Source organism: Narcine bancroftii, chromosome 1 (genome assembly GCF_036971445.1).
Source record: "Narcine bancroftii isolate sNarBan1 chromosome 1, sNarBan1.hap1, whole genome shotgun sequence".
NCBI classification, from domain to species: Eukaryota; Metazoa; Chordata; class Chondrichthyes; order Torpediniformes; family Narcinidae; genus Narcine; species Narcine bancroftii.
Window position 1 is genome coordinate 405,486,965 of NC_091469.1, and position 215,793 is coordinate 405,702,757.

The 215,793-nt window shown below is 40.7% G+C and overlaps 2 protein-coding genes and 1 long non-coding RNA gene across 14 annotated transcripts; 1 reads left to right on the forward strand and 2 right to left on the reverse strand.

Moving 5' to 3' along the window:
- Window positions 1–24,458: 24,458 nt before the first annotated feature.
- Window positions 24,459–103,078, reverse strand: LOC138751510 (uncharacterized). 2 transcript variants are annotated; one of them, XR_011350008.1, is made up of 4 exons: window positions 102,906–103,078; window positions 56,440–56,584; window positions 56,131–56,262; window positions 24,459–26,391 (listed from the first exon to the last, which is right to left on the reverse strand). It is a non-coding gene; the product is annotated as an uncharacterized lncRNA (long non-coding RNA). The 2 variants fall into 2 exon arrangements; XR_011350007.1 differs by having other exon boundaries at window positions 102,910–103,077.
- itgb8 (integrin, beta 8) lies at window positions 25,297–170,338 on the forward strand. 11 transcript variants are annotated; one of them, XM_069913836.1, is made up of 17 exons: window positions 25,776–26,054; window positions 26,264–26,349; window positions 29,665–29,830; window positions 39,164–39,410; window positions 39,504–39,669; window positions 44,261–44,419; window positions 50,691–50,786; window positions 51,706–51,795; window positions 63,129–63,263; window positions 73,144–73,564; window positions 110,396–110,580; window positions 113,030–113,127; window positions 113,901–114,016; window positions 114,098–114,217; window positions 115,289–115,437; window positions 151,076–151,186; window positions 170,286–170,338. In XM_069913836.1, the coding sequence occupies exons 1-16, from the start codon at window positions 25,931–25,933 to the stop codon at window positions 151,106–151,108; spliced, it is 2,391 nt and encodes a 796-aa protein (XP_069769937.1). In that variant the 5' UTR covers window positions 25,776–25,930; the 3' UTR covers window positions 151,109–151,186; window positions 170,286–170,338. The 11 variants fall into 11 exon arrangements, with proteins under 11 accessions (XP_069769940.1, XP_069769941.1, XP_069769937.1 ...); XM_069913837.1 differs by lacking the exons at window positions 151,076–151,186; window positions 170,286–170,338 and adding an exon at window positions 145,304–145,324; XM_069913839.1 differs by lacking the exons at window positions 25,776–26,054; window positions 151,076–151,186; window positions 170,286–170,338 and adding an exon at window positions 25,297–25,724 and having other exon boundaries at window positions 115,289–119,943.
- On the reverse strand, window positions 156,061–159,714 carry LOC138759795 (uncharacterized). Its single transcript, XM_069930382.1, has 2 exons — window positions 159,318–159,714; window positions 156,061–159,193 (listed from the first exon to the last, which is right to left on the reverse strand). The coding sequence occupies exon 2, from the start codon at window positions 157,297–157,299 to the stop codon at window positions 156,061–156,063; it is 1,239 nt and encodes a 412-aa protein (XP_069786483.1). The 5' UTR covers window positions 157,300–159,193; window positions 159,318–159,714.
- Window positions 170,339–215,793: the final 45,455 nt, after the last annotated feature.

The following is a 215,793-nucleotide window of genomic DNA, read 5'->3' on the forward strand; positions in this document are numbered from 1 at the left end:
AGTCAATGTTTTGGGCCTGAGACCTTAGTCAAGAGTGCCTCAAAGGAGGCAGATGCCTCAATATCTGCAGATGCCTTGTTTATCTCCATTTGACATCCCAGTGAAGCTTTTTCTTCACCATCTCCAAAGTATCCAGAGCCTTTCTATTCATCAGAGCCCAGAACTGCACATAATAATCCAAATGTGGACTAATCAAAGATTCATATAGCTGCAACAGGACTTCCTGATAATTATACTCAACACCTTGACAGATGAAGGCAGGTTCCATATCCTTCTTTACCACCTATCCTCTTGTGTTGCCACTTGTACCCCAAGATCCTATTGCACATCAATGGTCCCAAAAGTCCTGCCTCTTGCTTTATTCCTATATTTGACCTCCCAAAATGCAAACCTCACATTTGTCCAAATGGAATCTTATCTGCTATTTCTCTGCTCATATTTTCAACTGGTTTTATCTTGATGAATCCTTTGACAAAGTTCATCTCTGTTCACAAATCTGCATTTTTTTTTGATTTGTCTGCAAAATTAGTAATCAACTCACCTGATAAATCATTTGTATATTTCACAAACAGTTGAGGTTCCAGCACTGACCCATACTGAACTCCATTGATCACAGACCACCAGTCAAACTAATAACTTCCACCACCATCCCTGTCTTTTATGGCCAAGATCAATTTTGAATCCAATCAGATGAGTAAACCATGGATCTTTTACAGATTAATCTTCTGGATCAGGGTTATCATGGTAATTATTGAAAGCTTTACTAAAATCCATGAATGCAGCATCAACAATCATCTTTGACCTCTTTAAAAAAAAACTCAATCAAGTTTGTAAAACATGACCTCCACTGGACAACACCATGCTGACTGACCTGAAAAAGTCTTTTCCAGATTCAAATGGATGCTATCACTAAAAGGCTTCTCCAATAATTTTCCTACCACGGGTGCAAGGCTCACTAGCTATAATTACCATGTTTGTCTCTACCTAAAGAGAGGAAATATACTGGATATTCCCCAGTCTTTTGGGTCCTTGACTGTGCACAAAAAAGATACAAAGTTCTCTAACAAGGCACAAGTAATTTTATATTTTGCATCTCTCAATATTGCTGGAATAGATCTCATCAGGCATCTAATCAGAACATCTCATAATGTTCTTCATTTGACCCAATGCCTCCTCATTCTTGGTAATGTTCTGGACCACACATGTCAAACTCTGGCCCGCGGGCCAAATTTGGCCCGTGATATAATTATATTTGGCCCGCAAGATCATTTCAAAAATGTATTAGAGGTGGCCCACTGGCCGCCGTGCCAGTATAGCGCATGCACAGTAATACAACAAATCCCAGAATGCATTGGCGTCAGCCTGCTAATCGCCCCCACCTCCTTTGTTTACGTTGCAGGGTCTCACTGTGGACTCTGGTTTTGGGGCCTGGCCAGTGTCAGGGGAAGCCAAGGTCGCTTCCCAGCGCCCAGAACCGGAGGCCTCGGGCCTGACCTCGCCAGGACTGTTGCCCACTCCCCCTCCCTGCCGCAGGCCGATCCGCGACTCACGGTGACGGGGCCGCTGATCCGGCGAGATGCCGCCCTGCAGCGAGAGCCGATGCCCCCGCACTGTCGTTGTCCAACCCGATCGCCCGCAAACCCCGCCCTCCCACATACAGGCCTGAGTAAGTATTATGAACTTTAATCTCAGGATAAAACGATCTTTCAATAGTTTCATGTCACAGTGATATATATTCCTGGTTAAAAATGGTCCTGCACCTGGATACAAGCTCATTAGGCATAAAACTTGAAAAGTGTGTAAATCAAAGGATATCTGTACCAATGGAAAAAGGGCATGGCAAATAACCCTGCTAGAGTTCATGCCCACAATCAGTCACCCATTTGATTGTTTCAGGAATCATGTTATTCTCCTACATTCTCAATAGCCCTCAGATTTTACTATTCGACAGCTCACTAGCAACATTTGACAAATCCTCTATAGAGAAATATTATTTATTGAATATTTTATTTCTCATTCGTTAATGCTTCTGGAAAGAGTTTATCCAAAACTATTATTAAACATTTATTTTAATAAGAAAAAGTTTAACATTACATATGTTGAAAGAAGAGAAAACATGCAGATGTTGTTGAAAATTTTCAGTAAATACTTAGTTCGGCCCTCGACTTAGTCCAAGTTTTTAATTTTGGCCCTCCGTGAATTTGAGTTTGACACCCCTGTTCTGGACTATCAGATTACCCATCCCTAATTTCACCATCTTCCATGACATTCTCCTTTGTGAACACTGATGCAAAGTACCCATCCACTCCTTTTTGCTCCATAAATTCCCTCCTCTCTCCTTGGGTGATCCTATCCTCACCTAGTTAATGTAAGTTTTAAAATGGCTTGGAATTTTCTTTAACCCTATTTATCAAAGACATTGAAAGACCACTGTTAGCTTTTTTGATGAGCTTTTTTGTTCTTTTTTGTTTCCTTAAAGCCCCTTTCTGATTTTTGCCTTTCTAAGACCACAATCAATGAAAATTGGTAAGAACCTCTCTACAATCTCCATCAGTACCAGAGAACCACAGGGCTGTGTTTTTAGCACCCTGCAATACTCGCTTTACGCCTACAACCATGTGGCTCAATACGACAATAACACCATCTACAAATTTGCCAATTATACCATGGTAGTGGGTTGTGTAAAGGAAGGAGATGAGTCAGCTGTTACGAGCCCAGAGGAACACAAAACCCAGCAATAGATATTTACCAAGACAAATGGTTAAACAAAAGTTGCTTTTAATTATCTTTAAACATGAAAACTGGATTAAACATTAACTTATTACTATTAACTAACCTAACTTAACCCCTTCTAATTCTAAGCACACATGTATGTAATGTGTGTGTAAGTTCAGAAAAGTTCTTTGATTCACAATCCAATCTCACTCCTCATTCCTCCATGTTTATTGGTTGCAGGCAATTCTTACACTGTGCACAGAATTTAACATTTATGAAGTTCACCAGGCTTTGGTGCTTGAAATGTAAATGGTTACTGCTCAGGAAGGTTCTTGTTAGTTTTCAGAGAGAGATTTGTTGTTCACTGGACACCCACAACTGATCCTTGTAGCCAGCCACTTCAGTGTCTTGCTGAAGAAACTCATCCCATCAGTTTTCCAGATGATAACCTCTTTCTATCAGGTCAACAGTGTACATTTTTGTTTCTCTTATTTCAAGTGAAACATTAGGCAGCCCATCCTGTCCTCTTGCATGAACTACAAGGGCTTTGACCAGGCTGAACTAAGCACTCACAACCCATCTTCCAAATGGGTTTTCCACAGGTTTTCCAGCTTGTCCTGTTCCAGTCCCAGCTGCTGCTGCTCACTGTAGCACTGGAGAACCGAATTCTCATTTTCTCACACTCACAGAAAAGCTTGTTTTGCTCTCTGCTTGCAAAACCACATGATCCTCTGTAATGGAGGATTAAAACCATGTACCCAGATGCTTTTTGCTTATGTGGAACTGACGACACTGGGGCCACACGCAGGTCACCTTACTTTCAGAACTAGCAGATGTAATTAAACTCAGCCATGGGGACTTATCTGAAGATACACTTTGAAATGGAATTCCACTGTGAGGCCCAGGGAAAGCAGTTGTCAAATACAACACTCTGAAATTGACGAATTGGTCACAACCTGTCTTGCTCGAGAAGTTTTAATAAGTCTTTGTATCTACGAGATAAACCAAGAAATCATAACATCCTGGTTCCATAATAATTAATCTTCTAAATTGTAGAATATAATGTTCAATTTTGATTTTGACTGACAAATATTAGAAGGAGTAGGCACATGATTAATTGATTTTGGGCTATATAAGCCTGTGGTCCTGCTGCTGAAGTCTAGACTCTCCAAGGGGTAGGAACACCCCTTGTCAAGAAGGAAGAACAGCCAGAGTCCGAGCAACTTCCCGGTCGGGGGAGGTGGAGAAGCTGCTACCAGCGCCCTGACAACCTACTACAAGTGTGCAGTCATTGCCTCGCTTCGGCAGTTGGGACCAGTCCAAGCGTTGATAAGTATAGTTGGGAAGGGCTTGCATATTGTAGTGTGAAATCAGCTTTTGAATTAGTAATAAACATTTGTATAAACTGAACTGCTCTCGGTGTGTGTGTCTATTTTCTTTCGGTAGCTCAAACACTGTGACCAATCTAAAATGAACAAAATGAGAGGTATAAGTTTACCCAAGACATCCTCTTAGAACAGTGTTCCACTCCAGACAGCTTCTGGCTCCGATGAGTTCTTTCATCTGTTGCCTTTTTGTAAACAACAATCCATTAGTGAAGTCTCTTGGGCACTCTCCAAACCTTTTGCAAAGGCTCTTGGAGCAGAGCTTCGGTATTATAAATAAGATCTGTTTGAAAGTGATTGTATGTGACTTACACTTAAAAAAAAACCTGCCACAATTTATCTCCCAAAAACATATTTATATACAATACAAACACAAGATAATCTGTCACACAGCATACAAGAAAGAGATTGTAAACTTGGTTGAATGGTGAACCAACAACAACTACCTTGCACTCAATGTTACCAAAAGTAAGAAGCTGATTATTGAATTCACAAAAGGAATTCCAGAGTTATACAACCAGTGATTATTGGGGGATCAGAGATGGAAAAAGTGAGCACATTTAGGTTCTCGTGAGTTACTATCTCGGAGGATCTTTCCTGGATCCAACACACCAATAGCATCATGAAGAAAGCACATCAGTGACTCTTCTTCCTCAGGAGTTTGCAGAGGTTTGGTATGACATCAAAAATACTGGCAAATTTCTACAGATGTGCGGTGGAAAATGTGCTGACTGGCTGCATCACGGTCTGGTATGGGAACACCAATACCCCTGAGTGTAAAGCCCTCCAAAAAGTAGTGGACACAGCCCAGGGCATGGCTGGCAAATCTCTCTGCACTTTTGAGTGCATCTACAGGGAATGCTACCATTAGAGGGCAGCAGAAATCATAAAAGACACATACACCCAGCACACACTCTGTTATCATTGGTGAAATCAGGAAAGAGGTATAGGTGCCACAAGATCAGGAACACCTGCTACCCCCCTCCTCCATCAGACTCCTCAACAACAAACTCAATCAGAGACTCATTTAAGGTCTCTTGTACACTTTATTGATTTTCTTTGCTCTCCCTTTATTCCACAGTCAGTTTGCTTACGTTTATTATCTGTTTACAGTTCCGTTGATTGTGTACACTGCAGTTTAATTTTTTCACTGCCAATTTGTTGTAGTTCAGCTGTGCCTGCAGGAAAAGAATCTCAGTGTTGAATGTGATGTCATATATGAATTCTGACAATAAATTTGAAGTTTTAGATATGATTCATTTTATTTTTCAACTAAATTTGCAACATCTCTTATCATTCTGTTTCCAAACCTTGTTGTCCCTACCTTTCTTCCTCACATAAATATGCTGATCCTGAACTCTGAACAGTTTGTCTTCAAACAAGTCCCACATGTCAGATGTGGATTTATCAGTAACAACTGCTTCAAATCTACTCTTCCTAGCTCCTGCCTTATAATGTTGTAATTAGCTTTCTCCTAGTTTCCTACTCCCACCCGAGTTCCTTAACTACTTGAAAATTTGAGTTCTGCTCATTGTTTCCAAAATGCTCTCTCAGTGAAACTCTGATCACCTGACCAGGCTTCTTTCCAAATGGCATCATGTAGAAAGTATGTCAGTACCTCTACTTCCTCAGGAGTTTGTGGAGATTTGATATGACATTGGAAACCCTGGCAACTTTCTTCAGATATGTGGTGGAATGTCTGCCATCCGGGAAAATTTTAAGGAGGAGAAGCATCTCTTTAAAGGGATACTGTGCTGAAGCGGTCTTGTGTGGTAATAGACAATTTGTCTGATTTCTTTCTGTAAAGAGAATGGTCATTTTTGAAGGGGGATTAATATTCTACACTGTGACCAAAAAGGAAGGTCACTGAATGGCTGACCCACGAAGGGGTTCTGGAAGGAGAGAAATATTGTATTTGGATCATGAACATTGTGAGGACAATTTCGGCTGAACCACAAAAGCAGCTTTGAAAAATCGCTCATTTAATGACCCCCTAAGCAAAGAAAAGGTGAGGTTTGATTGCCACTTGTCTGAAAAGTACATTTCTTTGGAAACACTCAACAACGATTTCATGAGTTCACAACAGTCTCTCTCCTACTCTGTAATTTCTTCTTTGATCAATTTAAGAGTCTTCGTGTCAACACTGAATTTCTGAGACTGGACTTTGAACTGATGTTCCCGAATTGAGCCTAAATTGTAAAGGTTTGGTATATTTATGTGCACACACACACACCCCCACCCCACCCCACCCGTCACACCCCACGCACATATACTTGGACATAGTTGGGAGTTAAGTTTAGATAAGATGTTATTATTGGTAATTATAAAAATATTATTTTAAATATAACACCATCTTGGCTAATTAATATTGTTGCTGTCTGAGTACGTAACATAGAGCAAGAAGTTGCATAAGCACACACTGATCTACAAAGCATTCCCAGTTTCTATGCTTGTAGTGGTCTGGTGTGGAAGTTCAGTGCTCTCTGGCAATTATTTGCAGAATAGCCAACTAGATTTCAGTGCCTTCTGGTCCATCTAGTCCATTGCTTTACCTTGGAGCTTGACTTGGATACACATGCAGGAAAAAACTTTGGAAACAAAGGCTTGTAGATTTTAATGAGTCTGTGGTTGACCCTAATGAGCTGGAAAGGGAAATTAGATTTGATATTGATAAATCTAATGATTCAAGGAAATTGTCCCTTGTTTATGCTAAATACTGGGTGAATGGCATTCCTAGTTAGTCCCCAATGTGGGAAAGGTCAAGGAAGAGAGGCAGGGAAAAACCAAAAGTGGCTTCTGACAAGGCTTAACTTTCATCTATTCTGATGTCTCCTGCTTGTTTTGTCAAGCTAGTTGCCACCATTGAGGTATCAATCATAGTTTCCACAAAAAAAAATCCTTCTGCACCAGTAATATCAACAAATTAGAGTTTAGGGGTTGAATTTAACAGCCTGAATCAGATGGCCAAGCTGACTTGAAAGTCATCAAAAAGGAAATTGCTAAATCGGCATAGATTAGCAGAGCAAACAAAGAGAATCTGGAGTGACTTAGCGTCCTTGTAGATAAATGAACAATCAATATCTTGGGTTTGGATCCTTTTTCAAGACTGTAGCTTCTTGTGTATCAATTAACCTAAGCCTGATATGTAGGTTCATTTGATTTTTGTTCTCTTCTATGCATCATTTCTTCCTGGTACAGGAAGTTAAACCCTCATCAAATCTTGCAATTGCTCAGTTGCTTTCATTGGCCATCACATACCCTTCCTTTTAGCATATGTAATATCAAGTAATCACATCTGCAATTTGCTTTACCTTACATAGTCAGAACATGACATTTCTTGCTAACTATTTGACATTTTTCAATTCTCTGGTGTCTTTGATATATTTGTATAAACTTAAATTTTCTCTGGGAGGCAGAATACAATTGTAACAGTTAAAATAGCTCCATCTTTAATAACAAGTTGATCTCTGCTAAACTTTGCATTTTAGTAGCTACAATTTAACATCATATTTTAACATAAATAGTTTTAACGTTGTGTAATTGGCATTATCAGCATAATGTTGGCGAGTGAGTCCTTTAGATTAGAGATTTGGTTTTATGGTTTTAACTTGTTTCACAATTGTAAAATTGAGCATGCCATAAATTGGGTGACTGTTTAGAAAAATGTATTTTGCAATTAAATATAATTCTTGATCTATTTCAGAATGGTGTAATTTCTGAAAATGGGTTTAGTACAGAAATACTATTCATTGTAAGCGTCTATCGTTTGTGAGTAAGCCAATTATAAATAACTGAAAATCGTAATGCAGTGGCAAAATATATAATTTGGGACCATGTACTATTTATAGTGAAGGGTGGTAGCCAATGTATATTTTTTATTGTATTTGAAGACTTAAAGTGTGCCTATTAGTACATTTCAGTCCTGGGAAGTGTCCTGTTTGTTGCCATAAGATTGTAGATATTCAATTTGTGCCGCAGTGTGTTAAATTATGCAATCTTTTGCATTAGTTTGAGCAATTAAGGGTGAATTGTATATGAAGTACCAAAGAGTAGATGATTTTCTTCAAGTGCAACCACCATACTCTGCGTACACTACTGGTGACGCACATACATTAAACCAATAATTCGCAGAAATACTGGAATGGCAGGTCTACCCTGAATGAGGAACTCTGAAATTATCAGTAATAAAAAATTACAATGGGAGAAATTATTGCAACTGAAAGGCAATAAAACCCTACCACGTGGTACTTTATTTTGCATGTGGTACTACATTTTGCAAAGTTTTGATGGTGACAGCTATGGAGATAATAGATGCGCTGGTTGGAATCTCTATAAATTCCACAGATTCTTGAATGGTTCTCACAGATTTAAAAATAGCAAATATAACCCCACTATCTCTAAAAGGAAGAAGGGGAAAAAACACGTAAGATTAGTTAGCCTGGCACAAGAATAGGAAACATGTTGTAATCTACTATTTTTAAGGGAATAGTAGCAAAGCATATGGAAAATAATAACAGAATTGGACACAGTCAATGTGGATTTCAGAAGGGGAGTGCACAATATTATATAGTACCTTTGGCCCATGAACCACGAAATAAATGCAAACACCAATCCAATTTTTACTCTACTCACCTTCCCATCAACATTCCTGAAATAAACCTACACTAAGGGCAATTTATAGTGGTCAATTATCCCACAAATCCACACACCTTTGGGATGTGGATGGAAACGAGCGTCGAGAGAGTACATACAAACTTTACATAGTCAGCACTGGATGTCAAAATTAAACCCAGATAATTGAAGGCAGCTCTATAAGGACCTTCCAATGTGCTGCCATGGTTTGACAAATCTGTTAATGTTTACTGCGATTGCAACCAGCAAAGTTGTTAAAGAAGAACCAGCTGATGTGATGTGTTGGGACTTCAGATTTTATGGTGCATTAGAGGATATCAAATGATTAGAATACACACTATTGAAGATGTGTATACTGGTGTGAAGGCTCCAACAAAGCACAATCTCAATGATCTGGATAAGGGGATCAAAGGTAACATATTACAAACCTGGGTGGCAATATGAGATGGGGAGGCTTCAAAAGTGAGTTAAGTGAATGGGAAAATGACAAAAGGAATGTAATGTGGAAAGAATTGTGAAACCCATCTACTTTGGATAAAAAAGGAGGACGGCATCTAAATTATAAGAGGTTAAAAGAGGTTCGTGTTCAGAGGGACCTGGATTCAATTGCCTTTTCTCTGCGGTAAGGTAGACAGATTTGCCAGCGGCAGAAATTTCCTGAAGTGCTCCTTATATTCAGAGAGAGAAGCAAAAGAGAGGTTCCCCCCAGAGTCGCTGAGTGTCCGTGGATTACATAGCCTCCGCAAGCCCCTTGACCTCAGCAGTCTCTAGTAGCCCACAGCCTGTCTGGGTCCTTCAGCCATGAAACCCCTCACTACTCTGCTGCTGTGGTCACCAACCTGTGGGTCATCTCCTCTGCTTTGCCTTCTAAGGTGGGGGTTGGTTTCCCCTTTTTTCTAGGGTTCTGCTTCGATAAGTCCTCTGGTTCCACAGAGTCTGCTACCCCTTGTGGCTACTGTTGATCAAAGGTGCTGCCATCTTGGATGCAGGGATTTTAAATAAAACTACTGTTGGCTCCTTTAGCAGACCATTCAAAGTCTAACACATAGCTGATGGCAGTCTGATGCGGCAGTTGGATCCCACAGGAGCTCTGTGTTTCCACTCGCTGCTTTCCCTGGGTCCGCAGCAGCCCTGCCATTACAGCTGCTCGAGGATTGCCACCATTTTCAATGTCCTTATTATTAAATAACTGACTGTTTACAAAGTCGAGCAATAAAGAGGCTTGGTATCTTGCAGAAAATGTTGATAGAGTACAATATGGTCATAGAGCCATACAGCACAGGAACAGGTCAACAGCCCAACTCATCCACATGACCACATTGCTAATCTGAACAAGTACCATTTGCCTGTGTTTGGCCCATATCCTTTTGAATCACTCACATCTATGTACCTGTCCAAGTGTTTTTTTTTTAAGGTTGTGATTGGACCCATCTTTACCACTTCCACTGGCAATTTGTTCCATATAACCAACCTTCCACTGAAAAAGTTTCTGCTTTGGTTCCCTTTAAAACCTTTCCTCTCACCTTTAAACTATGATTCTTTTTGTTTTAGACTGCCCTACCCTGGTAACAAGACTATGACCATTCACCTCATCTATGCCCCTCTTGATTTGTATACATTTACAAGGTTTCCTATTGGCCTCCTATTCTCCAGATTTTTTTAAAAAGACTCCCAATCTCTCTTCATAACTCAAGATCTCCATTGCTGCTCACATCTTTAGGCTTCTTTTCTGTGTCTTTTCCATTTTAATGTCATCCTCCCCATAGCTTGGCAACCAGAAGTACACACAATACATCAAGTGTGGTCTCACCGATGTCTTATGCATTGTAAGATAACCCCAATTCTTGTATTCAATCCCATGACCTACGAAGGCAAGCATGCATTCACCACCCTGTCTACTTTGATTACCACTTACAGGAAACTACATAAGCTATTGCATTCTGTCAATTCCAGATGATATTAGATAACAGTAAAGATGTCTTGCTGGAATTGTGTAAGGGCTTGATAAAACTGCATTTGGAATATAATGTATAGGTCTGGTCTTCTTATCAATGCAAAAATACCCTTGCAATAGGGGGAATGCAGCAAAAATTCACCATATAAGGATAACCGAGGAGGTAGTGATGGCTGTGTTAAAAAAGATAAAGGTGGATAAATCTCCCGGACCGGACAAAATATTCCCTAGGACACTCAGGGAGGCTAGTGGACAGTTAGTGGGGCCATTAACAGAGATATTTAGGATGTCACTGGCCACGGGGGTGGCGCCAAAGGATTGGAGGGTGGCGCGTGTGGTTCCTCTGTTTAAGAAAGGGTCCAAATGCAAACCTGGGAATTATAGGCCTGTAAGTCTGACGTCTGTGGTGGGCAAGTTGATGGAAAGTGTTCTGAGGGATGCTATTAACAAATTTTTGGAGGTACAGGGATTAATAGGGAGTAATCAGCATGGTTTTGTCAGGGGTAGATCATGCTTGACAAACCTGATTGAGTTCTTCGAGGGGGTTACAAAAAAGGTTGATGAAGCGAAAGCTATGGATGTTGTCTATTTGGACTTTAGTAAAGCTTTTGACAAAGTTCCCCACAGGAGGTTAGGAAAAATGGTGGAGGCATTAGGTATAAATAAAGAGGTAGTGAAATGGATTCAGCAGTGGTTGGATGGGAGGTGTCAGAGAGCAGTGGTAGAAAATTGTTTGTCCAATTGGAGGCCGGTGACTAGTGGAGTTCCTCAGGGTTCGGTCCTGGGTCCACTATTATTTGTTATATATATTAACGATCTGGATGTAGGGGTGGAGGATTGGATAAGCAAGTTTGCGGATGACACAAAGATTGATGGTGTTGTGGACAGCGAGGTAGATTACCGTAGATTAAAAGGTGATTTAGGAAGGCTGGAGGTGTGGCCTGAGAAATGGCTGATGGAATTTAATACAGATAAATGTGAGGTGCTACATTTTGGAAAGGCAAATTTAAATAGGTCATATACATTGAATGGTAGACAATTGAGGAGTGCAGAGCAACAAAGGGATTTAGGAGTTATGGTAAATAGTACCCTCAAGGCTGATACTCAGGTAGATGGTGTGGTGAAGAAGGCATTTGGAATGTTGGCCTTCATAAATCGGAGTATTGAATTCAAGAGTAGGGAGGTTATGATGAAATTGTACAAGGCATTGGTGAGGCCAAATTTGGAGTACTGTGTACAGTTTTGGTCACCAAATTATAGGAAAGATATAAACAAAATAGAGAGAGTGCAGAGAAAGTTCACGAGAATTTTGACAGGATTTCAGAGTCTGAGTTACAGGGAAAGGTTGTGCAGACTGGGGCTTTTTTCTCTGGAGCGTAGAAGATTGAGAGGGGACTTGATAGAGGTGTTTAAGATTTTAAAAGGGACCGACAGAGTAAATGTGGATAGGCTTTTTCAATTAAGAAAGGGGGGAGATTCAAACTAGAGGACATGGTTTAAGATTGAAGGGGGAAAATTATAAGGGGAACATGAGGGGAAATTTCTTTACGCAGAGGGTGGTGGGGATGTGGAATGAGCTTCCGGCAGACGTGGTCGAGGCGGGATCATTGGTTACATTTAAGGAAAGACTGGATAGTTACATGGATAGGAGAGGACTGGAGGGGTATGGACTGGGTGCTGGTCTGTGGGACTAGGAGGGTGGGAATTTGCTATGGTATGGACTAGTAGGGCCGAACTGGCCTGTTCTGTGCTGTAAGTGGTTATATGGTTATAGATTGATTGTTGTAAATGACAGATTTGTCATTTGAGGAGAGATTGGTCAGATTAGGCACCAAACTGCTTGCACTTTGAAGAGTGAGAGATTATCTCATTGAAACATACACTTTTTTAAAATAGGATTTGACAGTGCAGATCCCCAAATAATGGACTCGTCCCTCCTGTGGAGCTTCAGAAACTAAGAGTCTAAAAATAAAGGAATTCAGGATAGAAATGAGGAGAAATTTCTCTTCACCCAGTATGTAGTGAACATTTGGAATTCTCAACCCAAAGGGGTGCAATGGCTCAGACACAGAGAATATTCACAACAAAGATAATTTGATCTCTTACCTATCAAAGAAATCCAGTGATGCAACAAATTACAACTTGGGAAAAAATTATATTAGGTTAAAGCTCACCATGAATGGCAGATCAGTTGCAAAGAGTTGAATCACCTTCTCCCCCTTTTTTTTCTTTTCTGATGTTCTGATGCTATTATATTCAGTTTATAAATTTGATTCAATCTGTCTTCAAAGCTTTCAAAGTAGGAATTTGATATTTTTCAATGAACAGTTGGAGTAATTTATCAAACACTTGCTCACAAGGAGACACTGTACCATCACATAACTTTTTGCTCATTGTTAGGTCTGTCATTGATTTCATATTTTGGCTTGGTCTTGATGAGCATCCTACTCTCAACCTATAGGTTTACAGCTTCATTCCAGACTTTGTGATTTTTGTGCAGTTATTTTTCATAATTGCTTTTGTTTATGCCCACCACAAAGTTTAATGTAAATATCTGCTGAATAAACTTTTTTCATCCAATACCACAGCTGTAATTAGTTTTTTTTTATATAAAGGCATAAAACTAGTGTAAATACTGGTGGTATTATTTACCCACCTCCTTTTTCATACTTTCTGAGCAATTGAAGCAAGGTTGGACCCAATCCTGAACAGGAAGTACCAGTGCTAATTATCTCCAGGTGTTGGAGCTTTCCACATTCCCACCACACTCAGCAAAGCTTTGTCATCATCAGAATTCATCAGCTGTTTTCTTTGTAGTTTGTCAGATCCAAAATTCCTCCTGGAACTCCTCTGGGAAAAACTCATGGCAAGAAATTCTTACAGGTCATAATATTTAATTTTTACATTTTATCATTTAAAAATATATCATGGTAACTGGCCCTTCTGCCTAATGGCTCATGCTGCTCATACACCCATATGACCAATTACTCCACTAATCCCACATCTTTGGAACGTGGGAGGAAACCAGAGCACCAGGAGGAAAACCATAGGGAGAATTGCAAGCTCTTTACAGATAGTAGCAGATTCGAACCTAGGTCACTAGCTATCTAATAGAATTACACTGTTGGGTGCTATCAGTAGCCCCAATAATGACTCAGATAAAGACTGAGGGGAATGACGGGCTTTATTGTACGAGAGACTGCTTGCCCGGGTCCAAGGCTAGGAAAAAGCAGGAAGGAGAGGGGAGTCGACCTTTATGGCCGGGTTCACATGGGCAGGAGTAAGGGAGGACCCAAGGTAGAAGGACACCTGAAGGGCAGACCAGCCAGTACATATAATCATATCACTATATTCAACCCCCCCCCACTTTTAAAAAAAGATGGAACCCATCAGAAAACAATCAACAAACTGGAGTGATAACTAACAAATTTTAACAATAATTCAGTGGCACAACAGCTGTAGTATAATCAGATAATACAAGGGGCGGGAGAAGCAGATGCCCCCGCCAGATAGAGGATGAGCCACACGGGCGGCCTCCTCTGTCTGCTGGACCACTGTGGAACTGGTGTGTCCATACGGCACTCCTCCGGAGAGGGGGAACGCCATCGTCACGCTCCTGAACTGACTCTGAAAGTCGAGGCCCAGGAGGATCGGCATGCAGAGGCGAGGCATAATCAACAATACAATATCATTATTACTCTCTTCCCCCCCCCCCCCCCACCATCAGCGATACTACATAATACCCCCGGATACTGGTCTGTTGGTCCTTTGCAGCCATTGAAACCGTCCCGGTTATGGGTCGGATTGGGAGAGAGGGGGTCTCTGGCCCACATCGAGGTGCACAAAACTTTCCGTGCTGCCGCTATCGGAAAGACAGTTCATTTCATGCCCATTCACCTCATTCTGCATCATGGAGTTCAAGATCAGATGGGGGCTGGCTTGATTCAGTGTGATAGATGCCCGGATAGGCATCCCTTCGTCGTCGCCGGTGGGGAAGCCTTCCCAAGATGGCGACCTCCTTGTTGACCTCGCAGTGTACGATGAGGAAGAAGGCGGAAGTGGAGTTGTGGTGGTTGGAAGTGACATCATCAGGGTGGTAGGTCAAGGTGCTGAGGTTGGGAGCGATGCCGACAAGATGGTGCTCCCCTTACCGGACGCAGTCAGCTCCTCTGGAATGCACGCCGTGCTGCTCCCGGATTATGGTCGGGACATGCAGACCTTCTAGTAATGGCCCCTCTTCCTGCAGCCCAAACACATAGACCCCCCCCCCCTCGCGGGGAAGAGGTGTCGCAAATGCTTGGTCTGCCCACAGAAGTTGTTGTTTTCTGGACTCCAGCAGGTAATGGGAGTATACCACATTCACTTTAGGCTTGTACAGCACCCACAGCTCAGCCATCACCTCGTTGTAGGTTGCACTGCCTTGGATGGTCAGGAAGGCCCTCTGGTTGACTCGTTCCTGAAGGATTTTTAATTTCTTCTCAAAAGAGTCAACCACCACAGCAGCAGCATTGAGGAAGTTGTTGAAGCAGTTCATCCACTGCTTGAAAAGAACTGAAGCACCTGGGACTTAGGGGTCAACTTCTAGCCGTCTGGGTGCAGCAATTTCTCCATTACCAGGGACCTCCAAAATCTAGTTCAATAAATTGTTGGGGGCTATCAGTAGCCCCAATAACAACACAGATAAAGACTGAGGGGAACGATGGGCTTTATTGTACTAGAGACTGCTAGCCAGGGTCCAAGGCTAGGAATGAGCGGGAAGGAGAGGGGACTTGACCTTTATGGCCCGGGGTCACATGGGCAGGACTAAGGAAGGAGCCATGGTAGAAGGACACCTGGAGGGCGAGTCCGGCAGTACATATAATCATATCACTACATACACTAACCGCTTAGCTAAATGTGCCACCCTTTCCTTTCTCTAATTTTTTTTCGCCATTGTTTGATGGCATTTATCTTTTCTGTCTCTTGACATGCCCTAGAATGTTAGCATTCCCCTCCCTAATCTCAGAATCCTCTATTCGCTCCTTGGTGGATACTAATACAATGTATTCATTTCATATCTTGCTCACTTCCTCTCGTACAGGCATAAATTCCCTACTTTATTCTTGAGTGATCCTACCTTCTCCCTAATTAGCCTCTTGTTTTTAATATTTATAAAGTGCATTGGGATTCTCCTTAATCCGACTTGTCAAGAATATTTCAGGTCCCTTTACCACTCTGACTCTCTGTTTAAATTCTTTCCAGCTTCCTTTATATTCCTCAAGTGCCATATCTAATTTCTTGACCATACATAGGCTTTCTTTTTCTTATTGATTACATTTAAAACATCTCTGAAATTACTTCTGCAACAGATTGTCTGTGTCTCTGACACATAAGAAAAAAAAACAGGGATCTCTCCTGCCCAGTAAACTTCCTCTCTTGGCTTTGTTTGAGATCCTTCATCGGACTCCTCAGCAACAAACTCAATTAGGGACTCATTTAATTGTTTTTTTTATCATCTCTGAATTGCACAGTTTGTTTACATTTCTTTATTTGTTTCCATGTGTACGTTGAGTACAATTTATTTTTTGCACTACCAATTAATGGTAATTCTGCCATGCCCACAGGAAAAAGAATCTCAGGGTTGAATGTGATGAATAAATCTGAAATTTGAACTTTTTTCATTGAAGATTCTTTTCCTCAGTCACCCAAAGGCTCTGTCTCTAACTTGAGGGCCTGCCTGAATGCCATCATCAGTCTTTCTTCATTGAGAGGGGTGGCTGCTGAGAAATGGAAATGTTTCAGGGTCTCATGAAGCCCTAAGGGCAGATAGATAGAAGTACTAAATTCTAGGTACCTAATGTAGGCCCATCCAATCATACACTTAACTGAAGGAGCTGGTAACAACTCAGAGGAAGGCCTTCAAAAGTTTATATGCACAAGCTTTGTCTGTGTTCTGTAAATCAATGGAAGAGAATGGTGGAGATCTTGGCTCTGAAGTGGAAGCAATGGCAATTTATGATTTGTTGCGTACATTAATCACCTCACTAGAAACTTGGAGGAAGGAAGGTTGAAGTCAGCCTGCACTGCATTTAGATATGTAGTGGATCCATCGATCAGCATCACAGCTTGCATGTCGTTACACAGCATATTTGAGTTGTTAACAAATTTCTCAGAGCATCCAAATTTGAAAAGCATTCTTCATAATTCTTCCAATTGAATATGTAAGTATCATAAAATGAATTTCTTGCTCTTCACTTAGAACAATCATTTGTTAACATTTGCCTTCAGATTGTGTGCTCTTGCTTATTGATGGTCTTTCCCATTCTTTGATCTCATTTATATTTGGTCTTTCGCCTGTTTGTGGGATGGGTTATTGCAAATGTTGATCTTTAAACTTACTTAGTGTCTGGGACATTTTGTGTGAGTGAAGGTTATCCCAAATAAGTATTTGTTGTTTCATGACCAAAGCACTCCTTTCTTTATGATCTTTAATGGAGAACCCATGAATCATTGGTGACCTGGCTGATTCTTTGTGACTTTTCTGATCCGTTTATATATTATTCTAGTGTTAGCATTGCATACATGTACTAGATGATTTAAACTGACATTTGTAATTGCTAGTGCAATTGCTAACTGTCTTCTGTAGACACAAGAAATGATTCATTGACCACTGCCAGGAACAATGGCTCCACAGGCATCAATGTTGTGACCCTGTTGCTACTTGCTGGAACATTCTAATGGAATATCAACCCTTGTGATACTGGTTTAATTGTAGAATTCAGATTTTGATACATTATCTATTACATTATTGTCTTTAGCAAGGCTACAAAATATTTGTATAAAAGCACGTCTTTCCAAAAGATGGGATTATGTAATAATTTGTAAATACTTTCTCTATGAGCTTGAAATTTAGCACAAAACAGTTACAATATCCATTGCTGATTTTACTCCCTAGCCTGGGATACTTCTCTCTTCAAAAATTTCCAATTTATATTGCATTTTAACCATTGGGTTTGCTTTCAGATAGTAAATTCTATATCATAACACAAATATATTTCTTAATTTTGTTTCTAATTCTTTTGAAAATTACCTTAAACATGTGTCTTCTAATAAATTTAGAGACCTCCAGCAAATCTTTTCTTACTTTTTCTAATATAATTCTAGCATTACCAGAGGAGAACTTGAGCTTCTCTATTTTCTCTATTTTTTTTAATTAAACTTTATTTATTTGAAGAATGATTAGCAGTAATATAGAATACATTCCATAAAGAAAATTTTATATAAATATATGTATATTTTTAAAAAATTTTAAAAAAGGAAAGAATTTTTTTAAAAATCCAAAAAGTTAAATCAAATCCCCCCCACCCCATCAGAGCCAAAAATATATAAACAGAAACTAAGAGTATATAATAAATCAAAATATATCTAAATGCATATATTCCAAATATGGTAACCATTTGTTAACAAAAAAAGAATAATTGTCATGTAGATTGTGTAATTTTTTTCCATAACAATACAAGCTTTCAATTCATTATGTGATCACATTATATTAATCACTATGTTATCTTTCCATGTATTTGCTACACATTTTTGAGCTACAGATAATCCTAAATATATAAATGAAATTTGAAATTTATCTAACCCTAATCCCTTTAAAGAAATAATGTAACCCATTAAAAAAAATAGATGGATCTAATGGTAACTCAAAATTATATAATTTTTCCAAAATTAACTTAATATCATCCCAGAATGGTTGTACATGCACACTAGACCAAACAGCATGTAAACAAAGTTCCAGTACATAGACCCCATCTAAAACAAGAATCCGAATTACTAAAATTCAATTAAATGGGGTTAAATACGATTGATGTTAAAAAAAAGTTGTAATTAACCATTCCATACCGCACATTCATCAATTTAGTAACACTATCATGACACGTATCTGCTCAGTCGTCTTCAGGAAAAACAAAAGCTAAATCATTTTCCCATTTAAGCTTAGACTTCTCCAATTCTGGCTTATCCATATTGTCTTGTAATACTTGATACGTAACAGAAATATAACCCCTTTTTGGTATAGAAGAAATCAAAGACTCGAATTCCGTCAATACAGGTAAAATCATCTCTCTTCCATACCTATTTTTCACCAAAGCTCAAAGTTGATAATAAACAAATAAAGAATTTTCAGCAATATCAAAAAGCTCTTTCAATTGATTAAAAGAAAGAAACTGTCCTTCTACAAAACAATCCTGTAATTTTTTTATACCCTTAGAATCCCAAATCTTTAAACAGCTATTAAACATTGAAAAAGAAATAAGCTGATTATTATATAATGGAGTTAAAATTGACAATTTAACTTTTGATCCTAAATTTTTTTTTAGTCCATAAATAGATGTTTTAATATCAGCATATCATATTCCCTCAACAAATTTACATTCCATCAAAATATAAATTGATACACCTCGACTTCAGAAATATAGGCCATCTCAACTTTAGCCCAACTCGGGGGATGGTCCAAATCCATCAATCTACTAATAAATTTCAACTGGGCTGCTTCATAATAATTTTGAACATGAGGTAAGTTTATTTAATGGTAGTTTACCTTTCCATAAAAATTCTCTTGTAACTTTTTTTAAATACTGAAATAAACTCTTTTAAAGAGAACATGGTATTGATTGAAATTAATATTGAATACGAGGAAAAATATTCAATTAACTCGACCAATTAAAGTTAACGGATCTTTCCACTTAATTAAATCTGTTTTAATCTTTTTTAATAAAGGAACATAATTTAACTTGTATAAAGATTGATACTCAGTAATTACAATTATTCCAATGTATTTAATTTTATCAGACCATTTCAGTTTTATAATATTTTTATATTCTGAATAATCTCCTTCTCAGACTGGCAAAATTTCACTCTTGTCCCAGTTAACTTTGTATCCAGATAATGTTCAATATTGTAATAAACATTCCCGCAAATGTGGCAATGATTGTTCTGGGTTTGTTAAATATATCAAAACATCATCGGCAAATAAATTAATCTTATACTCTTCATCCATAGCTCTCATCCCTCTTATCTGTTCATTCTGCCTTATTGTTTGAGCTAACCTTGTCGATTTGAATGCGTCAATTGAAACGATGATGAAACTTAACCATTTGTCACCAGCCTAGCAGTCAGGTTCTTTTATAAAGCTTTATCCCAACCAATTAAAAAGAGGGCCAAATTTAAACTTCTCCAATACTTTAAATTTAAAAATCCCATTCGACCCTATCAAAGGCTTTTTCCGCATCAAGCACAGCCACCATTGAATGGTTGGGCTGCTGTCGATATGCATTGACCAGACTAATCAATTGAAGAATATTATCTGAAGCATTTCTATATTTTAAAAAATCTGTTTGATCAACATGTATCAATTTAGGTAAATACTTGGCAAGTTAATTTGCTAACACTTTTGCTATAATTTTATAATCAACATTCAATCAAGAAATAGATCTATATGAAGATACTTTCAAGGGGTCTCTATCTTTTTTTGGGATTACAGTAATTAAAGTACTAGAGCAAGATTCTGGTAATTCATGCTGTTTAGACACTTGTTGTAATACCTCCTCAAACACTGAAGATAAATCTTCATAAAAAGTTTTATAAAATTCTACCGAAACCCCATCATCACCTGGTGACTTCCTATTGGGCATTTCCAACATAGCTGCCTTAATCTCTAATTCTGTAAATGGAGCTTCCAGATCCATAACATCCTCTTCTTCTAATGGTGATAATGTTAACTTAGATAAATAAGAATCAATAGAACCACTATCCTGTTTCCCCTCAGAAGTATATAATTTTTTTATAAAATGAATAAAACTGGTCATTAATTTCTTGAGGTTTATAGGTAACTGTTGAATTCTTTTTTACAGCATGAAACCTGTTCCTTCTTTAACTGCCACGCAAGTACCTTATGTTCCCTCTCACCCAACTCATAATAACGCTGCTTAGATCAATATATTAAACATTCAAATTGATAAGTCTGCAATGTATTATAACGCAATTTCAATTTAGTCAAAGCCACTTTTTAAAAAATCTTCTGTCACTTCCTTCTGAAATTTATTCTCCAATTCATCAATTTGCTTTTTTAATTCTAAACTTTCTGCCATACACTGCTTCTTAACTTTAGTGGTATAGCTAATAATCTGTCCTATCAAATAAGCTTTTAACGTATCCCATAACGCAAAATGACTTTTTACTGTATTAACATTTTGAGACAAAAAGAAATTAATCTGTTCTTTAACAAAGATAATGAACTCTGGTTTTTTCAACAACATTGTGTTAAATCTCCATATATAAGATGAATGTACCACTTCTGAACTTAAGTAATAAAAAATAATAAAGAATGATCTGATATAACCCTGCTTTTATATTCCACCTATAATACCCTTCCTTGTAAATATGCTGATACTAAAAAAAAATCTATCCTAGAAAATGAATCATGTCGAGACGAGTAAATGGAAAAATCCTTCTCTGTAGGGTTCACCCTTCTCCAAATATCCACCAAATTTAAATCCTTCATCAAGTCCCCAATTTATATCGCTATCTTTGATTTATTTATACTCCCCCAACTAAAATATTTTAATTAGCTTGATTTAATAACAAAAAAAGCATCTGAAATAAAACACTCATCCTCCACGTTAGGTGCATAAACATTAAGCAAAGTCCAAGATTCAGTAAAAATTTTACAATTCACCTTTAAAACCCTTCCAGCATTCCCTTCCATAGTTTGCAATTCAAAAGACAAATTCTTATGAATTAAAATTGCTACACCCCTTGCCTTCGAATTAAATGAAGAAAAACACATGCCCAACCCAATCTCTTTTCAATTTCAAATGTTCTTTTTCAGTCAAATGTGTTTCTTGTAAAAAGGCAATATCAATTTTCATTTTCTTGATATAAGCCAAAACTCGCTTTCGCTTAATTGGATTATTTAACCCCTGAACATTAAAAGTTGCAAATTTCAAATTAGAAATCCTTATAAACTAACAATATAATCACTTACTACAAAATATTGCACCCCTTCTAGTAAGTTAAAACCACTCTCCCTCCCCTAAATATTAAAAAAAAATAATTATCCACCCCCCAAAAAACTACCTAAAGGTAGTAATGCACTATAAAACTTGGTGTGGTAAACCCCACTAGTGGCAGATGACTCTCATTGGGTGCTATCCACCCCCCAAGCCAGAAATACACCATTCACATCAATACAATCCAGTACTGTAAATATATTCAACCCAATGACTCCATTCCCAGTTATTGTTCCGGATCTTCAATGTCAATAAGACTTTGTGTTAAAACTCTTTTGTTTCCATTTTTTCCATTCTTCCCATTCTTCCCATTCTGCCCATTTCCATTTCCATTTGCCCTCTTTTTAGCCCTCTTCCATGACCTCATTAAAAAATTGAGATTGAAAGTTACCATAAAAGACTTTTAACACAGCAGGGTATCGAAAAGCAAAGTTTGCACACCCGATGGCAGAATCCCGACCACATTGGGACGCCGCCGCTTGGGCCCCCCCACAGCTCACACGTGGTCCAGTATCTCACGGACCCTTGAAGCCCCGTGCATACCTGGCAAGGCCAGGGACTGCACAGATGCAGCTTCTGACGCCATTCTGTGCGTCCCTGACTCACCTGACAGCAGCCTGGGCTCAAGGGCTCTTCTCTCAGCCGGGTCATCCGCGTGTCTGACTTTGCGAATGCGCGGATAGACTCCGGCCGAGCTCTTCATCATGCTGCTGCCATTTTGTGGAGACAAGGTTGGCGCCGGTGTAATACTCAGCCTGGCAGGAGTTCTCTGTGCCTTGGAGGTTCCAAACGACAATTCCGTGACTTCAGTTGAACAGGTAGGCCTCAATTCTTCAGCACTTTTAAAAGGTAATTTCTTCTGTAATTGAGCTTTTGCTTTTTTTTAAACATTAGTCACCATTGTGACCCACTAATGTTCCCAAAAATAAAGATACAACTTTTAATCACTTAGATAAACTTTAAAGACGGGTGCTTAAAAAACTGGCTGAGGAAGGGTGGGATTGCACATCTGCCCTCTACGCCATCTTACCATGATTCCCCGCCCCCCCTCGACAAGCTACGATTCATTCATTTTGGGAGTCCAAGCTGGGAAGATTACAACTTTCAATTTCCTCTCCTGGAGACAGCATACAAGGCAACCATAACAAAGACATGCCAATGCCTCAACTTTTTTAGAAGTATGAGGAAATTTGACATCTTGTCAAATTCCATATCAAAATTCTTCAGGTACACTGGCTTGTTGCTTCACAATAGCTGGGTTTGTGAATTTGACTGCCCTGGAATGCAGAAGGCTCCAGAAGGTAACAAACATAGCCAGGTCCATCACAGGCTCTGACTTTCCATCCACTGAATGCATTTAATGTGAACTTCTCCCTCAAAAAGACATCATAATGGACCCCCATCACCCTGATCACAACCTGTTCTAGCTGCTACCTTTGGGTAAAAGGTGCAAAAGCCTGAGACCAGTGTTTCTAGTTTCAATAATAGTTTCTTTCTACAGCAAAAAGGCTCATGAATCTCTTTTTATTACACTAGTCCGCTTATTACACTCTGACAACACAAATAGGTCATCTCTTTGCATATGGATAACAATGAATATTAATTATCTTATTGTATTTATTATCTCTTTTTAATTCAAGTGAGTAATGTTGTTTTGGAGGTTTTTAAACAAAGTACCTGTTCATCTGAAGCAAGTAAGAATAATATATCTGACAATAAGATGATTGTCATTCCATTCTGGTCAATCTCCTTTGAATCATCTGGAAGTCACAGTGGAGTTCACAGCCTAATGGCTTAAAATCTGTTTGTTTCCAGAATTTAATCTGACTGTCAGAAATTAAGGGGATCCTTTCCTTTTTGGTGAAAACATATTGATCACAACAGTTCCAGTACAAATATAGCGAAAATCAAAATGGAGCAGATGCCAGAAATTTGCAATAAAAACAGGATATTCTGGAAACACCCAACAGATCTTCAGCATCCAGAAATTCTATTTCAGGTTGAAGACCTTGTTTCAGAATGAAGAGAAGAGAAAATAAATTAGTTTTAATTTACAGAACAAGTGGAGAAATAGGAAAAATTGAATATTTCTGATAGGATTAGGGCAGCAGAAGAGAAATGCCTGCTGATTAAGCTCTTTTTAAAGAGGAGAATTGAAATAGAGAACAAAAATATGTAATAATTGTGAAATTCAGGTTGTTGTCATTGGAAATGCACAGCAGACCTGATAGTATCAATACAGAGGGGGGAAAAAAAAAGAGAATTGAAATTGCAGATCACGAATTACAATAGAAATGATTTGTTTCTCCAATGAGAGTGATTTACATGAAATTGCCAAATTCATGAAGAAAGCACATCAGTGCCTTCACTTCCTCAGGAGTTTGTGGAGGTTTGGTCTGACATCAGAAACCGTAGCAAATTTCTACAGAGGTGTAGTGGAAAGTGTGCTGACTGGATGCATCACGATCTGGTATAGAAACACCAATACCCCTGAGCGTAAAGCCCTCCAAAAGGCCAGGAAAACCCTCCTCACTATTAAGTACATTTAAGGGGAACACTTCCTAGGAGAGCAGCAGCCATCATCAAAGACCCTCACCACCCAGACTGCTACCATCAGGAAAGTATAGGTATCACAAGATTAGCACCACTAGGTTCAGGAACAGGTGCTATCCTGCCACCTCCAGACTCCTCAAGGACAAACTCAGTCAGAGACTCATTTCAGGACTCTTGTTCACTTTATTGATTTTCTTTTTTGTTCTCTTTGTATTGCACAGTTTGTTTGCATTCTTTGTTGGCATGTTTTAAGTTGTGTACGGTTTATTGTCGCGCACGCTCCTAATTAATGGTCATTCTGTCGCGTCTGCAGGAAAAAAGGTTGTATGTAATGTCATTTTTGTACTCTGACAATAAATCTGAATTCGGTTTAGTGTCTTCTATTTCAATACCCGGCTCCCTAATCCACCCCTCCCCTCCTTCCCAGGCCCTGCGACTCTCTGGGTTTTTTTTCTCTCTCTCCAGTTATAGCCCGAGCTTCCGACTGTTCCCACGTTTTGGTTTTTATTGATGACGATCGATGTGTTAAGAGGTGGATAATTTATTATTGGTAAGATAACTTATCAGAGATGCCCTGATGTTTGCCTTAATGAAGATCGACTTGGACAGTGGTGGTGGGGCGGTATGGTCGAGGTCAATCTTCGAATGAAAGTCTGCAGACGCCGTGATTGAACCGGAGAAACTCTGCGCGTTATACAGTGTGGCAAACAATGTAACAAACAGTGTAGCAAACAATGTAACAAACAGTGTAGCAAACAATGTGGCAAACAGTGTAGCAAACAATGTAACAAACAGTGTAGCAAACAATGTGGCAAACAGTGTAGCAAACAATGTGGCAAACAGTGTAGCAAACAATGTAACAAACAGTGTAGCAAACAATGTGGCAAACAGTGTAGCAAACAATGTGGCAAACAGTGTAGCAAACAATGTGGCAAACAGTGTAGCAAACAATGTAGCAGTGTGGCTGTGTCACCAACGTTTCGGGCTTGAGCCCTTCATCGAGGTAGGAGCAAACTGCTCAAGGCCGAAAGCTCGGTTCTTGTGACCAGCTCGATTTCTCCAGCGTGGTTTTTTTTTTAAAACCTTCGACTTGCTGAGTGGGATGTCCTTGGCACCTTTTAAAAAAAAACAAACGATTCGCTGCAGAGCACAGTCTCCGCCTGCATTGCCGTGGCAACGGTGGTTTTGGCTGGAAAGAGTCTGAGAAGCTGTCTTTATCCATTTTATCAACAGTTGAATCCGCGGCTGCAGCTTTGTTTAAGATTCTCGGAAAGGTCTTTTGGAACAAAGAGCCCTTGATTCTCTTTGTCTTCCGTCTGGAAAACTGAAACATGATGTTATGCAGGCTGTTGGGGGAGTGCGTTGCGCTCCTTTGGACTTCCCTCGCCTTACCATAGGCTTTTCGCTGAATGAGTGGGTGCTTCGCTCGACTTCCAGGCGTGTGCACAATAGTGTGTGGGTTGGGGTGGGGTGGGGGGGGGGGGGGGTGGCGGGGGGAGGGGGAGAGAAAGAGAAAGGAGTGGGGGCTGCGCCCGTGAGCGAGTGCCGGCTGCTCTGGGGATGCTTCGCTCTGGGGCCGGTGAGCTTCTCTTCGCGGCTCCGGCGCTCGTCTCGCACGCTTTGTCCCAGCGCCTGTGCACACGATGGAGCTGCGCATGTTTGTCATCGCAGCCGGTTCTTTTCCAAAACCCAAGCACATCCCAGCGAAAGTAGTCTTCAGTGTCGTTCATATTTTGGCCATCGCGGTGACAGCAAGCAGGACAGGTGGTGAGTTGACAAATGACATTATTTCCTCTCCCTCCCTCACACACCTTGTTCCGAGTCCATTAGCGCTGATTGAAGGGAAATGTATTATATGAAAACGGGGTTTTGTTTCTCGAAGCAATTAAGGCTCATAAACTGATTGAATATTTGATCTCCAGAAAGAAATAATCAGCCACAGGGTTTTAATTGTTTGCACCCTTTCATCATTTCAGTTAAGAGCAAATGCACTGCCGAAAAAGCCAACCGGTGCTCTGAATGCCTCCTCCTTGGTCCTGAATGTGGATGGTGTTTTCAAAAGGTATGTGGATGGTCTTCTTGATGATTCTGCATTTCTAAGCTCCTGAGAAATATTAACCAAAATTAGCAATAAGACCACAAAAGGCCCATCAACTTTAAAAAAAAATAAAGCCTATGTCATTATTATTAAGAAGATGCAAAATGTTTCTTGTTGGCAAAGGAGAGAAAGAAACTGCAGATGCTAGAAAACTGGAGCAGAGCATCGAATGCTGGAGGGACTCAATGGGGAGGCAATAGACAGTCAACGTTTCAGGCGGTGGATTACCTCCAGAGACATTGACTCCTCATTGTGAGTCTAATCTATGGATGCTGCTTTACCTGTTGAGTTCCTCAAACATTTTGAAATCTCTTCTTGTTTAGTTTAGAAAGGTGGTTGGTGTCCATCACTCTGCTATTTCATATTGATTGGATATTTGGGTAATGGATCCCCATGAATGCAGACATCATCCAGGTTACCTTTCCCCACAAGGTGTGATCCCTCCACTGTTCTAATTTGTTATGCAGCTTGCGTGAGTCCAGTATTAAAACACAATAACTTAAGAAGCAAGTAGACCATCAGGCCCATGGAGCCTCCTCTGCTATTCAACATTCCTCTTACCCATCTTTTTCCCATGACTCTTAATCCTCTACTGTTCAAAAATCTATCTACATCTTGTAGTTAGTGAGGCAGCCCTCTGCTGCTTCCTTGGGCAGAGAATTCAACAGATTTATTACGATTTGGGAGAAGCAGTACTTTTTTATTTCTACCCTATATACTTTGCTAAAGCTTGATATTATGTTCCTGAGTCCTAATCAGAAAGTTTTCTGCTCCTTTCATAATTTCTTATGCTTCTATAAGATCACCATTCATTTTTCAAAACTCCACTGAGTATTGTCCCAGACATCTCAGTCTCTCTGCATAGGCATGGCAACCCTCTCAACCCCAGAATGGCATCAAACATGACAAAATTCAACCCAATTTCTCATTGAAAAGACAGAAACAGAAGGCATGAAAATAGTCCTGAATAGCACAAACTAAAAACCAATATGGTAGTGATTGTACATTAAATCCCACTTTCAGTTTGATTTATTAAAGCAAATTTGGTGGTGGAGAGCAAAATGTTTAGCATAAGTCACCAGGGGGAATGTAACTACATTGGTTTTGGTGAATGCCATAAACCTCCTCTATACCTAACTCTTCTAGTCTTCCTTGCAATTGCTTGGGCACAATCCATCTGTTTATAGTTTTGGTATATTATTTGACATTGAGCTAAGTTTATGAAACCTGTAAACTGGATTGTATCGTTGAATATCTACTTGACACTAACAGTGTGCAGCCACAATATGTGGTGCTCACTGTATATCATGGATCTGCTGAACTCCAGAGCTACATGCAAGGAGAAGGCTATGTACTGGAACACATTGATGACTTCCAGTGTTTGTTATGAGTATGAAATCTTTGGAGTTATCTTCCCATTGTGACCTCTTGATTGTTTATCTTCAAACCTGAAATAAATAAGGATTCAGTTGAGAAACATTAGATATTTCTATGTTGAACACCAGGAAGGAAAGGTACATTAAAAAAAAATAGAATGAATCATACTGCCTGCTTTATTATTTTCTAAAATGCACTGCCTACTGTAGTTCAGCAAAACAAAGGACAGCACTGTATTCCTTTTCTGACCAGTCACCCCCCTCCCTGCCACAGCTACCCTCTAAACTTCCCCCAATCCCAGACCAACCCGTATTGTTTGCCCTTGCCCACTTGTCCCAGATTGAGCCAGAGATCCTCTTCGTTGTGTTATGACATAGACCAGCAGCCATAAAAATTCACCAAGATAATGGTATCTTCAAAACAATAATTTTTATTAATAATACATTTCTTACTTAACTCTAAACTTAACCCTTCAATGCGCAAATGTGCGTGTGTGGAGAAGACCCCAAACCATTACAGTTCAGGCACTATTCTGAAAAGTCATTTTCAAAGTTCAGTCTTGTACATCTTTTGTGTTGAAACTTAGAATTTTTAAACTGTTTTTCAAAAATTGTTATGGAGTAAGTGAGGCCCTAAGTCATCAGACTTCTAAAACTCACAACTTCTTGTAGAGTTGCTTTCAGAGAAATGTTTCTTCCTCAATTCCCTTCTCTTGCATGGACATTATGGAACTTGTGATTTTTAGGATTATTTCATAAACCCAGGAAAGGGTTTTAGATGAAATATCCATTACAATGACCACAGTAGCACGACTCTCTCAACAAAGAAAGACAGTCGAAGCGGCCATCTTTTCCAAAGCCATTTTGATTATGTTTTCCTCTCTTGACAAGGAGAACACAATAGCATTCCTTTCTCACAGAATGTTACTGAATTCAGATGAAAGTGGTTCATTGTATTAAAGATGCTTTCTTGAATTATTGTAATCACATGACATCACTACTGGCTCTGTTTGAAATTTCATTTCTCAGAAACCACTCATGAAGCAAATGGTTTTCTGTATGTCTTTCTGAGTAAACATTCATTGTATTTCTACAGAACAATCAAATCTAGTTTTATTGGTCTGTTTACAGCTGGACATAGCAGACTCATTGTTTCTCCAAAATGGTGTTGTGTGTGTTTCCCTATTTCCAACCCACAAGATATTTCCCTAAAATTTAATATATTATTGCTTAAAGATTAATATTAGCATAATTCTGTAACACCTCAGACCCTCATTTAGCCAGAGGCTTCTCAACACTCGGTGATCCATTTGCACCAATAAATTTCAGCAGAACCTAAGTAGCTGAAAGGGAAGGTTGCCCACTGAGTCAAAAATTGGGGATTAATTTCCCAGCAACACAGTGAGGAGCTTTATTCTCTTTTGTTTTGAAATTCTTCTTGTTGTTCTCAAAAACCCTCCATGGTCTTACTCTAGCCTTGTGATCTTCTGTGACCTCTTTATTCGTCATGCACATATCAGTTTTCTCTGCAGGACCATTGATGGTTGTATCTTCCATTTGTTATGCCTGGACCAGAAATTCCCTCTCTATATTATCTCCACTTTCTTTAAGATGGTTTTTAAATTTTCATCTTTTATTACGTTACTTAATTTTTCCTTATTGAATCAGTGCTAATGCTGTTTAGATTATTGCTCTTGCCAAATACCTGATGATGTTTTACAACATTAAAAGTCTTGTTTATATGGACTTCTTGTTGACTTTATCTTGGGGCAGTTTGCATTTAATTTTGTAATCAGTCATGAAACAAAAAGCATCACTATTTATGTGTATTGGATGATTAGCAATGATTCAGTGTCGGCTTTCAATTTTATTTCATTTACACTGTAAATATTCCATCCATTAGGAATTTTCAGGTGAATCACCGCAGAAGAGATGTGACACGATCACAAACCTAATTCAAAAAGGCTGCGATTCAGATTTCATTGAATCCCATGATGTAAAAAAAATAGTGGAAGAAGAAAAAAATTCTCAGCTGGCCCCTGGAAAAGTCTCTTTACATCTACGACCAGGTGTGAAAGTAATTATTTTTGTCTTATAATGTCTGTCATGTTTCAGCAGTTTTTTTTTGCATTTAGGCTTATTGGTCATGATGAGAGTTTTAAATGTTGTTTGATATTATCTTTCTGTGGTAAAATAATGCTCATAATAATCATGGTCTACATCAACATCTGCTCATAATTTTACTTTTGCAAAATAATACTTTGCTGTTTGCAAAGCTTTATGAATATTAGCTAGATTCAGTAGTTCTGTTTGAATTGTAGATTACTTCCTTGGCATTGCACAAAATTTGGTATTTTCTTATATTTTTAAAGCATGTTTTTAGTGCAAAGATGCATTAATTATAAACAACTGGAAAAAGACTCCCCACAGTAAAATTCATAGAAACAAAAAAATAATCAATTTGCCAATATTTTTACATTGCTTTGAATATATTCCTGTTTAGTAGTCTTATTGCCATTTTAGAACCATGGAATAAACAGGCCATTCAGCATATCTAATAACCTGGTTGAACAAGGTGATGGCTTATTCCTTTCTATGAGAAAAACCAGTGGCATTTTATCCAGGATCTTTGACAGAGTGACCATGGTTCCTGTGATATGCTGCTGTGTGATAAATATAAATTATTTATATTCATAGCTCCACTTGACGCACGAATAGCCTCAGCAGAGCATTCTAGAAACAGATGCATAAAAAGATCTGTGTATAACACTCAAATAAAAAGGGTATGTTTTGAATTAGATACTTTTTTTTGTGTGGCAAAAAGCTTTGTAGAATTCTTCCTCCTGCTCTTTCCCCTTAATTAATACCTAAGTTGGTGGTGCAGTGAACAGTGAAGAAGGTCATTTCTGTGTGTAACAGGACCCAGATGAACTGGGGAAGTGAGCCAAGGCATATGGATTTTAAGATGGATAAGTGTGAAGTGTTGCCCTTCAGTAAGTTAAACCAGGGCACTGAGTACAGGAGTAGAAATATGCTACAACTGTCCAAGACTTTGAGACCACATTTGGAGTAATGCATGCAGTTCCGGTTAACTAGCTAAAGCAACAATGTTGTAAAGCTGGAACAGGTACAGGAAAGATTCATGAGAATGTTGCTGGGACTAGATGGCCTGAGTTGTAAGGGGAGGCTGGATACACTGGAACTTTTCTCTCTGGAGCAGAGGAGGTTGAGTATAGAGGTATAACAATTCATGAGGGTCATAGACCAGGAATGTAGTCATAGTCTTTTTCCCAGGGCAAGGGAAACACTCTAAGGGCATAGATATAAAGTGATTTGCAAGGGACTTGAGGTGCAATTTCTTCACCTATAGGTTTTGGAATGGGCCTCTGGAGGAAATGGTAGCGATAGATATAATTGTAAATGTGTAGAAGACATTGAGATGGGACATGGGTCGGAAAGGTGTAAAAAGATACGGGCTTAATGCAAGCATATGGAACTAAGTTACATGGATAATTTGGTTGTCGTGAATGTTAGACCTCAGCGCCTGCTTCCATGCTATAAAACTACATGATTTTTATGAGTCTAAAAATCATATTTATAAAACAAATCAATAATATTGGCAGAAAACATTGAAAAAATATGGATGATCAGCACCTGTGGAGCGAGAAACAGAATGAATATTTCAGGTCCTTCAACTTTTTAAGAACAAGGGAAAGCAAGAAATTATAAAACTTTAGTTTAAAAAAATTTTTTTTGAACCTAATTTGAAATGTGCAGACTCTGCTTGAGATTAAACAGGAGATTCAGTGGTTATTTTGCCATGTTTTTATTTTCATGCTTGATGGAGAGATTCAAGGCTCTGGCCTCCAAAGAATGGAGTGACCTTATTATAATTAATACTTGTTTTCATTAGATCTGCTTGTACACTTTCACTCCTTGTATATTATGCCATCATTGAAGTCTTCCCAGGTGCCTGTTCTCTGTTTTTAGCCAGCCTTTCCCACCATTCAGTGGACATCCTTGGATCATTTTCTTTATTATCCTGTTGTGTTAATATTCACACTAAAATGTATATTTCAGGAATCTGATGCAGGGAATTTGAATGACAAAGTGGAGATGTTAGGAGAGGGCATTAATATTTGGTTGTTAATATTTGGTTGCCAGTAGATTTGAAGGATTTAGTGGAGACAGAATTCAGTGTTTGAGGTGCCAGACGACAGATCATCCAGGTCTCTAAAGCTGATATTTTTTTCATGTTGGTCATTAAATTTAGTTTAAATATTATTTATTGTCCAGAAATATAGATTGAACTGTGACTATTTATTTGTATTAACTAATGAATTCATGCCTTTGAAGGACATAAACAGGATTATTCTGTTTTAATTACTATTCCAAAATTGTGAATCATAAAATCACTAATGGAAAATAACAAAATTACTGTTTCTAGTTTGATGAATTTTCATTTTTTACAAAGCCAAAAGGATAAAAATGTTCTTCTCTCAAGTATGAAAGCTATTGTATTGCAATGGAAACACTTGTTGTACAAAATTGGTATAAATAAATTTTAAAACTTTAATATTACTCAGTGGATGATAAATTAGACCATCAATTAGATTATAGATAATTTGCAAATTAGATTTTTATCTATTTTAACCATGTATACTCTGATTAAAAGTTGAATACTCAAGGAAAGTTGTTTTGTGCAATATTGCTTTAGGATTATTTGATACCTCAATTAACAACCTCTGTATTCCAAATCTGCAAAACTGAAAAGGCTGGAAATTTGAGTTGATAACTTGATGATTTGTTTTATGGACTTTGACCAAACTGAGAAGCATTCCCATCATTTTCTGTTCCGGTGCAAAATAGTAATCGAGTTTGCAACTAAATGAATGCTAATATTCACCTTAGAAATTCTATGCTGTAAATGTAACTGTACGTTAAACACTCTAAGATGTTTACAGTGATTTATGCTTTAAAAACACCAATTCCAAATCTTTTCACTCATTGTTGTGCCCTAGAAGTCAAGTCACAATCTCTTCAGTATTTTGGCAGCTGTGCTTTTTATGCTGAAGATTAACAACTTACATAAACCAATTAATTGAGATATGCAAAAGCAGAATGCTTCATATCCATTTTAACACCAGAGCCAGTGTTTGTTTTGCACCACAGCAGCTGCTCATTCTTACTCCACATAAGGATGAAAGTTAAATTCTGATTAACAACAGAAGCAAATTGGCATGACTTGCTGTATCTCAGTGTTGCATTGTGAAAGAGCAGAATAAAAAAAATTATGATTCTGATGCAAACAATGTGTCAATTGAAATTTGATATAAGGAATATACATTAATTTCAAGCTTAGCGGTTAGTACAACACTTTTACAGCACCAATGAGCAGGGTTCGAATCTTCTGCTGTCTGTAAAGAGTTTATATGTTCTCCCTGTGTCTATCTAGGTTTTCCCCAGGGGCTCCGGTTTCCTCCCATGGTTTGAAATGTACTGGGGATGTAGGTTAATTGAGTGGGCTGAAATGGCCTGTTACTGTGCTTTGTCTATTTTTATTTAAATTAATAATTCAATAAACAGGTTACTGTTTAAGGAGTACACATGCACGTGACATGGGTCCATAAAATAGCAACCAAGAAATTGAAATAATCCAGAAACCCTTATTGAAGATGTCAGAATTGGCCTCTGTAATTTACATGTAAAATAAAAGAACAGCACAGGTGGGTGTGCACCGAGAGGACAGAGTGGAACTGTAAAGCACAGTTGTCAATGTGGGCAAAACCATCTGTTCATCATTGGTAACTTACCATATGTACATAGCATTAATGCAAGACAGAAAGAGTCAATATGGATGATCATCCTGAAGCCATTAACTTGCTGAATAACCTGAGTCTCATTCCCTTCACTTTCAATGACATTGTACTGTATGATTTGCCAATCTCCCACTCCAAAGGAGAAAAGGAAAAAAAAAGAAGACAAAGAGAGAAGCAATCAGATAATCCAGATTGAGAGCACAGACGTGAATGGAAAAGCAGAAGATGCACAGAGATGGGGATTAAAATGGCAACAGAAGCTGCAAAAGGAAATTAATGGAAAAGTGGAGGACTCGAGATGGCAGAGGCCGACAGCATCGAATCCAAGCTGCTGAAGACCCAACTGCGCTGGATGGCTCACGTCTCCAGAATGGAGGACCATCGCCTTCCCAAGATCGTGTTATATGGCGAGCTCTCCACTGGCCATCGAGACAGAGGTGCACCAAAGAAGAGGTTCAAGGCCTGCCAAAAGAAATCTCTTGGTGCCTGCCACATTGATCACCGGCAGTGGGCTGATCTCGCCTCCAACCGTGTATCTTGGTGCCTCACAGTTTGGCGGGCAGCAACCTCCTTTGAAGAAGACCGTAGAGCCCACCTCACTGACAAAAGACAAAGGAGGAAACACCCAACTAACCAATTTTCCCTTGCAACCGCTGCAACCGTGCCTGCCTGTCCCGCATCGGACTTGTCAGTCACCAGCGAGCCTGCAGCAGACGTGGACATACCCCTCCATAAATCTTCGTCCGTGAAGCCAAGCCAAAGAAGATATTCTCAAATAAATGTTGTGGAATCCCATGCAAAGAACTGATTTTCTCATAAATATTTTCTATCACTTTTTTGAAAGAAGTGTTCCAATTAATATAAAAACAATTTGGCAATGAAAAAACAACTGATAGCAAATTGCATTAAATTCTCTTTGAAAGAATTTGGATCTCCTAATAGGGAATGAAACAGGACAGGTCACAGAAATTTCTGTAGGGGAACATTTTGGGTCCAGTGATCAAAATGCTATTACTTTGAAATTCTAAGTTGGAGGAAGGCCAATTTTGAGGAAAGCATCTAGAACATGTGGATTTGGAAGATGTTTTCAGACAAGGATGTGTGAGGTAAATGGAGAACCTTCAAAGGTGAAATTTTGAGAGTACAGAGTTTGCTTGTTCGTGTCAGGATTAATGACAAAGATAGCAGGCACAGGGAACATTGGTTTTAGCAGGATTTTGGGAATCTGGTTCAGAAGAAGAGAGAGATTTATAGCAGGTGTAGGCAACATGGAACAAATGAGGCACTTGACTTAAAAAAAAATGCAAGAAAACCTCAAGAAAGAAATCAGGATGGCTAAAAGAAGGCATGAGATTGCTTTGCAGAAAATACAAATGAAAATTCTGAGGGATCCTACACTAATATTAAGAGCGAAAGGATAGTAAGGGACAAAAGATCAGAGTGGTCGGCTTTGTATAGAACCAAAAGAAATGGGGGATATCTTAATTTTTTTTTACATCAGGAAACAGGCCCAGAGTCGTAGGAAGTTAGGAAAACAAGCAGTGAGGTCATGAAACCGATACTAATTAAAAAAGAGGAAGTGCTTGCTGCTTTAAAGTAAATAGGGGTGGAAAATTCCCCACGGCCTGACAAGATATTCCATCAAACTGAGGGAAGCTAGTGTAGAAATTGGAGGGGCTTTGGCAGAAATACTTAAAATTTCCTTAGCCATAGGTGTGGTGCTGGAGGATGGGAGGGTACTTGCGTTGTTCTATAGTTTAAAAAATAAAAATAAAGGCTCCAAAATTAACCCTGGAAATTATAGGCCAGTGAGCCTGACATCTGTAGTAAGTCAATTATACAATTATTTGGATAGCAAGGGACTGATTGAGATAGTCCACATGGCTTTGTGCATAGTAGGTTGTGTTTAAACAACCTTATAGAATTTTTGAGGCAATTACCAGGAAATTTGATGAAAGGCCATCGATATTGTCTACATGGACTTCAGTAAGGCTTTTGACAAGGTCCCACATGGGAAGTTAATCAGGAAGATTCGGATGCTAGGTATTCATGACGAAATAGTGAACTGGATATAACAATGGCTGGACTGGAGAAGCCAGAGTGTTGTAGTGGATGATTGTTTCTCAGACTGGAGACCTGTGACTAGTGGTGCGCCTCAGGGATCAGTGCAGGGACCATTGTTGTTTCTCATGTATATCACTGATCTAGATGATAACGTAAATTGGATTAGTACATTTACAGATGTCACTGAGATTGGAGCATTGTGGAAAGACAGTGAAGAAGGTTTTCAAAGCTTGCAGAGGGATCTGGACCACCTGGAAGAATGAGCTGAAAAATGGCAGATGGAATTTAATGCAGACAAGTGTGAGATGTTGCATTTTTGAAGAACAAACCAAGAAAGGATATACATAGTAAATGATAGGGCACTGGAGTTCAGTAGAATACAGGGGTCTGGGAGTGCAGATACATAATTCACTGAAAGTGGCATCACAGGAAGATTGGGTTATAAAGTGAACTTTTGGCATAGTGGCCTTCATAAATCAAAGTATTGAGTTTTGGAGTTGGAATGTTATGGTAGTTGTATAAGACATTGGTGAGGGCCAAATTTGGAGAATTGTGTGCAGTTTTGGTCACCTAACTACAGGAAAGATTTCAATAAGATAGAAAGGGTGCAGAGAAGATTTACGAGGATATTACCCAGACTTCAGGAACTGAGTTGTAGGGAAAAGGTACACAGGTTAGGACTTAGTTCTCCAGAGCTTAGAAGAATTAAGGGAGATTCATTAGAGATATTTAAAATTATGAGGGGGATAGACTGAGTAAATGTAGATAAGTTTTTTTTCCCCACTGAGGGTAGGTGAGATACAAACTGAGGACTTGGGTTAAGAGTGAAAGGGGAAATGTTTAGGGGGAACATGAGGGTGAACTTCTTCACACAGAGAGTGGTGGGAGTGTGGAATGAACTGTCAGCTAAGGTGAATGTGGGCTTAATTTTAACATTTAAGACGAATTTGGACAAGTAGATGGATGGGAGAGGTATGGAATGCTATGGACTGGGCACACGTCAGTGGAACTAGGCAAAAAAAAAATGATTTGGCACAGACTAGAAGGCCTGAAGGGGCCTTTTTTAAATGCTGTAATGTTCTATGGCTTTATGGTTCCAAATTTGTCACCATTTATTCATATTTCCTATTCACAGTAGCTATAGTGTTCCTTTTGTTTTATTTACATATACAGTAAAACCCCCGATATGCAGTGTCTATGGGGATGGATAGATGCCAAATAAGTCCAGTTGCTTGAATTCCAGATAACAGAGGTTTTAGTTTTGGTGTGCGTATAACTGTATGCAAGTGTGTGTGTGTGTGTGTGTGTGTGTGTGTGTGTGTGTGTGTGAAGTTAAAGTTTCCATTATTGTCACATAATACTACATTTAGAATGTAAAATGCATGAAATTCTTCAACTTCTGCCTACCATGAGGCAGACAGAGAGTCGTCACTTTGTCCAGCGCCCTTCACAGAAACCTACAGCACCTGGTGTTTCTCGGCAGTCTCCACTCCAAGTACTGACTAGTTCTGTGCCTGCTTAGCTTCAGAGATCAGACATTCCCAGGCATATTCAGGTTATTAGGTGCTGTGTATGTGTGTACACATTTGCATCCAGTGATAGTACAGACCCTTCAGCCCAAAATGTTGCACCAACTTATTTAAACCCATGAGAGATCCATCCACCCCTTCCTTCCCTCGCAGTCCGCAACCCTCCACTTTAAATTCTTTCCATTCTCTTTAATATTTTTTATTGAGTTTAACATAATAAGCATACATAATAAAGTTGAGATAAAATCAGGTATAATGCTAAAGATAGAAAGTTTCAATTTATGAAGTTATAGGGCACATTCTTAGAATTTTTTTTATAATTGGAAGAGTCAATATGTTACACATTCCGGTAATTCTTTGTATGTTCTTGGGAGTTACCCTTTCACATCATTATTGATTTCTTTTTCTTCTCAAAAAAGGTAACATTGATTAGAAGTGATGGGGAGGGGGGGAGGAGAGGTGGTGGAAGGATTAGATTTGTTTTTTTTATATTCTTATTATTTTAATACAAGTCTAATAATGGGTGTGACATGGTTTCATTTATTATTACTAAGTTGAGTTGCATACCAAATCTCCCTCGGGTACGCATTTGCTTATATGCAATTCATTCATTATGTTATTGTCATTTAAAGTCTTTTAAATACCCCTAAGAACCTTTTAAATATCCCTATTGTATCAGCCTGCACCCGCTACCCCTAGCAGTGCATTTCAGGCACCCTCTGCTTAGAGTAAGTTTAAAAAAAAACTACCTCTGATATCTCTCCCAAAATTTTCATCCTCTCACCTTAAGCAGTTGTTCTTTGGTATTGGCCAGTGCCACCTTGGGAAAAAGGTGTCAACTGGTGTGGCAATCTTGCGAGATTTATGGACAAGTTCCCTCCAGTCCCCCACACTGTGAAGAATCCTGCCAATAACCATGTCCTTTGCCTTCAAGTACAATCTTCAAAAGTTTATTTCTTCATGCTTTTCTAGATTGAACTCAATCTGCCACTTCTATGCCCATTTGGCATCCTTTCCATATCCTGTTTTAGCCAATGACAATCTTCTACACTATCTACAGCAGCTCCAATCTTTAGGTCACCTGCAAACTTACCGACCAACCTCTCCACTTCTTCATCCAAGTCATTGATGAAAATGACAAAGAGCAGGGGTATCTAAACAGATACCTGTGGAATGCCACTGGTCACTGACCTCCCTACCTCCATGCAAAATATGTCTTCGTCAACTACCACCCTCTCTCCTCTGTGGACAAGCTAATTTTGAATTGATGAGTCAAGGTTCCATGGATACCATGCTGCTTATCTTTCTGGATGAGACAACCATCAGGAATCTTGTCAAATACCTTACTAAAATCTACATGAACCACATCAGCTCATCCTCTCGACATCAATTTCTTTTGTCAACTCCTTGAGAATCTCATTGAAGCTCGTGTAGAACTAACACAAACCTATGGATGCTATGCCTAATGGGACTATGCTTCTCAAAATTCCCTGAAATTCTGTACCTAAGAATCCTCTTCATTAGTTTACTATGAATGTAAGACGCATTGGCATGTAGTTCATACATTTATCCCTGTTACCTTTTTTTAACAAGGGTACTACATTTTCCATCCTCCAAACCTTCACCCTATCTGTGGCCAGAGGGGATGCAAAGATCATCATCAATCTCTTTCCTCATTTCTTATAGTAACGTGAGGTCTGTACTGTATGGCCCCAGGGACTTGGCGAGCCAAATGTTTTTCAGAAACTTTGGCAAAATTCAAAATAGTTAGGAAAAGCTGCAAAGTCGATGGAAAAAATATACAATGATTCAAATTTGAAAGGAAATTCTGGATAAAGACCCATGTGTGATTGTGTTTCTGTTTTCATTTATTAACGATGCCTCCCCAGAAAATATTTCACATCTCCAAATTTTGGTGTGTTAATTCCAAAAAGATAATCTGTTGCCATTTAATAACCACTCTGTCGTTCCTATTTTTTTTGTGAAATAGGTGGTGAGACAAGTTTGATTGTGGATGTTCATCAACTGAAAAACTATCCTGTGGATCTCTATCATTTGGTTGATACATCAGCATCTATGGTGACTAATTTGGAAAGACTGCACTCCATGGGATATTCTGTATCACAGAAGATGGCTAAATATTCCAGAGATTTCCAATTTGGGTTTGGATCATTTGTTGATAAACCAGTGTCTCCATATATTAACATTCACCCAGACAAGCTTATTAATCCATGCAGGTAAACATTTAATTAAAATGAAATCAAACATCTACAATTCAGGGATATTTGTATGAACATAAATACTGGAACATTTGTTTTCTTTTAATGCAGTGTTTATGAAACATCCTGCCATCCTGCACATGGGTTTATGCATGTGCTGTCATTAACTAATAATATAACTGAATTCAAGGAAGCAGTGGAGAAACAAACCATTTCTGGAAATGAAGACACACCTGAGGGAGGTTTAGATGCTTTGCTTCAAGTTGCAGTTTGTGAGGTATGTCTTGTTTCACAGAGTTGATCCAAAAACTATACTATCTGTTTTTGCCAGAGAAACTCAATATAGCTAATATATGGAGCCTAAAGAAACAAGCTGCTGGTGGAACTGAACGGCTCAGGCAGCAGATGTTGAGAGAAATGTGCAGTCACAGTTTTGGATTAAGATCTTGCTTCAGGACTCTTGAGACATGATGCAAGATTATGACCATAAACAAGTGTCCAGAAGCAGGGCATTGACCCGAAATATTGACTGTCCACTTCCCTCTGCAGATCCTGCCTGACACCGAGTTTCTCCAGCTCTTTGTATTTTGCTTGAAATTCCACCTTTTGCAGTCCTTTCTGTCTAATCTGTAGAACCAATTCCTTTTAAAATGATCAGGCCAAAACCATTTAAAAAATCTTGTATTGTGCAAGTGTATCTATGCCTGAATATTGTTGACTGCCTACAACTTTTCCAGCTTGCACTGGGAGACGACTACTCCGCACATCTGAATCTCAGCATGAACTCACAGAAGTCGCTTTGACATTCTGTGAGGTCCTGCCTCGTCAAACACAGGGGTGTCTAATTTGTCAGCATGTTCAGGGTCATCAACATCACTCACAAAAATCTCATGGTGCATGTAAAAACAAAAGTAAATGGTTAGGGCAGCATGGTGACTGTAACACTATTACAGACCCAGCATTCTGAATTTGAATCTGCCATTGTCTAAGGAGTTTGTACTTTCTCCCTATGACAGTGTGGGTTTCTTCAGGATGCTCTGGTTTCCTCCCTCGATCCAAAGACATACAGATTAGAAGGTTAATTGGTCACAGAGATATAATTGAGGACAGCCTGTGTTACTGTTCTATCGTTACAAACTAACAAATTTTGTTATGAACTAACAAAGGAACAGCAATGGAAAATTCACCAGACCATGGTAAATTCAAAATAATAATTTTTATTAAACTATTAATAACATAACATTTCTTATAAAACTCTAAATTTAACCCCACTATGCGCAAATGTAAAATGTATGTATGTGTGGCCAAATTTCACTATTACAGTTTAGTCACAATTCTGAAAAGTCAATTTTAAATTTCAGCACCAATATCTCATGTTGAACTTTAAGAATTTTAAATTGCAGTTCATGAATCATTTTGAAACATCATGTCTTCAGACCTCTTTAAACTCACAACTACCTTTTTGAATCAGGATTTGTTGTCATGAACAAGTCATGCAATTTGTAGTTTTGCGGCAGTTGTAGAGTTGTTTTCAGAAGCAATATTTCTTCATGCGAATGATTTTGCAATCTCCCTGTGATCTTGCCTGATAGTTATGGAGTTTGTTTTTCAACAAAGATTTCTTTCATAATCAAGAGTGACCTTTTTTTCATCGGCTGCCGTCTTTTCTTAGAGGCAGTCAGAGTGACTATTTTAAAATACCACTTATGGCTTTCCTCCTTTTATTCAGGAGAGAACAGGCAGTTTTCCTTCAAATATTGCTGCTTTCTCAATCTTGTGTCTCACAGGATGGCCAAGTCTTCTTCAAATGACTCAAAAATGCCTGATTTTAATAATATATTCCATACAGATCTTTCATATCACATGGAATTACATCATAACATTTTTTCTTTGAAGTCTTCTGAACCTTTTAATATCTTCACACCAGAAAAACGTAATTTAATCTTTGACTTCCCAAACTTAAAATCAAATTAATTGTCTCTTTATTATGTTTCTCTCCTGCTTCTGCACTGTCTGGGATTGAACAGGAAAATGCTTCTCAAGTTTTTTAAAAAAAGCAAAGGGTCTTGTATTTAAACAGATGGCCTCCTTGAGTACTTAAATACTTCAGTTTTTAATGAAGCCAGCACTCCATTGTTCTTAATATCTCAAGAACCATGATAAAGACTTTCATCTCTCTCTCTCTCTCTCTCTCTCTCTCTCTCTCTCTCTCTCTCTCTCTGTATCTGTAGTCACAGCAGACTTCTGTTTCTGAGATGATGTCAGCTGCCACCTTCTCTCTTTGTGTTTAAAATGCAAATATCTTTTGTTTTTGTGTCCTTGTCCACCCAAAAGAAACTTTGATAAGATATATGTGTGTGTGAAATATAGTTATTAAACTAAAGATTAATCAAAGCACATTCATCACAGCTGAATCTCTAAATTAAAAAAAATATGGGCAGCCTCAGTTTGATCTTGGAGTTGTGATGTATATTGTGAGTGATTTTCATTTTAATAAATTATGATATTAATCTTATGGTGTCTAATTGTAATAATTAGAATACATAATTATTTCAGCTTTCTACTGAGGATTATGTTTGTTCACTATGAATTAACTAGTTTTATTTATACCCCTTGAGAATTTGCCTGTAATTTTTTTTTAAATTGAGCCTTTTAAGTGGCTACATTCTCCCTTAACCAATAGCCAAGAGTTTGCTGGCAAGTCATCACTGAATTAATCAGCAAGTGTGTGGAGGCCTGGCTGCCAAAGAGAACAATCCACGTGCCTCCCAGCCACAAACCATGGCTGAAATACGAAGTCCACTCATGACTTCAGGCCATGACTGATGTGATCCCGACAAGGGGTTCAAGCTTAAAACATTGTTTACCTTTTATTTCCTGTGGATGCCTCATGATCTGCTGAGTTTCTCCAGCACTTTTGCACCTTGCATTGGAGAGTTGAAATCAAATGGCCCAGCCCAATATAAGAAATCCATTTATTACCTCTGCAAGGCCTCAGAGATGCCAAAAGGTAGCATCAGCCCAGACTTTAGTCCCAGATGAACCTTTCGGGCACCAGGCAACTCTGCAGTGGAATGCATAGGCTATAATGCAAAAGAGGGCAGAATAGCAAGCCATAGCGCATCTGTCTCTGATAAGCTGAATGCATTCTGTGCTCATTTAGAACAGGACGCTAGTGAGCCAATGATGTACAGTTCCCCATTCCTGGGTACACCAGCACCAAAAATAACCACCACAGATTGATCCTCAACTTCCTCTCCACAGGCTGCAATTGGTGAGCGTCTCCTCCATAAGCATCATCAAAACTGGGGCCCTACTCAGTCCTTGTGGAACCATGACTGTGTGGCTAAACACCACACCAATTCCATCAATGTTATCATTCTAATAGGGCAGGATCTCAAACGACAAAGAGAATATAGAAGGACTGACAGCTTAGTGCCAAAACATAATCACTTCCTCATTGTCACCAAAACTAAGGTACTGGTCAGATATTATGAATGTGGTGGGGCTTACTCCACTGTCCACATCAACAGGGTGGAAATAGTAGACATCTTTCAGATCTTGATAGTAAACATCTCCAGTGACATGAACTGGTCAACACAACAGTCAAGAATGTACATCTGCAGTTCAACTTCCTCAGAAGCCTGTCAGTTGTGTCCCTTAACATTTACAGATGCACCATTGAAATGATCCCATCAGGATGCAGCGCTACGTGGTAAGACCGCAAGAAATTTCAGCTCAGGCCGTCACACAAACGCTTTTCTCCACTCCTCCCTTTCCACCCTGCCCATCCTCTCCATCCACTGCATCAATAGTTCCCAAAGCTTTGGAAAATCATTCAACATATTGAAAGACTTAACCTATCCAGGCTGCACACTCTTCTCTCTCCTCCTGCTAGGAAGAAGATTCATAAATTTGAAATCACACACCAGCAGATCAAAGGACAGTTTATTTCCTGCTGTTATCAGACTCTTAAGTAACCTCACAGAAGTAAAATGACATTGCAGTTGTTCTGTACTAACTGATTTCCTTCAGTAACTCTGCAGTTTGTCCTGTGATTTGTATGGAATGTCCAACTGGACTGCTCCCAAAGAAACATTCTCATGTCACCTGTGACAATAAACTTAGACTTGTAATAGTTGTTTAACTGAATACATTTGTAGCACGTTATTCATGGTCACTTCTGGATTTTGAAAGGCTAACGCAGAATGAGAATGAAATACATTGTTTATAATCAGTTTCTAGGTTTTAAAAGTGGGCTTCAAAATCCCATGAGAAAAAGGAACAAATACTATTGAATTTCACAACAGTTTACTATTTAGATGTTTAAAATTCCCCCGATATTTCATGGACTTCATGTAAATAAAAAGTCAGTCATTGTGGGTGGGTTGGGCATTTAGTTTCTCTATTCCCTTTAGAATAACTAAACCAATTGCTACAATAGCTCCATTGAGACAGGATGAGCTAATTCATATCTATTTTGAATTTCCTCATTATCAATTCCTCTGAAAGCATATTTGTGAAAGGAGTCTGTTGCAAGCCGAATCAAGCAATGGCAAACATTTGGAACAAATGCCCATTGTCACAAAGGAGAAAGCATGAAATTTCTGCTTGATGCGTTCTAGACTAATCTTTGCCATTGAAGTGATTGCAACAAAAAAAAATCCCCATTTTGTCCTTGCCCTTGGAATATTTCGTCTTGACTCAGCATAGATAAATGTTTAATTTCCAAGAAAAATAATTAACACCATGGTCTGTTGCTTTCCATTGTTATCACAAGTTGCCCAAGGAGATAAAATTCAGTTTATTCCTGAGACCTCAGGGACTGGTACAATTATCACTTTAACAAAAAACATTTTTGTCTTTAGAGCCAAATAGGATGGCGAAAGGATGCAAAGCGTTTACTGCTGCTAATAACTGATCAGTTATCTCACTTGGCACTTGACAGTAGATTGGGTGGAATTGTACTGCCTAATGATGGGAAATGCCACCTAGAGGACAATCTGTACACTCATTCAACTATCATGGTAAGCTCACTGTGTCTTAATTGCTTTTGATACCTGGGGAAAATATAATGTATATTTAATTAATATGTGTACAAGATTCTCATCTTCTCTCTCCTTAAGCTCTTTTTTGATACCAGTACATTATAAATGTTTTTTTGGAAACCAGGTTCTCAGCATTTCAGATTTTATGTGCTATACATTTACTTTTCTCGCTTGGAAAAATTATTGGTGTAGAAGCCTTGGGGAAATTGGTCATCTCCTTCATCCAAACATTGACTTTATAACTTAGTGAGTGGGATTTCAACTCCCTCTTTCTCCCTCCCTCCTCCTCTTTCAAAGAAAAGCCAGAAGCATCAGGTCAGGTGACGTGCATGGAGATAGGAACAGTTGTTGTTTCAGGTTAATGATCTTTCAATAGATAATGAACGGAAGATAACCTGTGTATTTTGCATTGCTGAGTTTGTGAGGACTGGAGAGAATAAAGTGAATGTCCATATTTTTGTGGAGTCTAATATGCTTCATTTAGATAGTGGTTGGTAACTGTGAGAGAACTGCTTTGGCACCCAACCCTCTTCCACTCCAACCCAATTATCTGTTAACTCTTGCATTGTAACATTGAGACATAATGCAAGCTTGTGCAATGACACCTCATTGTCTCTATGGATGCAGACACTCTTTCTGCCTGTTTCAGAAGTAGTGTAACGAGCATGCTAACTGAGCAGTCAGTGGGCTCGTCAGAACTCGAACTAGCGCACTGCCGCATTTAAAATTCCCACCCCTATGCATCAGAAACTGCGTCATCATGATGGAAGCGCTCTATGTGGCCCCCAAGCTTCTGCCAGAAAAGAAGGCTGCTCTGATGACGTGCACGTAACACATGGAGCCAGTTCCCCTGGCCATCAAATATCTGCATCGCCGCAGAGGCTCTTTTTACCTGTCATCCATTGTGATTTGAGTTCACTTTCTATTAGCGTGGTCTGGCTAGTGACTTTGCCCCATAGCCACACCATTAGCACTGCATGGGATAAAATGTTAACACTTTGCATGGTTGCTGTCTCACCTGTTGAGTGTTTTCAAAATTTTCAGTTTTTAATTCAGCTTTCCAACATCTGCTGTTTGTTTTTTGATTTGCTGAAAGAAGATCTGATTATCTCATCCTGCAGATCATACCTGCAGTCATGCAGAATTTTTCCTGCTGTTTCATCTTCTCTTATATTTCGATCTTCCTGACCTTGCTTTCCCCAGTAACCAGGAACTCATAGAATTGAGCTAAAATACTGAAGAAGCTCCAACTTTATTGTTGCAGAAATGTGTGGAAAGGCATATTGTGATAGGGACATTCTATATTCCACTACAGAATCATGTCGATTGAATGATCAGCAAACGAAGATTAAGGTAGCTATATTGAGGTCATGCAGCCTTGCAGGAAGGATCAAAAGAAAGATTATCTAAAAGGAGAGAGATGGCAAATGATTGAAAGTCAGAGCGTGGATCACATATTTGGCAGGTCCACGTGGTTAAAAGATCAAACAGCAGCGTGGCCAACATTGCAAAAGGGGTCAGAATTAAAGAATAAGGTGGTTTTGTTATAGCCACAAAGAGTGTCATTGAAGCCACACCTGAAACTCAGTGGATAATTTTGGTTTCTTTGCCTTAAAAAAGGACTTAGTAGCATTGCAGGGAGTCTAAAGGAGATTCAACAGATCAATTCCTGGGATGGGCTGAGATAGTTTCGGTCTGTATTGCTTGAAAGGTAAGAAAAATGAGGGATGGAGGACATTGTTCAATAATCTTATGGGAGCTTGACACAAAGGACATGGCCACAAAATAAGGAACAAAGGACATGGCCACAAAATAAGGAGGTGGTCATTCAAAACTGAGGTGAGAAGAAATTTATTCTTCATAGAATAGTGCATTTCTGGAATTCTTTGACCTCAATGGTGGTGGAGGTGAGAATATTAGATGTATTTAAGGTGGGGAAAGATCAAAATTTGAATGATTAGGGATTATGGGAACAGTTTTTAACCCAATAGTTATCAGGCTCTGTATTGCCCTAATAGTATGCATATAAGTTCAAGTTCATTTATTTATCATCCGATTGTACTCTTACTACCTGAAGAAACAACTTTCTCTAGTCTATGGCACAAACAGTGCAAATGCACAGACAAACAATACCAACATACAGACAAATGATTCATATACACAGAGTCTATATACATATATTGAATTAAATATTATTAATAAATAGTAGAGTCATGTGGAGTTGTTTTTACAGTTCAGCAGTTATTCTGCTTTCTCATTGCCCATGGAAAGAACCTGCTCCTCCGCCTGGTGGTTTTGGCTCTAATACTTCTATATCTCTTTCCTGATAGGAGTAGCTGGAAGGTGCAGTGTATGGGGTGGTCGAGGTCCTCACAGATTTTGAGAGTCCTCTTTAAACAGTGATCCTGATAAATCACATTGATGGGGTGGGGAGGGAGACCGCAGTGATCCTTTCTGTCACTCTTATGTCCCAGTGGATTGATCTCCAATCTGAAGCTCTACAGCATTAGTACCACAACAGTTGGCCTTGATAGAGCTCCCATAGAAAGTTAACAGAATGGTGGCCGATAGCTTTGCTCAACTCAGCCTTCTAAGGAAGAGCACTTAATGTTGTGCCTTCCTGACAATTGAAGAGATAATGTGTGTCCAGGATAGGTAACTTCCTAAGTGGACTGCGAGGAACTTGGCTCTCCACTAACGAGTTATTTATGTGTACTGAAAGATGGTTGACTCTCGTCCTCCTTAAGTCCAGATCATCCCTTTTGTCATGCCAGTGTTGAGACTCAGGTTGTTATGCTCTCACCATTTCATGAGATTTTCCATTTCTTCCCTGTATTACAACTCATCGTTGTTGCCGACGACTGTCGTGTCATCTGCAAACTTGATGACTCTTTAGGAGCTGGATCTGGTGATGCAGTCGAAGGTCAGTAGCGGATCATGAGCAGGCTGAGCATGCAGACCTGAGGTGTGCCACTGCTCAGCATGGTGGCGCTCGATGTTCTGCTTACAACCTTAACAGTCTGTGGTCTTTCCGTTAAAATCTAGTTACAGAGAGAGGTGTTGAGTCCCAGCAAAAACAGCTTCTCCACCAGCCTCCAGGTATGGTTGTGTTAAACTGAGCTGAAGTCGATGAACTGCAGCCTGGTGTGTGAGGGTCTTGTTCTCCAGATGGGTCAGGATGGAGTAGAGGGACAAGCCTATAGCTTCATCAGTGGAACAGTTCCATCTGTTGGTGAAATGAAATGGGTCCAGTGCCGCTGGGAGCGGGCTCTTTGATACGTTCCATCATCAGATGTTCAAAGCATTTCAAAATGATGGAGATCAGTGCCACTGGGTAGTAGTCATTAGGGCCTGTTCTTGTCACTCTCTTTGGTACTGGGATGACGGTGGTTGCCATGAAACTCATGGGGATGATGGACTACTGAAATTATGTGTTGAAGATCTCCGTAAGGATCTCTGTAACTTGAACTATACTGTCCTTCAGTATCTCACCAGGTATGTTGTCTGGTTCCGCTGGTTTGTGTGGATTCGCTCTGAATAGGTTTCTCCTAACCTTGGCTGCGTCTGTGCAAAGGGCCTGCTCTTCATGGGGAGGTGGAGCTTACTTTGGCATCAGCCTGTTCTTAACATCAAAGTGTATGTAGAGGATGTTCAGTCTGTCCAGAAGGGAAGTGTCATTGTCAGACTCACAAGGTTGGATTGTGGTCTTATAGTCTTGATACCTTATCACATGCATCTGGTGTCACACAGCTCTCTGTGCATCCTCTTCTTACCCACATTTTGCTTTCCAGATTGCAGTTTGGGAGTTCATCCCTGGCTGATCTCCTGGTTTGAAGGCTGATTTTCGATCTCTGTGAAGTCCATGGATCTGTGCGTCCAACCAGGGTTTGTAGTTAGCCCTGTTTGTATAGTATTTGATCTCTGTGACATCCTAATGTAGCCTGTCACTGCGCTCATGTACTCATCGATGTTTACGTAGCCATTGTAGACGGCCACCTCCTTGAAGCAGCTCTCATCCATGGTCTCAAAGCTGTCCTGTCGTGCTGTTGTTCCCAACCATCATCCCCCCCACCCTAGCCAAGTCCTGAAATCGCAGTAGACTGACTTTTCATTTTGCCAACAGTCTGAATGCCAGGGTTACCAGGATACCCATGTGGTCAGAGTATCTGAAAGGAGTCTTGTACACAGCAAAGATATCCTTTCCTGTACACTCCATTGTCCTTTCCTAGTAGAATTGCTACCTCATGTGATTTTTAATATAAAACAATATTATTGCAGCACAATATTGAATCAAATGACACTTAGTCAAAAATTTGGCCTAACAAAGATATTTGTTAGAATTAATCCAAATCGGGAATTAGGAAAGAAATAATGAATCAGCAAAAACTTCATGAGAGTGGTGGTTCTTGGGAGTACGTGTACACTGCCAAAAGTTTTGAGGGCATTGCTGATCTCTCGATATAGATAGATCTCATTGTCAGGCATTGGTTCTGTTCCATACTAGAATTACCTTATTTATTCCCAAATCACTCTCATCAAATCAAATTTCAGATTAATTGTCAAAGTACATAAACCATGAGATTCCTTCTTGCTGTGGGCACAGTAGAATTACCATTAATTGGTAGTGCAGAAAATAACCTACACGCAGCGTAAAAAATATAAACAAATATCTGTAAACAGGTAATGAATCCTTACATTTAAGGAAAGTGGATAGTTACATGGATAGGAGAGGACTGGAGGGGTATGGTCAGTGGGACTAGGAGGGTGGGGATTTGTTACAGCATGGACTAGTAGGGCCGAACTGGCCTGTTCTGTGCTGTAAGTGGTTATATGGTTATATGAATGTAAACAAACTATGCAATACAGAGAGAACAAAAAGAAAATCAATAAAGTGCACAAGTAAGAGTCCTTAAATGAGTATCTGATTGAGTTTGTTGTTGAGGAGTCTGATGGTGGAGAGTAGCAGCTGTTCCTGAACCTGATGGTGCGAGTCTTGTGACACCTCTACCTCTTTTCTGACGGCAACAGCAAGAACAGAGCGTGTGCTGGTGGTGTGGGTCTTTGATGATTACTGCTGCTCTCCAACAGCAGTGCTCCCTGTAGATGTACTCAACAGTGAGGAGGGTTTTGCCTGTGATGTCCTGGGCTGTGTCCACTACCTTTTGGAGGGCTTTATGCTTAGGGGTATTGATGTTTCCCTACCAGAACGTAATGCAGCTGGTCAGTGCACTTTCCACCACACCTGTGTAGAAATTTGCCAGGGTTTCTGATGTCATACCCAACCTCTGCAAACTCCTGAGAAAGTAGAGGTGCTGATGTGCTTTCTTCATGATGCTATTGTCGTGTTGGATTGAGGAAAGATCCTTTGAGATAGCGACTCCCAAGAACTTTTATGTACTCATCCTCTCCATCTCTGATTCCCCAATGATCACTGGATTGTCTACCTCTGGCTTTCCTTTCCTGAAGTCAACAATCAGCTCCTTAGATTTGGTGACATTGAGTGCAAGGTTGTTGTTGGTGCACCATTCATCCAAGTTTTCAATCTCTATCCTATATGCTGACTCATCCCCTTCCTTTATACAATTCACTATCGTGGTATTGATGACATCTTGATATCATCGGCATATTTGTAGATGGTGTACCAAGCCACACGGTAATAGGTGTAAAGTGAGTAGAGCAGGGGTCTAAGAACACAGCCCTGTGGTGTTCCGATACTGATGGAGATTGTGGAGGCGAAGTTCTTGCCAATCTTCACTGATTGTGGTCTGGAGGTGAGGAAATCCATGATCCAATTACACAGTGGGGTGTTCACTCCCAGGACTTGGAGTTTGCTGATCACTTTTGAGGGGATGATGGTGCTAAATGCAAACTATAGTCAATAAAGAGCATCCTGATGTATGCATCTTTGCTGTCCAGGTGTTCCAGGGCTTTGTGTAGAGCCAGTGAGATGGCATCCGCCGTAGACCTGTTACTACGATAGGCGAACTGGAATGTATCCATGTCTCCGTTCAGACAGGAGCTGATATGCTTCAACACCAGCTTTTCAAAACACTTCATCACTGTTGATGTAAGTGCTATTGGTCGATTTTCATTAAGGCAGGTTACTACACTCTTCCTGGGCACCTGTATGAGGACGATTTCTAAAATGATATGGTTATGGAATCGCTGCCAGATGCAAAATACCCTTTACTGAATTTTCCAAGATATTCTCATGTATTGTGTGTAGTACCCATGTTGTATTTTCCAACAGGAGCATCCATCTCTGGGTTTGCTTGTGGAAAAGTTGTTGGAAAATAGCATCCATGTCATTTTTGCAATTCAGGGATCAAGCATCAACTGGTACAAGGTGAGATTAATATTGTCATAATTGCACAGAAGATGAAGACTTCCTTTGAAAAGTGAATTCTTTTGAAGCTCATCAAGTTATTTTAAAGAATGAAATGCTCTTAAATCATTTGAATAATATTCCTGCTAAGAGCAATTGAAGGCACATAATATTAATTGTCATTCCAGAGTAACTAACAACATTTGAGATGATTTTCTGATGCTGTACTTTGTGAGGTGTTTGAGGAGATGAATCCTTACATTTAAGGAAGACTCTCGAAAGCCTATATAGGTGCACCATGGAGAGCATTTATGATGTTTGTCTGGTATAGAGGTGCCAACGCTCAGGACAAGAAAAAACTCCAGAGGGTTGTAACTCGGCCTGTTAAATTATGGGCACCAGAGTTTACTCCATCTGGGCATCTACAAGAAAAAGAAAGCAGCCTCTATCCTCAAGGATACCCAACACGCAGGCCTTGCCCTCTTCACTCTGCTACCATCAAGAAAATGGTACAGGAGCTTAAAGATCACTCAGCAGCACAAGGACAACTTCTTCCCTGCTGCCATCAGATTCCTGAATGATCAATGAACCAAAGTCACTGCCTTACTTCGATCTTTTGTGAACTATTTTTATTTATTTTTGCTAAGGTGGTTTATATAAATATTTTCACCGTGATATTGCCACAAAATAACAAATTTCATGGCTTCTTCATGACAATAAATACTGATTTTAATTGCTTTTCAGTCACCTATTGTGTTTTATATATACTTGCATGAACAATCTACTTTAGAAGTTGGATTTTAATAAATATATGAATCAATATTAGTTTGTGTCAACTTTTAATATAGCATTTGAGTAAAATGTAATTATTGATTTTTTTTTAATGATGTTACTTTTCTTGGAAGTCTTGTAGTAAAAAAAAGTTCTATTTCACTTAAAGGAACTTCTTCCACTGATGCCAGGTGCAGTTGCTAGGCAGCTAAATTCAGAATTGTCAAATCTCTCCGAACTGGTGGAAAGTGCCTATCAGGTATGGTGATACACTTGATAATGCATTATACATAAATGTTCTGTTAAATAAATTGTTTGATATTTTAAAGAATGAGTTGTATCATTAATGCCTTAGGATCACGTATATGGATCATTTTTATATTTTTAACTTAAATTGTAATCTATTAGGTAATCCAGAATGTTAAAAACTACTTCATGGTTCAGTGATGGAGATTAATAACTCCACAAAATTGTTTTTATTCAGTTTTGATGTAACATCACATCAATATATTGTCAAACCTGAGAATATTCTGATGTTTTGTTTTCACTTTCATACTGTTTTCGTAACGTTGACTTTCATTGTGGCATGGAAATCAATAATAGGAAAGAAGGTTGAATAAATTATGTCAGAGATTTGGTAAATTGGTCTTGTATAATTTCCAAGTAGAAGTAAATCCCAGACTTACTTTGATATTGCTGCAAGAAACAGGATAAAATATTCAATTGGCTTGACATGAAAAGAATAGGGACATACTTTGCGAGATGACCAACACCACTTTGTGAATTTTCAAAGCATTCTACTTCTTCTACACTTACGGGTAGCTTGTCTTTCTTGATAAAGTTTTTAATCACAGATCATGCAAGATATCTGTGTTCATTCCTTTAGAATGTGTTGTTTCAACTTGGTAAAGCAGGTTGCTTTACACAGGAACTAACAACTTCATGGTGGATTGTCTAACTCATTGAATAAGGTGACTGACAAGTTTTCAAGCGAAGAGAAAGCATGAATGCTTTTATCTTGATGCCCCTGACAAAGGGATCAGGCTTGAAATGTTGGTTACCTATCACTTCAGAATCAGGATTTATTATCATGAACAAGCCATGGAAATGCTGTGTTTCGTGGCAGCATCATAGAGCAAACATTCAAGTCATAATAATCTTACAACATTACTATATAAAAAATAAAATAATAATGCATGAAAAGTAAGGCAGTGTCTTTGGTTCATTCATTATTCAGGAATCTGTTAGCAGCGGGGAAGAAGCTGTCCTTATGCCACTTAGTGCTTGTTTTTAGGCTCCCTTACCTTTTCCCGATGATAGCAGAGCGAAGAGAGCGTGGCCTGGGTCATGGGAGTCTTTGAGGATAGAGGCTGTGTTTTTTTTTTAAGACACCACATCATGTACATGTCCTCAATAGAGTGAAGTTTGATGCCTGTGATGACATAAGCCAAGTTAACAACCATCTGGAGTTTATTCTTGTCCTGAGAGTTGGCACCTCCATACCATGCAGTGATGCAACCAATCAGAATGCTCTCCACGGTACACCTGTAGAGGTTTTAGAGAGTTTTCAGTGACATTCTGAATCTCCTTGGACACCTCACAAAGTATAGCCACTAATGAGCCACCTTTGTGATTGCATCAATGCGGAGGCTCCAGGACAGATCCTTAGAGATGTTGACACCCAGGAATTTCAAGTTCTTGACCCTCTCCACTACTGAGCCCTTGATGAGGATTGGGTTGTGTTCCCCTGACTTACTCCTGAAATCCACAATCATCTCCTTGGTTTTGCTGACGATTGCATTGTGACGATAGGCGAATTGTAGGGAGCCCAGATCTTTCCAACAGATGCTGAGTGATTACCTTTTACTTCCTACAGATGCTACAATCCCAATGACTGCACACTTTCCTGTTTAAATGCTTTTATCTGACATACATTTTGAATTTATAAAAATAATTAAGTGAATTTGGCTTGCATTGAGAGAAGTATGTTTATGGTTTCAAGTGATATACACAAGAAGAATGAAAATTTAATGACTGCAACACAAAAACATGGTGGAGAAACTCAGCAGGTCACACAGCATCTATAGTAAGTAATGGGTAACCAATCTTTCAGGTCTGAGCCCTTCCCTTCGAGGAATGAACAAAAAACAGGCAAAAACCTGAATAAAAAGGATTGGGGGAGGGAGGAAGGAAGGGGCATAGGGTAACAGTAAGAGCTCATAGATGGATATAGGTGGGAAAGTAGAAGAGAAAAAAAAAGCAGAAAATTGCTAGGGGTAGGGGGAGCACTGAATGGAGAAGGAATCAGGTGGATGGCTTGAGGAAGGGAGGGGTTTAATGGAAACTGGAGAAGTTGATGTTAAAAGCATCTGGTTGGAGAGTGCCCAGACGGAATGTTTGGTGGTGTTCCTCCAATTTGTGGGTAGCCTCGGTTTGACAGTATATGTGATCTTGGATAAACATGTTGGTTTGGGAAGGTTGTGTGAAATTATTACAGCAGACAGAGCAAAAGTGCTCTGATGCAGAGGAGGCCATGTTGGGAGGATTGGATACAGGAGATGACCCCTGTAGATTCACAAGTGAAATGTTGCTTCACTTGGAAGGACAGTTTGGGTTCAGAATGGTGATGAGGGAGGAGGTGTGGGTGCATGTGGTATTTCTTGTAGTCATGGGGTAGGTATTGAGGGGACGGTAAGTTGGAAGGGATGAGTGGATGAGGGAGTCCCAGAGGGAGCGATCCCTGTGGAGAAGGGAGAGGGGTTGATGTGGCTCATGGTGGGATCACATTGTTGATAGTGGAAATTGCAGAGGATAATATGTTAGATGCCAAGGCTGGTGGGGTGGTAGGTGAGGACAATGGGAATCCTGACCTTGTTGAAACTCAGGGTGGAGGGAGCCAGGGCAGATGTGTGGGATTTTAATGACTGTTAGCAGAGCAAACCAGATAGTCAGCCCGCGTGATTCCAGAACAGAATTATAGTTGCTGCTATGTACACCAAGGGACTAGAGGTGCATGTTTCCACGGAAATCCAGGTCCATTATCAGATGTACACTATTCCCATCCAGCAGCAGGCAAAGTTACCATTAGTCTGCTGCAATCACAAGCCTGGAGGTAGAAAGCCTCTGCCCAGAGGTGCTAGAAACAGTCTCTGACAATCAAAATATATCGTGGATCAGTGAAAGTGGGGTAGAAAATCAAAGCACCAATCAAGAAGGAAGTTTTCAAGAGGAAAGTAATCATGCAGCAATTTGCTTGAGGGGTCATGAGGACATAGTTCTGATCTTTGTAACTTCGAAGCACTGTTTAAAAAAAAAAAGCACTTTTCTGCCAGTGCAGGGACCTCTTGCCATTCAGTGAGCTACAGTTCTTAAGGCTAATGAGATTTAAATGGAAAACAAACACGTCTTTGGGTTATGTGCTGCTGTACCTCACTGGAGCCTGAAGATGTTGTCAGATAATTTGAAACTTAACCCATCTGGGCCTATTTAAAAAAAAAAAAAGCCTGAATGTGCAGCAGGATCGATTCAGATGAGGAAAACAGTGGTACTTTGTTGGTGATGGAATACCCCCAGATAAGCAAGCATGTAGCAAAGAAGGAAAGAGATGCTGTGAGGTATTGTGGGAGAACAGTAAAACATTCAGCCTTTCAAACTTACTTTGCTGTCCAGGTTTTAGGAACTGTAAGAATCTACCACTTTCTGTTGCGAAAATCCTAATTGTTCTAGTATGCCTAACATTTTGGGAGGTGTAAGAATTCTAGATTTACACCATAATTTACACAATGCACTGGAAAGGAAAGTGGAACCAAGAAACATTATTGGTAGTGGCACCATCCGAATTGGGATTGGATCCTGACAATTGCCCGGTCAGTGGTCTAGCAGCAGTGGCAGCACGGATTGGTGTCTGGCTCATGTTTGTGGCACCAATCAGTGTTTATGCCTTCTGCCGAGTTTACCTGGGGGACTACAAGGAGCGTGCTGTGTGGAAGGCAGCAGTAGATGTGAGGGCAAGAGGAGTGCCTTTGGGGCAGATGCCAGTGCAAGCAGTGCCTAATGATAGGGTGAGAGGTACCAGACCAGAGCCAGGACAGTTCCAGGGCAATTGCTCAAGAGACTGTTGTGCTGGATTCCCAACAGGAGGCCGCTACCATTTTTGAATTAAATTTTTAATTTGATTTGCCTGCTACGTTAAATACTTGCATTATCATGATTAATTTTGTTTTCTGAGAACTCTTTGTGGATCCAAGCTGACGCTGGAGCAGAGATATTTTGCGATCTGCTTGTATGGCAAACAAAGCTTTTCACTATATCTTTAGTACAATGACAAATGACAATAAACAATTTAATTAATTTATATTGAATGAATTGGATTTCCTACTGATGAAACTTGCTGTCCAATGTTCTGTGCCCACTAGCATACAGTGTTTTTGATGTGGATGGTGAAGTGAATTTGTGCCCTACACCACACAGCAAAGCTCCAGTCTCCTCTGAGAAACCTACTCAGAGAGGTACAAACATTTTTTTTTAAATAAATTGAATTATCCACACTTTAAACAATATTATTTTGAACTGTATAAATCAGTAAGGCACTTACTGTTTTCTATTCGAGGTATCATTGTTCTGGCTTTTCTGTCCATGCGTCTTTTTATATATGTATATATCCTCACCCTCGTAGGAAGCTTTGAATTGGATACTAAGTATATCCAGGGATTGTCTTCACTCAATCCTGTAACATTGTGGGAAGTCGGATTCACATCAGATTTCAGATTTATTGTCAGAGTATATACATAACATCACATATAGCCCTGATTTTTTTTTTCCCAGCAGCATTTTATCATTTGAATACTCATGTCAGAAGTCACTCTGAGATGTTAACACACTTGCGCTGTATCTGTTGGCTTACCTGTGCATGCCGACAGTAATGACCATCTGTGACTATCACTTTTGCTTGTATTCTACATTTTTCCTATCCAAGCATTTGTCCAAATGCCTTTTAAACATTGTAATTATAATTCTCTGCATGACCTTCTCCAACAGCTGACAAGCCCCTGTGTGGAAAAAAAATACACATCAAATTCTCTACATTTCTCCCCTTTACCTTAAACAGATGTTCTCTTGTTCTAGACTCTTGTGACCTGTGAGAAAAAGTTATGCATCTCATCATTTATTCACCCCTCAGCCCCAAACCCATCAGCTGATACATTTTAAAGAGAATAAAGACTACCTATCTAATCTACCCATGTAACAGCAGTCCTCCATTCCAAGCAACATCCTTGTGAATTTCATCTGCATTTTTTATTAGATTTTGTCCCTGTGCAGTAGGATTTTGTAAATTGTGTGGCCAGATGCTCAAATCTTTAGGTTTTTTTTACATTTTCTAATTACTTTTGGCAAACATTTTGCTTTGTCCTTCCACAGTGGCAAGTGGACAGTCTCGTATTTCTCTACGCTTAATTCTAAATGCAAATACATAAACAATTTAATACATGTGCATCTAAACATGAAAGCTGATTAATTGGCAGAGGTTCTAGGGAAACATCACTTGGCACAAATTAATTAATTAATTTGATTTACGCTGCACAGTAACAGGCCCTTCCAGCTCAACGAGCCCGAATCACCCAATTACACCCATGAGATAAAAAAGTAGATGCACTCCCCTTTAATCTTCAGTGTGTTGCCTTCCTCTCTCTTCAGCATTTCCTCAGGATTGAGGATGACTTAAATCACCTTCACTTCTGTGGATTTCAAATTTGCTACTGAGGTCAATATGTGACTTGCTGACCCTGCCAGAGGTGGGACAGGAGGAACTTGACAGAACAGACCTTTAGTGGCTTGTGAAGTGGCAGACTTCCTTTATTATTTATGCTGGGCTTCTCTGATTCCAGTGAACAGTTTCAAGGTTCTCATCAACATCTTGAATACTTTTTTGAGCAATAACGGACCAGAGATTCCCATACATTAATAGGAATATTACAAGTTTTCTTAAACGCTCTGATAACAGTCTAGAATCTCCTTTAAGTAGTGTATCGTTTTGGGAGTATGTTTTGCCCATACACATGCAAGCCCTGCTAAAGAGGTCAGGGTGGAATGAAAAATTAAAGAGATGGGTATCTGGATGTCCTGGATCACACCCATAGACTCAATGGAAAATAATCATCCATTTACTTAATGTAGATTTTTGGATAGGCTTGAATTAAGCAAAAGTATTTTTATGGGGTCAGGCAAACCAATCCTGCACTTCCTGCCCTGAACCACTTTCTGGGTGATTTGGAGAATGACAAAAAAATGTCTTTTTTAAGCTGCTTATAACCTGAAAATTTCATGAATTATTATCTTTTTATCTATGTTTGTAAGGTTTTCCAGTTGTCTGGAGCCAAGTCGTCCTCAAGAAACCTAAACTATGCATTAGCATGTTTAACATAGGGGTGGCATGATTAGCTTAGCGATTAGCACAACAGTGTTACAGCGCCAACGACCGGGGTTCAAATCTGGCACTCTGTGTAAGGAGTTTGTATGTTCTCCCTGTGTCTATGTGTTCAGGTGCTCCTGTTTCCTCCCACCCTTCTAAATATACCAAGGTTGTAAGTCAATTGAGTGTAATTGGGAGGCATGGTCTTGAAGACCGGAAGGCATGATCGGCGTCAGAACAAGTACTTGGATGCTGTATCATCATTTGTAGGTAGGATGTTTATGCAGCCAGCAACACCTGTTACTTATTCAGTTGTCGACAATCATTTATGAATGTACTAGATCAGTGGTTCTCAACCTTTTTTTGCCCTAGGGCCCCACATTAATTAAAAAAAAAATGTACACTCCACCATTATATATGCAAAAGAAGTTTTAATTAAATCATTTACTGCAAATGTATTTCAATGCAGTTAAGGTCAGGGATACACTGGAACACATATTTCATATTCAACTACTACTTCAATATGTCAACAATCTCAGCACACATTCAACAATCGTCGTCACTTCAATGGGAACCTTGCCCCTGACGCTGGCTGCTGATCTTTTTTGATTTGAGGGACTAATTTTGTTAGTGTCAACCTTAAATCTCCACATTTTGTAATTTTCAGTCAGTTTCTCTTTGCTTGTAGCAAATCACTAACGACACTGAAGCCACATTCCACTAAATAAGATGATGTTCCCTTACTAAAGTAGTCGAATTTGGGTATTTCAATTTCATTAGACATCACATCATGGTTCCTTTCAATTTCAGAGTTTTCACAGATTCATCATGTTGCATCTCAGAAACCTCCTCTTGGTACTGCACTAGAACTTCAGATAAGTCCACCAGCAATGGCTGAGTTAACCAAGAGGGAAGATCCATTGCCTTTAAATCACAAAATCTATCATTGAAGTCAGTAACCAACATTTTCAAATGGTCAACAATGACATTTGTAGCAGCACTAATTACCTCACACTTATTCAACCAATAGAATTGGCTGAAATTTCTTGCAGAAATATTCCTTTGGCATAATTCTAGAAGGGTCATGAATCCAAATATCGTTGTTTTTGCATCAACGAGCAGCATATTTGCTACTTGGAGTTGCTTGTTCAATGTACTTAGTTTCTCAAAAATGTTCATGAAGTAACTCACATAAGCTTTGCCATCTGTTCTTAGCAAGAGTTTCATTTCAGGTTTGTCCTTCAAAAACTTGCTGAGGAGATCAAACAGTTCCATAAACCTTCTGAAGCAGTTTCCCTTTGACAACCACCTTACTTTAGTGTGAAGCAATAATCTCACAAGTTTTTCATTTTTATCAACGTAAAACTGCTTACACAGACATTCACATTTGGCATTAGCTTTAATGGCATTGATACACTTGATCATAGAATGCAATCTCTTGTGTAGAATAGGAGAAACTTTCTTGGCAACTACATTTTCTTGGTGGATAACACAATGCACAACCAACATGTTTGGATTTTCATCCTTCATTAATTTTAAATATCCTGGGGTTTTTTTTAACCCGTCATAGCAGATGCACCATCTGCAGCACAAGATACAATGTTCCCTTTTGGTATTTCATTTTCATCCAGATAATTTTTGAGCTTGCTGTAGATATCAACTGCAGTAGTGGTTGTTTCTAATAATTCACAAAACAACATCTCTTCTTGAAACTCTTCCTGATCAATATATCTCGCGTATGCCAATAACAGAGTCTCACTGTCCTGTATGGTTGATTTATCCAGTTGTATTGAGAACTTTCATGATTTCAACTTCTCAATAAGCTGTTTTTCAACATTAACATCTATTCTGTTGCAGACAGAACTATTACTCAATGGCATTGCTCAAATATCTTTGTCATCCTTTTGCAGAACTGTTTGGAGAAACGATGATATTGCGGCTTTAATCAGTTCTTCACCAGTTGTAGGATTCTTCCCATGTTTCACTATCAGCAGATAAATTTCATAGCTAACTTCAAGGGTACAATTCAGGGCTATATTTTGCATAGTGAATAATGAAGTGATTTTGATTTATTTTAAAATTTCTGAAAGTGATTTAAAATATTCCAATTTTGAATTGACCTAGTTAGGATACTCTACCCTTAAATGAGCTTCAAGACGGCCTGCTTTCATTGATTCATTTGTCAAAGTCTATTGGCATAATAGGCAAAAAGGTGCAAGTTCATAGTGTTCAGCAGGTATAAACCCAAACTTCAAGAACTTCACTGAATATTGACGAACTTTTTGCTTGCTTGATCTACTCATTTTGACTGCACTAGCCTTGTGCTTTACTTTCTGGGGTCCTTTTTCTCCCAATTTTGGTGTCCCCCTTGGACTGCCACCGTGGGCGGACCCCCGCCCCATCAGTATGCTAGTGCACAAAGATGCATGCAGATAGAGGACTCACTCACTACTGAACTGAAAAAGTAAAGGTGTATGGACAGAGACATGATTGTTGAGATAATTTGGAATCCTTATCGCCAATGAGAAAATTTTGAATGGATGATAATAAGACCAGTCAAAAAAATTAATGTTAACCAAGGATAGCAACAGTTAAAATAAAATAAACAGTAGAGAAACAAAAGAGAAACATCAGAAGCAAAAAAACATTATAAAAATAAAAAGAACAAAGTGATTTTACTTGGAAGTTACCACAATTGTGATGCACTGACGGTGTTGCCAAGTCAGATCTTTCACACCAACATAACGAGGTTATTTTTTCAAACCAACTTTTTAATTATCCCCCAAAATATTCCTATGCCCCACTAAAATATTCTTAAGCCCCATGCACCACTGGTGAGGTATACGCCCCATCTTGAGAACCTATGGTTTACACTTTATTCTGTGACTGTGACCCTTGCTTTGGACTTGCCCAACTTTGGGAGCATTCTTCCAACATTTAACCTGTCTAAATCTGTCAGAGTTTGTGTCTCAATGAGATCCCCTCTCATTTTTTTCTAAATGCAAATTACCCTAATCTAACCAGTCTTTCTTCATATATTAGACCTATCATCCCTGTGCATCTTTGCTGCATGCCTCAATAGCAAGAATGTCCTTCCTCAGATTAGACCAAAACTTCACATCGTCATACAGCAAGGACCTGTACAACTGCAGTGAGAACTCCCTGCTTCTATATTCAAAACCTTTCAGAATAAACTTTCTGAATAAAGTCCAAACTGCTGTTTGCTTTCTTCACCTCCTGTTGTACCTGCATTCTGACTTACAATAACTAATGCACCATGACACCCAGGTCTTGTTACACCTTCCCTTTTTTTCTAATTTCTCTCCATTCAGATAACCTGCCTTCCAATTATTGCAACCTAAGTGGATAACTTTCACATTGATTGATGTTGTATTCCACCTGCCATACATTTGCCCACTCTCCTAATCTGTGCAAGTCACTCTGCAGCCACTTGGAATCTTCCTCACAGCTTGTATTGCCACCCAGCTTAGTGCACACTTGGAGAGATTCCCTACAGAAACTGTTGAGTTCCTTCAGCAAATTGTTTTTGCCTTAGATTATAGAACACACTTTTTTCCTGTTTACTCTATCCAAATTCTTTTTGGCTTTCAACACTGAAAACTTTACCACCGACTTTTCATTTCACTGTAACTGATCACCTTGTAGCCATCTTGTTGAAAAAAGAATGTTGTAAGAAGTTATGTAATTGTGACAAGTTTAGCGAGGATAATTAAAGAAATGTTGGTGCAATCAAGAATTTGTTGGTTCACATTTTTATATTTCTGTGCCATCATAAACAATTCAACTTGTATTAGGTTTTCTCACTTTTTCCTGAAAAAACTTCAGGCTAGCTGCACATGCAAGCCTGTGATGCTCTGTGATGCATTGCACATAGCAAAGCAGGAGAGTATGGAAAGATCGATTTTTAAAAACTCCAAGAACAACCATCTCAGTGATACTGGATGAGAATTAAAAAAAAAACTATGGAGAATGCAATCTGAAATGAAAAACAGAAAATTCGAGGCACTTAACAACGCAGTGATCAAGTTCAAATCTGACATTCTCTCTAAGGAGTTTGTATGTTCTCCCCATGATCTGTATGGGATTTCCCCAGATCCTCTGGTTTCCTCCCACCCTTCAAAACATATGAGGTTGTAAGATAATTGGTCAAAACAGGTCTCAATTGCTGGACTCATCGGCTTATACCGTGTTGTAAACAATTTAATTTAAATTTATTCAACAGCACAGATAACACTAGTGAATGTTTAGATCTGGAACATTTCATAAGAATAGAGTAAGAGAGAATCATAATAAACTGATTTATTGACACCGATCTTCAGACAGCAGCAAAGCACCTGATCCCCCTTACCTTCCTCCCTAAGATTCCTGCCACCTCAGGGTCTGCTGCTCACTCCCATATGTTATTCAATGTAATATCAAGTACTGGAGTCCACACTGGGTGTTGTAAAATACTCTGGTCCCTGACACCATTCTAGCTTTCACACTGAATACTCATCCTCTGAACTAGCTGTGTTTCTTGGTATGCTGCTCTGGCATTGTGGAAATACATTCATTTTATTGCTGTTTCTATGTACTTCAAAGTGGATGCTTTCAGTTTATTTTCTTTCTTTTGAGGTTTGGATTGGAAGTTTTAACTATTGATGGAGTGGTCATGAGGGGTTATAATTATTTATTTCTACTTTTTCTTTTGCCTGATTGTACTTTAAAACATTAAATTTGTCTGGGTTTCAATTAGTTAAATTTGCATCTGTGATGTATTAGGACTGCTGATTAGGCATTTGGTTATTTGCCTGATTTCCAACACGAACCTTTAGCCTTTGAAGCTCTGGGCCGGAATTATCCTTGAATTATGCGGAAAAAAATTTTTGAACTGATCTTTGGAAAATCTTTTACACAGAATTTCTTTCACTTCATCTCTCAAATATAAAGAGCAAGTAATGTTTAATATTTTGGCTGTATTTCCTGAAAATAATGAACAATTAATACAAATGTAGACCATCTTTATGCTGTTCCTACAAAGTAAAAAAAGGATTTAATTGTCTGATAAAGTTTTTGCTTGTTGAATCATTCAGTTCTTTTTTCTTGCTGAATTGAAGCCACAAAATTACAGTTGGTGTTTTATTGAGTGATTTTTCTGTTTGTGTGTCTTCTGCTTTACACAGGCACTACTTTCTGAAGTTGAACTGCAGGTGGACAACCACATCAATGGGGTTTATGTGAATATTACTGCAATTTGTCCTGGTGGAAGCACAATTCCAGGTCAAAACACGTGCAGAAATGTGAAAGCTGATGAAACGGTAAGCTTTGTATTTGAAGAAGAATGCTACATCATTTTACCTACTGTTAATTTAGATCAGGATGGCACGGTTGACATAGCAGTTAACACAATGCCTTTACAGCACCAGCAATTGGGAACTGCGTTTGAATCCCACACTCTGTCTATAAGGAGTTTGTACGTTCTCATTGTGATTGTGTTGGTTTTCTCCAGGGCTTTGGTTTCCTCCCACCATTCGAAAAGTACCAGGGGTGTAGTTAAATTGGGTGGCCGGACTAGTGGGCCGAAATGGCCTGTTACCGTGCTGTATGTCTAGTTTTTTTTAAAATTAAAATATAATAAGTTTTAGATTCTTGGATTCTTGACCTTTTGCAGGAAAAACATAATAATTGACTGAATATTTATATGGCAAGAGTTTGATTCTATCATATGCATTCTGTGGCTGCAAGATGTGCAAGCACAGTTCCAAGCACACTGCATGAGTGAATACACATTTATGGCACAGATAACATCAGGCAACACCTTGATGAGAACAAAAAGCATCTTGGCAGCTTGTGACATAAACATGTGTACAATGGTGCTTTTATTATTTAGTGCTCTCATTATGCAGTGCATGCTTCGACTTATCAGCCCCTTTAATCTCACACAGATCAACATGCTTATTTCAGCAGGGGGGGAAGAAATATCTCAAGGGTGTTATTCATTGGCCTATTGTTCAAATACACAAAAAGTCATTTACACTGGATTCTGTTTTAAGTTTATAGGAATCCACAGGGAGAGATGTGGTAGGTGGTGAAGAATATTTGTTTAGCATTAGGCTTTTTCAAACTGCTGTGTGAAATGGAGTTATCTGGGCAATTTGTCGGGTTAGCACCCCAGTTAGAAAGGTCAACTCGGTCAGAATCCAACCGGGTCTCTGACCTACCTCAGAGGTAGTTAGGGATCCAGTTAAACTTACCTAGGTCGTGTCCGCAGGCGATTTGAAAATGAAAATGGCCAACCTGTTTATTCTGGTGATGTTAGCGCTTGTGTGAGTGCATCACCGGGCAGCGAGCATCCGGCAGTACTTTCTGTTTGTACGTAACGCATCATTGCAGAGGCAGGATCCCCCTTAAATCGTCTGGTTGGTGATTTAATGGGTACATCCCCCCACTTGGAATTTAAAAGGTGCTTCCAGCACATTTGCCCCAGTAATTGGACCTGGGTCCCAGGATGGCTACCCAGGTGCTGCAGTTTAAAAGAGGTTAGTGAGACTTTTGCTATCAGGCATAAATGATTATGTCTTGTTGTTTTCATCAAGGCTGGGAGAATGAACAGAGGACATGCAGAGCAGTATGAGCTGGAGCAGGCAAAAACTGGAGAGAGGCGTGTTGAAGGGCTCTCACGATGGCTATCCTGCACTACCACAAAAGTTGCAATACCTGTTCTTTCACCTCTGCTCTTCCTATCATCCACTACCAATTCTTCTAAGTGAAGCCATATACTATTTCTAATCTAGTGTACTGTATTCAGCAATCACAATATGATCTCAACAAGATTCCTTTATTGTCTTATAATAGTACAGATCATGTAAATATTACACTGAAAATTGCCTTCTGCCTGCCATAAGGCAGACAAAGAGCCATTATTAGTGTCTCCCGGTCTCTCTTACAGTACAGGAGAAAGAGAAGGAAGAGCCCCTTAAGAGTAACTGAATGTCCGTAAATTTGCCTTCAGAACTCCCACAGCCTCTGCAGATGCACAGAGTCCTATTCACTCCATCAGCAACCCGAACTCCAGACCCAGACCCCCACAAGGTCAGGAAGCCTTTAGCACCTGAGGCCCTTCGGGAGCAATTCTTACCCTCAGTGCCCTCTCGAATCCCAGTTCTTACACCTGGTTCCCATGAGCCAGTCTCTAGCAACCCACAGCCCTATTCTGCATTGGTGATGCCAAATAAAGATTGGATGTATGCTTTGTGAACATTGAACATCAGGTTTCGTTTGTAAAAGTCACCCTGAGCATACCTTTCCTGCCATTTTGAATTCACCAACCCACTCCACTCTGACTTTTCTGTTTGTGGCATCGAGTCTTTAGGACTCGGTGTTGAGTTCATCAACTCTTTCGTCCTTTCTGTCTGTATTAGCAGTGATTATTTCCACCTTTCATCATTTTGTTTGTGTTTTTTTTTACTTTAGTGGAGGCTAGAACAATAGCAGCATTTAAGAGACTCTTTATTTCTCATTCATCCATGTATCTAAGAGGGTTATGAGGTAGGGAGGGTTTTTTAAAAATAGGTTTATATAGATCAGCACAACCTTGTGGGCCAAAAGGCTAGCACTGTGCTGTAATGTTCTATGTTCTTTGTTTTAGCTCATTGGTGCCAACCTATGTACAGACAAGGAAGTTTAAACAGCTCAGAATTGTTAGTCTAATGAGCCCCAATTACCCATCTGGCCTCACTCTATTAAAGATGCTCAGTTTGTTCTGTCTTTTACCTCAAACTAACTTGCTTATCTCTCTTTCCCAGTTCTGATGAATGATCCCAGACCTAAAATCTCAACTTTCTTTCCACATATTTTGTTTAACCTGTTAAGTGTTTCCAGCAGTTTCATAAGGAGCAGGTGTGGGCCATTTTGTCCATTGAGTTTGCTCTGCTATTCAGTAAGATCATGGCTGATCTGGCCATGGACTGAACTCCACCTACCTTCCTTTACTCTCTTAGTTCCCCTATGATGCAAACATCTATCAAACTGTGTCTCAAATAGAAAAGGTAATGGGGGAAAAAGTTCCATTATTGTCATGTAATTCTACATTTAGAATGTAACATACTTTTGTCTACAGAGAGTCACCACTTTGTCCAGCACCCCTCACAGAAACCTACAGTACCCGGTGTTCCTAGGTGGTCTCCCCTCCCAAGTACTTACCAGGCCTGAGCCTGCTTAGCTTCCGAGATTAGACAATCGTAGGTATATTCAGGCTTCTGTATTTGTATTTAATGAGGCAGCCTCATTGCGCAGAGAATTCCTCAGGTTCACTACTCTTTGGGAAAGGTAGTTCCTGCTCATCCCAAATATACACCCCCAAATTATGTTGCGGTGTCCCCTAGTTTAGTCTTACTCTCCAGTGGAAACTCTTTTAATGCCTCGATCTTATCTATTCCTTACATGATTCTATATGCTTCTGTAAGATCCCCTCTCATTCTTCTAAATTCCAGCAACTATTGCCCCAGATGATTCAGTCTCTTCCCATAAACCTCATCTCTGGAATCAACCTGCTGAATTCCCACTGCACGGGAGAAAGAAAGAAGGAAGAGCCCCTTAAGAGTAACTGAATGTCTGTAAATTTGCCTTCAGCACTCCCACAGCCTCTGCAGATGCACAGACTCCTATTCAATCCATCAGCAACCCGAACTCCAGACCCAAACCCCCACAAGGTCAGGAAGCCTTTAGCACCTGAGGCCCTTCGGGAACCATTCGTGCCCTCGGTGCCTCCAAAGCTAGTATATTATTTATCTTAAGGAGGCCAGAACTGCATGCAGTACTCGAGTTGTAGCCTCACTAGTTCCTTGCATAGTTGCAGCAGATTAATTTCAAATCCTCCAGCAAGAGGCAACATTCCATTTGCCTGTTGATAGCTTGTTGCATCTGAAAACTATCATTGTGATTCATGCACAAGCACTTTCAAGTCCCTCCACAGAAATATTTCACCATTCCAAAAAAAATTGATGTAGCAAAGGTAAACAGATCACCAACGTTTCGGGCTTGAGCCCTTCATCCCTTCACCTTTGTTACATAAAGGCACTGTTTGTCCTGCTGAGTTTCTCCAGCATTTGTGTGTTTAACCATGGTGTCAATAGTATCCTGTGTTTTACCCCTAACTTGATTTGCCTGATCTATGTGCAATTAATGTCCCCTGTGACAACTACTGTTCTTTTCTGACATATATCAGAAATGTTTTGGTTTATTGCCAGTGCCACTCTAACATTATTTTTGGTAGCCTATAGACAACTCCCAAGAGTGATTTTATTTTTCTCTCTCCTGTTTACTATTCCTAATCTCTTAATCTCTACTCAGATGGATTCAACATTCTGCTCCTTAGATCTCATTGTAGCTGTAGTCATATCTTTAATTAAGAGCTCAACCCTGCCTCCCTTACATTCATTCCTGCCTAACACCAATACCCCTGTGCTTAAATCCCTCCAAAAGGTAGTGGACGCAGCCCAGGACATTACAGGAAAAACCCTCCCCCCACTATTGAGTACATCTACATTGTAGGGCAGCAGCAATCATCAAAGACCCTCACCACCCAGCACATGCTCTGTTCTTGCTGCTGCCATCAGGAAAGAGGTATAGATGCCGCAAGACTCACACCACCAGTTTCAGGAACAGCTGCTACCCCTCCACCATCAGACTCCAACAACAAACTCAATCAGGGACTAATATAAGGACTCTTATTTATTCACTTTGTTGACTGTATTGCACAGTCAATTAGTTTGTATTCATTATCTGTTACAGTTCTTTTGATTACATGTGTGCAGTTAATTTTTGCACTACCAATTAATGATAATTCTGCCGCACCCACAGGAAAAAGGAATCTGAGTTGAATTGATGTCATGTATGTACTCTGACAATAAATAAATCTGAAATCTGATCCACCAATTGATGCACGATTAATTGCACAAAGACTGAAGTTACTGAAATTGAAGGCTTTTCTTTGCAAAAGATGGACAGCATCCCTGTGTTGGTCGCTCACACTGACCCGGACTTGAACTGGGGGCAGGCTTGTGGCATATCAGTCTTTATAGGGAAGAAAGGGGCTGAGTCATGAGTTGGCCAGTGAGAGCAGGGTCAACCAGGAAAGGTCATGTAATTTACATGTTATGAATATGCATAATAGTGGTGAATTTACCAGCTGCACTTGGCTATTTAATTCCCAATCATCCACGCTCTGTGGCCATGTTTCTTTAAAGGCCTCTAAACCATATCCCTCTTCTGATTTATGCCACAGGTTTTGAATTCTACAGGCATTCAGTTAAAGTGCCTTACATTCGTTGCCCTTTTAGAATCCAGTAATCTCTGTGTCTTTTGAATTTGACTTTTTTGTGCTTCACTCACATTTTTCTCTTTTCTAACTTTTACTTTAGTGTCTGCATTGCTTCCCTCTGTCTTTCTGCCTGGATTCCCATTCCCTGCCCTATTAGTTTAAACCTTCCCCAACAGCATCACCAAACAATCCCCCAAAGACATTGATGCAAGTCCAACCAAGGTGTAAACCATCTGGTTTGTGTTGGTCTTACCTCCCCCTCAACCTGTTCCAATGCCCCAAGCATCTGAAACCCTCCCTCATGCACCAGTGCACAAGCTACGTGTTCATCCTAAATATTCTGCTATTCCTACTCTGACGAGAAAGTGGTGCAGGTCGAAATCCTGAGGTTACTGCCATTGATAATCCTATTTTTTAAATCTATCTCCTAGCTCCCCATATTTGGCTTTCTGTTTATTTTATCTTAAATTTAGATCCTCTAATTACAGCACATGCTTCAGTAGGAAGCCACAAGGATGTCCATATCCAATATAATTGGCAACATACTGCTGCTGGAAGCACGTGTACATTTCTGCTTGCTACTTTGGACCCAGTGTAACCTTTCCAATCAAAATCATGAACCAGTTTCTTACACTCCGTTTTTGGATAAAATTTTAAAATAAGGTGTTAATTCCCATTCACAAGATCTCTGATATCTATTTAGAGAAGAGTTTTTCTACTGTTCTAACTAATGTCAGTAAAACTATTTGGAATAATCCGAAGAAATAAAGTTTATTTGTGAATTCCCCCTTGTGATGGGTCTAACTGCTAGTAACTTTTACCAAGCACTTTTCAAATTTCTGAAATATTTGGTGAAATGCCAACAGATTGAAATTAAGCTGTTTAAGATTACAAACATCTGTCTAACAAAATGAATGGCCAGAGTCAATTTCCTTTGTCATGGAACAGAGTCAAAAAGAAATGTGGTAAATGGTATAAGAATATTTTAGAGAAATGAGTAAAAGATAATGTTTCGATAAGAACAATGAAAAGAGGATTGTATGGGGCATAAACATCACTGATCAGTTGCACCGTGTGGCTTCATTCTGTGCTCTGTATTCCATATCATGTCGATATGTAATTCAGTCTCACTTCTCATCCCTAAAAGTGGGATTTGAAATAAGTGATGGTTTAAATTATGGAATATAAGGCTGTTGAACTAGAATCCTCTTTTGATCTTTTTTTCCATTGATTCAGCATGTTTATCCATATAAATTAAAACACGTGCACAGTTACCTGTTTTGATGTCATGGTAACGTTATAATGCTTATGTATTCTCTTTAGTTTTGTCTTTTCATGAAATTAGCAATTTGTGATCCTAGCAGACAGCTCCAATTATTTGACTAAAAAACAAGGAAGGCAAAAGCAAAAACATTGAAATTAATTCACACCCAACTGTTGTCTGGAATGCAGAGAATGAAGTTCAGTCTGATTCAGTGGAATGTGAAAATAAGAGAATTAATAGCATTCCAGAACAATTATGATTTTAACACAGAAATAAAGGAAATGTTCTGTTTATAAAAAAAAAAAAAATTGTATACTTACCTCCGGAGTGGCCGTTTAACACTTTTCCTAAGCACTTTTCATGGTCTTCCTAGGCATTTTCAAACATGGAAAACACCAGTCTGTAAAGGTTCTTCGCCCTTATGGCTAAAGATGTACCTTTCTGAATGTGCCATGACCGGCTCTGAGGTGCCAATTCCAACTTTTCTCGGGGAAGGATAATCGGTGCAGTGCTGCACTCTGTCACCTGACCTGAATGTACAGCTGCTACAAGAGACTGGTCAGGCACAGGCTGATGATGCCATCAGCCTGTGACCCATCTCCTCATTCACTCCCTCCCTCCATAATTCTTTCAAGGCAGGAGTGGAGGGTGGGGACCAGCTGTCTGTGGGGGATCAGCAGGGCAGTGGGAACCATCAGCTGGGGCAGTGGGAGCTGTTGGCATGGCCAGTGCAGGCTGAGACAGCCACATTGGGCCACTTTGGCCTTCGGAGCCAATCTCTGTGGTTCAACATGCGGCAGAACAATGGCAGTCTTCCCTACCCATAATCCCCCATGCAGCTGGAACTGTTCTGGGAACACAGAGTGGTTCCAGCTATATGGGGGAATTATGAGTAGGGAAGATGGTCATTGCCCTACCACGTTTTTATGAAGGGTGGTGTTGTGGCACCAGTCGCCCCATCTTCATCGGTCTGGAGGGTGCTATGAGGCGTTTCTGGAAATGCCAGAACAGGGGTCATCTTCTGTATGTATCTCTACTGATTGACAGGATACAACCAAATATCAATGGGATGAAGGGTTTGAGTTAGGGTTGGTTTAAAAACAACTCAGATTTTTCATTATTCTTTACAAGAACTGTAAAGAGGCTCCAAAGTGCAAATGAATATTGAATGCTTTAGATAGATTTTATTGAACATTCAACTGTGCAATCCAAATCGAGAGCCAAAGCATGTGGAATTAGTGATGCATAAAATTTGATTCTATGTAAGTTGGATTGTATCAGCGATAATTTTTCGGTTGATTAGCAAACGTTGGGAAAGAAAAGATTACTGTGTATGATTCGTCTTGGACCAACTGATATTTGTTAGATGTCAATCACTGAACACATGATATTAAAGGTCATGCAGTGCACATTTCCTCCACTAAGAATTTGATGTTTTGTGGGAAAGCTGCATTGTTTATTGTTAAATCTTTAAATAAACTAAGAGTGCATCACAAAGGCTTAAGAAGGAGACAGCAATTAAAAGACTGATATTGTCCTGCACAAACACCACCTCCAACCCACAATTTTAATGGTTTGCACACATTAAAAAGATCATGGAGCTCTCTTCACTCATCTCAAACTTTTTTTAAAAAAAAGCATGTGATATTCAGATGAATATTCATATTATAACTATCTTACAACATTACTATAAAAAAAATGCACAGAATGTAAGGCAATGTCTTTGGTTCATTGATTATTCAGCAATCTGGTGGCTGCAGGGAAGAAGCTGTCCTTGTGCCATTGAGTGTTCATCTTTAGGCTCCGGTACCTTTTTCCCCCAATTGTAGCAGAATGAAGAAAGCATGGATTGGGTGGTGGGGGTCTTTGAGGATAGAGGGTGCTTTTTTAAGACAATGCTTCATGTAGATGACCTTGATGGACACCACAGTGGTGTCTGTGATGTTCCAGGTCAAATTAACAACCTTCTAGAGTTTATTCTTGTCCTGAGAGTCGGTGTTTCCGTACCAGGCAGTGATGCAACCAGCCAGAATGCTCTCCACAGTATACCTGTAGAAGTTTACAAGGTCTCCGGTGACATACCAAATCTCCTCAGACACCCCACAAAGTTTAGCCACTGGCGAGATTGCATCGACATAAAGGCTCCAGGACAGATCATCGGAGATGTTGACACCTAGCAATTTGAAATTCTTAGACCATCTCCACTACTGAGCCCTCAATGAGGACTGGTTTGTGTTCCCCTGACTTCCTCCTGAAGCCCACAATCATCTCCTTGGTTTTGCTGAATTTGAGTGCAAGCAGGGGTGCAGTGCTAAATTTTAAGGTGCCAGAGCTCACCAAAAACGGTGATAAAGAGGTGCCCTGGAGTGGTCCCATGAGGTGCCAGAGAGGCCCACTTAGGTACAAGAGTGTCCCCCTTGGGTACCAGAGCAGCACCCCAGCAGCACTGTGTAAGCTGGTTGTCATTACACCATTCAATGAACTGATCTATCTCCCTCCTGTATACTTCCACATTGCCATTTGTGATTCTACCACCAACTGTTGTATTGAGGCACAGTTGTAGATAGCATTGGAATTGTGCCTGGCCACTGGATCAGATGCCATCTTGGAGTGGTCTGAGGCCACTTGTAGCATGGGAGGCAATCAGGGCCAACCATCTGATTGGATTCCTAGGCACATTGAAGAGCATTATGATTTGACTCCCCCTCCCCGGTTATGCTTTCCTTGACTCTGAGGCAGCTTGTTCTGGCACTGTAGGCCAGTGGCCATGGGAGAGTTCTTGAAGCATTGACTTGCTTCTCAATGGTCTTCAACACAAGGGCATTGGAGAGCTCTATAACACACAAAAGTGCTGGAGAATCTCAGCAGGTCATTCAGTGCCTACAGGAAGCAAAGTGATATAACTAACATTTTGGGCCTTCATCAAGATATGAACAAAAAGCAGACAGATGCCTGAATAAAATAGATGCAGGAGAAGAGGAGGGAAGAGAGGGCAAGGGAAGAGCTCTAAAAACTTAGGCCCAATAAAAACTATACAAGTCCTGTTTAAACATGGGAATCAGTGGACAAAATGTTACTGTGGTGATATGTAATTACATCACTAGGTCACCAGGGGTCATCCCAGTGACCTTGTATATAAAGCAATCCAGAGCTACAGAATTGTCTTCCAGGTTCGTCTTGCAGAGAGACATGACCTCTTAGTGTACATATTAGTTTATTAAAGCTGTCTTATACTCGCACTGCTGGTGTGATTATTGTCAGTACAATTTAATAAACTAATATGTACACTAAGAGGTCTTGTCTCTCTGCAAGATGAACCTGGAAGGCGAGACTGTAGCTCTGGACTGCTTTATATACAAGGTCACTGGGATGACCCCTGGTGACCTAGTGGTGTAATTACATATCACCACAGTTACCTTACAATTTTTTTTAGTTTCAACATGCTTAAGACACCAAAAGATGGTGAAAACCCCATTTTTGGCCAAAGAGGCCTCAAACGAAAAGGAACATTGTTTTTAATTATTAACTTGTGTTCCATTTACTTTTAATAAAATGTATGTTTGTTAGCCTTTTTCTCACATTGATAATTTTCACATTTTTTCTCTTGATTTAGGTTTCCTTTAATGTGACCATTGGAGTGACAGAGTGTTACGAAGGCAACAAGTCCATCATTTTAAAACCTGTTGGATACAATGAAACAACTATTATTTCTCTGAGCAGCACTTGTGCTTGTCAGTGCAAAGGGCCTGAAGGACATGTTGCTGGAAGATGCTTCAATAAAGAGCTTGATCTGGATTGCAGATTTTGCCAGTGTGAGGACAGTGTTTCCAATTCTTCCTGCAGGGCATTATCGCAAGAACAATGCCTCATTGAAAGTTGCCGGCAGCACAAAGACCAACCTGTTTGCAGTAACCGAGGGATCTGCAACTGTGGGAAATGTTTATGCTACCAAACGAAACTAGGTAGAGTGTATGGAAAATATTGTGAACTGGATGACTTTTCTTGTCCTTATCACCAAGGACAACTGTGTGCTGGTAAGATGATGAATTCATGACATTCATTAACTCTTGTAGAGCTAGCTGTTCATGAGAATGTTACTCTGTTTCTTTGAATATTAGTAAATTCAACAATAATGTAAACTTTAACTTAAAGGTGTGAATTTTCATTCTTTTGCATTCTTAATAGTCTTGCATACATTCAACTGTGCTATGTTCAATATGCTCTTGCAAATAATGGACTTGATGGTGAGGAACTACTCACCAACAATGCATTATGGTTCCACGTCAAGTTGAGTCACCTTTGTTTATCGTTTATACCATGCTCGCACGGTAATGACAAGATGGCGCTTCTCTAGGACCATGGAGCATATTTACAAGAATATGTTAGAATAGAAGTTAAACACAAGAAAATAATAAAATATTAAGACATACAGTAAAAGTCCATAGTACCCTATCAACATATGTTCTGGGAATTCAGGAGCCTGATGGCTTGGGGGAAAAACTGTTGCCCAATCTGGTTGTAAGAGCTTGAGTGTTATGGTACCTCCTACCAGATAGCAGAAGGGAGAACAGTTTACATGAGGGGTGTGTGAAGTCCTTCACAATGTTTATTAGCATACTGAAAAACTAAACCCTGTTGTGGTAACTTTATTATCTACATTTAGAAAACATGAAGGCATTAGTGAAAATCTGGCAAAAAAGTACTGCAGAATCTGTCAGAAAACAAACAAAAGAGTATTAATCGCAAATGGCAGTTATGGATCTAGACAAGTTTGAGTATATGTGCATCTCTCAGTTGTTGGACAGTGGCCTGGCTATTCCAGAACCCACTCTCCCATCAACAAATTAAACTGATTGCATTAAACTCAATGTAAGCAATGTCTCTTCTCTACCCTGCAACCATATCCAGAACATTGGTCTGTCCTATCACTCAATAAGAGCAACTTTCACAGAGGATTAAAAAATAAACAAAATCCTGGAGAAGCTCAGCAGGTCAAACAGTGTCCATTATATGGCAGGTTTCGGACTTGAGCCCTTCATCAAGATATGGAAGAATGTCGACAAGAATCCAACAAATGAGTGGCGGGGTGGTTGGGGGGGGGGGGGGGGGAGGAATGTGGTCGCAAAGGCAGGAGGTTCCTAGGTGATTTGAGGCATACCTTGATTGGCACATATATGTAGTCCTGCACCTGGAAAGCACCACTATTCATTGGTGCAATCATGAGCAAGTCCACAATCAATTGCTTTGTGCATGTATGGACCAGTAATTGACATCCTGTAAATCTCTTCTATAGAATAATGGAGGGATCCCACTAGGCATAGTAAATGAGAGGACATTGACAGTAATTGATATAATGAGGCCTCTGAATCCAATAGAATGCAGGTCCTACTGCAATGTATGTTCCCAGACGAGAAGGAAGGGAGTGGCAACAGCGATCAAGGAGAGGAGGAATGGTAGTGGAGGAGAACTGGAAAGGAGAAGGGGAGGGGAAAGGCGTTGGGGGGGGGGGTGGGGTAAGAGGAGAACAGGAAACTGGAAAAGTTGTTAATGCTATCTGGCTGGAAAGTGCCCAGATGGAAAATCAGGTGTTGCTCCTCCAGTTTGCAAGTGGTCTTGGTGGGATAGTACAGAAGGCCATGGACAGACATGTGAGCATGAGAGTGTGACACAGAACTGAAATGGTTGGCTACTGGGAGGTCTCAATCACTGGTATGGATGGAGAGACAGTGCTCTGTGATGTGCTCTCCCAATCTGCACTCAGTCTCTCCGATGTAGAGAAGGCCACAAAGGGAGCACCAGATGCAGTAAATCAGTCCTGCGGATACACATGAAGTGTTGCCTCATTTCAAAGGCCTGTTCAGGGCCCCAGACTACAGTGAGAGAGGAGGTGTGGGTGCAAGTGTAGCACTTCCTGTGGCCACAGGAAGGTGATGGGGGGTGGGGGGGGGTAATTGATATGGAGGAATAAGTGCACAAGGGAGTCACAGAGGGAGCGGTCCTTATGGAATGCAAGTAGGGGAGGAGAGGGGAAGATGGGTCTGGTAGTTGGGATCTTGTTGTAAGTGCCGGAAATTCCCTTCCCCTTTCCTGTTTCCCTCCCCATTTTCCTCTCTATTCACCCAGCCATCCATCCTCCCCCTGATCGCTGCTGTTCCCTCCCTCCCTTGTCCACCTATCACCTCCTGCCTTTGCGACCACACCTCCCCCCACTCTTTTGTTTGAACGCCTGCCGACATTTTCCCATACCTTGATGAATGGCTCAAGCTGGGAACGTCGGTTATGTATTTTTACCTTATAAAGGACACTGTTTGACTTGCTGAATTTCTCCAGCATTTTATATTTTTACTTCAACCACGGTGTCTACAGATTTTTGTGTTTTACTTTTCACAGGGGGTTGTGAGTTTAGGTGTGGTCTTGCACTATTTTCTGGACTTGCTAGAACTGGTCAATAAAAGCAAGATGGGAATAAAATCTCATGTTTTCAGCCAGGGAATTGCCAGGAAGATCAATCAGCAAACTGTTTTCTTGAGTGATTCTGTGAATGATTTTCTTCACTGAACCTGTGACATTAGCTTCCTTTGCAAATGTTGGTTACTGTATGTGAGCTGTACTGAGGAGTTCCAAACATCTATTTTTGTTGCTTACGTCACCTTAATTTCTAACTTGGGTACATACAAAAAAGAACACAGATTTCTGCAGCACAGGAAAGGGTGCATCAGTGGGAGCCATCGATTGCAGGAGGCTGTTCCTGCCAGATTATATCTACAGGTCGAGGATAAAATTGTTCCACCAATCAGAGTGCAGGGATCCAATGAAGTTCTTGACTTCAGTCATCCAGGAACATACATTTGCAGCAGGACCTGCATTCTATTGGATTCAGAGGCCTCATTATATCAATTACTGTCAATGTCCTCTCATTTACTATGCCTAATGGGATCCCTCCATTATTCTATAGAAGAAATTTACAGGATGTCAATTACTGGTCCATACATGCAGAAAGCATGTGGACTTGTGCATGATTGCACCAATGAACAGGTGTCTAGTTTAGTGGTGCTTGCCAGGTGCAGGACTACATACATGTGCCAATCAAGGTATACCTTAAATCACCTAGGAACCTTTTGTTTTTGCCCTTAGGATGTTTACTCTATCAATACTTATGTAGTGTGCAAGCACCAACTGATTTGTGTAATAATTCTCCCAAGATTCCCAGGTAGCTACCACAGTGTCCTCATGCAGATCTGCTGCAGGAACTCAGCAGGTTGATCAGCTTCAGTGGAAGAAAAAGAATTGCTGACATTTCATTTTGGAACCCTTCATTAACTCCTAACTCAGATGCAAACCTCGACAGTCTTGATGAAAGGTTCCGACTCAGAACATCAGCAGTTATTTTCCTTGTACTGATGCTGATCGACCCACTGTGTTATTCCAGCAGATTGTTTCTTTCTCCTGATTCTAGCACCTGCAGTCTCCAGTATTTATAATGTATAACCTTGATGAAGACTATACAGTTAATTGCTTGGGATCGAGGAATATCTCCTTCAAATGTGCCAAATGATGCCTGTGAGGGATCTAACAACCCGAGGAAGTCCAGTCAGAGGTGGTTAAATAATGAAGCAAACCAAATATATAAGACTATTAAGACTTTGGAGCAGAAATAAGCTATTCAGCCCATTGAGTCTTCCCCATCATTTAATTATCAGCTGACCCATATTCCCACTCAGCCCCACTGTCTGGCCTTCTTGCCATAACTCTTGATGCCATGTCTAATCAAGAAACTGTCAATCTCTGCCTTAAATGCATTCAATGAACTGGCCTCCACAACCACCTTTGGGAACATATTCTGCAGATTTACCACACTCTGGTAAAGAAATATTGCCACATCTCTGTTCTAAACAGATGTCCTTCAATCCTGAAGTTGTGCCCTCTTTTCCTAGCCTCTCCCACTATGGGAAACAGCCTTTCTACCTCTAATCTGTCCATGCCTTTCAACATTCAAAATGTTTCAATGAGATCCCAGCTCATTCTCCTAAATTCCAATGAAAATAGGCCAAGAACGGTCAATATGACATCCTCGTGATATCCCTTTCATTCTGGAATCCTCCTTGGGAACCTCCTCTGAACCCTATCCAATGTCAGCACATCCTTACTTAAATGCAGAGCCTTAAACTGCTCACAATACTCCAAGTGAGATCTCACCAGTGCCTTAAAAAGTCTCAGCATCACACCTCTGCTCTTATCAAGTCAAATCCTTTATTGTCATTCCAATGGTACAAGTACAATTACAAGTAAAGTACAAGTATAACTCAACTGGTCCTCAGTGCAAAACATGCAGACACACAACCAAACGTAACACACTTACAGACAAACAACATGTATATATGCAGGACAAGCATTTTATTTAGACAAATAAATAAATAAATCTTGTTTTGTGCACATGAGAGACTTGGATGGTTAGCGTGAGCAGTTCCTTTGGTCTTTCAGCATTTTCACTGCCCATGGGAAGAAGCTGTTCCTCAGCCTTGTATATCCCTTCCCTGACAGGAGCAGCTAAAAGATGCTGTGTGCAGAGTCGAAGAGGTCCTCACTAATTCTTTGTGCCCTCTTCAGACAACGATCGCGGTACATCAAGTTGATGTGGGGGAAGAGGAGACTTCAGTGATCCTCTCTGCCAATCCTGCAGATTGACCTCTGATCCATTTCTCTGCAGCAACCTGTAATGCAGCCAGCCAAGACACTCGATAGAACTGCTATAGAAGGTTGACTGACATAATGGTGCATGGTAGCCTTGTCCGCTTCAGTCTTCTCAGGAAGTGCAGTTGCTATTGTGGCTTCCTGACAAGTGAGGAGATGATGAGTGTCCACAATAGATCACTAGTTAAGTGAATTCCAAAGAACTTGGTGCTCTCTTCTCTTTACTACAGAGTTGTTGATCTGTAGAGGAGGGTGGTGGTACCTGGACCTTCTGAAGTCCACGATCATCTCCTTCATCTAGTCCACGTTGAGACTCAGGTTGTTAATCTCCCAACATTCATGAGATTTTCCATCTCTCCTCTGTTGTGCGATTCAGTGTTGGTGGTGATGAGGCCACCTACTGATGTCATCTGCAAACTTGATTACACTGTTGAATTTGGATCTGGTGATGCAATCTTGGATCAATGAACAGGAGCAGGCTGAGTACACAGCCCTGAGGTGCACCAGTGCTCGACATGATGATGATTGACATTCTGCTACTGACCCAGACAGATTGTTGTTTTTCTGCTATATTCTATTCCTCTTGAAATGAATGACGACATTGCATTTGCCTTCTTCACCATGGACTCAACATGTAAGTTTACCTTTAGGCTATCTTGCACGATGACTCCTACGTCTCTTTGCATCTGTGTATTTTCAATTTTTTCCCTATTTAGAAAATAGACTTCCCATTTATTTTTTTTCTACCAAAGTGCATGATGGTACACTTTCCAACAATGAATTTCAGTTCCCACTTTTCTGCCCATTCTCCTAATCTGTCTACTGTAAGTCCTTCTGCAACCTCCTTGTTACCTCAACACTACTTGTTCTTCCACCTACCTTTGTATCATCTGCAAACTTGGCCATAAAGCCATATTCCAAATTATTAATATACAATATAAAAAGAAGCATCCCCAAAACTGACTCCTGTGGAATACCACTTGCAATTGGCAGCCATTATTCCATTATTCCAACTCTTTGGTTCCTGTCTATCAACCAATTCTCTACTCATACTCGTATGATTCCTGTTGTGCCATGTTTCTTGTTAAGTAGCTTCATTTGTAGCACCTTATCAAAGGCCTTCTGAAATCCATATACTGATGGTCCCCAATATGCATCTGAGTTCTGTTCTAACCGACCAGTCGGATCTTTAAATTAACTCAAGTTGGTCGTATGTTACTCCGGGCTGTCACGTTCTTAAACTGGTGCTGCAGAACTTTGTCCATGGGCTAGCCCACCTGGCACTGGAAAGACCTGTTGTCCACCGGCACCTGACCTGCGCTCACCTCCAACACCTCGAACACAGGGCCTGCCACTGCATTTGTGTCCCTAATAATAGAACCTATTTGGTGACAGCTGAGTCTCTGTCCATCTGTGTCGGTGCGTCAAAATAAACAGCCTCTGGATCCAAGGGACCTGACACGTAATTTTTATATTTACATATATTTTTTTCTTTTGGTCATATGTATGGATGGTTGTAAGTCGCAAAGGTCATGAGTAGGGGACCACCTGCACACAATATCCAATGTATCTCCTCTAGCTACTCTGATTGTAACTTCTTCAAAGAATTGCAATAGGTTGGTAAGCATGATTTTTTTCTTAACAAAACCATGCTGGATTTGGTCTATCTTGTCTTGTGCCTCCAAGTATTCCATAACCTCATCCTTTATAATTGACTCCAATATCTTCCCAACTGCTGACATCAGGTTAACGGATCTATAATTTCCTTTCTGCTGCCTCTTGCCCTCGTTTCTTGAACAGTGGGGTACTATTTGCAAATTTCCAGTCCTCCAGCTCCAGGACCATGCCAGAATCTATTGGTTCTTGAAAGACCATTCTTTTGTTCGGATGCCTGTCAACATTTTTTCATACTTTGATGAAGGGTTCAAACCTGAAACATCAGTTATATATTCTTACCTTTGCTACATAAAGGACACTGACCTGCTGAGCTTCTCCAGCATTTTATGTTTTTACTTCAACCACGGTATATGCAGATTTTTATGATTCACTACTCTACTGAGACATCTGGGTAGTTGGAGCCACTTCCTCGTTTGTGAGCTAAACAGTCCATTTTCTCAATGTTTGATAGAGCCCCTTTATCTAATAATGGATCCAAACAACAATTAAAATCACTTCCTACCATAATTTTGTCATATGTCTGATTTAAATTAAGAAAAGAGTCCAACATAAATGCCTCATCATCTATATTAGGAGCATAAATATTCATTAACATCCAACACAGAAAAAAAATTACAATAAACAATCAAAGCCTACCAACTGACTCAATAACTGATTCCAATTTAAAAGATAACTTTTTATTAATCAAAATAGCCACTCCTCTTGCTTTCGAATTAAACAAAGATGTTATAACTTGCCCAACCCAATCTCTTTTTTAATTTCTGATGTTCCTTCTCAGACAAATGTGTCTCTTGCAAAAAAGCAACATCAACCTTCATTTTTCTCATAATCGGATTATTAAGCCCGTTAACATTAAAAGTAGCAAAATTTAAATGTTGTTATGGAGGAGATACTTAGTGCAGGCACTCCCCTCCTAACACCCACAATGATCCATGGAAAACGAGCTCAATTGCCATGGTGAAAGCAAGAGTTGGTGCAACCTGACATTTTACCTATTTCCAGGTGTTACCAAGCAGTGGTGTATTCCTATGTGCTAATGGAGAACTGGAGATCCTAAAAATATGCTTGGTTGAAATGTATGATGGTCTTTGAAACTTTGAAGAAGCTAAAAGCTATCCAGAGCATTTTATGAGGGACTGATGCAAAGGCTGATCTAAGAATACAATGTCTTTATTTTCCATCTTCACTGCTTGTATCTGGTGCCAGATGATGCAAGTTTGTTCAGCATCCTGAGAATCCCCATACTCCTACCTTCTGTACAGATGTATCAATTAACTTATTGCTCATGTAGAGAGTCATAGAGCCACCACACTGAAGAAAATCTTTCCTTCCACATTCAGAAGGTTGATCTGTTATAAATAGCTGATGGCTGAGGAGTTCTTTTCTTTAGGAATCAAGATCCGCCTGCTCTTCTTCCATGCCACTTTCATCAAGTTCCTGAGGAATTTCAGGATGCCAGGGGTGTTTTAATTGACCCATATGTAATTCAACTGGGCCACGGGGCTATTCCCACTCTCTGTACCGTGCTTTTCACCTTGTTCCATGAAATAAGCCTCTTGCCCATTTGATGCTTTGGTTGGTGAATTGGTAGCATGTCGGGGGAGGGGGGAGATGGGGGGGGATGTTAATTGATTCATTCCTTATGCTGTCTGCATGAGTCTTCCTCAAGGATTCTTCAAGTTCCTTCCTTGGCATTCTGAGTATCCTGCTTTCTGCAGTGAAAAGGCTTTTGGTGAACTTGTAAGGATCTTTGTAGAAGTCTGCTCTTGTCTTACCTTTTTTCTATGCTTCCTTCTCAGGCTCTTTGCATGGTAACAAAGCGCTGCTTTATTTCTTCCTGTAACACATTGATTCTCTGTTTTTCCTCCTCTGACACCTTCCTCCATTGTTTCCTCAGTTGCTGTCTTTTGTGAGTCTCTCGATTTCCTGTTGTCTTCTTGCTGATCTGGTGATTCTTTCTGTTTCCTCTGTCTTTTCCCTCACTCACAATGCCAGATGACAACTCTCAGACACCTCCTCTTACTTCCCCCTCCAACAGGACGTCACCAAACCACTGTATCATGCACCATTTCTGACCTACCCCTGTGACTGCATGAGATGCTCTACTTCTGCCCACACCTCCTCCCTCGGCACCATTTGGGGCCCCAAACAGTTCTTTCGAGTGAAGCAACATTTCACTTATGAATTTGCAGGGTTCATCTACTGCAACTGGTGCCCCCGCGATGGTCTCCTCTACGTCGGAGAGATCGATTTGCTGAGCACCTTGGCTCTGTCTGCCACAATGATGTGGATCTCCCATTTCAATTCTCAATCACATTCCCTGACTGTCCATGCTGACATGATTGTCCATGGTCCCATGTGCTGCCAGACTGAGACCACCTGCAAATTGGAGAAACAACACATCTTCTAACTGGGCACCCTCCAGCTGGATGGCATTATTATCGACTTCTCTGGCTTTCGTTAAAACACCCCCCCCACCCCCTTCTTTCCCTGTCGTCTCTCCATTTCCTGTTTCCTTTTGTATAGACATGATAAATTCTACCTTTACCGTTATCACATCCAATTAACACCTTTTGTTTGTATGGATTCCTCCCCCATTGCTTAAATTCTGAGACTTTTTGATATACAGTATCTTGCTTCTGCCTGCCTTTTCTGATTTTTCCTTGAAGAAGGGCTCAGGCCAGAAACGACTGTGTTATTATGCATGTATAATAAAGAATTACCTTTCCCAGTAGGCAATGTGGGTGGTTGGCATAGGAACGAAAAAGAAGACCATGACAGAAGTCGATTGCATTGCTGGTTCAACCAGCTTGAAAGATAAAGTCGGTTAAGTGTTAAAACCACACCAGGTTGTTCTTCTTCAGGGAACAAACATAACATGGTGTCAGAAGTGTGTGAGTAAGTAAGGAAAGACAATAATTTCTGTTATGGATAAATTAAGTCCTCTCACACCGATGCAGTTTACCAGCAATCTAACCGATACTTGGAAATGCTTCAAACAGCAATTCAACATTTATTTAGAAGCTGGTGGAGCGAGAGAGACCAGTGAAAAATGGAAACATTATATTTCTACATGTGATGGATGAAGGTGCCTTGGACGTCTATTACAATCTTCAAATTGATGAGTTCGCTTTCACATTGGACACTGATGACAAAATTTGAGAAGTATTTTATTCCAAGTAAAAACATCATGTTTGAGAGATTCAAGATTTTCTTCTGTGATCAGAAACAAGGTGTGAACTTTGAATAATACTTATCAGAGCTTCACAAACCTGTGAATTTGGAGATATGAAAAACTCAGTCATTAGAGACAGAATAGTTTGTAGAATCCCAGATAATGGGGTTAGAAAAAGACAGTTGCGTGAAAAAGATTTGACACTGGAAAAAGCTGTGTTTATGTGCAGGTCAGCAGAGGCCACACGAGCACAAGCTAAGGAGCTGCACAAGATAGACACAACAGTGCATGCATGCAGTAAAAACAGAAGTAGAGCACCAGGACTTCCCCAAAGCTGCAGCAGGTGCAGAGGTAGACATATTGCCAAAGATATGTCCTGCCTGTGGAAAGTTCTGCTATAAATGTAGGAAGAAGAATTATTTTGTCAAGTGCTGCAAAGCAGGGGTTACCAAGAGAAAGATGGACACAGTGGATGAAGAAATGGAGGAAATCTTCATGGAATGGATTGTTCCAGTGACTGAATGAGACAGTAATTCCATTTAAGCTCAACACTGGAGCACAGGTGAATCTTATCTATGAACGATTGCAAGACCCTTACTGTAAAGTGAAATTAAAAGTGACAATCTACAATAGAGAGAATGCTCCAGTAAAAGGGGGTTGGTGGTGATCACAATGGGCGACATCTAAAGTCAGAGCTACTGAATGGGGAAAGGAGAATACAGCCACTATTAAGTATGAGGCATGTGAAGAGCTCAACCTGGTGAAAAGAGTTTTCATAGTGGCTTCACAGACTGAAGATAAGCACACACCACTCATGGAAAGATGAGCGCCTTTAAGGAGCTTAGATGTTTACCTGGTGTATACAAGATTTTCAAGCTTTGTTGGGACCAAGGAAAACTGCCTCAGGACCTTCGTGATACCATCATCATCACCCTTTACAAAAACAAAGGCGAGAAATCAGACTGCTCAAACTACAGGGGAATCACGCTGCTCTCCATTGCAGGCAAAATCTTTGCTAGGATTCTCCTAAATAGAATAATACCTAGTGTCGCCGAGAATATTCTCCCAGAATCACAGTGCGGCTTTCGCGCAAACAGAGGCACTACTGACATGGTCTTTGCCCTCAGATAGCTTCAAGAAAAGTTCAGAGAACAAAACAAAGGACTCTACATCACCTTTGTTGACCTCACCAAAGCCTTCGACACCGTGAGCAGGAAAGGGCTTTGGCAAATACTAGAGCGCATCGGATGCCCCCCAAAGTTCCTCAACATGGTTATCCAACTGCACGAAAACCAACAAGGTCGAGTCAGATACAGCAATGAGCTCTCTGAACCCTTCTCCATTAACAATGGCGTGAAGCAAGGCTGTGTTCTCGCACCAACCCTCTTTTCAATCTTCTTCAGCATGATGCTGAACCAAGCCATGAAAGACCTCAACAATGAAGATGCTGTTTACATCCGGAACCGCACGGATGGCAGACTCTTCAATCTGAGGCGCCTGCAAGCTCACACCAAGACACAAGAGAAACTTGTCCGTGAACTACTCTTTGCAGACAATGCCGCTTTAGTTGCCCATTCAGAGCCAGCTTTTCAGCGCTTGATGTCCTGTTTTGCGGAAACTGCCAAAATGTTTGGCCTGGAAGTCAGCCTGAAGAAAACTGAGGTCCTCCATCACCCAGCTCCCCACCATGACCACCAGCCCCCCCCACATCTCCATCGGGCACACAAAACTCAAAACGGTCAACCAGTTTACCTATCTCGGCTGCACCATTTCATCAGATGCAAGGATCGACAACGAGATAGACAACAGACTCGCCAAGGCAAATAGCGCCTTTGGAAGACTACACAAAAGAGTCTGGAAAAACAACCAACTGAAAAACCTCACAAAGATAAGCGTATACAGAGCCGTTGTCATACCCACACACTTGTTCGGCTCCGAATCATGGGTTCTCTACCGGCATCACCTACGGCTCCTAGAACGCTTCCACCAGCGTTGTCTCCGCTCCAACCTCAACATTCATTGGAGCGACTTCATCTCTAACATCGAAGTATTCGAGATGGCAGAGGCCGACAGCATCGAGTCCACACTGCTGAAGATCCAGCTGCGCTGGGTGGGTCACATCTCAAGAATGGAGGACCATCACCTTCCCAAGATCGTGTTATATGGCGAGCTCTCCACTGGCCACCGTGACAGAGGTGCACCAAAGAAGAGGTACAAGGACTGCCTAAAGAAATCTCTTGGTGCCTGCCACATTGACCACCGCCAGTGGGCTGATATTGCCTCAAACCGTGCATCTTGGCGCCTCACAGTTCGGCGGGCAGCAACCTCCTTCGAAGAAGACCGCAGAGCCCACCTCACTGACAAAAGACAAAGGAGGAAAATCCCAACACCCAAACCCAACCAACCAATTTTCACCTGCAACCGTGTCTGCCTGTCCCGCATCGGACTTGTCAGCCACAATCGAGCCTGCAGCTGACGTGGACATTTACCCCCTCCATAAATCTTCGTCCGCGAAGCCAAGCCAAAGAAAAAACAAGATTCAAGTAAATGAGACAGCGGCTCCTGTTGTCCATACTTGCAGCAATGTTCCATTTCTACTTGGAGACAAACAAACAAGAGCTAGCATACATGGAATGATGAAAGTCATCAGATAATTGAAGAACCTACAGATTGGGTCAGCTCACTCGTCATCGTGCAAAAGAAAAATGGAGCATTGTGTATATGTCTGGACCCAAGAGATCTGAATAAAGCCATTAAGAGAGAACATTTTAAATTGCCGACAGGGGAGGAAATCATGTTCCGATTTGCAGGTGCTAAGTGGTTCAGCAAGCTCAACGTGTCATCAGGGTTTTGGCAAATGAAGCTCAATGAGACAAGTTCAAGACTATGCACTTTCAATTCTCCACAAGGAAGATACCACTTTCTTTGGCTACCATATGGGATCTAGTCTGCACCAGAAGTCTACCATAAAGCAATCCACCTGATCATTGAAAGTAAATCTGGAATTGAGACCATGATGGATGACATTGTTGCATGGGGGTCCACCAGGAATGAACATGATACACCTGTGATGTAACACAGAATGTCAATTTGAAATTAAGTTAAGAGAAATGTGAGTTTGGCTAAATGTGAGTAAAGACACTGACCTTCATAGGAGATGTCATATCTGAACAGGGAGTGAAGCCTGATCCAAGAAAGACATCAGCCATTGAGAATTTTGTGAAGCCCCAAAACAAAGAGACAGTGAGACATTTCTTGGGGATGGAGACTTACCTGGCTAAGTTAATCCCTTGTCTGTCAACACCACTTGGGTCACTCTTTGAGCAGAAAAATGAGTGGATCTGGTTGCATGAGGAAGAAGATTACTTCCAGGTACTCAAAAAAAAAAGTCCTAACAGAAGAACCTGTATTAAAATTTTATGATCCGGATAGGCACACCAGGATCTCAGCTGATGCATCCCGAGATGAGGACACATGGCAACCTGTGGCCTATGCATCAAGGGCTTTAACAAGTGCAGAAGCCATCTAAGCACAGATAGAGAAAGAGCTTCTTGCCAGCACTTATTCATGCAAAAGGTTCCATCAATACATTTATGGACAAGCTCGTGAAGTGGAGACAGACCATAAACCATTGGTCTCAATTATGTCCAATCCACTAAATGACTCTCCCATGAGAGTACAACGTATGTTTATAAGAAATATGATGTGAAAATGACTGACATGCCAGGAAAATACGTTTGCAGCTGATGCACTGTTTCGAGCAGTTGACAAGAAAGGAAAGAGCGACCAAGAGGTTAATGTTGACATGATTATCACCTCATTTCCTGTATAATGCAATAAAACAGAACAGATCAGGAAAGACAGATGAAACAATGAAAGAGCTGAAAGAAACAATGCAGAAAGGATGGCCAGTAGCTAAGAATGACTGTCCAATAGATATTCGGGATTATTGGGCATGCAGAGATGAACTGTCAGTTCCAAAATATATGTTCTTCAAAGGGAACAGGTTTGTGATTCCAGTGTCGCTGCTCAAGGAAATGTTCCAGAAAATACACGAAGGACATCTTGGTGAGGGAAAATGCAAATGTAGAGTTCAAGAGGTGATGTACTGGCCAAGAATGAACCAAGACATAAGCCAGACCACTGCTTCATGAAAAATATGCCTCACCTATAGGCCAAAGCAGCCAGCAAACCGCTAACACCACACCCTGTACCAGAGAGGTCGTACTTCAAAGTTGGAGTAGATTTGTTTGACTGTAATGGGAAGAGTCATATAGTTGTAACTAACAATTTTTCCAATTACCCAGAGACAGCAACACTGCAGTCAACATCCAGCAAAGGAAATATCGCTTTCATGAAAAATGTGTTTGAGGCATGGAGTTCCTTGTGATGTAGCATCAGTCAGTGGTCCATAGTTTTCGAGCAGTGAATCTGAGTCCTTTGACAATACTTGGGGGTTTTGTCATATAACTTCTAACCCACATGACACAAAGTCTAATGGCCTAGAAAAGAGTTCTGTCAAAGTGGTGAAGAGCCTCTTGAAGAAAGTGGATGATGGACAAGAGCATTTCCACAGAATTCTCATGATTCACAGAAGTGCACCACTACATAATGGTCTTTCTCCTGCCTAAATGGATGAAAGTCTGTTGATGCCTAAAGGAGCAACATAAGGTCAAACAGGCTAAAGTGGAAGAGAAAATGAAACAGACACAGTATCATATCAAGACTGTGAAAAGCCTCCCAGTCCTGAAGCTTGGAGTTAAGTGCAAATCCAAGATCACAATTCTGGCACATGGTCCATGGAAGAATATGTGCAAGAGGAAATAGATCCACATTCCTACCAGATCCAGGCGGAGGAAGGGACACCTCAGAGAAGGAACCGCATGGATCTACAACCTCAAGCTCCAACCCATGGTCATGGCCAATCACCTGTCAGTACACAAAAGGGGACAGCGCATGTAGAAAAAGAACATGTTGTTCAGAGTTCACAGAAAAACACAAATATTATGCAGCAATTGCAAGCAATACACCAGAAACACATACGCGACCAAAAAGGCCTGTTGAACCACTTCAGAGACTGTTTGATAGCTGCTGAGTGGAAAGAGACTGGCCACAAAATATAGATATCCTTGCTATGTAGATATAGTATTGTGTTTATGGTTTTTATTTAATGTTTTTACAAAGGGGAAAGATGTATTATTATGCATGTATAATAAAGAACTACATTTCCCAGTAGTCAATGTGTGTTATTGGCGCAGGAACATAAAAGTAGATCGCGACAGAAGTTCAGTGAATTGTTGATTCAAGCAGCTCAAAAAATAAAATTGGTTAAACATTAAAACCACACAAGGTTGTTGTTCCTCAAGGAACAAACATAACAATCTCGGCAATATATCTTTGTCACCTATGGATATTGAAAAGACCAGCTGAATTCCTCTAGCATCTTGGTGTTTTCACTCATTTCACAGCCACCATTCTGCTCAGTATTAATTTGTATCAGAATCCATAGTGAGTAAAAAAAAGTGCAAGGCAAGTTATTTTAGAAATAAATATGTACATTAAACTATAACAGAAAATTAATTAGTTAAAATTGTGCAAATTGTCCTTATGCATTTACTTGTGCATCTAATCTAAGTTTCACTCTGATGCATACCCTTTGGTTTCAAGTGAGAAAGAAATTGCTTAGACAGCTAATTAAAAAAAAAATTGGAGTGTCCTGCTGCACTCTCCAGTGTCACCAGTGCAAGGGACAGGTTAGTCTGTGGTACAGTAGGTTTATATAGGTTGGTGCAACATTGTGGGCCAAAGGGCCTGTACTGTGCTGTATCATTCTATGTTCTATGGTATCATTGGCTCTCCTCCACTTGTTAACTGCTACATGCTTTGCATTGGGTCTTGGTGTAAATGGCCAAAACTCGGGTTTCAGATTTGTTTCTCAAAGTGGCATTCTTAGCTTGCAAACGTTCAGTAAAGACTTGTATGCACTCCTTTGGCTGTCATATGTTTCATGCATATGTCAACTCTTTTGATGGATGAAGACATCATCAGAAAGATCTGTGATATCATGTCATTCGTGCTCAAGAAGGCTTTCTGCACCCTCTGTGGGACTATCCACTGCAGCAAGGATATTTACCAGTGTATTGCATGATGTTTGCTGCAGCCCTAATTGGTGCCCCCAAGTATGCAGCCTCTGTGTGGAGCTTTAGCTGTCTTTGCCCACTAGCAAGAATTGCTGACCACCTCTACCATCTGTTTTTCCTCACTTATGATGTGTGAGCCACCACTTGAAAATCTGGTCAATAAACAAACTATCATATGAGTCAGGGACCATAATACTGTGATTTAAGAATGATCTGTATCACGTCTTTCAGGTGCTTGTATGATGGTTGGGAGATTGAAGATTTGAATTAGAACTGTAAAGGTAATAACTTGTATGTGACTATCATGCACTGTTGACTCTATGTCCACATTGCCTGATGTGAATGAATTCTGTTGCCAGATTGCATCTTGAGAAATAGAGTTCTATCTCTCCCTGGTATTCTGTCTGACCTTGCCTTGCAAGGAGGGGGAGAAAAGATGCATATGTTGAACAATCAAGTGAATAGAATTTTTTTTGAAGTTAGTAAAGAAAAATATTCTGTTATATAAAGATGAAGCAAACCTCTGTCATGCTGGACAGATGAAGACTATAAAACTGCATAGTTTCAAGAGATGGGTATTAATGAACAGTGACTTGGTCTGTAGAGAGAACTGCTGGAGTAGGTTTAAGGCAAAGATGGGACTTAGTGTTTGGGGCGAAATATACAAATGAATATCAGTGAATTTGACACTTTGTCCAAATTTTCTGATCTGTTAATGATCTTAAACACCTTTTCTACACTGTGGCAATGACTTTGTCTTAAAATTGATTTGTGTTATTTATTTAATTAACCAAGTTTTTGAAGGTATAAGCCTCTTCCAAAATTCGAACTTTGATGAGCATTTAGTGCTCTGGACCTTGACTTGCTTCCAGCTGAAGGCAGGGCCTGTTGCCTGTTGCACATAGTTTCCCCAGAATATATTAGAAGGATTTAGTTTAGCCCAATGTAAAAATCCCTAAACAAAATGGATTTGGTCAACTTTTACAGTTTTTAAAGAAAAGCTGTGTACAAATTTCCAAAGTTTTATTCACATAAAATTTGCACTGAACAGCTTTCTGTGAGTGTACAAAAGTGAAGAAAGTTTTTAAAACAATACTTTACAAACAGTATTGAAAACACACAAAACTGCAAGGAAACGAGTATCAAAGAGGTTTCCTTTACTTCAATACATTTTGTGGAAGGAGAGTAGGAAGATTAGTTGGCAGGAACCAGCATACGAGACAAAATATGAGAGTCTCTGTCCAAACCTATATTGTGTCAGGAGTAAGCATTCAACAACAACTTTAACAAAATTTATTCTATGCTTATTTTTTTTGTTTCTTTCTGTTTTAAATTCCACATGTCATATTTTTAATGAAAATTATCTTTATTAATTTCTTGCACTGTAATTCTGTTGCATTGAATTGGAGTCATCTGTTTAATTCAATTATAGTATATCTGTGATCCCATGGAATTTCAAGCACATAAAGTCAATTGTAACTGTTGAAATAACAAATAACAATGAATTCCAGACATTGCTTTATTACTTGCTTAAATTAAAAGTAGAGAGAATAAGATAGCAGTTAAATTTTAACAAATACCATTGTACATTAAATCTTGTTGCAATACAGCTGTGCAGGAGTGATCAGTGGGGAAAAGAAAGAATATTTGTTTGAAACATTACTATAATACTGACATGGACTTTACAAAAGCAACAATGCCAAACAGAACCTCTTCAGTGACTCGTATCTCTAGAAAAAGTATTGAAAATAATTATTCACAGGTGTTTTTATGTTTTTTTTAACAATTCATTGAGTGTGTATTTAAGGTTACACCTGTGTTTAATGCGTTTTGTCAAGGTTTGATAAAACAGTGGTTTGGTAGGCAGATCTGGGAACTTTCTCATCTAGTTGATCCTGTAACCTCATGGGCTGCAGGCTCCTGTAACAGCGAGAGCAATAACTCCCATTTATGGACCACCTTTAATGGGTCGGGTTCAAATTTTGGTCTGGTGGGAGTCTGAAATTTCTGAGATTTGATCTCCCTTGTTGGAGCTGACAACTCAATGAGGCAAAGTTATAGAAAATTCACTCTTTGTCTTGGATTATTAAACTATAAATTGTAGTTGCTGCCTGCTTGTTCATATTAATCTATGTTACCACCAATTTCAAAATTTGCTTTATTACCATTTGAATCATTATTATTAATTGCAATGGCTGCACAAATTATAAGCAAAATCTTAAGGTATAGATGAAACAGAATTTACAAACAGTGGAAATTTAATGAAAACATTAATTTCATATAAATTGTACAGTGTACTGAAATTCTTACTTGCTGTAACAAAGAGGTACTTTTGTAAAATAAAACTACAATCCTATATGTTACATTAAAAAGAGATTATAAATTCAAAAGGTAGATAATAAATATTCACATTTACCAGAGAACGAGAAAAAAATGGTGTCACAACAGTGTCAATAATCCTTTTTGTGGTGTAGCTGTTGGAAAGAAAATGCTCTCGAACCTAAAGGTCCTGGATTTAGGCTTCAGTACCTTCTCAAAGATAACAGTGACCAGGGTGATGGGGATTATTTGCAAGAAGCTGTGGTGCTATTGCTGTCCAAAGAAATTGCTCAGTTCTGTATTCCTTGATGACAAATCCAGGTTGGAAAAGGGGAAGTATTTCATCTTTGATTGCCAGTGGTGATTCACAACATAGCCATCAGCTATACTCCTTACACATTTATTCTCATTGAGTTTGTTGGTCAGAAGTTTCCCAACCTCCTTGTCTTCACAGTAAATACAGATGAGAAATACTTGTATAGAATCTCACCCATCTCCTAAGGCTCCACACATGGATGACCTTGCTGATATTCCAAGAATATCCTCTCTCAGTATTTCCATAATGTTCTCCCAAATCAAAAACTTAATACCCCAACCTCTGTAACCCCATCTCTGCCTTGAAGCATCTTCACCCTGGAATGACGAGTTCCCAGTCCTGCCCCTCTCTCAGTCACCTTTCTGTTACAGCTGTAATAGGCCCAGTCCAATAAACCATGCCCTGGGTTCATCAATTGTTCATCTTGCTAATGAAACATTTAAGTACTTGAATGATTTGACGCTGGCAATCTTTAGACAGTTGTCAGTTTTTTTTCAGATAATTTGTTGGCATGGATTAGTTTATTATGTTGCCTGTGACAACATTGTTCAAGGTCCTCAATGCTTCACCATTGAGGACTGTGTAAACTTTGGAACTGACATTGAAGGCAAGAGTCATGAGACGTCAATATTAGTATATTAGCAAAGTTTGAAGGCTCTAAGCCAAATAACCATTCCTTATCCATCTACAGCAAGACCAGGACATTTAAAGCAAAGCTAAGAGGCACAGCATACAACCACACAACACTCCCCGATGAATGAAATGTGTCCTATGCTCATGTACAACAGGGAGCCAATAGCCACATCAACTCTGCACCCATGGTCATTGCAGCTGAAGTTAAGGTAGCTTTACGGTGGGTGAATCTGTGGGAAGCGAATGGCTGAAATGGAGCCTGCACAGATCAACTGGCAGAAATCTTTAATCTCTTCCACCAAAAGTCCAACATTCTGACTTACATCAAGGAGGTCACCATCATACCAGTACCGAAGAACAGCACAATAATGAACCTAAATGATGACCACTCAGTGCTTTTACATCCACCACCATGAAGTGCTTTGAAAGGGAGGTCATGGCTCACATCAACTCTTGCCTACCAGCCAGCCTTGCCCCACTTCAGTTTTCCAAATATCTAAACAGATCCACGGCAAATACAATCACCCTAGTTCTCCACTCAGCCCTGGAAAACAAGGATATCAATGTTACACTACTCTCCATAGGCTACTACTCTACTTTCAATATAAAAGATATAGACCTCCGAGCACCCCCCGCCCCACCCCTTGACTTCCTGTCTAGCAGACCGCAATAAGTGAAGATGGGTAACCATATCTGGCCAATCACAGTCAACACCAGCACTCAGTACCCTATTCTACTCCCTCCTGTACAGCTTTTGCACTAATTAATTTATTTTTTAAAATGTAGTTTATAGCAATATTTGCACTTATAATGTTGCTGCAAAACAAATTTTGTGACATATTCATGACAATAAATTCTGATTCTGAAATACCATACCAGCTTCCTCTTCAAATTTGCCAACGACACCACAGTAGTAAGTTAGGTATCACATAAGAATGAGACGAATACAAGAAAGGGGTGGTGCTAAGATAACAACTTTTCAATGATAATAAGATTTGTAATTAAAAAAAAATTAGACATACAGCATGGTATCAGGCCATTTGAGCCCACAAGTCCATGCTGCCCAATTTCGAACAGTGGAAAGAAACCAGAGTCCCTGGGGAGAACCCACACAGACAGGGGAAGAAAGTATGGGCAGCATGGGATTTGAACTCTAGTCCTGATCGCTGGCACTGTAAAGATGTTGCACTAACCTCTACACCAACCATACTCCCCAAAGGAGATGATTTTGATTTCACGAGATGGGATGGAGTCCACACCCATGTCCATGTCAATGGTACTAATATCAAAAGAATAGATAGCTTAAAGTTCTTGGGGATAACTATCTCCAATGAGCTGAACTGGGACAAACCCAATAACCTGACAGTCAAGGAAGTGCACCAATACTTACTTTCTAAGCAGACTAAAGTAGTTCTGCACGTTTTCCTTGGCCCTCCACAACTTCCGCAAGTGTGCCATCAAAGGTAACCTTGCTGGATGCATCGCAGCATGGTAGTGAATGCAGCTCAGAACATAGCACACTTTCCTCCACTCAATCAACTCCACCTACATTTCCCACTGCTTGGGAAAGGCAGCCAACAACTGAAAGACCCATCACACTCTGGACACATTCTGCTTTGTCTTCCTCCCTTTGGAGAGAAGAATTAAGTGGGTGAAAGCATGTACCAACATATCAAAAACAGTTTCGTCCTCACAGGCTCTTGAATGAACCCCACAACAGTGTTCGTTGATCTTTTTGTTCATTGCAATCCCACATTCTGTAATTGTGCTCTTTATATAGATAACCTCTTATCTATAAAAAGCAACCTTCTCACTGTACAAGGCATTATATGAAAAATAAACTTAAACTTAGCATTTAGCTTTTAGTTAAAAGTATCAATAAAATATTCTGCACACGGTTAACTAGGAAATGACTGTCTCCAAGAATTAATGGTTTGAACAACTTACTGACATTCATCAAACTGCTGGCATTGAATCCCACAGCATCAATGTTTCTGATGGTATCATTACCCAGAAGTTTAATTAGACTAGCCGTTTTCAGTAAAATTTAAATTATCCAGCACTCAACTCATTCACCTAGTCCTAATTACATGAATCTGAGCGTTACTGGGAGTGTGGGCCAGGCATGTGGCGGGAGCTGGGGCTCTGCATTGTGGTCCATGATACAGAGAACTTGTATGTTTCAGTTTGTTAACAAACTAAAACTTTTCCGGCTATATTTTCAGAGCAATGTCTCTCATTTCTTCTCAACCAAATGTGTTTACTGGAATTTTTTTTCTGATGGCATAGCATATTTTTTTATATAAATAGTGAAATAAATCTGATGTGGCAACCATATAACCATTTACGGAGCGGAAACAGGCCAGTCCACACCGGTTCACTGATTTTGTGCGCCCTCTTCAGGCATTGGTGATTTTAAGTGTAGTGTATCTTTGAGAATTTTAACATCTATCCATCGGTACTCTGTACTTTGGATGTGAAATCTCATATTAAAATATTCACACCAACAGTAATAAAATCCAATTGTATGGGATCTCTGCCAGGCTGGCAACACCAATTCATGAGAACGATGGATTATCAGAGTTGTACTGTAAAAGAAAACTGACCAAAGGCCAGGTCAATTGTTGGATATCATGTGACAATTGGAGAAGGGCTTTGCTAGTGTTGCCTATATCATAAAAGACGAATAAAAGAGAAAATGTCTATCGCCATGGCTAAAACAACAGTGATTCCTTGCAAAATATTTCTATGCAACTTGTTAACCACAACAACTAGGATGGTTCAAGGAAGCAGCTCCACCTTTTCCAGTACAAGTGGCAATGAACTTTAAATGCAAGTGGCAATAGAATGAGGTCGTCATTCATTTCAATGGAAAAGCCACGAGGGGCAAAGGTACATTTCAGTTAATTTGTACTTTTCTAGTTTATTTAAATGTTTTAATTGTTAGAGTGGTTTTGCTTTTCAGAGATTTTTAAAAACCTTTTAATAGATTAAATATCCAGTAATAATTTGGATTTTTTTTTAATGATCTTGACAAATTTGACACCCATCTATGCCGGAAAGTGGTGATACTGGCTGTGAAAATTTCTTAGAGGAATTCCATTGGCTGGGCATATTCTGGCTTTCTGTAGCAGTGTAACTTACATCTACATAATTGATGTGAACTGAACATCAAGTGTATTCTTGTAAGGTGAAGGAAGAGAGGGCCTATGGATTGCACCAGGTTCATGCTTTTCTAGACAGCTTTAACTTGCTGCCTTTTTCGTGATGTTGAACATCTGCCAACCTAAACAAGATCTGCAGAAGTTAAAAATACCCAGGTACCTTACCAGCCATGCAATTACCCATTGCTGACTGCTAATATTTTAAATTGAAAATGAAAATCAACACTGCAACAGCTGGAGTTTGAAACAAAAATAGAAAATATTAAAAACCTTTAACAGGCCAGTAATCTTTTGTGGAAAGCCAAGCAGTTAATGCTTCAGATCCAGGACCCTTCATTGGAATTGGAGAGATGAATGACCCCAGAGCTAAAACATGAACTGTTTGTCCCTGTACAGATACCATCTGATCTTCTGAGTGTTTCCAGCATATTCCATGTTAACTGGTTGTATTGAAAGCTGAGATAGTTGGTTTGAAAGGTCTCAATCAGGACAAGTTATTTTAATTTTCAAATATATATTTGGTAATCACACCCTGCTGAACACTGATCAGATTTCTTGCTCCCTTTCATATAGTAATAGTCCCCTCCAGCATTTATTTTTGCATTGGCTTCATGCACTATTTTGCAAGCTGTGACTTTAATTGCTTTTGCTGATTGCATGCATTTATTCACATGATTATATTTTTCAATGAAAATTTGGCTGACAATATTGTCCTTAGTTTATTATATACTTTGAATTATTTTCTTCAGAGTGATAATGTGGAGAACTAATACTCATCTGTTGACTTATCAAAGCACTTTGGGGATTTTTTTATTGAATGGAAAGTTGACCTGCCCAAATTCCCATTCTTCATTACTAACAGGCAAAATTCCTTCTAAAATACACAAGTTCTTAAAATTAACGTTACTGTTATAATGAATCCATACTTAAATTCACTGTTTGTTTTTGCTCTTCTCATTTGAGCTGTGACTTCCCCCTTGTGGTGAGAATAGATAACTTATACAGTAGTCATAATTCAGAAATGTACATGGAGCTGCAGCTTTGCACAAAAGAAAATGGTAATTTTCTGCTATCATATACACAGTTCTTTCCCCATGCATGATCTATGCTTGTGTTAATGAGAGTAAAATTCAAAGTTAATCAAATATGAACTAAAGCCACAGAAGCTATCCATAGCCAAGTTTTGCTAGTCTCAATATGTTCAAATTAAGAACTATTAGTTGGAAATTTGTTTCAGTTTATTTATCATCCAAGTGTAATTAATATAACCTGACAAAACACTGTTCTCCTATTCACAGTGCAAAACAAACATAATGGACATACAGACAAATGATACAGATGCACAATACATATTTAAATAAATATGATTAATAAATAGTAATGCACGGGGAGTTACTTCAACAGTCATTCAGCAGTATCACTGCCCATGAGAAGATATTGTGGTTTTAGCTCTCATACTTCTGCATCTCTGTCCTGACAGGAGTAGCTGGAAAATGCTGGTGGGTAGGGGTCCTCATTGATTTTGCAAGCCCTCTTTAAACAACATTCGAATAAATCATATTCATGAGGTGGGGGTGGGTGGGAATGGGAAAGGAGACCCCAGTGATTTTCTCTGCCACTTTTATGGTGTGGATTGACCTCCAATCCGATGCTCAACAGCAAACGTCGCACACTGTGATGCAGCCAGCCAGGATGCTCTTGATAGAGCTCCTGTGGAAAGTTGACAGAATGGTAGCCAGTCGCCTTGCCCACCTGAGCCTCTTAATGAAATGCACTCACTGTTGTTCTTTCTTGATGTGAGGAGATGTGGTGTTCCAGGATAGGTCACTTCTTAAGTAGACTCCAAGGAACTTGATGGTCTCCACTCGTCCTTAGTCCTCCTGAAGTCCACAATCATCTCCTTTGTCTTGTCCTCATTTAGACTCAGGTTGTTATTTTCGCATAGTTTCCCACCTCTCCTCTGTATTGTGACTCATTGTTGTGGCTGATGAGGCCATCTACTGTCATGTCATCTGCAAACTTGATGACTCTGTTGGATTTGGATCTAGCATTGTAGTTGTGAGTCAGAAGCATGAAAAGGAGTGGACTGAGCATACAGGCCTGAGATGCACTAGTATCAGCATGATGGTGCTCAGCGTTCTGATTCCAATCTGGACTGACTGTGGTCTTTCAATTAGGAAGTCCAGAATCCAGATACAGAAAGAGTCACAGTGAGGACAGCTTTTCCACCATCCTCTGGGATATCATTGCATTAAATACCGAGCAAAAGTCAATGCCTATAAAGCATTGTTCTCTAGGTGGGTCAGGAAGGAGTGAAGTGACAAGGCTAAAGCATTGTCAGTGGAACTGTTCCATTTGTCGGTGAATTGAAATAGGTCCAGCATCTCTGTGAGGTCTGCTTTGATGTGTTCCATCACCAGATTCATGAAGCATGGCCTCTTAGTGTCACTGTCTTTGATACCAGGATGATGGTAGCTGCCTTGAAACTTTGCATTGTGAAATGGAAGAATTAAGAAAGGCTGAAACTTATGTAAGAGCACTAGTACAGCTGGGCTGAGTGTTAGTCATTTGCCACAACTTCTCCCATAATTTAAATAGATAGGTCAGTGGGAATGCGTATGAAAGAGACAGAAACTTTGCTCCCATCTGGATTAGTAGCCTGAGGTCTGATATTGGGAGATGAGGCTTAAATCAACCCTAAACATTTGGGCCCCTTTGTGATGGCAGTTAGAAACTATATGTATTTGTCTTCAACATTTTATGTCAAGCTCAAAGCTTAGAGTAGAATCTGCATCATATTTGGCAATTGAAAGGCAGAGGTATACAATCCAGTGATCATTGGGGAATAAGAGGTGGAGAGGGTGAGCACATTTAAGTTCTTGGGAGTCACCATCTTGGAGGATCTTTCCTGGACTGAGCACACTAATGGCATCATGAAGAAAGCACATCAGCACCTCTACTTGCTCAAGAGTTTGTGGAGGTTTGGTATGACACTGAAACCCTGGCAAATTTCTACATTTGTGCAGTCAAAAGTGTGCTGATTGGCTGCATCATGGTCTGCCATGGGGATCCCAACATTCCTAAGTGTTAAGCCCTGCAAAAGGTAGTGGACACAGCAGGACATCACAGGCAAAACACTCCCCAGTATCAAGAACATCTACAGGGAATGCTGCTATCAGAGCAGGAGAAATCATCAAAGATCCACACCACCCAGCACATGCCCTGTTCTCACTGCTGCCATCGAGTAAAAGGTATAGGTGCCACAGGACTCCCACCACCAGGTGCAGGAACAGCTGCTATCCCTCACCATCAGACACAACAACAAACTCAATCAGGGACTCATTTAAGGACTATAGGTTGTGCACTTTATTGATTTTTTAATAATTCTCTGCATTGCATTCATTATCTGTGTGTGATGGCAATGAATCTGAAATCTGAATCTGAATTGTAGCTCCTCACAATCGAGCAGAAAGCATTTCTTTAAATTTTCAAGCTGTTGTTCAGGAGCACCCACAAAAACTTTGACAGACAAAGTAAGATGGTTAACTAGTTGGTTCATTGTTATCCTGGCTGTAAGACATTAAAAAAAAATTTGCTGAATTGATACTGGACTACAAAAACTGTTTAAAAGGGAAACTTCTTACTATTGAGAGGAATGAAGATCATGGAAATTCAAATCCAGTTCAAATAGTTAATTTCACTTGGTCCATCTCTGGCAACACAGTCTCCTTTCTTGATCTATTTGTCTCCATCATAGGAGATGAGCTCTTTGCACCTTGTCTCCAACAGGAATTTTATTCCTTTCTACCAGCTTCCCTGTATCCATTACATTTTCTTGCAGAACGATGGTCGTCTGGATCACAATGACCTCCTTTTTCAAAAAGCATTGTTTCCCTTCTACTGCCATCAGTTTAGCTCTCCTCTATTTCCCGTACATCCAGCCTGGTCCCCTTCACATCTAGACCCATCAAGGATAGGATTCCCCTTGTCCTCACCTTCACGCCACCAACCTCTGGATCCCACATATCATCTTCCACAATTTCCACCACCTATAACATGATCCCACCACCAGACACAGACTACTCCTTCCATGACTCCCTTGTCCACTCATCCCTTTCCATCGGTCGTCCCCGTGGTATCTTCTCCCTGTGGTCACCAGAACAGCTCCACACCTCCTCCTTCACTACCATTTGGTGCCCCAAAGAGGCCTTCCACAGGAAGCAACACTTCACTTGTGAATCTGCAGGATCATCTACAAGGTCTAGTGTACCCATTGTGGCCTCCTCTATGTCAGAGGACCAGACACAGACTGGGAGATTGTTTTGTTAAGCATCTTCGCTCTGTCCGATGCAATAGCGGGAACCTCCCGGTGTCTAATCATTTCCACATTGACGTATCTGTCCGTGGCCTCATGCACTGCCAAGTTGAGGCTACCTGCAGGTTGGAGATGCAGCTCCTGTTGTTCCATGTGGGCATTCTGCAACCAGATGGCATTAACATTGACTTCTCCAGTTTCAATTGGGTCCTTCTCTCTCTCTCTCTCTCTCTCTTCTCGCTCTCCCCCCTTTCCCTCCTGTCTCCTTTCCTCCAGCTCCAGAGAGCTATATCCTCCCTTTATCAATTCTTTGCTTTTGTCTCTTATGCTTTTCCACTAATATACACCAATGACCTTTTGCCTGTGGGCTTGTTCTCCTCCATTGCCCCTCCCAACACCATTTAATTCATGCACCTGCCTGTTTTCTGCTCATACCTTGATGAAGCGCTCCAGCCCAAATGCTGCTGAGTTTCTCCAGGACTCTTGTGTCTTGAACTACATTCACAGCTTCAACAGACTTTCTCGTTGAACTCAATTTTCTAATAGCTCTTTGAAATAAAAGAATCATTCCTCAGATTTTCTTACATTGATAGCTATTTTTTGATGAGCTCACACGGTTAAATGATTTTATGTGGTTTATTGGATTGTTTTTCTTGCTTCCAAATTACATCAGCTCCATTCACATAATATTGCTTGCAACAAAAGTTTGCTGTGGCACCATCACCTGATTTAGAACAATAATGAGGAACAGAAATGAGGAAATTGGCTTTTATAAGTGGACCACTAGTTCGTAGACAAAAACTATTATTTTAAAATTTTATGGTAGAATTTTGATTAATGCTTTCAATGTCAATAGTAAAGCTAAATGGCAGATTTGTGTTTTATTTTCTCATATCATTCAATCTAAGGCTGATAAATATTTAAAGGACGATGAATTTTCCATTAGTTAAGGTTAATTTTTCAAATGATGAAATATTTAAATTCAATTTTTGCTGTTGTAAAATAGCAATCTCCTGTCAATTCCCTGTGAAACAGTAATGTCATATTCGTGGTCAGCGATTTATAACCCTTACCTGAGAGAATTCAAATTTTCCTCGAGATTGTGCCTGAGTATACAAATTTTTAAGGCATGCTGAGCCATAGTAACTGTTTAGCAATATTTTTGATCCTAAAAGACTAATTTTAAACACATTTATTGTGATTTTTTTTCTGCTAATATTGTTATGGTAGGGACTATAAATGTATGCTTCATATGTAATGTTTCAATTTCATTTCAGATGTATTGCTTATTTAGCAAGATGAATAATGCTGAAAGATTAAATTAAAAATCACATTTTCTTTCTAGTTACATTGCGAGTATCATTTAACATGATTGGCTGATCATCTGGCTGGCTAATGTCCCAGCTGCTGAATGCCAGAGATTCCCTTGAATTGATACCAAATTACAACATCCATTGGAAAAGGAGAACTTCTCACTTCAGAGACTCTGAGATCATCATGGAGAGATTACAATCAGCAGCTTCTGCAGTCTTTCTGCTTCATATACATTAAACTCTATGACCGTAGCTTAATTGAAACTCAATGTAATCTGTTACAGGAAGCACATTTAAAGAAAATTAAATCAACATAACAAAACAATAAATCTAGGTCATTATTTATTGGACATTTATTTCCCTGATTCATTTAATATCCATTTTTTCCTTCTTGTTAATGATTCCCCTTGAATTTAAAATATCCTTTCATAAAAACATAAGAATTGGGAGCAGGAATCGGTTATCCAATCCATCGAGCCTGCTCTGCCATTCAATGAGATGATGGCTGATCTGATGATAGGTTCATCTCAACCTACCTGCTTTTCCCCTATCACTTAATTCCTCTACTATATAAAAATCTATCTAAACTTGTCTTAAATATATTTACTTAGGTAACTTCCATTGCTTCAATGGGCAGCGAATTCCATAGATTCACCATCCTCTGTGAAAAGCAGTTCCTCCTCATCGCCATCCAAAATCTACTACCCTGAATCTTGAGGCTATGTGCCCTACTGATGAAAACAACTTACCAATCTATATCTTGTCTATGCCTTTCATAATTTTATATGTTTCTATAAGATCCCCTCTCATTCTAAATTCCAGTGAACACTGTGCCAGATGACTCAATCACTCCTCATAGGCTAACCCTCTCATCTCTGGAATCAACCTGGTGAACCGCCTCCAAAGCCATTACCTCTTTCCTCAAGTAAGGAGACCAGAATTGTATGCAGTACTCCAGATGCGCCCTCACCTGCTCCTAAATTCAATCCTTCTACCAATGAAGGCCAACATTCCACTTGCCTTCTTGATAACCTGCTGCACCTGTAAAACAACCTTTTGTGATTCATGCACAGCATTTCCAAGTCCGTCTGTATGGTAACATGTTGCAATGGCTTGCCGTTTAAATAATAATTTGATCTTCCATTTTTCTTTCCAAAGTGTATAACCTCACATTTACAAATCCATCTGCTAGATCCTTGCCCACTCACTTAACCTGTCTATATCTCTCTGCAGATTCTCCATAACCCCTGCACAATTTTCCACTCAATTTCATGTCATCAGCAAACTTAGATATACTACACTCTTTCCTCTATTCCAGATCATTAATGAATATCATGAAAAGTTGCGGGCCCAGCACCAACCCCTACAGTACCTCGCTCACCACCGATTACAACCACTGATTGTAATGCCACAATTCCTATATCTCCACACACTTCTTGGTTAAGCAATCCTCTATTCATGCTAATACATTACCTTCCCCCCCACCAACTCAATGGATCCTTATCTTATATACAAGTCTTCTATGTAGCACCTTATCGAAAGCCTTCTGGAGATCCAGGTAAACAATGTTCATCTCTATCTACCACACTTGTTATATCCTCAAAGAACTCCAGTAAGTTTATCAAGCAGGACCTGCCTTTGCTGTATCCACGCTGTGTCTGCCTGATGGATCCATGTCACTCCAGATGTCTCGCTATTTCTTCTTTAATGATACCTTCAAGCATTTTCCCAATTACAGATGTGAAACAAACCATCCTACAGTTCTCTGACTTTTGCTTACATTCTGTTTTGAATAGTGGCATGACATTTGCCATTTTCCAATCCACCGGGAACTTCAAGTTCTCTAACTATTTGGTGTTGCAAGAGGAACACAATGTTTCAGGCTGATTAAATCAGTCTGTAATCAAATCATTCTATCTGGTGGGTGTGTCATCAATGTCATTAATCCTGGCTGCAGCTAGATCAGTATTCTACTTAACTAATTGAACAGCAATGGCAGATAAGAGCAAGGTCACCACTCCCCTTAGTATTTATGCTTCTGGCACCTTACAATTTTTCATGGATTACAATGACAATGTAGGTGGCCATTTTGCCATCACAAAACCAAGGAATTTTCTGACACTCATTCCATCATATGGTCTCACAGCAACTGGCACTAGATCCATGGTGATTTACTGGTTTTCATCATATTTCTGGCATCCTGATATTTTAGATATTTGTTGGCTGGTGTTAATAACCATGAAGCATCTGCAATCCATAGATTATGTCAAATCCAAGCAATTACATTACTTAAGTGCATAGTTTGTCGGTTGGAGACATTTTGTATTAAATCGCATGATACTTTAATTTTGTGTCAGTTTCTTAATTTATATTGTCTCCTGCTCGGCACTCCTTGGAGATTGAGGATGTTTTGCTTCCGCTCTGATTTTGTGAGACTCATCTGGATGAGTGGCCTAGGATGGTATTCTTCAGAATTTGGAAGACTGAGGAGTGATCTCATTGAAACTTACAAACATCACAGGTCTCCACAGGATAGATGAATGGTTTCCTCTGGTGAAGGAGTCCAGCATCAGAGATCACAGTCATCAGAGTGGATGGACTTTTGGGGCTGAGATGAGTAGAAATGTCTTCACTCAGAAGATGGGGAACCATTGAAATTCTATATCACTGAGGTTTATGGAAGTTCAGTCAGATTTTACTCAAAACAAATATTGATACATTTTTGGGCATTAAGAGAATTGAGGGATGTGGACATGGTACTTAAATACAGTTTAACTTCAGGTTTATTGTCACAAAATATCTTGTTCAGTGAGAAGCATTCTTCTGTGAACAGGCTAACAGATCATCTCTGACATTAATACAGTGGTGTAAAGAGTGTAGGATTACATTGTAAAGGAAGACCAAGCAAGGATGGCATGATTACACTGTATTCAGGTTCATTCAAGATGACTGTGGGGAAGAAACTGTCTTTAAGCCAGTTGTACATACTTTCACACTCTTAAGCCTTCTTCCCAATAGGAGGAGGGGTAAGAGAGGATATCTGGGATGTGATGGGTGCTACAGTACATTGGCTGGCTTTACATGGAAAGGCAGGAAATTTGAGGTATGTTCTGAGCAAATTTCACTGCCTTCTACAGCTTCTTCCGATCTTGGGCAGAGCAGCTCCCATCCCATCTGTAATGCTTGCAGCAAGTATATTTTTTCTGGTGCATCTGTAGAAGTTATTGAAGGATATGCTGAACTTCCTGTCTTCTAAAACAAAATAAGAAGTGTCAGTACACTTGAATGCCATGTCAATGTTATTGTCCTAAGTCAGTTCATTGGAGATATTTATCCCTAAAAACTTGAACTGTCTACTCTTTAGATTAAGTAGACTCTGTCCCCACTCCTGAATTCAGTGATTATCACCTTCATCTTACTGATGTTGAGTTATTTTGGCACCATTCTACTAAATGTTCAGTCTCTTTCCTTTTCTCATCAATATTTGGTATCCGAACTTCTACTGTGGGGTTGGCATCAAATTTGAAATTAGAGTTGGAATGATATTTAGTTGTGGTTGTAGATGGAGTATAGTAGGGTGTGCTGATATTGAGTGTTATCATGGAGGAGATGTGGTTAGATAAACTGAGTGTCTGTGAATTTGCTTCCTGTGCTCCCTCACCCTCTGCAGCCGCACAGACTCCTTTTTGATCCATCAGCAGCCCGAGCTCTAGATCCAAACCTCTGACATTATCGAGAGGCCTGCAGCCCCCAAGACCCTTCGGGAGCCCTTCTTGCCTTCAGGACCCTCTCTGATCCCAACTCCGATACCTGGTTCCCATGAGCCAGTCTCCATCAACCCGCAGCCTTTGCAGGTCCACCATACATGTCGCCCACAGCCTGTAAGGGTCCTGTAATCACAGTGCCCCTTGCTGGTCCACTGCTGTAGTCACTATTATGTAGGGTCTTTTCTTCCCCCTTCTCAACAGAGAGGTGTTCTCCCATTTCTGGTGCCCTGTGCCAGTCCGATGCTCCATGGAATCTGCAATACCTCGATGGCAACACCCGACCATGTCAGATATTTGGGTCTGGAACTCAGGTGCTGATGAATTGAACAGGAGTCTGTTTGAATGCAAAGGCTGTCGCAACACTGAAGATGAATCCATGGACACTCAGTGTCTCTGATGGGTCTCTCTACTGCATGTTACATTTTTAATGTATTACTATGTGTATAAAACCTTGATACTCATCTTCATTGATGGTGATCTATTAATCAAAATGTCATGGATCCAGTTCCCGGAGAGGAGTGCGGGTTGGGGGGGGGGGGGGGGGAACACTGAGGGCTAAATTCCCAAGTTTGAGAATAGGTTTGCAGGAAACTATGTATTGAAGACAGAGCTGTAATCTATGAACCATAATCTAATATAGGTGTCCTTGGCAGCCAAGTACTCTAGAGCCAAGTGGAGGGTTTAGGAGATAGCAATGGATGTGGATCTGTTTGGCAAATTGAAGTGAGTGAAGGTTGGCTGGTAGGCAAGAGTTTATGCCAGTCTCTCAAAGTACTCTGTGATGATGCACATCAAAATCTCTGGTCACAAGTTATTTAGGCTCATTCTTGTACCTTTTTTCAGCAGGGGTATGAAGCTAGTGGGGACTAGGGCCTGTTGAAGGCAGAGATTAAAGATACCTGTGAATGCATCCACCAGATGATCAGTGCAGCCTCTCACAAAACATCCCATCCTCCATTTGGGCCAATCAATAGAAGATCAATTATGATCGTGAAGTATGTCAGTGCAAATTTGAATGGTCATGTAGAATGTTGTTGCTCTTAATTTCTATGTTCCTATGTTCAACTAAAAATGGTTATTAGATATTCAGCACAAAATATTTGTTACTTTGTATGTACTATAATGCCCGAAATGTAGATATGGCTCAATTACTGCAACTAAGATCATCTTGTTTTTTTTAAATTTTATTTATACATTTAGAACCACACAAATAAAGCACATAATTAAAAAAAATTCAAATCAATGCAAATACATGTGGCATATAAAAATAAAAAGATATAAAATCTCCCCCCTTCTATCCCCTACAGAGAAAAAAGAAAAAGAAAGTGAAAAAGGGTCAAGAGGGGAGCCTCTTACTTCATAGCTTCTTATAGTATACCAAGACCTTAAGGAGAAAGGAAAGGCCTAAGCCTCAGTTAAATATTCCACCCATATTTTGTAAATAAGAGCTCCATATCTTCCAAAATATATAACATTTATCTCTTAAATTGTAAGTAATTTTCTCAAGTGGTATACAACTCCAGACTTCAGTATGCCATCTTTCTATACCCAGATCTGTGTCAGCCTTCCAAGTTATGGCAATACATTTTCTTGTTATTGCTAAAGTAATTTGAACAAACTTGATACATATTCATTTTCAACTTTGGTTCAAAGTTCTTAATATCACTCAATAAATATAACATTGGATCCTGTGGGAATTTAATCCCCAATATTTGTTGATAATGTTTCCATATATTGTTTTGATCATTCACAACTTAAATTTTACAATGTTTTACGACCTAAATGTTGATACAAGATTTGGCATTGAATAAATATCCTGACTTCATAATTTTTTTCCCAAATTGAAGAACTTGGGCATATTCTGCCATTAATGTTGGGCACCAGACATATCTTTCTCTTCACTTACTGTGTTCTTATTGTCCAGTGGATCAAGGGTACTCTTCAAATTTCTCTCTGTGTTGTAGTCACAAATTATTGTGCTGCTCCATTCATCCTACTATACCCTGAAGGGTAATGTTCAAATCACATTTTGAAATGATTTCTTCATGTGTTAAATTAGGATATATTCTTCTTTAGCATAATCTTTGTCAAGTGCAGGTTATCTTTTGAAATAGTTCACAGGATTAAAATTAAGCTTTGACATTAAGCTATCATAGGTTATATATTCCCAGATTTCTTCTTCTTTTTCTTCTTTGGCTTGGCTTCGCGGACGAAGATTTATGGAGGGGGTAAAAAGTCCACGTCAGCTGCAGGCTCGTTTGTGGCTGACCAGTCCGATGCGGGACAGGCAGACACGATTGCAGCGGTTGCAAGGGAAAATTGGTTGGTTGGGGTTGGGTGTTGGGTTTTTCCTCCTTTGCCTTTTGTCAATGAGGTGGGCTCTGCGGTCTTCTCCAAAGGAGGCTGCTGCCCGCCAAACTGTGAGGCGCCAAGATGCACGGTTTGAGGCGTTATCAGCCCACTGGCGGTGGTCAATGTGGCAGGCACCAAGAGATTTCTTTAGGCAGTCCTTGTACCTTTTCTTTGGTGCACCTCTGTCACGGTGGCCAGTGGAGAGCTCGCCATATAATACGATCTTGGGAAGGCGATGGTCCTCCATTCTGGAGACGTGACCCATCCAGCGCAGCTGGATCTTCAGCAGCGTGGACTCGATGCTGTCGACCTCTGCCATCTCGAGTACCTCGACGTTAGGGGTGTGAGCGCTCCAATGGATGTTGAGGATGGAGCGGAGACAACGCTGGTGGAAGCGTTCTAGGAGCCGTAGGTGGTGCCGGTAGAGGACCCATGATTCGGAGCCGAACAGGAGTGTGGGTATGACAACGGCTCTGTATACGCTTATCTTTGTGAGGTTTTTCAGTTGGTTGTTTTTCCAGACTCTTTTGTGTAGTCTTCCAAAGGCGCTATTTGCCTTGGCGAGTCTGTTGTCTATCTCATTGTCGATCCTTGCATCCGGTACCGCACGGATGGCAGTCTCTTCAATCTGAGGCGCCTGCAAGCTCACACCAAGACACAAGAGAAACTTGTCCGTGAACTACTCTTTGCAGATGATGCCGCTTTAGTTGCCCATTCAGAGCCAGCTCTTCAGCGCTTGACGTCCTGCTTTGCGGAAACTGCCAAAATGTTTGGCCTGGAAGTCAGCCTGAAGAAAACTGAGATCCTCCATCAGCCAGCTCCCCACCATGACTACCAGCCCCCCCACATCTCCATCGGGCACACAAAACTCAAAACGGTCAACCAGTTTACCTATCTCGGCTGCACCATTTCCCAGATTTAGTTTTTGCCTTAAATGTTCTATCTGCATATAGAACCGGGAATTCAGTTTATCACAAGGACTTGCTGGAACATTTCATAGATGTGAAAACAATTTTCTTTTAGAAGTGATAGAGGGTGTAGTTCAATACTGATAATGCTTGACCAGGGAATTAGGATTTTTATTGTCAGAATCATAGGCACATTATCTGTGATCATACGGCACTGAGGGAGATAAGGGTTAGTTTATGTCACAATAAAATTTCTGTTCCTCTATCTATTATCCTTTTTATTATTATCCCACTACCTCTTACTACTGAAATTTTAACCTTAAATAACAAATAGGGATTATTTACAAGTGATATTCAACTCTGGATTAAATATTCTCACTGGCGTTATCATACTGGTGAATGATATTGTAATGGAGGATTTAGACCAGTTTATGCAAGAATGTATGCATGTGAATCAGATGACATAATCTAATTTACACCATGGAGCCCAGAGATGCATGTGAATCAGATTAATCTTCCTGCTTGATTGGTTTGTTGGTTGCAGACTGTCCTGTCAGGTGAGACCTTGAAGAGAAGTAAACCATTTATTCAGGGTGATGGGCTCTGATTAAGGAATTTTTGGGTAATATAAGCCATGGTCCCGCTGCTGACGTTTCAGACTCTCTGAGGGGTGGAAATGTCTCTCAGCAAGAAGAAGAACTTCTAGAGTCCAACAAAGGTCCTGGTCAGGGAAGGTGGAGAAGCTGTTACCGGCGCCCCAACAACCTACTACATGTGTGCGGTCGTTGCCTCGCTTCGGCAGTTGGGAGCAGTCCAGGCATTGATAAGTATAATTGGGAAGGGCTTGCATATTGTAGTTTGAAATCAGCTTTAGATTTAGTAATAAAGATTTGTATAAACTGAAGTGCTCTCGGCGTGTGTCTGTTTTCTTTCGGTAGCTCAAACACTGTGACCAATCTAAAATGAACAAAGTGAGAGGTACAAGTTTACCAGGACAGATATGCATGCTATATATATATTAAACAAGAAGGTTTTATATAATGCATCATGGATAAAGAATAAATAGAAAATATTTTATATCTAACTACTCTGGTTTATTACTGTACATTTTGCACGTTTCTCAAATGTTATGAAACAGGATCACTTTAACTTTTGAGATGTTGTCCAATAGCCAGAAAAACCTGAACTCCTGGAACAACAATAATGCAGACAGCTGGCACACAACTTACATCATTTCCTGCTATCTGCTGATGTGAAGTGGGATGGTATCAGGTGAAACAGGTTGTGATTCCAAACACCTTGAGCATAAAAATTGCAGCAAGGAAACATTGCTCACAAATAACATGCAAAATATAGCCTTTTCCACAGTAGATGCTTTCACCTGGCTGCAGGAAGAAAACTACCCTTTATAATCTTGTGAGGATCTCTTTGCACATGAGAGTACAGGACACCATATAGAATACAGTGGGAGAGTTCCAAAAGTGGGACTTTCAGAAATTTCCATGAGCAGTTTTCATCCATCTTACACCGAGGATAACAATTTCAAAGAAAACTGGAGTCACATGAGATGCTGAAATCTCCCAGGGCTTCAGATGACTTCACAATTCTGGCTTAAGCCTGGCATAAAAAAAGACTCCTTCAATTCCTGTTCAGTGCCTTGCCTCAAAGCCCCAAATCACATTAAAATTGTGAAATAATATGAAGCATCAGACTTCAGTTTGAAATTGAGATTCATTTAAGTTGGATGCGAAGGCTGAATAATTTCTCAACTACGACCTGATGTTTATTTGTCTATCTGCTTAGTTATCAAATGGGATCATATTTGAGATGGTTTGGTGTTGTTTGGGCATGTTGGTTTACAATATATTTTTTTAAGCCATGACCTTACAATGCAGTCCAAAAGTGCACAGTTGTTTTGTAACATTTTCATAAAATCAAATAAGTAAAATATAACTCAATATGAGATGCACAGTTCTTTGTAAATGAGAGTAAAATTAATTATGGTGAATTGGTGCTTTCCACCATAGGCAACAAACCAAGACCTGGGTTCCCAGTTAATTAGAATCCTGGTTCTGTATTATGTCTCTTGTTGCAGGCAATGGTGAATGTAAAGGAGGGGAATGTCAGTGCTACTCGAGCTGGCATGGTGAAAGCTGTAACTGTTCTTCATCCCTGATGCCCTGTAGGACAGACCAGGGTCAGATCTGCAGTGGAAGAGGGGCATGTATCTGCGGCACCTGTCGTTGCACTGAGTCCAGAGCCTCCGGCCCTTTGTGTGAGGTTTGTCCCACGTGTGAAAATTCCTGTGAAAATAGCCGGTATGCTTGTGAAATTCTCATATATTCATTATTTCAATTTTGATCTAATATGTACTGAAAATAATTTATACTACGTACTTTGGCTGATGACTAACTTACTTTCCTTATCAGCTCAGGCAGCCAAAAGAAATCTGTTCTGAGGTAAATTTACATTACGTACTTTGGCTGATGACTAACTTACTTTCCTTATCAGCGCAGGCAGCCAAAAGAAATCTGTTCTGAGGTAAATTTACATTATTGCGTATTTTGGCTGATGACTAACTTACTTTCCTTATCAGCTCAGGCAGCCAAAAGAAATCTGTTCTGAGGTAAATTTACATCGACAATGACCATACCACACAAGCAAAAGTAACCATAGGAAGAACTACTTGTCATTGAACTCTCAAATGTTTAAAATAATTTTAACTTTGTTTACAATTTAGTTTTCACATCATTTACAGGGTAATAAATAACTGCCACATTGTGTGATCTTGAGGATCACAAAACAGAGGAGACAACATGGAGATACTATTCCCTATGTTGTAAGCAGGTCTACCTCCATTCAGGGTTGAGTGCTGCCATGGACTTCCTCTAAATTTCTCCTAGTCCCTTGCTGTAACTTCTAAAATGGATGCTGTTTTATTATTGCAACTGTCATTCACCATATCCACAGCATTGCTCCCAGAATTATAGAAAACATTCTTTCCTATTCACGGGTTCAGTCTTCCTTTTCACCATCCTGTCCATCAATAATTAATAGGCTTTTTCCTCCTCCTTTCATCCTCTGAACCATGGCCAATCTTTCTCGCTAACATCACAATTCCCTGAACATTCTGCTTAAGATACCTCTGAAACCAACCCACATTCCTCAGCCTCTCTCCTTGATCAGCACCAAAAGCACTCTTACCCCATTTCTTGCCCCAATAATTGATGTGATCTTTCAGTACCCCATTGCCCTCATGTAAAATGTTAGAAATGCTGTGGTCATCATCTTTAGTCCTTACCACTTACACCCTATCTCGAACAAACTCAAATTGCCTTAAGAGCCTTGAGTGTCTCAATTTATCACTATTTTAATAATATATTTTTCCAGTAATGAGTTTATGTACAAATCATGCAAAAAATGAATTTTACTTTGTTTGATTATAGCAGCAACAATTAGTTATTAGATCAGGCAGTTCTGTGTATGATTCACCCGAGTGCAGTGGTTTTTGACAAGCACCTAATGATATCATAGGTCACACAATTTCCTTCGCTGCCAACGAAAATCAGAATCTTTGGGGATAAACCAATGACCTTACTGTTAATTCACAGAAAAATGTGGGTTGTAATCATACACAGGGTTGAAGAATACATCTCCTGGCTGCAGTTTTCAAACTCTGAAAAATAAATAGCATAACTAATGTTAAATATCAATGCTGAGCTGCCAGCTGTGATCAATGGCCCCTTGATCAATCTGTGCTGCGCACTGGTTTGGGGCCCACTTGGGCCCAGAAATTGAGCAGGCCCATTCCAAGTGAATGGGGATAGCCCATGTTCACCACCTTCCTCAAACCATGCATTTTACCTTGCAGGCCTTCTTGCAGCAAATCTGTACCTACCATGTTGAAGTATTATTGCTGCGCTGACTGCCTTCCTGGTGGTCAGCACAGCAATAATACAGCAGCTGCAAGTTCTGCCCACAACTCCATATTGCAACTGTGTTGATTCCAAAGCATGAAACTCTGTGCAAATCCCCAGAGCAGTCCAAAAGTTCACCATTGCTTCATTTCCCTTGATGACATTGCTCAATAGGAAAAAAAAGCCAAATTTTATTCTGCAAATTTCAACTGATGCATTTCCACAGCTTCAAGGAAGGCAGTTCCAAGTTTCCATTTGTGTTTCATTCTGAAATACTACCACTGCAGCAAGAGTGAATCAGATTCAGTGCTAAACAATTTCAGATAAGGGCCACAATGCAGATTTTAAAAGCCATTTTTTAAGATTCAAGAGGTTTGACAGCAATCACTCAAGAGTCCAGAAAAGCAGAAAATGAAAAAAAAACTGCAGCTGCTCGAAATTTGAAATAAAACAGAAAATGATAAAACAGTCATCTGGTCAGGCAGCTGGTGTGAGGTGTGAAACAGAGTGAATATTTCAGTTCGGAGAACTTCAGCAACCTGAAAAGCTCAATTCACTAACCTGCCAAAACAAATCCAGATTAAATGAAATCTGCAATCGCTCTTTAGTATCTTTGTTTGCTGCCCAGAAATCAGGGTCAAATGTCTAATAAGAAGTGTTTTGAGCACCTTGTACCCACAATGTGTGTACTTGGTTGTGTTGGAATGATACCAGATTTGGCTGAAGACATTTCACATAGGTATAAACTCACAAATGAGACAGCTAACTATGTATATTTAAATTCATGCTTCTCTCTAACTTTTCCTTTCTAGGAAGTGTGTGCAATGTCATGTATTAAACTACTGGGCAGTGTATCCTGCCAATTGCAGCATCTCGTGTCCTCAAATGGTGGTTGTGGACCAAATTTCAGGTATTTCTGTACTTTGTTGTTTTCTGCTGAATTTAATTTGGAGGTTATGAATTGAGTTTAAATTTACAATAAAATAAATGGATCCACAAATACACACTGCCTTGGGGGCTCTATTTCAGAGATATTTTATTACTACTCAGTTCTGCCCCAATATAATCTATCCAGGCTGCCAGACTTTGACAACAGATTTACTTTATTCCTTTATAGTGATACTACTTGTGTGAGATAAACAACTTCATTTGTGTCCTGAGATAAATCTTCAAATAGAGTGAGACTTCAGGAAATTCCTTGCATAATATTCATGATATTTATAACTTGGAAACAAGCGTGCTAAAAACCAACATGCTCGAAGTACACAGAAAGCAAGGCAACATTTGTATATAAAAAAAATAACATTTCAAGCAATAATAATTCATAATGATTTAGGTATACCAATAACATGGTATTGTGGCAGAATTGAACACTAATCTGCATGTCAAATATTCTGAACATTATATGAACAGTTGAATCATAATTTTGTTAAGACAATGAAAAGAGAGAAAGTAATATGTTAGATGTTCATTCTTAGCAGAAATGCCAATTTTGGATCACTCACCACCCCACCTACTTAAAATATGCATGTCCCATCAATGTTGGACTGCTGAAGAATATATACTGGTTTGCTATTCAATATCAATTTGTTTATTATCATGAGTAATGTTGGTTGTCTCCTGACTTCACTGAAACTGAATTTCAAAAGCGTGCTAAATATAATTATGTTATTACATGTATAGATCACGCAACAGCAGGCAAAATTCTGTTCTGCAGTACACCAAAAAAAATCAAAGATTCTTGGAATTTCCTCAGAAATTTGAAGAAATGCCCTCAACCTCTTTGATTTTGTATTCAGGTAAATGAAATGGGAAACCTTCAGTAGAAAACTATCACAACCCCATTTTGCTAATTATGTCATTTTATATTTCATTGTCAGAATCTGAGGAAGAAAACTCTCAATACTGTGTTTTTCAAGCAAATGATAAATGGTTATATAAATTTAAAATGGTAGCAACTAACACTGAAAAAGAACTCCTTTACATATTGGAAAACCCAGGTGAGTCTTTTATGCAATTGTAAAAGAAAATTAAACTTGTCTGAATGCTTTAAATCACTTCTTTATTGTTAATACTTTTATTATATTTAATTAATTTTCATTTCACTCAATGGATTATTTGAAGCAATAGAGTCTTGCAGCTTAGAAACACACCAGACTACTTAATATCCCTGTAGCAATCATCGTATCCCAATACGAATCCCATTTACCAGCACTTGATCCATAGGCTTCTATGCATTGGCGATTCCAATGCTTGTCCAGATATGATATGGATATTGTGAGAATACCTGGCTCCACCACCTTCTTAGGCAATACTTTGCATGATACACCCTCCCTCTGGGTGAAAAAATAAATGACCACATTGTGGTTTGGTGATTGCCTTAAGGGAACTCCTAAAATGTATTATTAATTGAATCTTAGATTAGAAAATATTAATCTTGGAAGTATAGTTTTGATTCTACAACAAAATCTTAATTTATGAAATCTCATTTATAATTGCATTCCCTCATTAATATTGCTGTCAATAAAAGTGTTCAGAAACTAATTTTGTGCCATCTGTATTTGACCTTTTTCATTGACATGACAGTACTGAGAAATGATTCCTCTCCATATGAATGCAAATGAACACAAAAACAATTTTGTCAAAATAAAGGCAAGTGTGGTTAATTTGAAGTCATGGTTTGCTCAAAAAAAGGAATGAGTTATCTAAACGTTATTTAAACAAGTTTAAAATCATCTCTATTGCTTCTAAACCAGTGCTAAGTTAAATTAACAGATAGTTTGAATTTATTATTTTTGAATACCAAGGAAATGAATCTTAAACCAATGGAATCTGTGAACCCACATCAGTGAAGTTGCATTCTGAGGTCTACGTTTCTTTCATTTGTAGTGCAAAGGGAGAATACTTGCAAAAGGGGTGAATTATTGTGATTCGATGTTCAATGTAAATTAATTGAGATCATCTCAAATATTTGTGAACATCTTATCACATAAGATTCAGTGAAATTTAAGTGTGAAATATTTCTGTTTTAGATACTTCTACAGGCTCTAACTTACATTATTATTTTACAGAATACTATCCTAGACACAAGATTCTTGTGACATTTCTTATCTTCTCTGCTGGTACAATTATCACAGGATTAATTATTGTGATGGTAATCAGGCAAATAATGATGCTTTGGAATTCAAATGAACCAGCCCCCCCTGGAAACAATTGCAAGGTATCTCCTCCACAAAAGGTAGAATTAATAGGCTATAGATTTACAAATCGTCAGAAAGTGTAAAGTTGTTTAGATTATTTCAGGTCATTCTGAAGGTTGAACTGTAATAAAAACACAGCAAAAATAGTGCAGGATTCCAAATTGTTTAATAGGCTATCAAACCAATGATCAGATCATAAAAATGAAGATGGCAATGGTCATTCCATTTGAGGTCACCCAGCAACACTGTCAATCACTAATTATATTATCCAATTATCACAGAATAACTTGAAGATGTCTCCAGCATTACCAATAAACAACATCTGCCCCTGGTTGCTGATGCAAATAAGGCATCAGAATTGAAAAATGCAGTACATTTGAGTGGAATGTAAAAATGGTTGTTGATTCATTTTCAATTGTTTGAAATTTCTAGCCTCAAGTAATTTTCAGACCTCAGTGTTAATTGCTATCCATTAATAACACTTTCTAATCTCGATCTGTTTATATTTCAAACTTGTATAGTTCTAATTTCCCCTAATAGCTCAGCTTAATTTGGCCAGTTTCTTCATTTTCCTTTGATACAATTTACATATACAGCACTCTCTCTTTGTCACCCCCTATTAAGTCTGGAAACCTTAACTTGGTTCAGTCTTATATATTTCAGTCCTGTGAAATGGAATTTTCACTGAAAGACCTGCTTCCACGTAGCTGAATAGTGTTTATTTTACAAACACAAGATATTTGTTGGTCAGCAAGATGTCAAATTTTTGTCAAATATTCTGACTTTAATAACCCTAAATGTATTATATATAATTTAGACTCAGCCTAATGCAAAGTAAATGTGAATTAAGGTCATAAATGTAGTGACCATGCAAAATTCTAGCATTTTATCAAAACATTTTATTTGATAATCTACTGTACTTATGAGAACTATGACTTTTGGAGCCACCAATCTCTGTGCAATATAATATTTGTAAGTAAAACACTGGAAATAATAGCAATAATATCTTGATTTCAATTGTCACAACAAAAGTACAGCATTACAAAATCAGGATCTTTGAAACTAACTTTCAAGGTGATAAATACTGTGATAGTTTAATACCTACAAAGCAGTTTCACGTACGTTTACTGTCTGTTAGATTTCTGATCATTTTGGATTGCTATTTATGTTTTAAATGTTTTGAAATTGTCAATGTATTTTCAATAAATAGAGTTAAGCACATAATGGTTTTATGAAGTAACGTGGGGATAAATTTCCCTTGTCACCAAGCCTAATTTGCTGAAACAGCCATATAAACAACTGCTAATTTTGCTGTTTCTTAAGCATTTGCTTGGCTTTTTCACCAAAATTACAGGATGTATTTCAGAAAATGCAAGAAAATATCTTTTTTTAATCTCTTTACATTTTTAGAAGAAAATCGTGCTGTATCAGAATTATTCGCAGGAAATTTCCATGCATGAAATTTTTGCCCATTTAAAAATTAACTTCTACCATTTGCCTTCTATTACTGTGTGTTTATTACAATCTGTTGTTTTATTGGAAGAGGTTCCTTAAACTTATAATCAATACACTATCCCAAACCTTGGAACTGAGCCTTGTCCAAAGATTGCTGGTATTTAGTTATATTGATATCTGCTCATATGTTATCCATTTTAATGAAAAATGCCCCATTCACCATCTGTTATTTTCTGTTCCTGTGCTATTTTTATATTTATATCCAATCCCGAACTAAAATCCCCAACTTTTCACCATGTGCATCATTATCTTCAATAATTAATTTTAACAATAAACAAAGAGAAGCAGAAAAATATTGGAGTGGATCAAGGATCCTTCATGCACCTTATTTGAATTTGCATTTTACTCAACTACTAATACAATTGGTCTTAAAGAAATGTTTGAATTCTGTTTTAAACCTTTATTATTCATTCAGAAGCAGAATCTTCAACAGGATATTCATCTTGAGTTAATCATATATTTAAATGATACCATTTAATATTTTGATTGTCAATATGTACTTGTCCTTATGTACAAGTGCAAACATTTAAACTTTCTTGTTTATTGGCATAATCCCTTGTTCTTTATAACTGTGAATCTCACTATGATGCACCGTGAGCATTCTGTTCATGAAGTCGGGAAAGAATCAACATTCAACCTTATTATTTATCTTAAATGATCTTTAACTGAGTGAAAAGCAAGAACAGCTTTTCAATTCTGATAAAGTATTTATGCTCATTGTTACATGAAAAGGGTTCCCCTCATAGGATTCTCCTCATTGACCATTCATTTCTAGCATTATTTTGCATATTGTGAACCATTATTGTTTTGTCATTGCATTTAAATATCCTAGACCACAATGGTCAAAGAAGATTTGATCAAATTACACTTTCCACTGCATTATTTCAGCGGGGCATTGTTTTAAATGAATAGTTTAATATCTACACTAATGTTTAGAGGAATATCAACTGATGTGTGATGTGTTTTTTTTAAACTAATATTGGGGTTTAATTTTCATATACATTTTGCGCTCTCACTCATAATTAACAATATAATTATCATGAAGGTGTTGGTTTGAGAGACATTATCTGTCTGAGCATTAATTGTATAAATAATTCTTTAATCAAACTGAGGAAAACATAATCAGAACTATTTCATCTGCAATTTGCACATTAGCTTTTCCCACAATCTACTCACCTCCCATTCCTAGATAAGCGAAAATCCCAGGCTTTTCATTTTCTCAACCATGTTACAATCTTCCACATATCTAAAATGTGCAATAATACTACTGATGGAATGGAAATGGTATAATATAAATGTAAGCTTTCAGTTGATCAACACAACCTGACCTGCAATAATATTTGACCAATTATTTTGCAGTAATTCATCTAATGTACAAGAGTCAATGGTTAACACTGTGCACTTTAGAAAACAATATAATCAGCAATTGATGGAACTGGTACAATTTCTCACCTTAATTCGAGAAATAATGAAATGGCTGTAAAATGTCAATCCTAAATTCTGAAAGACTTTAAACTTGCACTAACAATTAATTGAACTTTTCATATTTATTTTGAATTCTGATGAGTAGAATAAATGGTCATTTATTGCCGACTTTTATTAATTTATTTTAATTTCTCTGTTTTCAAGATTTTTATGTTTGCAGTTGTTGGCTGTAAATTAACTATCTCAAAGAATCTACGTCAATAGTTAACATATGTTAATATGTTGTTTATTCCTGCAGTCTAACAAATTGATGTATTGATTTCCAAAATTGCTGCTAATTAGTCATTGCATGCTGCGAATGGCTTTTAATTAATTCCCTCTAAATGTCAGATAGAGAAACTGAACATGTAAAATGGATGAAATTTGATTAGTTAATAAGGGTTTATTGTTCAAACATAATAAATGTCAAGGAAACTTGTGAAAAATATATTACTCGAGGCCTCTAAATTATTTCTGAAAAAGAAGAGGAAATCCAACTTTCATGCCAAACTTTGCATGCAATTTGATGGCTTCAACTGGCCATCCAATTATGTTCGATTCTCACCCTACATTTGATGCTATGTGATCTATATTGTCCCCCAAAAAATGTATCTTTCTCAAAATTAAATATATGTGACTATCCCTTTGTATTTTTATGAAAATATATTCAGTGAAGAAAATGTTAAACTCACATCAAGAATCATAAAGTTCAAGGTTTTTTCTTCTGAGTACTTCATGTTTCTGCTATGCTGCAGATGGTAGAATATGTGCAATTGAAACAATGCATGCCTGCATGCAGTGTCTATGATGTATACGGTAACTATGCAGACAGACAAGCTACCTACATGCTAGGCCTACTTTGGCATTATTTAAAAGGGATCTGCCAGATAAGGTCTCCGTTCAATCCAACAATGGATACCTACGTCAGGCATGTTCTCAAGTTAAAAGCTTAAAGACAACAAAAAAGTCGGGATAAAAATTTACCCCCATGATTGACATTTCTCATTGGATACAATGCCTCTCTTCCCTGAACTTCATGTCCCCATCTTTTGTATATTGAGCACCATCCCAAATATTTGGGAGACAACCAAAAAATATGTATTTTGTTGCTGTAGATTTAACACTAATTATATAGAAATATGACATGTTCATTAAAGATGGTGATAAAACCAGGGCTAAGAAAATTAGAAGTTAAATCCATTTTATTTAATCGGGATTACAGGCTTTAATACTCAACTGAAATATTGCCATAAAATGCAAACACTGAATAAATCAATCTGGTAGCTTAAACAACAAACCTTGCGCTGAAATTCAAATGTTATTTGTAGCATTTTATATACATTATAGTGCTATTTTAAAAAAAATGTATTTTCTTCAAGTAACAATAGTTGTGACCAGTTTTAGAATAAAAACATAAGATTGTGAATTTATTTTTTCATTCCAAACATGCTCTTGTAACTTATTCTAGCAAAACTAATGGCTTTTGTAATTGAATGTCATGTTTCCAAAATTTCTGTTCAATAAAACCTCATTTGTTGTATTGACAACCATCAAGTTCGTGTTACCTACTTTGCATATTTGGAGAAAACATCAGTGCTGACTGGAGAGAATAAGTCATCCCTTTCTATGTTGCAAAATTGTTTGATGATCTGTGAATTGTGATGAACCTCTTTGCCTCGGCGCATATAAAAAAAAACCCACTGACAATGTTCCTGTTGTGTGAAGACATTGAGACTCATCTAGAAGAGCTGATATGTCCGTTTACCTCTATTCTCTCTACTCCTGAATGTATGGAAGGCATTGCCTGATTGAGGTACCTCCCTGTATTATGAGAAGACTATGTACATTAATATTGAGCGTAACCTTAGTAGCACAAGTCATTTCTTTTAATAGATGAAGTGGAAAGCAGAGACAAGGCTTCCTTCTTCCTAGAATATAATTATGCCTTTAATAACAACATCTCTTTGGCTTGGCTTCGCAGACGAAGATTTATGGAGGGGGTAAAAAGTCCATGTCAGCTGCAGGCTCGTTTGTGGCTGACAAGTCCGATGCGGGACAGGCAGACACGATTGCAGCGGTTGCAAGGGAAAATTGGTTGGTTGGGGTTGGGTGTTGGGTTTTTCCTCCTTTGCCTTTTGTCAGTGAGGTGGGCTCTGCGGTCTTCTTCAAAGGAGGTTGCTGCCCGCCAAACTGTGAGGCGCCAAGATGCACGGTTTGAGGCGTTATCAGCCCACTGGCGGTGGTCAATGTGGCAGGCACCAAGAGATTTCTTTAGGCAGTCCTTGAACCTTTTCTTTGGTGCACCTCTGTCACGGTGGCCAGTGGAGAGCTCGCCATATAACAGGATCTTGGGAAGGCGATGGTCCTCCATTCTGGAGACGTGACCCATCCAGCGCAGCTGGATCTTCAGCAGCGTGGACTCGATGCTGTCGACCTCTGCCATCTCGAGTACTTCAACGTTAGGGGTGTAAGCGCTCCAATGGATGTTGAGGATGGAGCGGAGACAACGCTGGTGGAAGCGTTCTAGGAGCCGTAGGTGGTGCCGGTAGATGACCCATGATTCGGAGCCGAACAGGAGTGTGGGTGTGACAACGGCTCTGTATACGCTTATCTTTGTGAGGTTTTTCAGTTGGTTGTTTTTCCAGACTCTTTTGTGTAGTCTTCCAAAGGCGCTATTTGCCTTGGCGAGTCTGTTGTCTATCTCATTGTCGATCCTTGCATCTGATGAAATGGTGCAGCCGAGATAGGTAAACTGGTTGACCGTTTTGAGTTTTGTGTGCCCGATGGAGATGTGGGGGGGCTGGTAGTCATGGTGGGGAGCTGGCTGATGGAGGACCTCAGTTTTCTTCAGGCTGACTTCCAGGCCAAACATTTTGGCAGTTTCCGCAAAGCAGGACGTCAAGCGCTGAAGAGCTGGCTCTGAATGGGCAACTAAAGCGGCATCGTCTGCAAAGAGTAGTTCACGGACAAGTTTCTCTTGTGTCTTGGTGTGAGCTTGCAGGCGCCTCAGATTGAAGAGACTGCCATCCGTGCGGTACCGGATGTAAACAGCGTCTTCATTGTTGGGGTCTTTCATGGCTTGGTTCAGCATCATGCTGAAGAAGATTGAAAAGAGGGTTGGTAAGAGGGTTGGTGCGAGAACATAACATAACAATTACAGCACGGAAACAGGCCATTAGGCCCTTCTAGTCCGCACCGAACCAAACACTCCTCTTTAGTCCCACCTACCTGCACAATGACCATAAACCTCCACCTTCTTCTCATCCATATACCTGTCCAGCTTTTTCTTAAATAATAAAATTGACTCTGCCGCCACTATTTCTTTCGGAAGCACATTCCACACCGCTACCACTCTCTGAGTAAAGAAGTTCCCCATCATGTTACCTCTAAACCTCTGCCCCTTAACTCTTAACTCATGTCCTCTTGTTTCAATCTCTCCTACACTTAACGGAAATAGTCTATCCACATCCACTCTGTCTATCCCTTTCATAATCTTAAATACCTCTATCAAATCCCCTCTCAACCTTCTACACCCCAAAGAATAAAAACCTAATCTACCCAATCTCCCCCTGTATTCTAGATGCTTAAACCCAGGTAACATTCTGGTAAATCTTCTCTGCACTCTCTCCACTCTGTTTATATCCTTCCTATAATTAGGCGACCAGAACTTCACACAGAACTCTAAATTAGGCCGCACCAACGCCTTATACAATCTCAACATCACTTCCCAGCTCCTATATTCCATGCAATGATTGATAAAGGCCAGCATACTAAAAGCCTTCTTCACCATCCTATTCACATGAGTTTCTACCTTCAGGGAACGATGTACCGTTACTCCTAAATCCTTCTGCTCTTCTGTATTTATCAATGCTCTCCCATTAACTACGTATGTCCTGTTCTGATTCTTCTTACCAAAATGAAGCTCCTCACACTTATCAGCATTAAATTCCATCTGTCATTTTTCAGCCCACTTTTCTAAGCAGCCCAAATCCCTCTGCAATCCTTGAAAACCTTCTTCATTATCCACTATTCCACCTATCTTAGTATCGTCTGCATATTTACTACTCCAATTCACCACCCCATCATCTAGATCATTAATGTATATAACGAACAACAATGGACCCAATACAGATCCCTGAGGCACACCACTGGTCACCGGCCTCCAACCTGACAGACAATTTTCCACTACCACTCTCTGGCCTCTCCCTTTCAGCCAATGTTCAATCCATTTGACTATCTCAAAATTTATACCTAAAGACTGCACCTTCTTAACTAACCTTCCATGTGGTACCTTATCGAAGGCCTTACTGAAGTCCATATAGACGACATCCACCGCGCTACCCTCATCCACATTCCTAGTCACCTCTTCAAAAAATTCAATCAGATTGGTCAAACAGGACCTTCCGCTCACAAATCCGTGTTGAGTGCTCCTGATCAGACCCTGTCTATCTAGATATTTATAAGTACTATCTCTAAGAACTTTCTGCATTAATTTACCTACCACAGACGTCAAACTTACAGGCCGATAATTGCCAGGCTTCCTCCTTGAACCCTTTTTAAATAACGGAACCACATGCGCAATACGCCAATCCTCCGGCACTATCCCCATCTCTAATGACATTTGGAAAATTACTGTCAGAGCCTCTGCTATTTCCTCCTTTACTTCTCTCAATGTCCTGCGGAAGATCCCGTCTGGTCCCGGAGACTTATCCTCAAATATTCCTCAAAAGCCCTAACACTACATCTTTCGTAATCACTATAGTCTCCATATTTACCCAATTTGCCTTTTTTATCTCACATATCTCAATATCCTTCTCCTTGGTGAATACCGAAGAAAAGAAACTGTTCAATATCTCCCCCATTTCTCTAGGCTCCAACACAGTTTTCCGCTCTGATTCTCTAAGGGACCAATTTTGTCTCTCGCTTTCCTTTTACCATTAACATATTTGTAGAACCCTTTTGGATTAATTTTCACCCTGCTTGCTATAGTCTCCTCGTACCTTCTTTTAGCTTTCCTAATTCCTCTCTTAAGATTCCTCTTACATTCAATGTATTTTTCAAACATCTCCATGCTTCTTATACCTAATGTACGCCTCCCTTTTTCTTCGAACCAAGTTTTCAATATTCCTTGAAAACCACGGCTCTCTCAAACCTTTTTCCCCTCCTTTTAACCTAACAGGAACATAAAGCTTTTGCACTCTCAAAATCTGATCTTTAAAAGACTTCCATCTCTCTACTACATCCTGCCTATAAAACAAATTGTCCCAATGCACACCCTGTAAGTCCTTTCGCATCTCCTCAAATCTAGCTTTTCCCCAATCAAAAACCTCAACCCTTGGCCCTGACTTATCTCTTTCCATAATGACATTAAAGCTGATGGCATTATGATCACTGGAACTCCTTCTTTTAACATTGTTCTCATATTTCAAAACCTAACGTGGCTCACAATAATTATTCAAATATCACTCGAATAAACTCTGTGGGCTAAATTGAACATGCAACATAAGAATCAGAATCAGAATTTATTGTCATGAGCAAGTCATAAAATTCAGTGTTTTGTGGCGGTATCATAGTGTAAACGTTCACATACGCCACCTTACAACAAAAATTTTTTTAAACAGTAAAGCAGTATCTTTCGTTGAGGGCTTGTCTTTAGGCTACTAATGGTCTGACTGTAGTCAATGACTATCTTGTTCCTCTCCTCATTCCTCACCACCACCACTTGTGCTCCCCAAGGGCTGGTACTGGCCTCATTAAGTAGCCACTGCACCTCTTCCTGAATAAAGGCCCTGTCCCTGGCACCTGTACCATTTACTTTTGGTGGCAACAGGTTTACAGTCGAGAGAATTGGCAAACAGCAGGGGAAAGGTGATTTTGAGTGTGAGAGTCCGCAGATCATGTATGATGAGCGACTGGGTTTGTTGGCTGTGTGCGATGGGGGGAGGGAGGGGAGGGGAAGACTGAGGGTCAGATGGAGCGCAGTGGGCGATTTGAGAACTGCCGGTTACAGACAGTGAGGGGCAGATGGGGTCCATCGAACTCCATCGTCATGCTTATGACATTGAAAATCAAGTCCCAATAGCAAGGCAGCGCAGAGCTGAGACATCACCAAAAGTTTAGTCTTTATAGTCTGTACCCAGCGTGGCAGAGTCACTACGTAGTAGCTAAGGACATCTGCCATATGTGAACTTAGGCCAAGGAGATCTTTTGGTTTATTGGCCTTAGCCTATAGTGCTGCACCATGGTGGGATGATTGAAGCTCTCTGTGCTTCCACTATCAAACAGGCAACTCATCACATGGCTGTTTACATCATTGACCTGATGAGTAGATGTGGCTGCCCTGGTCAAGTGTGATGGAGGCCAATGTTGGAGCGTTGCTTGTCGCTGCGGCGGCGAAGAGATTGCGTGCTGATTTGGAAGATGGCATTGTCCAAGATGGCAGCTCCCCACAGCCCACTTGTGGTGCTGCTGAGTCCTGAAAACAGTGCCCAAGATGGCAGGTCCCACGACTCGCACGTGGTGCTGCTGGTTCCCAGTGATGGTGGCATCCAAGATGGAGGCCCCCACGGTTCACATGCAGCACTGCTGGGAAGGGGTTTAGCATAGTGTCCCTTCTTCCTGCAGCTGGAGTAGCCCTCAGGTGCTATCCCAGAGTCCTATAGTAGCACTTTGGTGTTCCCAGAGTACAATGACTGTGGTCAGGTTGCTAATGGAACCTGGCAATGGGTGGTAGAAGGCGTTCACGGAATATTATCATGATGGTTGGATCGTTAGCGGAGCAAGGGGGTGGCGGTGAATTCCAAGATGGTAGCTCCTGGAGCAACCACAAGCCGGCTGCATTGTTGGTTGAGTAAGCCTCCATATTCTGGAGAGCCACCTCCAGTGTACCAGCCAGCTCAACTGCCCTCCACATGCTGAGCTCCGCTTGCTCAAATAGTCTTTGGCGGATGTAATTGGACCTGATCCCTGCATCCTCCATGTACTCTGCAGCTGTCACAACCTTACATTCACAGGCCCTTCTGTGGGTTCGCAGGATTCGAAGGTACTCGGCGTTTGACTCCTCCAAGTCACTGCTTTCGGGTCACCAGGAGGTTCTTGGCATACATTTTGTTAATCTTTTCAAGATACTGGCCCTTTAGAATGTCCATGCTCTCCTGATACGATGCGACGTCCCTGATCATGGAGCACACCAGGGTGCCGACTTGTGAGTGCAGTTCCTGTCATTTGCCAGTCTCAGACCATACGATGGCTGAAGAAGCCCGCAGGAATGCCTCAAAACAGTGTAGCCAGAGTTCAAAGTTGGTAGATGCCTCAGGCGTTGAGGGTCAATATCCAGCTTTTCTGGCTTTAGGATCTTCTCCGTTATTAAAAAAATATAGCTGATAAAATTGATGCGCCACCAATAACTCCAAAAGCTTTTATTAGCTATAGAACAAAAGCACGTCAATGCTACTTGACTGTCCTGCACTGAAGAGGGATGTGGAACAGTCACCTTTATTCAGGAGCCTGTGGGAGATGCCACAGGTATAGTCGGCCAATGGGTGTGTCGAAACAGATAAATATATCTTTTTTTTTCTTCTTTGGCTTGGCTTCGTGGATGAAGATTTATGGAGGGGTATGTCCACGTCTGCTGCAGGCTCGTTGATGACTGACAAGTCCGATGCGGGACAGGCAGGCATGGTTGCAGCGGTTGCAGGGGAAAATTGGTTGGTTGGGGTTGGGTGTTGGGTTTTTCCTCCTTTGTCTTTTGTCAGTGAGGTGGGCTCTGCGGTCTTCTTCAAAGGAGGTTGCTGCCCGCCGAACTGTGAGGCGCCAAGATGCATGGTTGGAGGTGATAACAGCCCACTGGCGGTGGTCAATATGGCAGGCACCAAGAGATTTCTTTAAGCAGTCCTTGTACCTCTTCTTTGGTGCACCTCTGTCTCGGTGGCTAGTGGAGAGCTCGCCATATAACACGATCTTGGGAAGGCGATGGTCCTCCATTCTGGAGAAGTCTCCAGATAAATATATACTTACAGTGGTTTACCACAGTTTCATAACTCTAATGAGCATGCCCCCACCAAAATCACAGTCATCCCTTAACACCATTGAAAGGATTCTAAGAGGGTGTAGCACTTTGTGATATAGGAACTAGTCCACTGAAGTGTGCAAGAGACTGCAGAAGATTGCAAATGTGACTCAAGCCATTATACATACCAGCTTTCCTCCCCCCCCCCCCCCCCGATTCCCTCAACTCCATCTACCTCTGCTGCCTTAGTAAAAGCAGCCAACATGTTAAACAGAAATGCATCCTATGCTGTCACACTCTCTTCATCCTCCTACCATTAGGGAGAAGATAGTGTGAGATTACCCACCACCAAATTCCTCTATCAGACACTTGAACAAACACTCATTGATTGGTCTCCAATTTAAATAAAAGGATTGAAATTATGCTCATTACTTCCAGGAGTGGTCTCACCAATGCCCAATACAGTTGCAACAAGACATTACTACATTTGAACTCCATCTCCCCCTTTGCAATAAGGACTAGCACTCATCTTCTGATTGGGCACCCTTCAACCAGATGGCATTAATATCATTAACTTCTTTCCACCCCCCCCCCCGCCCCCAACTCCTCCATCACCTTCCTCTGGCTCGCTCGCTCTCTCTCCAATTTCCCTCTCTCCTTTCATGCAAACATGATAAATTCTTACCTCATTACTTATCAAATCCAATTAATACCTTTTGTTGATGTGGATTCCTCTCCCAGCCAGCAGTGTCTGAATTCTGAGACATCCTGCTTCTGGCTCATTCTCTTTATTCCATGAAGAAGGGCTCACTCCCAAAACATCAGCAATATATCTTTGCACTTTTGGATGCTGAGAAGACTGGCTGAGCTCTTCCAGAATTTCTGTGTTTCCACTACAATCACAGCATCTGCAGACTTTGCTCTTTCACCCAATATTCAATCAAGGAAAGGTAATCATCATCTTGTTAAAGGGCTCAAGACCAAAACATCAGTTATGTATTTTTATTTTCGCTATATAAAAGACACTGTTTGACCTGCTGACGATCTCCAGCTTTGTGTTTTTACTACTTTGTCTTAATTATCAGTTGGTTTGTCAGCATGCTGACATTTTGTGTTTCATGTCTAATGACAGCAGCGTTCTGCAGTCTCTCCATTTAAACAATGTTCTTCTTTTCAGTTCTTCTTGTTAGAGATGATAAATTCACATTTTTCCATCCTTCCTCACCTTATCCTCTACCATTTTTTGACCACCTTATCAACCTTTCATATTACCTTTCTGTATTGCCTGCAAATTTGATTGTAGGAAAAAGTGATCCTTTCATTTGTCATCAATAGCTGTTTTGTGTATGCAGCCATTGTGTGATAACACTGCAAGGCTGTTATCCCTTTGGTATTGTATCTCTGCATATGGCTGGCCTGTCTCCTCTCTGCAGCTCCTCCAACTCCTGGAATTCCCCAATAAAGGTGATTACGCCAGTACGAATCCTGGAATCCGACCAGCAACAGGAGCATTTGTGGTAATAAAATCTATCATCTATTAACTTGTCTTTTGGTGTTATTAAGAGCATGTCAGTCATAAGGAATAATGTTGTCTGTGATATGTCCTGAAGGCACATTTCCAATGGGAAGTCCACAGAAAGTCCTAGAAACTAATGGTGAGTCCTAGGACAGGAAATTGGTACATTTTTGCAATCTACATGGCAGTGTCCTAAAGTCAAACCTTTTTGGTTAGAAATGGGTAAATTATTGGAATGAATAACAGGGATTAAATTCCCACTGGATCCAATATTATTTTTATTGAGTGATATTAAGAATATTGAACCTAAGTTGAAGCTGAATATGTATCAAAAGACGTTTGTTCAAATTGCTTTAGCAATAGCAAGAAAATGTATTGCCATAACTTGGAAGGGTGACACGGATCTGGATATAGAAAGATGGCATACCAAAGTCTGGAGTTGTATACCACTTGAGAAAATTACTTACAATTTAAGAGATAAATATTATATATTTTGGAAGATATGGAGCCCTTATTTACAAAATATGGGTGTTAATGTTTAAATGAGGCTCAGACATTCCCATTTTCCTTAAGGTCTCCATATATTATAATAAATTTTAAAGTAATAGGCACCCCTGTTGAGGGTCTCTTGTCCCTTTCTCACTTTCTTTTTTTCTTTGTAGGGGATAGAAGGGGTGTGTGTGTGTGTGTGTGTGTGGGGGGGGGGTATATAGGGAGGTTTTCTATCTTTTTATATACCACATGTATTTGAATTGATATGAATTTTTTTAATTATGTGTTTTATTTGTATGCTTCTAAATTTATAATTTTTTTTTTAAGTTAGTGAGTCCAAATTCTAACCATGGAAGTTCATGAATTTAGAACACAGTTAGCTAAACAAATTTGGAATGATAGGGATTCTCAGTATGAAAAATATTTATGAAAGTGTAAGATTATCATAAAAACACAACTAATCTTCAGAGAATCATATGTCACAATCAACATGACAGTTCTTTCATTTTCATTTCTATTTACATTCTGTCCCACTACCCAGCCAGATACTAGAACTGGCAGATCCAATCATAGTTCTGGCTGTGGACTTCACCTGATTTAGTAAGAAGCCTAAATTGGTAGATAAGAGCAAGAGAAGGCTGGGGGAGTTGCGAGAGGAACCAACTTGGTATGCTATGGAGCAACTGATATTCTCCTAGAGCAATGCCTTAGCAATCCTACGGATGGGATCATGGACTGCTATGATACTTGCAAATCCTTTGAACACTGCCATACCATGTTTGCAGAACTCTGGGATTCACATGAAAATGAAAAACTGCAAGTGCGTGAAATGTGCAATAAAAGCAGAAAATCCTGGATGCAACCAACACGTTGGGAGCATCTGTGGAAAAAAATACAGATTTAACTTTTCAGTTTGTAAAACTTGAGGTCAGATTGATGAGAGAGAAAGCAGATTATGTTTAAGTTGCAGAAAGAATAGGGGAGTGACGGATGAAAATATCTCTGGTTGGGTGAGAATAGATTTGCCATAGAAAAAGCTGCAGATGATGTTATCTGGTCAATTGATTAAGGGGTGGGGGGATGTTGGAGAGAACACAAAGAAAGAAACATAAAAGCTGTGAAATGCATGAAGGAGGAAGACATTTGAGAGGCGACTTGCAGTGCACTTCTTCATCATCCCTGACAGGAGAATTAAATGTAGCCCTTCCAGTAGGCAGAGTGGGAAAAAGTATATAGAATACTGTGAGCATCTGTGGAAATTAGTAGGCTTCTATTTGGTTTTTACAAGAATAGGTATCTCTTTGTTTACTGTCTGAGTGCCCTGATATTTCCATACACTGAATCAGTAACAGCGTCCACTTGCCATTCAATGAACTCTACCAAAACCATGAAAGTAGCCATTTTATTGCATCTTTTCTGGTATTCAACAACTGAACTTCTCCAACGTTCTCTCATCCAGTAGGGTAACTTATTTAAAGTGATTATTGTCACATTTGTGGCCCGAAATGTGAAGTTAATGAAACATTAAACACAAGTTTTATCAGGTAAACTTCTCAGTGGCTTTATTTTCCCATTTCCTTTGTTCTCCTGCTTGTGTTCTTATCTCTCTCTCATACCACGTGACTTCCGGTACATCTCATACATATTCATTATCATGACATCCCTCCTTTAATCAGAAATAAACTTTACTTTCACTTACCAATATCCCTATGAAACATACAAACATCGTAACTAATGGTAATACTATAACTCAACTACATAAAATTTACTTCCTACAGCACTCATACATGCACTTTATGATATAAGATTAAAATACTGTCCCAAAGTTCTTATTAAAACTATGGCACAAAGTCTTCGTATCGTTTGGGCACTTTCCGGTTTCGTTTCGGCCTGCCTGCGATATTGTCGTCGCTTCTCGGTTGTTCACTCTCAGTGTCGAAAATACTGCTCGCCACGGCTTCGGGTGTTTCTGGCGCTCTAGTCACTTCATCAGGAGTGCTGGTAACTGCCTCTGGAACATCATCAGGTCTCTCAGTTTCAGCATTTCGTATTGGCCTTTCAACCTCTTCGCTCGATGTATCTCTGGACTGGTACCTTTTTACACCTGATACATTTCTCTTATACAGGACTCCAGTCGGAGACTTGACTGTCACCATACTCCCACTTCTGGGTACGACAGTATAGGGTTGATGGTAATAAGGTGTGCCTAGCTTACCACCAGTTTCTTGCCTCGCTAGAACATTATCTCCTGGCATGATGTCTGAGTACTTGGCTCCACGTTTCGAATCTGTGTACAGCTTTGCTGCACCTTTCTTTTCAGCACCGTGGTCCCTCATCTCCTGGCCGTCTCGGATTTCCTTTATTTCTGGCATTTTTTTGCGGATTTTTCTCCCAAAAAATGCTTCTGCAGGACTTTTTCCAGTGGTTGCATGAGGCGTTGCTCGATAGACAGCCACATAAGATAGCAATGCTTCTCGCCAATTTTGTCCTTCTGCGTGTGCAATCCTCAATCGTTTTTCAATGGACTGATTTTGTCTCTCTACTTCCCCATTGGCTTGCGGCCATTTCGGAGTTACTTTATGATGGTGGATACCTGTGGTCCACATGTATTCCGCAAATGTCTCTGAAATGAATTGTGGACCATTGTCAGAGTATAATGTAACAGGTAATCCATATCTTGCGAATATCTCTGCTAACGCTTGTATTGTTTTTTCAGTGGTTGTGGACTTCAACACCACGTACTCATAGTATCTGCTGTAGTAATCTATCACTACCATAATTGATTCACCCGTCGGTAAAGGTCTAAGAAAATCAACAGCTACGTCGATCCATGGTCCAGTCGGGAGTTGCGTACACCGGATCGGTTCTGGCGGATTACTCCTACTTGTGATTTGACATCCGTGACAAGTTTTAACAAATTTCTCTGCGTCTTTATCACAACCTGGCCACCATACCTTGGTCCTGAGGTTTTGCTTGGTACCAACAATACCTAGGTGTCCTTCATGCGCTAAGGATACGATCTTCGGTCTCAATCTTTGCGTAATCACCAATCTGCAACCTCTTAATACACACTGTCCGATGCAACAAAGTTCGTCTCTAATGGGAATGTAAGCCTTGTGAGTACACTTGTCCCATTGTCCACTCTGTATGCATTCTCTTACTTCCATGAGTTCTGGATCACGTTCGGATTCTCTCTCGACTTCCTTCGTAGTCACAGCTTTCGGTGTCGCCTGAATAGCTACGAAGTGTACAAAGCTCTCTGTTTCTGTTCCCAATTCTGACTTGGATTGTGGACCACCATCCTTCACCAATCTGGACAGCGGATCTGCAATGTTTGTTTTCCCTGCAATGTGGATTACTTTATATTTGTAGGGTTGTAGTCTGAGTACCCATCTCTCTATTCTGGCACATGGTTTGGATCTAGGTGCATAGATCACCTCTAATGGCTTATGATCTGTGATGAGTTCAAATTCAATGCCGTATAAATATGCATGGAACCTCTCACAGGCCCATACAAGTCCGAGTGCTTCTTTCTCTGTCTGAGAGTATCTTCTTTCCACATCTGATAACGATCTGCTGGCATAGGCAATGATTCTTGGTCCTCCATCATGCATCTGGACCAACACGGCTCCTAAACCAACCGGGCTGGCATCCGCTATGACTTTGGTTGATGCCGCCGGATCGTAATATCCAAGAGTTTTTGCATCTGTCAGGCTTTGCTTCAGCGCTGTGAACGCTTTCTTCTGTTCAGATCCAAAATGAAATGGTACTCCTTTCCTGGTTAGTTTCCTTAGTGGTTCTGCCACTGTAGCGAAATTAGGAATGAACTTTGCACAAAAATTAACCAATCCCAGGAAACTCCTCACCTCTGTTGCGTTCTGAGGTGCACGTGCCTCTGCAATAGCTTTCACCTTGGCCTCTGCAGGGTTTAGTCCTTCCCGTGTAAGTCTGTGTCCCATGAAGTCCATTTCTGACACACCGAACTGGTACTTGTTTCCATTCACGGTAAGGCCTGCCTCCTGTAGTCTAGATAGTACACGCCTCAACCATTTGTCATGCTCTTCCTTCGTTGGTGCATGAACTATGATGTCGTCAGAAATGTTGGCAACTCCAGGAATGCCTTGAATCACTCGATGGATTTCATACTGGTAGATCTCCGAAACTGCATTAATTCCAAATGATAGTCTCTTGTAACGATACAATCCACAGTGAGTCACAAATATTGTTACATCTCGGGAACCTGGATCCAGCTCTAATTGATGATAGCCCCATTTCAGATCAATTTTTGAGAATACCTTGCTGGTAGTTAGTTCTTGAAGTATTTCCTCCACCGTTCGTATAGGGTGTCGTTCTCTAATTATAGCTTCATTGGCCATTCTCATGTCAACACATAGTCTTATGTCACCCTTTGGTTTGGGCACAATCACTACGGGACTGACCCATTGTGTTGAATGTTCCACCGGTTCAATAATGTCTTGTTCGATCAATTCTTTAATTTTGGCTTCGACTTTCCCACGAAGTCCAAACGGAGTTCGGCACATTGGTTGTGCCTTGGGTTTGACCGTTTCATCTACCGCTAGCTTTAATTGTCGACCTTTCAGCTTTCCTACTCCTTGGAAGACTGCGGGGAATTCTTGCTTCATATCCTTGTATGACTGAATTGAATTGACACAAGCTCCAATATGAAGTATTGCCAGGTCTTGCGCTGTGCTTCTACTCAGCAATGGTTCTCCCCTCTCTTCTATGACCATAAACTCTGCTTCGGTGTACTTATCTCCAGCTTCAACAGTTGCAGTAAAACATCCAATGGTGTGCAATGGCTTTGTTGATGTGTATGGATACAGTTTCTTGGAACACTTCTTTGAGGTACAGATGATCTTTTTCCTTTTCAACTTCTCTCATAAATGTCGATCAATCACATTACTGTCACTGCCTGAGTCTACAATGACCTGCACTGCTGTACTTCATTCAACGTAAATTGGTAACAACTCTGTTCCTCCTGGGTATCATGATCGTCACTGTCTATCTGGCGAATGGTATCTTTCTTTCCAGGATAGTTTCCTTTCCCCCAGGCTTTGCCTTTGGAAGTTGTACTCTTCCTCTTCTGGTCTGCATTGGACTTGCTTTTGCACTTCTTTGCAAAGTGGTCCTTACCTCCGCACTTTCTGCAAACTTTGCCTTTGGCCGGGCAATATGGGTCTTTTCCAAAGTGACCTCGGTTTCCACATCGATAACACTCCATGTCCTGTGTCGGCGTATATCTTGGCTGATTATGGCGATGTGAGAGCCTCTTAATTTGCTGGCTTGAGTTGTCTTTCAGGGTCATTGTATGAAATTGCCCTTCAACAGCCTCTAATGCAGCAGCAATGGTTAAAGCATCAGTGAGTTCCAACTCACTCCCTCTTTCCAGTAGACGTCTTCTGAGTTTATCTGATCTACAGTGCTGTACGACTTGATCCAGTAATTGGTTGTCCAAATCAGCTGGCATGTAATTGCATCTAACAGCTAGCTGGCGTAGTCTCATCACGTACTGAGCAATTGTCTGGCCATCTTCCTGTCTCGTTCTCCGAAACAAATGGCGTTGAAATGTAGCATTCGGTGTCACTACATAATGTGCATTTAATGCATCTACCGCTTTCCGGTACTCATCCTTTCTTCCTGTATTCAAAAGTGTCTTAAATGTTTCCCGAACTGAGGGTCCTGCAGTGAAGAGAAGTAACGCCCTTCTCTGCACTTTTTGTTCAACTGTACCGGTATCTAGAAATAGGCCACGACTGTCAGCGTAGGATTCAAATTCTTCCAGCCATGCCTTCCACTTCACACTTACAGTGCTTGCATCACCCGTTGGGTCAAAATGAGCAATTCCACTATGTGTTAGAAAGTCACTGTCTGCCCCAGCCATGAGGAAATATTCCAGCCCCAAAAGTACTAAGCGAAGAGAAAATTCTTATCACCTTGAAGTTGTCTGTAATCCTCTGTAATCTTGTTTAGTCTTTAATTTTCTTCAAGCTTCTTTCATCCTCGTCGCCAATGTCACATTTGTGGCCAGAAATGTGAAGTTAATGAAACATTAAACACAAGTTTTATCAGGTAAACTTCTCAGTGGCTTTATTTTCCCGTTTCCTTTGTTCTCCTGCTTGTGTTCTTATCTCTCTCTCATACCACGTGACTTCCGGTACATCTCATACATATTCATTATCATGACAATTATCATATTAGTAGACATGTCAAGCTCTTGTAGATGGGTGATCTCCACTGTGACATTGCAACATCCTCTTAGAAAGAAGGTATAAGCTTGTAAAGCCTTCATGTCATCCAGTCTTATTGACAACCATGAAAGAGCCTTCTGCACATAAGTAGTAGCAATTCTATGCTTGTTGCCAAAATGCTTCTTCAGTAAAAACTTAGCCCTTTTGAATCCTTTTTTCGGGGCCAAATGATATAAACTCCTTACAAGTTCCTGTGGTTGTCCACTCATGAACTGTTCCAAATAATATAGACACTCCTCCACATTTTGACTGTTAACTTCAATACTGCATTCAAAGTGTTTCATAAATGCTTGGAATTGAAGTGGATCACCATACAAAACTTAAATCTTTCTCTTAGGCAGAGAAAAGAGAGAGACTATAACTGAAATAACTATGCAACTATTTCATCTTGCCTTCTCCTGCCTGAGCGTACATTACTTTGTTCACCTGGATTTCTGTTAACTGCCACACCTCTGTCCACTGGAGTCATTATTGGTGTTTGAGATTTGGCAATACTGTGCTTTAACCCATTTGTTCAGGTCCATAGATGACTTGTAACTGTAGCACTAGGTATTAAATATTTCCTTTTTCTGTTGTCATTCCTCAAAATGTGACTTCATAACCTTTAACACTTAAGATAATTTACTTTGAACACCAGATAACTCTGAGCCTTCCAGTACCCTTAACTTGGTCTTATTCACAGTTGTTTTTTTTTGTCCAGTTCCAGTTGCTCCTTTTGCCTCCTTAGCTGCTCCTCTTTCTTCCTTAACTGCTTCTATTTCAGCTCCTCTTCTCTTCGTAGCTGCTCCTCCTGCTCTTCCGCTAATTCTTCTAAGGCATATTTATCCTGAAGTCTTTCTTGTACTGCTTCAAGAGTGGCCAAGTAAGCCTGAATCTTTCTATGTGTAAATTTAGTCCCTGAAACTCTGAAGCTTATTCTAGAACTCCTCTTGCTTCTCCTGCTACCAGTATTTGACACACTATTTTCTGGGCATTCATTATCCTCTATTTCAGATGTCGCCTTCATATCTGATTTTGTCTCTACTCTGGATTGTCCATCCTCCACACACATATAGCACATCTTCAGCTATTTCTATGTAGCTAATCGTCGATTCTATTGATTTTTTTGCTGTAATTTGGTGGGATTTATACACCCAAAATCCATTACCTTTGCTCTTTCTATTGCCTTTTTCTGTCTTGCTTGAAGTAGTTTTGACTCCACTTGAATTTAATTCCCAATGTTGTAGTTCTTCGTTAAGTTCCTTGATGGTCATCTCCTTGACATATAGCTTTTCAGGGGCTGTTCCCGTGGAGGCTGCTATATCCTTATCCATTCAGATGTCTGTTGCACTCAGACATCAAACTTGCAAAACAACAACTCCAAAACCAAATCAGTCCTCAAAGGACAAGTGACAGTTTCTCCAAACTGTGTTCTACATTGCAATAAACACAAAGAAAGAATCCTTAGATTATGCTTACCACTTCTTCAATGGCCTATCTGATGCTGTTGACGATCGTGCTTCCTTCAGTTAAAAAAATGTTTTAAATATAGCCTAATCGATCCAGTCCAAATTGAAAATGCAATTCCCAACCTTTCTATTAACTTAATTTCATTTATATTGTTACGGGCTCAGAGGACCCCAAAACTCAGCAACAATAGAAATTCACCAAGACATTACTTAAACAAAAGTTATTTTAATTTACTTTAAACATAAAAACAGGATCAAACTTTAACTTATTACTATTAACTTAACATAACTTAACTCCCTTCTAATTCTAAGCAGACATATATGTAATTTGTGTGTAAGTTCAGAAAAGTTCTTTGATTCATAGTCCAATCTCACTTCTCACTCCTCCAAGTTAATTGGTATCAGACAATTCTTATACTGTGCACGGAATTTAACATTTATGAATCTTGACCAGGCTTTGGTGCTTGAAAGGTAAATGGTAACTGCTCAGGAAGATTTTTGTCAGTTTTCAGAGAGAGATTTGTTGCTCGTTGGACATACACAAACGGATTCCTTCTGATCAGCCACTTCAGTGTCTTGCCAAAGAAAATTGCCCCATCAGGGATTTCCAGATGATAATCTCTTTCTTTCAAGTAACCACAGAGTTCCTTTTCTGTTTCCCTTATCTCAGGCGAAACATTATATAGCTAGCTATCTCCTATTGTATGGACCACAAGGGCTTTTAACAAGCTGAACTCAGAACTCAAAACCCATCTTCAAAATGGGGTTTCAAACAAGCTTTCAAAAGCCACTGCAGAAAACTAGGAGTCTCTCTCACTCTCTCTCTCCCTCTCTGTGTCACACCTAGAGAAAAAAATACCTGTTTCACTCTCTCTGCTTGCATAACCACATGACCTTCCTAAAACAGCACCCTCCACCAAATCAATTCATGAGAGATCTTATCAGTTTCCTGAGATGGGGCCTCCATTTGCACCTCATTGTGAAAATCTCCAGCATTGGGAGTTTATTGTCTATGCAGACTTGTAGGCACCACCTTATGTATAACTCTTGCATTTTAAAATGAGATCTGTTGTGAAGCATTTGTATCTGTTTGTGACCTAACTAAGACCCCAAAATCTATCTTCCAAATCATATCTATACATAATATAAAACATAACATTATCTGTCACAATATTTATTAAATTGTAGTGACTACATTCCTTTATATTTGCTTGAAGGATCAGAAAAGTTGTTGTCTATGACTCGTTCAAACAAATTCATACTAAAGTTGAGTTGAGTTTTCCAAAGTTTATTATATGATATTAAACATTGTTAACATTATTATCTGTTGCTATACTTTGTTACAAGCCATTAAAACATTGTTTGACAGTCAATAGAAATTGTCAGAACCTCCTGATCCTTCCATTTCACAGATCAAAAGAACTGAACTAAAACATGTAATCTTTAATGTTCAACTGTAACCTTGGCTGGAAGATGTTGCTAGGAGACCGCATAAAATATGATAAACAACATCCAAAAAACCACATACAAAATTACTTGCAAATTTGAAATCCATTTGAACCCTTACACATAGTTAGATGTTTTATAAATATCTTGTAATATTTAATCAACCCTTGCAAGGAACATTTTATGAAATCAAAGCAGGGCAATGAATAATTGGAGGCCATACATATTATTTGAACATTGCAATCATATTGTTTATTCTTATGAATTGAGAGATTGCAAGTTGAATGGATTCTTTCAGTAACCAACCACAATTGCAGCAATAATGTCTTGTTTTCATCAAGAGTTTCAGTTAGCATCTTAGGCAGAGTACTTTGGGTATGCAGAATATTTTTAAAAAATCACTGCTTTGTTAGAGAGTTGTATTTCAGAAAAATTCTAAAGGAGAATGGAGAGGTGGAAAGGCAGTGATTCACTGAAAAAAAATTAGTTGACCTCAAGCAGAATTCTCTTGTTTAGACAAAGCTGTTCATCCAAATTTTAAAATAAGTCAACTTGCTCATAATTGCACTAGTTTTACAATACTGGAAAGAAAGCATGCAACCAAATAGGTTCTAAGAATAAATGTGCAGAAGGAAATTATCATTGAACAACAAATTGTTACCACAGACATATTTTGTGATACTTTATGGTTTTCGTAAACAATGCAATGACAAGTATGGGGAGATCAAAAATGAAGGAAGAAGAAATGAGGGTTTTCTGAAGTACTGACTGAGTTAGTGGAAAAGGGTGTGAAACAAATATCAAATAAATGGATTTTCAGAAGCCATTTATTAAGTAATCTTGCAAGAGATTTTTTGCAGAAAATTTAATGTGATGGGAAACGTATAACAATGCTTGATGCACAGTGTAATAACTTTTGATGATTGGATACTGTTCCTTCCCTCTCTGGTTTATCATCAATGCCCAGTGTTCTGCCATTCTTGTGCCCCTCTATTGGCCAGATGTTAGTAAGTCTCTGCCCATTATGACATCTCTCATAAGATCTTTGGAAATTTTGACCATCTCCACAGCACGACACTGTCTTCTCTTAAATTATCCAATTGGATCTGCACTTGTTAGGTTATTTATTCATAAGGATGTCAAAGGTTATGGAAAATTGAGAAGAAAAATACATCAGCTATGATTCAAATGGTGGAGCAGACAAGGTGGATCAAATGGCCTAATTCTGCTTCTACACCTTATTGTCACTTTATTTTTGTTTGAGACTTTTAGTGACTTTACAATCAAAGAATGTTTAAGGGATACTGATTTCTTCCAAGAACTCACACACTCTCCTGAAGCAATGTTGTCCATACAATCTTTCAAATTATCTTGCTACAGCATCACAAGCCACTCTTGTTGCGCCAAAATAATTATCCATAGATGGGATGAAAAGTAACAGTTATCGTAAAACTCTGGTAACTAATCCCCTTGTCGAGTCCAAAAAGTATAAGGGCTCTTTCTCTGAAATGTTGATTTTCATGGATTGTATATACCTCCCTTACCCATCTTTCTATAGATATATACGCAGACCTTGGATTGTGGTTGGATGTGACTTTCCTAATGGGATGAAGGCACCGATCCTGCATAAGATAACAATACATATGAATGTCCCCAAATATCTAGATTTATCATAGAACATAGAACAATACAGCACAGTACAGGCCCTTTGGCCCTTGATGTTTTGCCGACCCATATATTCCTTCCTAAAAAAAGTACTAAACCTTCACTACCCTATAGCCCTCTATTTTTCTTTCTTCCATGTGTCTGTCTAAGAGTCTCTTAAATGCTCCCAATATTTCAGCGTCCACCACCATCCCCGGCAAGGCATTCCAGGCACCCTCAACCCTGTGTAAATAAACCTTACCTTTGATGTCTCCCCTAAACTTCCCTCCCTTTACTTTGTACGTATGTCCTCTAGTATTTGCTGATTCTGTCCTGGGAAACAGGTGCTAGCTGTCAACCTTTATCAAGACTCCTCTCATCCTTTTACGCTCCAAAGAGAAAAGTCCCAGCTCTGCTAACCTTGTCTTATAAGACCAGGCAACATCCTGGTAAATCTCCTCTGCACCCTTCCTATCCTTCCACATCTTTCCTATAATGAGGTGACCAGAAATGAACACAATATTCTAAATGTGCCCCTTCGAAAGATTTGTAGAGTTGCAACGTGACCTCTCTTCTCTTGAATTCAATTCCACATTAATGAATTCCTGCATCCCATAGGCCTTCTTAACTATCCTATCAACCTTTGCGGCCACCTTGAGGGATATATGGATTTTTATCCCAAGGTCCCTCTGTACATTCACAGTCTTAAGTAACGGCTATTAACCCTGTACTCAGCCTTCTGGTTTGTCCTTCCAAAATGCATTACCTCACACCTCTCCAGATTGAAATCCATCTACTGTGGTCGGTGAATGAAAGAGAAAAAAAAACACACAAGCTTTGAGTGAGTTGAAACAACCAATTGACTTTACTGGAACTCTCTTAGAGCTTATCAGCACTCCCATGATACTTTGTATCTCCCCCCTCCTCCACCAGGACCATTATGATGTTAGCCCAGTGTGAGCCTGCACCTCCGTGAGCTGGTTCACTTGCAGATCAATGCAACTCGCTACATGACTGCCCCCACCCCCAGAAATGCTGTTCGGAGGAGCTGAGTCCATAGTTCATAAACAATTCAAATGTTTTGGAGGCCAAGCTCACCACTGTGGGGCTGTAACAGTTACTGGTTGGTCAAGATCAAGGCTTGTCGGTTTGAGGTAGTCGATTGTGAATGTTTCCTGCCTACCCTCAATGTCCAAAGGACACGTAGTGCCATTGTGTCGTAACACATCGTATGGGCTGTCTAGTGCGCATGTCTCCTTATGAAGACTTACTCGCAATCTCCAAGATCCTTCTGGATATAGGATGAAGTTGGACTATGGTGTGAGGTTGGGACAGGGGCCAGGGTGCCCACCTTTTCACAAAGTCATATTGGCAGCACTGTATTTGTTTCCTCCTGGTCTCAAGCTGGTGGCACAAATTTTCTCAGGATTGTCAGCGGGGTCCCATAGATGAGCTCAGCAGAGCATGTGACCAAATCCTCCTTTGGCACTGTGTGGATGCCAAGGAGCACCCAGGCAGCTTGTCCACCCAATCCAGGCCTCGGAGCCGTGCCATAAGGGCCGCCTTCAAATGCCAATGGAACCTTTCCACCAGGCCATTAGACTGCAGGTGGTAGGCTGAGGTGTGATGTAACTGGGTCCCTAGGAGCTGCCCATAGGCGGGATGCGAACTGTGCTCCACTGTCCAACGTGATATTGGAAGGAAGGCCAAAATGGGCTATCCAGTTAGTGATCAGGGCCCTAGTGAAGGATACTATAGAAGTGTCTGAGAGTGGCACAGCATCTAGCCACCTAGTGAACCTATCCACCATCATGAACAGGTACGTGGAACCTCTGGAAACTGGCACAGCCTGATGATGTCTATGTGGACATAGTCAAATCATCTGTGTGTTGGCAGGAAGGACTGAATAGGGGCTTTCACGTGCTTCTGCACCTTGGATGACTGACAGTGTAGACAAGTTCTGGCCCAATGGCCAACCTGTTTACACAAGCCATGCCACATGAATCTGTTTGTGACCAGTTGAGTTGTCACCCGGATGAATGGGTGGGCCAACCCATGTAATGCGTCAAAGACATGATGCCTCAATGATATTGGGCCTAAGTCGGCCGATGGACACGTCACAGAAAAGTGTGGGTTCAGAAGGCCCAAAACGTACGTCTTCCAGCTGCAGCCCTGAGACTGCAGTGCAGTAGGCTGGTATCTCACCAACCTACCACTGAGCCACTGCGAGCACTGTATAGTCAATTCTAGGGGACAAGGAGTGCACAGACAGGATGGATTTATGGGACAGAGCATCAGTCATGAGATTGTTCTTGCCGGACATGTGCTTGATAGATGTCGTGTCCCCTGAGATATAAGAGAGGTGACGCTGCTGCCTTGCCAACCACTGGTCTGACACCTTGGTGAAGGCAAATGTGAGGGGCTTGTGATCAGTGAAGACCATGAAATTCCATCCTTTGAGGAAATAATGGAAATGACGTACAGCAAGGTAGAGGGCTAGCAACTTCATGTTGAATGCATTATTCTTCTGCTCCAGGGGCCACAGATGTCTGCTAAATAAAGCAAGTGGTCTCCAATGTCCAACAATCATCTGCTCTAGGACGTCGCTGACGGCTGTGTTGTATGCATCAACTGTGAGGGTGGTGGGCACATCAATGCGCGGATACAGTAGAAGGGTGGAGTTGGCCAGAGCATCTTTGGCCTGGTCGAAAGCTGCCGAAGACTACGTCGCACCTGAGTTGTTTGGTCTGACCGGACAGCAGCTTGAAAAGAGGTCATATGATCTTGGCAGCTAATGGCAGGAACTGATGAAAGAAGTTGACCATCCCAACGAATTCCTGAAAAACTTTGACTGTTAACTTGGCAAACTTATGAATGACCTCAGCCTTTGATAGAAGAGGGGCCGCCCCGTGTCGATTGATGTGGTGCCCAAGGAAATCAATGGCTGTCAGGCCAAACTAACATTTTGCTGGATTGATGGCTAGGCCGTAGTTGCTCAGTTAGTGGCAGAGCATCTTCAGGTGAGTTAGATTCTCCTGTCATGAATAACTGGCGATGAGGATGTCGCCTAGGTAAATAAAATTGAAATCCAGGCCATGCCACACCGAGTCCATGAGTCTCTGAAAAGTCTGCACTGTGTTTTTGAGGCCAAATGGCATGTGGAAGAACTTAAAAAGGCAGAACTGAGTGATGAGGGCTATCTGGGGGACAACGCTTAGGTGCACGGGAATCTGGTGGTACCCCCAGAACAGGTCAATTTTTGAGAAGATCCTCGCTCTATGTAGATTGGTGGTGAAGTCCTGGATGTGAGGAATTGGGTACCAGTCGGCTTTCATGGCAGTTTTCCATTTGCATCAAATATAAACACGTTTCTTCATCTTGAATAATACATTATAATAAAAACAATGCAAAATGATACATCGTTTAATTTTTATCTCCCCATTCCTCCACCCAAAAGAAAGAAAAAAACACCTGAATAATTTTACATTAATTCTATCTTGAACATATTAATTGGGAGGAGTGAGTGTAGCGGACGATATGGATGGACTTTTATCAACAAAATCCATGCATGAGTTCCAAATCCTACAAAAAAAATTCTGGTTGGTTCCTTAAATTATAAGTATTTTTTTTTCTAATGGTATACAATTTTGTATTTCCACATGCTATCTATGCAACCCTACAATATTGTCTAACTTCCACGTTACCGCCATACATTTCTTAGCTTCAATTTAGTATCTGTTTCGTATAATTCACCTAGCAAAAATATTCTGGGATCTTTTGGTATTCGTATCTTCATAATTCATCCCAATAATACACATAAATATTCTCAAAACGTCCCAATTTTTTCACACAACCAAACTGCACACAGTAAAGTACCTATTTCTTTGTTGCATTTGAAACACTTGTCAGAGCAATTTGAATTAAGTTTATGTAATTTATATGGAGTATCGTGTAGCTGGTGCAAAAAATTATATTGTACCATTTGATATCTAAGATTATATTAATTACACTCTCTTGACACATTCTTGACCATACCTCATCTTGAATTTGTATGTTTAAATCCTTTTCTCACTTTTGTTTTGACTTCTTCGATTCTATTTTTTGCATTGTGTCTTGTTCTGCTCCCTAACTCGGTTTGTCAGGATCTTCAGCTGGATTCACCTTTGTTCAGGTGTGTGAAAGCAATTCTATTTCTTCTCCTTTCTCAGGCTGCTTGTAAATGTTTCCATAATCTTGAGGAACTTGTGTGATTATACCCTTCCTTTTTCATCGTGTTACAAGTATTATCAGTTCAGTGGAGTCACGCGCAGTGAAAAGGTGTTTGGTTGAAGTTGTACAATGACATGATGAATTCTTTTGCCCATAATTATTTTTATCCTGTAAACAAAAAATAATCATAAATGACATAACTGGAATGAAATTTTCAGAATTTATTTTAAAAATTTATTTGACTTTTTGTGAACTTATTTTTTGAGGGTAAATAAATCTATGTTGCAATAGTATTACAATACTACTTATACGTTCATCTAGTTTTACTACTCATACACTCATGACTGAGGACAAATACTGTTCTAACTCCACCTGTAAATTTGCAGGTGACACAATCATTCCCAGTCAAATCTCAAACAATCACAAGATAGTGTACAAAAAGTGCAAAATGGTTAGTGTAGTGGTTAGGCAATGCTATTACAGCATCAGTAATCCAGGTACAAATCCGATGCTGTCTTTAAGGAGTTTGTTCTGTAACAGATTATGTTGTGTTTGTATTGTGTACAGGTAGTTTTTGGGAGATAAATTGAGGCAGGTTTTTTTTTAGTGTAGGTCACTTACAAACACTTCAAAACAGATCTCATTTAAAATACTTGAGCTCTGCTCAAGCCAGACAGGGTGGCTCTTGGGGGGCTTTGCAAAAACTTTGGAGAGTGCCCAAGAGACTTCACTAATGGATTGTTGTTTTGTAAAGCAACAGATGAAAGTGATGGGGGAGTCATGTGATGCAGAGGAATTAGGACATGGTATCCTAAAACTCCCGGGAAAATAGAAGAAAATTATTATTTAGCTAAAGTAAACAGAGATCAAAATACAAAAGAAGATGATAAGAATAGTCCATTTACTTTTTAAAATGCCTTTGAAGAAAGGAATTGTTGTTGCTGGAGCTGATGAAGGTGTTGTTCCTGAATACGAAAAGAGGCCTCTGACATAGAGAAATCGCAGATCTGGAGTGACAACTAAAGCCCGTCAGAGAGTTGAGTTGCTGGGAGCAGCAGGTAGTGTGACCAGCCTTTCGGCTGGCGAAGATGGCATCGGGCCAAAAAAAAGATTCTTTAAGCAAGGACAGAGTGTCGAGTTTGAGTGAGATAATTGATTTCAGTAGTGAATTAGCAAGTGTTGTAGAACAAGGACAGACAAGATTTGGAGAGGTTGCTTCAGTCTATAAAGATGTTAAACAAGTTAAATATAAAACTAAGGCAAAACAAAAGGATAAAAATAACTCTGATGGTGAATTGCAACAGATGGTATGGGAAATATGGGATTATATCAAAATGATGTGGAAAGAAATAGATTATTTAAGATCTGAATGAAAAAGATATGAATAAAAAATACAAGCAGTTATCAACAAATATGATGGAAGTACAAGAACAACAGAATGTGGAAAATCAGAATATTATGAAGGTTTATAAAAAGGGTAAACATATAAAGGAGAAGCTGAAAAAATTGGAGTCTAAAGTTAAGGAAGAAATTATTGAGAGGAAGATAAATTCTGAAAATAATTGATAAGATGGAAAATTTTAGTAGGAGAAACAACTTTAAGATTGTTGGCTTGGAGGAAGGAGAAGAAAAACACAACATGATTCAGTTTCTCCAAGGATGGATAACCTAAGGTTCTGGAGGTAAATCAATTTGAAGGTCCATTTGAAACCAAAAAAAGCACATAGAGCCCTCAGACCACAACCACAATCAAATGAGAAACCTTGCTCTATAGTAATTAAGTGTTCAAAATATCGAGACAAGGAAAAGATTCTACCCTTAGCAGCAAAAAAAGTCCACTTGAATATCATGGTTCAAAAATTTTCTTTTACCCAGATATGACTGCACAACTGTTGGCTAAGAGGAGACAGTTTACTGAAGACAAGAGAAGTCTTTGGGAAAAGGGTACAAGTTTACTTTATATTATCCAGCAATAAAGATTTTATTACCGGTTGACAAAAATATTTTTTTAAGGATTACAAACAGGCATCAGATTTTGTGGAAACTTTACCTTCTAATAAGCTGAATAAATGTGAAGGAATTATTTGCAATGAGACAATAGACTAGTAAATTAGAGACTCTGTTTTGATATAATACCTGAGAGGTGAAAGATGCCGGAGTCCATTGGCTGCTGTTCATAGGATCGTATGTGGCAATGAGTCACAACCCGTAAAATAGAGGGGGGTGGTGCTTTTTCCTTAGCGCCAATGCTGGAGGGGTGGGGGGGGGGGGAAGGGAGGAGGTTCCATTTTAACATTTAAAATTGATTTAAAATATAAGACATCCAATTGAAATTGAAAAGCACATAGAACTCTCAGACCACAGCCGTAATCAAATCAGATTTGGTGGAAACTTTCCCTTTAATAGGCAGAGTAAATGAGAAGGAACTATTTGGAATGGGGAAATGGATAATAAATTAGAGACTTTGTTCTGTTGTAATATTTGGGATGTGAAAGGTGCCGGAGCCTGTCGGCTGCTGTTTAAGGGCTTGTTTGTGGCAAGAGCCTCATCTCGTACGATGGGGGTGGGGGTAATATATTTCTTAATGTCACAGGGGGAGTTCTATTATTATTAAATATATGTTTATAAATGGAGTTATATTGATTACATTGATGTTTTACTTTGATTTTACTTTAGAGAAATGATTTAACACGGAATTTAAACTGGATGATGTAAGAGATATGAGATTCTTAATAGATACCTGACTAATTAGGAGTAATATTAGATATATTGAAATGTAACATTTAGAATTGATTTAAAACATAAGATTTATGTATATGGATATGTTATTAATATGTTGGTTTATGTAATCTATTAAAAAAATCCACTCCATTTTTTTCTTTTGTGGTTTCTTTCTTCCTTTCTGTTTGGGGGAGAAGGGATAAAAATAAAATCATGTATCATTTTGCATCACTTCTATTGTAATGTATTGTTCAAGATGAAGAAATATATGTTTATGTTTGATGCAAGTGGAAAGTTAAAAAAAAGAGAAAAACAAATGAAAAAGATTGGAGGAGGATTTTGGAGCCGCAGGCTGTCTGGAGTGCCGCTTGCTGTTTTAAGAGGGTCATGTGGTTTTGCAGCGGGGAGAGTCAAACAGGCTTTTCTCAGAGAGAGAGAAAGAGAGAGAGAGACAGAGATCAGTTCTGCAGTTTTACAGTCAGCAGCAGCAGCTGGGACTGGAACAGGACAAGCTGACAAGCTTGTGGAAAAACCCCATTTTGAAGACAGGTTGCGAGTGCTTAGTTCAGCCTGGTCAAAGCCCTTGTGTTTCATATGAGAGGAGAGGACTGGATGCCTAATGTTTCACTTGAAATAATAGAAACTAAAAGGAACTCTGTGGTGACCTGAAAGAAAGAGGCTATCATCTGGAAAACCATGATGGAGAAAATTTCTTCAGCAAGACACTGAAATGGCTGATTAAAAGGAATCAGTTGTGGGTGTCCAGGAAACAACAAATCTCCCTCTGAAACCAGCCTCCGCATCCAACACATTATCTGCTGGAATTTATGGCACATACTACAGGACTCCACCACCAGACACATTTTTCCTTCTCCTCCCCTCTCAGTCTTGCGTAGGGACCACTCCCCCTTGTGTACTCTTCCCTCCCCACCCATCACCCCCCCCAGCACCTTCCACTGTGGTTGTAGGAGGTGTAATAACTGTATTCACACCTCGTCCTTCACCACGGTCAGAGGTCCCAAAATGACTTTTCAGGTGAAGCAACACTTCACCTGTACCTCCAAAGAACCCATTTATTGCATCTGGTGCACCCTCTGTGGCCTTTTCTACATCAGAGAGACCGGTCACAGATTAGGAGATCACTTCGCCCAGTATCTCCTCTCTGCAACAAAAGTGACCTCCCCATAGCCAACCATTTCAATTCTGAGTCACATTCTCAAGCTCACATGTCTATCCATGGCCTTTCACACCACCCCACCCTGACCATCCGCAGATTGGAGGAACAACATCTCATTTTTTGTCTGGGCATTCTCCAACCCCAGGGCATGAACATTGAGTTCACTGCATTCCACAAATCAGCTTGCTTTTTCCCCCTTCTTCTCCCTCCCCCCACTTTAATTAGTTATTCCAGTCCTATTTCCTTCCTCTCTCTCCACCTAGCCTAGACTCCACCTCCCACGGTGTTTCTCCCCCCCCCCTCTCACCTATCATCTTCCATCCTCACCACCTCTCCCCTCCCCTCCCCTTCCCCTTTTGTTCAGACATCTCTCATGTTTCCCCCACACCTTGATGAAGGGCTTAAATCTGATACGTTGGTGATATATCTTTACCTTTGTTACATAAAGGCACTGTTTCACCTGCTGAGTTTCTCCAGCATTTGTGTGTTTTGTCCCCTAGTTCTGTATCACCTACCAGTGGAGGCTGCCTGCCTCTAATTTATCACTTTAATACTTTTATGTTTCTTTCACATATCCTCTCGTTATTTTTATTTCCAGCAAGAATGGTCCAGGTAACTCAATCTATCTTCACATTCTAAACAAAACCCTCGTAACCAGAATCAACCAGGTGAACCTCATCTACACCATCTCGAAAGACAATACAGTAAAACCCCTGGTAATCAGCCCCTATGTGGGTTGGTAGATATGAATTTTCTGATGGCTTGAGGTTTTGTGTTGCACTGATGTCGAGGTGCACTCATTTTAAACTTTGGTATTTCTTAACTGTTTATTTTCTGCAATTTTGTTTTTTGCCCATTACTTAAGGCTGTCGGGTGCTTAAATTTTGGTTAATGGGTTGTATTGTGTATTCTTTCTCAAGTAAGGAGACCAGAGCAGCTCGCTGTACTCCAGTGCAGCCTCACCAGTGCTCTCTACCATTGCAACAGAATCACACATTCTGTTTGGCCTCTTGATTACCTTTTTAGCCTGCAAACCGACCCTTTGTGATTCATGTACAAACACTCCCTCTGCACAACAGCATGCTGCAATCTTTCACCATTTAAATAATAAATGAGTCTTCTATTTTTCATTCCAAAGTGGATGACTTCACATTCATCAACATTTTTCTCCATCTGTCAGACTCTTGCTCATTCACTTAACCTTTCTATATCTCTCCACAGCCTCTACCTGTGTCCCTTAACAACTAGATCCTCAATTTCTTTGTTGGCAGACCACAATCAGTTCAGATCAGCAACATGACTTCCTCCTTGTTAACCATCAGCATAGGGGCACCTCAAGGCTGCATGCTTGGTTCTCAGCTCTATTCCCTGTATACTCATGATTGCATTGCCAAGTTCATACCCAATGTAATCTATACATTCAGCCATCGTTGGCTGAATAACAGGAAATTATGAATCAGAATACAGTGTTCTTAGTTATAGTGTGTTGCTTATTTTGTCTTGCAGCCCATTTCTTTGTTGTCTCTACATCTTCTCCTCTGCATTGGGCAGATGTGATTGCTGCTGGGAGATTCCAAATCTGGTTTGGTGGTGCAAGAACAATAACCTTTCTTTCAGTCTTTCTAAGACCAAGGGACTTATTGTGGTCTCTGAAAAGGGGATACTGAGGGAGCGTGCATTGGCAGGTCTTCATTGACTGGACAGTGGGGGAGAAGGTTAGTTCCTTCCAATTCCTGGGAGGCCAAAAATTGGAGGCCCTTTCCTGGACCAAGCACATCAAAGCAACTGTGAAGAAGACACAATAATACCAACACCTCAACTTTCTCAGACTTCTGAGGACATTTGGTACGTTGTCCAATATGCTATCAAACTTCTACAGGTTTACCATGGCGTGACAGATTATGTTGTGTTTGTATTGTAAATAGATATGTTTTTGGGAGCTGAATTGGGGCAAGTTTTTTTTTAGTGTAGGTCACATACAAAAGCTTTAAAACAGATCGTATTTAAAATACTGGAGCTCTGTTCATGCTAGACAGGCTGGCTCCAAGAACCTTTGAAAAAGCATTGGAGAGTGGATTGTTGTTTACAAAAAGGCAACAGGTGAAAGAACTCATCGGATCTGCAGGCTGTCTGGAATGTAACTTGTTGTTCTAAGAGGGTCATGTGGATTTGCAAGCAGAAAGAGTCAAACAGGCTTTTTCTTTTTCTCTGAGAGAGAGAGAGAGCATTCAGTTCTGCAGTTTTACAATCAGCAGCAGCTGGGACTGGAACAGGACAAGCTAGAAAGCTTGTGGAAAACCCAATTTGGAAGATGAGTTGTGAGTGCTTAGTTCAGCCTTGTCAAAGCCCTTGTGGTTCATACAAGAGGAGAGGACTGGCTGCCTAATGTTTCACTTGAAGTAAGTGAAACAAAAAAGAACTCTACGGTGACCTGAAAGAAAGAAGTTATCATCTGGAAAACCCTGATGGGGCAAGTTTCTTCAGCAAGACACTAAAGTGGCTGGTTACAAGAAATCAGTTCTGGGTGTCCAGCGAACAATAAATCTCTCTCTGAAAACTGACAAGAGCCTTCCGAATGGTAACCATTTACCTTTCAAGCACCAAAGCCTGGTGAACTTTATAAATGTTAAATTCTGTGCACAGTATAAGAATTGCCTGCAATCAGTGAACTTGGAGGAATGAGAAGTGAGATTGGACTGTGAATCAAAGAACTTTTCTGAACTTACATATACATTACATGTACATGCGCTTAGAAATAGAAGGGGGTTAAGTTAGGTTAAGTAAGTTAATAGTGATAAGTTCAAGTGTGATTCTGTTTTCATGTTTAAAGATAATTAAAAGCAACTTGTGTTGTTGAATATCTATTGCTGCTGGGTTTATGGCTCCTCTGGGCTCATAACAATGGAAAGTATACTGACTGGTGGGATCACAACCTGGTTTGGTATCTCAAGTGCCCAGGAACTTAAAAGGGTGCAGAAAACTGCAAAACCAACCAATCCATCACAAATACTGACCTCTCACCCATTGAAGACATCAATGTGGAATGTTGCCTCAATAAATCCGCCAACATTATAAAAGACCACCGTTACCTCAATCATCACATTTTCTTGATGCCAATCAGACAAAAGGTACATAAGCCACAAAACCAGCACCACAAGCTTCAAGAAAAGTTGTTATCCAATAGCTATCAGGCTCCTGAACCTCATATTACCTAACCCTAATCACAAACTAGTCTGGGATCACAACAGATCTGAATGAACCATTCAAATTTCACTTGTTTTTTTTCTTACACTAACTGCACATGCGAATATTTATTAATCTATACTTCTATATTTATTATTTATTTTTCTGTCTTGTTATAATCTGGACTGCAGTTATGAATTTTTATCCCAATAATCATTCCATGAAATTACAGTAGAAGTCAATAATTCTTATTGGAGAAATCTTCACCATTTCTGTCATAGGACAAAAAGGCAATCATGTGAATTATGTCACAAATATCTGAAATGAGACATTTATCTTTGGATTCTGGATGCTGTCTTTTTGCCATTGATTCTTTAAAGATATGCCAAATGTTTTGAGCATTGTTATCATTGCCTCATGATCTTCAAGTCTAGTGGATTAAGGTGGGCTAGTGTGTGTTAAATAGGACATGCTGTTCTTATATGCATTTAAATTACTTTTAATAATATTAATTGATATTCGGTGTTGCCCAGTACTAACAAATTTACTTCTGTGTATTTTTTCAGCGCTCAACTGGTTTTCTTCTAAAGGAAAATTGAGGTATAAAGTGGAAAAATTAAAGAACAAAATGAAGGAAGAATTCAAGCTAAATCAGGCCCAGGATATCACACTTAATGGTAAAATTTTATTCTGTATCATATCATTTCAAATCATGTAAAAACCAAATAAGCTTTACAAAGAGAGAGTTGAAACGAGTTTGCATATTTTAATACATAGTGTTAGGTCTGCTTTGTTCATGAATGAGTGAGACAAACACCAGACTGAGTCGAAATCAGGGTTCTTTGTTCTTTATTACCGGATTGTAACACTTGCGACTAACAATGTTAGTCGGAGAATGCATTCTGCCGTTATCAGCAAAATGGTGATTTTTTATACCCTTGGATACGTGCTTAGAACATCATCATATCATTACTTGTCCAATGACTAAAACTGTTGCTATCCTTTCCCTGCTAGCTTCCTGCCTCTCAATCCATCAATGTCTCTCTTATCTTGTAAGTACAAGGATGCATTCACATCTTGTTACAGCCCTGCACAGGGTAACTCCTTACACATTCCCATCTCATGATGTTTTACCTAACAGGAGTACAAGGACACCTCCCCTTCTTGTTACAGCCCTGCACAGGGTAACTCCTTACACATTCCCATCTCATGATGTTTTACCTTACAATCCCTCCTTTGTCCTCTTTAGAGGACAATCTCGCCCTGACTATGCTACCACCGCGTTACATTAGTTCGCCTATTATTGCCAAGCTCTATACAGGTTCTGTTCACAGGGTAGTTCGGCTGGTGGGCGAGGGCTCCCCCAACCCTCCTTTGCGTACACCCCCCATCCGTCACCCCGATCCCATTGCCCGTTTACAAGTTTCATCCCATTTGCCCCCAAGCAAAAAACTAGCTAACCCCCCGTACATTAGTAAATTCCCAAGTTAACATATGGTCTACAATCTGATTAATAATGTTTGTGTTACAATCAATGTTATAATATTTGTTCTACAATCAAGGTTATAATATTTAGGTTACAAGCAAGGTTAAAATTATATGTGTAACAATCTAATTCACAATCCCTCCTTCCCATCACATTCCCCTTCAGACTCCAGATCGATCTCAGCAACTTTCTCCGCCTCCTGTAATGTGAGATAGTCTTGCTCCACAGCCTGCACAGCTTGATATTTCGGAGGCAGTTCATCACGGTCAGCAAAGGCTCTCTCTATGGTCCTCGTGACCAGCGTTCGAATGCATGGAATACAACAACAGCCACAAGTGATAAAAATTGATACAGAAATGAACAAACCCAGCAAAAGTTGTCCTAACAAAGTGCTCCATCTCCCAAACACTCCCTGTAACCAGGATAAAACAGGATTGGAGACTCCAGACTGGGCTTTTAATTCTTTCGCCAATGCCCTAAGTTTCGTTAACCCCTTAGTGAGTGATCCATCTGGCCCTGTGTTATTAGAGATAGAAGTGCAGCATAGATCTCCAAACATAGCACACACTCCACCTTTCTCTGCCAGGACCATATCAATCGCTATCCTATTCTGAAGTGTCATAAGGGAAGTTTCTGACAGTTGTTGATGTATTGCCTCAACAACGTCCCTGGTCAAATTTGCAAGGCGCTGGACATTATAGTGAATAAGGTTGATCCTATTAACATTCTTATTTACAGTGATGGGAAAAATTGCACTAAAAACAGGAAAACTTTCAAACCCAGCTGCAATCTCATCGGCTAATTTAAATTCGTCCGGAATATTCTGGGCTTGGCCAATGGCATCAATCCATACCCCATCAGGGTTCCTTCCTCCCGGCCCCAAGAGTCCAACACTCCTCCTTTTTCTCCACAGCCAACTCTCTGTGTGGCGCAATTCTAGGGAATCCTCGTCTCCCTCCTGCCTTTTGACAATCAGCACTGGCGCATTAAGGGTTACTAGAGCACACCGACCATCCCAGTTAGCGGGGAGCCAGTTGTACAGCACTCTTCCTCCACAAAACCACCAAATATCCGCCCTAGCCTGGGTCAAGCGGGTTGCACTACTGCTATGTGAGAGATCAACATGAGTCCTGCACGAGTCGCTGGGCAGCCAACCCACATGGAAAACGTGCGCTGCTGTGTTGTTGTTGGCAAAACAAGTAACATTAGTTATGCTTGTGGATCTAAAGACAGGGGGAGCTACATTAGCCGGAGCTATGGGAAACGTCTGTTCCCATATCAGACACCTATTCAGTGGGTTGGATTCTGACATTAGGTTCAAGGCGCAGTCCATAGCATCTGTCTCCTCAAAAATTGATCTGCTCATCCGTAATAATGGCCTTCCTCAGGCACAGACCCAGCAGTTCCCATACCCTGCTTGGTCCGCATATTTACCCATCTGATCTATCCAGGAGTTTGACTCATCAATACCTGTCTCAATTGCTATCTTCTCTCCCCTGGACATCTTCGTACCGTCGAATTTTCTCACTTCCCCCTCTTTCGAAGTGGGTTTAATTATGTCCTTTGTGTATGTTTGTAAGTCGAACCTCACCACTCCCCAAGGATCTTTTCCATTAATAGACACTCCAATCATTAGATAGAAGAGGTCTCCGACACCATGTTCTCTCCCTGTGCCTCCCTCGCATGTCTTGTACTGTAGTAGGTTTTCGATACCCTAGTATCATTTCTCTATGTGCCTCAGACATGGCCGTACCGTTTTTACCCACGAGTCTTCCTAGGAAAGTTACCACCCTCCTTCCGACCTGACATTTCGACCTTTTTACTTTAAATCCAGCCTCGCCTAACCCCTTGAGTAAAACTGCTGTCCCTGTCAGGCACTCATGTGGCGTTTTCCCTGCTAATATTAGGTCGTCTACATACTGAATCAGTGTAACATCTTCCGGGAGCTTTAATTTCATTAGGATTTCGCTAAGGGCCTGATTGAACAGTCCTGGACTGTCCTTATAACCCTGAGGTAATCTAGTGTATGTGTACCGATGTGCTTGGTAAGTGAAAGTGAACCAGTCTTGGCATTCCTCAGCTAATTTCAAGCAGAAGAATGCGTTTGCCAGATCAATGACAGTATAGTATTCGTGCTTCGGACTCAGAGCCCTAAGTGCTACATATGGGTCTGGGACTGGTCTCCCGATGGTCTTGGTAGCCAAGTTAATCTCCCGGAGGTCGTGTACCATCCTCCAGTCTTTTCTACCCGGTTTGGGAACAGGCATGATGGGCGTGTTCCACATACTGTCAGGTGCCGCCCTTAAAACCCCTGACTCCATTAACCCTTCTATCGTTCCTTTAATACCCTCCTCCTGACTGGGCGACAAGCGGTATTGTTTTCTCCATATTGGTTTCTGCCCGGGGTTGGCCAATTCTAGAAATACCTCTCCTTTTATTACTCCCACATCATAGGGCCCCGTTGTCCATATATGTGGACTCAGATTAGAAAGATATTTGTCTGAGTCTCTGTGATCAATATTTTCTCCCTCTATGGCTCGGTCTCTTTCTACTTTCTCATTCACTACCTGGTCCCATGCTTCAATATTCAGTCTGACAAATTTTCCTCCCTCCGAGGTGGAATATCCCGGGATTTCTGTCTGCCTGTATTCACACCCTATCGCTTCCTTTACCATCGGACCCAGCTGTCGAGCGTGATGATCTTTGGCAATACCCAAGGTCACATGAGGCACACTTTCTACTCCTAAGCAGAACCACTCCATTTGTTCTTCTGTCATGACAACCATAGCAGCTATTCCCTCCTTACCTACAAAGATAAATGGACAATGTATCGTTTCTGTCTTCCCTTCTTTAGAGAGTCCCACCTCTCCTCATATTCCTGGTCCGGGTGGATGGTGTAGTTTAATGTAACATGCATAGGATCTAGTGGATAATGGTAATCCCCATACCGGGGAATACTGGCCCTCCACTCAAAAAACTGTTTAATCAGCCCTGGGCCTGGTTCATCATACAGTAGCCGACTCCAGAAAATACTAACCTCCACAGAGTCTTCTGAAGCGTTAGATGGGGTCATTACTATAAACTGTCCTCCCCTTCTTATTGTATCCCCTGGGTATGTTAACCGAAGGCCCTTCTCAGAACATTGTATGGTTATTCCTAGTTTGGTAAGAATGTCCCTTGCTAATAAATTAATGGGGCAACTTGGCACAACCAGGACAGGCGTTTTAACCCTTTGTCGTCCAAATGTCATGTCGATGTTATCTGTATAGGGCTGTGTTTCCTTTATCCCGGAGAATCCTATTGTAGATAATGTTTTGCCCGAAAATGTGCTCCCTGGGGGTTTTTTAATCACTGTCGTAACTGCTGCCCCTGTGTCAACCATAAATTCAATTTTTTCTCCATTTACCGTCCCCCAAATTTTTGGTGGCTCCCAGGGAGGCGTGATTTTTGATTCTCCAGGGCACCTTCAATAATCAAATTCAGCACCTTCCTCAATATAGTCATTACACTGAGGTGCCTGGACTTGTTGATCACTCTGCCACCCCCCGATTCTCTGGGGCCCATCAATGTGTCCACCCCTACCCCTTGCTTGTCCTCTTAAGTTTCCTCCTCTTCCCCGATAGCCTCTAATAGAGGGTAATCTTTTTCCCCTTGCTCTCCCAGCCTCCGGACAGTTCCGCTGGTAGTGTCCAGGATTTTGGCAGTACCAGCATACTGCATGTTCCCCTCTATACATTGTACCTAGCTGTCTTTCCCAACCATTTCTTACTTGGGGTCCCGGATTTATCACTGGCCCCATGACCTGTGGGACTATCTGTTGGGCCGCTAATTTAACCCCTATATGTTCTATGGCTCTCACCAATTTATCGGTTGTCTTGTCCACCTCCTTCTGGGACGCACTTTCTGACTTAGCATGCTCTGATTGACGATGTCGTTTGATTGCATGTGTCAGGTGTCTTTTCCACAAATCCTCTGACATTGTCTCTACTCCCACAATGTCCCTTAATTTTGCTTGAACAGTAGCAGGTAGTCCGTTTATTATCCCATTACGAAAGTGAGCCCTTCCTAAGGGGCTGTGGTCGGGTCTTTCTCCAGTCCCTGTTTCCCATAAGTCCTATGCTCGAGTGGGACTTCCTTTAGTTGAAGGGTTACCAAGGCATCCAAACTATAGGGTGTAGGAAATGTTTCTCTAAGTGCTTCCCAAAATTTATTCCGAAGTGGGTTAAATTCTATTTCATCCCCCAATTTACTGCTTCTTACAATTCTCTCTATTTGCTTCAGGGCCCCTTCTGCCTTTAATTTTATCATGATAGTTCTGACATCTGCGAGTGCTAATTGTTCTTGGCAGGTTTCTCGCTCAAAACAAGAAATCCATGGACTAGCCCCATTACTCAACGGAGGTAGTTTTTTCATTAAACTCTCTAAGTCCATTCGTGACCAGGGTACATATTTTTGAGTTCCCCGTCCCGTGATCAGTAATGGGCATTGATATCTCAATTTTGGGGATTTCTGCTCCTTCTTTACTCTTGGCATGCATTTATTTATCCCACCTTGTTCTGACTCTTCTTCGTCACTGTCACTGTCCCTATCAGCTTCCAATGTCTCAGGGTCAAAGGTATATTGGTCACGTTCATCTCTAAGATAATCTTTTCGGCCATAGTTTAGTTGTTTCACATCTTTCTCTTTTGTTCTAACTATGTCCAGGTAGGCATGTCTATTTTTCTCCCTCCCGAGTCTTTTCCTTTTACTTTCCTCCCATGGTGGATCATATCTCGTTTCCTCATCTGTACTACACTTTTCGTCCTTTACTCCTATTACCATTCCTTCAGCTTTAATTTCTCCTGACAGTGTTGTAGTTATCTTTTCCACTTCCTTCAATACACCTACCATTAATTCTTTTTGATCCTCACTGATCTGCCCCAGCACATTAATATCTCTGTTTAAGTTTTTAATGTTATCCTGAACCTTTTTCATGTTCCATTTCTGTATCTCTAACTCCTTTTCTATTTTCTTGGACTCCAGAGGGGTCTCTACATCTATTACTCCCCCTTCTATTTTTATTAAAGGGGCCTGTACCTCGTCTGATGTGTCCCTATTCCCGAGGTTCTTGTCACACCCCAGTGTCTCAATATCTGGATATAAGGGACGTGACTCCAGGATCCCATCTGGGGTGTCAGGGGTACCTTGTGACTCCACATATGCATAGGGTGGGGGTCTATAAGCTATTTCTACAGGGGCCATAATAGGTGGGTTATCAGGGAGACCAAATTCTTCGAATATAGCTAGGACATCGCGGTACTGCATCTCCTTGTCTCTCACCCTCTTTTTTGCTGACTCGCGATTAAAGATTTTGTTTTCTGTGTCCCGTTTGTATAATTGTATAAGACTCACTTATAAATGATTTATTGTCAGAGTACATACATGACATCACATACATCCAGAGACTATGAGAGAGAGAGAGAGAGAGAGAGAGAGAGAGAGCATAGCGAGAGAAAGAGATAGAGAGGCAGATACACAGAGCACAAGAGATAGAGAGAGAAAATGCCTTGCACTGGCCCCACTGGGAGAAAAGTCTTCAGATTAACACTTTTGTTTCAAAGGTTTTAAAAGGTTCTCATCCTGTGATCACTGGTCTGGATCAGATTGGGTCTCCCACCACTGGGAACTATCACTCCTTCCTTCCCTCCCACCTCGAGTGAGCTACACGTCAGCCCACAATGTCTGCCCTGATCCCGCAATGGTGGGGGTGCGGGAAAGAGGGAGGGAGAGAGGATAAAACAGGATCCCATTTGATGCGGAACTGGAATTGTGGGCACAAAATTAAAACCAAATTGTATTTCTCTGCCCTGCCCAACCTGGGGATTTCAGGGCAGCACCGCCACAGATTGGGATTGGGAGGGGGAGTGGGTGAGAGAGGAGGGGGGGGAGAAGAGAGAGAGGGGGAGGGTGAAAGGAGGGAGGGAGAGAGCAAACCCGGACACTTCGTGGCTGGAAACTGGAAACAGGCACTTTTCCTTTCCCTTCTGTGTTTTGTTTCTTCCAGCTTATCTAAGACACTACGCTTTAGAATTTTGTTTCCCTCACCTGTCAGGAACATCTCAGCGCTCCCGGGTAACCACCCCATCTTCCTCCAGCGATCTACACATTTTCAGAGAATTTTTTGTTTCTCCAATGCCACATTACTGGTATTTCGCTCCTCTAATTCCTGATTAATTTCCTTAATAACTTGGTCAAAAGTCTTAGCAGGCAACTGTACAGCCATAGCTGCGGGACCGCTTTCTAATGCCTGTTTTAATTTAGGTTCTTGTCCGTTTAGGGGATCTATGTCAACGAAAATTGCTTTTAAAAATGTCTCCTTGCAAGCTGGATGACTAATATCTTTTAAAGGAACAGTCTCTAAGTCTTGTCCTCCAATTGACTTCAGACTGTCCTGTATACTCTGATTGCTCGTTTTCCACTCTCTGTTTTCCCAAAGGGGTCTGAAAGTTAAATTACAACTAGAAAACCAAATATTTGGGCTATACTTTTGTCCTGTTTCCCTGTACCAATCTATGAATTTACGTAACTTTATCTCCTTGGTGATGTTGGGAATACCCTCATTTAACTTATCAAAAGTATTTCGAATAAACCGGGTGTCTCTTAGGAGTTTATCAACTTTTTCATTAATATCTCCTACCTGATCCGGACACAGCTGTCGCAGCCTTCTGTCGTCGTTCTTGTTCACCAGGCAGGCGTCCCTGAGTACTTTTTTTTGTTGTCTCAAGGTCTCTAGTGTCTGCTGTGGTATTCCACCACGGCGAATTGGGGAAATAAATTCTTAACTTCTCAAGTGTACAGACATTATCATACCTACCGGACATTTATAAGTCAGTCTCTCAGATACAATTGAGGCCAATAAGCCTGAACCTTTGTTTTCTTTCAAAGCCCAACCTTCACGTGGGAGATTTCTCCTCTTAATAACCAGTTTAGGGCAGAAAACTCAGGTCCTCAATTGTTTATAGACCACCTTCTCACTCTATTGGACTTTGCAACGACACAATAAAGACTTTTAAACTCTAGTAGTTTCTTGCGAAGCACTTAATAAATGTCATTCAAACACCTTAAGGACTTTTATCTTGTCTGTAATCACTTATGTGTTACAATCCTGGCATGCGACCTTCAATTGTGGTCGTCTAATTTGTCCGATCTCCAGTTCTTACTGACAATCATAAAGATTTAAAAAAAAAGAGAATTTTGTTAAAACAGGCTTCTCTGGACCTTTTTATCAGCCGGCTGAGATGATTGTCAGAAAAAACAGAAACCGTCGTCCAGTGTTCACTCACCCATCACGTCGGGGTCACCAAATTGTTAGGTCTGCTTTGTTCATGAATGAGTGAGACAAACACCAGACTGAGTCGAAATCAGGGTTCTTTTTTCTTTATTACCGGATTGTAACACTTGCGACTAACAATGTTAGTCGGAGAATGCATTCTGCCGTTATCAGCAAAATGGTGATTTTTTATACCCTTGGATACGTGCTTAGAACATCATCATATCATTACTTGTCCAATGACTAAAACTGTTGCTATCCTTTCCCTGCTAGCTTCCTGCCTCTCAATCCATCAATGTCTCTCTTATCTTGTAAGTACAAGGATGCATTCACATCTTGTTACAGCCCTGCACAGGGTAACTCCTTACACATTCCCATCTCATGATGTTTTACCTAACAGGAGTACAAGGACACCTCCCCTTCTTGTTACAGCCCTGCACAGGGTAACTCCTTACACATTCCCATCTCATGATGTTTTACCTTACAATAGTCATAGTGTTTTACAGCATATTCATATGCTCTTTGGCCCAACTTGTCTGCACCAACCAAGGTAGTCCTATCAGCCCATATCCCTCACATCTGAAACTTTGACTGACTATTTCTACCCATGGATGCTGTTAGACTAGCTGAATGCCTCCAACAATTCGCTCAAGATTCTAGCATCTGCATCTTTTGTGTTTTTATCTACACCTTTCCTATACATGTACCAATTAAAATGAATATTACAATTCTGACCTCTGTGGTGCCTCTCAGATATCTTGTAAATCTTTCCCCTCTCACCTTAGATCTTTGTATGCCCTCTAGTTTTAGATTTTTGTTCTCTCAGGTAAAAGACTATGACTATTTACCTTTTATCTATGTCCATCATGATTATATAAACCTCATAAAGAATCATCTCCCTTTTTTATCCTCCAGGAAGAAGAGTCTCAGCCTATAATGCAAGTACACCAGTCTCAGTAACAGTCTTCTGAATCTTTACCCTTTCAAGCATAATGATTGTCATTTCTATAGCAGAATGGCCAGAACTGAGCACAATATCCTATACTGTCTCACCAGTTGTAACATGACATCACTACCATTGTCCTCAATGTCTTGATCAATGAAGCACATGTCAAACACCTTCATCACCCTTTCCATATGTGTCACCAGTTTTATGGATCTATATACCTGTAACCCCAAGTCTCTCTCGGTTCTGCAACAATCTCCAGGACCCTATTATTCATGCTACAAGTCCTGCCCTGTTTTAACCTACAAAAGTGCTACACCTCACACTTATGTTCCATCTACCATCCCGTGGTCACTTTCCCAGTTCCTCTTGATCAAACCTTAAACTTTGAGCAGAGTCCTAAAGGGCATAGAGCCAGAAAAAAGTTGAGAATGGCTGATATAGATGTGAAAGAACAGTGGACGCAAAACCAATCCCTGTGGCACACCTCTGGTCACAGGCCTTCAATTTGAGTAACAGCCTTTCATTACTGCCTTCTGTCTCCTACCATCAAGCCATTTCTGTGCCTAATTAGCCAATTCACTTGGATGCCATCTAATGTTCCAGATCAGCCTACCATGTGGGACCTTCCTAAAGTCCATATAGTAAACACTTACCACCCTGTAGTAAAACACAAAGTCCGCAGACACAGTGGTTGATGTAAAAGCATAATGCTGGAGAAACTCAGCTGAACAAATAGTGTTTGTTAAATAGCAAAGATAAAAATACATAACTGACCCTTTGAGCCTGAGCCCTTCAAGGTATGGAAAAATGTTGGCAGGAGCCCAAATAAAAAAGGTAAGAGGGGAGGACTGATTTTTCCATCTGGGGTCTCTTCATCCAAATGGCATTAATATCAACTTCTCCAGTTTCTGCTAACCTGGTCGTCTTTTCCCTTCCCCCGTCTTCTTTCCCTCAGCTCTCCACCCCCTTCCCTCTCTATTCACCTAGCCATCCCGCCTCCCCTGGCTTGCTGCTGTATCCTCCCTCCTTCTTGACCTATTACATCCTGCCTTTGCGACCACACCTCTCCCTTTACCTTTTCATTTGGATGCCCGCAAACATTTTTCTAGACTTAAATGAAGGGCTCAAGCATGAACTGCTGGCTATGTATTTTTATCTTTGCTGTATAGCGGACATGGTTTGACCAGCTGAATTTCTCCAGCATTGTGCTTTTACTTATTACCCTGTCTCTTCTTCAAAAAAAACCTCAAATCAAAACTGTGAAATATGATTTCCCAGCAATAAAGCCACTCAGATTATCTTTAATAAGTTTTTGCCTTTCCAAATGCATGTTGATCGTGTCTCTTAGAATCCCCTTCAGTAACGTGGCCATGACTGACTTTCACCTTAAGGCCAGTAGCCTTTCAGCCTTTCTTAAATAAAAACACAATATCAACCCCTCTTCACCTCACCGCTGACACCTCACCCATACCTAATGATGATGCAAGTATCTCTCTTGTGCATGTTGACGTGATATTTAGAGAAATGTTTTCTTAAACTGATGAGGGAACAAAATAAGAAAACATTCTTGATTTGTCCACTTATTGTATACATGTTATGCAAGAATTAAGTCAGGTTCAGTGGGTTCACAGAGAACTGAGTCCAGACACAAGGTGACAAACAAGGAGTAATCTTTATTGTACACACGGGGAAATCCTAACAGGCAAGACATAAAAAACCACATAAAAATCCAACTACGTTGGATACAGCGATCTCCGATACAAGTGGCTACCTACTCTATCTCTATCTCTCTTCGTTACACATGTGCAATAATATATGGTTACTGACACACTTACAAGACAGAGGCTTCAGTAGACACTCCCGATTCCTGTACCATTGGGATGCATCTCAATATTAAGCAATATTCAGTTATTAACAGAGGTAAAACACAGAATTCTATTGACACTGTGGTTAAGTGAAAAAACACACAAATGCTGGAGAAATTCAGCAGGTAAAACAGCGCCTTAATGTAGCTAAGGTGAAGATACATCACCAACGTTTCGGGATTGAGCCCTTCATCAAGGTGTGGGGGTGGGGGGTGCTCAGGTAGTGCTGAGCTTGAAGTGTGGGTGGGTGAGTGGGAATATCCCACTCTATTTTGGGGAGTCTGTTTATGTGTTGGCATAACAATGATGTTTCTCCCAGGAACGCAACCCATCATGGGTCTCTCGGTCCGCATAATATTACTTCCTCGTTTTTAGGTGGACCCTACGGCTGCACACTGACACCCAACTGAGCTCCTTAAGGTCCTGCAGGAGGGCCTTGTCTGCTTTATGTAGGTCTGATGTGGCCAAATGTCATGAAAGTGGATCCCCCCCAGCCCCTCCTGTGCAGTGGGGTGCAAGTTTAACTGGTCCACCATTCCTTGCAGCAAGCTGAGTCATGCCTTCAATGTGTGATCGGGTGTCAGCATGAACAGCATTTGTTTGAGGAGACTATTTATTCTTTCAATAAGCCTGGATGTGCCTATAGGGGATATGCAGCAGCCATGAGTTACCAGCCACCACTACCTTGTATATTGTGAGCCCTGATCAGACTGTACCTCCCATGGGACTCCATAAATGGAGGAGAGGTACTTCAGCCTGTAGATGGTGTTGCCCTGGTTGGCCCTCTCACAGGGCATCACCACCAGAACACCGGAATAAATGTCCACTATCATCAGGAGAAAGGACTTTTTATTTTGCAGTGGGAGAAGGCTGACATAGTCTATTTGCCAGACTTGGTCTGCTCCCCAGATGCGACGTATGTGCCCCAGTTAACCCATCGGCCAGCCTTGTGGTTTATTCTGCTGGCAGGTGGGGCAATTATCCATCAGTGTCTGTCCCTCATCATGTGTAAGTGCCACCTCTCGCTTGCCATTGGACCTCAGGTGGGTGCTCTTCCTATGTGCCCATGCTGCCAGGGCACTGGAGTCTGTATTGTCAGAGTGGGTGGAAGGTGAGCAGATTTGCGCTGCACATTCAACGATGGAATCAAATAGCTGACCCCAGGATACACGAGGGGGATGCACATCAGGGACCTCAGGAAGGGGGACGTCGCTCTTAGGGAGGGACATGACTTGCTTGCTCATGCAGCCTGCTGACCCCCTCTGCCCCAACCTCTGCCTGCTCCGCATTGTACCACCTCCAGTTTACAATGGATGACTGTGGGCATGACCTGCCTTGTGAGTATCATCAGCGGACTTGACCCACCACATGAGGGATAGGTGAGGCTGGAGTATTACAGTCTCAGAGGCCATTTGCTGCTCTGTGGCGAGGAGCACCAGATAGCACGGCAGGAGTTGGTGTTCAAAAGGGTTGTAGCGGGAGGTGGGCTTGTGGAGGTTTGGGTGCATAAGTTAAGTGGAACTCTGTGGCTGTTCATTTTCTGCCAGAAACTCCACTTGTCCATGATGGTAGTGGCGGAAACTTGAGAGTTCAAATGGGACCCTTGTCTGACAGGTGGCTAACGGCAGTGCCTGGTTAGCCATGTTGAACGCCATCTGCTGGTCGGGATCCCAATGGATCGTGGATTTTTTTCATGGACACTGCATAAAACAGGCGTACAGCATGGTGAGGAGGGGAATGAGCTGCTCTGGGTCTCAGCTTTATTTGTTGGCACTGCAGCATTTAAAATTTTATTCTTTGCCACCTCCAGAATGTTCCTTTGCCCTAAGTGTCATTGAATACCTAGGAAGAGGACCGGGTGGCCAGGTCCTGGACCTTCACTGAGTTGACTGCCCAGCCAGGTGCGCGGAGTCCTGAGATCAAGGACTCTAGGGCTTGCACCATGATGTCTTTGGTGGCACCCTAGATATCATTGATGTAATGGGTGACATTGGCATCAGGCGGAAGGGAAATATTTTTCACATTGTGGGCTATTAATCCATGGCAGAGTGTGGGGCTGTGGATGAATCGCTGGAGCAGATGACAGTAGGTTTATTGGGTCCTCCCCCAGGTAAAGTCAAACTGGTCTTCTGCATCAGGACTCAATGGAATAGAAAAGAATGTGTTGGCGAGGTCCACAACGGTGTAACAACGTTTGGTGTCCCTGCCCGATGTCCTCCATCAAGGTGACCACATCAGGAATGGCAGCAGGGAGAGTGGGGTGGGGACAACTTGATTTAATCTGTGCTACATGGCACCCAATACTGCTGGGTGCAGACCATGGGAGGGGTGTGGGGCAGGGGGGAATGATGACCGGAGTCCATTATGGTTTCCCGGGTGACCTTGAAGGTGAATTTCCCCTTGTCGGTATACAGAAACTGCTCCTTGAGCACATTCATCCCAAGAATGCACTCGGGGATGCTGCTCCCAAGACAGGGATGGGATGAGAAGACTCGCTGCCTATGGAGAGGCAGAAGGCAACTTCTCCCTAGCCCTTCCATAGACACCCTAGGTCTCCTCCACCCCTCTGGGTTCTCAGAGATAATAGAATGTTCATCACCAATATCAACTAGCACCATCCAGTGCTAGGTGTTCCCGTTTTCCCATGTGAACAGTCACTGGGATAAATGGCCTCAGGTCACCTGGGCAGGACAGGACCACTGAACAGATCCACCAGGGGCATTTTCCTCCATCTTATGGGATGGGGATGGAGGTGTGCCTCGCTGTGATGGGGGGTGTTCTGGTGTGACTGTGAATTGGCCATTTCCTGTCGCACCAGGGAGATATTCTCTGCCCTGAGAGCGATAGGCGCCACCTCTGCTGGGGAGTTCCAGAAGGCTGAGAGGTTGGGTGAGGTGAGTCATTACGAGACTTCCGTCCTCAATCCTCCTACCCCAAAATGAACATAGTGGAGGTGGAAATACCATGGATGTGGGCTTGATCCACGCCAGCATGTCCCAGGGCAAAGTACATTTCCCTGTGGGGTAGTGGGAAAATAGTCAGTGTCGGTGCAACGAACTTGTGCAGGGTCCACCTATGGGGTGTCTCCCGCTCCATATACCCTAGCTACTCCAGCAGGGTGATGGCTTCCTGGACGATCTTAATAGTTGCCAGTCCCATCAAGGGCAACACCACCCCTTTGCGGTTAGTGGCGGGAAGTGGTCACTAGGTGACATATCAAGATGGCAGTCACCCTGGCACCCTCAGGGAAGTTGTGTCCATGGATGCCAGTAATAAGAGCACATTCGCTGATCACCTTCATGTCCTCACCAACCACGTCCCACTGTGGCCGGCCATTCAGGATCCACTCCAGGAGCATTGAGATCTTGGCCCGCACTGCAGCCACCACCCGATCCCACAGGGTGCTGCTCTCGTCAATTCCTTCAGGAGGCACCCGCAGAGCATTGTTGATTGACAGCTGTGCTGAAAAGTTGCCTCTAGGTGGGAGAGGCAGATATGGGAAGATCTCTCACTCCATAGCCTGAGAAGCCATGTGACCTGGTGCTTGTCCGGCCACTGGTGATATCTATCTCGCAGCCCAATTAACTCCTTGGTAGAGTAGTCCTGAACTATGAACTCATAGTGCCCACTTGTCCTCTCGCCATTCTCGCCTACCTCCCCAGTGGGAAGAGCTGACGGAAGGTCCTTGTGGCAGGTTACTGGCCGGGCTTGCAGGACCTCTGGTACAGAGGGGGAAGTACACGTGTAATGGGACTTGGCCTCCTCATCGTCCATCCACACGTCCCCATTCCCCGACCTTATAGCGCCCTCTCCTCTGCAAAATCAGGACCCTTATTTTAATGGGATTGACCTGTCGGCTGGATCAGCTGGCCACTGCAGCTGCCGCATTTTAACCAATCAGCAGGCAGCTTCAGAATATTTGGTCTCGAGGCTGCCCATGGGTGCTCAGGCAGTGTCAAGTGCCTCCTGCATGGAGCCACGGTGGTATTTCAGGGACTCAATCTGTTTGTCTTTCTGAGCATCGTTTTGTTCAATTCTGAGTGATATCCCACTGGTGCTCCACAGCGATATCAGCAACCGTAGGCCGTAGGGCTCCCCCACAACCCCCCCCCCCCCACCCCCCAGCTTCGGAAAATCCTGATTCCTCTGAGAGGAGTGTTCAATCTTTTCCCCATGGGGGTCCAGCCTGTTGACCCCGTCGATCCACATCTCTGGGCCTGCAAGCCAAGCCACTAGCTTGCTGAACCCCTGGTTATCACCTGTTCACTACTAATTTCTACCCCTGATGTTCCCCTGCAATTCGTGGGCCTACTCCTGTAAACTGCCGCCCCCCCGCCCCATTCAGGAGGAGGTACACTCCCACACATGCACCCAACAGGACATCCACACACACACTGGTTAGCACAATAAGTGGTTAGCACACACTGGTTAGCACAGTAAGTGCATGTGTTTCTAAATTCCTTGAACCCTGCTCATTGCACCAATTGTTATGTGAGATTTAAGTCAGGTTCGGTGGGTCCACAAAGAAGTGAGTCCAGACACATGCTAACAAACAAGGAGTAATCTTTATTGTACCACAGGGAAATCGTAACAGGGAAGACACAAAACAACACAATATTAAAACTACATAGGCATTCACATCAGATAAAATGATCTTTGATACCAGTAGCCACCTTCCCTCTCTCCCTCACTCCCTCTTCATTACACACATGCAGTACCATAACATTCGGTTGCTGACACACTCTTATAAGACAGTAAGTGATTTAAAGGGGCCAGTGGTCAGGTGTGCACTAATGGATGGGCAGAGTCTAACCTTGATTGGCAGGTGATGTGACTTTCAATTAAATTCCAGATGGAGAGGTCACGTGACTATCCACATTTCCCCACTGAGTTCCAGATGGAGAGGGCTACATGACCCTCCACAAACCACACTGTATCTCTACCACATGTTGGTAAATCCAAATCTGGAATACTGCATGCAGTTTGCAGTGAACTGGAATTCATTGTCTTATGGATAGATTAGACGACTAGCCCCTCCTCTTGGCTCCACCCCCCATCGGTACCGATATGAACCCTGTTTTCCTGCCTTACCTCCAATTTGCCTGAAGACCATTGTAGATAGCGGTCATTAATTGTAAGCTAATAAAAGAGTGTTTGTTCTCCACACAAATCTTCGAGTACCATCGATCACATTATACAGTTCTCATTGTCTTTCTATATGGGGGGGATGCAAAAAAAATCCAAAAGGATTTACCAATACTGGAAGTTTTAAGTTATAGGGAGAGGCTGGATAAGCTAGGGACTTTTCTCTCTGGAGGTTCAGAGGCTGAAGGCTGACCTTAATGAGGTACACAAAATCATCAAGGCCATAGATTGGAAGAATAGCCACCCCCACCCCACCCCAACCCTCAGCATAGGAGAGACTAAAATTAGAGGGGAGTGTTTTAATGAGTGGAGAGAAGATTTAAAAAGAATGTGAGGGGTAACCTTTTCACACAGAGGATTTTGTGTACATGGAAGTAAAACAGAATCCTGTGGTAGAAGTAAAAACACAAATTGCTGGAGAAACTCAGCAGGTCAAACAGTGTCCTTTATGTAGCAAAGGCAGAGATACATAACTGACATTTTGGGCTTGAGCCCTTCATCAATGAATGAGAAAATGCCGGTGAGTGTCAGAATAAAAGAGTGGGAAGGGGAGGGGGGTGGCAGATGGAGAAGAGAGGGAGGGGACAGCAGCACAGAGAGGAAGGGGGTAAAAAGCTGGTGAAAGAACTGGAAAGGCAGGAAATATGGGAGGGGGAGGAAAAGGCTAGCAGGTTTAATGGAAAGCAGTGAAGTCGATGTTCATGCCATCTGGCTGGAGGTGATTAGGTGGGCACCAAACAGGCCTTGCATGTGAAGCAACACTTCACCTGTACATGCAGAGAACTTAGTTACTCCATTTGGTGTACCCTTTGTGGCATTCTCGACATCGGAGAGACCAGTTGCAGACTGGGAGACCATTTCACTCAGCACCTCCGCTCCATCCTCAACCACAGTGAGCTTCCTGTGGCCAACTATTTAAATTCTGGGTCACATGCCTGCGCTCACATGTCTGTCCGTGGCCTTATGTACTGTGTAACAAGCCCAAAAGACCCCAAAAACCAGCAGCAATAGAGATTCACCACGATAAATGGTTACTTAAATAAAAGTGGTTTTTAATTATCTTTAAACATGGAAACAGAATCAAACTTTAACTTATTTCTATTAACTTAACTCACCCAAATTAACCCCCTTCTAATTCTAAGTGCACGAGTATGATCTGTGTGTAAATTTAAGAAAAGTTCTTTGGTTCACAGTTCAATCTCACTTCTCCTTCTTCCAAGTTCTCTGGTTGCAGGCAATTCTTATACTGTGCACAGATTTTAACATGTATAAAGTTCACCAGACTTTGGTGCTCGAAAGGTAAATGTTTACCACTCAGTAAGGTTCTTTTGAGGTTTGCAGAGAGAGATTTGTTGTTCCAGGATTTCCACAACTGAGGTATCACCAGTAGTCACCTCAATATCTTGCTGATGAACCTTGCCCCATCACGGTTCTCCAGATGATAACCTCTTTCTTTCAGGCTACCACAGAGTTCTTTTCTGTTCCCCTTAATCCAAGAGAAACATCAGACAGATAGCACTTCCAGCCATCCGCCTCTCTGGAGCTTTCTGTTTCAGTTCCAACAAGCTTTTCCAGGCTTGCACTGTACAGCTGCTTTCAGTATCATGCACACTAGCTGAGAGAGCTTGTTTCACCTCTCTCTTTCTCTCTCCCACTGAGACTGCTAGAAAGCTCATGTGACTCTCTCACTTGCCACAAAACCCCCACCTTCTTCTGTAAACCACAGGAGTTAGTCTTCTTGGTCAAGCTGTTTCATTTAGGTGAAAAAAAACCTAAAAAAGCCCCAGGAGTGACCTTTCTGTGCTCTCTGTCAAAACCCTTGCAAAGAGCTTTTTAGCAGCCAGAGCATCTCCTTCTTGTTGCTTTAATTACATCATTTCAATTAACACCTACTTGTGAAATGTGCATAGCATTCTCCATCGTTTCTGTAAATTCACTAAATATGAATTCTTCAGTATTTCATATAAGATCTGTTTTAAAATGTGTATATGTATGTAATCTACTTTAATTTTACCAAATATATATTCCATTACAACTGACCCACCCTGACCACCTGCAGATTGGAGGAACAGCACCTTATTTTCTGTCTGGGAATCCTCCAGCCAGATGGCATAAACATTGACTTCAAACGATGGACATGTAACCATGACAACTGTCAGTGAATTTCTCCATAATTAGTTTATTAACATAGCCAGTAGTTTATTAACATGTGCAGTAGTGTGTTGTAGCTTAATCAACACAGACAAACCCAGAAAAAGGGACAGGGGAAAAGGGCCAGAAAAGAAACTGCTCCATTTGCCTTACCACACCTTACAGTTCTGGTGTTTCCAAAGGTAGTTATTTTTATCATACAGGAATACACAACCAATTTGTACAAATAAAATGATCACACCAATCAGTGTGGTAATGATCAAGTAGTCTGTTTTGGGGAGTGATCTATGCTCGAAAATTGAGGAATCAGTGCCATTGACTCCTTAATGTGATGATCACTTTGCCAGGTATTTGCTGGTTTTTATGCCAATGTTAAAAGTTAAGAAAACAGTGAAGGAGACAACAAATCAATGATTGAGGGTATATTAAGTTTTTAGCTTTGATAACTCATATGATCTATGGGTACAGTTTAAATTGCTCTTAAAGCATTTTGGTGGCATTTAAGAGCAAAAGGGCCCTATGCTAAGCAGGGTTTGGCTGATCAGTTGGAGATGAGCTTCTTTGGGGAAGTTTACACACAGAAGTCCCATCAAAATTAAAGGACTAATAGCCATCATTTCAGAATGCTGAGCAACTTCGAAGACATTTCTGGCCTTTGACTTTTGCTATAAAATTAAAATTTTGTAAAATATTTGTTTTCCATCGGATTCTCTAAGGACAATCCAAGTTTTCAGGAAGATGAGAAACTAGAACAGAATTATCACAATATAAGAAAGTAAGGAATCATCTTGTATATAAATCATAAAGGATAATAATAATTCATAGTCATGGCAAAATTAATTAATGTTGGGATTTCTGTTTATTTCTATAGGGGAAAGGATGAAAAAGGCAGTAAAGCAGTTGGATTTTTCAAACTGGTTTGTTTCATCGCTTCTACTTGAATTGTTTTTCCAGTGTGGTGGGAAACTAAAAAGTGCTTGTCCACACTCGAGGATAAAGGCGAGACCACCACAGAAATCATTTTTTAATGTTGCAACTAAATATTCTGGAAAGGCTGCCTCAGTTGCATTCGAGTATGCTGCTGTTGAGTGCATGGTTAGCATAGGGGTTCGAATCTGGAACTCTCTGTACATTCTCCCCATGTCTTCATAGGTGTCCTCCGAGTGCTATGGTTTCCTACTACAGTACTGTACAAAACGTACGGGTGTTTCAGGTCAATTGGGTGTAATTGGGCAGCATGGGCTTGTAGGCCCGAAGGGCCTCTTACCATGCTGTGCATCTAAATTTAAAAGCTAACATTTAAAAAATTTAAAATGATTAAATGTTTAAAAATTTAAATTTAAAATGATTTGAATTTGATAAGTGCTGCTCAAAGGATTGAATGAAACATATCAACTTGAATATTTAAGTAAGTTGAAAGTTGAAATGAAATTTGATGTATTAACCTTTGCTCATGGTATAACGGTCAAGAAAACATGAAGATACGGCAATTTTTAAGTGATAAGGATTTCTGGCAGCTGAAGATAATGTGAGGAATGTGAAATTATCTGCTTTGTAAAGAAGACTATAAAAACATTTTTCAAAAATAGTGGCAGACTGAAAACAATATGAATTATCCTGTTACTTGCACAAGAGTCAACGTGTGGTAACATCATTTTGAAAGCTGGTTGGTAAAAAAGAGTACGAAGGTCAAATCAGATGTCCCATTGTCACCATTGCTTGAGACTGAATAGCTTAATGTTGGGATTTCAGTCTCCTTCTACTGGGAAAGGAGGAAAAGGGCAGTAAAGCAGTTGGGTTTTTCAAACTGGTTTGTTTCTTCTGATCTACTTGAATTTCTTTTCCAGTGTGGAAGGAAACTAAATAGTGCTTGTCCACACTTGAGGATAAAGGCGAGACTACCACAGAAAATCAAAATTGCAATGTGAATTATACCAGATCACATCCAAATATATATTACAAACATAAAATGCCTTTCACCTATTTATGTAACAAATGATATTGGCGAAAACTAGAGGAGCATGGATTCATGAAATTTAATGATAGGAAGGCCAAAGGCTACAAACAGTTTAAATTAGAATGTGATTTTTTAATTTGTGGACCAGAGCAAATCTTGTTCAATGAGAAGAGGAATGAAAGGAAAATGAGACCACATGTGAGATTTTGGCCAGGAAAACATTGGAATAGTTCAATTCGAATGACTGTGGCATGGACGTGGGCTTCAGCACCCGATTAGCTAAAGCTGTGGAATTTGAGGAGGTAACATGAAGAATGTAGCACTGAAAAGCCAAGGTGAGGAATGAAGAGAATGTTGAAGTTGTGAAAAACTGAGTCATCCTGAGAAATTGGGCTTGCAAAGGAGTAGAATTTATGGTACATAGGTAGATTGTTGAGTGGATTAAAGATTCAGCCTCATAATGTATTACTAAAGGAAATTTAGAGAAAGTAAATAAGAATTGAGACTGGATGTGAATGCAGCTTAGATTTGGAGATTGTTAGTGAAGAGGAGAAACTCAGGTTAGATTTTAGAGATTTAAGAATTTTTACTTAAATGGCATGATACTAAAATGTAATTATTCTACACTTGATATAATATATAAATTTACTGTATATCCTGTTATTGCCAAAGGTTTTGAAGTTGTCTTCTGGCCATAAAAATTTTGATGAGTAAGTGAGCCATCTTGTAAGTTATGTGTAGCCACAGGGAGTTGTCTTTACAATTAATTACATTAACTGATAATGAATGTTTTTTGTTTATATCTGACAGATTAAATGTCTTAATGATGATAGAAGGAGTGATCTGTGCAATTACACACTGGATCATTTTGGAGCTTATAGTTGTTATCTTTGGACAGTTGACTGAGTTTCATCTTCAGTGGAATTCCCCTGAATATCTCTAGTGTAGGTAATGGAAATGTTTCACAAAAACATTTAGAAAAAAAACATTATTATTTCATTTGGTAATCAAACAGAGGGCCTCATTTCCTGTGCAATGACTTGTTGCATTATTATTACATTGAATCTTGCTACTTATACTTGCTTTTGCCACATGCTTTCTTTGGATCTGGAGACTCATTGATCCCTCAGCTAACATGTATACCAAGACAGCTACTCATGTAAATTACAAATTATTGCTTCATTAACATCAATGGACTGAGATTTTCTGGGCATAGAGCTGATGGCACAATTGCTGTAAACACAGGATTCCTGAACTTGCAATTCTGTCTGACAAATTTCACAAATCCCACATAACCATATAACAATTACAGCACAGAAACAGGCCAGCTTGGCCCTTCTAGTCCATGCCAAACACTTTCTCCCACATAACCCCAGTGACCTACACTCAACACGTAATCATCAATTCCTTTCCCATCCATATACACATCAAACTTCTCCTTAAATGCTAACATCGAGCCTGCCTCTACAACATAAATCTGTGTTAACTCTGCCCAACTATCCTTTCACAATACCCATTTCTTTGATTAATTTCCTTATTTATTACCACACAGAACATAACAGCAAAGTACAGACCCTTCAGCCCTGATGATGTGCTGACCTATATATTGATTACCAAAAAAATTAAACCCTTCCAACCTCATAACCCTCCTTTTTTCATTCATCCATGTTCCTGTCAAGACTCTTAAATGCCCCTAATGCTTCAGCCTCCACCACCATCCCTGAAAAGACAGAGGAAATGATGGATCTTCTTAAAAACATCTAGATTGATAAATATACTGCCCCAGGGATTTATCAATCTAGATATCTCAGGTTTCTGTTGGAAGGGAGGAAAAAGATTACTGGAGCATGGGCTATGATCTTTGAGTCCTCCTCAGCCACAGGGAAGGTGCCGGAGGATTGGACCATGGTGAATGAGGTCCCCATATTTAACAAAGGTAATGGGGAGAAACCTGAGAATTATAGACCAGTGAGTCTTACAACAGTGTTGTGAAAACTATTGGTGAGGATTCATAAGGATAGGATTTATGAGCCTTTTTAAGAAGATCGAACACTTCCTCTTACTTAATCTCAACACTGTCCAGCACACAAGCCTATTCTACATTTAATCCTTAATTTTTTTCAAAGGTTTTCTGCATCTTATTTACATAATTTATTTACCATTTCCTTATTCCATAATTTCTTCCAGCTCAGTCTGGAGGGGACCCACCATTGCATTTTTTTTTGTTAAATATCCATAGAAGTTATCATATTCTGGTTTTATGTTCAACATTCTTGTCATGAACAAATTTTCCCAATCTTCAGACTTCTTTATTTTTGAAAACTTTATTTAAAAGAATTTAGACAACTTACAAACATAACAGAAAAAAACCCAATTTTTTATGTATACAAGAAGAAACAAAAATCAAAAACCCCACCTACCCTCCCACCCCTTCAGCCAGCCCCCTTAAGGGGAGCCAAATATAAAGAAAATACAGTGATTATAAAGAATATTTCAAAGTATTTCTATGTTCATATACTCCAAATAAGACCACATTTTAACAAAAAATGAATAATTATCATACAGATTACATGTAATTTTTTCCCATAATAATACATTTTCTCAACTCATTATGCTAGCGTGTTATATTAACCTCCACATTATCCTTCCAATACTAGCTACACATTTTCATGCTACAGATAACACTAGACGTACAAATGCAATTTGAAATTTATCCAACCCTAGTCCTTTCAAAGAAACCATATATCCCAACAAAAGATTGATGGGTCTAACGGTAATTTAATCCTAAATAATTTTTCCAAAACCAACCTAATTCCTTCCCAAAATGGTTGTACTTTAAAACAAGACCAAACAGCATGTAAAAATGTTCCAGTACATAGTCCACATCTAAAACAAGAATCTGAATTACTAAATCCATATTTTTTCAATTTCTCTGGAGTCAAATATAACTGATGTAAAAAATTATACTTAACCATTCCATAACGTACATTCGTCACTTTAGTTACACTATCAGAACACGTAACCTCCCAATTATCTTCCGGAAAAATATAGGTTAAATCACTTTCCCATTTAAGCCTAGATTTTTCCCATTCCGGTTTATCCATACTATCCTGTAACAATTGGTACATATCTGAAATATAACTTTTCTCAGGTACGGAAGAAATCAAAGACTCAAATTTCATCAACATGGGTAAATTAATCTCTTTACCATAATTATCTTTTATCAAAGCTCTGAATTGATAAAACACAAACAGAGAATTTACAGATATATAAAATTTCTCCCTCAATCGAATAAAAGAAATTGGCCTTCTTCAAAATAGTCCTGAATTATCTTTATGCCTTGAGAATTCCATCTCTTTGAATGATTATTAAACATTGAAAAAGGAATAAGCTGGTTATGATATAATAGGGCTTGAATTGGTAATTTACCCTTTGATCCTAAAACCCTGTTTCTTTCAACCCATATCCTTAACAAATGTTTTAATACCGGCATATTACATTCCCGCAATAAATCCGCATTCCATTTAAATATAAACTGATGTATCTCAACTTCAGATATACAAGCCATTTCCACCTTTGCCCAACTCGGAGGTTGGTCCACATCCATCAATCTACTAACAAATTTCAACTGAGCTGCATCATAATAATTTTGAAAGTGAGGTAACTGCAATCCCCCTAAAGCATATTTCTATGTAAGTTTATGTAAAGCTACTTGGTCTAATTTTCCTTTCCATAAAAACTCCCACATTGCCCTATTCAGGTCCTGAAAAAAAAACTTTGAAAGTAAACATGGTGTAGACTGAAGCAAATATTGAATTCAAGGAAAAATATTCATTTTAACACAATTTACTCAAACAATTAATGTTAACGGCAAATCTTTCCATTTAATCAAATCCATTTTAATCCTTTTTAATAAAGGGACATAATTCAATTTAAATTTTCATAAAATACTTTATAAAATTCAACAGAAAATCCATCATCTGGTGACTTTCCATCTGGCATCTCTTGTATAGCCTCTTTAATCTCAAAATCCGTAAATGGAGCATTCAGTTCTTTAACCTCATCCTCCCCTAAAACAGGTAAATTTAATTTAGATAAATAGGATTTGATAGAACCAGCATCCTGCTTTTCCTCAGAAGTATATAATTTTTGATAACATGAATAAAACTGATCATTAATTTCCTGGTTTATAGATAACTATTGAATTCTTTTTCACAGCATTAATAATTTGTAATGTCTGTTCTGTTTTGTTTTTAATCGCTCACCCAGTTTGTAATAACGTTGCTTAGATCGATAAAGTAGACACTCATACTGATAAGTTTGTAAAGTATTATAATGTAATTTCAACTTCATTAAAGCAGCTTTTTTTTAATCTTCTGTAACATTTTTCTGAAATTCCTTTTTCAATTCAGCAATTTGTTTCTCTAACATTAAGCTTTCTGCCGCAAATTGCTTTTTAACTTTCATAGTATAACTAATAATTTGCCCTCGTAAATATGCTTTCAAAGCATCCAACAATACAAAATTACTATGTACTGAATTGACATTCTCAGCCAAAAATAAAGTAATCTGCTCCTTAACAAAAGTAATAAACTCCAGTTTCTTCAATAACATTGTATTAAACCTCCATCTGTAAGATGATTGTACTACTTCCGAACCTACACAGGAAAAAAATAACATAGAATGATCCGATATAACCTGAATTCTATACTCAACCTGTAATACCTACCTTGCAGATGTGCTAAAACCAAAAATAATCTATTCTAGAAGGAATCATGTCTAGAGGAATAAAAGGAAAAGTTTTTCTCTATAGGGTTTACTCTCTTCCAAACATCATCCAGATTCAAATCTTTCATCAAAGCTTCTACTTGTATTGCCGCCTTTGATTTCCTTATACTTTTCAGAGATCTATCCAATAAAGGATCCAAAACACAATTAAAATCTCCCCGACCAAAATATTATTATTGGCCTGATTAAGCAATAAAAAAGCCTCCGACATAAACCATTCATCATCTACATTAGGTGCATAAATATTTAACAAAGTCCATGATTCAGCAAAAATTTTCCAATTAACCATCAAAACACTCCCAGCATTTCCTTCAAATGATTCCAATTCAAACGGTAATTTCTTATGAATTAGAATCGCTTCACCCTTTGCTTTAGAATTAAAAGAAGAAGACAATACATGACCAACCCACTCTCTTCAATTTCAAATGTTCTTTTTCAGTCAAATATGTTTCTTGCAAAAAAGCAATATCAACTTTCATTTTTCTTATTATTCTACTACTATAATATAATGCTCCCCTCTAATTCCCTTAATATTCTAACCCCCCTTATGCAAATATTCCAAAAAAAGGAAAAAAAAACTAACAATCCCCAAAACAAACTACTAAAATGTAGTAGCTCCCTAAAAATCTGGGTGTGGTAAAACCCACTAGTGGCAGATGACTGAAGGTCTCAGTGTCATCCACCCCACCCCCCACCCCCACCTCCCAGTCAGACTTTCACAAAGTACTGAAACAAAAATAATCAACCCAATGATTCCAGTCCCAATGATTGTTCCGGATATTCAATATCAAGAAGACTTTGTGTCAATTCAGCTTTCATCCCATTCTTTCCATGTTTTCCATTCTTCCCATTTCCATTGCCATTTACCCTCCTTTTAGGTGACAATGATGGCGATCATCCATTTCCTCGTAAATCTGGCAATGAATTAGCAAATATTAATGCATCATGATCATTTTCAAAGAATTGAGATAGAAAATTCCCATAAAAACTTTCAACACGGCCGGATAACGAAAGGCAAATTTATATCCCTTTCGCCACAATACTTCTTTAGCTAAATTAAATTCTTGGTGCCTTCTAATAATTTTTTGACTCAAATCAATATTTAAAAAACCCTATTATTCTGGACCATCATTGGAACCTGATTCTGTCATGCCTTCTGCACCGCCATTCATAGTATAATTTCTCTGTCCTGGTATTTCAAACAGTGAATCAAAACTGCTCATGTTGGTTGGCCTGGAAACGATTTCTTCCTCAGTGCTTTATGTGCTTGATCTAACTCCAGACCATCCAGAAAAAATTCCTTGCCCAAAACCTCAGAAATCCAGTTCTTAAAAAACTTTACCAGATCAGAACCTTCTATATCTTCTGGAAGACCTATTATTTTCATGTTATTTCTTCAACTCTGATTTTCTAATTAATCAATCTTCTTCAATAATTCCTTCTTTTGAATCCATGAACGAATCCTCCACTTTTTCCATTTTTTCTCTATTACGCTCCACTTGATTCTTACATTCAAAAAAAGCTTCTTCAATCTTTTTAAAATGATCTTCTACAGTGTCCACTGATTTTATACATCTACAAACATCACTTTTAACTACATTAATATCTTGCTTCATACAAGTCATTTCTTCACATATAGTATTCATTTTAGTTTTCAGTTCCATAAATCCTTGAGTCATCTGAGTAGACATCTGTTCTGACATATTTTCCATTTGATGAACAATCCCTTCCAAAATTGTGAACAGAGAATCCAGTCCAGGTTCCATCACCTCCCTTTGAGGCCTACCTTCTCTGGTCTCAGTCCCCATTTCTTCCTGTGTAAGTTCCTGTAATGTTGATCTTTCTTCCTCCTCTAACATCATAGGTCCTCTTCCAGTGCAGCTGCAGGTCTGGACGCCTGTCGACAGCATGCCGACCTCGTCAGCCCACCGCAGTTTGGGCTCCCCCACAGCCCACACCTTGTCCAATAATTCCCAGACCCGTGATGCTCCGCGCGTGCCTGGCAAAGTCACTGACCGCTCAGGTGCATCTTCTGACGCTACACTGTACGGTCCTGGACCGCCAGGCAGTATTGTGGGCTCGCGAGTCTGTCTTCGGTCGGCCGATCCGCCCACACCCCCAGATTCACTGGGGCGCGAGTCAGGGCTAGCCGAGTCCATCACTGAGCCAGCGCCATCTTGCGATTGTGCGATCAGCGCCAGCGTAATACTCAACCGAGCAGAAGTCCTCTGAGGCTTGGAGACTCCAGTCAACGACTCCGTGGCTTCTTCTTGGTAAGTAGGCCTCAGTTCTTCAACACTTTTGTAAGGTTTTTTTTGTTGCAATTGAGCTTTTGATTTTTTTCACGTTTGCAGCCATTGCAATCCTCCAATATTCCAAAGTCTGTAAATATTACTTTTAACCACTTTTACAAATTTTTAATTCGGGTATTTAGAAGTTTAACTGGGGGAAAGTGGAACAACACGTCTTCCCACTACATCATCTTGCCACACCCTCCAATCTTCAGACTTCTAATTCTATATTTTAATCGCATTGTAGCAACCATTAAGACATTTTTCTGTTTTTTTTATGTATGCTATTTGCAAAGTGTACATCAATTCTTTGAAATTACTCATTGCTGATTTATAATACTTTCTTTTTAATGTTTTCACATTTCCCCAAAACTACCATAGCCAACTAAGGAACCTATTTTTTTTTTAATTTTTGCCTTGCTTTACACATATCATTTTTTTCAAAAAAAACTTCTACTTAGAGATCTAAACAAAATCTTTCTGCAGTTTTAATATCTGCATTTACTGGCCTCAGTTTGTAAAACAGTAATTTGCAATTGTCTGTAGGAATGTATGTCCCAAAATGCTCGTGCTGTTTGCCTCACGTATTCAGTTTTAATGCAGTTTCATATTTTTAAAGGCATGAATTATGTCCCTATTTTCATATTGTCTCATTTAAGCAAAAAAAATGTAATTTATTTGCATCATAACTTTGCAATCTGCTGGTTTTCTGGGCTAGAAGACGTGCCAAATTGCAAGCTTGTATCCAGTGAAAATTAAATTGATGCCAGGACCTTTAACAGACTGTGCTCACTCTTTTACATCTCTTCATGCCATTCAGAAAGAATGGCATCAAATAATTGGTTTGTTTTGTTGATATGGTCAATGTGTCTGGACAAAAGTCTTTTTTTTTCTCATTCTAAATCCATGTGATTTTGGCTCCTTTTGCAATATCTGCAGCATGGCATTTTGAGAAATGGCAGATGAATAATTTTCAACACCAGCTGCCACTCTGCAACTTCTGCAAAGAAAAGGGTAAGTTCAGTAAATTAAAACTGAGGTAATGCAATAGGAGGGGGAGGGGTCATTTGGGAACTCACCAGGAACACAGCCACTTAATAGATGCTAAAGGGTCTACCTGATGCAATTGTCCATGTGGCCTCCCAATATTTAAGTACTCACAAACTAGGTGATGCTTCTAATTGGAAGACACCATCTGCATTCATTAAATGGTCACAGATGGACTATCTTTGGCTTGGCTTCGCGGACGAAGATTTATGGAGGGGGTAAAAAGTCCACGTCAGCTGCAGGCTCGTTTGTGGCTGACCAGTCCGATGCGGGACAGGCAGACATGATTGCAGCGGTTGCAAGGGAAAATTGGTTGGTTGGGGTTGGGTGTTGGGTTTTTCCTCCTTTGCCTTTTGTCAGAGAGGTGGGCTCTGCGGTCTTCTTCAAAGGAGGCTGCTGCCCGCCAAACTGTGAGGCGCCAAGATGCACGGTTTGAGGCGTTATCAGCCCACTGGCGGTGGTCAATGTGGCAGCCACCAAGAGATTTCTTTAGGCAGTCCTTGTACCTTTTCTTTGGTGCACCTCTGTCACGGTGGCCAGTGGAGAGCTCGCCATATAATACGATCTTGGGAAGGCGATGGTCCTCCATTCTGGAGACGTGACCCATCCAGCGCAGCTGGATCTTCAGCAGCGTGGACTCGATGCTGTCGACCTCTGCCATCTCGAGTACCTCGACGTTAGGGGTGTGAGCGCTCCAATGGATGTTGAGGATGGAGCGGAGACAACGCTGGTGGAAGCGTTCTAGGAGCCGTAGGTGGTGCCGGTAGAGGACCCATGATTCGGAGCCGAACAGGAGTGTGGGTATGACAACGGCTCTGTATACGCTTATCTTTGTGAGGTTTTTCAGTTGGTTGTTTTTCCAGACTCTTTTGTGTAGTCTACCAAAGGCGCTATTTGCCTTGGCGAGTCTGTTGTCTATCTCATTGTCGATCCTTGCATCTGATGAAATGGTGCAGCCGAGATAGGTAAACTGGTGGACTATAAGCAATATTTAAAACAATAGCTTAAGATCCATGGTGAAATGTTCCAGAAAACTTTCATTTTGTAAGTGGAAGTAACATGAGTGTTAAATCTGTACCTCCATGGAATGTTTAGATTTCTACCAGTCTTTTCAAGGTTACAGCTAGTCTCGTAAAATAATATATTTCTTCTTCCTTCACCACTACCCCAAGTACAAACCTGAGCACTCATTTCATTTTTTATTCATGAGCCCGACCACATTCTCTCTCTGCCTTGATGATTGGATGAAGCCTGAAATGTTGGTTATGCATCTTTATCTATGCAATATAAATTACACTGTTTGACCGGAGTATTTCCAGCATTGTGTATTTCCATCAATTACTGCATCTGCAGACTGTTGTGTTTCACTCATTCTACTACGATTTCTTCTCACCTCTCAGAGCAACACATTTAGCGTGGTGGTGAGCAAAATGCTGTTACAATGACAGTGACACGGGCTCAAATTCAGCGCTGTCTGTGAGGAGTTTTTAAGTTTTCCTCATGTCTGCATGGATTTCCTCTGGGTGCTCCAATTTATTCCCTCCCTTCAAAAAAATAATGTACTTGGGTTAGAACATAGAACACTACAGCCCTTCAGCCCTCGATGTTGTAACCACCCATATATTCCTTAAAAAAATTACTAAACCCACACTACCTCCGTAACCCTCTATTTTTCTTTCATCCATGTGTCTGTCTAAGATTCTCTAAATGCCCCTAATGTTTCAGCCTCCACCACTATCCCTGCAAGGCATTCCAGGCATCCATAACTCTGCATAAAAAACCTTACCCTGATGTCTCCCCTAAAGTTTCCTCCCTTCATTTTATACATATGTCCTCTTGTGTTTGCTATTCCTGCCCTGGGAAACAGGTGCTGGCTGTCCACCCCATCTAAGCCTCTCTTAATCTTGTAGACTTCTATCAAGTCTCCTCTCATCCTTTTAGGCTCCAAAGGGAAAAATCAAAGTTCTACTAACCTTGCCTCAAACGACTGGTTTTCCAATCCAAGCAACATCCTGGTAAATCTGCTCTGCATCCTTTCTATAGTTTCTATATCCTTCCTATAATGATGTGACCAGAACTGGACACAATACTATCCTATCAACTTTTGCGGTGACCTTGAGCGATGTATGGATTTGGACCCCAAGGTCCCCCTGTTCATCTACACTCTTAAGTAAATGACCATTAACTCTGTACTCAGCCTTCAGGTTGGTCCTTCCCAAATGCATCACCTCACATTTATCTGAATTGAAATCCATCTGCCACTTTTCTGCCCGACTCTGCATCCTGTTCATATTGTCTTGAAACATTCGACAACCTTCAGCTCCATCCACAACTCCTCCAACTTTCGTGTCATCTGCAAGCTTACTGACCCATCCTTCCGCCTCATTTATTAAAATCACAAAGAGCAGGGGTCCCAGAACAGATCCTTCTGGCAGTCCACTAGTCACTGACCTCCAGACAGAATACATTCCATCCACTACTACTCTCTGCTTTCTTCCTGCAAGCCAATTTTTCATCCACACAGCCAAGGTTCCACTGATCCCATACCTCATGACCTTCTGAATGAATCTCTCATGGGGGAGCTTGTCAAATGCCTTGCTAAAATCCTTGTAAACCACACCTACTGCCCTACACTCATCAATTTGTTTTGTTAGCTCCTCTTAAAACATAATTAGACCCATGAGGCACAACATTCCCTTCTCAAAGCCATGCTGACTATTCTTGAGTAGACTGTACTTCTCCCAATACTCATAGATCCTATCCTCAAGAATCCACTCATTCTTTATTTTTGAAGATTTCAGTTTGAGGAGATGAGAACACATTCGTTAATTGTGATGTAATGCAATATGTTATGTTATATGATGTCATAGTATTTTTTTCTTCTTTTTCCCTTTTTGATGATGTACTTTTATTCTCCTCATGTATTGTTTACCTATAATATGATTAATAAAAATATTGAAAAAAGCAAAAAGAAATCTCTCCGTTAATTTGTACACCACTGACATAAGACTCATTGGTCTACAATTCCCAGGATTCTCCCTATTACCTTTTTTAAACAAGACTACATTTGCCATTTTCCAATCCTCTAGTATCTCCCCTGCAGCCAAAGAGGATTCAAAGATCATAGCTACTGCCCCAACTATTTCTTCCCTCACTTCCTACAGCAAACTGGGGTATATCACATCCAGCCACAGGGACTTATCAATTGTGATGTTTTTAAGAGGATCCAACACTTCCACTTTTCTCAGTTTCAACCTCACCCTGATCAAGGTCCTTTTCTTTTGTGAATACGGAAGAAAAATATTCATTTAGGTCCTCCCAAACCTCCTCTGCCTCCAGGCACATGCTGTCTCCTTTATCTTTTAACAGCCCCACCTTCATTCTCATCATCCTTCTGTTCTTCACATATCATATAATACCTTGGGGTTCTCCTTAATTCTACATGCCAAGGCTGCCTTTGAGCTCTCCTAAGTCCTTTCTTAAGCTCCTTCCTGGCTACCATATACTTCTCATGAGCCTTTCCTGTTTCCTGCTTCCTGTATCTAATGTATGCTTCCTTCTTTAGCCTGACTAGTTGCCTCACCTGTTCCGTTAGCCACAGTTCCCTTTTCCTACCATCTTTTTCTTTGTCCCAGTGGGACAAACCTATCCTGAACCCAGCACAAGTGGTCCTTAAACTTCCTCCACATTACTTCTGTGCTTTCACCCTTGAACATCTGTTTCCAATTTAGTCTTGCTAGTTCCTGCCTCATCCCTTCATAATTAGCCTTTCCCAAGTTTAGCACTTTGCCATTTTGTCTTTAAAAAAAAAATCTTTATCCATAGCTATGTTAAAGCTAAGGGAGTTGTGGTCACTCTCAGCAAAAGTGGTCTGCCACCTGACCAAGTTCATTACCCAGAACTAGATCCACCATAGCTTCTCTACTCATTGGCCAGTTCACTTACTGTATCAGGAATACTTCTTGAACACACCTAACAAATTCTGCCCCATCCATCCTTCATGCATTCATGAGGTGCCAGTCAACATTAGGGAAGCTGAAGACAGCCATAACTACAACCCTGTATTTCCCGTATCATTCGAAAATCTGCCTGCTTATCTGCTCCTTGGTGCCCCGAGGGCTATATGGGGGCCTAAAGACTACTCCATGCTCAGTGATAGCTCCATTCCTTCTTTTCTTTTTCAATCATTTTGTTCACATTTCACAATATACACAGCATAAGGAGAATAGAAATAACACAATTGAAATGTTATGTCCATGTCTACATAGTACAAGTATTGTAAATAAATTCCAAAAAGTAAAAATGTGACAAATTAGAAATAATTCTCGAAACAAAGAAAACAGAGATAAATAAATATCTATAATATATAAAAATTAGCCCTTCCCCAGTTAAGCACTTACCCAGTTTGAGTGTTATTATCCTTTTCCATAGCAATGTTGAATCTAAGGGAGTTGTGGACACTCTCACCTAAATGCTCCCCGACTGAGAGGTCCACCACCTGACCAGGTTCATTCCCCAGAACCAGATCCAGTCTGGCCTCTCCTCTAGTTGGCCAGTCCACATACTGTTCACACACTTGACAAATTCAGCACCATCTATCCTTCCTCCAATCAATAGGTGCCAGTCAATATTAGGGAAGTTGAAATCACCCATTACTATAACCTAGAATTTCCCACACCATTCCAAAATCTGCCTTCTTATTTGCTCTTTGGTGTCCCAAGGGCTATTTGGTGATCTATAGACTACTCATAGCACAGTGATAATTCCCTTCCTATTTCTGACTTCCATCCATACTGACTCAGTGGACACTCCCTCTGCAGTATACTCCCTTTCTATAGCTGTATTATTGCCCCTGATCAGTAATGCTACTCCCCCCTCCCATTTTCTATCTCCCATCCTATACCCTTTTAAATCACCTAAACCCAGATACCTGCATCTGCCAATCCTGCCCTTCCTCCAGCCAAATTTCAGTAATGGCCATAACATTGTAGTTCCACATACTGATAAATGCTCCAAGTTCATCCCCTTTATCCCTAATACTCCTAACATTGAAGTAGAAACATTTCACACCCCCTAAAAGGCTACCTTTATGTTTTGTCCCCTGCCTGTCCAACCTCACCAATTCAGAACACATGGTATCATGCTTTTATCTTTCTACCTTAATCTCTGCCCCCACATTCTGATTCACACCCCGGTGCTAAAGTGGTTTAAATCCTCCCCAACAACTCTAGCAAACCTGCCCTTTCCCATTCTGTTCCCATTCAGATGCAGCCCATCTTTTTTATACAGGTCAGACCTTCCCCAGAAGAGATCCCAATGTTCCAGAAATCTGAACTCCTGCACCAACTCTTCAGCCACTCATCCACCTGCCACAACTTCCTGTTCCTACCCTCACTGGTGCATGACACAGGCAGCAATCCTGAGATTACCACCCTTGAGGTCCTGATTTTTAACTTGTTTGCTAACTTCCTATGTTCACTTTTCAGGACCTCATCCCTACTCCTACTTATGTCATTGGTCCCCACATGGACCACAACATCTGGCTGCTCACCCTCCCACTCCAGAATGCTATGAACTCGATGATGGACATCCTGACCCTGGCACCTGGGAGGCAACATACCACCCAGGTGCCTCCATCTCATTCACCAAACCTCCTATCTGCTCTCCTAATCAATGAGCCCTCAATTATTATAGCTCCCTCTTCCTTTCTGAACTGAGAGGCCAGCCTCTCTGACAGAGACATGACCACAATGTAGATCAGCCCCCCCGACAGTATCCAAAAGTGTAGACATTGTTGAAGGTAAAGGCCACAGGGGTGCTCTGCATTGTCTGCTTCTTCCTCTTCTCTCTCATAAGTCACCCAGTTACCTGTCTCCTGACTTTTAGAGGTGACTGTCTCACTGAAGCCCCTTCTATCACTGCCTCCGTCTCCTGTATGATCCTGGTTTCATCCAGCTCCCATTCTTCAACCTAGTCTCCCAAGAGCTGCAGCTGGATGCACCTCTCGCAGGTGTGGTCATCAGGGGCAACTGTGCTGCCCAGATTTCCCACATCCTGCAATCAGAGCATTTGACTGCGCCATAGCTGCTGATTCCATTAACTCAGAGGTTCTCAACCTTTTTATTTCCTCTCACATACCACTTTAAGTAAACCCTATGCATTTGGTGCTATCTAATTAGTAAGGGGTTGCTTAAGGTGGTATGTGAGTTGGAAAGGAAGGTTGAGAATCACTGCTTTAGACCCAATTGTTTCTGAAATATTTTGCTTGAGAAAAATTGTCATTGGCCCATTTCCTTTGGAGTTATGAAACCGTGCACATATCGAATCAATTGGGTATGATTAAAACACTGGTTTTCAATATTTTTCTTTCCACCCACATACCACCTTAAGCAATTGCTTACAGATCACAGAGCACCTATAGCCTAGGGAATACTTAAAGTGGCATGTGAGTGGAAAGAAGAAGGCTGAGAACCACTGTATAATGGTCAAGGAAGATTTGAGTCAAATTACACTTTTGACTGCATTATTTTAGCGGGGCATTGTTTTAAATGAACAGTTTAATATCTAAACTAACATTTAGAGGAATGTCATCTGATGTGTGATGTGTTTTTTTTAAACTAACATTGCAAAGAATATTACCTGGAGTTTAATTTTCATATATATTTTGCGCTTTCACTCATAATTAACAATATAATTATGATGAAGGTGTTGGTTCAAGAGACATTATTTGTCTGAGGATGAACTGTATAAATAATCTTTAACCAAAATGAGGAAAACATAATCAGAATATTTCATTTGCAATTTGCATGTTAGCTTTTCCCACGATCTACTCACCTCCCATTCCTAGATAAACAAAAATCCATTTTTGGATTTTCATTTTCTCAACCATGTTATAAACTTCCACATATCTAAAATGTGAAATAATACTACTGATGTAATTGAAATGGAACAAGCATAACTGATAAATATAAATGTAAGCTTTCAGTTGATCAACATAACTTGACCGACAATAATATTTGGCCAATTATTTTGCAGTAATTCATCTAATGTACAAGAGTCAATGGTTAACACTGTGCACTTTAGAAAACAATATAATCAGCAATTGATGGAACTGGTACAATTTCTCACCTTAATCTCGAGAAATAATGAAATGGCTGTAAAATGTCAATCCTAAATTCTGAAAGACTTTAAACTTGCACTAACAATTAATTGAACTTTTCATATTTATTTTGAATTCTGATGAGTAGAATAGATGATCATTTATTGTCGACTTTTATTAATTTATTTTAATTTCTCTGTTTTCAACATTCTTTAGGTTTGCAGTTATTGCCAGTAAATTAACAATCTCAAAGAATCTACATCAATAGTTAACATATGTTAATATGTTGTTTAAGCATATTACTACTAAAATGGTTTATTCCTGCAGTCTAACAAATTGATGTATTGATTTCCAAAATTGCTGCTAATTAGTCATTGCATGCTGCGAATGGCTTTTAATTAATTCCCTCTAAATGTCAGATAGAGAAACTGAACATGTAAAATGGATGAAATTTGATTAGTTAATAAGGGTTTATTGCTCAAACACAATGAGCTAAACAAATGTCAAGGAAACCTGTGAAAAATATATGACACTAGGCCTCTAAATTATTTCTTGGGGGAAAAAAAGAGGAAATCCAACTTTTATGCCAAACTTCGCATCCAATTTGATGGCTTCAACTGGCCATCCAATTATGTTTTATACCCACACTACATTGATGCTATGTGATCTATATTAAACTTTATTGACCCCCAAAAAATGTATTTTTCTCAAAATTAAATCCCAGCATAATATATGTGACTATCCCTGAGGACAAAAGTAGTGAATGTCATAGTCATTCAATTTGCCAGGGAGACCACACTTGAAGTATTGTCTGCACTTCTGGTATCTAGTGCTAAGTCACAGAGCAGCAGCAACAGAAATTCACCAAGAGATTTATTGTTTTTATTTTAAAACAATCTCTCTTTGGCTTGGCTTCGCGGACAAAGATTAATGGAGGGGTAATGTCCACGTCAGCTGCAGGCTCGTTTGTGGCTGACAAGTCCGATGCGGGACAGGCAGACACGGTTGCAGCAGTTGCAAGGGAAAATTGGTTGATTGGGGTTGGGTGTTGGGTTTTTCCTCCTTTGTTTTTTGTCAGTGAGGTGGGCTCTGTGGTCTTCTTCAAAGGAGGTTGCTGCCCACCGAACTGTGAGGCGCCAAGATGCACGGTTTGAGGTGATGTCAGCCCACTGGTGGTGGTCAATGTGGCAGGCACCAAGAGATTTCTTTAGGCAGTCCTTGTACCTCTTCTTTGGTGCACCTCTGTCTCGGTGGCCAGTGGAAAGCTCGCCATATAACACGATCTTGGGAAGGCGATGGTCCTCCATTCTGGAGACGTGACCTACCCAGCGCAGTTGGATCTTCAGCAGCGTGGATTCGATGCTGTCGGCCTATGCCATCTCAAGTACTTCGATGTTGATGATGAAGTCACTCCAATGAATGTTGAGGATGGAGCGGAGACAACGCTGGTGGAAGCGTTCTAGGAGCTGTAGGTGATGCCGGTAGAGGACCCATGATTTGGAGCCGAACAGGAGTGTGGGTATGACAATGGCACTGTATACGCTAATCTTTGTGAGGTTTTTCAGTTGGTTGTTTTTCCAGACTCTTTTGTGTAGTCTTCCAAAGATGCTATTTGCCTTGGCGAGTCTGTTGTCTATCTCGTTGTCGATCCTTGTAGCTTGTAGCAAATCACTAACAGCACTGAAGCCACATTCTACTAAATAAGACGATGGAAAATGTATCAATAGTTCCCTTAGTGGAGTATGGGTATTTCTTTTTGATCTAATTAGACAGCCATATCATGGTTCCTTTCACTTTGAACAGAGTTTTCATAGATTCATCTGTTGCAACTCAGATAACTCCTCTTGGTAGTTTCATTACTCTGGGTAACCAAGAGTGGGAGTTCGGTTCCTCATTTAATATTTTGGGCCACAGTTACAACATATTTTGGCAATGAGGACCTTGGATAATTGATTTTAGCAACAAATCTCAGTAACAATAGAACAGTTCAAGGCCATCCTCAAACAGCGGCAAGAGAGCTTTGAACTCATACAATAAAAATTAATGGACCAGCTAGCAGCAAAAATGTCCGTAGGAGCTTTAATCATTGAGGAAGGTGAGCCTGCACTTAAAGCAAATTCTGCAGATGCATTAATGAACTCTATCACTGAGTTTAATTATGACTCGGAGTCATGCACTTTTGAAACTTAGTATAGAAAGTATGAAGACTTGTTTTCAGTAGACTTTTCCAAGTTCAGTGAGGTGTGGAAGAATAGACTGCTTTTGAGGAAGTTAGGCACTCAAGAACACGAGCGTTACATAAACTTTATTCTGCCAAAAATTCCCTGTGAGCACAGTTTCAGGGAAACATTTGAGGTAATGGCAGAAATATTTGGTGAACAAATATCACTGTTCAACATTCAGTATCAGTGTTTAAAAATGACCATGACCAAGAGAGATACTGAAGATTTTGTGGCATACGCGAGTAGGGGAAATCGACAGTGCGAGTGTTTTAAACTCTCTACGCTGACTTAAGACCAGTTCAAGTGTCTATTCTTTGCAGCAGGAATGCTGTCACACTAAGATGTAGACCTCAGAACGCAGTTGCTGGTGAAGATTGAACAGGAATCTGACATGACCATTTGAAAATTAATCGCCGAATGCCAACACTTAATTAATTTGAAACGTGACGCAAAATGGTGGAAGCGGCACACTCATCTTCAAGCGTTGTACAGTCAGTCAAGTCAGCAGACCCCGCTAGACCAAATAAAGGTGTGACCTGCCCATCCAAATTGCCCAGCACCTGTTGGAACTGCAATGAGTGGCACTATGCTTGTGACTGCCCATACAGATGGCAATGTTGCAGTAAATGCAAGCATTGAGGACACAAACCAGAATGCTGCAGAGGGAAAACACCCATTAAGTTAGCTTCACACACAAAAGTGAAACCAATCAAAGCAACTTTTAAGGTGGCAACCACCAATGCAGGAAATATGCGAAGATGCACATAAGCAGCATTCCAGTGAGGCTGCAAATTGATATAGGGTCTGACATAACCCTTACATCAAAAAAAAATGTGGAAACAAATTGGTCAGCCAGAGGTGACTCCAACTGAAAACACAGCATGGAACACTTCTGAGGGGGATCCTGGAGTTGTTAGGTTCAGTTGACTGTTCCATCAGCTTAAACAGTGCAGAAGGGAGTGGATCATGTTATTTGCTAAAATGTCCTAACTCGATCTCATGGGCCTCAACTGGATTGAAAGGTTGAACCTACTTGACCGTCCACTTAATGATATTTGTCACATACCCCAACAGTGGCAAATACAGCACAAGAGTTGCTGATACAGCTAAAACAACGCCATGCACAGGTATTTTCTGAAGGCCTCGGATGGTGCACTAAAACAAAGGCAAATTCTGTCTTTTTCCAAATGTAAAACCGACTTTCAAGACTAAACGACCTGTCCCTTATGCAGCACTGCAAGAAGTGGAGCGTGAATTGGAATGGCTGCAACATGAAGGAGTGATTGAACTGGTTAACGACTCATCATGGGCTGCACCTATCGTGGTGGTGAAGAAATCTAATGGATCCATACATCTGTGTGCTGATTTTTCAGCTGGTTTGAATGCAGCACTGGATGACCATCAATACCCACTGCCATTGCCTGATGACCTTTTCGCAAAACTGAATGGGGGAAAATGCTTTGCGAAAATCAACTTAGCAGAGGCATATCTACAGGTGGAGATTGATGCATCAACGAATGTCATATTTGCTACTTGGAGTTGCTTCTTCAATGTACTTAGTTTCTCAAAAATGTCCATCAAGTAACTCACATAAGCTTTGCCATCTGTTTTTTAGCAAGAGTTTCATTTCAGGTTTGTCCTTCAAAAACTTTCTGAGGAGATCAAACAGTTCCATAAACGTGACGCAAAATGGTGGACTATTTCCCTTTGACAACCACCTTACTTCAGTGTGAAGCAATAATCTCATGTTCTGCATTTTTATCAGCACAAAACAGACTGGATTTGGCATTAGCTTTGATGGCATTGATACACTTGATCACAGAATGCAGTCTCTCATGTAGAACAGGGGAAACTTTCTTGGCAACTAAGTTTTCTTGGTGGATAACTCAATGAACAACCAACATGTTTGGATTTTCACCCATTAACTTTAAACATCCTGTTTTTTTGAAACTCGTCATAGCAGATGCACCATCTGCAGCACAAGATACAATGTTCCCTTTTGGTATTTCATTTTCATCCAAATAATTTTTGAGCTTGCTGTAGATATCGACTGCAGTAGTGGTTATTTCTAATGATTCACAAAACAACATCTCTTCTTAAAACACTTCCTGATCAATATATCTCACATATTCCAATTGCAGAGCCTCACTGTCTCATACAGTAGCTTCATCCAGTTGTATTGAGAATTTTCATGATTTCAACTTCTCAATTTGCAGTTTTTCAACATCTTGACCCATGTCATCGATTCTGATGCAGACAGCACTATTACTCAATGGCATTTCTCAGACATCTTTGTCATCCTTTTGCAAAATTGTTTTGAGAAACGATGATATTGCGGGTTTATTCAGTTCCTCTCCAGTTGTATGATTCTTCCCTTGTTTTGCTATCAGCAGAGAAATTTCATAGCTAGCTTCAAGGATACGATTCAGGGCTGTAGTTTGTGCAGTGAATAATGAAGTGATATTGATCTATTTTCAAACTTCTCTTTCAGTAATTTAAAATATTCCAATTTCATATTGACATGGTAAGGATGTTTTACCCTCAAATAAGCTTCAAGACGGCCTGCTTTCATTGATTCAGTTGTCAAAGTCTGTTGGCATAATGGGCAAAAAGGTACATGTTCATCATGTACAGCATGTATACAGAATATTGACGAGCCTTTTGCTTGCTTGGTCTAGTTATTTGGAAAAAACAACAGTGCAAACTCCTTGAAACAGATTAATACAACAGTGAGCACCCTGAAACAGATTAATTAATATTTTATTATGTCTTAGAATTGAAAAATGTAATAAAAGTAATGATTGAATCAAAGGAAGAATACTGACCCTAAAAAAAACTTGAAAAAAACACTAGTGCAGTTTCTGACATTTATTTCTCACAGAGAGTCCATCAAAACTGCACTAGCCTCATGCTTTACTTTCTGTGGTCCCTATTTTTTCTGATATTGACATCCCCTTCAGGCGGATCCCCCACACCCCATCAATATGCTAGTGCACAAATATACTGTTACAATTTTAGAGGACCCCAAAACCCAGCAGCAATAGAAATTCAACAAGACAAATAGTTACTTAAACAAAAGTTGCTTTTAATTATCTTAAAACATGAAAGCAGGATCAAACTCTAACTTATTAGTATTAACTTACTTAACCCCATTCTGACTCTAAGCGCACATGTATGAAATGTGTATATGTTCAGAAAGTTCTTTGCTTCAATAGTCCAGTTATTCACTTCTCTAAGTTCTAAGTGCATAGAATTTAACATGTATGAATTTTCACCAGGCTCTGATGCTTAAAGTTAAATGGTGATTGCCCAAGAAGGTTCTTGTCGGTTTCAGAGAGAGATATTTGTTGCTCGTTGGGGACAGACAACTGATTTCTTCTGATCAGTCATTTCAAAGCCAAAGAAACTTGCCCCATCATGGGTTTTCCAAACGATAATCTCTTCTTCAGGTCACCACAGAGTCCCTTTTTTTCCCTTCTTTCAGGAGAAATACTCTAGCCAGCTATTTCCTCTTGTAAGGACTACAAGGGTTTTTAACATGCTGAACTCAGAACTGGAGTTTTCAACAAGCCAGCTTGCCATGTTCCAGCCTCCAAAAGCTACTGCAGGACTGATCTCTCTCTCTCTCTCTCTCTATCTATCTAAAAGAGAAATCTCTTTTGGGTTTTTTTTCTCTCTCTCTGCAGAACACCTCCCCAAGGCTCCAAAACCCAATTCTTGAAAGATCTTATCAGCACATTGAGCCTGGACTGTTTCATTTGCACCTGCTTTTGAAATTCTTTGAAAAATCACTGGATTCTGAATGTCTAGCTATACATTGTTTTGCTGTTGCTATTGCAATACTTACAAATTTTTCTTGGTATTTGTCCAAATTCAATTTTATATCCTTTTCATAAATATCTCCAAGTAAAAATTCTTGCATCCTTTGCTATCTTTATCTTTATAATTTCCCCTAATAATAAACAGTTCATTCCAAAACCTTTCCACTTTTTCAGAAGACCACACTGAATGCAAAAAAGTCCCTATTTCTTTCGCACATTGTAAACACTTATTTGAATAATTAGGATTAAGTCCATTTAACTTGTGTGGAGTATAATACAATTGATGAAGAAAATTATATTGAACCATTTGATATCTAACATTTACTGTATTCATTACACTTTCAAAACATAATTTTGACCAAATTATCTTGTGATTTTTCTTCCAGAGGTGCATTTAAGAAAGTTCCCTTCTTTGGCTAAGGCTATTCTTTGTCACAAGCTATTCCTTATTTTGTTAATGCTGCAATCTTCCTATTTGGAACATGGCTGGTTGCAAATTGCTTCATGGTTTTTGAAAATGTTTTCTTGTAAATTACTTTCCTAACATATATTAATGACCAAAACAATTTAACATTTTTGCTTTTTAACTGGTTATTGCATGATATAAATAGTAAAATTAACAAGGCAGTCTCATGCTTGAATAATTTTGGTTCTGTAATCTTAAAATTGAAAACATCACAAAGGTTGGCAAGGTTTTCAAAATTAAATTTTGTTACTTTCCCAAAAAAATTATGTATTTTGTGATATCAATGAGTATTATTTTGAATCATGCCTTATAATGGAAGGACATCATTTTAAACATTAACTCAATCTATATAATGTTATTTTGGCTACCAGAAAGTGTGTGAACATCTCACCATAGCCACACCATTATTATATACTCTGCTGTCTGGCAGTGGTCTTCACATAAGTTCCTTTGTGTACTTTTTACCTATTTTTTAAAAACAGAAAAGATAGGCAAAGGGGATACAAGGTTGGGAAACTCAGTTCAAAGTGAAAATACTTCCAATAAACCCCACAGGATTATGGCCAAAACCTGTCTCAGGGTTACAATTTGCCCAAATTCTGTTGAGCACCAACTTCATCAGGATTTGTGTGGTTGAGTGTGTGCCCATGAGCACATACCAGGTGTAGTCCAAACAAAACCTGTGGATGAACCAGAGGATACTCAACCTGCTGAGGCCTAGGTCAATAGCATTTAAGACCAGTGATACTGATCTCTACAGGAAGTCCAGGTATGACCAACAGAAGGCCATCTGAACAGCAAAGCGGCAATTCTGTGTCTGTTAGAAACAGCATGAGCAACTTAAGATTCAAAATTATTCTGTTCTATTGTCAGAAAAATGTCACAGAATGTCAGAATGTCACAGAAAATGTGATATTAAACAAAATTCCTTTGGTCTACTATAAAGTAGACAAAGAAACTCTATCAGCAAAAATTGTCCAGTGCTCCTTACTGCCAGTGAAAGAGAAGCAAAAGAGAGTCACCCCTGAGTCATTGAATGTCTGTGGCTTTGCCTCCAGCACTCTTTAAGCCTCTGCAGCCAGACAGACTTCAGTCTGAACCATCAGCTCTGGATGCACACCTCTGACACAATCAGGAAGCCTCCAGTGACCTCTCGCAACCCGGTTCTGACACCTGGTACCCTTCAGCTAGTCTTGAGCCAGTCTCCAGCAGTCCATAGCCTGGTGTGAGTCCTTTGACCACAGTTTCCAGCAGCCTGCATCATATGGATACCTTGCCTCGCCAACAGCCCACCTCCTGTGTGTTCTTCAGCCTCAGAGCCCTCGCTGGTCCTCCACCAAAGTCATCATCCTGTGGGTTGTCTCCTCTGCTTTTCCTTTTCAAACAGAGGGTGGTCTCCCCATTTTCTGTTGCTCTGAGTCAGTCCTCCACTTCCCTGGAGTCTACAGCCACTTGTGGCATAGGTGCTGCCATCTTGGTCACAGAATTTAAAAATAAGCCACCATCTGCTCCTTTAACAGACTGTTTAAAGCCTGTACAGAGCCAATGAGCCAGTTGGACTCCACAGGGAAGACTCTGTGACCCTGCAGACCCACAGAGACTCTGCCCCAACCCCGCCCTCCCCCCCCCCCCCCCCCACTCTCTGTGGGTCTGCAGCATCAGCAGCACGAGCATTACAGCAGCTTTCTGGCCATTACATCCTACAAGATGAAGTCTAACATCATAAATGGCTGTGAAGCTTCACTCCTCGATGAGCTTAGATATCATAGAAAACTACAGCATGGAAAACAGGCCATTCAGCCCTTCTAGTCTGTGCTGAATCATCATTCCTCTAGTCCCACTGACCTGCACCAATTCCATAACCCTCCAGATAACTCCCATCCATGTATCTATCTAATTTATTTTTAATACTTAAAAGTGAACCCACATTTCCCACATCAGATGGCAGCTTGTTCCACACTCCCACCACTCTGAGTGAAGATGTTTCCCCTAATGTTCCCCCTAAACCTTTCACCCTAAAGCCATGTCCTCTGCATTTATCACTCCCAATCTAAGTGGAAACAGCCTGCTTGCATTTACTCTATCTCCCTCATCATTTTGTTAACCTTTATCAAATCTCCCTCATTCTTCTATGCTCTAAAGCAGTGTTTCTTAACCTTTTGCTTTCCACTCATATGTCACTTTAAGTAATCCCTATGCCATAGGTGCTCAGTGATTAGTAAGGGATTGCTTAAGGTGGTATGTGAGTGGGAAGGGAAGGTTGAGAATCACTGCTCTTATACCCAATTGTTACTAGAATATTTTGGTTGAGAAAATTGTCATTGGCCCATTTCCTTTGGAGTTATGAAACCGAGCACATAACGAGTCAATTAGGTACGATTAAAACAGTGCTTTTCAACCTTTTTCTTTCCACTCACATACCACCTTGAGCAATCATAGAGCACCGATCCCTGAGGCAGACTATTAATCACAGGCCTGCAGTCTGAGAAGTAATTATCTACTACCACTCCCTGTCTTCTCCCATTCAGCCAATTTCTAATCCATTTTACAACCTCTCCACTGATACCCAGTATTTGAACCTTCTGAACTAACCTCCCATGTGGGATCTTGTCAAAAGCCTTACTAAAGACCATGTAGACAATATCCACAGCCTTTTCATCATCTACTTTCTTGGTAACCTCCTTGAAAAACTCAAGAATCTTTAAACATGATCTACTACACACAAAGCTATGCCGACTATCCTTAATCTGCCCTTGGCTGTCCAAATACATGCATATCTTATCTCTCAGAACACCCTCCAATAATTTATTTATTACTGGCATCAGGCTCACCAGCCTGTAATTTCCTGGGTTACCGTTGGTGTCTTTTTTTAAACAATAGAACAATCCTCCAGCACCTCACCCATGGCTAAGGACGTTTTAAATATTTCTCACAGGGCCCCTGAGGATCCAAAGCAGATGCAATCTCACTGGCTCTACAATCAGCCCTGGAACCCTGGACAGACAGCAGCCTTCTTTTCATCAATACAGCTCATTTTTTAACACCATCATCCCTCAGTACTGGTTAGCAACATTACAAACCTGGGCCTCTGCACCCACATCTGCAATTGGATCCTTGACTTCGTCATCAAAAAAACACACGCAGTGCAGATCAGAAACAACATCTCCTCCTCACTGTCAATCAACACATATATACCTCAAGATTGAATGCTTAGCCCACTTCTCTACTCTCTCTACACCCATGACTGTGTAGCTAGACACAATTCAATCACCATCTACAAATTTGCTGATGGCACCATGGTTGTCGGCAGAATTCCAGATGGCAATGAGGAAGGATACAAGAGAGAGAGATCAGCTAGTTGAGTGGTATCACAACAACCGCCTTGCATTCAATGTTAGCAAAACTAAGGAGATAATTGTGGACTTCAGAAAGGGGAAACCAGGAGAACATGTACCAGTCCTCATCAAGGGGTCATCAGTGGAGAGGGTAAAGAACTCCAAATTTCTGAGTATCAACATCTCTGAAGATCCTTCATGGGGCCTCCATATCAATACAATCATGATGAAGGCTCATCAGCATCTATATTTCTTTAGGAGTTTGAAAAGATTAGGTATGATACCAAAGGTTTGCAAATGTCTACAGGTGGACTGTGGAGAGCATTTTGACTGGTTGCATCACTGTCTGGTATGGAGGTGCTAATGCACAGGACAAGAAAAGTCTATAGAGGGTCGTAAACTCATCCAGTGCCATCATAGGCATTAGAATTTACTCCATTAAGTATATATTTAAGAGGTGGTACCTCAAGTAATCAGCCTCTATCATGAAGTTCCCTCACCACCTTGGCCATACCCTTTTCTCACTGTTACCATCAAGAAGGAGGTACAAGAGTTTGAAGACTTACTACACCCAATGTTATATAAACAGCTTCTTCACCTTTGACATCAGATTTCTGAACAGAAAAGGAACCTATATACACTACCTAACTATTTTCCCTTTTTGCACTAATTATTTATTTTTAAATATTGTTCTTTTGGAATTGGAATTTATTGGAATTTTGCACCTGTAATGCACAAGACTCAATGCTGCAAAACAACAAATTGTGTTACACATGTTCATGACAATAAACCTGACCCTGATTCTGATTCTGATTATGTCTGGAAATATTTCTTTCAAATTGCAGTAATTACATGAAGCTACAAAATGTCCACACAGAAAAGTCTTACCCATTAATGAGTGGTTCATGGCTGAGGGGTAACAGATTTGCAATGTTGGTTAAAAGATCCAAAGATGATATATAGAAAAATGATAGATGGACACATGATAGAGGAATTAGGGGATATGGGGAGAAGGCAGGTAGGTGGTGTTAGGTCATAAATTAGATCAGCCATGATCTTATTGAGTGGCGGAGCAGGCTCGATGGGCCATTTTTGGCCTACTCCTGTTCCTACTTCCTGTTCCTAAGACTTTTTACTGTGAATATAAGTATGAGTTTATGCTTCAAATAAATGATCCTTCATTGCAACATCTGAAATATTAACACTGCCTATCTGTAACAAATATTGCCTAGCCTGGCATTATTCACTTCATTTTGTATTTTCAGCATCTGCTGTTTATTTTTGATTCCTTTAGAATATGTTTCACCTCATTTGGTCCTTTCATTTTGAATCTTTGAACTATATCTTCAAGCTGTTTCAGTGACCATGCCTTGTCATGGAAAATCTTGGTCGCCTCGCTTGAAAAATTGGCTGCTGAAACATCTGATCAACAAGATGTCTGTTCTCCCCCAAAAAAGAGAAACAGTACAATAAGATTTTACCTTCAGCATAAAGCCATCTGCTGGAACAACTCAGTGGGTTCCTGGATCTGTATCCTTTCATGTAGCTTCTGTGATTTTTTTTCAATAATTTTAGGGTTTTTGCCATCATTTGACAAACATCATCTATTGCACCAGATTATGCCAAAGCTAAAGTTTCTGCACAAAGAATAATTCAACTTCTTCAAAGGAAGCCATTAATTGACAGCTGCAGTGAAGAGAGAGAGAGAAAGTGGCAAGTACCAGATGTATTTACATATCTAAGCTGACTTGTTTACATCTTGATGCAATCGTTCTTGTTAAATAAATGATAATTAACTGTTCTTTAGCACAGATATTGTGGGCCGAAGGGCATGTTCTTGTGCTGAACTGTTCGATGTTCCATTAACATTCATGGGATGTTCATAATCTAAAATTAATATAATTCAGAAAACAATCAGAAAATAAATGTGGTGATTAATTTACCACTAGGTGTTAACGGTAAAACATATTGCCGTCTCCCAGACAACTTTTCAAAATGAGCCAAACAGTTAAGACCTTTGTTATACTTAACCCTGATTTGAGATAGAAAATCTCATATTGGCACCTCTTTATATTTTTAATAGTTATTATTTTCAATTAACAAAGACCTCAGCGCTGCAATTTCTTCCTTAAACACCTTCTCCTCTTCTCATTTATGATATGTTAAAATATATCCCTATTTAATGTCCACATGGCTCAAAATTGAATGTTAGTTGCACCTAAAACGTTTGTGTCGCATCCAGACCATCTGTGGGCTGAGTACCCTGGCACAATTAATTTTATCCAGAAAACTTACCTCATTATTGATGTATTTAAAACTTTATAAAACAGCATATGGGAATGGAGAAATGACAAAGACACAAATCCTAATCATCTAACTGTTCACTGGATACCTCTGGGTTTTCCCCATCTTTGGTGTGCTTGGGAAAACTCTCTTCCCTCTCATCAGCATATTTCACCTCTCATAACATGCATCCTCAATCTGACTAACATTCCAATTAGCTGTACCGCATAAATTGACAAACAATAGATAAGTTTATCTTCTGATTCGTGAACTTAAGGACATTAATTATTAATTATTTGAACTTAAGGACATTAAATATTAATTATTTGGACATTGAGTTCTTACAGTTCACAGACAAATATAACCTATTCCTATCAGTCTAATGAAGATTTGAACCAAAACCTTTATTTGATTAATGGTTCACTCAACATTTTAATGTTAATATTACGGTTTTCACAAACAAGATTGTTATTTCTGGAAGGAAAATATTTATCACATCCATTTAACACATCTCTGATGATTTAATTCATTTACAATTAATAGAATTTGCAATTTAAATCAATTTTGACTGGAAAAGTCAAAAGTGTTCAAATAAAGTGTTCAAATAAAGAAGTAGGAAAAGAGAAAATAAGAGTTAGGGTCTGCATCTTAACTGGTGGCTCAAATTGTTCGACTGAGTAACAGATGCTCAACAGCCTGCTGTTGCATTGCAATTGTAGTTTTCCCAGTGTTTAATTTTTGATTTTTGAAATGAAAAGGCACAAGGAAAGATTTGCAGTGAGAGAAGTGGAGGATTATAAGAGATACATGCTTATCCCAACTGAATCTTATAGATCTGAATAGGTAGAAACAATGTTAAATAAAAAATACTAGTTTTTATTAAACTATTAATAACATAACATTTCTTACTTATCTCTAAATTTAACCTTGCTATGCGCAAATGTAAATGTGATTGTGTGTGTGTGTGTGTGTGTGTGTGTGTGTGTGTGTGCGTGTGTGTGTGCGTGTGTGTGTGCGTGTGTGTGTGTTTGTGTGTGTGTGTGCGTGTGTGTGTGTGTGTGTGTGTGTGTGTGTGTGTGTGTGTGTGTGTGTGTGTGTGTGTATTTTAAAGACCAAAACCATTACAGTTTACCCTTGATTCTGAAAAAAATCTATTTTTAAAGTCCAGTTTCAGATATCTTGTTGTCTTCAGGATCCTTTTAAATCACAGTTCAGAAGTAATTATGAAACATTTTAAACATTATATTTTCAGATCTCTTTAAACTCGCATTTATGGATAAGCTGTTTTTCCAGAGAGATATTCTTCAAACAGGAGTGAGCATCTTCTGAGCACAAATAAGAAATGGTCTTACTTATTTAAAAGCCACTTCTGTTGTATTTCCTGTGAACAGGATAGTGCAAGCCTTGTCTTCCGAGGAGGTCAAGTTTTCTGTCTTCTTCAGTTTTCTTCCATGATGTGGCTGCACACTTTATTTTCAAAAAAGTAGTTGTAAAGTGGTCTTGTCTTTTGAAACCTACTTTTTCTGTATTCCCCTTTGATTAGGAGAAACACATAACAGCACATATTCCAGTTACTGTAATTCAACCCTGTTTTTCACAAGGGTCCAACTCCTGTATGTCCCACAGGGTCTTGACTTTTGAAATGATTCAAAGTGTCTGAATTTGCCAATATATTTCTCAAAATCATGTGACATTATTATCATCAATGAGACTATCTCAATTCTTGGAAATCATGTTCTGGAAAATTTAACAGTTTTAGTTTCATTTCTGAAAAACTTCTTGCCTCTTCCCAAAACCACTCCATATCCAAAGCAACTTCTGAACTTATCTCTATTCAAGAGCCTTAATTGTATTTAAGAGCCATATCTGGTACTTGAGTTTCAATTAAGAACACTTCTGTTCCATTATTGCTCTGCTTTCCAAATAAATTAACTCCAAAAATGAACTCTCTCTCTCTGAATATAATGGTTCTTTGTAAATGTGCTCTGACTTATGTGTGATCCTGCAGCAGCCCACAAGTAACTTTCTAAAAATACATATACAATATTTTAACTCTATTACAGACATTTTTATATGAAATATAGCTTAGCATTAACCTAAATATTGATATTAACACAGATCTATTACAGTAATGCACCATCATGTACTGTAAGAAAGGGGGAATTATGTCTGAGAATATCTATGTGATGTGCTTTGATGATGTACCTGACATGCTTGGAAAACTGGTTATATATGATAATTATGATAATACGAATGTGGGGGGAGGGTGTCTTGTAGAGTGGGTGCTACAATGTGAGGGTGTGATGGATCTTCGACTTGATTGAGATTGTTTGCAGTTCAATGATTAAGATATTATGGAGGAAGTCTATACCAATGGCTTCAAAGTAAAGACTATAGGATCATAAGACATAGGAGCTGGACTAGGCCATTTGGCCCATTAATTTCGACCTCACATTCCATCATGGGCTGATCCATTCTCCCATTCAGCCCCACTGCTTTTCATTCTCCCCATAACCTTTAATACCCTGACTGTTCAGATAGCTATCTATCTGACTCTGCTTTAAGTGCACCGACAACCTGGCCTCCACAGCAGTCCATGATAGCAAATACCAGAGGTTCACAACTCTCTGGCTAAAGAAAATCCTTCCAAACCCTATTTTAAATGGGCACTCTTCATTCCTGAAATTATGGCCTCTTGTCCTTGATTCCCTTACCATGGGAAATAACTTTCCACAACTATTCTGTCCAGGCCTTTCAGCATTCAAAATTCTTCTGCCCCTTCTCTTCTGAGCCAAATAAACAGACCCTTTGCCAGACATTTGACCACTAGAACTTTTCCCGAGAAGATCGCCCCCTCAACAATATCCAAAACAGTATATTTGTTGTTTATTGCCCACAGGGGTCCTCTGTACTGATTCCCTCAAGCAGTCGCCCAGTTACTTGCCTCTTGGGTGTGACTGGCTTCTCAGAACTTCTGTCTATCACCCCCTCTGCCACGCAAAGAAATAGTCATTGACCTAGCCTAGATGTGTGGCAGCACACTCTCTCGTGGCTAACTGGCCCCACTTGTAACACCACGTGGCAGGGCAGCCATGAGAAGATGTTGCCGCTGGAGGTGTCCCCCTCCATCGTGTTTCCAGCCCAGCGTGTGCCGGGGGCAGCAGTTATGACATCATCACGCACATGATGACTGAGCTCATGTCGCCCTTAAAGGGGCCGCACTAGATTTGAATTAAACAGTTATTAACAACATCTGACGTTGGCTGAAGGGGGAGGGGGGGGTGTTCTTTTCTTTTCGCTTTTTTTATATATATAAAAAACTAACATTCATGTTTATGGTTAATTGTTGTATATGTCATATATTATTTGTTTTTTGAATGAATAAATAAAGTTTTAAAAAAAGCAACATCTGACGTGGTGGCTGTGTATTTCTTAGCAGTAGCCTACGCTACATTGGTAACCCTGACAATCCCAGACATTTTTCTTAGCTTTGAACATGGATCCCGCTGAGATCAACACTGTGGCCATCAAACTTCCCCCCTTTTGGACACATTGCCAATGTATGTGGTTTGGGCAGGTGTAAGCGCAGTTCCGCCTCAGGAACATCTCCGCAGACACCACGATGTTTTACCACATTGTGAGCATCCTGGACGAGGAAACAGGAGCCAGGGTGGACAATTTCATCCACCACCCACCGGCCGAGGTTAAATATTGAGCCCTCAAGAACCTTCTTCTGGGCACCTTTGGTCTCTCTCCTCAACAGTGTGCCTCCAGACTCCTACACCTGGACGGGTTGGGAGACCACACACCATCGGCCCTCATGGACGAAATGCTAGCACTGGCAGAGGATCACAAACCCTGCTTCTTGTTCCGCCAGATCTTCCTGGAGCAAATGCCCGAGGACATTCAACTCCTTCTGGCAGGTGATGACTTCATGGACCCACGCCAAGTGGCAGCCTGGGAGGACACCCTCTGGCACACTAAGAGGGAGAATGAAGCTGCCCTCAGTCAGGTCACTCATCCAGGAACCAGCTGCCCGCAGCTCACCCCCCCTCCCAAGCACAAGTCAGAGGAGCACCATCCTACCTGGTACATCTACCATCAGCGCTGGGGGACACAAGCTCATAAGTGCAAGCTGAACAGCCTCCTTCATGTAACTGATAGATCCACTGACCAGCGTTTCCTGGTGGACACTGGAGCGGAGCTAAGAATCTTTCCCCTCACTGCCCTCGAGACATGTACCCAATCTCGTGGTCCCATCCTGCAGGCAGCCAACGGGTCCAGCATTAAAACCTTTGGCACCTGCAGGGCACAGATCCAGATTGGTAAAGAAAAATTCCACTGGAAGTTTGTGTTGGCCTCAGTGGATACTGAGTTGTTGAGGGCTGACTTCCTGAGAGCACATGGCATGCTAGTCGACATGAAGGGTAAGAGGCTGGTCAATACTCACATGTTCCACTCAGTTCGCCTAGACGCTACGGACGCCTGCAAACCCGAAATCGCCGCCATCACCGCTCCCAGGAACGAGTATTCGACTATACTGGATGAGTTCTCCACCATCCTGCAACCCTGGTTCAGTGCCACCTTGCCCCAGGATGGGGTATACCACCACATCTCCACCCAAGGCCCCCCTCTTCACGCCAAGACCCGACGACTTCCTCCTGAGAAGCTGCAACTGGCCAAGGAGGAGTTCTCTCACCTGCAGGAGTTGGACATCGTCTGCCGCTCGGACAGCACCTGGGCATCCCCCCTCCACATGGTCCCAAAATCCTCTGGGGGCTGGAGGCCACGCGGGGAATATTGCTGCCTGAACAACGCGACCACGCCGGACAGGTACCCGATTCCCCACATCTAAGAATTTACGGGTAATCTCCCTGGCGCCCAAGTCTTCTCCAAGGTCGGCCTGGTGAGGGGCTATCATCAGATTCCAGTCCACACCGAGGACATTGGTAAAATGGCAATCATCACCCCCCTTCGGCCTTTTTGAATTCCTGTGCATGCCTTTTGGGCTCAAGAACGCAGCCCAGACTTTTCAGCGCCTCATGATTGCAGTGGGTAGGGACTTGTACTTGTTTTTATTTACCTTGACGATGTCCTTATTGCCAGCCACGACCACAAGGAACACAAGGCCCACCTCCACACCCCATTTGCCCGCCTGGCAGAATTCGGCCTCATGGTCGTGCCAGCAGATGCTGCAGTTCCTAGGGCACACCATCTCGCCTGCAGGGGCTGCTCCAGCACCAGAAAAGGTCATGGCCATACGGCAGTTCCCCAAACCCGCCACCCTCAAGGGCCTGCAGGAATTCGTAGGGATGGTAAACTTTTATCATCAGTTCATCCCAGGTGCTGCCCGCATCATGCGGCCATTGTCTTCTTTGATCACTGTGAAAGATAAGATCCTGGCCTGGTCAGAGGAGGCAAAGAACACTTTTACAGCAACGAAAGACGCTCTAGCCAATGCCACCCTATTGGTTCACCTGCGCCCGGAGGCACACACTGCACTCTCGGTGGACACCTCAGCCAAGACCGTAGGGAGCGTACTTGAACAATGACTTAACGGACAGTGGCGCCTGCTGACCTTTTTTAGCAATCATCTTTATCCGCCAGAGCTCAAGTACAGCGCTTTTGACCGGGAGCTCCTGGCGCTGTACCTGGCCATCCGGCACTTCCGGTATTTCCTGGAATGCAGGTCATTCACTGTGTTCATGGACCATAAACCCCTCACACGGGCGTTTACCTGTGGTCAGCTCACCAGCAATGCCACCTCTCCTTTGTGTGGGAGTTCACAACTGACATCTGGCACAGAGCAGGCAAAGACAATGTCATGGCAGACGCGCTCTCCCGGCTGACAATCAACACCCTTTCCCCCGGCCTCGAGTACACCCAGCTGGCACAAGCACAAAAGTAGGACACAGAGACAAAGGCCCTCCAGACTGCCATCTGCAGCCTGGAATTCCAGGAAATTTAGTTGCCCAACAGCCTGGACACGCTGCTCTGTGATACCTCCACCTGCTCACCACGCCCGAAAGTCACACTGCAGTGGAGGTCGAGAGCCTTCAGTCTGGTCCATGACCTAGCACATCTTTCGGTGAAGATATCGGTGCATATAGTGGCAGAGTGATTCGTATAGCATGGGCTCAAAAAAGAGGTGGCCGAGATGGCAAAGACCTGTACCAAGTGCCAAGCCTCCAAGGTCCATCGGCATACACAGGCCCCGATCCAGTGGTTCGACCCGGCAGTGCGGAGGTTCCAACACATCAATGTCGCCATCGTAGGCCCCCTGCCAGTATCCAGGGAGACACGCTACCTGCTCGCGGTCATCGACTGCATCACGAGATGACCGAGAGCCATCCCCATTAGAGAGGCCTCTGCAGAGACATGCGCCTGGACTTTAGTCAACCACTGGATAGCCAGATTTGGAGTTCCGGCTCATATCACGAGCGACAGAGGCGCCCAGTTCACCTTCACACTCTGGTCGCAACTGGCGAGCCTTCTGGGGGTTAAAATCCATCACAACACAGCCTATCACCCAGAGGCAAACGGTCTTGTGGAGAGGTTCCATCACCACCTGAAACTGGCTCTCATGGCTCACCTCACTGCCCTGAGTCCTCCTTGGCATCAGAACAGCACCCAAGGAGGACCTACAAGCATCTTCTGCAGAGCCGGTCTATGGAGAGTGTTTTGACCCGGATACCAGTGCAACATCCGAGCATATGAACCTTTTGGTGGACCTTCGCAGAAAACTCTCCTCGCAACCCCCCTCCCCCCCGCCACCCATGCATCACGGTGCCCATTCAACCCATATCCCCAAGGAACTGGACATGGCGGAGTTCGTGTTTGTTTGGCATGGACTGCACACAGCACTGTTGCAGTGCCCATACGAGGATCCATATACGGTCCTCCAGTGGTCTGGCAAGACTTTTACTTTGGACATGGGGAGGGGGGGGGGAAACTTTTCACAGTAGATAAAGTTGGACCTATCACGGCCAGTGCAAATGGCTCTGTCCAAATGCCGGAGCTGCCCGCCCAAGCGGCGGGACATGTAGTCAGTTCTGGGGGGGGGGGGGTGGGTTTGTGTGGCGGCGCACTCTCTCATGGCGAACCGGACCTGCTTGTAACACCACATGGCGGGCAGCCAGGAGAAGATGGTGCCATCAGTGATGTCTCCCTCCATTGTATTTCTAGCCCAGCGCCCACCTGGGGCAGCAGTTATGACATCATCACACACGCAATAACTGAGCTCATGCTGCCTTTAAAGGGGTGTGCGCTAAAATTGAATAAAACAGTCATTGACATCATCTGATGTGGTGGCTGTGTATTTCTTAGCAGTAGCCCGCGCTACAGATGAATGATATAATTGTGGTGCCTTTGTCCTCAGGGTTTCGCTCCTTGTAATGATGTAACATCTCCAAAGAGAGCTATCTAGAGGACCTGCAAGTTCCTTGTGACCTTGTAGCCTCCTACCTGTTTTCCTGGCCTGATCCTCCAGTGCAAATTAAGAAAACTTGTAGCTTGATATTTCCCATCATGCCATCATTTTGCAGGACTCCAATGACTTCTACAGTTAAGTTGCACTTTCACTTGAAAATGATAAAAGCTGAGCTTAACTAGTTCACACGCAGTTTATATTTTAAATGTTCAAAGTTGCTTTTATTGTCATGTAATACTACATAAAAATATAATATTAATGACCACTGCCCAGCATCCCTAACAATAGGAGAAAGATTTACCTCCAGTGCTCTCGCAGCCTCTACAGTCAAACAAAGTCCAGTTTGATCCATTGGCAACCCAAACTCCAGATCCAGACCTCCAATATGATCATAAAGCCTTCTTCCTCTCAGCATCTTTAATCCAAGTTCTGATACCTGGTTCCAATAAGCCAGACTCCAACAGCCCGCAACCTGTGTGGGTCCTTCAACTACGTCACCAGCGCCCTACATCCTATGTGAGTTTTGCGGCTGTAGAGCCCCCTCACTGGTCCGCTGCTGTGGTCACTTTCCTTATGGGTAGTCTCGGATGCTTTTCTTTCTCAGTGGGGGTTGTTCACCCACATCTGGTGACCTGCACTGGTCCACTGCTCCCACAAAATCTGCAACCCCTCGAGGTTCGTTGCCCAGCACAGGTACCACCATATTGGCTACAGACCTCCATGCTTTTAAGATTTATTTTAAAAAATCCAGTTATCCCTTTTAATAGGTCATTTAAGACCTTTACCAGGCTGTTGAGAACAGGACTCAGCAGTAGGGACCCTGCGGAACAGAGCTGTTTCTTTGCTTCCCAGTTTCCTGGGTCTGCACTAGTGGTAGCACTGCCACTACAGCAGCTCAGGCAGCGCTGCCATTTTCTTTTTTCGGATCACTTGTAACAATGAGGAAAACCCTGGCTATTTGCAGCAATCATCTAAATAAGTGGACATTATAATACTTTTGCGCTACAAGTGAAAGTATTGTGATCCTCCTTATCCAGTTTTAAATAAGTTGAGTTCACATGAAAAGTTAAATATTACTTTGAGACATGATATATAAAATGTTTAGGAACCATAAGCCCTGTGGTGCAAATAATTCTGATGCCAAGTCCACAGACTGTACAACAGGCTTTAATCAGCTTAAACTTGTACATACCAGGTTTAGTATCTTTGCTGGCTCCACGTGTCTGACTGTCCCCTGAAGGGTCCGGCTCTTGACAGCCGTCAAGTGGGGCCAGCCTCCCAGGATGCCTACCTGCAGGTACAATGGTTGCCCCCTGCAGTAGGCTGGTAGGAGTATGGCCAGTGTAGTGGTTGTATCACCACAGGAACACAAAGAGCTGGTGGAAAATAAGATTTCTGTTTGACAAAGAAATTTGTGAAATTAAAAAGTGAACTTAAATTTAGATATTTGTGTTTATGTACTACCTTAAATTGTAATAAGCAGTGCCATGCACAAAATGAGGAATCATTAATCAAGCTGAGAGTAGAGTTCCAATCTTCATCTGAAAAAGATATATTCAAGTCTCTTTCCCAATCTCTTTTGATTCCCAGCCATTGGGACTGAATTTAAATGCATCCTATTAATCCACCATGAAAATAAAATCATATGTTAAAAATTGGCCTCTCTTATTGCTTCCATGGTGTCAATCATTCATGAAATCTAGGAGGGGGAGGTGGGGAACTTGATGAGAATGCGAGGAGAATTAATATGGTGTACTGTAAGATTAATTTAAATTGGTAGTGGATAGTTGGTGTGGATAGAAGGGCCTGTTTTCATGTTGCATGCTTCTATATCTTTCACAAAGCCAAATCCTTAATCTGATATTTCTGACAGGCGGGTGGGGTGTCCATTCCAAAGGAGGGCATGGTCATAGGATATCATATATTACTATATATCCCATTTCAAAATGTCCAGTCCCCTTCTCCTGATGCATCTGGCTAGGACACTCCCATCCCACCCACCGCATTAACATTGATCCAGTGCAATGAATTAATTATGATCCATAATTAATTATTATCTATAATTATGATATAAAAATCTGTGAATAAAACTAAATCAACAATATAACACCAAAAAAAACATAAACCTGAAGATTGTAGAAATCTACAATAATAAAATAGAAATATGCTGAGATAACAAATATGTGCATTATATTGGGAAATAATTTGAAGTTCAATAAAGTTGAACTCAATATTGGATCAAAAGAAAATCAGAAGAGATCCTCAGACAAATAAATAAACTTCATTTAATCCCTATTATTTGCACTGAGCGACTTTACTACAGCTTTGCAAAATCCAAAGTGCTGGCGAAACTCAGCAGGTCAGGCAGCATCCGTGGAGGGAAATGATCAGTTGATATTTCAGGTCAAAACATTGTTTCTGGACTAATAAAGGAAGGGGGGAAGAGGGCAGTATTAAAGTCAGGGGGAAGGGTTTTGACGCAATATGTTGACTCCTTGAATGCTGCCTAACGTGTTGAGTTCCCCCATAATTTTTGTGTACTGCACAGTTGTTACTGGTTGCTTGTTCTGTCAGGTTGCTTTCATGCCCCATTATTATAGATAGTCAAAGAAATTCTCACCATAAAGTTGCAGAATGAAAAATACTTCTTGAATATGTATCAGAGATCCATGTGTAATCAAAGTTAACAGTCAACCACAAGTATCCAAAGCAGCTTTTTTTAAATAATAAAGGAAAATATCCTTCTTCCATGACCAGTCTGTTTTAGCATACCTATTTTATTTTCAACTCATAATAATTTGAATGAATTTCCTTTCAGAGCAACTTTGAAGATAATAATGAGTTTCAAAACATGAAATTTGTGTATCCAACATGACCAGATGTTGAGGTGCTCCAAGATCTGGACATACAAATTAATACAGGACAAACTGTGGCACTTGTGGCAAGCAGTGGGTGTGGAAAGAGCACCTAGGTCCAATTTACTTGAGCAATTTTACAATGTTGGTGGACAAGAATCAGTTCATACAATAAAACTTACCTCAAGTAAAATTATGATGCAAGAGTTCAGTGGAAATGATGAGGGCTGAGTAAACTAATTTTTCTATTGGGTTCTGAGCTGGCCAATATCATGTAATCTTTCTATTTGTCTTGTGTGACAAGCCAGTTATGGCATTGTTCGCCCAGTACTCCCTTGCTCTTTCTCAGTTTTGTGTTCCAGCAAAAGCCCTATGTACTGATAAGAGGATAACAACTTGTTCATGAACTATTTGATCTTATTTAAATACTGTTAGCTGTACATAACTTGACTGATCTTCAAGCAGGAAAACAATTCTAACTCTTTTTCCGATATTTTCTAACTTCCATTCTTTAATTCTAATTCAAATTTCCATTTATTTACATCTCTGATGAAAAAATATATTAATTTGTTCAACAAATTAAGTTAAAGGCAAAAGGTAAATGAAAAAATAATCAATACAAAATGTAAAACAGGAAATACTCCCTTTTGAGCCATGTTTTTTTGAAGAGAGCGATTCATTAGTGAAGGCTTCCCAGCTTCATTTCAAAGTGCTGTGGAAACTCAGGCCACAGACCAGTAAAGGGTAACCAGCATTTCGGGTCTGACCCCTTCATCAAGGTGTAAGCAAAAAGCAGGCAGGCATCTGAATAAAAAGATGGGAGGAGGCACAGGGGAATCCCACAGGCAAAAGGTCATATGGATGGGAGGGCTTGAGGGAAAGAAACTGAGAAATATTAGGGGAAGGTGATAGGTCACTAAATGGAGAGGGAAGGGGATGGAGAGCTGGAGGAAAGAAGACAAGAGGGATGGGAAAGAGAGATCAAAGTTAATGCTGTCTGGTTGGAGAGTGCCAAGGTGGAATATTAGGTCTTGTTCCTTCAATTTTCAGGTAGCCTTGATTTGGCAGTTCATGAAGCTCTGGATAGACATGCTGGTGTGGGAATCATGTGGTCCCTGTTATTGCAGCAGACAGAGTGAGGGTGCTCAATGAAATGTCTTAGTCTTAGTCCAGTCTCTCCAACGTAGATGTAGAGGAGGCCACCAGGGGTTACAGTAGATGACCCTGCAGTTTCTCAAATGTTGCTTCACTTGGAAGAAATATTTGGGGCCTCAAATAGTGGTAAAGGAGCAGGTACAGCATTTCTTGAAATTAAAGGGGTAGGTACTGAGGGGACAATTAGTGGGAAGGGAGGAGTAGATGGTGGAATTCTGGAGGGAGTGGTCTCTGCAGAAAGCAGAGAGGGGATGAGAGGGGAAGATGCTTCAGGAGGTGTAGGGGGAAAAACATTTGCAGAGGATAATACGTTGTATGTGGAGATTGGTCGGGTGGTAGGTGATAATAAGAACTTAATTTCTTGTCCATTTGCAATGTTGTCAGCATGCTCGTGCTAAGAAATTTAAATTCAAATAGCAATCCAGTCCAGTTCTGGAGCAACAAATCCTGTTGGAAAGCATGTAGAGTTAAAATTGCGTGAGTGTGATATGGATCAGACTACACTGCAATTTTGGCTTGTAATCAAGTAGCTGATTGGTACTTAGAGATAAAGTATATTACAGGGACTTAGATTAGATAATGATGATATCTTGCAATTAGTGAACAAAACTCTAATTCAGGAGATGAAGTGGGGTGTGATTGGATGGGATGACTAAAAAAAGTCTCAAAAGTATTTATTTCATAAGTGTTGTTCAATATGTTGCAAATTGAACCAGGTGCTGGTCAGTGGGACTAGAAGGGTGGGGATTTGTTCCGGCATGGACTAGTTGGGCCAAACTGGCCTGTTCTGTGCTATGTATAGTTATATGGTTCTAGGAGCCGTAGGTGGTGCCGGTAGAGGACCCATGATTCGGAGCCGAACAGGAGTGTGGGTATGACAACGGCTCTGTATACGCTTATCTTTGTGAGGTTTTTCAGTTGGTTGTTTTTCCAGACTCTTTTGTGTAGTCTTCCAAAGGCGCTATTTGCCTTGGCGAGTCTGTTGTCTATCATCTGTATACGCTTATCTTTGTGAGGTTTTTCAGTTGGTTGTTTTTCCAGACTCTTTTGTGTAGTCTTCCAAAGGCGCTATTTGCCTTGGCGAGTCTGTTGTCTATCTCATTGTCGATCCTTGCATCTGATGAAATGGTGCAGCCGAGATAGGTAAACTGGTTGACCGTTTTGAGTTTTGTGTGCCCGATGGAGATGTGGGGGGGCTGGTAGTCATGGTGGGGAGCTGGCTGATGGAGGACCTCAGTTTTCTTCAGGCTGACTTCCAGGCCAAACATTTTGGCAGTTTCCGCAAGAACGCTTCCACCAGCGTTGTCTCCGCTCCATCCTCAACATCCATTGGAGCGCTCACACCCCTAACGTCGAGGTACTCGAGATGGCAGAGGTCGACAGCATCGAGTCCACGCTGCTGAAGATCCAGCTGCGCTGGATGGGTCACGTCTCCAGAATGGAGGACCATCGCCTTCCCAAGATCGTATTATATGGCGAGCTCTCCACTGGCCACCGTGACAGAGGTGCACCAAAGAAAAGGTACAAGGACTGCCTAAAGAAATCTCTTGGTGCCTGCCACATTGACCACCGCCAGTGGGCTGATAACGCCTCAAACCGTGCATCTTGGCGCCTCACAGTTTGGCGGGCAGCAGCCTCCTTTGAAGAAGACCGCAGAGCCCACCTCACTGACAAAAGGCAAAGGAGGAAAAACCCAACACCCAACCCCAACCAACCAATTTTCCCTTGCAACCGCTGCAATCGTGTCTGCCTGTCCCGCATCGGACTGGTCAGCCACAAACGAGCCTGCAGCTGACGTGGACTTTTTACCCCCTCCATAAATCTTCGTCCGCGAAGCCAAGCCAAAGATAGTTATATGGTTATATTGTTGGTTAACAATACTTGTCTGTGTGAAATAGTACAGTATGTAGTAGGGCTGCAAATATTTTAAATATTTCTTTGGAAATCATCGTAATTATCATCATTAACCTTTCCTTGTCATCTTTTCCAGTTAGTAGATTGGAAAGATACAAGAAGCCTCAATGTGTCATAGTTGAGGCAGCAATTTGGAATCATTTCCTAGGAGCCCATACTTTTGGTTATAGCAATATTGAAAATATTGAATGTGGTGACCATGTGGCGGCCCACCGCTGCAGCAAACGAGCCAGTGCGCTGGGCAGTGAGCACACCTAAAAGCCAGCAGACTGTGCAGCAGCACTGACCCTAGCAAGCAAACCGGCGAGCAAGTGGCAAGGGCCACTTAAGGCCCAGCAACCCCCAAATGGCACTGGCCCTGCTGCACAGCCAACAGACAGGGACAGCACACGGGGGAAAAGACATTGTTATGCAAGAGGGTACCTGTGCACGGGAAAACCCGCTTTTGTTATGCAGTTTGTTGCATCAGGAAAAAGGGGAAATGGCGGGAATGCGAGCAATATAAAAGTCGGGCCTGAGCCCCCAATAAAACACTGAGCTTAACCTGATTGCACTTGTGTGTGTGTGTGTGTGCGCGTGTGTGTGTGTGTGTGCGCGTGTGTGTGTGTGCGCGTGTGTGTGTGCGCGCGTGTGTGTGTGCGCGCGTGTGTGTGTGCGCGCGTGTGTGTGTGCGCGCGTGTGTGTGTGCGCGTGTGTGTGTGTGCGCGTGTGTGTGTGTGCGCGTGTGTGTGTGTGCGCGTGTGTGTGTGTGCGTGTGTGTGTGTGTGTGTCTTTCTTTCGAGTAGTGTACAGCTACAATTGGTGACCCCAATGGTTTAGACGGCATCTAAAGCCAACAATGAGCAAACCAGCAGCAGTCCACACAGTCGCTCTCAAGCTGCCGACCTGGACGAATCAGCCATGCATGTGCTTTGATCAGGCTGAGGCCCATTTTCAGATCCAGCAGATCACAGCAGAGTCCCCTCGGTGCTGCCACGTGGTGAGCACCTTGGACCAGGACATGGCAAGTCGGTGGCCAACTTCATCCAGGACCCCCCATCGGAAGGCACATACACTGCCTTCAAGGACTTGCTGATTGAGACCTTCAGGCTCTCACGGTGTGAGAGAAGGGCACATCTGTTCCACCTGGACAGGCTAGGGGGCAGGCCACCGCCGACTCTCAAGAATAAGATGCTGGCCCTCCTGGGCAAACATGGGCCCTGCATTATGTTCGAGCAGGCATTCCTGGAGCAACTGCCTGAGAATGTCTAACTGCTCCTGGCAGACTCCGACTTCAGCAACCCCAGAAAGTTGCAGCATGAGTGGATGTTCTGTGGAAATAGACAAGAGAGTGCTCGGTTGTCCATGGGTCTTGTCGCTAAACCCTGCAGCCAGACCTGTGCAGACTTGCCGAAGGAAAAGTAGTTCCACGGAGGTTGTGATCCCAATGACCAATGGTGTTTCTACCACCAGAGATGAGCTTCCAGAACCTGCTGGTGAAGACTGCCATGCACATTCCAGGGAAGCACTGGGGCCAGCAGTCGCTAATGGCCATGACGGCTGGCCAACAAAATATATTTGTTTGAGACCGCCAGTCTGGACGGCATTTCCTTGTGGACACAGGAGCAGAGATCAGCGACCTCCTCCCATCAGGACAAGACACCAGGAACAGCCAGTTGGGCCCCAAGTTGAGGGCTGACAACAACAGCACGATCCAGACCCGCAAAGTCCAACTGCAATTGGGAGACAGCCTTTTCTCGTGGGTGTTCATGCTGGCCGCAGTGGAACTGCCAGCTCTCAGGGCAGACTTTCTGCGCACCCATAGCTTGCTCGTGGACCTCAAGGGTCAGAGACAGAGACTGGTCCACTCAAGAACTTTCCAAACTTTCCCCCCCTTAAAGACGCCAAGCTTCCAGCACACCACCTGGACTCCATGCAGTGATCCACAGACGAATATGCCAAAGTCCTGGCTGAGTTCCTGGCAAGGCTCACCCCCAATTCACCATGGCGATGCCCCGGCATGGAGTACAGCACCATATCCTGATCCAGGGCCCGCCAGTCCACGCACGAGCAAGATGCCTCTCTCTGGAGAAGCTCCAGCTGGTGAAGAAGGAATTCAAGAAACTGGAGGAGCTCAGCATTGTATGGCAGCCGGACAGCCCACAGGCTTCTCACCTGCATATGATGCCTAAAGCCACTGGGAGTTGGAGACCATGCGGCAACTACCGTCGGCTCAATGAATCCACCATACTGGATTGATACCCCATGCCACACATCCAGGACTTTGTGGCTAACCTGCATGGGCAAGGATCTTTTCCAAAGTGGACCTCATGCGGGCATATAATCAGATCCTAGTGCACCCTGATGATATCCCCAATACCACCATAATCTCCCCTTCAGCCTGTTCAAGTTCCTGCTAGTGCTGGTTGGGTTGAAGAACACTGCACAAACCTTCCAGAGACTAATGAGCGCAGTGGGCCAAGACCTGGATGGCACCTTCGTGTACCTGGATGATATCATCGTGGTGAGCAAGAACTAACAAGAATATTTAACACTCTTCCGCAACCTCTACGCCAAACTAAGCAAGTTCGAACTGATGATCAACCCAGCCAAATGCCAGTTTGGTTTGGAGGCTATTGACTTCATTGGCCACAAGATAACCAGGGAAGAAGCCACACTGCTATCCAGCAAGGTGGAGGCCCATCCAGAAGTTTGCAAGGCCCAGCATGACCAGGGGACTACAGGAGTTTGTGGGGATGATCAACTTCAGCTCCCCCGATCATGTGGCCCTTGTTCACCCTAATGGCAGGCAATGCAAAGGACATTATATGAGACAAGGATTCAGTGGAGGCCTTTATGAAGGCAAAGAATCCCTGGCAGATACCATTCTTCTGGCACATCCCATGGCAGATGCTCCAACAGCCCTGATGGTGGATACTTCAGGAACAGTGATCGACGGAGTTCTAGAGCAGCAGATTGAAGGAAGTTGGTGGCCGCTTGCTTTCTTCAGCAAACATCTGCAACCTCTGGAACTGAAGTACAGTGTTTTCGACAGAGAGCTATTGGTGCTGTACTTGGCCATCCATTACTTCAGATACTGCCTAGAGGGCAGGTCTTTTATGGCCTTCACAGACACAAGCCGTTGACTTTCGCTTTGGCCAAGAACTTGGACCCCTGATCAGCCCACTAGCAGCGTCACCTGTCTTACATTTCGGAATACACCACAGATGTAAGGCATGTCTCAGGAAAGGACAACGTGGTGGCTGACGAACTGTCCAGACAGAGTATCCACGCCCTATCAAGGGGGGTGGATTTTGTGGCACTAGTGCAAGGTGCAGCAAGATGACCCAGAGATGCTACACGACAGCCGTATCAGGACTGCAGCCCCAGGATAACCCAGTCATCACCCTCCTGTGAGACATCAGGTCAGGTCAGACCGATTGTCCCGGCAGGTTGGAGACAGTAGATTTTCAATTCCATCCACGGGCTGGCTCACCTGTCCATCAAGACCATGTCCGGCTGGTGGCCAGCAAATACGTGTGGCATGGGTTGCGAAAATAGGTCAGTGGGTTGGTGGAGGTGTCCACGCAGTGCCAACCAGCCAAGGTACAGCAGCACACCAAGGACCCACCTCAGCACCTCGAGCCCACAGAGTAAAGGTTCGACCACATTCACATGGACATTGTGTGACCCTTACCAGCACCCCAGAGTTTCTGCTATTTGTTCCCAATGATCAAC

Bases quoted from the DNA above. Each gene is read 5' to 3' on its own strand.
- itgb8 (XM_069913835.1), top strand. From the start codon at position 25,931: ATGGAGCTGCGCATGTTTGTCATCGCAGCCGGTTCTTTTCCAAAACCC. The intron at 26,350-29,664 runs GTATGTGGATGG...TCCATCCATTAG, and splicing joins GTGGATGGTGTTTTCAAAAG to GAATTTTCAGGTGAATCACC. The intron at 63,264-73,143 runs GTAAGCTTTGTA...CTCTTGATTTAG, and splicing joins ATGTGAAAGCTGATGAAACG to GTTTCCTTTAATGTGACCAT.
- LOC138759795 (XM_069930382.1), bottom strand. From the start codon at position 157,299: ATGCAGTACCGCGATGTCCTAGCTATATTCGAAGAATTTGGTCTCCCT.